The 278214-nt window shown below is 34.9% G+C and overlaps 31 protein-coding genes, 2 long non-coding RNA genes, 1 other non-coding gene and 5 pseudogenes across 56 annotated transcripts; 17 read left to right on the forward strand and 22 right to left on the reverse strand.

Annotated features, from left to right (window-relative positions):
• Positions 1-2460: 2460 nt before the first annotated feature.
• Positions 2461-5495, forward strand: LOC142530057 (rho GTPase-activating protein 2-like). Its single transcript, XM_075635818.1, has 4 exons — positions 2461-2911; positions 4143-4263; positions 4366-4719; positions 4819-5495. The coding sequence occupies exons 1-4, from the start codon at positions 2592-2594 to the stop codon at positions 5338-5340; spliced, it is 1317 nt and encodes a 438-aa protein (XP_075491933.1). The 5' UTR covers positions 2461-2591; the 3' UTR covers positions 5341-5495.
• A 3960-nt stretch (positions 5496-9455) lies between these two features.
• Positions 9456-14647, reverse strand: LOC142530163 (RNA-binding protein BRN1-like). 2 transcript variants are annotated; one of them, XM_075635959.1, is made up of 9 exons: positions 14331-14647; positions 14108-14190; positions 12664-12715; positions 12379-12504; positions 12214-12293; positions 10648-10830; positions 10148-10487; positions 9908-10054; positions 9456-9831 (listed from the first exon to the last, which is right to left on the reverse strand). In XM_075635959.1, the coding sequence occupies exons 1-9, from the start codon at positions 14476-14478 to the stop codon at positions 9704-9706; spliced, it is 1287 nt and encodes a 428-aa protein (XP_075492074.1). In that variant the 5' UTR covers positions 14479-14647; the 3' UTR covers positions 9456-9703. The 2 variants fall into 2 exon arrangements, with proteins under 2 accessions (XP_075492074.1, XP_075492075.1); XM_075635960.1 differs by having other exon boundaries at positions 9908-10051; positions 14331-14646.
• A 3898-nt stretch (positions 14648-18545) lies between these two features.
• Positions 18546-21399, reverse strand: LOC142530162 (uncharacterized). The gene is made up of 4 exons (XM_075635958.1): positions 21262-21399; positions 19852-20652; positions 19641-19760; positions 18546-19534 (listed from the first exon to the last, which is right to left on the reverse strand). Exons 2-4 carry the CDS (start codon positions 20611-20613, stop codon positions 18746-18748), a joined length of 1671 nt encoding a protein of 556 aa, XP_075492073.1. The 5' UTR covers positions 20614-20652; positions 21262-21399; the 3' UTR covers positions 18546-18745.
• On the forward strand, positions 20650-24443 carry LOC142530164 (secoisolariciresinol dehydrogenase-like). The gene is made up of 2 exons (XM_075635961.1): positions 20650-20672; positions 23669-24443. The coding sequence occupies exons 1-2, from the start codon at positions 20650-20652 to the stop codon at positions 24441-24443; spliced, it is 798 nt and encodes a 265-aa protein (XP_075492076.1).
• A 265-nt stretch (positions 24444-24708) lies between these two features.
• LOC142528563 (bifunctional 3-dehydroquinate dehydratase/shikimate dehydrogenase, chloroplastic-like) lies at positions 24709-27299 on the reverse strand (annotated as a pseudogene).
• On the reverse strand, positions 26955-30682 carry LOC142529025 (histidine-containing phosphotransfer protein 1-like). The gene is made up of 6 exons (XM_075634383.1): positions 30477-30682; positions 30199-30329; positions 30025-30093; positions 29661-29732; positions 27692-27764; positions 26955-27399 (listed from the first exon to the last, which is right to left on the reverse strand). The coding sequence occupies exons 1-6, from the start codon at positions 30537-30539 to the stop codon at positions 27355-27357; spliced, it is 453 nt and encodes a 150-aa protein (XP_075490498.1). The 5' UTR covers positions 30540-30682; the 3' UTR covers positions 26955-27354.
• Positions 30683-33555: 2873 nt separating this feature from the next.
• LOC142528891 (autophagy-related protein 18g-like) lies at positions 33556-39032 on the reverse strand. Its single transcript, XM_075634156.1, has 9 exons — positions 38532-39032; positions 37448-37900; positions 36695-37111; positions 36340-36579; positions 35425-36228; positions 35193-35350; positions 34738-34868; positions 34020-34214; positions 33556-33906 (listed from the first exon to the last, which is right to left on the reverse strand). The coding sequence occupies exons 1-9, from the start codon at positions 38694-38696 to the stop codon at positions 33902-33904; spliced, it is 2568 nt and encodes an 855-aa protein (XP_075490271.1). The 5' UTR covers positions 38697-39032; the 3' UTR covers positions 33556-33901.
• Positions 39033-40859: 1827 nt separating this feature from the next.
• On the reverse strand, positions 40860-44279 carry LOC142528997 (receptor-like cytosolic serine/threonine-protein kinase RBK2). Of its 3 annotated transcripts, none has more exons than XM_075634339.1 (8): positions 43951-44275; positions 43158-43535; positions 42656-42911; positions 42399-42549; positions 42220-42299; positions 42006-42141; positions 41349-41498; positions 40863-41266 (listed from the first exon to the last, which is right to left on the reverse strand). In XM_075634339.1, the coding sequence occupies exons 1-8, from the start codon at positions 44090-44092 to the stop codon at positions 41096-41098; spliced, it is 1464 nt and encodes a 487-aa protein (XP_075490454.1). In that variant the 5' UTR covers positions 44093-44275; the 3' UTR covers positions 40863-41095. The 3 variants fall into 3 exon arrangements, with proteins under 3 accessions (XP_075490452.1, XP_075490454.1, XP_075490453.1); XM_075634338.1 differs by having other exon boundaries at positions 40864-41266; positions 42399-42553; positions 42660-42911; positions 43951-44274; XM_075634337.1 differs by having other exon boundaries at positions 40860-41266; positions 42006-42299; positions 42399-42553; positions 42660-42911; positions 43951-44279.
• Positions 44280-49576: 5297 nt separating this feature from the next.
• Positions 49577-55813, forward strand: LOC142528564 (sugar transporter ERD6-like 7; annotated as a pseudogene).
• On the forward strand, positions 51317-53288 carry LOC142528998 (uncharacterized). The gene is made up of 4 exons (XR_012815811.1): positions 51317-51432; positions 51521-51736; positions 51832-51953; positions 52683-53288. It is a non-coding gene; the product is annotated as an uncharacterized LOC142528998 (long non-coding RNA).
• Positions 55532-73125, reverse strand: LOC142528996 (piezo-type mechanosensitive ion channel homolog). Its single transcript, XM_075634336.1, is given in 24 exon segments — positions 55532-56019; positions 56108-56252; positions 56329-56443; positions 56445-56474; positions 57694-58200; positions 59805-59963; positions 60666-61061; positions 61346-62063; positions 62065-63823; positions 64225-64257; positions 64260-65765; positions 66330-66563; positions 66674-66847; positions 66974-67102; positions 67441-67618; positions 67706-67921; positions 68099-68183; positions 68455-68570; positions 69968-70154; positions 70282-70438; positions 71241-71398; positions 71507-71666; positions 71883-71963; positions 72741-73125. Coding segments are annotated over 24 exon segments (7428 nt in total). The 5' UTR covers positions 72790-73125; the 3' UTR covers positions 55532-55883.
• Positions 73126-76820: 3695 nt separating this feature from the next.
• LOC142530116 (auxin-binding protein T85-like) lies at positions 76821-78236 on the forward strand (annotated as a pseudogene).
• Positions 78237-80528: 2292 nt separating this feature from the next.
• On the forward strand, positions 80529-82300 carry LOC142530114 (uncharacterized). Its single transcript, XM_075635895.1, has one exon. It carries the CDS (start codon positions 80606-80608, stop codon positions 81965-81967), a length of 1362 nt encoding a protein of 453 aa, XP_075492010.1. The 5' UTR covers positions 80529-80605; the 3' UTR covers positions 81968-82300.
• A 1007-nt stretch (positions 82301-83307) lies between these two features.
• LOC142530115 (elongation factor Tu, mitochondrial-like) lies at positions 83308-88163 on the forward strand. The gene is made up of 12 exons (XM_075635896.1): positions 83308-83614; positions 83835-83910; positions 84067-84159; positions 84274-84348; positions 84691-84795; positions 84893-84983; positions 85072-85277; positions 85756-85839; positions 86500-86562; positions 86638-86700; positions 86954-87194; positions 87840-88163. Exons 1-12 carry the CDS (start codon positions 83433-83435, stop codon positions 87908-87910), a joined length of 1350 nt encoding a protein of 449 aa, XP_075492011.1. The 5' UTR covers positions 83308-83432; the 3' UTR covers positions 87911-88163.
• A 495-nt stretch (positions 88164-88658) lies between these two features.
• Positions 88659-91425, reverse strand: LOC142529306 (uncharacterized). 2 transcript variants are annotated; one of them, XM_075634810.1, is made up of 5 exons: positions 91179-91425; positions 90630-90800; positions 89905-90262; positions 89740-89808; positions 88659-89347 (listed from the first exon to the last, which is right to left on the reverse strand). In XM_075634810.1, the coding sequence occupies exons 2-5, from the start codon at positions 90730-90732 to the stop codon at positions 88849-88851; spliced, it is 1029 nt and encodes a 342-aa protein (XP_075490925.1). In that variant the 5' UTR covers positions 90733-90800; positions 91179-91425; the 3' UTR covers positions 88659-88848. The 2 variants fall into 2 exon arrangements, with proteins under 2 accessions (XP_075490925.1, XP_075490926.1); XM_075634811.1 differs by having other exon boundaries at positions 88659-89344; positions 91179-91420.
• A 3018-nt stretch (positions 91426-94443) lies between these two features.
• LOC142528971 (endo-1,3;1,4-beta-D-glucanase-like) lies at positions 94444-96959 on the forward strand. Its single transcript, XM_075634284.1, has 8 exons — positions 94444-94691; positions 94769-94928; positions 95190-95211; positions 95498-95624; positions 95935-96025; positions 96147-96236; positions 96384-96484; positions 96620-96959. The coding sequence occupies exons 1-8, from the start codon at positions 94566-94568 to the stop codon at positions 96758-96760; spliced, it is 858 nt and encodes a 285-aa protein (XP_075490399.1). The 5' UTR covers positions 94444-94565; the 3' UTR covers positions 96761-96959.
• A 585-nt stretch (positions 96960-97544) lies between these two features.
• Positions 97545-105923, forward strand: LOC142530130 (mediator of RNA polymerase II transcription subunit 33B-like). Its single transcript, XM_075635919.1, is given in 13 exon segments — positions 97545-97955; positions 98075-98185; positions 98608-98955; positions 99070-99386; positions 99460-99551; positions 100009-100369; positions 101101-101311; positions 101948-102062; positions 102322-102483; positions 102913-103215; positions 103217-103574; positions 104111-104317; positions 104702-105923. Coding segments are annotated over 13 exon segments (3987 nt in total). The 5' UTR covers positions 97545-97677; the 3' UTR covers positions 105826-105923.
• A 145-nt stretch (positions 105924-106068) lies between these two features.
• Positions 106069-107086, reverse strand: LOC142530206 (hyperosmolality-gated Ca2+ permeable channel 1.7-like). Its single transcript, XM_075636005.1, has 3 exons — positions 106871-107086; positions 106542-106775; positions 106069-106459 (listed from the first exon to the last, which is right to left on the reverse strand). The coding sequence occupies exons 1-3, from the start codon at positions 107018-107020 to the stop codon at positions 106277-106279; spliced, it is 567 nt and encodes a 188-aa protein (XP_075492120.1). The 5' UTR covers positions 107021-107086; the 3' UTR covers positions 106069-106276.
• A 1220-nt stretch (positions 107087-108306) lies between these two features.
• Positions 108307-109470, reverse strand: LOC142528565 (EID1-like F-box protein 3). Its single transcript, XM_075633604.1, has 2 exons — positions 109389-109470; positions 108307-109290 (listed from the first exon to the last, which is right to left on the reverse strand). Exons 1-2 carry the CDS (start codon positions 109468-109470, stop codon positions 108491-108493), a joined length of 882 nt encoding a protein of 293 aa, XP_075489719.1. The 3' UTR covers positions 108307-108490.
• Positions 109471-112813: 3343 nt separating this feature from the next.
• Positions 112814-122192, forward strand: LOC142528673 (protein HUA2-LIKE 3-like). The gene is given in 13 exon segments (XM_075633766.1): positions 112814-113301; positions 114307-114383; positions 115972-118011; positions 118127-118577; positions 119312-119420; positions 119498-119607; positions 119714-119898; positions 119998-120340; positions 120342-120482; positions 120584-121034; positions 121142-121312; positions 121551-121602; positions 121682-122192. Coding segments are annotated over 12 exon segments (4227 nt in total). The 5' UTR covers positions 112814-113178; the 3' UTR covers positions 121577-121602; positions 121682-122192.
• Positions 122193-123643: 1451 nt separating this feature from the next.
• On the reverse strand, positions 123644-133826 carry LOC142528674 (uncharacterized). Of its 2 annotated transcripts, XR_012815708.1 has the most exons (11): positions 133606-133824; positions 133200-133256; positions 132932-133091; positions 132567-132752; positions 132076-132368; positions 126541-126714; positions 126305-126421; positions 125390-125569; positions 125167-125213; positions 123932-124752; positions 123644-123862 (listed from the first exon to the last, which is right to left on the reverse strand). XR_012815708.1 is itself a non-coding variant. In XM_075633767.1 (10 exons), the coding sequence occupies exons 2-9, from the start codon at positions 133245-133247 to the stop codon at positions 124440-124442; spliced, it is 1716 nt and encodes a 571-aa protein (XP_075489882.1). In that variant the 5' UTR covers positions 133248-133256; positions 133606-133826; the 3' UTR covers positions 123644-123871; positions 124428-124439. The 2 variants fall into 2 exon arrangements, 1 of the variants encoding a protein (XP_075489882.1); XM_075633767.1 differs by having other exon boundaries at positions 123644-123871; positions 124428-124752; positions 132076-132752; positions 133606-133826.
• A 1634-nt stretch (positions 133827-135460) lies between these two features.
• LOC142529806 (putative DUF21 domain-containing protein At1g03270) lies at positions 135461-140275 on the reverse strand. 5 transcript variants are annotated; one of them, XM_075635447.1, is made up of 13 exons: positions 139648-140275; positions 139450-139526; positions 139086-139169; positions 138894-139007; positions 138588-138650; positions 138107-138178; positions 137866-137933; positions 137214-137301; positions 137048-137121; positions 136587-136965; positions 136233-136279; positions 136045-136125; positions 135461-135678 (listed from the first exon to the last, which is right to left on the reverse strand). In XM_075635447.1, the coding sequence occupies exons 1-13, from the start codon at positions 139883-139885 to the stop codon at positions 135648-135650; spliced, it is 1416 nt and encodes a 471-aa protein (XP_075491562.1). In that variant the 5' UTR covers positions 139886-140275; the 3' UTR covers positions 135461-135647. The 5 variants fall into 5 exon arrangements, with proteins under 5 accessions (XP_075491562.1, XP_075491566.1, XP_075491561.1 ...); XM_075635451.1 differs by having other exon boundaries at positions 136070-136125; positions 138567-138650; positions 139648-140272; XM_075635446.1 differs by having other exon boundaries at positions 138567-138650; positions 139648-140272.
• A 7754-nt stretch (positions 140276-148029) lies between these two features.
• Positions 148030-149268, reverse strand: LOC142529027 (adenylate isopentenyltransferase 3, chloroplastic-like). Its single transcript, XM_075634385.1, has one exon. The coding sequence runs from the start codon at positions 149034-149036 to the stop codon at positions 148086-148088; it is 951 nt and encodes a 316-aa protein (XP_075490500.1). The 5' UTR covers positions 149037-149268; the 3' UTR covers positions 148030-148085.
• Positions 149269-156128: 6860 nt separating this feature from the next.
• On the reverse strand, positions 156129-161534 carry LOC142529744 (uncharacterized). Of its 4 annotated transcripts, XR_012815952.1 has the most exons (9): positions 161354-161534; positions 160445-160764; positions 160188-160316; positions 159938-160003; positions 159635-159700; positions 158994-159053; positions 158686-158869; positions 156643-156725; positions 156129-156566 (listed from the first exon to the last, which is right to left on the reverse strand). XR_012815952.1 is itself a non-coding variant. In XM_075635365.1 (8 exons), the coding sequence occupies exons 1-8, from the start codon at positions 161364-161366 to the stop codon at positions 156517-156519; spliced, it is 888 nt and encodes a 295-aa protein (XP_075491480.1). In that variant the 5' UTR covers positions 161367-161530; the 3' UTR covers positions 156141-156516. The 4 variants fall into 4 exon arrangements, 3 of the variants coding, with proteins under 3 accessions (XP_075491480.1, XP_075491481.1, XP_075491482.1); XM_075635365.1 differs by lacking the exon at positions 156643-156725 and having other exon boundaries at positions 156141-156566; positions 161354-161530; XM_075635366.1 differs by lacking the exon at positions 156643-156725 and having other exon boundaries at positions 156144-156566; positions 160445-160749; positions 161354-161529.
• A 1509-nt stretch (positions 161535-163043) lies between these two features.
• Positions 163044-165373, reverse strand: LOC142529478 (pentatricopeptide repeat-containing protein At4g02820, mitochondrial-like). The gene is given in 3 exon segments (XM_075635020.1): positions 163044-163822; positions 163824-164402; positions 165027-165373. Coding segments are annotated over 3 exon segments (1563 nt in total). The 5' UTR covers positions 165336-165373; the 3' UTR covers positions 163044-163147.
• A 1376-nt stretch (positions 165374-166749) lies between these two features.
• Positions 166750-176564, reverse strand: LOC142528198 (putative transmembrane GTPase FZO-like, chloroplastic). The gene is made up of 11 exons (XM_075633225.1): positions 176001-176564; positions 175301-175863; positions 175118-175186; positions 171586-171780; positions 170853-170984; positions 170320-170406; positions 169741-170178; positions 169488-169655; positions 168555-168785; positions 168039-168154; positions 166750-167370 (listed from the first exon to the last, which is right to left on the reverse strand). Exons 1-11 carry the CDS (start codon positions 176509-176511, stop codon positions 167085-167087), a joined length of 2796 nt encoding a protein of 931 aa, XP_075489340.1. The 5' UTR covers positions 176512-176564; the 3' UTR covers positions 166750-167084.
• Positions 176565-176718: 154 nt separating this feature from the next.
• TRNAH-GUG (transfer RNA histidin (anticodon GUG)) lies at positions 176719-176790 on the reverse strand. The gene has a single exon. It is a non-coding gene; the product is annotated as a tRNA-His (tRNA).
• Positions 176791-180118: 3328 nt separating this feature from the next.
• Positions 180119-183165, forward strand: LOC142529489 (cyclin-P3-1-like). 10 transcript variants are annotated; one of them, XM_075635040.1, is made up of 4 exons: positions 180119-180406; positions 180731-180814; positions 181830-182255; positions 182611-183165. In XM_075635040.1, the coding sequence occupies exons 3-4, from the start codon at positions 181855-181857 to the stop codon at positions 182855-182857; spliced, it is 648 nt and encodes a 215-aa protein (XP_075491155.1). In that variant the 5' UTR covers positions 180119-180406; positions 180731-180814; positions 181830-181854; the 3' UTR covers positions 182858-183165. The 10 variants fall into 10 exon arrangements, with proteins under 10 accessions (XP_075491155.1, XP_075491153.1, XP_075491157.1 ...); XM_075635038.1 differs by having other exon boundaries at positions 180119-180400; XM_075635042.1 differs by having other exon boundaries at positions 180119-180393.
• A 13152-nt stretch (positions 183166-196317) lies between these two features.
• On the reverse strand, positions 196318-198069 carry LOC142529810 (putative inactive patatin-like protein 9). The gene is made up of 2 exons (XM_075635458.1): positions 196765-198069; positions 196318-196690 (listed from the first exon to the last, which is right to left on the reverse strand). Exons 1-2 carry the CDS (start codon positions 197692-197694, stop codon positions 196493-196495), a joined length of 1128 nt encoding a protein of 375 aa, XP_075491573.1. The 5' UTR covers positions 197695-198069; the 3' UTR covers positions 196318-196492.
• Positions 198070-203843: 5774 nt separating this feature from the next.
• Positions 203844-207049, forward strand: LOC142529901 (ribosome-recycling factor, chloroplastic-like). Its single transcript, XM_075635594.1, has 11 exons — positions 203844-204014; positions 204088-204211; positions 204340-204409; positions 204517-204612; positions 205345-205442; positions 205836-205947; positions 206154-206195; positions 206272-206328; positions 206397-206447; positions 206650-206706; positions 206827-207049. The coding sequence occupies exons 1-11, from the start codon at positions 203960-203962 to the stop codon at positions 206842-206844; spliced, it is 780 nt and encodes a 259-aa protein (XP_075491709.1). The 5' UTR covers positions 203844-203959; the 3' UTR covers positions 206845-207049.
• Positions 207050-216770: 9721 nt separating this feature from the next.
• On the forward strand, positions 216771-221905 carry LOC142528647 (uncharacterized). The gene is given in 12 exon segments (XM_075633734.1): positions 216771-217152; positions 217265-217627; positions 217744-217904; positions 218004-218199; positions 218301-218571; positions 218683-218746; positions 219124-219271; positions 219370-219436; positions 219522-219588; positions 219668-219770; positions 219773-220005; positions 220097-221905. Coding segments are annotated over 12 exon segments (3219 nt in total). The 5' UTR covers positions 216771-217055; the 3' UTR covers positions 221546-221905.
• A 487-nt stretch (positions 221906-222392) lies between these two features.
• Positions 222393-224733, reverse strand: LOC142530046 (fatty-acid-binding protein 1-like). Its single transcript, XM_075635797.1, has 4 exons — positions 224306-224733; positions 223797-224040; positions 223105-223196; positions 222393-222747 (listed from the first exon to the last, which is right to left on the reverse strand). Exons 1-4 carry the CDS (start codon positions 224700-224702, stop codon positions 222608-222610), a joined length of 873 nt encoding a protein of 290 aa, XP_075491912.1. The 5' UTR covers positions 224703-224733; the 3' UTR covers positions 222393-222607.
• Positions 224734-228787: 4054 nt separating this feature from the next.
• Positions 228788-234203, forward strand: LOC142528648 (ent-copalyl diphosphate synthase 1-like). Its single transcript, XM_075633735.1, is given in 17 exon segments — positions 228788-228955; positions 229075-229152; positions 229258-229343; positions 229493-229796; positions 230071-230254; positions 230514-230728; positions 230854-230974; positions 231064-231176; positions 231369-231403; positions 231405-231596; positions 232049-232164; positions 232399-232497; positions 232587-232838; positions 232936-233047; positions 233582-233728; positions 233730-233801; positions 233922-234203. Coding segments are annotated over 17 exon segments (2454 nt in total). The 5' UTR covers positions 228788-228861; the 3' UTR covers positions 234156-234203.
• Positions 234204-236556: 2353 nt separating this feature from the next.
• Positions 236557-238334, forward strand: LOC142530010 (small ribosomal subunit protein eS24z-like). Its single transcript, XM_075635762.1, has 6 exons — positions 236557-236694; positions 236771-236845; positions 236952-236993; positions 237223-237393; positions 237829-237915; positions 238091-238334. The coding sequence occupies exons 2-6, from the start codon at positions 236774-236776 to the stop codon at positions 238130-238132; spliced, it is 414 nt and encodes a 137-aa protein (XP_075491877.1). The 5' UTR covers positions 236557-236694; positions 236771-236773; the 3' UTR covers positions 238133-238334.
• A 2388-nt stretch (positions 238335-240722) lies between these two features.
• On the reverse strand, positions 240723-241809 carry LOC142529929 (uncharacterized). The gene has a single exon (XM_075635638.1). It carries the CDS (start codon positions 241431-241433, stop codon positions 240951-240953), a length of 483 nt encoding a protein of 160 aa, XP_075491753.1. The 5' UTR covers positions 241434-241809; the 3' UTR covers positions 240723-240950.
• A 778-nt stretch (positions 241810-242587) lies between these two features.
• LOC142528658 (uncharacterized) lies at positions 242588-245372 on the forward strand. Of its 2 annotated transcripts, XR_012815706.1 has the most exons (3): positions 242735-242874; positions 243117-244977; positions 245063-245372. It is a non-coding gene; the product is annotated as an uncharacterized LOC142528658 (long non-coding RNA). The 2 variants fall into 2 exon arrangements; XR_012815705.1 differs by having other exon boundaries at positions 242588-242874; positions 243117-245372.
• Positions 245373-246086: 714 nt separating this feature from the next.
• LOC142528657 (uncharacterized) lies at positions 246087-247382 on the reverse strand (annotated as a pseudogene).
• Positions 247383-247662: 280 nt separating this feature from the next.
• Positions 247663-249525, reverse strand: LOC142529801 (uncharacterized). The gene is made up of 2 exons (XM_075635442.1): positions 249212-249525; positions 247663-249122 (listed from the first exon to the last, which is right to left on the reverse strand). Exons 1-2 carry the CDS (start codon positions 249485-249487, stop codon positions 248169-248171), a joined length of 1230 nt encoding a protein of 409 aa, XP_075491557.1. The 5' UTR covers positions 249488-249525; the 3' UTR covers positions 247663-248168.
• Positions 249526-256159: 6634 nt separating this feature from the next.
• On the forward strand, positions 256160-264629 carry LOC142528566 (sulfate transporter 3.1-like; annotated as a pseudogene).
• The last annotated feature ends 13585 nt before the right edge of the window (positions 264630-278214 follow it).

The raw sequence follows: 278214 nt of genomic DNA on the forward strand, positions 1-278214 counted from the left end.
CCTAGAGAAATCATCAATTAACGAGACAAAGTATCTCGCCCCTCCTAGGGATACAACCGGTGCTTGCCAAACATCTGAATGAATCAGCTCCAATATGCTTTTGCTCCTGGCAGTAGAAGTGCCAAACTTTAATATGTGTTGTTTACTGGTAACACAGTGCTCACAAAAGAGTAGTAACACTTTTGTAAGTCCCGACAGCAGCTTCCGTTCTGAGAGAATTTTCAACCCCCGTCCTGACATATGCCCGAGCTTTCTATGCCATAACACTGTTAATTCTTCTCGTGAACCAATTGATGCAACAGCTAGTTCTGCCTCTTTGTGTGTTTCTCCCAAAAGTACATACAAATTTGCAGCAACCTTTTCCGCCTTCATAACCACAAGCGCGCCTTTCACAATTTTCATGATTCCGTTCTCGATACGAGTTTTGCACCCGATGTCATCCAATTGCCCCAAGGACAAAAGATTTTTCGTCAGTCCTTTCACATGTCGTACCTCATGTATGGTGCGAATGGTGCCATCAAACATTTTAATTTTGATAGTACCGACCCCAACGATTTCCAAGACATGATCATTTTCCATGAATACAGATCCTCCTGAGACTGGTTCATAATGATCAAACCATTCTCTCCGAGACGTCATGTGCCACGTCGCACCTGAATCCATAATCCATGTTTCACAAAATTTGTGTCTGCCTTCTGCAACTGTCGTCGCTTCGCTGAATAATATTTCACCACTGCCTGAAGTACTAGCCACATTTCCTTGAGAACTTTTATTGATAATCGTACACTCTTTCTTGAAGTGCCCTTTACCGCCACATTTAAAGCAATAAATATTTTTATTCTTACTTCTCGACTTTGTTCTACCTCGCCTTTGGCTCCCACTGGAGTCACGGTCCATGAATCTTCCTCTTATCATCGGTAAAGCTTATGCTTGCTTCGAGGTTACCAACCTATCTTCCTTATTCTTGCGCCGGCTTTCTTCTCCGAGAATCGCAGTTAAGACATCGTCGAATCTTAAAAAGCCCATAAGAATATTGTTGGTAATGTTGATGATAAGTTGATCATATGAATCTGGTAGACTTTGAAGTAGAAGCTCCGCACGTTCATTTTCCCCTATTTTATGCCACATGGAAGTGAGTTGGGCAAATAGAGTATTTAGTGTATTGATATGATCGGTCATCGATGAGGATTCCGCCATCCGAAGAGTATAAAGCCTTCTTTTTAGAAAAATCATATTGTGTAGGGACTTGACCTCGTACATCTTTGTCAGAGTATTCCAGATAACTTTTGCTGTTTTTATCTCAGAGATACTTGACAAAACTTCGTCAGCTATAGCCAAGTGTAAATTGGCAACATCATTATCATTCATCTCGTTCCATTTTTCATCATCTGTAATCTCCACCGGTCTATCTCCAATAGCCGCCAAGCAATTCTCCTTTCTTAAAACTGTTTGCATTTTTATTTTCCACAGCATAAAATTGTTTCCATTGAACTTTGCTATCTCGTACATTCCCGCCATTATGTCTACAACAATTTAGTAGACTGGACAAAATTAATCCCGCCTTAAATAAAAAATCTCAAAAAAAATTTTCTGATGTGGAAGATCAGTCTAGGCTGCACCAAAGAGCATACTTAAAATTTTAAGAAATTTCAAACCAAGGGTCTGATACCACTTGTTGGTCTCATGTGCGGAATTTGAGATAATAAAATCCGAAAATAAAGAATAAACTGGACACCGAGATTTACGTGGAAAACCCCTAAAAATTATTAGGGTAAAAAGCACGGGCAAGATAAAAAGAATTCCACTATAATATTTTGTGGTGTACAACTCACTCGCTGTGTTTCCAAATAGAACATGCACTCTCTTAATACAGGAGAACAAAACACCTCACAAATATTATAGAACTAAGCACTCAAATGCTTATAAGATGAGAGAAAACTCGAAGAATGGATGATTTCAGAATGAAGGGGTGAGCTCTATTTATAGAGCCTCTTGACCGTGTGAACACGCGTTAAAAACGCGTTATCTGAAATTCCACGAAATTTCCTTCAGTACGTTTCTTTTTCCAATTCAATTCAAATTTGTCAACTTGTTGGCCTCACCTATTAAATTCTGCCGACATCACACTAGTTTTTGACTTAAAGTCTTCTATCTTATAACGTAAATTATTACTTTAATTATATATTAATATAATTTTGTTTATTATCATTTCAAATTTAATATATGAGAAATAATGAAAAATATTTTTCTTTTTTAAAAAATAAATAGATTAATGATATCGAACATTAGAATATTATTAAATATAACACTTATTCATATTTTTTATCATATAATTTTCGATACATTTATATCCATGTATGGATTTAAAAAAAAATGCAGAGAGATGAAGGTAGCAAGAGATTTTGAAACAAGAAGTCAGTCTGCCGTTTGAACGAACAGTAAATATCACATCAAACCCGAAATAAGAAAGAAGCCAACTGACCTATATTCAATGCAACCCATATTATATATAGCACTTCCGAACATATTTCCGCTTCCTCATTTGAAACCATTCATCTCGAGCAAAACGACGGCGTTCTAGGTAGAGAAAGATGACCGGGGTGGTTATGTTGACGAGGGGCGGCGGGGGGAGGAGCTCGAAATCTACGGTGGCTGAGGTGCGGGAGAAGCAGGAAGACCAGCAGCTGTCTCTGCTGGACTTCATTCTATCGGGCTTGAGGAAGTCCATGGTGTCAGCCTGCCGTGTGTATAGGGCGGAGAGAGAGGTGATATCCGCCGTTCGTCACATGGAAATCGGGTGGCCCACAAATGTTCAGCACTTGACCCACGTCACTTTTGACAGATTCCATGGTTTTTTGGGTCTGCCTGTTGAGTTTGAGGTGGATGTCCCCTGTGAAGCTCCGAGTGCTAGGTATGTCAAAAGTTGTTCCAGGTTTATGCTTCTAAACTGTCTTCCATTTGTTTATATTACGGTTTTTTGGGTACCATGAAAAAAAAATCGAAATCCCGTTCATTTTTGTGGTGAGTGCTGAGCTACCTAATTTTTAAAAATTTCCCTGACACCAATCAATTTTTTGGTGAATTCTATGTGTTTTTTCCCCATTTTTTGTGTTCAATGAGTTTAGATCTGCGGCACTATGTAGAGAGTTGTTGGGTTATTGTTTTTGTGTTTGATGTTAGAACTAGAATTTCATGTTGGTTATGGTTGCCAGCCAATGCTTGAAAATGTGTAATTAACCGACGGATAGAAGGAGGTAGCAAAATTTATATTTAAATTTCGTGATTTCTGGGTCGAGAAACTAATACTTGGATACTTCAACATTCCAAGAATTTGAATTTTTTAGACTGATGATGTTGCCTCTGTTGGCATTGAATTTTGGCCGTAAATTTGGATCTAGAATTGCCTATGCGGTTTTTGGCCGAAAAAATATGACATGCTTTAGATCCTATTTGATTTATTTTGATTTTATCTTGAAATCCTTAAATTGGATTTGTTCATGCATAATTTTAATTGGCTTGTAGCTTTTCTATCAGATATCGTGTACTTGATAAGAAATAATGAATATAAATTAATGAAACAGTTAGCAATCCTTATCTATTTTAACTTTTCCAACTCCCAATGGAACATGAATAAAGATTGGCTAATCATAATTACAACCCATTAGATAGGTAGGTGGAAATGAAAAGCGGACCTCATGAAGCCAGTAAATTGTACCTTAAAAGATTCAACGACTCCTGAAAGCTACTAACTAGTACTAGCAGATGCTGAGCAAGGTTGTTTTCCCACATGTGAAAAAATAAAATTTACTTTTAATATTACCGAAATATATTTTCCGCATCAAGTTATTTTCCTAAGATATTAACCCAGTGGGAATTGCAGAAACAAAAGTTTCATGTCTTCGAGGACCACGAAAGGTTTGATTAGTTACTGAATTGAGTAAGCATTTTTTCTGATAAGGGGAGGAATTAATGGTTGATGCATGCATCTGTACGTCCTGTATCTTTAATTTAATCTGGCACTGTTGCCATATCCAAATACTACGACTTGCTGTGAATGAGATGATATTTTCAAAGCAAAGATTGATGGTTTGTTAGAAGTTTATATTTGGCAAGTTACAGGCTTCTTGGATTAAATTTTGCAGTGTCAGTGTATTCGGAGTCTCCGCAGACTCCATGCAATGCTCGTATGACGCACGAGGCAACAGTGTCCCAACTATTCTGCTCTTAATGCAGGAAAGACTATATGCACAAGGTGGTCTCGAGGTGAGCTGACATTGACTTCAATTCATGCCAAACGTTTCTCTGATCGTGATACTTTGGTTTTAACCTTTAAGAGCTTAACATATGTATTTGAAATCTTTGTAGTCTGAGGGAATTTTTCGGATAAACCCGGAGAATAGCCAAGAGAGACATGTCAGAGACCAGCTCAACCGGGGCATTGTACCCGAAGACATTGAAGTCCACTGCTTGGCAGGTTTGATCAAAGCCTGGTTTCGGGAGCTCCCATCGGGTGTTCTTGATGGGCTTTCGCATGAGCACGTTTTGCAATGCAGTGTGGAAGAGGACGACTGTGTGGAGCTTGTTAAGAAGCTAAAACCAACCGAGAAAGCACTTCTTGGCTGGGCAATTGATCTCATGGCTGATGTTGTTGAGCTAGAAGAATTTAACAAAATGAATGCAAGAAATATCGCTATGGTTTTTGCTCCAAACATGACTCAGGTTATCCAAGGAAACCATTGACGTTTACCTTCAAATTCTGATCCATTAATTACTACCTAAACTGACCGATCCCTTCTATTTTATGTGGTCTTCTGCTAGATGTTGGATCCATTAACGGCTCTCATGCATGCAGTTCAAGTGATGAACTTATTGAAGACATTGATAGTTAGAACACTGCGTCAACGTGAGGAGGCTGCTGGGGAAGGACATTCACCCTTGTTGTCGTCTCAGTTTTTGGATAGGCAAACTGATGGCAAGTACGACACTCGACATGAGATGGAAACTAGCCGCGAACCTACCCCGGAGGCCTCAGATGATGACTCGGGAGCTCTGTACAGCCCATGTAGTGAAGAAAAATGCGAAGTCGAGTCATTGAGCGAAATAGAAGAGAATTTCCTGAGACAGCTGGATGAGAACGAGACCGCCAAAAATGGCTTCAGGAAACGAGTCGAAGGTATTTTGTGTAGAGAGAATACGAGTCTCACTAGTAATTCCACGTTCATTGCAGATTCTCGTCTCACATCGTCCGGTGACAGAGTAGAGAGTTCTCGACGTAGCATGAGTAATGGTGAAGATTCAAAAACACGTTCAGTTTCCATAAAATGGACTCGAGAAACGTGAATGGCAACATTGCTACGGAAGACAACCATGCAGAGAATCTGTGACTAACTAGCAAAATTTTTGGGAATGCCAATTCTGTAAATTTCTGTGCTAAAGCTTAGGATTCATAAGACATGCAATGGGTTGATTTTAATCTGATTGTTTCAGTTCAGGGCTGAATTAGTGCCTTTTGCTCGGAATGAAGTCCTCTTGTTTATTTTGTGCTATACACGAATATATATGATATAACAATTTCGTATGTTCAAAAACTTTCCTCAAACGAAAATTGACTGCATTGGATACCTAGCGTAATTGTTTTGATTGTCCACACTCTATGCGGATGACCCAAGAATCTCCAGAACTCACTTGAATCTGGTATCATAATGCCAGTTCTGTAATTTTAGATTACATATATGCCAAATTATTTATAATTAAATATATTTAATTTTTGGTCAAATTTGAGTGTACAAATGTACTTTGAAAACGATCAATATGCAAACACACACGTCTGTGTTCGAATGACGGCAAGTGATTGATGTCGTTTAGAAAAAGCAATAATTAATGAATCTATCTCAACGCGCCAGTGATTAATTACGAGTCCTTTAGAATAATGTCAATTTTAATTACTCTAAAAACTCGTAATTAAAATATCACTGTTAGATACCGACCAATCTAGCGAGGTTGCCTCTTGCCTCGGCATCTATGCTTATTTTATTTAATTGATTGTGAAATAATTGTTTTTGTTAGACATGTCAAAATGAAAAAATACGACGGACCGAGTTTAGTTTTTTTTTTTAGATGGTGGGACGGGTGGATCGACATGATGGACATAGAAAATTTTATGTATAATATAACAATATTTAAATTAAATAAATTTTTTTTTTTTGTAAACGTACGTGATTGCATTCGAAATTTTCCGGTTGTATAGTATTTTTGGGATATATCACATGCAATGATATTTTATGCAGCAAAAAAATCTCGCATTGTGAAATCGCGAGTGACGATCACATGAACCGCTCGAACGTATATGTTCGAAAAATCGTGAAGAGGATTTTGTTTAAAGGTGAATCCATTCTAATGTCGTAAAAGACGTCCGACTAGAAAATATATGAATCGGATTCAAACATACTTTTTCATATGTATGATCGAATTAGAAACTCATTTAACAAAATTATCTCATGATAATATATAAAGTTTTTACGGACTTAAATATACATAGATTAATTCAGAATTTCTACTTTATCATCAAATTTTAGTAAAACAATTACAAGAACAAATATTAATGTAATGTATCGCATTTGTGTTGGTGAAAACAAACATATATTTATGTACTAATAATAACGAGAAGCTTTAACTACTGCTAAAAAAACCAGTATCTTCACAGTTTCTATGTGCACATTACAATGATCACTATTTAAGTGTTGCTTTTCAGTAAACCAAATATTCTATATGTATACATGCATGTATATCATCAAATTTCCAGATATTCCTTATTTTTTGAATCTCAAAAAACACCCAAAAAATAATAATAAATTTGTTTTGTTGTTTTTAAGATTGCAAACAAGCTTCCCAGAAAAGCCGATCATTCTCTCTCCCAACTCTCGAGTCGTCCACCTCACCCTTCGCCTTCCCCACGAGGTCCTCCGGCGGCGTCACCGCCGTCCTTCCCCCGCAACATTGATCAACCACGCCGTCCTCTTCGTCACTATCGCCGTCACGGCGTTCTCCTCGATCGTCCTGCTGACTACCAAAACATCCGCCGACATTATCATAATCCTCGCTATTGAAACCAAAGATGCCTCCATCCGCCGCGTCAACCTCGAGCTGCACATACGCGTAGTCAGGCGATGATCCATCGCTGCAGGACATCGCGTCGTCTTCCGATTCCGCCTCAGATGCATCGCCGATGATGACATCAACACATTCGACCTCGGAATCGCCGCTCGCCTCGAATAACATGTAAGTAGATGCATCACACGAAACTCTTCCCCAATTCATGGTGATCAAAATGCATCAATTGAAGAAATAACCTTAATTCATTCGTGCATATATACCTATATATGTGTGTGTGTGCGGATTGGTGAAGAAAATGAGAGGTAAAGGCGTGGGATAGGCTGTCTTGTTTTGACACTTTGGTGATCCAATGAAGTGCGTTTCCTGTTTGTTTGTTTAGGTTACGTTTGGGGGCTCTTTTTATTATTTGCACAAGTATTATATAAGATTTTTTTTAAAAAAATTTTATGTCTAATTTAATAATAATTAATACAAATTATTGATGAGTGATACTACAATCTGAGAGATGTAATATTAAAAATAAGTCGTAATAATAATTTTGAGGAAAAATATTGGTTTATGAGAATTTAAGAAAGAAAAAAAAATGAAGTTTTATAAATGAAAAATTCTTTATATAATAATATAGATTAATATTATTATCATTAACGTGAGCAAACAATGAAATAAATTCAATCAAGTTGTAAATAAGTTATTATGTCTTCGAGTTGAACTTGAAAGTAAAAGTTTTTTTGTTTTTGTTTTTAGTATTGAAATTAAAAGTTTTGACAAAGCCTACTTGATTATTTATATGTTAGGTTGTATTTAGATTGATTAATTTAAAATCAAACGTGATTATTATTTTAATGGTATAATTTGATATGCCGTGGATTTAAAACTCATTTGAATTTATACATCCAAGTAAGTTAAAGGAAGAGTAATAGTTGTGGTTTACCACTTCATAAAAAAAAATGTATTATTTGATATCGTATGAATTTGAAATTCACTAATAATTTATCCGTCAACAAATTTAAAATAAATATATTTAGAATTCATAATATCAAATATATTAACTCAAGCACAACCTAATATATTGATGTCTTCGAAAATATCGGGCTAACATGTAAGACATTCGACGCCTAATAGGATGATATATCAACTCGGCGTTCATCCCCCATCGATCTAGTGAAGACACGAGTCTAGTGATTGCTCGACTTTAAACGTGAATGAAAAATTAGATATGACGCCTGCCTACAAAATATTGACAAATGGGAATATGTGTGTCTTCCAGAGAAATCGACTACTCTAACCATGTAAATAATTAGATATGGTAAAGTGAAAGAATTTCATGGGATTATATGTGCCATGAAAAAGTATGCTCGGTAATCATTTTCATTTTAGTTATGTATGTCAAAACTCAAATATATAACAATTTGTGCACACTCATCACTGATTATTTTTTAAACTCGATATTTGTGTGGATAATAGTTATACATGTGATATTTTTAATTATATATTATGGTGTTTAATTCTCGTATTATAATATAACAATTGTTGTAAATTTTAAATTAAAAACAATGATTATGTTGAGAAAAAATAATATATATCTGTGTGGCTAGGTTACCATTTGATGAGGTGTCCATTTGTTGGGTTAAATTTGAATGAGCCGAGAGTAAAATTTAGACGGTCTCTAAGAAGTTTTTGTCAGGCAAGCTGTTGACATTGCGTCGTCTGATCTGGTTGGTTAGGTGAACCATAAAAAAATGATGCTATATCTTAATAGATCATAATGTCTTTGCTAGGAATATGATCAACGATAGAAAAATATTAAAACTGATATTTAAAGGATACAAGACAATATGAGTAAATAGACACGTACTTCATCGAACTCATGAATCTAATAACTCGATCTATTAACATCTAAATAGATGCATTATATGCTGTCATAAATATGAAAAAATAAATTATAAATTGACTAATAAATATAATTTTTAATCTAATAATAAGCTGTTAATGCTAACACAATCGATTCTAGAATGACTGCCGCAGAAGGTTCTGCTAGAAGCAAATTAATGTGGACCTTTGCTATTCTCGCGCACGCCAAATTCAAATTAAATACTACATTGATATTTAATATTTATGGCATTTTTTTGAGAGAATATTTCCGACATTTTTGCTGGCAAGCAACTTGTGCATTTTTTCCCCATATTTTGACGGCTGCGCTGGCTGCTATAAAACAGGATACAAAATCAGGAGAAAAGGCAGAAGATGTAATAGAAAAAAAGTAAATTTAAAAAGAGCCTCAACAATAGGGCAAAGATACAGCGTTATCATAAGAAAAATCCACCGACGCAGACAACGAAATCATGCTAAAAAGAAGACTAAAAATTAATAAAATCAATAAATCAATAGTATGTCTGATTTGGTGTTCATGTTACATATTACAAGTACAGTGGCCCAAAATTCCTCAAGGATTACAGGTTTCTGGGACATCAGTCCTACAAATATGGACTATGGAACAAAAGTGGGATTACCGTTGATCCACCTCATTAGCAGGTTCCATATTCTGAGATCGCGCAAGGTGGTTCACGCTCGTCCGTGGATGAACATGAAATTAAAAAGATTTGTTTTGCTTATTGTCTCTTTTAAGCTGAACCTTCAATTTTTTGCCACCTAATTGGAAGCCATTCATCATGTTAATCGCATTCTCCGCTGCAGCTGGCGAATCGTAGCTAACAAAACCTGCAGATATAAGAAATTATAATTAAAGCATGAGCATTATTTGAATATAATTATTTGCAACGCAGAAAGTTTATACCAAAACATTTGCTGACTCCGGTTGCTTTGTCGATGAAAACTTTGGCACTCACTACTCTACCAAAACGTTGAAAGGCATTTGCCAGATCGTCATCACCAAATTCTTGGGGAATGTGGTAAATGAATAAATTAGCTCCTGGTGGACCTGCTTCAAAATCCATAAGAAGAAACAATTATCTTGTGTACTATATTTAAAAAATAATAAAGCAGATAAGATTCTTGAATAAAATTCCAACCACACCTTCAATCTGACCAGAACTTGTATTGACACTTGAAGATGCTGCAGATTGACTGTTTGTGGTAGTAGGTGATAGAGGTCCGGTGGGCCCCCCTAAAGGCTGATTGCCCATAATTCCTCCGGGATATGCCATAGGATATTGAACTCCTGGAATTGCTGGATAAGTAGATCCTACATAGCTGGGGGTGGACATGTAATTTCTTGGGGTCATTCCAGATGAAGGGTCAGGTGTGACTCCACGTGTCGCATTTCCCTGGTTTAAAGGTGGAATCAGATTGTGGAAAGCATGTTGATTCTGCAATTGTGGTAGCCGATACTGCATGAGTCCATAAGTCCCCGGAGTCTACAAAGGCGAGCATAAATTGATGTAAATGTACCTTCAGCGACAAGAAGTGCCAAAAGGAGAAAAGTAGTCCATTAAGTAGAAAAATTTATTAAGTAAAGACATCATAAAAAGTTGTGTTAAACAATTCAATCCTTTTCCAAACATAGAATACAAAAACCTGATACCCATATCCATTATATGGTGGCATATATCCCATCGGCAAGGCACCAAATAAAGAAGGATGCTGCCTGGAATCAGCACTAAGCGGATTCGATGTCTGCGACAGCGCCTTCTGAGCCCTCCGTGACTGTCTTTCCTTTTCGGTATCAGCCCACTTGACTACCAAAGGAACAGTTGAGCCCTATTAAATAACCAACAATATTAGAATTTATACAATCAAATCGACCAGTGATGCTTTACTAATTTTTTTGGGGGACATTCACTTTTACTCGACTGAGAAATACTATGCCAGCAGCTTCTACGTTGTACAGCACCACCCACAAATATATGCAAGGTACCAAATTTGAGTCCCTCTTACCGTAAGTGTCAAAAATAAATATAAAACGAATTATCGACAAATAGTGTGAGAAGCCATCAAATCCGAAGAACCCCAAATGTACTTTCCTCTTATGTTAAATTTTTTCCCTGAACCATCCTCTTATGTTAATTCTAGATAGAAGAATTTGACATCAAAATAAAACAAAAAACAAAAAATTAATGCCTTGTCCGTTCTTGTTTATAGGGAACAACTTTCAGTCCTCTAAAATAAAGAGAAGCACTATCATATACTTTTATTTTCTTTCCCCAAAATAAATATTCCATCTAGGGATGTAATCGAGTCGAGCCGAGCCGAACTCTTGAATGTTTGAGCTTGGTTCGTTTATAATCGAGCCGAGCTCGAGCTTTATTTAACGAATATATGCATTGCTCACGAGCTTATTCAAACCTTTATCGAGCCTAAACAAGCTTAATAAATATGAATTATACATTTAAATTTTTATTAAATTAATTAAAAAGTAAATTATATATTTAAAGAAAAATATATTATTCTCATTAAAATTTGTAAATTTATTATAATAAATATATTTAATAGATTTTTCTATATATTTCATAAATAATATGCAAAATTAATAAATCATATATCAAAACTATTATTTTTTCATCTAAAAGATTACTCATGAACTTACCAACGAACATGTTCACGAGCTAACGAGCCGAATACTGTAAAGCTTGAGTTTGGTTTGTTTATCTTAACGAGCCTCATTAAACGAGCTCAAACGAGCTTTTATCGAATCGAGCTTCGAATAGCTCACGAACAGTTTGGTTCGTTTACATCCCTAATTCCATCCACCTTGGATCTCCAACATAACTATTTCACTTCCAAAAATACCTATTGTTATTTAGTATTATATTTATTACTCCAAATACAACATTTTAAAATATTAAAATAATTCTGACAATTTCTGGAACAATTTGGCTTGTATAATAAGAAAAATATTTTCCCAAAAATAAAACCACACACATATTTTACTTCCTCTAAACTCTCGAAACAAAACAAAACAAGGAAGTCCTGTACTTTCCCGGTTTAGGAACCAATGGTGGAGCTTTAAACTTATCTACCAGATGCTTTATCAAGGATACCAATCAGTTTTTCATATGCAATATGCAAAATGCACAATAAAATGAATTCGACATCGCAATTTTTTGTGTGTGAGATAAACATCAAATTTGTACTGAAACAAACCTCCATTTTGTGCTTTCCATTGAGGGCTTCAATGGCTGAAAGTGCTTGTTCTTTTGTCTCAAACTTAAGGAAAGCACAACCTACGACAAACAAGTTCCTGGATTAGGATTTCACAGGATGAATGTGTATACTACAGAAGCTAACAGAAAAAAATATCCAATTCACCTTTGCTAGTTTGCTGGGAACCTCTAAGAATTTGCAAGTCTTTTATCCCTCCATATTCCGAAAATAGAGTCAAGACATCAGCATCGGAGATATTTTTTGGGAGCATACCAATAAATAACTTGTGCTCTGAAATTTTGATTAAAATAAGAAACAGCATAGAATAACAATGCAGGAAAGAATAATGAAATTTTTTTATATCAAACAGTGAAAAAATTAGCATTACCATAATCGACAGGAATCTTTTATTCAAAAAAAAAGTAAAGGAAAAATAAAATCACATTTCACCTAGTCTTTCTAACTCTCCATCGGCGTATTTAACTTGCAACGGACTAGATGCCTGAATTGGACAAAGAGAACACATCATCATCAGATGAAAATGACGACAATGCATGCCAGGCAATATCGTACACTACAAGAAATTTCATAATCAACAATCCATGCAATATCAAAAAAAGGAAGCAGATATGCAATAAGGTCAACATTTCCAAATTGGAAAAACAAAGTTTATCTTTAAAAAATATCATCACATTTGCTTATCCAGCATATGTATGGGGAAATCCAAATCGAATGGCTCATATATATGTCCAATGATTCACTGAACCTATAAAAATAATCAACCTACAACCAATTTCAAGACGTGTCATGTCGACAGAACCCACTGACAAAAATTTAAAGCTTAAATAGAATATATTCGACATGAACAGTAAAATGAGGATAGGATAAGACATTGCTAGATGTCCATAAACTGAAATTTGATTTATTTAATTGGGTTTGTATGTCTTATAAATATCTTGTTATTGTTGGGTCTATTGAACTTTCACATGCTCGTGTACAAAATATGCATCTATACTCAAGGAATTAGTTGAACTCATCAATAGCTATAGTAATTAGTAGAGTCAAGGGGTTTGTATGCAACTTTATGAATATAAAAAGTTACTAATTTGTACCATAAATTCTAAATTATATCCCGTCTCTCCAACAAAAACTGATCCCTAAAATCAGTTTTCATCTAAATTTAACCAAAAATCAGAATTAATTGTTATTTTCCAATTTCATTGCGTAACCACTAAAATTGCACAAGTTCCAGCTCACTTAGAATCAATATTTTAAATCCTTCCATGCGAATCTGATATCACTTCCAATTTATTCCCAAAAATAACTCCATCTTGTAGCGACAGATCCTGAAATTTCACCTGATTCCCCTCAACCAGATGCAAGGTGAAAATCCAATCCATGGATTGGGATCTTGCAAATTATCACAGAGAATAAAATCACAACTAAATTAGCAGAGAGCTTTCTAGAGTCCGGTGTGAATTCTTACTCTTAAAATTCAACGAACCTTAGCACAACACATTAAAAGAATTCTACTAGCAGTTATAAACTTCAGCACCGATGCATGAAATAACTTCACCTGATAACCTTGATCTCTGCTTCTTTCCTATGAAAATTTTTAAAAACAATAATAATCTACTTTCTCACTGCACTGTTAATTTCTATCTTCATAAGATCTTGCCTACGAAAAAAAACGAGCAGCCATTTATTTCAAGAAACCATCAATTCCACCAAAGCACAATCAAGTAAGACAACCCTAATCAAAACCATTCATGCATAGCTAGTCAGTAACTAAATTCTACATTACACCAAGTCAATCAACATTTTTTACCAAGTGTACTCAAACACATTGTCCAATCTGTGTGATAGTAACGCACACTAACAAAATTACACTAACCCCAGGCAGCGTCTTCTTGTTATGGCACGCAGCGACAGCCTTGTCCGCTTCATCTCTCGAAGGACATATAACAAAACAACACCCTAATTCAAACACAAAGAAAATCAGGGTTTTAAAACCATAAATCCCCCCAAAGAGGCTCAGAACCACACAATCCGATCCACCAAAACAAAGATCAAACCCAGCATGCAACGAGTCTCTAAAAACAAAAAAAAAAACAAACCTCGCGAAGCACGCGTCTCCTTCTCTTTGATTATGTTGACCTCGTCCACGATCGCGAATTCCCTGAACATTGCGAGGAGCTGCGACTCTGTCAGGTGCTTCGGCACTTGACCAACAAAGAGCTTCACGCTCTGCTCAGCTTCCGCCATTGACGTCCGCGCCCCCTCTCCACAATACCTCGATTTTCTCCCAAAATCTCTTCAAATATTCGATGTGTGATCCCAATCTCGCCGAGTTTTCCGCTTTGTTCTTCGTTGTGGGCAGTCTTCGCTTGTAACGAAGGGGGAATTGGGAATTATGTGATGGCAAATTTGGGATCTTGAGTGAATTTATTATGATTGGAAGGAGTGCAATTGACCTCGTACGTGGTATTTAATTACGACATGCCACTACTTTCGGGTTTCTGTGCAACGGTTTAGCCCAAAACGGATAAAGTCGGCGGTTGACTAAGCTCACTGTAATAATAGATTCGGACTGATGTGTGTACTAATACTGCATCAATGGGACCCACTATTATTATTTTTTATTTTAAATTTGTAAAATATTTTAAAATATTAATTATTAAATTTGTCTAAAAAATACATAGAATTCCAAATATTGACAACAAAAAAATATATATATAGTTAGTTCCAAACTAAAAATAAAAATACAAAAACAAATAGTTGATAAAAAAAATTGCATTTAGTATTATCATAATAAGATAGTAGCGTATGGAAAATAATATGTGAAAATCATCGATCATTGGGTTGAAAGATATAATAGGTCAAATTAAAATTTAAATTCAAGGCTCCCAATATAAAACACAGTATATTATATTACATTTTATTATTATTACTATTATTATTATTATTATTATTATTATTATTATTTTGAAAGCATTATCTTTTTTACTGTGGGTGGTATAATTTTCCCCCCAAAAAAAAGTACAAAAAAAGGTATAGAATCGAGATTCTATGGCTTTTGGATTTTGGTATTTTAACTACTTTTATTTAAATAATTTCTCTAGCCAAGCATAATGTTTTTAGAAATATTTTTTATCCTTTGGGAAAAAATTTTTGTTGAAAAAAGCAATTCTCACAAAAGAGGATCAATAATCATGCTCATAATCTATTGTCTTAAAATGAAGTTAAAATGTGGTTTTCTGTCATCAATGTTGACAAGTACAAAACATTTTAAATTATAAAATTTTATATTTTTCTCTAACAAAATATATTGTACCAAAAATAAGACAACGAGATAAGTATGTAATTTTATAGTTAGTATAATCACTATCATCTATATAATCTGTAAGATCTAAAAAATTCGAATACGTAACTTGACTGCAAACAATCTATATTTTTTATTAAAATATATGTTTAATTATTTTAAAGCATTAAATACATAATTATCGCATAGATATGTGGTTTATTGCATTGTTCATTAAAGTTTCACGTGTTAGGGCTTTCAGTAGTATTTCGCTCTCGAAAAAAGAACGAAGACATGAGATAATTAAGGAAAAATATTTTTATTAAATAATTAGTTTTAATTATTTAATAAATGATGTAAATAAGTGTGATTTTCGAAAATGGGTCTTGGTTGGATATTTTTACTCGTAGGGTCATATTTTAAACATGTACGTAAATTTTAGTAAGTCGGAGAATTTTTTGAGGATTCAGACAATATTTTAAAAAACGTACCTAAACGAAATATTTTTCGAGAGTATTTTTGGACTTAGTGGGATTATATTATTACTTAACGAGCCTAAAATCTTTCTAATCTCTTTGTTTTTAATTAAGAACTCATTAGCACTTAATATATTGACTTAAACACTACAATTAAATCCTAAACTTTATCTCCCTACTTCGGCCGCCCCACCCCTTGCAGCAGCAGCAACATTTTTGAATTTCAAGAGCCTCTCACCTTCAAATTCTCTTTAGTCTTTTCAAAGATATTATTTCTTGTCTATTCGGTGCAAATTCTATGCGAGTATCTCTAAGTTTTCGAACATAAAAACCGCAAAGTCACGCCTAAAATCTCGTTTTTCTCATCATTCACATCATTGAGTAGGTCTCTTGTGAGACGATCTCACGAATATTTATATGTGAGACGGGTCAACCCTACCCAGTGGGGGAGCCATGAATCCGATTCTACCCGGGCTAGAATTTTAAACTCTAAAATCTTTTAATATTTTAAATTGATATACCCGGGCTAATATCAAATTTATCCAAAATTATACAAAATTTTACATATAAAATTTTTAAAATTTTTTTGGACCACCCAGGCTAAAGCCCGGGTGAAAAATAGAGTGGTTTCGCCCCTGACCCTATCGATATCCACAATAAAAAATAATACTCTAATCATAAAAAGTAACATTTTTTTATGAGTGACTCAAATAAAATATCTGTCTCACACAATACGATTCGTGAGACCGTCTCACATAAATTATTTACAACATGATTTACCTCAAAGAAAAAGATTGAAGATAGCAAATGTGGGATCTAGTTTTGTGAATATGAAGACAAACTCGTGTTGTAAGATTCAAATTTATTAATTATTTACGGTATCTCACCAAGTCAACGGGAAGGGCATATTGGTAGATATCCCTCTGAAGTAGGGGTTAATGTTAAGGTTGCCAGCCTGTCCGCCCAATCCACCATCCAATAATAATAAATTATTAAAAATTGAATCCAATTCTCGGCCCAACTGTCATCTTATCTTGTCACACTTCCACTTTGACATTGTCAAAGTACATCTATTTATTATAATTTCGTTTATTTACTATATATACTCACGAAAAAGTCATGCAAGGACGATCTAATGAATCAATTTTATAATATATATTTTATTTGAGTCATTCATAAATATAATATTTTATGAGATATATATATACATACATATATGATATTTTGAATGTCTTTCGTTGAATATATTACAGACCTCGCAAAATGTTTATATAAATATATTGTGAAATGTCACGTCATTTTGTATTAAATTTTTTATAATGTTCACATAATATTTTGTGGCCTATGAAATATCCAATAAAAGTGGCTCAAAATATCAAAACTATATAGTTACATATATCACATATTTTAGATGAGAACAATTATTTAAGTTGATTAATATTCATTAAGATGGCTTGATTAGGGAATTATCGAGAACATAGATACGTTAAACGAACTTAGAAACTTCTTCTCACTCGTACTTATGATTTTGTTAATTCCATTAACTTGATTTCGATATACTATGTTTCGGCTAATTCGGTATTCCTATATACTACCAAGTCATTTAATTTTGTACGTAATAATGTATATTTAGTTAAGTCTGAGAAGACCATTTGATTCAATTGTTGATTAACGTACACGTTTAATCTTTAAATAATACGTGAAGTTTTTTTTTTAAAAAAAATAATGATGATGCGACTGTAAAATATATTTGGAATTGATATGGATAATATGAAACTTTATATAAATAATTTTTCAATTATAAAAAATATATAAATGCAACATATTTTATTGGATAGAGATAGTTTACGTTTAAAAATTAACATATTCGGTGGGAAAGAGATTTAATCCTCATTTGAAAAATGGCAATCTTTATGTCATCCTTAAAAATTAAATTATTCGGTGGTACGTTTAAAAGAGTTTTTATTAACTTAGTCGCTCAATCACTGCACTATTTTTGCCTTCATTTTTAATTTTTTTAATTAATAAAGGACACAGAATTAGAAATAGTCATTTGACGTAACTTTTCCAATTAAGCACACCTCACTCACGTGTAGATTCAATATCTATATAAGTTTTCGTATACATATAGACTCATACTGGTATTTCTATATATTTATGATTATTTAACTAAATGACATTTATTTTTATAAAAAATGTTTGACTAAGATCATTTTTCAAACTATAAAAAAAATAACAAATTGCAATCAGTAACATTTTTTTGCGGGCATCTCCAAAATATCAGAATTTAACTAGTCTTCTTTTTATGGTTCAACTAGAAAGAATGAAGAGATTGTTTTTTTAAAGAATTACGAGACGTATTCGAAAAATAAATCAAATAGGTCATGCCCTTTTATGGGTTTTCATGAAGGGCTAAATGCTATTCTCCCATACTATTTTTTTTTATCTCATCTCTGGGCAAAGGATTTCTAGGATTTTTGTAAAATAGGAAGCAAAAGTATCATGAGCATTATTCAATCACCACAATGTGCAGTCCCGCGTCTGCAATAGCTAAATTGAAAAGATAGAAAATAGATTGTCCTAACATTTAATAGGCATCGGAGATAACCTTGAAAGTTGAAACTCAAACTACAGAAAACTTAATACACAAGGAGAAAGTACCGACAAGTTTGAATCACCTGCAGATGGTCCCCTGCACAGAAACTGTTTAAATATACAGTCGAAGAGTATAAAAATGGATCACCGCAACATATAATCAGTGCTGTGATAGAGATGGTCCCCCAAAAGAGTAGCGTTGCGAGATTGGTGCTGCTATCAAGCCAGATTCATGGTGGAGATTTAATCCCAGGCGAAATTCTGATGGTTCCCGAGGTGGGTGCAGTACTGGAAGAGGTCTATGACTAAAGTTGGATTGGTCACACAAAGTATATGGTGCAAAAGTTCTTTCAACATCAGCGATTGGTGCTATAAGACGAGTTCTGAGCTCACTTGTAATCTGATCGTTAGCAAACATTTCTCTCCCAGATAGAGGATACAATTCTGGAGCCGTTGCTGCTGTTCTTGGGAGTGAGAGGTACCGGTTCACCAATGAGGTTGTGCTCTCATCATAAGGGTTGAGTGCTTCCTTTCCGTAGTCTCTGGAAATTTGGTTAGTTGTATCGACAGGTGGTGCAGCATTTGGTATTCTCTGAGGCCCTTTAAGGCCATAAACATGGTATTCTCTTTCACTGAGGAAAAGCGGATCCGGTTGTCGATTAGCTTCTCGATGCTGAACTGTAGAATCGATACGCATAGATGCTGGATTCCTCAGACGATGCTCCTGTTCTTGCTCATATCTAATAGCATCACCACCTGCAGTTGTTGGCAAGAGATGCCTTCCTTGTTGAAGGCCACGACTCCTGTATTCTTGCTCGGTAAGAAAGAACGATTCTTGAGAAGGAATTGTGTTGGAAGGAACGTGGTACTGAGAGAATTGCTTTTCATGATCCACAGGTGTAGACCTCAGCCACGGGGTAGGCTGGAACAGCTTCGTTAGATGTTTAGTCTGCATATATAAGAATGATCATAATGAAAAACATCAAAGTCGAAGTTCAGACAGAGATTGAAAAATTAAACAACCCCGACAATAGAAACTGGAGTCATCTTCATACTTGCTTCATTGTTAACTGTGTATCAAACTTGTGTGTCCTTTTATCATAACTGTCTTCAATTGCTTTTCGGAACACACTTTCAGGTAGTGGAATGCAGTCCTTGAGAACAGCGAACCGGACCTTTGAAATGTAAAGACTAATATTATCAGAATAAATCTGACGAATTGAAGAAGGAACAGAACAATAAAAATTATATCAGAAAAAAGTAAACCTGAGCAGGGAATCCCCCACCAAAAGCTGCTGGTTCAAGTTTCATGCCACCAGCAGAAGATGCCTCATAAATCCCGTACAAGAGCTTGAGATCATAATCATACAGGAAAATTTTAAGACCGATCTTGATGTCCAACACAACCTCTTTCTTATTAGCTGGCACACCCATTACTTGGTAACGGAAACAATCTGGTTTAGTTTTGGCATTACACATAAAAATCAATCCACCAAGATTTTTATCTGGTTTCTCATTCATTTCCTCCGAGGCTTCATGTATATCATTGTCAAGCCCCTTGCCGTTTTTCTCTAGATTTCGGTTGATATTCTTTCCATCATTATTCTGCTCATAACTGCTTTTTTCCCCTTCTTTCATTCTCTCCCACTTCCGGTTTTTATCAGCCTTAACTTGTGAAATGGATTTTGCCTCTTCTTCTTTGGTTCTTTTCCTCTTCTGGTCTTTAATGGCTTCAACTTGAGAAGAATTCTGGACGGACGATTTGGTTCCAATTTGAGGATTAAGCCTATCGAGTCTGAGCCACGTGCAAGGCTTCCTAGCTACAGGAGCTGCAGAAGATTCCTTGGTGTTTCCATCCTCATTACCATTTTCTGATATTTTCTTATCAGAATCTACTGGTTTTGATGTAGATTCAGAAGCATTACCAGTTTTGCCCCTATGTTTCAAGGCTTTCTTGTCAGGAGTGACTTCGTTTGAAGTAGATTTGACGGCGAGTCTACTCTTTTTCTTCTTTTTAATCGGTGCCATACTCTTCCCAGCCAACAGAACTTCTCCTCGAGTGAAATGCTGCAGGCCATGACAATTCAGTAAGAATTCTGGGTAACTTCTGGTGTTATGTATATTTCCATGCCTTCCTTTTCAGTTAAATTATTATCAAGAAAGTTAATAAACGGCAATAGCGAAATTCGACAGCATTCACTCTTCAAATAATTCATGACAGGACGGTATCACTCAATCCTTCACTCCCCCAATGGACGGCTTGCAGTGTTTTCCACAACTCAAAGTTATACAACAACCATATTCAGCGCATTCCTAACCGACATAAAAGCAAAAATAGCCACAAAACGACCAACGAGATTCCTAAAACCATATGTTTCCTAATTTCATCACTAATTCAATCATTTTGATCCGATGTCCCAACTTTTCCCCACTTTCTTGGCAAGTCCCCTCAATGATCAAACAACGAATGAACGACAGATTAAGGTTAAAAAATTTAACACCCAACGCTCAAATTTCCGCAACAAATAACAAAATATCATTTAAATAGTCTAATTCAAACACGGCAGACTAACCCTAGTTTCCCTAAAACGTAACTACAACAAGGAGAAAATTCAATTTTAACAACTGTATGAAGAGCCACCCAATCCGCCGAAGCAATTTATTCACTGAACTGACCTCGAGCTTGGAGTTACGCCGCCGATGCTCAGAATTCGATCGACAGAGCGGCGCCGAGAGTAGATTTGATAGTCGCTTCAAATTCGAGGCTTATATTTCAAGAAGGCATATTTAAATTTAATTTAAATTGGGCATTAAGCTTTGGGCTGAGCCCGGAATGAGTTTGGAAGGCCCGAAAACTATAATTTATTTATACCAACTATGGATGGCACGAGATATTTTTATATTTTAAATTTAAATGTTTGATTTAATTATAATATTTTTATAAAAATTATATAAAATGATTTATTTAGTGATATTTTATTTTCAAAGGAAAGTTTTCAAACTTCTTGTTGGGAGAAGCTATGAGTTTTTATCATAAATAAGATATTATATATAAGTTTTCCATATCTTTTTCTAATACAAATATAAATGAATCACATATTTACTAGTAAAATAAAATTATTGGTAAAAAATACAAAATTAAATTACATTTTTATGTTATATAGAAATGTAATATTTAGCAACAGTCTATGCGTGACACAGTCATTAGTAAATATAAAATAAAAAGTAGTCTCTTCTGAGACGGTCTCACGAATCTTTATCTGTAAGACGAGTCAACTCTATCGATATTCACAATAAAAAGTAATACTCTTAGCATAAAAAGTAATATTTTTCATAGATGACCCAAATAAGAGACATGTCTCACAAAATACGACCCCTGAGATTGTCTCACACAAATTTTTGCCTAAAATAAAAATATGTTTTCATAAAATGTTTTGTGTGATTTTTTTAAAAGGTAAAAAACGAATGTTAACTATTATTTGATTTTACTCAAATATCTATAAATATAAATTTTCCAATGATGTGTTGGGTATTTTCGAAAACTCAAAATGTAATTTGTGGAACTATAATATAATACTAGTAAAAGATATTATTATTTTAATTTGATTAAATAATACTAAATAATTAACACGAAATTATTTTCGATTTAGAAAATTCGATTTAAAAGGGAAATTTTGTTTTGATTTTTTTATATTTAAAATATGAAGTGATTTGAAAATGTTTTTAGTAGAGTAAGAAGGGTAATTATGAAATTAAATATTTTGGTGTCCTCAAAGGTAGTTATTCTAAGGCTCTCACACTTATTATAATAGTATAGAAGTATAGATTATACGTCTTCGACATACATTTTATAATCTAAATGAATTATAATTACAAAATAGATGAGGAAAAATATTGTTGGTGTTGCTACGGCAAAGGACATTTTTTGGAAAAAAGAATTATATTTAAACCAAGATTATTAATACTTAGGTTGCGGAAGAGTTTATTTACCCACTTTAAACATACCTAATCATAAATATGAGATATACTGTGATTTTGTTAAAAAATACCAAACGTGGGATGAAACCTCAAGCAACCCACAATATCGCATTATAACTCAAATCAAACACAACTTCATTTGCTATAGCTTTCCGGATATGATATGTTATGAGTTTATAAATTTTTATTTTATTTTATATAAATATAGGTAATGTTTGGTTTGCTGTATTATTTATCAATATTTGTATCAAATCTAATATCATGTTTGATGCACCATATTATTTATCTATTTACCAATTATTTATCTTACGTCAATCAAATCATTTAATTGAAATTACAATATAAATTTTAATAAATAATATTATAAATATTTTATTAATATTTTCAAAAATACAAAACGATAATATTATATTATCTCAAATTTAATCAAATTAATCAATCAATAAACAATCGATAAATCAACATACGTGAATTCAACACATGGATTAGAGTAAATGTGAATGGAGAAATTATCGATCAGAAACGAAAAGTTTACATCAATAAAAGATCGATAAATCAACATACGTGAATTTCAACGCATGGATTAGAGCAAATGTGAATGGATAAATTATTTCATTTTAGTATGTAATATTTGTTTTTTAAGATTTTATTTATTTATCCGACGTGGTGCTGATGTGACATCAACAAATGACTAAAATTGTCTAAAATAGAAAGATACACGGAGTAAAACTGAATTTTTTTAACATATATGATGTGTATATGTATTTCTTGAATTGAATCATTGTATGGGAATCTTTGCTCTGTATTTTTTTTGGTTGCTTGATTCTTGAAAGGGTTTTTGAGATTCAGATGAATGTTCATGTAATTTTCCCTCCTTAAATGCTTGTTAGTCTGGAAGCACTGTTTTTTTATGATTTATTTATGAACACAAATGTTGATTGGTCTTTTGGCGACGATGAGGAAATACGGTTCAGACAGCATAACGGGACAACATGGATTTAATTAGTTGAGGAAATATTTATGTAGTATTTTAGGCGTTGAACTTGAAACTCATGTTTTTAAACAAGTTAACCAAAAACTTTATATATTGCTGATGCATATATAGGAAACTGGAAGGCAAAGTGGCTCTAATCACCGGTGGAGCTAGTGGCATTGTCAAGGAAACAGCCACTAAGTTTATAGACAATGGTGCCAAAGTAATGCTGGCCGACATCCAACAAGAGCTCGGCCACCAGACGGCGCGGGAACTCGGGTCAAACGCCAGCTTCATCCCATGCGACGTCACCCAAGAATCCGACATCTCACAGGCAGTTGATTTCGCCATGTCCCAGCACGGACAACTTGATATAATGTACAACAATGCAGGCATCGCCTGCCATACTCCACCAAGCATAGCCGACCTTGACACGTCGGCCTTCGACCGAGTTATGGCAGTCAATGTCAGGAGAGTCATCGCGGGGATCAAGCACGGGGCCAGAGTCATGATCCCGAGGAAAAGTGGAGCCATGTTGTGCACATCTAGTGTGACTGGGCTCGTAGGTGGCGTAGCCCAGCATACGTACTCAATATCCAAGACTACTGTCATTGGAATTGTGAAATCCGCTGCAGCAGAGCTGTGCAAGCATGGCATTCGGATCAACTGTATATCGCCTATGGCTGTTCCGACCCCCTTTGTCATCGAAGAACTCAAGAAATATTTTCCGTGGGTGGATTCTGAGAGGCTTGTGAAGATGGTGCACGATTTTGGTGTGCTGGAGGGAGCTGTTTGCGAGACTAGTGACATAGCTAATGCCGCATTTTTTATCGCGTCCGATGATGCAAAGTATGTAAATGGTCATAATCTGGTGGTGGATGTGTCTTTACTTCAATCAAGAGTTTGAATTTCCCAACACCAGATCAACTCAAATGAAACCAAAAAGCTTATTTTGATGATTAATTTCAGAATGATCAAGATTCTGACATTCTTAACATGTACAGAATCCAAATCCTTGTTTTGAATCGTACTTTGAACCCTTTTGTTTGATCTTCAGAATTGCTAGTACAATCTAGCGCTTGAACTCCTCTGGAGCTGGAAATCAGAGCTGAGTTGGTAACGAAACAAATTCACTCTCATGTGTGAGATCTACTTAAGCGGTAAAGGGTGAGCTAAATACTTAATCCATTGGTCAACAAATTAAACTGCCCAAGAGCTTGTCTGATGAACATCTCAACACTGCTGACAACCGTAGCTCCAACCTCGGCAGCTTCTCGTAGTAGTCGGACGTTTTCGGGATGCCGCTAATAACCAACGAATGTCAAGTGCTTTTCCTTGTGTGGATCCTGTTTCAATGGGAACTTGATGAGTCAATCCACCTACACGTGGGGCAAGTGTTCGGATCTATTATGACATAGCCACGAGGCACTCAACGGACCTTTTAACTCTCATAAAACCCTTATTAAAGTATAAAGAACCCTAATTTAAATTTTTTTTATTGACTATTTTTTTGACACTAGCAAAAGAAAATTTATTATTTTTTTCGTGAATATTTCGAGGTGTATAAACAGCATGAAATACCAACTTGTAAGATTGTTTCCATACCACCGCAGAAGCATTTGCAAAAATCATCCCTTTTTCGGGTAGAAAATTGTTTAAGCATTCATATGCCGGCTTCACCAGATACTGCCATTGGAAGGGCCTTGGCTCTCTCTTCAGGAAATATAACAAAAATGTGCTGGGGTGGGGAGTAGTTAATATGACAGTCGGTGAAAAGATTAAAACCTCTTTCCACGGCCAAATGGAATACTATTTTTAATCTCTTAACTAAATTTCCGTTGAATATGACTACTCGAGCCCCTCGGCTCCTGGCACCAAATGTCATAGTTCTACCAGCACCTCCTGCTCCTACCAAGACGAACAATTTTCCAGCGAGGGGTGAAACTTGAAAGATATGATCCTTGTTCCCTTTTAACACCGTTTTCTGATTTTCCAACAGAAGATAAAAAGGCTGCATAAGCATTGAATTTCTTTGCAAATGCAAATAGAAAGAACTAAAAAGCATTACTCTTTAACTTACCTCTATATGCATCTTCAATTGTTGTTATGCAGGCTTCAGAATCTGTGTTGTAGCCAACAAGTTTCCCATCTACAGGGCTCCTCACCATGGTGTTTACCGCACCTACGGACTGATTCAGAATCCACCATTTGATAGAATATGGTACCTATCATAAACAAACCAATGCGATTCAAAACTATCAATACCAAAGCAAGTGGATGAACTTCGTCGCAACACCTCACAGCCGCTTCTTTGTGCGGTATTCCAACACTACAGATGCAAAAAGAAAAAGAAAGAACACTCAGTTTCACAGCATATGCAACGATGCTCAAGGATACATGCAGCACAACAAATATACCTGAAACCAGCAAAGTCACTGCTGGAATAGACGCTAAAGAATTCTTGGAGACATCGACCAAGAGTGGCACATAAATCCCATTAAATCCCGTGTGTTGAAATGCTGAATTATGCAGAAGAAGCCCTTTGCTATGGCTCACAGGATTCGAAACCACAACGAAAATCTTTGTATCTACATTCATATATATCCTCTATCTTGTAAACTTGTTTGATGCTAGCTAGAGATGGCAATCCAGGCACATTTTTGTCTCCCAAAGATCCAAAGACCACAAATGCACCATATTAATTAGGTCCCGATAATTGGCTGATTAAACCACTTTCTCCCGTAGTTCTTGCAATCAATGGTACCTATATTTTTTAAATAATATGTTTTTGCTATAAAATTATTAATAACTTGTATTAAAAATAATATAATATATAAAATTATTAATAACTTGTACAAAATTTTGATTAAGTTATTAAATCAAATTTTAACAAAAATACCTAATGTACCACTTGATATTTAGATTTTATTTAAAATTATAGAAAATATCGGATTCTTTTTATTTGGTTAAAAATTTTAATCAATTTTCAAGTTGACCATCTTCTTTTTTACTTAACTAAAATATGAATTATTAATCATAATACTATTTTTCCAAAAAAAAATACATAATAAAAAATTTGCAAAGTATCCACAAAAGTTAATGTACCAGGAAAGCTTTTTACTCGATGATAATATAATAAGCCATTTAGGTTCTATTCACTTTCATTTCAGAAATTAATCATACCGGTTTAATATTACATTATGAAATGAATAATTAAAAACTACCAAATACACATATATTCTTATAAAAATTTAAAATCATATATTTCAGATTTCTTGATTTCAAATATTTTAGTATAAAAATTTTTAGGACCAAACAAATATAGTCGAACAAAAAGTAATTAGCAAATGTTCAAATTAAAAACCTTGGTAGTTGCAGTTTTCTTTTGCAACGCAATTATTCTTCAAAAAGACTCAAATATTTTAAATTTTCATATTTTTTTCTTACAAAAAAGGCAGGGAAATAGTTCAATTCCCTCAAAGCCCCTTGCTACATCCTTTAATGCATCATCGGAAGTCACAAAACTCCCCAACAAGATGAAGTAAAAGGTTAAAAAAGCAGTAAAAACGACCTGTATATGTCAAGGTAGAACAAGAAAGTGTGCTGTGACTTCTGAGGTTACCATAAGAACAAAACAGAAAATGATATTCATACACACAGTGACACAGACACACAAACAGATGATAAGATCAACATCTGACAAAATCGAGCGAAAAGAAACTTCGGCATCTTTTAAGTAACGAGAAACAGCTTGTTTGATCATCGACCTCAAGCTGCTTTCTTCATACCAGGATTTAGTAACAACAGCTGTGTTCAGGCTATATCGGAATTGTCCCACCGGCTTCCAAGATCTGTCGCTCCAGCTGCATATGAGAGGCAATTAATTTACAATACTGAAATTTAATCTATGCATAGGTGAAAAAAAAGGTCTTAGGTCACGTATTAAGAAAAATATATATATATATGCAAGCCAACGGATAGGCATTGAAAGGGAAAAGTGGGCAAAGGAAGAGCATCAACTAGTCAGTTCTGAAAGTACGGGATATATGACATCTGATAAATAAAATAAATTATTCAGGAAGTACGCTAAAAGAACACTAGCAAAGGGAGTGTAAGATGCGATCATACAGAAATATAAGAATTCCAAATACTTACCCGAATCATAGTTTCTAGCTTGTTCTTCACAATATAGTACTCATGTTTCACTTCCTGCAAACACTTCAAGCACCTGCACCAAAAGCTACTCAGTTTTACTATATGACACGAACAATAATGCATCCTATAAAAATATAAAAGATCGAAGTATTAGCAAGTCAAACTCCGCATCAATGATAGGTAGACAAGGAAAAATGACTTCTGAACATAGTTATCACAAGTGCAATCCTTACTTAGGCACATGCATTTCGTCAAGCACAGGTGCATGGCGAAGCATGAGCTTCACTCAAGTGAGACACCCCAACGGATATCATTGGTACATTTATGTTGTGATTAAAAAGTGCAGAGCTTTTAAATTGCACCAAAGAGTGCAGAGCCTTTAAAGACACTTAGAGTCCGATTGGTTGACAAATCAAAAGATAAAAACAATATTTTTAAAAAAATATTTTTCTTAAAAAGTCTATGTTTGGTTACGAAAGTTGTTTTCAATGAAACTTAAAAAGGTGTTTTTTCAGAAGCTAGATTCTGGCTTTTGGGCTTCTACTCCAACTATTAAAAAACTAAAACCTAAGCATTTTTCAATATTTATCCAAACGTCAAAATCACATATGTTTTTTCAATAAAAACACAATAAAAAGATACACTTTTTAAAATGTTTTTTAAGCTACAACTTTTGTATCAAACGAAGGACTTGAGTGTTGGCTTGTGTTTAGGGGGCTAAGCCTCGAGCTTTTGGTTCATGATACCTGTGATATAACCAGTGTTTTAAAAAGCGGTAGGTGGTAGGAGGGCGGCTACCTACCGCCTAGCCGGTTAAGCGGTTTTTTTAAATCAATTTTTATAATATTTAGTAACATTATATATTAATTTCTTTAAATTATTTTTATTTTATTTTAGGATATTAAATCATTGTTTGATATAGATTGAGAGAGCATGAACAATAAAAAATTAAGATGAAGTTTTTATATTAAGATATTAAATTATTGTTTAAATTAAATCATATCATCATTATGGTTCTCGTCTTCTAAGGATGCAAAATCATCACAGTGAAGTTTTTTCACTTTAAATCGCATATTAAAATGAATTCTGATATGTTAAGACAAGCCAACAAATCACATTTATTGTTGGACTTTGGTTTAAGATCTATAAAAAATTACCATTCTTTTTTTAATAGGATTTTTAATTTAAATTAAAACACCGATTTTTGTAAAAAAAAAAAAAACAATCCGATTTTTAGAACAGTGGGTATAGCTAGTAATGGAGGCATGCACTTTTACGTGTTCCTCCCAACAGATCTCCGGAATATTCATAGGACCGCAAAATGGAATAACAGACGCAATCTTTTGACTATAGCTTTGCCTTCGTTAAAATAAGTAATGATAACACAACTTATCAGGATTGTTATGTATCAGTATTTAAGCAAAGAAAATAACTTGAATGATTGTTTGTAAGGGATTTCAAGTATTTAACAGCTCATGCAAAAGTTGCCGTGGAGAATATGATTCTGATTATACCCGTTACCAAATGACTGTTTTCTCCATCAACGAATACAGTAGCATCCGAGACCTTTCTCTGTATTTTGTTGCAACAATTTTTCCAGTTGTGTTGATCCACCTTATTAACAGTTACCACATTGTTTCAGAGAAACATTTTATTCCATGAGAACAAACACGACCATTCTCTAATTTTCCACATTGGGCAAGCACGGATACTTTATGATTTTCATGATGTCGTTTGAGTGCTGATTATGTTAACCAATTGGCCATGAGTAAGTGTGTAAGAATGGAACTAACAATTACCCAAAATGCAGAAAGAGGATGTATGCAAGGTAATAAGTCGATAACCACTTCACCAATTCAACACTATAACAGAAACAATCAACAATTTCACGACACTTTGTTGGAATGACTTTCTAACTCATGCATGTGGATCAAGAGAATATGAAACATGATCACAAAGACGAGCTTACCCGTCAAGGTTCTTCTCCTCACAGTAATCTCTGAAGACAACACACAAGTTCTTCACTCTTTGCGCACCTATACTGTTATTTAAACCAAATATCACATAAAAAGATCAGAAAAGAACAAAATCCAGGAAAACAGTTTCTTGAATCTTCACCCAATGGCCATTCAACATGAGTGCGACCAGATCTAGTTTCCATGCAAATTGGTTGACTAAACTAAACCACAAAACATCAAAGGCAACAGTTAACTAATGAAACAGTATAATATAAACGTACTATATTAGCGAACACCAATGAATAAATCTTGGATTTTCCCCCATTAGATGAGTGAACAGTAAAAAAAGAACAAATATAGCAAAAAAAGATGTACCTTGAACTGCTACCCTTGAACTGGTGAACATGTGCATCAATCTGCTTAAAATCCACGACACGCTGTTGACTATAAAGTCGAAGTTGAAATTAACAGAAAATAGAAAACAAAAACGTCAGTAAAATCGAAATTCTAGTGTGAAAAAAAAAACCATGATAAAAATATGAAACTCACAGTGCAGTGGTTAAATTATTAATAAGCTTTTCGGAATCCTCAAAGTAAAGCGAAACCACCTCCACAACAAAATCTGGGTTGCTCTCATCTTGCAGCTTATGCAACTGCACAAACTGATCATCCAAGAATCCCTTTTTCCCACAATAAAAAAAATCAAGAAAATGTCAGATTTAATAAATTAGAGGAGCCCATTACAAAATCAGCAGAAAAATCAAGAACCATATAATTCTCTCGGGAGAAAAACAGTAAAAAGATAAATCAAACCAGTGAAAATTCACCTCACGGTTGAGAGAAGTAAAAAAGTCAAGATAATGTCTCTGCAACTGGCCCACAATCTCCATTGCTCCCCACAAATTCTGATCTTTCGCGTACTCGACAAAATGAAAAGTATATCTTGTGTCACTGAAAAGACCACACTTTGTTTCAACTAGCAGATCTCTCAATGAGAAATGCAGACGTTTATGTTGGTATAATTATGGGCAGTTTTAAAGAGAAACCTAATAATTTACTTACCAAAATTAAAATTCCTTTTTGGATGTGCAAATTGAGTATAATATTAATGTAAAATAAATATATTTTTAAATTTTATTTTATTCAATACTTTTAAATTTATAATTTTTTTAATAAAATGTAATATATGTGAGTGTGACGCCGATTATCTACATTTTCTATAAAATATTGTTCTAGTATTTTTGAAAAAATATATGGTGCCATGAATTTCAATTACAATTTTATTGTTTGTAATAAAATAATATATGAAATCTTAAATTCACAATTTTGTTTATTAATAATTAATAATATAAATTATAATGAATTTTAAATGACATCATTTTGAATGAACTTGAAATTTATTTTAATTAACATAAAATATTTAATAAACATGTAAGATGTTGATTTGAAATTTATAGTATTAATTTTATAAACAACGAAATAACATTTCAAAACCACGAATTTGAAATTCATCAATTCAAACACAAATTTTATGTGCTATCTACCAACTGAATTTATAGAACACTTTTATTTGGTTTTATATTATATATATATATGAAATTAAATTTGATGTATAAAATTATTAATTAAATTCACTAAAATAACTCCATTTCTTTTTAAAAATTTCTCCAAAAATTTCACGTTCGGAATGGATAAATATTATAGTCGACAATGATTTCACAACAGATAATTTGCAGTAAACATTACTCGTAGCTAACTGAAAATGACGTAAAATTCCCTTAAAAGTTCATTCTCACCCAATAACCGTACTTTCAAGAACTTAAGACGAGGAGTGTTTGTTGTCGCAAGAGGAGTGTTTGAGATTACAAAGTAAGTGAACCTAATGATTATGGATTGAATTTATTTTAATATTTTCCGGAACGAATATGTCACTTAAAATTTATCCAGTACAATTTATCCAATTAACATAATGATTATGGTTCGATTTTTCTTATTAATATTTTCTCGAGCGAGTCTCTCATACAAAGTTTGTTAAATATAATTTATCTAACTAATGTGAATTAAATACGACTGTGTTAGCTCATAATTTACCCAATAAATTTCAAAAGAAAAGTAACGACCACGGTTTCATCGTTAAAAAAACTTAATATGAACATAATCACATTTTAATTTAAATGGGAATTTTTAAGGAATAACTCTGACCAATTATTATTTTTGGAAAATAACTCTAGCGGCTGATTTAAGAATAATTATTATTTTTAACACAAGAGATATAGATTTTGTGATAACCATATGTACGGACACACACACATCCATTTCCAGAAGGTTGTAAAAACGTCAATGTTTATTTATTTAAAAATTAGTGTATTAAAAATAGTTTTTCTCACCCGAAAAAGAAGTATAAGCGTTTGGTTTTTCGGCAACTATATTACGCTACCCCACTTTACATGACATCGATGAGTCACTATCTGATTCGTCGTTATTTTTCATATTTCCCACAGTAAGAAAAAAAATCTTCTTTCAAAAAATTTTGAAAATTAATTCTCCATTTTCAATGAGATAGTAGTATTTTTCACACAGTGAATGTAAAATAGTATATACAATATAGAATTATATGTTTAAATCCATATTTAAACTAAAATACTAAATTCAAAAGAATATTACAATATACATTAAAAAATAAATTTATAAATGATAGATTATATTAAATAATTTTAAACATAATTATTAATTTTTACCCATTTAAAAAAGGGGTGAAATTTTTAAAAAGTATGAATTTTTCTTCTTTTAAGAATAACGGAGACATTTTAGTTAAATAAAAAACGGATTCACAATCCACACTAACTTAGTTATTCTAAGATCCTTGATTAATAATAATAAAGTATCATGTGAGATAATCTCATTTATCTGTATTCGTAAGACGAGTTGATTGATCCATATCCAGAGAAAAATAATAATACTTTTAAAATAAAATTTAATATTTTTTAATAGGTTCAAATAAGATATAAGATATATATTTCATAAAATTAACATGTTAGATGATATCGTTAAAATTTTTGTGTAGATAATAATAAAGGTAAAAAAAAAAAAAACAATTTTCCATTAAGCATTAAGTCAACAACTACAAAATGTAATTTCACAATCAACCTCCCTACTTACCACATTCCTCCACGTAAAAAATTAATTCTTCATGATTTCACTTTTTAAATTTACTAAAGGACCTACAACCAAGTGTTAATGGAGCATTATGTGATCAATTTTTAAACCACACACCATTATTAATAGTCTTAAAAATAAATTAAAATGTAAAATATACATTATAAATAAACTTTATTAAAAATATAGATATAGAAACAGAAAAAAGTACAATCAAATAAAACAACACGGAATAAAGTTGAGTTAAAAAAGCAAAAAAATAAAAATAAAAATAAAAATAATTGATCGTTTTCTTTAAAAAAATCATTTCAACACATGTTTAACTTTACTTCAATATTTACCGTACACAAAAAGATACACTAATTGAATCTCGGATTATCTATGGTCCACCGGATATAGCACAACAAATGAATGGTGGATGTATCCGGTGGAGCATAGAATATCCTATGAATCCCAAAAAAATAACGTAAATGTTCATGTAGACGTAAAGTGACAACCATATTTGACCGAGTGATAAAGTTTTTAAATAATGCAAACCCAAAAATCACAAGATTGTGACCACTCAGCCAATCTAATGATATAAATGGTGGTTTTCACTTTGCAGGATACATATCTTGAATTAATATTGCATTTGACGGGAAAAAAATATAAATAATAATAAAAAAAAAAAACATTTGGCATCAACTTTCAACACATTAAACTATGAAAAGTGATGCAAAACGTATAATGCTGTTAAAGAAAAATATCCAATGACTAAAATGTGATTTGTCTGCTTTTCATTTCCTTTTTTTATCTTTTTTTAAATTAAAAAATGTCAATACAGATGGGAACCGACTTGTGCAGAAACAATAAATAAGACTGTACATGATTGAGTGAGCGTCCCCAAACAAAACAAATGTAAATCCTAACTCCCCCGAATCAAATCCTTAATTTACATGATGCACCCTTTCCAGGATTTCAAGAATTGCTAATTGACAAACATGAATATACACACAAATAGGGACGAGCCTAGGTTATAACTTACCTGGTATTGTGCTCGAGTTCCAATGTCAAATCTCAGGGCCATGACCATTTATTATGTATCTGTCCAGTTCGATCAACCTGCGATTAATGGAAGAATTCAAGCTAAGATTTGCCACATGGAAATGGAATTAACAAATAGGCTATGAATTGAAGAGAAACCGGATGGCGGCATTAATTCTGTAGATTCTTACCATCTTCGGAAAAATCAAACATCCCACCGATCCAGCCTTCCTCAGATTTTTCCTCCTCATCGTGAGTGTTGCTAGCACCAGCGACATCCACCTCTTCGGTTGCAACTTCAGTTGAGTCGTGGTATTCGCCTAACTCTGGCTTACTGCAGTAGCCTTCCTTGAAGAAATGCCCAAAATCTTCTGCTTTCTCCATTCCTGAAAGCACAAAAACATTGGGTCAGAATTCTACCACATTTAATCATGACATCTGATTTCAGGAGGGCAACTGACACTAATGCAGTGTTAGAAATTGTAAAATCTGTGGGAGGAAAAGGGGGAGATGGGTCTAGATATCAGACCCTTATCTCTTTACTATGTTTAAGGCATTTGCAGAATGGCTAAGTAGTATCGGAGTTCTATAAAAGTTCAGGTGATCAAAATCAAGATAATTCTCTGTTCTCTGAACGATTGCAGTGAAAATGGGAAGAAAACGAACTTCGCACTTGATGTGATATTGTACTTCAGTAGATACATAAACTAGTTCAGTCTTCTAACTTCAGGAGGATAACTGCCTGCGAATTAAAGGCAAATAAAACATCCACAAGCTTGCAGAAGAACTTGTCACCTCCAAATGCAACCAAAAAACACGAAGCTTCTCAAATTTAGGTAAGAAGAAACAGAAACTAAATAATTTCACAAGTATGCTGCACAAAAGACATCAATGAAAAAAGTATCTTACCTCCCGAGTTTTCAGTAGAACTATCTGATGGTGGATTTGAATGAGAAATAATACGTGGGCCACCAGTTGCCTCTCTAGCTTGACAACTATCAGTGGAAGCACTATGATATCGTCCATCAGACGACACAGATCTATGTTAAACGACCAAGTAAAATACAAATGTAAGTACATAAACCAGGATTGCTGTCCCTACTTTGGTATCGGATGATATACATTTATCGAGGGGGCGATAAAAAGAGAAAACAGTAATCTGTAGCCATCTTGCAAAGTACCATTATGAAAAAAAGTGCAGCACTACAAAATGACCATAATAAATTAATCTCTTGGGTGCATTTAGTGAAATATGGTAGATGAGAGAAATATTTCATTCAAACTGGAAATTTGCAGAAATATCCATGGACAAACCAAACAAGAAATAATCAAGAATGCATAAGAACCAAGGATAAGATATTCACCGGCTAGTCCATCCAGGCCTTGCACTAGAGTAATGGTCAAATACTGGCAACAAATCCTTGTGTCTTATCTCCAATTCATGTGAAGTCAACATCTCAATTTCAAACTCCCCACCAAAATAACATTCAGCTCTTGGAGGTTCCATTGCAAGGAAATATATCTAGCAAACGGTGTAAATTAGTTACAGAAACCCACAATAAAACACAAAGGTATCAGTAACTCAAGACTATGTACCTTTGACTTTTGCCATATGGGTAATCTGCAAGAGTTTATTTGCACTTCAGCATTAGACAGATACCAGGGTGTTCTTTCTGCAGATTTCATCGTGTCACTCTTAACCAATTCTTTCCCCCCAGGACACTCCTCCTGGGAATCAATTTTAGAGTTGTCAAGATAAGCGTTCTCTCCATGAAAGATGCCAGATAAAAATTCTTCAATTTCAAGATCATCTAGTCTTCTGCAAACATCCCACCATTGTGCAGGGTCAACTTTGACCCTGAATTCTTCGTGTTGTGGGTTCACTTGTGCAGTTGACCAGGAATTGGTTCTACACTCGCTCAGTTCAACCCCTAATGATGATTGAATTTCATATTGAACAACAAAGCCTGATGGCGTATAAACTAAGATGTGCTCCAAAGCATTGGAGCTCGAAAGAACATCCAAAGAACCAGTAGACTTAGAATTATGAAAAACAGCAGAAATAGCTCCAGATGGTACACTTGTATTCCCAACCATTGAAGCAGCAGCATTGCTTACTGAATTAAGCAAGCCGGAGTCACTGCATTTTATCCGGGTGACGATAGAAAGGGTACAAGTATGCGGAGGAGAATAATGTTGTTCATTTGTGGTGAAAGATGAAGTAGACCACCACGGTGGAGATGAAGCTAAACACAGCAAGGTACCTTGCTCATGAGTCTGTAAAGCTTGAATACCATCGTCTCCCCCGAAAGGGGACAAAACAAAGATATGGCAAGTTCCTCTAGATGAAATAATAGCAATCCACTGACTATATTTACTAAAACAGATGTCCTGGATTACCTGTCAAAAAAAAAAAAAAGAATCAAGAAATTCATAAACCTTGAGTTTTCTGGAAAAAAGAAGATGGTACTAGAGAATAATAGTTATCAATGGACACTTGCGTATACTTACAGCAGTTGTTATACCCCGATACAACTTGTAAAGATGCACATGTGAAGTGCTCCAGTCGTTACAGCCTGATCCTTTGCCTTTATGAGAAGGCAAGATCCTAAAAACATTTATATTATTTCCATGTACAGAAGCAGTAACCAGAAGAGTTCCACTTGGATCAAAACATAAAGCAGATATTGGACTTGTATGAGCCCTAAATTGTGATATAACTTCAGAGGAAACAAGGTCCTTCACAGCTACCTGCAGTAAACAAATTAATATACATAGTGCTAAAAGGTCAAACCCAACTTCTTCTATAATAAATTTCAAAGAGATAAAAATGAACATGATAATGTTAACAGTGCCATGAACTTACTACACCAGCATTCTCTGGTTCAGATGCTGCTAGCTTCCCAATTTTCCAACCAGGAGAACTGGGACTCTCATGAAGAAGCTCAGGACAGTATTTGGATAGTTTTTTATAACCCATGTCACCCAGGGTAAGTATCCCTGCAGCTAAGTGTCTGCTGGATTCCACTGCATAACGAGCCATCAGGGTTCCATTCCCTGGAGATGTGGAAGGACTAACACTAGAAGAAAGGTTCTTTGGACTCATGCGGCCCGTATTTAACATAAATGGGCGATTAGGCGGGTAAGCCAACCACCTAGGTCCAACAGCCATTGGACCATACCCAGCCCCCATTCCAACAGGTACTTGCTCTCTGGATCGGGGAACAGGATAGGTGACCACGAGAAATTTTTTCTCAAGCGTAAGTGCATCGAAGCAATATACCTGCTCAATAAACAACCCAATCATCTGTCAGACCTGTAGTCAAGTTCCATTAGAAATGTGATTCAAACGTATAAATGGCATGCACTCTCAAAAGCTATCTTGTGAATGAAGTATACACTTGAAACCAATTTTAACCACTCTTGCACACACACGATAAATACTTTATTTGAGAAACACCACGAGATAAATACATAAAAAATTTCCTATATAGCAATGTACCATCCTGGCCAATGAGAGTATAATCCAAATACAACACACCACAGCCAGTATCCGAAATGCAAACAAGTAGAGAAGAGAAAACCAAAGGAAAAGTTACAGACGAAAATGCATTCATACTTGTTCTTCAAGACCAATAGCTACCACTTGTAGGCTGCATCTAACCATAAACACTGCAGATTTAAAATCAACCACCTTCACATATTCATTCAATTTCATTGAGTAAAATCGAACAGTAGATGGGGGGTCAAACGAGCTCTTCATAGATGCTTCTGTTGCACCATTAGTGAAAGACCGAGTACTCTGAGGTCGAGTGATCCTTTCATTATCGTCCCCACCAACAACTACTAGCATAGGATGTGATTTTTTGTACACTTCAGCACCATTACAATTTGCTGGAGCTGGAAGAATTTGTAAATAAGTAACTGGTCCGCAACGCCTTGAAACCAGTTCAATAAAGCTACAGGCATCCTCAACATCAAAAACTTGGAAACCCTTTAGATAACCAATCAATAAGACATGCCTCAAGGCTGTTGGACTAAGCTCTAATTTGTCAAAACCAGCCCATAATACCTGAATAACACAGAGGATCAGATCCAGAACAAGTAGAGAAGCACTCCGAAAATACCCAATTATAAGAAAACACACAAGACTCGTAAACTGGATGCAAAGCGCTTACTACCGGATAAAGGCAAAAGATTATTATTGCACTAGTAAACAGGTCCAACGAGAGCATAACAAAATAACAAAATCTCATCCTATTCATTCTGTGGCATGATTTTTGAGGCAATTGGCACAATTTCGATCACCATGAAATTAAAATCCCTTGACCTACATATTTCCTTGAATCCTAGAGCATGCTTTTCTCTACAAGTTCACGAAAGTAAATTTGATTATCCGGTCTTACTGGAAGGATGTCGATTCAAGGTTCAATTCCGTAAATTACTTTTTTCTATCACGATAAAGATTTTCACAATCTAAGATTAAGTTCTGAAACGATTCATCTAGTTTATACAATTTAAAAAAATAACTCAATTATCTCGGAAATTAAGTGCTCAAATTCAATCAAGACATCAACGAAATGAACTAACTAAAAAAAGTAAAGAAACCAACACAATCAAACACCTTAACAAAACTAACTACTACATGAAGAGAAAAAGCAGAATACAGACAACAAGATTAAAAAAATGTCAGAAATGCCGACCTGCTCTTTTCGATCGTCTCCAGAGGAAGAAATGGAGGCGGCGACGGACGCACCGGCAGACCGCACTGCGGTGCTAGCATTCGTCGATACCGTTTTGATACAAGACGAAATAACTCTCAAAGAATAAGGCAGCAATTTGATGTTTTTCCCCTTGCTTCGCCTCATTTTTGAAAGATTAATCCTTCAGACTTTATCCTCTCAGCCTTTCCCAACCACCACCGACTGACGAGTAACTCCAGATTCAACTCCACCGCCGTCGTGCTCCGCCGCACTGGCCGACGTGCAATACTTACCGCCGTCGATCATCAAAATTCTGCGATCGTCGGATAAACGGGAATACCACCGCGAAACAGTCGCAAGAATATTCGATTTTGGTTTCCTTATTTCAGTAAAAATTTATGAGTTTTGACTTGAAGCGCATGCTTTCTCTTCACTGTTTCTATATTTATACACACGCACGCGATCTCCTCCGCTTCTCTTGTTGGCGCTCTAAGAAATTCTATCCTTACATTCATTTAAAATCATTTTTACTCTTATTACTACCAATAAAACGTGTTTTATATAATTTTTTTTATAACTAATTTGGTTTACGTTAAAATAAATAGATAATATCATAATTATAAATGAATTAATTATATTTATCTATATGAGAGTCATAACATAAATAGTTATAAAAAATAATGAATAACCATACCGTCATTTAAATTAATTATATTTATATGAAAGCGATATACTAATTTTTACGAAGTATTAACTGAAATTTAAAATATAAAATTAAAATAACAGGGGAAAAAATAAAAGAGACTATCATTCGTTTGTTTATTTTTATTTTCCAAATATAAAAATAACTTTGTATGGTTAACTCGTTCTATTTCTTTTTAAAAAAATTATTACATATCTATTTTGTTATACAAATTAAATCTTGAAGCATACATACGCATAAAATTCATGGGAGTAGTTCTCTTGTGAGACGGTCTCACGAATATTTATTTGTGAGACGGGTCAACCCTACCGATATTCACAATAAAAAGTAATACTCTTTGTATAAAAAGTAATATTTTTTCATGAATGACCCAAATAAGATATCCGTCTTACAAAATAGGACCTGTGAGACCGTCTCACACAAGTTTTTGCCAATTTATAGTTGTTTGTTCTCAATACAAGAGTTACGTTTACTTATTGAAATTGAAGTTTATGAAGAAAACAAGGCAGATCGTGCTCTCGTTGATCTAAATATATCTTTCTATTATTAATAAAAATAAAATTAGAACAATAAAAAATACATGCAAAAAGAACCTCAAATCACTCTAAAACACTAATTATGATATACACGATGAGAACATAGAAAGTACTTAAATGTCACAATTAGCAACTTTATTAAAATGCCATCTATTCTCCCCGCAATGAATGCATGAAATAAACAAGTTAGCAGAAAATGGCATGTGCCCTCTTCATCCATATTTTGGGAAAGGAAGAAAACATAGTAAAGCACCCATTCCTTTGATAATAGGCCTATTCCTTCTTGAATCAAGTAGAAAATTTGATTCTTGTTGTTGTTGGTAAAACGTTTGGAATCTTGGATCTAATTCAAAAATGACATGGAATTTATCTACATGCGTGTGATATTGGTTTTCCATTTCTAATTTCGTTAAGCCCACTCAAATTATTAGTCAAAATTCCCACAGTCAAACCAAACAAATTTCCTACCTTTATTAAGGTCTCTAGGTCAAAATTTATGGTAGGTTTTAATTTAATAAAAAAATATAGCAAAAGGGAAAAGTAATAAAGATTAGTTAAGTTGATGAACCAAATCCAAATGCATTGTACCGTGTTGATCAGTCTTTGCACTATTAAATGTTTGTGCTGCAGTAAATTAAATGACCACCTAAAGGTTTAGGGAAAGGGACTAGTAAAATTAATTCCACATGTATATCACAATTTTTTTCTTCCAAAAATCAATATACAAAAGATGGTTAAATGGTTACTACATACATAAAATAGTAAATATTTCATTTTTTTTGAAAATCGAAAATCCGGACTGGAATCTACACGATATCGACAACTTAAATTTGGTATCATGCATGATTCACACCACAAAAAATATGTCTCATTCGGTATATGTTCAAAAATGAATATATTATAAATAATGCTAAAGATACCACTAATATACGATATTTACAACCATTATATCGCGAGATTTTGTATTCAAGTGAGATATTGACAAATTGAACTTTTTTATTTAATTTTTTGTGTTGTACAAATTGATGTACAAATATCGATGTACATATAGCACCACTCATATAGTATATCGATTTACAATGCTCTCGTGTCTCTTCAATGACTCGAATCCCAAAATATGTTTTTTCAAATATTATTCATGAAATTCGAGGTGACGAGGCCCGATAATCCTATATATGTATCAACATAATATAATGTAGTTTGAGTTATTAGTATTCACCTCTCTTGTGTTTTATGTATTAACGCTCATCTCCTTTGACATGTTATAATTTTTGTGTAAGAAAGAAAAATAAGTGTCAAATACATAAAGTATGCAAAAAACCCGTTTAAGTATCAAGGGTCATGCGTGTTTGCAGATTCAAACCATTGAAGTCTCTGCTGAAGCTGTGTTCTTCTGCACTAAAAAGCTCTTTGTAATAGTTCTTCCAACTTGACAACTTCTTACGTTTTCTAATCAGCTCTAGGCTGCCACAGCTCCCTCTCAAAAGCAGCAGAATCTGCATTAATCAAATACAAGAACTCGTGTTTCATGTAATATCGCAACATGGGTTGATCTCTGTTTACTTAAATGATACGTGCCTGACTCATTCGAGGGCGCCGAATCGGAGATTGTTGGACACATAATGAAGCAGCCAGGATCATGAGATTTAAGTGTATGGGATTGTAGTTATCACCAAGTGAGGGATCTACAAGTTCTCTGATTCTGTTCTTTTTTAGCAGATGTTTAGCCTGACACAAAAGAAATAACAACACAAAGATTTAATGCATACGTTTAAACAATGTTGCTCCGACTAGTGTGCACTCGAGCAAAATTGAGCCCTAGTTGCACTATATTTTAGGAAAAAATATCACTGGACGGATTAATTTGAGCACGACAAGCTCAACTTTATCAAGCATCAATTGATCTCAAATTTGAAATTAACTTAATAAAATTAAGTGAAAACTAACGGTTCAGATAATATTTAGAAAAATGAAAAATATTATTTGAGCCAGAGACAACAAGCATTCAACCCTGAGATATTAAGCCAAAGTTCGACTCAGGCTGGTGTTCTTCTCCAGCCAAGTTTTGACAGAAACTCTTTGGAACTACTTGACTAGGTCTTGGGTTGCTTGCACCCCTACTCAAGCCAAGATTCGAATCTTGAGAAACGAGTTGCTCGACAATTTAGCTAATTTCTCAAGCAAAATCATTACATTGTTAGGATTATATGTGAACCGGAGATAAGCTAGTCATACCCACATAACAAGGCTTTGCTGAGAGTAATCCAGGGCTCGACGTCCAGAAATAAGTTCCAACAGCAGAACCCCGAAGGCGAATACATCAGTTTTTTCATCTACTATTCCATGCATTAGAAATTCAGGTGCTAGATACCTGCAGCAATAGCACCAAATACCGATCATTCTACAAAAATGGGTTGAAAAGAATTGAGGAACGTTAGATTCCACAAACCCGAAAGTGCCTTCAACATTTAAAACAGTAAGGTGAGTCCATCGATCTGGGAGCCATTTAGCTAGCCCAAAATCACAAATCTGAATCAAAGCAATAATTGAGGTAGATTCAACTAAAAACCTTATAAAATTACTTTCGATTTCTTGATATCCTATAACTCGGGTCACTCATTGATATACCTGAGGTTCAAAGTCCTCCGTAAGCAATATATTTGCAGCCTTAATATCTCTATGAATGATTCTTCTCTGACATCCTTCATGAAGGTACAGCAATCCTTTTGCTGTGCCTATCCCAATCTTGTGCCGAATATCCCACTTGAGTTTCTCTCTACTGTCTATTTTATCACAAAAATATGAGGAAAAACAATTGAAAATCTGGATCCAAAAACTTAGAACAAGTGTCAGAACAATAAACAGCGAATCTGGATAAGGTGAACTAACTGTGAAGCATAGAAGCCACGCTTCCAAGGGGAGACAACTCAAGAACAAGGTACACCCCTCCTTCAACGCCGTAACCCATCAATTTAGCAGTGTTTGGATGATTTATGTGAGCCATTATGCCAAGTTCTGATAGAAAATCAATGATTCTTTCCTCCGCTAGGCCTTTAATCAAACGCTTGATCGCAACAAGCTGGCCCCCTTTCAAACAACCTCGATAGACTTCAGCATAACCGCCTTTCCCGATCAAATATCCTATTTCATATGCATACACACACACACACACACTCACACTCACACTCATGATTTACAAGATTTCATAAAGAGGGCCATTTCTTATCAAGATATATGATCAGAATAGACACAAGGGGCAGGCCAATAATTCGAACTAGGGGCGACTAGATGCACTTTTCTGGTCGAAAAACTCACATTTTCACAAAATTATTTAGTTTTTTTTCGTTCGACACTCTTGGTCCAGCCCGCTCGTATCATAAAGCTAACCTTGGGAAAAATTGCAGGTTGCTGTCTGGAGTTCTGAGAAGGTAAAATTCTTCCATTGGGGCTTGAAATAGTTCAGATGAGGATCTAATACCGCACTTGTCACCCCTAAAACTTCCTCTTCAGCACTACTGCTAAATCTTCTAGATAAATTGCGGAATTTGAGGGAATGCAATGTGGTTAACTGCCCTTTGGATTTAACTCTCAATAATTGAAAAAATTCGGCCCATCTCGAACCCGGTTTCGGATCAATCTGAACTTCTGATTGTGACGTGCTTGTAGCTTTGGAGGAATCTGTTTCAGATTCAGCACTTCTTAGGAAGTCCTCAAGCACAGTATCAGGGGAACAGGCCTTTGATTTATCTTTATCCATCTCCATTTCTGATCATATTCCCAGTTCCACCAAGAACATATAAACAGATTTCATTATTGCGAACATATATAGTTACAAGATTCGAATTACATGTTTATAAAGAAAGGGACAAGCTGTTCTTGCGAATAGAAAGTTGTCTTTTTTATTCCAAAAATGTAGTCAATCATATAAAAAAAGGTACAAAGGGATCAGCTTTTAGTCTTTTACAGAAATAAACATGAATTTCAAGAAATCCCATAGAGTAATTAATCTCAGATTCAACAAAAAAAAAAGCACATTACAAAAGACCCAAATCACCCTAAGAAATGCAGGCTAGAAAAATCAGACATGCTCACAGACCACACAGTAAGTGAGAAATCAGAAAAACCCATCAATAAATACTTCTCGCTCAACATTTTAAGAATCGTGGAAATGTATACGCACCACCGTAGAGTAGAATACTGAAGCAGACAGAAACAGAGGATTTCTTTTGTGTGGTTTTCCAAAGCCAAGCTTGCGATTTTTTAGATCGTTTTCTAAACAAATAGAGTATTTTTGCCTTCAGCTGCACACTCGATGTGTGCATGAAGGAATGAAAGTGGCAATAATTATGGGAAGGTATCTTCAAAGACAAGAATCTTGGGTTTACTCCATCCCTACCAACCACCCATAAATTTGATTCGAAGAGAAAAACAAAATTGGAAATTTAGTTGTAGTAAGATAACAATGAGAAGATGCATGCATGGGTGGCAGCGGCGGGAGATGCAGAGGTGTCCGCCGACGCTTATGTGGACGTTTGGCTCGGCTGCTCATTTAATTTATTTAAGGAGCCACGCCTCCCGTTTTATCCCACGAGTGCACGAGTTAAATTTCTGCACATTTAAATTAATTCACAAAAGTTAATTGAGGCTGTATTATGAATTAATTTCATGAGATAGATTATTAACTCGATTCGATTCAAACTGATTTTCCATTTTAAGTATTAATCGGATTAACGTATCTCATGGATAAGTATTTATCGGATTGATAACTTTTACGAGAAGTGAGACCATATCAGAAAAAGATCTAATCAAATTAGATAAATTATAACTTTATATGTACATTAAATTTTGTAATAAAATATAAATAATAATATTAGAGTAAAATTTTAAATTTCACTTTTGTTTTTCTTTTCATTTAAAAATATAATGGTATTATACATGGGGAAAGAGTATTTTTGAAAAATAAACTGATATTACAAAGATTGTTTTAGGGTCAAAATCCTTATAAATATAGTAAGTATGTATGTATGCGAGTTTATATATTTCTCAAAATTTTGATAAATTCTCCAATATAATCCCATATTGATTTTATTTCCAATATAGAAGGAGAGAAAATCAGAAAAATAAACATAATCACAATCACAATCAAAGCATTACATTCAAAATTAAACATAAAATTAGTTGGTAAAAACTTTTGTGAGACGAATCGGTCATTGATGAAAAAATATTACTTTATATGCTAAGAGTATTACTTTTTATTGTAAATATCGGTAGTATTGACCCGTCTCACAGATAAATATTCTTAAGACCATCTCACAAGAGACTTACTCAAATTATTTATCATAATTAAAGAGAAAATTTGTAATAATCATAATTTCAATCAATCAAACTAAATTTGACATAGTTACTTATGGATTTTGTTCTTGTTTTTTTCCCTCTTTTTAAATAACTAGGAAAAGACACGTGCGACGCACGTGAAAATACATTTCTATTATCAATAATTGTTGTTAAATAAATGAGATCCGAAGAGATTAATTTACAAAAAATTATATATTAATGATTTCATGTTATATTAGTCGATAGAAAATGAGTAATGTTACATGTACAACCAAATTTGTACACTAATTCTTACAATTCAAAAAAATACAGAAATTTAATTTATCAAAATCTAATGATAAATTAAATATAAAATCACATTAGTTAATAACAAAATCTCACGATATAATTGTTGTAAATATCGCAGTACGATATATTGGTTGTACCTTTAGCATTATCCGTAGGAAATTCAATGTAATATAATTTGTACTACATTTATTATAAAATGAGTGCAAAAGATATTTGTTTAAAAATTTTATGTGTTATAAATCTAAGGTTATTCTTGAATGGAATGATTTCAAATCCATGAATTTCAATACATTCAAATGTATTTTTGTTATTTAGAGAAATAACATCATAAACTTCAAATACACTCATTTCATGTTAATATAGTAGTATTTCATATTAATTATGATATTTTTCAAGTCCACCCAATGTTATTTGAAATTTATTCTACTTTATATAAATAATAATATGTAAATAAGTAATGCGTAGATTCAAGATTTGATATATTGTTTCATTGTTAACAAGAAAATTATAATTCTAATCCATAAATTTGAAATCAATTTATCCAAGCGCAATCTAAATAAATTAATAATTGTTGAAAAACATAGTAGTAATAAATATTATAATTTTGTATAAATTAGACATTGGAGAAAATATAATATAAAATTGATATCACAATAGATATTAAAATTAAATTTGAGAGAATAAAAAAGTATAATACATAACGTTGACCACTTATTTCACCACGTGTTATTGATTTATGAAAAATAAAAATATAACATAGATAATATATTCTAAACCTTAAATTAAATTATTGCGTCAAATGTTTTCTTCTTTTATATTTTCAATTTATATTGCTTTCACGATTTTTTGTTGTCATCAGTTTTTTCTTCTATGTGAAAAACAATATTCTCGCCATCTTCATTAGCAAATCTTATGAGAAGAAATGTATATTCTTCTCTATTTGATGCCTCTACAAATCTCCACACAAATTAAGTGTTTTGTTGAAAAAAAAAAGTTTGTTTCATCAAGCAAATAAAACCAAAAAATTTTGTTATTTCAATATTCTACAAATTATATTTATTTTTTGTAAATATTTTAACTTAATCTACAAACAAATAAAATCAATGAAATTTTGGTTATTCTATCTTCTAGACAACTGACAAAATATGATTTAATTAATATTTTATTATATTTATCAAAAAGTGTTCAACTCTTAATGATATAACATATTTATGCAATATGTTATTTAAATACAAAAATTCAAAATTACGATAACATATATTTTTTTATATTTCATACTATATTATTGGAAGTATTAAATTTGTATGTATTAATTTTTTTCTGAGAAACTTCTTGCATATATAACTCATTCAAAAGATTATAGATTTACAAAATAAAACAAATCATATTCAGTTTAATATTTTGTGAAAAATATATGTTCACTTCATCTACAAGCAAATAAAAACAAATAAATTTGACCTTTCTTATTATCAATCATAACTCATAAGGAGAAATATTGAGCAATAATGAATAATTTTTGTAAAAATTTATTCATAATAATTTTAAAAATTTACCTTAAAAGATATGTCATTTTAGATTACATAAATCTATAATTGATTTACTTATATCCATCTTTTATAAAAATACATCTTCTTCAATTGCAAGATCATCAAATAACTAATTGTTATAGTTTCTTATCTTTACAAAGACGAAAAATAGTTAAAATTAGTAAAACTGTATGTATTCAATCATATATTGTTAAATTTTAATAATAAACTAAGGCTTTGAAAAATATTAGTTGGATTTTTTTATAAAGAAAAATAGATAGAATAAATACTCACGAAATATTTATAAGGTCATCTTTCTTAAATATCCAATAATGATTTGTATCATTTTTGTAAAATGTAATTAACCGTCGAACCTTCTTCATAACACCAACCCACATGATTTAATTATTGGGCTTCATTATTTTAATTTGTCGTTTTAAATTAATTATTCTCAATTAATGCAAAATAGAGGATAATTAATATCATGTCCTTACACAAATTATGTTTTTTGTGAAAAAAATTCAATATATTTACAACCAAATAAAACAAAAGAATTTTGGTATTTCAATATTGTACAAACTAATTTTTTTGGGAAAAAATTATTTTCGCTTCATCTATAAACAAATAAAATCCATGATTTTTTGCATTTCAATATTCTCAAATTAATATTTTGTGGAAAAAAATATAAATAAAATAAAGCAAGGCTTTGAACAATATTAGTTGAGTTTCTTTTTGATAAAGAAATATAGATAAAATAAATATCAATGAAATATTTATTAGGATTATATTTGATAATTCCTGTATAATTTTGTAAATGTAATTAAATATCGAACATTCTTCATGACACCAACCTTGTTAAAACAAAAACAAAATTAGTTTAATTATTTAGCTTAATTAGTTTAATTCTTCATTTAAAAAAAATTAATCTTAATGAACGTAAAATAAAAGATATTTAACATCATATCGTTATACAAATTAAGTTTTTGTGGAAAAAATATTTTCACTTTATTTACAAGAAAATAAAACAAAAGAATTTTGTTATTTTAATCTTCTACAAATTAACTTTTTTTGTGAAAAAATCTACAAATTAAGTTTTTTGTGAAAAAATTCTTTTTCACTTCATCTATAAGCAAATAAAACCAATATATTTTGGTATTTTAATCTTTTCAAATTAATATTTTTTGTGAAAAAAATTTGTTCAATTCATCTATAAGAAAATAAAAATCAAAGAATTTTAAAGTTTCAGCTTTTTTGGCAACTTGATCATTATATAACATAAATGTAGTTTGACAATTTTGTCCTTATCATAATAACTGATTTGACAAAAACATCCTCACTAAATTTTTCCTGTATTTACAAACTAAGGACAAAATTGACATTACACAATAGAAAAACTTTGACCTTGATTCACACTTTTATAATATGTATAGATTTTTGACACATACATCTAATGTATTTAGCACACTGCAAAAAAACTTATACCTCAATTAACATAAAGTAAAAATGATCCAACTAGAAGCAATAATATAATGATGGCCAATTAATTAACCCACCGCAATTATTTCTCCCCTGATTTTTTTATTACAGAGTATCCTAAACTTAAGTTGCACGAAATCATATGTTAATGATAACCGACATAACATTTATAAGTGTGTTTCAAGAAAATATATAACATTTAGCTGTCATCATAACCTGTCAAGAGACAGAAGCGTGGATAATAAGAATTGTCTATTTGCATTTATTTACTTATTTTTCCCCGATTATTGGCATCATTTATAAATTTATAAATATATATTTTCTTATGTCCCTAATAAAAATTACATTTCTCTTGCAAAGATTAAAAAATTAAAATTAAGCCCTCAAAGCTTCAAGTACAGCAAGATACAACGATGGATATTGGATTTTATTGTTTTTTATTCAAATTCAAGAAATCGATATTGGATTTTTTTAATGAAAATAAAATTTAGAAATTATATCTGGTTAGATTTAATAATTCAAAAAATATAGGCCTGCTTGATCCCCTCCGTTTATTTTCCTTTGGTAGACAAAATATATGCCTTCTTGGCTTTTTGTAAAAAAAAAATTGGAAAGACAAATAGAGAAGTTAACAAGTGAACTCACCATAAATATCGAAGGAGTGAAGTTAATATTTTGGCAGCGATCACTACTGATATATAAAACGCTCAACCTTGCATTAGTCTACTTATATATAAATCAAATTCACATTTTATATGTGTTTGGATTCTTAAACTTTATAATAGAGAAATGATTCAGATATTAAATTTACACATAACTTTCGCCTGGAAATGGATGATCTGGTGAGATACACTTGGATTATAAAAGAAACTAGATCGGCTTGATTTCATTTCATGCTAATTCTTGAAACTTTGAGGCAAGTAAGTTCCCATATCAGTCCATGCAGCCAAAAACTAATAGCATGATACACATAATATATCAACTTAGATAAAGTGATGAAAGAAAGTGACGTTAGCTTCGGCGAATCATTTACTTAGACAACAATTTCTTGATTTGGCTTCTTTTGCTGAAGTTTCCATACATATTGTATCTTGGAATTGATCAGAATATTTCCCTTAATTTTCTGTCTTATGCTTGATCCATCAACTTTGGGAGGTGAATAATACGGACCAGAAAGTAAAGATGGCTGATGATCAAGAAACACACAGTGGCGAAAGCTTAGTGCAAGAAGAGATAAGGGTTCCACTCATTTAACAAAAGAGGAGACTTAACAATGGTGATGAAGAGCAGCCCACGATAGGAAGAATTAGGGAGGATAGATTCATGGTTTATGTCACCACTTTTGTTGCAGCTTGCGGTTCTTACGCATTCAGATAATGCGTACGTAACAAGTTCTTGGATGATGTTATCATCAAAGAACCTTGATAAGATTTTGTTTGATGCAATGGCTTTGTGCTTTTAAGGCAGGGTATTAATCACCGAGTTGCACAGGAGGCTATGCTACTGGATATTGGAAGATTAGAAGTGGATATGGAATGGGAATCTTCTCTTGTATCGTAAATAGATTGATTACCTTGCATATACATTTTTGTTTATGTTCTAATAGAGATATTTGTTGAATTGTTTTCAATATTTTTGGTCCACAGGTACCCGTCTTCATAGTTGAAGTTGCACCGAGGGATTTACGAGGAAAGTTTGTAAAAATATGAGGGGTAGATACCGAGATTATATCCATTTTCAACCGAAAAGGATGATCAATATTGAAAAGCCCCATTACTCTGTAGGTCATGCTTTGTACTGGAGTGTCCGTATCTTTCATCCTCAGCACGATACTAATTACTTGGAAGGCGCTAGCTTTAACGGGTTTGTTGTGAAACAAACGTAGGTATGGTAACAAGAAACTAAGATTATCAGCTTTTAAAACGGTGTAGTTGTTTTTGCTGCAGGAATAATCCCTTGTGCTATTCTGCTTTTCGGGCTCTTAATCATCCCGTGATCCCCGAGATGGCTGGTAAGAAACACAATGCACGAATAATTGTCATCCATTTTAATGTAGAATATTTTCAGAAACTAACTAGTTAAAGTAACCAGGCAAAAGTAGGAAATCAAAAGAAGTTTGAAGCTTCATTACGAAGACTTCGAGGCAAGAATGCTGACATATCCGAGGAGGCAGCTGAAATTCAAGCACGTACACATTTAAAACTTGTAGCATGAATTGTTCAAAAAATAAATTGCAGCACGAGTAGTAACATCTCAAAGAATTATGTAAGCTAAATGTATTTTCTTGCCAGGACTACATAGACCCTTTGGAAAAGCTTCCTAAAGCTAAACTGCTCGATTTGTTTGAAAAACGATATCTGCGTTCAGTGACGGTAAAATGCTTCTTCTTCTTATGTTAGTACTCGTGTGACCTCACTATGCATTAAGTTCATTCTATTTATTGTCCATTTCTTTCTCCAAAAAATTGGTTTATCGTTCTGAAATTAATAAACAAGCATAACGTATAAATTGTAACGCAGATAGGAGTAGGACTAATGGTCTGTCGACAATTTAGAGGAATCTGTTTCTTCACCTGCAGTATCTTTGCGTCCGCGGGTGAGTTCTTATATTTTGTATTCGCCTTTACAAACTCAAAGGATCAGATTAAATATTATCACAAGATTCCAGCCGATGTGGGAACTATAAGCTGCACCATTCTTCAGGTATTTAGATGACTAGATCCACACTGTCAATTATTGGAGGTGCAAAGCTATTTCACTAAACAAAGAAAGTGATTCTGTGGATTTTGTTCAATTTGCATACAAAATCTTCTGTCAGGTCATACTCACTGCACTGGGTGCCTTTATAATCAATAAAGCAGGAAGAAAACTGTCTCCTGTGGTACCATTTATACTCCAGTAGCTGATCCCAGCAACAAAACACTATGTTTACACTTTACACTATAAAAAATGCAAAAAAGATGCATTTTCTCCCTGCAGATTTCTGGAGCACGATTGGTACTTGGGCGTCTTCTAACTGGGAGTTCATTACTTCTGAAGGTTATTATTCATCTGTTATGTCTTTTAATCGGTTTCGTTTCATCTCTATCAAAACAAACTGATTAAGAAGTCTTATATTCTGGACTAGGAGCATGGATTTGCACTTCGTACAGCTCCGGCTCTTGCAGCAACGGGCATACTGATAAGTTCTTACGTATTCATATAATATACTATCTACCAATATTGAAGAGAAAAACATAATTGGAGAGAAATCTTTATGTAGAGTCTTTATTGTGCCCATTAGTTATATGTAGGGGCTTTTGCGATGGGGATGGGAGTAGTTCCACGGGTGATGATGTCTGAGGTATGATAACAACTTTACATACATTCTCTAGTTAAAATGTGTATTCCCTGATGACACTTGTCAGCAGTTCAGACTAAGAATTGTGATTACTACAGATATTCCCTATAAACATCAAAGGAGTTGCAGGAAGCCTTGTAACACTAGCGAACTGGCTTGGTGCATGGGTTTGTACTTTGTACTTTGGCCTTTAATCTTCTCATGAGCTGGAGCTCCTATAGTAAGCAACTACTTTCTAATGAAGTTTAACCATAAAATTTGCAGTCTCAGGAGCAAAATTTGATATCCCAGCCTTAGCATAGTTCAACATCATCCGTTTAACTAATTATGAATACAAGCGGATCAACTCGCTCGTGAGTAGCTTCCAAGTGACTCCATCAAAACTCAACTTGAGCTTGGGTTTTTTTTCCAAACACTTCAGTCAAGCTACTCGAGTTCGGTGATAAGTTTTGAACATTTACACATTAGATGTATTTTTCAACAAAATTTTATGAACAATGATCTAAATTTCAGTAATTGCAAATATTGTCAAATTTTGAATTCGAGCTTGACTGATGTTTACAAATATCAAACTTGTTAAACTCGAGCTGAAGTAGCTCAACATGCATTCAGGAAAAACATGAGGTCTGTCGATAAATCAAGAGGAAAACACGGCTAGAATCTCATATTTTAGTTATGGTTTGAGTTATGATAGTATTTCCATGATTATTATATTCTGTAATCTTTTTTTTCAATTGTATTTTCCCCACTTTATATTGGTGTACATTATATTGAGAATGAGTTTTTTTGTCTTTTATGTTTACTTACAAGGTCGAAACTCGAAACTCGTCAACTGATTGAGTTTAACATTAGATTTTATCGTTTCTCAAGAATTAGCTCGACCACATCCCTTGCTCTACAGCCTGAGAATAATTACCTCATACTTGTTGTGAATGAACCTTATCTGCAGGAACATTCATTCTGCAATCAAAGCATTGACCATTGTGTTTGTGATCAAATTTGTCCCTGGAACCAAAGGCAGAACTCTGGAACAGATTCATGCAGCAATCAATTCTTCGTGAGAACATCTCTTCAATCTGATTTTGTTTTCGGCAACCACCTGCTATTCTAGGGAGATGCATGCATGTTTTTCAACACTCATGGATGATTTATCGAATCCTAAGAATCCACCGTGCAGTTGTATAATGAAATACATTATAAACGCTTCTTTGCGACATCGCTCCTAAAGCACCGGATTTGTGTAACAGTTCTATAAATTCTCTATTTTAAGGATTTGATATGCCTTTGGGACAAATGTTCTCTTTCAAGTCTACATATGTATTGAGCATTTGACATTTTATATATTCCAATAGATGGATTTAAAACATGAATGAGAGAAATGATGCGTGCAATTTAGACATCAAAATTTGTAGTTTTCTGAAAATGTATACTCCAATTTGAGGCAAGTTTCATTTAAAAATGGTGGCTCTGTACAAAGAGCAAAAGGCCAGAGTTAGGATCGTCCTTATTAGGAACACACATTATTTACGAGTTTAAAATTTGCATATGGGTTAGTATATAATATGAGTAATCAGTCCTACGTTTAATTAACACGTTAAATCACATGCAAATTAAATACGAAAATAATTCGAAACAATAAGTCATTATGGCTCAATGATATTGGATTTTTGTAAACGAACTCATCCATCAGATAAAATTAAAAGATACCCTTTTACAAAATTTGCAAACGGACCCACCAATCAAGTACTCTACTCTGTCACGTCTAATTCCTGAAACATTGTGGTAAGTTCTCATGAGTCATGTCACTCCAAGCAACCAAACAATACTAGCGTAATACACATTCCTCTTAGATGAAGTGATGCATGCAAGTGATGTAAATTGATTGATTCATTTCTTAAAACAACCATTTCTTGATTTGGCATCGTTTCCAAGATTTTCATGCATATGTTTGCATTCTTTTCTCTAATGGTCTGTCAACAATTTGGTGGAATCAATGGAATCTGTTTCTATACCAGCAGTATCTTTGAGTCCTCGGGTAAGTTCCCGTGTTTTGGAAGCATTTTTACAAACTCTACGGATCAGATTACATATTAAACATCACGATCACGTGTAATATCACAGGGTTTCCAGCAGACGTGGGAACTATAACCTATGCCATTCTTCAGGTATCTAGATCGCACTGCCAGTTCTTGGAGATTCAAAGCTATTTCATGAAAAAACAAGAAACTAATTCTGTGGATTCTGTTCAAATGCTTACGGAATCTTCTTTCAGGTCATAATCACTGCACTCGGTGCCCTTTTAATCAAAAGAGCAGGAAGAAAACCACTTATCGTGGTAACCATTTATACAACAATAGCAGCTATCAGAGACTTTGCAATACTCAAAATGTAAGCAAGATGCTTTTTTCCCCTGCAGATTTCGGGGGCAGGACTGGTCCTAGGGTGTCTGCTAACTGGGAGTTCATTCTTTTTTAAGGTATTTTTATCCACATTTTATACCTTTTAGTCGCTTTTCATTTCATGTCTATCAAAACAATCTGATTAAGAAGTCATATACTCTGGACCAGGAACATGGACTTGCACTTGATGCAACTCCAGCTCTAGCTGTAACTGGCATATTGGTAAGTTCTTACATTTCTTTATTGTATACTATCTACATATATTGAATTCAAATATATAACTGGAAAATAACTCTTATCTAAGAATATATTCTGCCGATTAGGTATACATAGGGGCATTTTCGGTGGGGATGGGAGCAGTTCCATGGGTGGTGATGTCTGAGGTATGAATAAACGGGCTTGCTCTATTTGGAATGTATGTACTCTGATGACATTTATCTAAAGATCAGACTAATAATTATGATCACTACAGATTTTCCCAATAAACATTAAAGGAGTTGCTGGGAGCCTTGCAACACTAGTGAACTGGTTTGGTGCATGGGTTTGTTCGTACACTTTTAATTTTCTCATGAGTTGGTGTTCCTATGGAAGCAGTTACTTGAGCTTGAGTATTATTTCTCACTTTAATCAAGCCGCTCGAATATGTATTAAGTTATAGTATTTTTATATTACATGCCTTTTTCTAACAAATTTTACAGGTAATGAACTAATTTTAGTAACTGCAAGTATTGTCAAATTTTGAATTCAAGTTTGATTGATGCCTACAAGGTCAAACTTCTTAAACTCGAGCTGGAGTAGCTCGACATGCATTCAGGTCAAAAGTGAGGTCGACACTGCCTGCATAACTGAATTTGAACTTGAATTTATAAGTAAACTTTTTTTTCAAGAATTAGCTTGAGCACATCCCTTCCTCTAGCCTGAGAAGAAATGAAAAATTGCCTTGTATTCTCATGAACGTACCTATCTGCAGGAACTTTCATCCTGTATGCTGCAATCAACGCACTTGCCATTGTGTTTGTGATTGCGGTTGTCCCTGAAACCAAAGGCAGAACTTTGGAACAGATTCAGGTAGCAATTAATTCTTCACAAGACGCATCTTCGATTTGATTTTTTTGCAAGTACAGGCATTTCGTGGAGATGCATATTCTTCAAAACTTAAGATGATCGTAGAATCCGAAGAATCCATTATACAACTGTAGAATGAATAAATATTATAAACGCTTATTTGCTACGTTCAAATTGAGTTGGCTCCAAATACACTGGTTTTGTGATGCGACTCTGTAATTTTTTTTTCAGGATTTGATGTTGTACAACTAAAGGCCAAAAAATTGATATGAACTGTTGTAAAGTGTGCCCAGGGATAATATGATCCGACACGATAACCCAAAAAAAGGCAGCGTAAATTGATAACTGCGCTTTCATTTCTCTTTGACAATAAATAATCATTTTTTCCAGGTTCGATACATGAAAAACACGGGTACTATGTCGTAGGAAGTTGCTGCAGCCTCTCTATACTCTACAATTCTATCATATACAGATTGAATGTTCCTCAAAATTGCATTTAAAACCAAGCAATTTTCATCAATTTGACACTAGCACCTAAATAGCCAGAACAGCTTAAAAACAGAATCATGAAAACCTGGCAACAATCCAATTAGAAAACTGAAATCTGTGTTCGTCTTCTTACAAAAGTCTCGTATATCCTTGTCAGAAGTTTGTCCTTTATGTTACGAATTTGGATCTGTAAATGACTAGCTGGGATTGGTATATTCAAGCAACATATGTGGTGATCGGTAAATCTTGATGAGTGTCCAGTAAAGGACCTCTTCAACCCCAAGTTCACCTTCTGCTCTGGCAGCATATATATCCTCGCAGATGGCTATCAACCTTCAGGGGCAAATGCTAGGATTTTTCATACCATTTAAATCAAAGGATTGATGAAAAAAAATGGATTCTGGACAGTATCCCTTATTACCTGTCACAGGAAGGAAGATTCTCAAATGGTATTCTCATCCTGAGGTCAGAACATTGCAATCTGATAAACCGGCCTACAGCTAGCACAAATGTTATGTATAAACCCCAAATGCTGAATTTGCTGAGAGTCTCTCCAAGAAATCCTTCTGAAAGTGATTCGGGGATTGATTTACTCAAACATAATTATCTTTGTTATATGAAAATTATCCCATCAATACTTACGTGGAGTTTCCTCTGATACAATGATAGCCATTGGCCCTAACAAGCCACGGCAGCTACTTGTATTAAAAGAATTTATAACATGGAAGGACCACCATTTAGAAGTACCATGATGTAGGTAGGACAAGATCAGCATTGACATCATTTACCTGTAGATTATTAAGTGATTTACGAAGCATGGGAATTATAACACACATAAAATTATGGTAAAGTCAGCTGTTGAAACAACCCAAAATCTAAAATTCCATCTGGAATTTTGCAGCTATAAGACCACTAAAATTTAAGTCATTGTGACATTCACTCATGTCCCGATGCGTCTGCCTTACTTCAGAGGAATGAAGCAAGTTCAGGAAATAAGAAGAGATGCAATAGTAACTAAGAATACTAAGTTTTATTTTCCAATATAAAAAGCGTAAATTATCCTACATCATCGCGCACATAGTTTTGTTTCTCTGGATATGGGCAGGAAAATTTTGAGAGAAAATGTTCAACACCTTTGTGTTGGTCATTCACGTCATCAGACTTCAAATAGAAAGTTAACAAGTGAGAGCTTCTAATAATCACTTTCCAACTTGTCAGGAAATGAATACATAAAAACATGATATGTTTGAAAGATTAACAAGATTTTGGCTACCTGAGATATATTTTTGAAGGATGAGGAGCTACATCAGCAGATGTTAACGAGTCATTTGACGTGGAAAGGAAGATGAATGTTATGGAATGCGATAACAACATTGTTTTCGTGCTTGAAAAAATTTTAGAACTCAGAAAAGATTAGCTAACATTTCTCCAGACAGCATGCATGTGCCATATGCCAATACTCCAGTACATAATGAACTTTTAGCCGCATATTCATTCAAATATTGAGAAAAGCAGTTTTCTCGTTTAAAAAGGACACTAAATCATCAGGACATGTCAAATTGTATTGTTCAAAACACATTTGATAACCAGACATCAAGAAATCATCATAATAAAGAAAATATCTGGAGTAATGCACAAGGTTATGAGAAATCAAGAAATATATTTTAGAATCAAATTTGGCATCATCAAGATTGTGATACATATATTATGTGATTTTCAACTGAATGAAGTATAAGGAAGATGTCTACGATAATATATTATGCGATTTTCATCTGAATGAAGTATAGGAAAGAAGTCTACGATATTTTTACAAAAATATTTTCAACTAGCCAAATGAGTGATAATTATTTTTAACTCAACAGAGATTCGTTGAATTTTATTCCTCGAGACCTTTTCTAGTCAATAAAGGTCTTTTTTACGACCACAAAATCATCGTATTATGCTGTATTCAATCCTTACTTTACTTTTACTATTTAAAATTTAACAAATGAAAGTTCACCAACTTACCTCCTGCTCAAAAGGTCTTACTTCACCAGAACCAGTAACACGGAAAAATCTTGGATAGATATTATGAACCCTAAAACTGCTAAATGAACCATTTAGAACTCCCTCAACTTCTGATGCTTTGGGAAGATCTGACGGATCAACACTTTTTTCATATTTCACAGTTTCCTTGCCCTTTGGTCGGTCCCTCATCAGAACCCAAGAATATTTCATATCCATAAAAGTATTACCCAGAGACTGGATAAACTGCTTCTGAACCACATCAGGTACAAACCACAGAGTACTTGCATCAGCTTGGCAACAAATGAGTTGAATGTCATTCACATTATATGAGCTCAGATAATATTGAGGATCAAGATCACCAGTTGCATTTACATGATCCCATGCAATTCTTTCACAAAGAGTTGTCTGGAACAAGGTCAACCTTCCACCGTCTGTCTTAATGTCGAACTGAAAACTGGCGTCATTAATTGGATTCGCAATGTTTGATGGATTGCCACTACTGTACATCTGTAAGGAATAAATGGTCAGATTCTACATCTATAAAAATAAAAGTTCTAAAAATTTCTTTATCGCGTCAGATTCCAGACTAGTGTTGCACGTCATCAGTAAGCAGATCTATTCATGTAGTGCTTCAACATGTCATTTTATATGTACTTCTCACGAACAGTATGGGAAACAATAGATATCGACTTTGCATTGAGTTAATGTATGTTAAGAAAAATGAGAATATTATATCCATTGCTTGAAGAAAAAGAACAAAGTGCACAATCATCCACACTTTGTAATAAGTTTTTCGGTTACTTTTATAATCAGTTTAACTAGTTAAAACTAACTAAACTAACATGCAACTCATGCTTATTATGAAGTGGAAGTAAAACTATCTCAACTGACTCTAACTGATCAAACAACCAAGGCTAAAATAAGACAATAGCCAATTATACAACTTCCAAGCAACTTATATTTTAATATAATATCAAATATATGTACGACGAATACTCTTAATTTCCACAACCTTTGGACCAGCATTTTTATATTCGCAAACAATCCAAATTTAAGTTGATATCTTACAGGTTGAAATAAAGTTGAAAAAGATATCTAAATAGAAGATAAATATGCTATGCAACTTGAAGTTCACTAAATGGTAAATATTCTACACAAAGAAAATAGCCCTCGGAAATCCCAGTGAGATACTATTTCAAGAAAGAAACTACTGCTCCATTGAAGGTAAAAAGGCAACTACAAAGGTGAATATTCAAGGTTGAATGTAAGCCGATGATTTTGATGAACTTGAAGAAACTAAATGCTCGAATAATTGTTCAATTACTTCTATCCTTGCCTATGATTAAGTATAAACATATGTAGACATTGCATATTTTGAAGGAGAAGCGTTTAAAGAATGGTAGCATAGAAAATCATGAATTTTGTGCCCATGTTCTAGAAACTTTTATCATGGATACACACAAAGCGCCATCATGATGTCAATGTGTGAGATGGGTCGAATGAGCCAGGGCATGAACTGAATGCAGGACTTTATTAATGCCACAGGCGTCAAATGCAGTAAAACATTCCCAAAATGTAAATGAGAGAACATATATGCTCTGAGTCACACCTGAGCTATAGAAAATCATGAATTTTGTTCCCATGTTCTAGAAACTTTTGTCATGGATACACACAAAGCGCCTTCATGATGTCAATGTGTGAGATGGGTCGAATGAGCCAGGGCATGAACTGAATGCAGGACTTTATTAATGCTACAGGCGTCAAATGCAGCAAAACATTCCCAAAATGTAAACGAGAGAACACATATGCTCTGAATCACACCTGAGCTATTCACTGAATTACTTCATCTAGAAGCGAGAGCCACAGTCTTGGTACCTACTGTCTGGTACCCGTACATCTACATGCCCCACTCAACCTCTCTATTCCATACCCTCTCTCTACCACTCCCATTCACATAATATATAATAATGAAAGAAAAAAAACAGATAAAACATGCAGTCAATTGAAAACAACACCATCTGGTGAAAAAATCTAGAATAAAATATCATATACCTTCATAGAAGAAGAACCATTAACTATTGCAGGGCAGAATTATAATTAGAGTTACTTACCAGCATTGGAGCCCAAATAACACAACTCAAAATAAAGAACAGGCATATGCCATTGCAAAACTTAGTCATCTTTGTTTGCTTGTCTCCTTGTTTATGTTTAGCTCTGTTCAGAACATTATCACATTTGACGAGGTACAAGCTTGCATTTATATCCTCCAACTGAAAGGATTAACAAAAACATCAACTTCTATTTTAAACTCCAATATTGCCGCTGGGAATATTAACTGATAACATAAGCTCAATACAAGCACCAAAGATGGCTTTTCATAAATCCCAAAAAATCATAACTGTAACTGCTTTGAACCAGAAGATGGAGGTATATAATTAACTAGTTTAATTTGAATCCGATGTATGGTTTGTAGGTTTATACCAAGAACACAATAAATTTGTTAAAATTTTCTGCATTTGCACCGACGAGGATTGGCCACGTTATGCTGCTTCTCCTCTCCAAAGACCATACAGAATCACTATAGCTCACATCAAACAACAAAACCACAAGATTCAGTGAAACCAAATTAATGAAAGTTGTCTTTATCACATTCTTCTACCAAGGAATTTCTACCTCCATAGTTCTTATTTTTCTCAGCGGCCAAGTACGATTTGGCCCCGAACGTAGTCTTACTGAAATTTGTTTAGTTTATGGTAGAGACAGATGGGCTTTTGGTAACAACCAGAGATACAAGGGTTTGAATTAAAAAAAAAACATTGAATGCATAGCTGGAAGAAATAGCTCAGATAACATAATTAACTGGATCAGATTTCTGTTTCGCTACAAATTCATAAAATAAATTGATCCCACTTAGCATACACTAGAAATTTATGTAAATAGAGCATCCATTGGTGGAAAGTTGAAAAACTCACCTTCAGCCAGTCATACATTGTCAGTGATGTAGCTGTGCATGACCAATCAAGGACACATCGCAATTCGTACAGAAAAGGCAAAGCACGATAAAGCCTATATCCTAAGTAATTAAAACGAGATACGTCACTGGTTAGAAACTGACGATACAGTGTACTTTTATGAGGAATGCCAAATCGAATTTGCATGGCTTGTAAAGCAAAAGAAACCGCTTTAGTAAGATATATTGCTCGAAGGGCCAATCCAGCTGCATTCTGCTGTGAAGTATCCATATTCCAAGCATACTCGGTAATGATATAAGTGAAAAGAATGAGGTTGAAAAGATAAAATATGACCTTCCCCATCGCAAATGAACATAAGTACATGATGCGATCAAGAATCATCAAGAAGAAAATTATCTGCACCAGAAGAAAATTCAAGCAGATTAAGAGAAAAATAGAATGATACTCATAATTCTTAATCAAAGGTAGAGGTTTTCTAGTAAGTGCTTCACATGTACAACACTTAACTGAAGATCAGGATAAGTTGGCTCACCGACATAGTAACCTTTGTGCACACCAAATAATTAAAAACCCATGTAGCTAAAAACTCTTTCATCATTCTAATACTAGGTGTGTCATTTTAAGCTCTCCAATTTTACTAGAAAAACAAAAGAAATGGTTAGCAAGGCATAAAAACTTACCATAAGAATTGATACAAACTCTTTCGGAAATTGATCCTCAAGCTGATAATATTCCAGAAATTCACTCTTATTTTTTATGACAGATTGATAAAATATAGCAACTAGAAAGAAAACCATCAAATCAGCCCCAAAGATATATGCATAAAGGTCAATATCTCTTTTGCCTCCTCCAATTACTGAGAGTATAGAGTATGGAAATCCAGCTTCTTCAACAAGGTGAGCAAGTCGTGCTTTAAGGATCTCTTTTGCAACATCAGATGCTGGAGTAAGCGTGCTGAATTGTTCTGCTGGAGCACACTCTGCTAATGGAGAGGTACAAACAACCTCAAAAACAACCAAGGCCACATTCACATTTTCAGTGCTTTTTTCAATACTTCGAATTTGAACCTTGCTGGCATAAGGGCAATGGTTAGGATTTTCTTTCTTGCAGTTACTCTCATGCACAAGCCTGAGAATCTGATTTACTGCAGACTCGATCCTCTCCGGTTGAATCCCATCCTCGGGCCATGATTTCACATCCATGGACAATTGAACAAAGTATGGAGGAGATTCAGCTTCTTGTGTCAGAGATTTCCAGTATCTAGAACAGCCAAGGATTACCATTTCAGTCGCCTGTTTCATTAATTGGAAGAATTTCTTTGCTTTCACCCAACAGCTAGAGCCTGCCACAACCTGCTTTCTATTTAGCAATCTCCCTCGACCATTAAATCCCGCAGAAAAGCCACTCGCCATCTTTTGCAGTTATAGAGCTCTGTAATAAAGTAGACAAGTACACCAAAAAAAGAGGTAGCAAACTGATAACAAATGATGATTTTATCCTTTTTGTAGGAAACCCCAACTTGGGCAGAAGGGCAGAATGTATGCTGAAACTACAATGCTGTATCATGATTTGGTAAATATACTGAACCAAGATATATATCTCTGTATAAATTAGTATCACAATCCAGAAAATGTAACTTGGCCCTGTATTCACGCAGAGAGCATATAAGAACAGAGCTGACAAATACACCACAGAAAGCAAACTGAAATTCCATAGAAACACAAGAACGAAACAACAGTAACACACAATATCATTATTTGATCTCATACGGGACCATATGTGATGAACTATCCGTCCAATCTGTAGACTTGCAGGATCCGAAGTTCTACTCCTGTCAGACTGCAAGGACGCCGTACGATTCAAGTGTTTATTTTTAACATCTGGTCTTCCTCTGTCATTAGAAAGTTCATATTCAACAGATGAGGGCTCATTTGAATTAGAATCTTCAGGTACAATATTCAAAAAGCTAACAAGATTGCTAACAGCCTGACTTCCAATTGACTGCACTTGGAAAACACCATCTCCTATTAACTGTACAGCAGAAGCTAACGGATTGTCCTTTGATTGGCTTTTAGCTTTGTCTGCTTTGGTTGAGTCATCAATAACATTATCACCTGCATCCTCCTCAAGTTCCGTAATCTCGAAGAGGGATGCATCCATCAAGTGTTTTTCAAAATCAACTGCAAAAGGACTTTCTGCTCTTATACCTCTAGGAGATTCATACACATTGAAAGAAAATTGTGAATCGGGATGGATATCCCCATCTCGTTTCTCAAAGCCTCCACTATCTTGCCGACTTAGTGAAGCATTCTTCCTTCTTCTCAAGCCTTCTTTAGTCGGTGAAACGTCGTCATAAAAAGCAGTGCAATTCATACCATGGAGCTGAATTTGTAGGTTGAGCATCTCAGACTTCATTTTCTCAACTTGTAAGTTCCGCTGACGTTTCTTCACCTCAGATTCACGAATGTGCTGCAACTGTTTGGTTTTCCAAGCAGCTTTTTTCTCTTGCTCGCGTACAATTGCACCAATTTGTTCTGCTTCGAGGTATCTAAATACATAATCAAATTCCGAAGAAGAAAACATATATGACTGGAGTGACACCAGAACAAAAATGATGATTTCAACCAAAGCAGATCTTGATGTGATCCGGAATCCATAATCATATTTATAAAATCCGATCACCTCATAAATATAATCAATTGTTTCACACTTCCCTGCATTAAAATCCCCTATAAAAGGAGACTGATAGGCCAGAGAGAGAACAATAACAGCAAAATTGTACGCACGCAAGTACTTGAATATCTTATTTTTCTTCTTCAGTATGGTCAGCCTCAAACGGAAGAAAATAAGAGCAAAGCAAAGGTATCCAAGGTGTAGAATGTCATATTCCAGAGTTCCCGTGATAAGAATCAACGCAAGTACTAGATCTAATAGATGACAATAACAGTAAACCCTCAAATAGTCGAGAAAAGTCCACATGCTTTTCGTTTCAAATGAAAGATCTTGCCAAACAAAAGCATTTTTACGCTGAGAAAGCACCTGACGATATGTAGATGATCCTGAAAAACTGGACATGCGATCTGCGCGGAGTTTAAAACAAGCAAGAATGAAGACCATAAAAGAACTTATCAGCATTCGAGGGTCATCAACAATAAGACCTGCAAAAGAAAATTAATGCACTTAACTGTTCAAGCTCCTGATAAGATCGACTGAATAATTTATATTTACTGATTTTTCAAGACAGAGTTTAGCTTAAAACTGAATAAATAAATTAATCTTTTTGAAAGCTTTTCATAGTTTTATACAAAATAGCCCGAAACCAATAGCCGGGTTTATTTAAGAACAACAAGATAAAAGAGTTATCCACACTTCAGTAAACTGAAAATCATACGAGCTTCTCAACAGCTTGTACACAAACATTATGCGGTGATGTTAAATGGATTCAATTCCTACATTTCTCGCTAGAATTTTAAAAATAGAAACTTTTACTCTAAGACTTCCCGCAGGCATGTATTCATAACTTCCTGTGTAGCAAATTACAAAGTGAGAAAATTCATACCCAACCAACATTTTTGACAGTAGTGGAAATATGTGTTGAGTTTTTCCAGCAATCATGGCAACGCACATTGGTCTCAGTTGAAACATGCTGATTGAAAGGCATCATGTTCTTCCACATTTCAAAATATTCAGCAAGAAGAATTGTGGCAAACAGAAAGACGAAGATTGGCCACAGTTTACGTATGATAGGTCGTCCCAACAGGATGCAGGAGGCAAGACAAGCAATGTAAAGAATAGAAATGGCATTTAGCAAAGCAAAACTGGCTAGCAGTAGTGCTATCATATTTATCTCAAGACCGAAGAGTTTGAACATGTTTTCCATCCAAAACTTCAGGTAAACTTTTAGTGTTGTCTGCTGCATTTCAAATCTCTCTTGTTTCAAGGCAACGATCCTTTTATTATTCCACCGGTGGCTGTCATTCATGGTTCCCCAGATATATCCAAATGAATATTTTCTAGGTGCACGAGTGCTGCTGCTTCTTCTAGAGGACGAAGCCTGAGATGATTGATGGATACCATGCCTGAAAGACGGGCATGAATTGCTTTGTCCTGTTCTTGGAGTAGCCATGTCCCTAGATGCAGATAATGTCTGGTTATACCCATCAGAAGTTGAAACAGCAGTAGAAAGATCTTCTGCTGAAAGAAATAACGGGCAAGGGTCCTCTGATCTACCTACATTCAAAATAGTAGACCTTTTCTCCAACCAACGAAAAACATTATACTGAAGGGTACATGCAGCAATCACCAGTACTTTGGCCCTCAAACCAGATTCTAGGCCCTCAAAACTTGGTTTATAGACTTGTAAACCCAGAAAAAGAGATATGTCATGGTACTCTTGACCAGGAAACATTTTAGCCTGTTTACCCCACATCTGAAATAAATACTCAGCAGTCACCAGAAATCCTGTGTAAATTAAAAAAGATTTGGATGGGATTCGGGAGGCTGTAGGCAAAACTGAACAGCAAACAAGACCAAGAAGATACAAAAACCCAAATGCACTTATTGGGGATAATGACGCATAGAACAGAGCAATAAGCAAAAACTTTTGGCTGTGCCAGATCAGAAATCGCTTAATGAACCCCAATATCCCTAATTGCATTGGATCGTGATCTTGCGCATTCATATGTTTGCTTTGTCTTCTTTCATAGCTATAAAGTTGCATAACAATCAGTATAGCCAGAGACTCCCAAAGATTCCCTAACAAAGAAGATTCTGTATCATAGCCAAAGAACACAAAAAGATCAACTTCTGCAGACATCCATGTCTAGATTGTAGGGAAAATACTTAAAATATACATGAAGATGAAAACTCCTATGGCGTATGCTTTGAGCGGAAACCATAGACGGCGTTTTGTTTTCTCAACAAGCTGTCTTCCAATAATCCAGAAAAGGAGAAGGAAAATGTAACCAAATGATATATAATTGGGTCTCACAAGGTACACCGCAAAAAGAATGGTGAGAAAAGCTATATATGGTCCAAATGATTTGTAGATGGATAAGAACTTCTTTCCAATTTCACTGAGATATAAAGCTACCTTTCTCTCTGAAAATAGAAAACAAAAAGGCAAGCATTAGCTAGCACAAAAATAAAAGGTGACAATACAGCATTTTTATAAAAAATTATAGTTAATTCATTATTAAATTTCTGAAAAAACTGCATTTTTGGTCCTATAATTTTGTTAGGATAGTGGTTCTCTGCGTAATCAAATTTTAGTATTAATCATGTATTTTCTGATTTTTTACAATTTTAATATTTTTCATTAGGAGTGTTGATATACACTGTACACGTCAGTGCCACATCAGCATTAGTTCCATGTCAGCGCCAAGTCGGAAAATGGACTAAAATTGTAAAAAAAAACAGGGGACTAAAAGTGAAGTTTGACAACATAGAGAACCAAAATCGCAAAGATACAAACATAAAGGACTTAAAAAACAAGTTTCCCTAAATTTGTAGAATAAATTATCAATCAAGAAAAAGCATGTTCTTGCATTAAAAACTGTGTGGGACAATTAATTTCTAACAGCAACACGGACAGAATAATGTTTTTTACTGAACGTGATCCAACTAGAAAAGTTGATAACTTGGGTGTAGAGAAGGTTGCAGTACCATGGGAACGATTCTCGTAATCGTCTCTGAAGTTGGAAGTGGAATAGACCGACAAAAGAACTGATTTGTTCAGACCAGCTCTCAGAATGCTAAATCCAATTGGAGGACTGGGTGTGTGCTGAACAATAGCAGAAAATGAGAATAACATCTCAAAGCCATGGTTATGAATGGCACAAAAACATGCAAGCAGAGCTATTTCAAGGAAGTCCCAAGAACTATCATTCCCAATGAGACCTACAGGCAATTCAAAACGGAGTTAGCAACATAAAATATCAGATGTGTAAGAAAATGGAAAATGCTAAAATAACTATCAAAACATCAATTAAAATCAATAAAACCAATACCTAACTGTTTTAAAACTTCCTTGCTTATAGATCCTTCATTTTCCAATTTTCTGGAAACCAGATTAAGCTGAAGAACGTATAATATCGCAAAATGAGCCTCGCAGAGTAGAATAAGGGATTGGCGCATCCTTTTATTTATGTTATGACTCAGCAGGTAGGCAAAGAAGAATATAACTGAAAAGCAAGCCGAGATAAAGACCAATCAGAATGTTAAGCAAACACCAGGCAATAAGCATAAATAGTAGTATGTTAGGGAAAAAAGTATGTAAGTAAGACACCACACTTAAGACTTCGGCATACCATATACAGCATGAATGAGACCGGGTTTCGTCGCAATTAGGAAAATCAGCAACAGCACAATAGCCCGAGAACATTTACGCAACCCCCAAGCTATTGTAGCCACTAGCAGGACTTTGGCATCGTCTTTTACTGCAATCATATATTTAAAATAAATAGTAAGGTCAGGTTCTACATAAAACTCAGATTCACTGGAGCAAAAAAGAATTTGTAGGACAAGCATGACAATGTTGACAGTTGAATGGAGATTAAAACCATAAACAAATAGCTGCTGTTAGATGAGGGTTCATAAAAAGTATACTTACAGGAAAATGAATAAAAAGAAATTACCATTGAAATAGGCGGTGCCAAATAAGTACCATAGCTAGGTGCTTTGGTAACAGTAAAGCCAGTTTAAAAAGGGCATATCCTTTTATCTTTTAACTTAACAATACGATTTACATTGCCAATGTGAACACAAGCATCCGTACCTTCCTCAGTCTCGCTCTCATTAGAGATTTGCCTCTCCTCATTTGATAGCCATAAAAAAACTGAATTGCTTACAAGATTACCAAGAGCTACAAGAATTCCAAGACAAAACTGTGCTAGAAGAAAGAAACCAGGGATGGGATAATGCCATAATCCAACAATTTCCCAGATCTCCATATCCTGGGTGAAAATCAAAACTCAATGTAAACCAAAGAAAAACATGAGATTTCGAATATCGATTTGAAGATTTACAAGATTCGGAGATACCTTCCCCAGTTTCCAGTTCACTTATGCAAAAGCCACGTTGAATATATATGTGCTCACAGCCCACAAGAGAATAAATACAAGAAGCAACCCATTCAACCGGTGCAAGCGGAACAAGGATGGAAAAGCATACAAAATATATCCAACATATGCAAGTAATCCAAATGCACAAATACTCGCAAAATGGAAGCTCCAATACGAGAGGGCAAACAAGGATACCTGCCATACATATACTTAAAAGTTAGACATACAAGCAAGAAAAGTTGAAAAATTACAACTAATAATATCAAAAACTGGAAAATAGCACTCTTTAATCTATTAATCAATAGAAACAAGAGTTTTCTGATGAAGTTATGCTGCCCAAAGGATGTTAAAATCAAGTTTGAAAATAGGTACCGGAAAGCCATAAGTGAACCAGTTAATACTAAAAATCCTGAAAACGGTTCCCCTCAATAAAATGTTGGTATGCCTTACTCCAGACCTGCATACCAGGGATACAAATTAAAATTTTTGTTAGATACATTTCATAAAATCATATTGAGAAATAAATATGTCTGGATCAAAATGATAAATATTCATTCTAATCTTTATACTAGCATATACATAGTTATCAGAACAAAGAAAAAAAATCCTCATTAAACCAGATAAACTACACTGATTTTTCGCGACCATCATATGCTACATCAATTATTTTATCCTGGCTCAGAGGGACAGCATGTAAAAACTATAAAAATTGAAAGGGCATCACTTACCTCAGTTGCCGAACAAAAAAGGAGTTTCTTGATGGAAGAAGTTGCTCAGTCAAGCTGCCTTCTCTCATGGACATGATGAATTCCATGTCCTCCAAATCATGCTTCACACAAGAAAGCTGCGTTCACCATTTGATAATCAGTTAATATTTGTTTGAAATCAACAGTATCATACAGACTGCGTGCAATGATTCTCACGTGTTTCCTAGCACTAAAAAATCGACTTATTGTGAGGACAAAGAGTGGGGTATGAAAACAATGATTGTAGTATGCATGAAGTATGAACAAAAGTCTAAAACATGTAGAGAAGAGTACAGACAAAGGGTGAGTGACAAGCGAAGTGAAAGGGGGGAGCAACAGATCCTTTCAGCATCATAGCACATATTCTCTCTTCCAATGTCTGCTAATCAAGCATTCTCTATATTCAAGAAATTAATTCTTCGAATTTAATGTATCATATATGCAGCATGATATCCTAAATAAGTATGACAAAAATGTTGGACCTTCTTGAGCCATGATCCAAAACTAGGATAAGCCATCTATCCTTTTTCCATGAGTCTCGCAGTCACAATTCATCGTCAACGAAGGAAATGAATGACCGACAAATAAAGATAAAATATTGGCAGATTTCAATAACAAGGCATTCAGATCACTAACAATGTCGAGACTTTTAGAGCGGAACTAATCAGAGACGAGAATAATAATTCTGGCCTTATACATCCCCTTTCCTAAATCTAACTCCAGAGAAAAGTCCACGCCAAATACAACTTACACTGAACCTCTCAAGTAAATTATTTTTCATTAAATACCATAGGTGCAATATAGTTCTTAGGTAAAAAATTAACAAGCTGAATTTATGCTTATTAGAAACAAATTATTGCTCCTGTTATGAATACACAATCATGAGAAGAGCTAGGTAGCAAATATCATGTGCATTTGGAACCACCGTGTGGCATTAATTTAAAACAACACAAGTTGAACAATATATTTTATTGTTTAGGGGGAATTATGCTTACTTGTTTTTTAGTACAAGTAGCTACGGGGTTTGCTATGACTATTTACTATCGTCCCGTAACGAGTAGATACTTCCGCTGGAGCATAATTGATTTACCAATAATATTATTAAATAATAAAACCCGGCTCATACCAAGACTGCTGGATACCAGGTGGTTTACTTGTTTCATGGAAATCAAGTCAAATTAAGGTGAGAAAATCTATTCAAGTACTACAAATAAATAAAAGAATTTAGTTGCAGATCCACTTGAGTGACTTTACCCCCTCATGCAACTTTCAGACGTGATATCTACTCCTTACAGTATCTGATTTTATGGCAAGATTTCCAACGATATTGGATTTTTTCAAAGCAAACACCAGGTCACAAAACCTCAAGACAGAACACATTTGCACTTGGCAGAGAAAAATTAGAGCCTGAAGTATATAGTTTATATCAATAAATGCCAATGTATGTCCATAAGCGCACTAGACATCATATTAAACATAGATGACAAAAGCATACCGTATAGTAGAACACCATCAGAGAAATACCAGAACAAATTTCTTGCCAGTCACAATCAACTGATACTTTGTACAGACCAATTGAGTTGATTATTCCTTGACTTGTTTGTGGAAACACAAAATGAAACTGATATATATACAGTAGACATATGCTCAAGCCAGCATATACCCACAGCAGCTTCCACCACCTTCAAGCCATGTACAAGACCATAAGCACTGGTGGAAAACTAAATGTCAAGACCGTAACTTCTGAAGCTTTTAATTACAATTCCATTTTGAAAAGAAAAATATCTAGCACCCAAAAGAATGAAATACCTGAAAAGGCCTAAAAAGTTGCTTGTTAAAGACCAATCAACGAGACCAACACAGCTGCCAATGAAAAAGGGTAAAGAAAGCCAAGAAGGATTGCTGATCCCCACAGCCAACTGCATAGCTGGCAGTAATAAGCAGGAAACTAACCTCAGGCGATAACCTGCCATTTGATATAAAAACAGGAGATTAAAAAAAAGACATTGTCAAGATGTGATCCACCGAATGGTACCGCACAAAGTCAAAAATCATCATCTAGTCTTACGAACTACAAATGAATATGCAATGGATAACCAGCAATAGACCAAATCAACTAATGTTCTGAGACATAAAAAAATAGTCAGATATGCATAAGAAATCCTGAAAATAACATGAGAGCCCCACAATTTGAAAATGTATAGATTTACCCTATGTAAGACTCATCCTTGGTGAAACATTATGCCAGTGAGTCTCGGATAATTTTTCTGGTGAAAGAGCTTCTTCCTAGTTATATGTGCAAAAAAAAACTCCACCACCATAAAATTAATTTTGTTAACAATATTTTTGCGGACACCATATGATAACAGTATAACGTAAATTATAATAAAACACATATAGGCTTTTGGCTGGGATTTTGATTGGAGAACTCTCCATCCAAAAGCTCAACTTGTGATTCAGAAAAAAAATCAAACTTCTGTCTTTTTTATAAAAAAAAATCAATCTCCACACCACTGTACACCTATCGACAATTCAAGGCTAAACATTAACACACTTACTGTTTCTCTTCCCACTATTTTCCGCAAATTTTTACACTATATCACATATTTCATAGTATCTTCCTTCATCTCACATCCAAACACCATACCGAATATATCTTTTTGAAATTTTGAGGTTGAAAAAAATCCAAACTTAACCATACTTAGTGGAGATTATATACATTTATCACTCAACAGCTAAAATTATAGCCGCAGTCATGTTAGACAAACCTATATGTTCAACAACTGATGAAAGATAACCCCAGCATGATTCTTGATATTCAAAGAAGCCAAAATTGTTCCTGTTGATCTCAACAATAGCAACAAGCCCCACTAATAATTCTACAACCATGAAATAGATTGCTGTGGGAAATATCCAAGACTGAATCCTGCAGAAATACACCAAGCTGAACTGTTTGCTGGATAATTTTCTTAATAACAAATAAAATAAGTGAAAAATTGATGTTCTTAGATAAAACGAAATTTAGTAATCCTACGTCATAAGTCCAATTAGCTTTATCCACCAGGAATCAGCAATGCTCCATGATGAGCCCATAATGGCCCTCACAGTAAGAAATACCACTTGCAGACAAACCACAAGAGCCGAGTAAAAAAGAACAAACCACAAAGATAAAATCCTTCCTCTGAACTGAAATCCTGGATTTAAAGAAACAGTAGGACAAAAATTTTAGTTTAAACACTTAAGAGGATGAGTTTGCAAATATGTGCATGTGAAACAGTGAAAGGTATACCATCACATGACAAATGGACAAATAAACACATAATGAATCCGATAAACATAATTATCTCAACAAGATGACCAGGTAAAGTAGCATAAATTATGCCAAAAACGAAAAAGAACGAGTAAAGTACCTCTTTTAGGGGCATTAAACCGGAAGAACAATGAAGTCATTAGATTAATAAGAGAAATCAAGCTCCAGTTCATTACCCCAGCTGCAAAAGAAAGAGCTGAGAGGGACAATGGGTATAAAAAAAATAGACAAATGCTAAACCAACACTACTGGAAAAGATATATATGTAACTTTAATTAGGAAAACCATAGCTTTTTAACAGATACACTTGCAATTCTCTTGTGCCAACGTAGGTGCTTTCTCAGAATCTAAATTTGTTTTCCCGCATGTGCTACAGTCTTTTGGAAGAAGTAATTTTACGCTCTATTTTAATCATTATTTGTACTCCTGATTTTGAAAGAATCACTCTTCACGTTTGACTTCACAAATAACAACCTACCAGTGAATTAAATAAGAATCTATAATATGGATTAAAAGAAAAAGAATCTGTAATGTGACATTCCCAAGGAACAATTAAACAAATAAGAAAAAGACACATAACGAAACTAAACATCACGGATCATAAAACTTGCTTATATAGAAATAAATCGATCAACATTTTCTCATGATATTTCCATTTTCCCGTATAAAGTTCACATTTTCGAGTTAAGAATCTCGGGGAATACATAACATGAAACAAAAAGCTTTAGACTAAGTAACCAGCAATTAACAAGAAGTAATAATCCAGGAACTTCCATGTCAAAAGCATATCCAAGAATTCTAACACAGACGCATTAATTTGGGTTATCTTGTGAATTACAGAAACAACATAAAATAAATCGCGCAAGAAACCAAAAAAAAAAAAACGTCAAGTTAAGAGCTCAACGATAATCAAGGAAACAAAAAACAAAGGTGAAAAAAACGAAACTCGAAGCCGTACCTGTCAGAAGCAGCAAGGGCAATACAAATCCACCCAAAATAGTTCCCATCCTGGTCACCTTCTACAATTTAATCTCCTTTCATTTTAGCAATTCATGAATATTCTTTCAAACTTCCGTCCAGCAAAAGACTTGAAAAAAAGTCACCCAAATCTCGATCACGTGATTGACGTTCATCAATATCACGAATTTCTGCCTATGATTTGAAATGAAGAACGCAGCGACGCTAAGGATTCCTCATTCACACAATCAAAAGGTGCGTAATCTCCCAAATAGCAGTAATTTGATCAAAGACTAATTGGAAATCTTCGAAAAACTTTTCCGAGAGTGATCTGATATCATTGATTTGGCTATTCAATCGACCAATGAGGAAAGTTCACGGCTGATTATTTTGTATTTTTACTTAAACAGTTCAATTATTACCGAAATAATAAGCCTTGGTTAAAATGGACCCAGCCCATAAGGAGCCGGGTCCTTATTTCAATGGGCCGGGGTTCCTTGAGATGTAGGATATTGATAGATATCACCCATAATATAGAGCATCTGGAGCAATTAATGTGACATTTATTCGAAAGTTCACGTTACAATCTCCACGCCTATTGGTTAAGCATAGTAGAATATCAGCAAATGAGTCGACTTGTGTTATCATAAGTAGGATCAAACATTTATCGTTTTATCAAAAATTATAGCCGATAATAATACAACAAATCAAATGTTATGTTTGGATTACTCTACAAAATAGTGACAATTAGTATATTCAAATAGGTGTCTAGATTACAAAATGTTTTATATGAACAATTTAATCAAATATCTATCGTATCAACACTTGTAAGATAAATAAATAAAATATGTTTTTTGTTTCTCACAAGCTTCACTGCTTTAGATTTAAAAATAAGGTTGAAATATAAATTAATTACACCACTGACTTCTAGGTCAAGTGGGAATATGGGAAAGGTAGTGGGTTTTATGCCTACACTCACAATCCTCCACCCCGAGCCAAAAAAAGAAACATAAATTTGTTAGATTCATAAATTAAGATTATCATTAAATTATATGTAAAGTATAATTGAAAATTAAAATGTAATTATTTAATAATTCGGTTAATAGATTTTTTTTTTACAAAAACCAACTGATATTTTCTAAATCTAAAACAGAATTTTCGAATTAACCGAGATGAATTTGGTTGTTATAATGCTCACATGTTGTCATTTTTTTTGAATAAAAACAATATTAATATATATATTAAACCAGATCAAGTTGCTGAGAACGAAGGTCCAAAGCTCTTTCACAGAAAACACGCAGGAATTCTTGAAAACTATGGGTCGTTATTTGCTTACTCTCGATTTTCCTATTATTTTATGTTTTGTCGAAACTTCCCACTGTGCAACCAATGACAATTTTTTTTTAGCATTATTACTGTTAACAATTTGAATGTAAATACATTTAATAAATTCACGTGGTGACAATTTTCTATCTCCATTGATCGTCAAATTCAGTAGGTTATAGAATGAAACATGTTGTCAAATATAATATGCAAAACATTGAATTTGGACATGTTCAGATCTGAAGTGTACCTATAAATAGGGGCATCATTTCACCTCATTTTGCATCCCAGTCTCAGGTAATCTATTTATATAATATTAGTTTTCTCATGTATTGAGAGAGTATGTATTCTTTTTGGAAACACGGTGAGTTATTGTACACCATAAATAATTATAGTGAAATTTTTTCGTCTTTCATGTGGTTTTTACCATAATAATTTTGATGGGGTTTTCTTGTAAATCTCGGTGTCCAATTTTAATATTTAATTTCGTATTTATATATCAAGATGCCGCACATGGACCGACAAGTGGTATCAGAGCCTTGGTTTAAATTTCTCAAAATTATGAGTATACTATTGGTTGCAACCTAAACTAATCTTCTACATCATAAATCCATTAATGCGAGATTATTTTGTCAAGTCTTCTAAATTGACATAATGGCATATGGATACGATATATTAAAGTTCAGTGAGATAAATTTTATGTTGTGGACAAAAAGATACGAGCAGTTTTAAGAAAGAACAATTGATTGACGGCTATTGAAGATAGATCGAGGAAAATGACAGACAATGGAAAGTGGAATGAAGTGATGATAATGATATTGTCAATTTATACTTGGCCATAGCAGACAAAGTATTGTAAGCATCTGTGAGATAAAGACGAAAAATATATATTTGGGATACTTTGACAATGATGTACGAAGTCAAGTCACTACACACTGAGATTTTCCTAATAGAAGATGTTATACTCATCGGATGGCAGAATCATTATCAATGACCGATCATATCAACACTCTAAATACTATTCGCCCAACTCACCTATATAAGGCATAAAATAGAGAAAAAATAATGTGTGGAGCTTCTACTTCAAAATCTATCGAATTCATATCATATCATCAATTTAACCAACATTATCATCACAAACTTTTAAAAATTTGATGATATATTAAATGCGGCGGTTCTCGGAAAAGAAATCCAGATCAAGAATATGGAAGATAGGTTGGTAAATTCGAATCAAACATATGTTTTACCGATGATCAAAGTAAGATTTATGGACCGTGACTCCAGTTGGAGCCAAAGGCGAGGTAGATCAAAGTCGGGAAGTAAGAAGAAAAGTTTTTTTAGCTTTAAATGTGGCTGTAGATGACACTTCAAGAAATAATGTACGAGTATCGAGAAAAGTTCTCAAGAAAATGTGATCAGCACTTCAGGCAGTGGTGAAATATTATTCAACGAAGCAGTAACAGTTGCAAAAGACAGACACAAGTGTTGTGACACATGGATTATGGATTCAGGGGATACATGACACATGACGTCTCAGAGAGATATTTAATTCATATTTCATGAGTCTTGGATATAATAGACTGAGTACATACCTTTGTACATATTTCAAAAGATCTGGTGATGATTATATCATTTTACTGTTATATGTGGACGATATGTTGGTACTAGGCCCAACAAAGATCAAGTCCAAGAATCGAAGACACAATCGGCTAGGAAATTTGATATGAAGGACTTGGGACCAGTAAACAAGATTCTAGATATGCTCACCGGACAGAAGTAACAGAAAGATTTGGCTTCTCATAACAATTATTTGAAGAAAGATTTGCAACATTTCAACATGCAAGATAATAAATCAATCTCGATCCTTCTTCCTGATAATAAACCCAGCAGTAAGCTGAGTTTCAAAGCTGCAAATAGTTGTGACGATATCTACAACTGAGTCATAACACATGACGGCTATTCAAACTTGCGAGGAAACAATATAGATTAAAATATTATTGGAGGATATTAGGCACAAACAAGAGAATGTTCATTTATTTTGTGACAGTCAGAGTGCCTTGCACATTGCAATGAATCCAGTATTTTATTACAGAACTAAACACATTTGAGTTTAATTTCACTTTGTTCGATAAGTAGTAGATGAAGAAAGTGTGATATGCACAATATCCATAGAAAAGATAAAATAGCTGATGCTCTGACCTAGCCAATTAACACAAATAAGTTTGAGTAATGTAGATCCTCAAGTGATCTAATACAAACATAATCAGCAGCGAATAAAAAAAATTAAAATAATGTGTGGAAATATGTTTGATATTCCTACAGAAATAGGAGAAATGTTTACAATTTGAATGTAAATGCATTTAATGAATTCGCATGGTGACAATCTTTTGTCTTTATTGATTGCCAAATTCCGTAGGCTGAAGAATGAAACATGTTGTCAGATATAACATGTTGATCATTGAAATTGGACGTGTTCAAATCTGAAGCGTATCTATATATAGGGACATAATTTCACATCATTCTGCATCCAGTTTCAAATATTCATATGATTTTTAGTTCTTTTTATCTACTTCTATAACATCTGTTTGTGATTGTACACTATAAAAATATTATAGTGAATTTTTTTTACCCTGATAATTTTTAGAGATTTTTTATGTAAATCTCGGTGTCTAATTTTATTTGTTATTTTCTTATTTTTATCTGAAGACATCGTACCAATAATTACATGAATACATTCAATCTATCTGTAAGCTATTTTAACAAACAGTTCACGTGCATGAACATAGTTTAGGTAATTAACACATTTTATGGACTTATCAGATCATGAATTTGTGCAGAATACCAATTCTACAAAGATTGATCAGGACGATTATGGAAGACCCGGTTTATCTCACACTTCCATAGCTGGTGCTGTCATGCACGGGTATAAGGAGGTAATAAGATTCATTTTTTCCTTTGGTTCATCAAGGTTTTCTTCATTCAGCATCATTAGTGATGGATCAGGAAGTTAGTAAAGGTGCGATTCAATGTATTTTTTTGGTGGTGAAGCAAAGCGACCATGGTAGCTCAGCCCCAATTTGCCGGGCTATTTATTTACATTTTTGTGTAGTAGATTGACTCTCATTTGATTATTGTTTATATGTCATTTTCATGATAGGTTGAGGTGTGACTCCAAACACTAGCTCTGGGAACCAATACTCCAATTCATAGACATTCGTATGAGGAAATAGTTGTAGTTCTAAAAGGGTGTGGTACTATTTATCTTTCCTCGAATTCACATTCAAATTATCCCGGGAAACCACACAAGTTCCATATTTTCCCAAACAACACATACCATATACCTGTCAGTGATGCTCATCAGGTTCAATCGACTTTCTTCTTCCTGTTGGTGTTGAAAAAATCTGTTTATGGATTACCTTTCGGCTACAAAAATGTCTGTGTGTGAAAATACGGGCTAGAACTCTCAGGTAAAAAAAAAACTAACATTATCAGAAGAAAAAACTGTTTAGTGAATGATGATAATGACTTCCCATTGAAATTCTAGAATGATGTAGATCAAGTCAACCTGAACTTTGACATCTGGCTAGTGGTAAAGATCTTTTTATTTTTTTTCTTAATCTCTTGGCAAAACTGAAGGCTTTCATTTTGTCGGAGTATCTCAAGTTTCCTCCTTTCATCTAGTGCATTTAGAAACTTTCACTGTGTTTCGTTTCTACACATGGTACTTGCCTGCTTTATTATAGGTCTGTAACACCAACGGACCGGAGGATTTGCAATTTCTAGTCATTATATCTCGACCGCCAATGAAAGTGTAAGTCATTTATGTTTCTACTTTAAATTGCAGTTGATTGTTCATATCTGTGTGTCAAAGTGTTGTATACAAATTTATGGAAAATCAAGTGAGCAATGAAATTTGTATATTGGTTATGCACATCAAATTTGATGCTTTTTTTAAAGGTATTAATTTCTCCCACAAAAGATGCAAATGGTTCACAGAGAATTAACCTTTCAGGATACAAAACCTATAATCACCACAATTCGAAGTTTGCACTCTCTCGAATTTTCAGAGCAAGAAATTACAAGCTTTTATCAAAGTAGAATGTCAAATATTCAAACTAATATGTGAAGAACGTGACTTAAATTTTGCAATGAAGATGCAATTTAACATATTAGGCCATCTCCAACCACAAAATCTATTTTGGTGCAACTTTTACGCTAAAATAGTGCGATTTTTGCACCAAATACAACATCCATCTCCAACCCATTTACTTCAAATCTTACATCAAAAAGAATATTCTCAAAATATTCTTTTTATTTTACATATATTAATTATTATATTTGATTTAATATATTTTTAATTATGACTAAGATTTTATTATTAATAAATTTAAATAATAATATTTAAGTTTATAATTTAATTAAACATTTGTATTTATAATTATATTTATCATAAACCATTAAATCAAATTAGTCCTTAATTAATAATAATTAACATAAATAAATATTTTAAAAATCAACCATTATTATTTTAAATTTATATATTAAATATTTAATTATTAAAATATTATACTATTATTTAAATAATATTTATATTTTTTAATACTAATATTTATAATAAATACAAATAAAAAAATCAAAAAAAAAAAGAAACAAACCTCTGCGCCAAATTTGGCGCAGAGGAATGGGGCTGCGTTATTTTGGCAAAATAGCGCAGCACCAAAATGGTGCAGGGTTGAAGATGATCTTAGCAATGAAAGGTTGTCAAGATTCATAAACAGCAAAAATACATCTCCAAATGAGGAAGATGCACCCTCTCGAAAGAATGCATCTCTTCAACTCAATTTTAAATTTTAAACTGTTTCATTATTAATTTTTTTAATTTCTTATTTATTATTTTCATTTACTTCTTATATTATTATATGCAAATATATTAATATATAACACAAAGAACATGGTGTTTTCTACATGCATCCCATCCATTATAAAGCTTGCCAGTCTATCTATATATAAAAAAGAAGAAGCAGAATTTGATGGAATAATGGAGTTTAAGATATTTACTTAGTAAGTGCTTTTTCCATAATTGAACACTAGCGACTTTGCACACGCGGTGCGTGTGTGTAAATTTTTTTTTATAATTATATATAGACTAAAGTGAAATTTTACAAATTATCGAGGGACTAAAGTGCTTTTTGAATAGTTGTAATTTAAAAAAAATAAAAAAATGTTTTTTGAAATTAAAAAAAATAAAAACAAAAATGTAATTGTGATATAAATTAAGGGCAAAATTGAAAAATCAAAAAACAAACCAATTTTTTTGTCTCTATTAAAGAGATTCTTAGTAGATGTACTCAACCTTAATTTTATCAATTAATATTATTTCATTATTGTTGTTAATTTTGTTGATATTGTTACTTTTAATTTTCAAACTCAATCATTCGTAATATCAGTATATTATTCTTATTTTATTCTTTGTTAATAATCTTGATATCACTGATTTATTTCTCTGTCTATAAAGTAATAATATTATTTTATTAATTTTTAAAAATTAAAGTTTCATATATTTTACTAATAATTTTAAAAGTTATAATGATTTTAAAATTTTAAAAAAATATAATTAAGAACATGAAAAGAAATAAATTAATTCTAATAATAAAAAAAACCCTATTCTTATGTTTGAAAGCAAAGATTTGGAAGGATTTGTGGGGATTTGCATTTGTAAAACGATCTGGTTAGTTGAATTTTAAAAATGAAATTGGATTTTAAGAAATTAGACCGGATTAGACCGGATATAATTGCATGTAAAAAAAATTTCTCAAAACTAATCAGATTTAATAGGATTTGGATTTGAATAAATCTAAATAAATATTCATAACAAATTTTTTTAATTATTATCCTTCTATCATCTTTATATGTTATGGTTGTATTAAATAATGAATTTATTTATTTTGTATATTGGATTTTTAAGATCTATTCTTATAGTGTCATGAATATTGAATAATTATCTATTCAATAATAATAATTTTTTTATTTATAAGATTATAATGTTGTTGAATATTCAGTTTTAAAATAATTTATTTCCTAAAATTTAAATTTGAATATTAAGATGTTATATTTGATTATTTTATTTTGATAATTTATTTTCAGTTATATAAGAGTTTATGTCATTTATATAACAAAAATATATAATTGAAATGATATAAAAAAATATACGATAAAATTAATTTTAATTTTTCAGTTTTTTAATAATGTAAATAGTATGTTTTAAATATTGATTTACGTAAAAATAATTAAGATTATTTTAATAAATTTTTAAAATTTCAAAATCAATTTTTCTTTTAAATGAGTTTTAAATAAAATTGTAAATTTCAAATCAGATGATATTCTAAATTGATGAATTTCTAAATTTAATTTTAAATCTAAATTTAAATCCAAATCCAAATCCAAATTTAAAATTTTAAACATCCAGTATATTGTTTCCAATCAATCAATGCATCGACTATAAGCAAAGTTTCCTCCCAATTACGAAATGAAGTGATTTCCGCAATGAATTTCTTCAAGTCCATCTTATCTGACGATCCGGACCCTCCCAAATCCGCTGCGATGGACCCGGGTCCCGCCGTCAAACCACCGCATGACGACCGCCATCAGAGCGGCGTCACACAGGATGATTCTTCTGATGGATGGAGTTTCGGTGGTTTGATCAAGACAATATCAACACGATCTGAATCGGTGATGGAAACATACCGTAGAGATCTAAAGGAATTTGGTTTGGGTCTGAAGAAGGAGACCGAAATCATCCGAGACGCTGCGAGCAGGGCGGTGGTGGATCTCCCTGCTTCTTTGGAAGCTGGTGCTTCAGCCGCACAAGGCGCGCTGGATGGGGTGATGAAATCCACGGCCGAAATTATTTCTAAGGAAACAAATTTTTTTATTTCGGATGGGGAATCGGAGACGCCTGAAACTAATAGGAGCTTGAATACGGGTAGGTATAGTCGGTTTGAGGCACAGTTGAGTGCGATTCAGAGTGATTTGAGCACTTTCTGCGATGAGCCGGAGGATGTGGAGGAGTATAAGAGGTGGAAGTTGGAATTTCAGTTGATCGAGAGGACGGATGAAATTGGGGGTTTGATTGGGGATGATGGAATCTTGGAGAGTGTTTATAGGAAGATTGTGCCGAGGGAAGTTGGTCAAGAGACCTTTTGGTGCCGATACTTTTATAGAGTTGATAAGCTCAAGCAGCAGGAGAGGGTGAGAGCTAATCTTGTTAAAAGGGCTATTGCAGTTGATGATGATGATGAAGAATTATCCTGGGACGTTGAGGATGATGAAGATGGTGCGAGTGGAAGTGAGAGTGTTGTGAAGGCGAAAGGTGGAGATGATAAGGGAGCGAGTAATGGAAGTTTGAAGTCTTTGGAAAAACTTGAGAGTTCAAATGGCCCTCTGCTAGATGTCAAGGAAATGAAAGATTTCAATCTGGGCGATGGCAGTAAGGACGAAGTGGTGGAGTCAAGTAAGGAAAGTGTCAAAGAGCCGTCTTTGAGCGAAAAAGAACTGAAGTCTGATGAAGTTGAAGTGAAGAGAGATGGAGATGTGAAGAATGAACTAATTGTTGAAAAAAAGAACAATGAGAAAGTGGGTGCAGAGGAGCAGGGCGAAACAGGTGAATGTTGGAAAGGAAATGATGCTTCTTTGGTGTTGAGTCATAAATTGAAGGTGGAGGAGGAGGAAGATCTGGGGTGGGATGAGATCGAGGATGTAGGAAGTGGCGATGAGAAGAAAATTTTGGCTGCTAGTCATGATGAGAGACCAAAATCCGAGGATATGAGGAAGAAGTTGAGCATTACAGAGGACGATGAGGATTTGAATTGGGACATTGAAGATGATGATGAGCGAGCAAAAGCTTGATGGCATGTGAATGACACGAAGTGTCAATCTTTCGATTCTATTATGTGTATGAGCTTTTTAGTAGCTTGATGCCTCGTAAATATGGTGAATACAACGGTTGGATGTGGATTTGAAGGGGTTAATGATGCCTCAAAGCCTACTTACCTGGTAAATGTCAACAAGAATGCAAATTTATGGAAATTCGAATTTGAGTTCATAGTTCAGTGTCATTAATTGTTCATTTGGTATCATTTATGTCAATCTTTGATAATGTTGCACTTTTTATGTGGATCGTTGTTTATGTTGGATGAGTCAAAGCCTATGTCTTTGTGAATCGATTGTTGATATAGTATATTTCGAAGGTGCGACCATGCAGTAGAAACATCACGCAGTGTTATTACACATTTTACATTAAACAAGCATATTTGATCACAACCCAGTAATAGAATATCAGAAATACTCTAAAACGTTATAAGAATATTGCTAGTATCAATAATTCCTTAAAGGATTATAACTTATTGGCTTCATCATCTTGTTCTTCACTTTGATACTATAATCAGAAAACTTACTGTCGTCATCCTTGGGCGAGTTAACCTTCTCTATTTTAACATCATTGAGTGATTGAGCTGCTCTTGAAGCAAATTTTTTGACGTGCCTAATGCTTTAGGAATTGGAAATTATTCTCAGCCGATAAAGCCCCCGACTCCCTTGTGTTTTTATAAGATATATTTCCTCAAACCTGCTTGCTTGTTTATGTATTATTTTATCTATTGTTTAACATCATGTAATTGAAAATATATTTTATCGTTAAATTTTAATTAATATGCTTAAACTCGTATACTTAATGTTTGTGCTTTATAGTTTTTCATGCTAGAAATTTTAGGTAGTGTTTCGGTTGATAGATTTGATTTGGACGAAGGACTTGATTTGATTATAAGATTTGAAAAAATTAATTTCAAATGACACTCATGTTCAACCGTATTTGAAATTTCATCATGAATGTATTTGAAATTCATCCTAGTAACCATCGAAATTGCTTAATTTAATATAAATTTGATTTGAAATTTACTTGAATTTTACTTATATTTAAAATATCTACAAATAGAGATTTAATATTCATTATTAAATGAATTTAATATAACAAACAAATGAATTTAATCCGTGACTTCCAATTAACAATCCAAATCAGGCCTATGAATTTTTCCGTCAAAAGAATTTTAAGCTTGGATTCAGGCCCGCTCAAGATCAAAAATATAGGCCATACTAACCTAGGCCGTTGAAAGGCCCATATCGAGTGGACGCGAATAACTATTCCTTACTGGACCCGGTACCAAACGGCGTCGTAAGGATCTGACATCTGGAAAAGCCCTAGCGAATTTTTCTTCCTAAAACCCTGAATTTCCCAAACCACAACTAAACTGCTCCGCGCCTTTCCATTTTCTCACTCCCTGTAACACTGTTACTCTACCTATTTTGAACTCGGAAAATGGCGTCGGTGGTTGTCCGGAACCCGAATTCGAAGCGGGTGATCACACTCATGCCGAGAATCTACTCGTCGTGTTACCGAGGGTCCGCTGTCTCTTCGCCTTTTTCTGCATCGGAATCCAGTATCTATTCCACCTCCGTATGCAATCCCTGGTGGAGATCCATGGCTACCTTTACTCGCACGTAAGATGCGTTTTATTGTTTTGGAATACGGAAATGACCGATGCAGTTCATCGCTTCACTTTGGCTTCTTCTTTTTTATTAATTTATTTTGATCATTTTCTCTAGGTTTAAGCAAACGTGAAATAAGGCAAACGTGAAAATAAGCATCCTGAAGATTTTTTTTAATGATACGAGTCTGATAACTTGGTGGTAATTTAATTGATGTAATACTTGTTTGCAGAAAGCCTCATGTAAATGTGGGAACGATTGGGCATGTTGACCATGGAAAAACTACATTAACCGCAGCGATCACCAGGGTAGGGTTGAAAATAATAATCACAGTATTGTGATGTACACTTTTTCTTTCTTTAGTTTTGCTTTGTCTCGGTCATGTTCTATAATCATAAATGGTCTTATATCGTGTATATTCTTTGTACTTCAACGTCTTTAACCCATTTTATTTTCTTTGTAAGGTCTTGTCAGAAGAAGGTCATGCTAAAGCTGTTGCCTTTGATGAAATTGATAAAGCCCCTGAAGAGAAAAAGAGAGGGATCACAATTGCCACGGTTAGGATATTTTCTTTATTTTATCTCGTATAACGCTTCCGTTTGACATTATCTACTTGTGCGTGTCCTGGAGCTTTTGTCAAATATAGGTTTATGAGTGAGTTGATGCTGCAGGCTCATGTAGAGTACGAAACAGCAAAGAGACATTATGCTCATGTTGACTGTCCTGGACATGCTGATTATGTGAAGGTTGGGTGCGGCTTGCTCATGTTTGAACCTTCTAAGCTTGAATTACTCATTAACCCCTATTCTAGTACTGTTACTTCATGATGGATTTCTTGTCATGGATGCAATTTGATGAAGATAGAGGTCGGGTTTATTTATGTTTGGAAGCAAAAATGAAGTGATAGATAACTCAGATATATTTCAATTCAGTTAAATTGAGAAAATGTATACTATAGGAGAATTATAATTGAAAATATTAAATTGAATCTTGAAGACCTCCTCCGGTAAAATGTCATTTTTGGCTCCGTTAATTTAATCTTTTGCCACTATTGGAAGGTAATGCAACTCTTTTTGATGATAATGCAGAACATGATTACTGGTGCTGCTCAAATGGATGGGGGTATCCTTGTTGTGTCTGCCCCTGATGGTCCGATGCCACAAACTAAGGAACACATTCTGCTCGCACGCCAGGTTTACGTCTGGACGTGAATTGATATGCAGAATTATGATTCATGGTTTTGCTAATCTTTTGGCTTTGCATTTTCATCATTTACACTGACTACTATAGGTTGGTGTGCCATCGCTTGTGTGCTTCCTTAATAAAGTTGATGCTGTGGATGACCCAGAATTGCTGGAACTTGTGGAAATGGAACTACGTGGTAATCTTAAAGTTTGATCCTGGCATTGTTCTTGCCTGTTGGCCTTTCTATTTTATTCTAACTATTCAACATTACCTTGTTTTTACAGAACTGCTAAGCTTCTACAAGTTTCCTGGTGATGAGATTCCAATTGTCCGAGGATCGGCTCTGTCTGCTTTAGAGGGGACGAATGAGGAAATAGGGAAAATGGCTATATTAAAGTTAATGGATGCTGTAGATTCATATATTCCAGATCCAATACGTGTACTTGATAAGCCTTTCCTGATGCCCGTGGAAGATGTTTTTACTATTCAGGTAACATATAATTTTACATCAATTAATTTTAGAGAGAATAATAATATATGTTGAACTTTAACATCATAAAATTATAAAGGGATGCTTGTTCATTATAGCCTAGGAATCAGACCATTTCAATGTCATGGTCAAACGTTTATGAAAGGCAGTTGTATGTAGCAAGCTTTTAAAAAAGAAAATATATATGTGCACGTGATGGAGAAACCAATAGTAATAATATCGGCTTTGTGTCTTTGAAAATTTAAGTTTCTAAATGTGGTAGCTATCAATGAAATAAAATTAAAAATTGAAATGTGGTTAATTTATCTTTCCTTTTATGTACTTATTAATATTTTTGGTGATGCTAATTGATATTACAGAGGTCAAGGATGATTGGACATCAAAAATTTTTTGAAGTCCAATGTCCTTTCCTTTTATTTTCTTGATGAAGTAATTTTATACTTAGAGAATTATTGGTATCGATATATTTAAATTTAAGGGGCGTGGAACTGTTGCGACGGGCCGTGTTGAACAGGGAATAATCAAACCAGGGGAAGAAGTAGAAATTTTGGGGCTCTCGCTGGTGAGTTATCTTTGTTAATTTATTTGGAAACTTGGTTTTCAAACAGAATGCTTGATAGCTTTTTATGTGCTATTGATTTAAAGTTGATGTTGAAGGAGTAGAGAGTCTTAATCCTGGACATTAGTCTTAGGAAGAGGCTGGTGGAATTCATGAATTTGTTGTATCAAGTTTCAGATGATGGAATCATATAAGTTTGAGTTTGTAAAAGTTCTGCGTCATCTGTTCATAACTCTTGTCAATCTATTTAAAACTGGAAGCAAGTTCATTGCCAGATTTATTAACATTTAAATAGTTGAAGCTGTGCAACCAGACTTGTAGTTTCCCCCCTGGAAGTTTATTGTCATTTCTTTGTGATCAAATCGACGTCTATATAGTCGTTACATGATTTCTTCTTCATATAGATAGATATAGCATCTATGGGTCAATTACTTAGAAGATCGACTTCTATATGGTCGTAATGTTGTTTTATCAAACTTGGGAGCACATACAAACAAGTTGGATTTGTTTTCATGAATGATTAGATTGCTCTCCGGCAATCAAATTATCCTGTGGAACAATTCTTCTATTGGTTTACCCGCTTATGTCGTGAGCTAGCTCCAACATATTCTACTGCTTTGTTTTTGTTCTGGTACACCAATGCAACGTCTCTTTCTGCTACAGAACAAACTAAAAACTACGGTAACTGGTGTAGAGATGTTCAAGAAGACTCTGGATTTTGGTCAGGTAAAGATATTAATTTATGCTCGTGAAAATGATTATTTATGTTGCACCTGTTACAATCATTTCTTTTTGTTCTAGGCCGGTGACAATGTGGGTCTGCTATTGCGTGGCTTGAAACGTGATGATATACAACGAGGAATGGTTAGCGCACTCACTGGGATGTTTATTTCTGTTATTTATTCCATTCACTCTTATACCTTTGTTTGTCTGTGATAACTCGTTGTTCGGGAATCAATAAAGTTGTTTTTCCTATTGCCTGGTTATGCTATTATCTGTTATCTGGATGCCTTACCGGCCCTGTTTACAGAATATTGTTTCAAATGAATGCTTTAAATGCATCTGCAAGATGTGTTGGGGATATCATTTATCTGTTTCTTTTGTTCGTATCATGCAGGTGATTGCAAAACCCAGTACTCTTAAAACCTACACAAAATTTGAGGCAGAAATATATGTCCTCACAAAAGAGGAAGGGGGTCGTCATACCGCTTTCTTTTCGAATTATAGACCTCAATTCTACATGAGGACAGCTGATGTCACTGGTAAAGTCGAGTTGCCAGAAAATGTGAAGATGGTTATGCCCGGGGACAATGTAACTGCTGTTTTCGAGCTTATCTACCCAGTTCCTCTTGAAGCAGGTACATGGAGGCTATGTTTCAATTAGAGGTTTTACTGGGTTGCCATTATCTGATCCAACTAAGCTTTAACTTATTGTGTTTTGTCACTTTCCGGTTGGTTTTACCGATCTTTAATTATGCATTGCTTTTCCATTTCTATTTGAGCCATTTCTTGCACTTGTGTCGAGGCATTGCTTGTTGCAGGTGATATTTATTTTGGTAGTCTTTTATTCAATTCAACCAGAGAAAGGGAGAAACTATAGATGTTATTATCCTTGATGCCGTCAATTGCTGCTATTTTTTTGGTAATATTGTGGACAATCTGAATCTAAATAAAGAAGATGCCAACTCTAGTTTAATTCTGGTTTTCAATTTATGTTATCTGAGAACAGATGTTTACTTTCAGCTGATTTTGATCTTATGTACCTTCTTTCGTTTTGAACAACCATCGAGTTGTTTTAAGAATTTTGATACTTGCTTTTCTATTGTACATGAAGTATATATAATGGGGTCACTAAATACTTCGTGATTTTGAATCTCTCCTTGATTATGGTGGGAAAACTAGAGAGATTCTAGTGGTGATAGGCATTGTACTTCTGGTTATTTAGTTATTTACACAGTCAATTTGCTAACCAAAACTTAACCATTTTTTTCCAAAATGGACAGGCCAAAGATTTGCCCTGAGAGAGGGTGGCCGAACAGTTGGTGCTGGAGTTGTTTCAAAAGTTATGAGCTGAACTTGAAACCAACATAGTCTTGCCTAGATTGCCTCCTTTCACCCATAGTTCGCCCTTTGTTCTGCCTTTGATTGCGAATATCCTTCGGCTTTGCTGCAAAATGGTTTGATGCCCTCATTTGTAAGGTGCATTTGAGAATATTTAAGAAGAGCACACAAGCGATATTGCAGTGACTCGTTACTCCACAATATTCTTGTTATTTTTATATAGTTTTCGTCATGTATCATCAATAAATAATTTTGTTTTGAGGCTGCAGTTCTCGCATTAAGTGCTCTTCCCTACCACATAATGGTGCCGGAACGGACCTAATTGTCAGTACTAGAAAATCCAGAGTTTTTTAGTCTATAATTCCTCAAAAAGTAGGAAAATTTCATGGGGTGGTTTGTTTTTTATTGTTCGAATGAATATCGGTAAAGGTCACTTTCTTTACCCAATATAAATATAATTTTATATTCACGTCAAGTATGGGTTTTAAGAATTCATTCCCTAATTTAAAGTTATGCATTGTGTTTATGAATACTATAATTTATGCGAAAGTAATAATAGAACAAGAGTATGTATCAATATTCGTTTTAATCATTTTGACAGACATTGACTTTTTCTCGTTATCCTCCGCATTTCTCCTTGTTTTCACTAGATAGTGGAAAATTTTATTCAGGGAGTGATGATTCTCTAACCGTCAGGTGTAGTTTATGTTAATGTTACTTTTGGTCATTTTGACAAAGACATCAACCTTTTCTCATTACCCTTCACAGTAGTTTCCATGTTTTCATTAGAGTTTAGATATAAAAAATTTCACAAGGGGATGATTGCTCCTCCAACAAAATTCCCAGGAAAAAATGTAACTTCTCGAATTACAATTTCAATCTTGAGACTACGAAGAATGTCCCAACAGTGTGCATGCAACGTTGTGTGAAGTATCAACTCACCAACGTTAATCAGACCACCACCCTCAGAACAACTACCACCATCAAGGCCGCTCCACGATAGTACATATCCTTCATATTTCTCCCCAAACAATTCATCATTTCATCTTCTTTTTCGCTCATCTTGCCAGAAATTTTGCCGATAGAATTCACCGTATCTCTCAGTTTTTGTACAGCCCACGAGAGCGAAATAAGCCCCAACCCCAATCCAGTACTCAGAACCTTAGATGCACAAAAGGGTACCCTATTACAGGCTACACGGCATAGTACTGATAAAATGACAGCAATACCAGCTCCAGCAATGGTGGCGGAGCATTGGGTTAGCATCTCAGGCAGCGGGGGACTGAATTTCTTCAACAAGTGGATAGTGTTTTTGGTCTGCCACTGCTCTTTGTTGACAAGAATGGACAAAAGAATTTCACACATGTGAACGTGGCTCTTTTCCCTCTCTTTAATGCTTCTTGTAGGGCTCTTCTTCTCTGATGCCTTTCTCCTCACTTTTTCGTGGCTGCAAAAAATTTATAACGTAAGGTGCAAAATTTTTTCATCTCGTGATCATATATATCTAGAACAAGACTAGAGTAAGATGGCAGTTTAATATTTTACAAGTGGCAGGCACACGCCTTTGTACATACAAAATAGACGCCAAAACATGGTTTTGCATAGGAGAATTTCACATCTTAACCTTTAGAGATTGAAGATGATTTAAACTTGTTAAGAAAATCTAAAAAAATATCAAATAGGAATATACATAGATGGAGGCGGCTTATTTTATGAAAAACTGAGGACTTCACCAAGATACCACTGAGGTCTAAGTTTATAAATGTACGTAAATAGTTTGTCCTTGCAGTGGAGTCCTAGAGAGTATAAAATTATATGTCTGGTTTGAAAGCAGAGTTGTACCTCTTCAAAGGTCCTGCTTTCTCAGTTAGAAGATTGGATGCTATAGCGCTGGCTTGTGCTCTTTTCCGCCTGGTAAACAAGATAAAAACATTGTGAGGATCCTAGAAAAAACAAATTCATTAAGATAGTTGAGTGGTCAATGAAACAAATAAAGCTAATTAATACCTTTCAAAGAAAGGGACCAGCATAGTCTGCTTACTGGATTTATTCGTATTTTTTGACGAGTAAACGCTAGATATTTCGTGAAATACATCATTCATCTCATTCCCAAAATAGTTCTGTTGTTGACCATCAAGATCACACGAATATTCCACAGAGGATTCATTGAAGTAGAATTCCCCGGTTGGATATACAAGAAACTGCTGAGAAAATGGTGCAAAATCTAGATGCCCCATCAAATCGTGGAGCAAAGACAAATCAAGCGAACCATTTTCTACTCCCATTGATCCAGAGGCAAGTAATTTCAAGATCTTTTCCTGACTTTTACATTTATCGGCGATCCCAAAGCCAGAAGGTTCGAAGCCTGGTTGAGCAACAAAATTTAAAACGCGAATAGAGTAAGGATTACTTCAGCGTCACTGAATTCTCAAATTTACGAGTTTGAATCCCATGAGTTGCTAGTTTTACGGTTATCGGGTCCGGATTTGCATTGTACTATTACTACCTATCATAATTTTTTATATAAATCTGGACGCTCAGTAGTGCCATGAGGTTTTAAAAACTCAATCATTATTCCCGAGGAGCGATTAACTCCTCCCTACAATTCTAGAGGCAATGAATTTATCAAAATACACAAGTAGCAAAATATATATATATTACTGGGAAGGGTATTTTTTGGTACAAGGTAACAGATATTTAAATGGAAAGGAGAAAATTAGTCAGTGGTGAACCTTGAATGCCAGTAGGCCTTTTAAAAGCCGACTCCAGTGTGATCAAGTTATGACGGTCTAACAATCCACTGGTAATTTCCAATCCTCTTTCTGGTGCAGGCATAAACCAAAGGAGCGAGAGCTAAACTGAACTTGGTTTGAGTCCTGATGGGGAAGAAAACTGTGGAAGTCCTGCGACATAAAGGATAAGCTCAGCACGAGAGGAACACAAAATTATACAGTGGACGCCAATCAACAAACAAAGTATTCATTCACGAATCAAGTAAAAAACTAAATCTCAAAACTTTTCCCAGGATAATGAAATCTGCATCACCTTCCTATGCAAATACTAAGATATTATTCATTTGGTTCAAATAGTCAATAGTGCTAAAACAGAATCATTCACGAAATAATGGGAACGATTCTGGAAAATATCACAAGTCAAGCAAAAAGGGAAAAACAGAAAGTGGCTGCCAATCTTGGGCATATGCATCTCAAGCTTGTGCTCGAAAATTCTTGAGCATATAAACATATGAACCTTATACAGACACGGAATCCTCTATTCTATACCTTTTTAAAGCCTGGTTTTGAATGCAACAAATGAGGAGGGCAGCCATGCGAGGCCATCAAACAGAGCTCCGTCATCTCTTCCTCAGAGAGGAACCCAGTTTCAGATAACCAAAAAGGTTCCGTCTTCTGTGCCCGTCTTTTAAGGGTCGCAACAAGATTTGGCCTATCCTACACCACTCCTCAAATTTACAATAGATATAATTCATATTAATCAAGGCCCAATTTCGTTTGCAAGTGGCATTATAAATGAAATCAAGAAAATAGATACATGTGATACAAGAATTAACGGGGAATTCTAGCGAGTTGGTGGGTCTAAATCCAGGTTGGGTCTCTGAGTTCAGACAAAAGCTTCTTTTCAGGAATCTTCTAGGAGTTGTCAAAATTACCTGCCACGGCTTTTGTTTTTGTTTTTTTTGTTACATTGGGGCTGGTGGTGTGGTTGATTGTGCAATACATTGTGCGCTAAATTCTGGTGGAATAAAAAAACCGAAGGAGGGGGAATGCATTGGGCTAGATGGAGAAAATTATGTAGACCGAAGCAATATGGAGGTATGGGGTTTCGTAATCTCTCTGAATTTAATCGTGCTCTTCTTGCTAAACAGGTATGGAAAATCATTACGGAGCCTTCCTCGCTTATGGTACAAATGCTCAAATCTCGATATTTTAAAGATTGTGACATTATAGATGCTACTTTAGGATCGAATCCATCCTACATATGGCGATCGATCTTTTGGAGTCGAGATCTTATTCAAAAAGGATTGATGTGGAGAGTGGGGAATGGATCCCACATCAATGCACTTACTGATTGCTGGATTCCTAGTCTCTTTTCTGGGAAAAGCTCGATGACATGCTCAAGTGGTTTGAGTAAGGTTCAAGAACTTATTTCATGTGACAGAATGTGGAATGAAGTTGAGATACGCTCCAGATTTCCTTCCTTCGAAGCAGAATGTATTCTTGATATACCTTTGAGAAATCAGCACACTGAAGATGTTAATTCTGGAAGTGGGAAAAGAAAGGCAAGTACAAAGTTAAATCGGGCTACCTGGCTCAAATTGGATGCTTTGATCCACATGAATCTCTATCGGCATTCTCGTTGGAAAAGTGGTGGAAAAAGATTTGGCAGCTAAACATCCCACAGAAAGTTCGAATATTTTTTTGGCGTGCGAGCAATGAATTAATTCCCACTTAACTGAACTTGTTTAGAAGACATGTACATGCCAATGGATGCTGCTTTTATTGTAGCTCTTCGAATGCTTCAACAAGCCATTGTCTAATCTTTTGCCCCCTTGTGAGGCATATCTGGAAAGGTACGTTTTTTTGGCCATATCTAAAGAAATGCGGTGTGCTGTCTTTTATATCATGTGGGTTGTGTCTAATGGATCAAGTTTCACCTGCTGATTTTGAATTGTTTGCAATGCTTGCTTGGGCAATTTGGAAAGCGATTTGTATTTTAAAACATAATAGCCATATTCCCAACAAATGTATTAAAGTCGAGTGGGTAATGTCATATCTTGAGCAATTTAGAACAGCTAGAGGTGCTTGGAATTTAGCTTCAGGGGAGGTGCAGAGTAGCAGAGATATGAGGTGGGTGCCTCCTCTGTTGGGACAGTGGCGACTTGATGTAGATGCTGAGTTTAATGATACTGTTGGTAAATATAGTGTGGGTGCTGTGATTCGAAATCACTTTGGAATTATTTTTGCTGCCTCAGCCATAGGCATACATAAACCAGGATCAGTGTTGGAGGCAGAGCTCTCGGCTATTCTGTTTGGTTTGATGCTTGCTGTGAGATGTAACGTTTCTGATGTTTGGGTCTTCTCGGACTCCTGTAATGTTGTTAAAGAGGTGACTTCGAAGTCTCAGGCTCGCAACCACCAGGGACTGTTGGTCTTGAACATATTAGATATCTTGAATTCAGGTAGATTTAAAAAGTTAGATCATGTTAAGTAGAAATACAAACAAGTTAGCGCACTGTTTAGCGCATTTTGCTTTATCTCATCCTTCTCGTTCATGTTGGATGTACGGTTTTTACCCATCGTGGTTGATGGATGTAGCTACTGTGGATTTAATTAATGCATAATATCTGATTTCTCCTAAAAAAAAAAGGTTTATATATTACTACACTCAATATTATTATTGACATTTAGATTAAAAAACATAATTACATGATTATAATTCATCAATGAAATATACATGACTAAAAATATCACACATCAATACATACATGACTAAAATCGACATTTTGTTTTTATAAATTTAATCACTTTTACAAAAGTATGATTTTTGCAAATACTCTACGAGCAGTGGCGGAGCCAGAAATATAGCTCTGCCCGAGCTAGAATTTTAAACTTTAGAATCTTTTAATTTTTTAAATTGATCTACCCGTACTAATATCATATTATTTCAAAATTATACAAAATTTACACACCAATTTTTTTAAAAAAAATTGGCCCGAGTACAAGAGCATGTAGCTCTGCCCCTGTCTACGAAAATGATGACCATTATCTTATACATTTTAATCATAGATAGTTGAGTATTTTTCTATCAGTTATGATTTTAACCTATCAAGATAAAAAAAAAGCAATATAAAATTTATATATTTTTTGAAAACATATAAAATGTATTTCACTAAAACATGATAATTCAGTTTGAAACCCTAAAACCGAGTTATGGTCATCCCGAGCCCTAACCGTTCTCGAACCCTCATCATTCCCCGAACTCTTAGTAGTCTGAACCCCTACCATGCTGAAATCCTTAGCGTTCTTTAACCTTATCTCATTCTCCCGAGTCCTTAGCAGCCCGACCTCCTATCTTGCTCGAGCCCTACCCTAACCGGGAATGCCTAAGAGTAACAATATGCTAACATAAGAGCACTGTAAAAAAAATATATTTAATGAGTTTTATGTTTTAATAAAAAAATGTGTCATGTAACACATATATAAAATAAATATAAATTGTTAGGTACACGCTTGAATATTATGAAATTTCTACGTATATTCCGAAGTAGACGACGTGGACCAGACATTATAATAAAAATATAAAAATGGGAACACAAAAATAGAAATTTTTTTATTTTTGGATGAAACACCAAAATAGACACGAAAATAAAATATTGGAGCAATTTTAGTCCACCAATCCGCTCTTACCAAATTCCGAATAAGAACAAGTCAAAAGTTCACACGCGAGCAGCCGTTTTTAAGAAACATCCCGGTATATATTTCGTTACATATATAATAAATTAGATTATTTTTGTCATGATATACCTTAGCTAAAGTTCGTAAACTTTTGACTTCCAATTCGATTACTTCCCTGTCAAAGATCACATTCAAATTCAATATTTCAATCATTTATCCCTCCATTTCAGTCAATCGATCCATACACGGCGAAATATGGGAACAACTGAAAGAATTGTTTACACTTTCATTCTGATTTATGTGATGCTGATGATCATAGCTAGAACGGAAAAATCAGCCGCCGAGCGCCGTCTCCTACCGGAGGAGTTGCATCAAGTTCAGGTAAGTCGGCTGTGTTTAGAAGCGGTCGATTTCAACTGTGGAGATGAGATCAATTTTTTTTTTTCAAATCTCTGCAGTCTGGTCACGCGAAGTTGGGACCGAACTGCAGCGAGAATCCGCCATTGCTGAACGGGGGTAGGGGAGGGGGGTCGGTTCTGGAAATGGGAGGGCTTCAATGCTACGTTTCGGGCCCTTCGGATTCGGAGCTCGCTATCGTCCTTGCTTCCGACATTTACGGTAAATTGTAAAAAAAAAAAGCAAAATTTTATTTACAAATTTCACGATTTATCATGGAACATACTGAAATAAAATCATTCACCAAGTTTATGTTTGTAACCAATTATTGGTTTTATTCTTTTTTAATTCAATTCTTGATTGGAATTGCCTAGAAGATCAAACGGCCAACCTGCGATGAACTCACTAAAAAATACATTTTAGAAGGTGAATAATTTTGTATTTTCTTATTTGCTTCCTTACGCAATTAATGTTTTTGCGCAGGATATACAGCACCCAACCTGAGGTATTCCTACATCCCGGCCCATATTTTCTGGGGGTTTTAGGCTTTTAGCTACAAATTTAACAATACAAAGGGAGTTTTAGCTTGTTAATTTTTCATGGGGGTTTCGCTCCATATTTGTCAATATTTGGGTTTTTAGCTTATTCATTATTCACAGAAAATTTTAGCAAATTTAGAAAAACATAATGGTTTTAGGCAATTTATCCATAAATCAGTTGTGGATATCTTGAAAGAGATATTTTTTTGTTTGGTTTTGTTGAAACTGATTCCAGGATCTATTTATTCCTAGGAAACTTGCTGATAAAGTTGCGGCTTCTGGGTTTTATGCGGTGGTTCCGGATTTCTTCCACGGAGATCCATTCGATCCTACAAACCCAAATAAGACTAAGCCAGTCTGGATGGCACAGCATGATCCAGTTTGTTTCTTACCCACTAACTAGTCCTCGTTTTACACGTTAAAAAATAAAAAAATATTACTCGAGGAATTGAGTGAACTTTTCAGTACGTGAACGTAAGACATGTTTTGAGATGCCAATTGAAACGCAAATTGGTTTGCTCTTTTAGTCTTCCCAATTTTTAATGATGATTCTTAGATTTTACTTACCGTCAGAATGCTTCCATAATCATAAACACTAGTATGTTTCACGGAGTAAGGTATTTGCTAGTTTATTTATGAGGAATCGTGTGTTAGTACTTTTGACATATTGTTATTAGTATTTCTATTAGATTAAGGCGTTTGAAGATACAAAACCGGTTTTAGAGGCTTTGAGAGGTCGCGGTACATCAGCAATCGGTGTTGCTGGATTTTGCTACGGCGGTATGTTTCAGTAGGTCACATCAGGTCCAACTTGGATTGTATGTTGCTTCTAAGCCATAATTCGAGAGGCATCAGATTCTTGACCTGTTTTTTTTTTTTTTTTGTTTTTTTATATCGCCAGGTAAGGTGGCCGTGGAACTAGTAAAATGCGGGATTGTTCAAGCTGGAGTTCTTCTACATCCATCACTTGTGACCGAAGATGACATGAAAGGTATGAAGCTTTATTTGCTTAAAATTCGAGTTTTGGGGTTGGTGACATATTTTCTTGAGATAAAATGCTCATCATTCGACTAGAATTGCCTTAAAATGCACCGGGTTACAATAGAAAAGTTTTAATTAACCTGTGAGTTATTTGCAGAGGTTAATTTACCACTAGCTATTTTGGGAGCAGAGAATGACCATGTCTCGTGTCCTCCCAAGCTAGTTAAAAGGTTCAAGGAGATTTTGTCCTCCAAAAAGGTAAACACTCAGTCTAGCTCTCTTAGACGACCATATCTGTGCTATACTTTTTGCGGACACATATATTCAAAAGATTTGAGTTCAATCTTTATAATCAGTTGTAAAATTTCGGCCTTTTTTTGCCTTTTGCTATAGATTCCTAACTTTGCGAAAATCTTTCCTGGGGTTGCTCATGGGTGGACCTTGAGGTACAACTTGACTGATAAGAAGGCTGTGAAGGCTGCTGATAAAGCTCACCTAGATATGCTGAATTGGTTGATCAAATATGTCGATTGAGAGGACAATTGAACGCAACTGATTATTTTGAGGTTCCAAAGAACAAGAGATTCAAATATATTTTACGTTGATTTTCTCATAGCCTTGTCTCGTCTGAAATATGTTATCATTTCCAAAGAATAATTTATTCAAAGGCGGTGTGAAATATTTCCCTACCTCTAGTCTTTTTTTTTTAAAGTATATTTTTGACGATTTTTTTTTTTAAAAAATAGAGATGACTCCTGTAGTATTTCTCTAGTTCATGTAATAATGTTGGTGGAATATATCCCCACCTCTAGGCTTTTCCCAATAGTCATTCAAGACAAAACAATCAAAAAACTAATTTTTGGTGACAAGAACAGGTTGATTAAATATATTTTAAAAATAAATGTGAACATTTTTTATTATTAAATGATTGAGTAATTCAATATTTACTCTTGCTCAATATAAATAAAATTAAATTATTTCTAAAAAAAATATTTTCTCAATAAAATTTCATTATTATTTGATTTCGAAAATAGTGTAATATATTTATTAAACAAAATTACAAAAGGATATCGCCGTTGATTTTTCTAGAAAAATTTAATATTCAACATAAATTTTTTTTAAAAAAAACGATTATTTTATTTAAAAAAGTTGAACGAAAACATTAAAATACTAAAATTTTTGTGGGACTATATTAGATTATTAATTAAATAAATATATATAAAAGTATTTTATAATATGTTATTGGTTAATGTATTTAAAATTAAATAACAAATTTATTTATCTGATAATATTGAGTTAAATATACTTGGAATAATGGGCGTGCCGTCGGCTCTACAAAATTAATGCCCACTGGCTCGTGTGGTCCTTTTTTCCTGCGGCCCCCCAATTGGACGAACGAAGACCCCTAATGGTCGGTAAATATCTCCGGAGGATTGTAATTGTGAGTTGATATGGCGGGGAAGTCGCCGCCGCAGCGGACATGGGACGGTGTATTGGAGTTGACGAAAGCGGCGCAGGAAAGGGGCACTGACCCCCTGATTTGGGTCATGCAGCTGTCTTCAAGCCTCAACGCTGCCGGCGTATCCATGCCATCAGTTGAAGTAGCGGAGCTACTAGTCTCTCACATTTGCTGGTCAAACAACATCCCTATCGCATGGAAATTCCTTGAGAAGGCGTTGACGATTCGTATCATTCCCCCCATGTTCGTTATCGCTCTTCTCTTTACGAGGTTTGCTTTCATTTTATTAACTAGTCGGTCCTTTCATGTGAAATCATCAATTCATGCTGCCTGGAATTTTCCATGTCATCATATGCAACATTTTTACTTGCATATTGTTATTTATGCAGGATAATTCCAAGGAGAAGGAGGCATCCAGTGGCATATAGACTCTATATGGAGCTTGTTAAGAGATATGCGTTTTCTCTGCCATCTCTAATTAATAGTGCCAACTATCAAAAGTATGTATTTTTTGGTTCAAATATTTAAGATTATATTTTTCTTACTATATGTGATGTAAATTATGCACTAGCTCACTCTTTAGCTAGCCATGGGCTGTTCAATGATTTTTATCTTCATGGTAACAGGCAAATCTTTTGAAGATACAAAAAGTGAGTGGTGTAGTCGCCATTTATTTGGCGTAGCATAAGTATAAACAATCTGGTTGGATTGTTCATAGTTCAGAGTTCTTTTTAAACAAAAAATTAAAATTTCAGTGTGGAAACCTGCTGGAAATTTTTTTTTTGGGGCATTAAATTCATTAATTTTCCCGAAATTTTCGAGGTCTCCATTATTCAGTATTGTTTTGCCAATTGGGAACTTGCAATTTCGCTTCATATAATCGTATTGATCCTTATTGATGAGATGAAATATCCATTTGCAGGGTCATGGAATCAATAAACAATGTCCTCCAATTTTTTCAGGTGTTCGGAGTTCAATCCTCGGAACCAGGGCTTCTTATTGTGGAATTTATATTTGCAATTGTATGGGGATTACTCGACGCATCACTTGATGATGAAGGTTTGATAGAACTCACTCCTGAAAAGAAATCTAGGTGGCCAACCAGGAATCAAGACATGGAGATAGATTATGCTGATAATTTTGACGGAAAGAAAGGGGAACGTCAGGTGGCATTGAGTAAAATTAATACTGTTGTTGCTGTGGAGCTACTTGGTGAATTTTTCCAGAACAAAGTAACTTCCGGAATCCTTTATTTGGCTCGTCAAAACATGTAATTTTCTTGTTTCCTTTTGATTTCTCTATAAACTTTTGTATAGAAATGTGAGTTGGACTTTTGATGGTTTTATACAGCACTGAAGCATGCATTCGTCCCATTTGCTTTTAGGCCAATGCACTGGGGATGCTTTATTCACAGTTTGAGACTGCTCGCTGCAAATTCCTTATCTCTGAGAAATTCAAAAGTTATTTCTCCGGAGGAACTCTCACGGTTAACATCTGATAAACATCATGTTTTGCCATGTAAATGCAAAACAAACTCACAAAAACAATACCACACGCTTACATCTAGGTCACCTCCGTCATCTGCTGGTCAAAGTCTTGGTACTGTTCGATCAGAACTTTGGCTTCCCATAGATCTTTATTTGGAAGATGCAATAAGTGGAATGCAAGTGACAACCACTGCTGCTGCAGAAACACTTACAGGTAGATCTTTTGAAACATGGTTGGACAGCTATTTTATTTAGTGTAGATCTGCTAATCTAGATTGGTATGACAGGGTTGGTCAAGGCACTCCAGGCTCTGAACCAAACCACTTGGCAGGATTCATTTCTTGGCTTGTGGATCGCAGCTTTACGACTTGTCGAGAGGGTAAGAAATCATTGAAAATGATGAAACAGTATAACTTACCCCACTGTAATCTTGAGTTTGAGTTTAGTCTGTCTGTATTCTTTTGTTCGTGTTAAGTAAAATTCTGTTTGATTATATATATGCATTGTCCTTGGAATTTGTTTGGTCAACGGAGTTCCAGCTTCTTGCTATGCTGTCCTTGGTAAATATAATTTGATATATTTATGCCCAAGCCTTGGGTGAGGTCTCAGTAGTTGTGTTGGTCCATGCAATTGTTTTGATTTGCAATTTTTGGGGCATGCATAAATATTATAATCGGTCTGCTTTGTTTGCCGACATCATACATAAGTTATTGAGGAAGGTAGCTCTTAATAAAGATTGTATTACATGATTGAAATTCATTTTGATATGGTTATATTTGGATGCTTTGCATCAAATCTTTGCTGGAAATCGACATATTTTCTTTGGATGTGTCCAGGAGACGAATTTAAGTGAAGGCCCAATTCCTCGTCTTGACACTTGTTTATGCATGCTACTGTCTGTTGTCATTCTAGTAGTTGTCCATATTGTTGATGAAGAGGAGATCATGTTAATTTGTGAAGCTGAACGAAGCTCCATTAATCAAAGACAGGACATACTCTCCATGGGAAAGCGTCGTCAGGACTTAGTTTCCAGCCTACAGCGGTTGGATGATTTTGAAGGCTTGTTGACTCCTCCACCACTTGTCAGTTCGTTGGCTAATCAAGCTGCTGTAAAAGCAATGATGTTTGTTTCAGGCCTAACAGTTGGCAGTGGACACATTGATGGCATGAGCCTGAATGACTTTCCCATAAATATCTGTGAGTTTTTTATACACGTACTTTCCATAGGAGGACTCAGAGATGTTGAATCTATTTACATAATTTTTTTTTGAAATTTATTATTCTTCTGCTGTCTGTCAAATGAGAGTATTGAAATTGCATGCAAATCAGTGTGATGCGATTGCCTTATACTGTCTGAGCCTCTGGTTTAGTGAATACTGCCTCAGTTATTCCTATGCATGCAATTTTACTTAACATAAGGTGAAAAACAGTATTAGGCTAAGCTCGAATCTGGCACGAAACACTGGAAGCAAAAGTTTTAGACTTACTAGAGTAAAGACAATATATGAAATTTAGGTTTAGCAGTATTAAATGTAAGACAATGGTTTACATAGAAGATGACAAGTTATTTGTAAGTGAGAGCTTTAAGTATCTAGGATCATTTTTTCGAAACATTTGAGGGGTTGATAAAGATGTTTTACATAGAATACAAACAGAAGAGTTGAACGAGGACATTTAAGTGACAAAAACACACATTGACTGAGGAAGAGGGAGACCAAAGGATACTTGGTTAACAAGAGTAAAATAGGATAAAATCCATTTAAATATAAATGATGATATAGTTGGAGATAACACAGTGACAAGATAATTCATGTAGCAGACTGCGGATCCCACTTAGTGAGGTAAAGGCTTGTTGTAAAGTGAAAAATGGTGGTAACTTCTTCCTCTCTCAAGCCATTTGGTTTGCTTCTAATTCTGATCATTTACAGCTGGGGACCTTCGGCATCTGATTGTTGAGGCTTGCATAGCTAGAAATGTTTTGGATACATCAGCATATCTGTGGCCTGGATACGTAAAGGGACATTGCAACCAAATTCCACGTAGTGTTTCCGGACAAGTTCCTTGTTGGTCAGCATTGATGAAAGGATCGCCTTTAACTCCTACAATGGTCAATGCACTGGTATTGACTCCTGCCACAAGGTAGATAAAATTTTTAATTTGGGAGTTAATATGGTCATTGACTAACTCGTGGAAATTTGATATCTAATTCAAATGGAGGCCCTTGATATCTAGCTTTCTTGATTTTTTTTAGTGTCGTCGGCGCACACTTCTTGACCTCTTTTGTGATAAAAATCAAAATTTATGAAACGGCTCATCTTAACAATCTGTCGACCTTCAAGGACAAATGAGAAAAGTTGCAGGCAATGCTTTTCTTTTCTTTCTTTTCTTGAGTTTTCTTTTTTTTTTTTGCGCTGGTATTATCATTTCATGATATCCCATAACAAACTTATGGATTGGTATCAATTAATCCCAGGATGTTACCACCCAGCCACTCTTAGTGAATTCTTTAACCATATACTTGGTTGTTATATCACAGTCAAACAGTGCTGGGTTATCAGTTCCCTGTTTCGAGTGTCACCTGCTGTAAGGAAGCTGAGATGTTATAATTCAATCTGTTTACTTAGCCAGTTATCAATTCAAATAAGGCAGCTGAAATTGAGCTTAGTTTTTATAAATCAACCGAGGGCACCGGATCCTTCTTTTTTTCAATTATATTCTTATATATCCCTGGTGGTATTAATTATAACTGATTCGAGGTTATACAATTGATGGAAGCTTAGTAGAGATTGAGAGATTGTACGAGATAGCTATCAGCAGTACTGACGACGAGAAGATTTCTGCCGCTACAATATTCTGTGGGGCTTCTCTAAGTCGTGGGTGGAATATTCAGGTAATTGGTTATGAATATTATGTTTGACTTGTAATGTTAGTTTGAGACTCTCGAGTTGTTCACTGATACTTAAGCCCAAAGCAATGTAGCGTCTTCTCTTTTTGAGTTGTTCCATTATCCATTTACCTTTACAGTCCTTAAATGGAGGATGCTGCGATTTATGGGACAAGATATCCCTCCCTATGGGCCTGTCTTTTGTAGCTCTCTGCAGTCTGTACTTTGTTACATTTTCAACGATGTTTTTCTCTTGTACTGACAGGAACATACTGCTCTTTTCATCGTAAGATTGCTTTCACCTGCAGTTCCTACTGATTTTTCTGGAAGCGAGTCTCATTTGATAGGTTATGCTCCAGTTCTGAATGTTCTCCTTGGCGGGATATCATCTGTAGATAGTATGCAGATTTTTTCCTTGCACGGTTTGGTAGGTCCAAATTCATTTCTTTCCTCTTCTTCTGTACCTTGGTAGAGTTGTAAGGAAAATCAACGGGTTTCAAGCCATCTAACGCAATTAGATATTATATCAAACTATTTTTTGAAACCTGAAAACAAAGTTGGTTCTGCTGTCAGAAAACCCAAGACCTGACAGGTTAGCGTATTCTTGTACTATGCTGACCATTTTATATTTTGCTTTTAACTATGTATTGCTACCTTTGTCAATATTTACAAAATACAAGTTAATGAAGGATGGTTTGTGCAGGAACTAAAAAAAACATTATTATTAGATTAAAAAATGACCCCAGAGATTATTATTAAAATGGGAGGAAGGAAGAAACCTGAAATGAATAAGTTTTTATGGAAATATTGTAATCTCAGAATGTTCATGTGCAACAACTATTCAACTATCTTGCAGGTTCCTCAACTTGCTGCAGTCTTGATGTCAATCTGTGAGGTCTTTGGTTCATGTGCACCCAATGTGTCATGGAGTCTTAGTACTGGAGAAGAAATATCTTCTCATACCGTGTTTTCAAATGCATTTAATCTGTTGTTGCGGTTCTGGAGATTTGATCGACCACCAGTGGACCATGTAATAGGAGATGTCCCCTCAGTTGGATCCCAATTGACTCCAGAATATCTGTTACTGGTTCGCAATTCCCAGTTAGCTGCGTTTGAAAATCAACTAAAGAATAAAAATACAGCAAGTAGGCTGTCAAGATTAGGTACATCCGTCTTCCACCGATCCCATATTCATGGATTCTTTTCCCAAACTAAAGCGTTGGTACCGACAGCACCAGGAATGCATTGCATCTATTCTTTCTGCTCTGGTGCCTGGAAATCCTGTTCATCAGATTGTTGAGGCGCTCCTAAACATGATGTTCAAAAAAATAAACAGAGGTGGTCAACCGCTGACTCCTACCTCTGGAAGCAATAGCTCATCTGCATCTGGAACTGATGATTCATTTATGTGTCTTAAATTACCTGCTTGGGATATTCTTGAAGCGGTTCCCTTTGTTCTTGATGCTGCCCTTGCTGCTTGTGCCCACGGGAAACTAACACCACGTGAATTGACCACTGGTTTGTCAATATTTTTGCTATTAAAATAGACCAGTTACATTTCATAAATATTGCACTTCCTTGAAGATGCATGCGATTTTTGTAAAGAGACTCTAATATTATCTAATTTTATTAGCATGTTTTGGTACTGTAGTCTTCATATCAAACTTGACTCACATGTTTTCCTACCTGGATAAATAATTGGCTGCTTTTAGAAAATGAAATACCATTTGTGTCTGCATAATTTCTCTGACCTACAAGCTCTTGTTAATTCCATGGCCGCAAAAACTTTTAGATAATTACATAGAATAAATTGTATTATATTTTCAGTGGCAAAAAATATTTGCAGAAGTTTAGAAGAAATTATTTTAGAAATCCATTTCAAAACCCGCATTTATGATTTTCATGACTACTGAATATCTGTACTTTGAAATGTCTCTCACCGCATTTACGTACCTCTTACTTTAAATATCAGGTTGTTCCTTTTTTTAAATTCCAAATTTTACGAATTGTTTATTATTTATTAATCTTACATGACTTTCATGTTTCCACCTCAGGGCTCAAAGATCTTGCCGACTTTCTGCCTGCTTCTTTGGGGACGATTGTAAGTTACTTTTCTGCAGAAGTGACCCGGGGCCTTTGGAAGCCCGCTCTCATGAATGGAATGGACTGGCCGAGCCCTGCTGCAAATTTATCCATAATTGAGGAACAGATAAACAAAATTTTAGCTTCTACTGGTGTTAATGTCCCATGTCTTGCATTAGGTGCGCACCTTTGATATTTGAAAATCAAATTGCCTAACTACTGGTTGCTTTTTGCGTTCTGCTGCTGGCATAGTTTTCTGGCTTTGGATTTTACAGCATGATTGCTTTTTGACTTTAAATTTAAAATGTAGATCAGAAAAATTAAGTGTTGAATGCTATCTGTTATTAAGGTAAAAGGTTTGAGATTAATTTTTTTATTGTTCCGTGGTGAGTTATTTTTTATTTGAGTGACAGTTTTACCAGTTTTACATTATATTACGAATCCTTCTTTAGAAACAGAGGTTCCTAGACTCTTCAAGGATCTAGGATTTGTCTTTTTTCATAGAAAGTTGAAAAAAGCACCTAGTTCGCAACTATTATGCTGATTAGTGTTTTTACTTGTAGTGGGAAGCTCTCCTGTGACTATACCACTACCCCTGGCTGCCCTAGTGAGCCTCACAATAACCTATAAACTCGATAAACCTACTCGGCGTTTTCTAAATCTGGTTGGCCCGGCCTTGAGTAACCTTGGCATCTGTTGCCCCTGGCCTTGTATGTCAATAATAGCTGCTTTATGGACTCAAAAGGTAAAGCGCTGGAGTGACTTTCTTCTCTTCTCTGCGGCACAGACGGTCTTCCACCACAATAGTGATGCTGTCGTCCAACTCCTGAAAGTATGCTTTACAGCAGTACTTGGGTTAAATTCTTCTTCAGTAGCAAGCAATGGTGGCGTTGGTGCTCTTCTCGGTCATGGCTTTGGTTCCCACTTTGCCGGCGGATTATCTGCAGTCGCGCCTGGAGTGCTATATTTACGAGTTCATCAATCAGTGAGAAATGTCATGTTTATCACAGAAGAAATTCTCTCTCTTCTGATGCTCACAGTCAAAGATATTCTGAACAACGGTTTATCCAAAGAAAAAATAGAAGAACTCAAGAAAACCAAGTACAGCTCGAAGTATGGCCTGGTTTCTCTTTCATCTTCAATGACCCAAGTGAAGACTGCAGCTTCACTGGCCGCTTCTCTGGTTTGGATTACCGGTGGTCTAAATTTGGTTCAAATTTTGATCAAAGAAACTCTACCCTCATGGCTAATATCCTCGATTCATGGGTCAGAATCGAGCAGTGAGAAATCAGGAGGTATAGTTGCTATGATGGTTGGTTACGCTCTTGCATATTTCACAGTATATACAGGTATATTTGCATGGGGAGTGGACTTGACATCACCCGCATCCAAGAGACGACCTAAGGTTCTCGAAAAGCACTTGGAATTCCTGGCAAGTGCCTTGGATGGAAAAATATCACTCGGCTGCGACAAAGCTACTTATAGAGCATACGTCACTGGATACATAAGTTTGATGATTAGCTGCACCCCTGCTTGGATGCTGGAAGTTGACGTCGAAGTCGTAAAGAGAGTTAGCAGGGGATTAAAACAATGGAATGAGGAAGACTTGGCGCTGTCCCTTCTAGGAATTAGTGGGATTGGTGCTGTGGGTGCTGCTGCTGAGATGATCATAGAAACAGGATTTTGAATTTTGTTCCTCTGTTCGAATCATGCTATCTTTGGTGTTTTTATATACTTAGATAGATGGATTGGATAATATTAATGCAAATTTCATAATTTGTATCATTGTTTTGTGCAAGGTTGTTTTTACTTGCGTTTCCGTTGTGCAAATTCTTGTCGATATCTGTCTCTGTGTGGAAAAATACGACAAAGAACATCGAATAATTCTCACAGCAGAAGTCCCGCTTTCAAATTAACTTGCTACAACGAGTATTGATTTAACAGCAAATCCCAATTTTAGACGCACTAATCTTTCAAAAAGGCATATAAATAAAATAATTTTCACACTAATATTGACAGTTTCAATAATTTCTTTTCTTTTTTCCAAAGAACGGATATTTGCTAGTAAAAAAAATCATGACAAATAAGAAGTAACTTCTAATATAACTTCAGGAGTGATGCCACCAGAACAAGCTTTACTACTCATGCGTGCGTTTTCTCTTTGTAGAAACTAGTGGATTATTCTCTTCTTGATCAATAGCCGCCGGTTTATCTATCTCGATACCTTTGTACACCGGATGCACGTCAGCATCTTGCAAGAATGCATTCAAGTTGAGGTTTGGCTCCGTCGCCTTTTCTAACGTGTCCTTCACCATTGCTTCCTGCTCGTGTTCGTTATGTAATTTTGATTTCTTTTATCTATGATAAAATTTCTAACATAAATTTTATAGGATGACTACTAACCTGTAGTGGGAACTTGACGAATGCCGACTCGAATCGTCCCTTGCAGAAGCGGTGAAACCAGAAGGGCAAGATAGGCAGAACTAGCAGAATTGGAGTTGATTTAGCAAAATTCTTTGTACTCAAAAGTCCCATTAGCAAAAGTTGTGATATTATTAATCCTATAATCACATGACTTTGCACATCTGGCCAAAACGCAGCGCCACTCTCATATTTCTGATCATAAACATTGATGATCTGCAAAAACAAGAACCATCATAAAAATCTGGTTGTTTTTTCGACCCAGATGTAAAACTTTGTAAAATGTATTACGGGTGGCAGATCACACAAACCTGGTGGCAAAATATGACGTAAGAAAAGGCAAAGAATATGATGATGAAAGGTAAAATAAAAGGTGTGATGACGGAGTATACGAGTCTCAACAAGAAATATAGCTGTATACGAGGTTCTGAAATGGCAATATTTATAGAAACATGTTCCATTGTCAGTTCCCAGTCTTTTTCGGTTTTCACCAAGAATGTGTTCTTGATGTGGAATATTATTAAAGGAACCAGGTTTTCACTCCTTTCTATAAATACGAGGTTTGTATAAACATTAAAAAATTCATTCACATATATATCTCCCACATCATTCACTCTTTAGATTTTGACACACTATTGGCACGTCATTTCTCTTTGCAACATTGATTTTCCTTGTTCACCTGCTGACTTTAGTATCGGAGTGGTCACGTCGGATATCTCTCAGGCGCCCATTCATGTAGTTATCTTCATATTTACAGATCAACATCATCAATTCCCCGGAGAAAAACCTTGGGTGTGGATGCATATTGCTGTGCTCTCATCTCTCATCTTTTTTATATTCGATCCACTAAATTGCTCGACCCAACTCATCCGATTTACCCGGATCACGTCAATCTTCAATCTGCATTAAAGATTTTTCACCACATTCATCGACAAGTAACATGAAAAAAAATAGGAATAAATATTAGTTATATACTCACCCAAGAAGATAAATCCTAACATATATGGCTAGCATCCAACTCAAAAACTTCAGATATGTTTTAAAGTCTAAGTTTACAAACTTTTTCAACAACGGACCCGAGGACTTGGGGCTCGATCTTATACCCTTCTTGTACCATTTTGGGAAGTATACTCTATCGTTGAGGGGTTGAAGGCCTAAAACCGCAAAGGCCAGAAGAAATGTCAATGCCGAAAGAAGATTGATGGCTGCTGATACTCCAATGTCTTGTACACTAGCCATATTCTTCTACGAAGATTATCGCTGTTCAACTGCGAGTTAACACGAAAAGACTATTTTATCATTAATAGTAACTAAACAAGAGATCTTCATTTATTGGTTCACGGGGAAATTTTCTCACGTCGCACGTATAATCCTTATCTGGACAAGGAAAACATGTCTGAAAAATCAAGAAGGATGAAACTCCAAAGTTTCGTAAGAGCAAAGAATACAATTCTGATTATAGATTGAAAGAATCAACATAAAACCGAGATGAAATCAAAAAAATAAAATGAAGAATCCTTTTTTTGTTGCTTTTATTTTCAGGTATGGTTTAATTTAATCAACATATACGTGAATTATTATAATATAATCAAGTATATGATAAATTTTGCGTCAATTGATATATTTTAAAATTTTGACCCTTTTCTATTGCTTAATTTTTAAATTTTAATTTCAAAGTCTTGGGAATCAACAATAAAAAATTAATATGGATTTTCGTATAAATTAAAGTTTTAATTTTATTAGGCAAATATATATAATATGAATGGTATAATATTAAAATTCCAAAATGTGAAGCCATAATTAAACTAATCACAAGACAAGTCTGCATGCAAGATTGAAAATCATGCGACTGAGAAACATATGTACAACACAGGTCGGCTAAGGCTTCATTCTCCCATCCATCGACAGATATATATCCGTTCCTAGTTAAATCATCCACCGTCATCTTCGTAATCGTCGGCGCTCTCACTCGAATCATCGTCTTTCTTCTCGTCGTCGGACGACAGGTGAGCCAGCCAGCAGGTCCCATGCAAGTGTCCATTCAAGCAAACGAAATACTCCAAAGCGTCGTCACTGGACCCCAACCGACGGGCGGCGCTCTTCCTTGGGATCAACCGACCCGCCATCATGCTCCACAAGCGCGCCCCGCAGTAAGGACACCTAAGCAGGGCGTCGAAATCCACCTGCCTTCCGATCAGAAACTCCCGAGTCCTTGACTTCATGAACTCCCGAAACACGCCTCTGTAAATCCCGATATCGACTTCCTTCCCCGACGTCGGGTGCTCGCACGGGTCGCTGACGTACAGAACGTCTCCTCGGCATTTCTTCAACAGGAAGCTCTGACCAGAGGTTTTGGAGAACCGGGTCGATTTTACGAAGTGCCCCGGACGGGGATGGGACAACTCGAAATTGGCCGTTGATTCACACCCCCCGCAAAAGAACAACAGCTTCGCCAGCGACTGCCACCCGCCGATAATACGGCTGTTCCGAGCTCCTTCTGTTAAAGTGGATACCATCCGCGGCGCCTTGAACAGGCAAAGCTCTCGCCACAGCAGCCGCTTCGCCAGTGCTCTGAGCCTCCGGTTCACGGAGGCCATACGGCAGAGGACATGGATGTCCCATTTCAAGAACTGCAAGAGAAGGACAAGTACTCGCTCGTTTAGTATCCCACATTCCGAGGAACCGTCGCCGGAATCTGCGATTTTCTGCAATTTTTTAGATGGAACTCGCGCTCATTAATTATTAATATATTCTTTCTAGCTAGTTTCAAAACAATCCCAACTAAAATTCTCCAGTGCCGGCAATGGTGAAGCCGTGGGAATTTTATACACAACGGGAGACACGTTGAAACATAGGTTTGATTAACGGTTTCAAAGAAAGCGAAATTAAGGGTCTGTTGTCGGGTTTCCATTGGGCGGGAGGACACTTTTGAAGAAATGATTGGATTTCTTCACCACAGGGGAACACGAAACGTCGACGTTTAGATCGGGGAGAATCTGGTAGATCCTGCCACGTGTAGCATGTACAAATATCTGCGGGAGGCACGTGGTAGATTAAGATATTTCCCTTGTACCTACCAAATATGTAATACACGTGGCGAAGTCAGCCATCTCCCACGTATGAACTTGACCCATAGTAATTTATAGAGGTATCTCGGGCTTGTAAAAATTAAAATTTAATGAGTTTTTAGATTATGATGAAGCATATATAACCAATGAAAATATTATATAAATGACAATATATGTACATTTTATATAAAGTATATAATTGAAGATTTTATATTGTATAAAAAAAATTTCCTAGTGTAGTATAAAGTTTAGATTACAACTTATTTTGTTATACAGATCATTCATAACAAAATTATTTTTCATGCTAAAGATATTTTTTATTATAGTAATTATAAAAATTTTTGACCCATACTTATAAATTTATACTACATATGTCAAGCATGCTTTGATTAGATTCAGCATATCAATTGTTTCATTGTATATGGGCTCTGTAAAACAATTAGTGGATAATATATTTTTGAAAATAAAAAAAAATCAAATAATATGTATGATTAATATAGTGATAGTTCAGAAATTTGAAACAAGAATCTAGCTTTTATATATATGTATATATACATATGTGAGTAAACATTGTTTATATTTTTAATTCTACATTGGTGTTTGCTCGAGAAATACAAATATTTTTTTTATTTTTTTTATTTTTATATTTGGATGTGTTAATATTCAAAATTGGTTACTCTTCTTACTCCCCTCGCATAAGCGACACATACACAGATATATATATATATATATATTTAAATTGGGTCAAATAAAATAAATGTGAAGTTTATAGAGTTGTCACTTTATAATATTTTTATGTAATGCCACGTAATCAGTGTATGGATCTGTATTTTCGACAGGATACAATTAAATATGATATTTTTTTAACAAAAGGAAACTTTTTCGCACATAAACTTCACTTTCTGTCGATTAGTTCCAAGGAGACCTAAAAAACGATATTATTAAAGTAAGATATATATATATATACACGATATTATTAAAGTAATATATATATATATATATATATATATATATATATATATCTCTCTCTCTCAAGTATCGGTTTCACTAGTTGGAAGTTATTCCTCTGTTCCGTGAGAAGAAACTATATATGTAAGAAAGATTCGTTTGTTGAGTAGTTGACTATTTTTCATCATGTTTTATACTCTAGTCATAATTTATGATCCATGCTAAACATCGATGATGTATGCATATAAGGAAATTGGGAGTATTTATTATCGTCACATTGTTTGAGAAATCGATCAAGAATTGGGTTTGTTCAATCTTATCTACATGGGTAGATGTACGAATTATTGAGAAGTTGAAACGTCACATCTCTGTGTAACGAAGAGTTGACACGTGTCAAAATTTGATACATCTCAACTCTTCGATGATTTTAAGACAATATTCATATGAGTAGGGTGAAACGATGGGGCAAATATATATGGACTTGTTGTTTCTAGATACTGGCAAGAGCTGCCAATGATATAAAAGATAATTAAAGAAATCATGATAACGTTTTTCAGGCACAAATTCCATTTGTGTCTAAAATCATATTATTAGGTGGAATACATTAAATATAATATGCAAACCTTAAAGTTTCTGTCGCCAAATTTAGCGTAGTTCGTTAGCAGCCCAATGAGGAAAGTACGTCCAAATATAAGAAATTTGATTGGTAGTGGTGGGGTTTCCATAATAATCAATTGTGGAATATGTCGTCTACCTCGAAGATTAGTTAATTTTTTACCTCTCTTTTCGACAAATTTCTTTCCTTGCCCACCCGATTCTCCATTTTATTTTTCCCCTTTTTTCGTTTCTGTTGAACATTGTTTTATATTTAATTGAATTTATAACTCGAAATGAAATTAGATTTTTATCTGGATATAACGGAAGTTAAATATATTGATGTATTCTAATTTAAGGATTTTTAATCAATTTGATTGTTTAGATGAGTTTATATTTGGAAATCTCAAATCCACCATTCATTAGTCACGTTGGAGTAAGTATATCGTGCAATGGTCTTATGAGTCTATATCATCTTGCTTATAGCATTTTTCAGTCTGTCAACATAATACGTCTACTCCATATGTTTTTCAACACATGCGAGATCTATACAATCCTACACCACATCCCTGAAAAATAAACTCACGATCATTGATTGAAGGAGTCGCACCCTTATGATGATGAGCCATGTTGAGCTGATGTGAGAAATATTGATACAGCTAATACTTTCAGTGAAAAGTATTAATTTTGATATAAAAATAATATTTTCACTTAAATAAACACACATGACACAATCTACATTTGACAAATAAGTAATACTTTTAACTCAAATTAACATTTATTACAAATTAACATATATTACACAGTATTTATTCATACAACAACTAATAAAAATGATACTTTTGTGTGAAAAATAATATTTCACAAGTCAAATATTTTCACTATAATATACATATATTACATAATATTTTTTTTCATAACATAACTAACAAAAATGATAATTTTTGCAGTGAAAAATAACAATTTGCATATAAAAACAATTTGGTTGTAAAAACAGGTAGGAAATAATAAGAAAAAAAATTGACGAAACTTCTAAGCATCTCACATTTAATAAATATCTCGATTGTGAATAGAATGATGTTTGTAAATTATAAAATTGTTGTAAGATTATTATTGTTCAACATTTATTTATGGAAGGATAATGTAAAAAATACAATCAATGTATTGCACAACGATATTTATATCAATTATTTAATGAAATTTTGCTATTATGTCGTGAGATTTTATATTCAATGTATCACGAGATTTTGATAATTTGAATTGTTGTATTGAATATTTTGTGGTATAAAAATTATTATACAAATATTGTTGTACAGGTAACATATTCTTATAGAAATCACAAATATTATAAAGCCGATTTTGAAAATCAATTTTTTTTAAAAAAGTAATTGTTCTCATCAAATTAAAGACAAAATGACATTTTCTCATAATTAATTAATAGATCGATAATTAGAGAAAAAAATCTTTGTGATAAAACCAAATGTTTTATTTTTTCTATTGGGCTTGATCATGAGACATGTCTTGTACAAAACTATACGACCCATATAGTTTGGGCCTACTTCTGGAGGAGCCCAATCCAGTGCGGCCCTGCGCCACAGGTTTCACCCAACTGTACAAAATGACACGCTTTTCTTCTACACGCTATCGGCGCACTTTAGCACCGCCTGTTTCCCTTCCAAAAAATCAAGCAAACAAAACTCATTTCCTATCTGTTTTTCCTCATTTAAGCACAGCCTTTCTTCCACAAATCTCTGGCGCCCCTACCCCCCCCCCCCCCCCCCCCCCATCTGCACTCTCCTCTCTCTGTCTAGATTATTAGGGTTAGGGTTTTGTACCGACTCTATCAATCTCTACAGTGGAACGAATATAGCTGGATGGATTTTTAAATGATTGTGCCAAATTTGCGAATATAGGTGGATGGATTTTTAAATGATTGTGCCAAATTAGGGGTTTTAATTCGTTTCCGATTTGGTCTCTGATGACTGCTGATTATCGGTTCGTCTAGCTTTATGGCGCCGAGCCGAAGAAAAGGGGTCGGCAAAGCGGCGGCGGCGACGAGCACGCGGCGGGAGTGGAAGGTCGGCGATCTTGTGCTTGCCAAAGTGAAGGGGTTTCCTGCATGGCCTGCAATGGTATGCCGCCTGGTGTTTTTCCGAAAATTTTGTTTATTTCTGTGTTTTCATCGAGTAGTCATGGCTCAAGTTATGCGCTTCTTTGGTATCATGCGGTTCTTTGTTTTATAATTAGGTTTTCCAATATTCTTTCAGTGCAGATCTGGGGTGAATAGTTTTATTTTGGTTTTGGATATCTAGAAACATGCGTGTGAGCATGTTTGCGGTGTTGAGATTAAATCATGTTTCGTAATCCGACGGGGAAAAAGTGAAACTGTTATATATTAACGGATTTTATCTACAGTAGTTTTATTGCGCAAGTAGTATGCCGCACGATATGATTGTAGCACTGTTGAAGAAATTAAGAAACATCACTGCTTCTCTATAGTCTATATGGTAAAATTTCATAAATTCTATTCATCTAGATTATGTTTTTCTTTTCTTTTTTTTCTGAGCGATGTGTATTTCAACTAATAGTATTGTTTGTGCAACTTTATATGGCTGTAATTTTCATATGGAAAAAGTTAGGTTTAGAATATTTATTTGCATGTGATGGATGGTTAATAACTTTAAATATTTATTGACTGAAGTCGTGACCATCTGAGGATAATTTTGAGCATAACATACCTCAGGAGGGCTTAAACTACATAGGTAAAGAAGTTATTCCAGTTGAAGGTTTTGTTTTCCTCTTTGATAAAAAAATATGAGTGATTACTGTTATTTTACATCTCCATTAGCCTCATGGATATCACCATCAAGACCTTAGGTTTGCTGAATAAAGGGCTGGACGCCCTTGAAGGCCTAGGCTGATGAGTGATTGGAAAGAGATGGATAGTGTGTTGGTCTTGTCTTTGAATGTTAATTGTTTTTCATAAATTAGTATTTGGTTTTGTTAGTTAGCTTTAATATGCAGTATTGCAGTTTCATTGACCTCAATTTCACGGCCTTTGTAAACCGTCACCGTTATATTTTGTTCCATTTTGTTTTAACTAAACTGAAGATCGGTTCGATGATTTTATATGGCAGGTGAGTGAGCCAGAGAAGTGGGGTTACCCGGCTGATCGAAAGAAAGTACTAGTCCATTTTTTTGGCACCCAACAAATGTTAGTTTTCTTTCTTGTTTCTCTCTTGAGTGTTGGTCCATATCTCAGCTCTTTGGTGTCGTTTTCTTTTATTTTATTTAGGGTTCCCACTAAATATTTCACCTGTGCTTGAAAGCATTTTTAAATTGCTTGTATGGCCGAACTGCGTAGTAAATATGTACTCGCTTGCGTTCTAACTTACTTCACAGCAATTTTGAACTTTCAATTGAACAAGATCTGAAGCCAGGTGTTATAAGGTTTATGATTTTATATTTCTTTTCTTTATTCCCTTGTTTTGTTTCCTCTGGAGTTTCCTTTGCAAAAGCTGAACCAATGAAGTTTTGGTCACAGAAAATGTTTTAATATTTTTTGTTTTGGGCATGGCATCTAGCGATCTCTATTGTATCAAGTATAGAGCTTTTTCTATTGCTTTTTGAGTGCAGATTTAGCTAGCTACCAGAGTTATGTATATGCACATAGTTTTTTTCATCTTCCAAGTGGTTGTGGATTTACGTTGTTGACTTGTATCATGTGACAAATCATATTTTTGTCTCGATTTTATTTGTAACCTGTAGGCTGCTACATTCATGTGATTTTTGTGATTTGGCTTCAGCTGTTGATTGAAGGACTTATTTTAAGTCTAGTTAAGTGGATATGAACACTTATTTTGAAGAATTAAGGCGATACATGAATAACCTTTTATTATTGTAACATAAATTGGTATCGGAATGTTTTGGATGTTTGAGTTCTTCAAAGAAACTTTGGCCAACTTGCATTTAACAACTCTCTATTTTTCGTAACCTGCTTGGAAAATGGAGATATGTATGCATAAGTATTTGAAATACAACCTTTATTATTTTGCACTCTGATTGTTTTCAATTGGTACTTTTGAAGTTTGACATTCTTGTGGGCTTGCCTCTCTGAGTGTAACACATCAGTTCACTTGTTTATTATTATTATTTTTTAATAGGAACTTATATATTTTCTTTTACTTTTTCTACATGGTATCTTTTTGCTGTATGCACTGCATTATACTGTTTAAGTAATATATATTTCTGAAGAAATTCATTCTCTCTCTAGTTTGTTTCATTATGCTCAAGAGGCATTTGTAGTTGGTTGCTGAGACTTCACGGTTTATTATTTAGAAGTTTGGATGTCATGTTCTTTATAGTTATATCATTTTTTTATTGTTGAGCAGCTCTTCTTTACTGGTCAGTAGTTAATCATGTTGGGTTTTTTTCCACCTGCTTTATGCTGGGCGGCGTTTGTACATATTAAAATCCTGGAATTGTTGTCTAAATTTATATTGAACTGGTTGGCCCAAAAAACACAAGCTTTATGTGATATCTGAAAGACTGTTAACCCTTTATATTCAGGATGTTTGATTCTGATTTGTAATGTCATCCTTTCATTTTTTAGGATAGTATGAAACTTACAGAATATAACCAGAGGCTTATCTAGTGTACATGCAGTATATTGACATAATAATACGAGAGCCAAAAACAATTTAGGCTAAGATTCCAATTAAAAACTATACAGGAACATCGACAACTGTGAACTTGAAAGATTTTTTGTATGTATTTATATTAAATTTAGTTCTCTTGGACAGTGGCTTCTGCAATCCTTTTGATGTCGAAGAATTCACAGAAGAAAGAAAATTGTCTCTTTTAGGGAAACGCCATGGAAAGGGTGCTGATTTTGTCCGTGCAGTAAATGAGATAATTATCTCTTTTGAGAAGCTGAAGAATCGGGAACAAGTTAGTAGTGCTAATGAAACAACAGAAATCATTATAAACCATGAAAATAAGTCAGAGGAATCATTGACTAAGTGTGTGAATGATGAGGATTCTGTGATTAGAGCTCAACCACAGCTGCTTTGTACTGGGGCCTCTAATGATTTGAACTCTCTGACTGAAGCTGCTGCAGCTGCCGAAGACGTCTTGCGTGCTGCAGAAACGGAATTCGAGGAGGCACGATTATTCGCTGAAACACCTGTTTCTACTACTTATTCAACAAGAAGTAAAACTGAAGTAACCCAATCACGGAATAGTGTGATACAGGGAAGGATATCTGCTCGAAGGTTGAGAAGTTCTTCAAAGATAGATGCTAAAGGACCCCAAAACATAACATTACCTTCTCTGAATAGCAGCAGGAGGTCTAGGCATTCTGGTACTGATGCATCAAAAGATAGATCTTTGAGAAGAAGTGCAAGGATTATGAAATCCTCTGATGATTCCGAAGGATATGATGTAGACTCACCTGCTTCAGTATCAAATGATAGTATTGAAGAGAACAAATCTGAAGTTATGACGGTAGACTCTGACTCACCTAGTTTCAATAATGGCAGCACTGTAGAATCCCATTGTAAACCAATGGTAGTGGATCATTTTAGCGAAAATAATAATGTAGATGAAACAGAGTTCAATAATAGGCTTGGGTTTAAAACTAGCACTGCCATCATAAAGAAGAAAAGGGGTCCTAATCGAAAACGACACAGTGATGATGTTGTTGGGGCAGCTAATTCAAATGCATTTGTTTCTGATGCTGAAGTTAGAAATGAACGTGTTTCACCTAGTAATAACGATGAATTAGCTGAAAGATGCGCTAGGGAAGATGGTGATGGACACTTACCATTATTCAAAAGGGCAAGAGTCCGTTTGGAGAGAGCTGCACCTGCCGAGAATAAAGAAAGAATAATGGCACATAAAGAGGAGAAAATACTGGAAGTTGCTGAAAGACTCGCAACACAGACCTCTGGGCCATTCAATTGTAAGGTGGACGATCCTGGTGATGGCGAATCTGTTCCAATTGAAGTAGATTCTGTTAATATGCCTTTATCACCTGCAAGTCCTAAAAAGGCTCAATCATGGGAAGGGGGTAAGAACTTATGGGAAACTAAGAATTTTGTGGACGGTGAAGCAGCTTTACCTCCGTCTAAAAGACTACACCGTGCATTGGAGGCCATGTCGGCTAATGCGGCAGAAGATAATCAAAGTGATTCCAGTTTTCCACTGATCGTGAATACCAAAAGCAATGGAGACTGTCCGTCCATTGCAGAACGCTCAGAATTGTCGACTGGAAACAAAGCTGTCATTGAATTGGGATCAGCACCAGCTGAAAATCATAGCAACAATGGCTTTAATTTTTATCCTTCCAAGTTTTGCGCTGCGACAAACACAGGGACGCCACTAACTCATTTAAAAACATATACAACTGTATTGGACTGTGTTAGAAGTTATAGCAGTGATAGCTCGAATCCTGAATCATGCAAAGGTTCAACTGCACACACGGAAGTTGCTGATTTTAAATATCTCAAAATGTCACCTCCAGAGCTAGATTCTAAGCGTGTAAAACTAGATCCACAAGACATTGGTGAAGAAAAAGATTGTTTGGACCGCAGTACACCTGGTTTTATTATATCTCTTACCAATCACTGCAAAATTGAATGTTTGGAGTTGGATGCCACAGTTAAGGGATCTGATCCTGACATTCGCCGGGTGAGTTCAGAAGTCCTCGCGCCAAAAGAAAATGCTGGTAGTACACTGAACTGTGACGCCAGTGTGCAGGTAAACAATGCTGTGGGTGAAGGTGATAAATCTCACTGTGTGAAGATCTTATCATTAGCCAAGAACAACGAAGATAGCCAAAAGTAAGTCTATATAATTTACACGAGGTTATTCTAATTTTTTCTTCAATTTGAACTTGTAATATATTTTATAATTTCTTGGTGTACCTTGTTTATCATTCCGACTCTGTATCTTCAGGTCAGAGTTTGTGAAAGAACATTGCCCAGTATCTAAGTTCTCAAATTGTGTGCCCTCTGGTAGTCCAGTGAAGGTTTTAACCAGTGGTCATCATGAATCTCTATCTAACTCCATTTCTATTTTCGATGAGCCTCTGGAGGATTTTGCTGCCACCAAGTCTTCTTCTCTGACTAATGGGCTGAAATTGTTCGCTAAGACATCTCCTCGCAGTTCTTGCTTGGGCAATGTTTCTGCATCAGATAATAATTACCTTGAAAATAGTAGCTCTTGTGGTCCTGATGTTCGGCTAAATTCTGAAATGGTTAAACTTGCTGGAAAGTCAAACAGCAAAGGCGAAGAAACTTTGTCGTCCTTTGAAGCCGCTATCAGATCACTAACGGGAACAAAAGAGAACATCGGCCGAGCCACACGGGTTGCTATTGACTGTGCGAAATTTGGTTTTGCAATCAAGGTAGACTTCTGGTTATGACCAAGTTTTCTGAGGCTCAAATTTTTTTATGAAACTGTCCCCTCGTTAGAATTTTAAAAAAGTTAGCACAATTTAATGTTGTTTAAGATCAGTTTTGTTCATTATTTTGACCCAGATTTTTTCACTTATATATGGACATTGGTCACTGATAACATCCATAATATAGTTGCATATTTTAACAATATTCATAGATTTTATGGAGTGCACTTGTTCTGTGAAACCTCCTTCATACGTGTTCGTTACATTGACCCTGAGTCTTTTACTTACATATGTTCAGAGACCATATCCGTGATATAGTTGCATATTCAATGATATTCTTTGATATCGTGAACTGTAGTTTTGTGAAACCTCCTTTGCATGGCTTATGTTCATGTTGTATACATCTGTGCTTTGATTCTCCTAGATGATGGGTTCACATAGCTTACATATGTTGAAACTCTCTGCATACGAAAGTGCTATTCTGTTGTAATCCATTTTTCTGGTGTACTCATAAATTACTTAAATATATGCACCAGAAATTACGGTTACTGTTCTGTTTCATTTTCCTATGTCATGTATATCTGCTAATTTAATATTGTTTGACACTTTGTAAGCTAAAATTTATCTGGATATTCTACCAAGACAGCATGTTATACCAGAGAATTTCCAGTCATCTCATCTGCATATATTTTTACATGTTCACGTCCTAATATTGATAAAAGTATGGTTTGCTTTAGGTGGTGGAAATACTTGCACAAAATTTGGAAAGAGAGTCAAATTCACAGAAAAAAGTGGACTTGTTTTTCCTTGTTGATTCTATCGCTCAATGTTCTCGGGGCATGAAAGGTATAGTGTTTACTTTGTTTTGTTGGCGTTGGTAACATTTGGAGTTTTGGAACCTCAGTCCTCTTTATCTTGTTCAGGTGATGGTGGCATGTATCCCTCTGTGATACAGGCAGTGTTGCCACGTTTATTGTTGGCAGCTGCTCCTCCTGGTAGCAGTTCTCTCGAGAATCATAGACAGTGTTTGAAAGTGCGTGGAGCCATGCCCTCTCATATTTGTTTATTGACCTTTGTTTCTTTTGATATTGCTTTTGTGCATTGAAATGTGGTATTAAACCTCTTTCCCTGCTGGATAGGTTCTGAGAGTATGGCAGGAGAGGAAGATTCTTCCAGAACCGATCATTCACCACCACATCCGGGAGCTTGATGTCCTTTGTGTTTCATACCCTATAGCTGGCTCTCGCCGACCGTTAAGAAATGAAAGGGCTATTGACGACCCTATTAGAGAAATGGAGGGTATGTTGGTTGATGAATATGGAAGGTATATGGATTTCTAACTTTTCCATTTTGTTATTTGAACTCTCAGGCTTGTATTTTGTACTTTGAATCATAACTAACTAGATACATCGTTTTACTTTAGCAATTCAAGTTTTCAGCTTCCTGGTTTCTGTATGCCTCGTATGCTGAGAGATGATGATGTAGGAAGTGACTCTGATGGAGAGAGTTTTGAGGCTGTTACCCCAGAGCATAATGCGGAAAATCTTGATGGAGAAAGGGCTCTGATTCCTGCAGTTGAAAAGCGTAGTCTTATTTTGGAAGATGTGGACGGTGAGCTGGAAATGGAGGATGTGGCCCCCTATTGTGAGGAAAATAGTTCCACCAGTAACCTTACCAAAGATCACACACAACTGTCTCATCATCACTCTGATGACCATTATGGGCCACCTTTTACCTCCCAACAACCTCAGAGTACGCCTTTGGCATGTGCTTCCTTTACCAAGGTCTCCCTCGCATCCAGCACCACGGCCGCCGCCGCCATATCCACTTCCACCATCTAGTTTTCCTCATACAGTACTTGATTCTACTGCAAGTGGTCCTAATTCTAATATTTATCCAAGCTCTCAGGTCTCTGTCTGTCCTAGTTTTTTCATGTCTTATGTCTAGAATACTGCTACTGTGCTAGATGTTTTAATAGTTATGTTTTTAACATCTTTATGCTTGCGCAGAATTTTGACTACAATCTACCTGGGTGTATGGCAAAGCAGCCTGGTTTGCCAAGAATGAAGTCAACCAGCTTGGATTCGGTGCATCATCGTTCTCGTGACAATAAGGATTTTGAAGCCCAGGTACCAAGGCAGATGCTTGACAACTCTTTCAATGATAGACCTACATCCCATTTATCTGCCCAAGGTTCTAATAGGGTCCAGCCGGGAGAGGGTGGTTTCAGCAAGGGTCTTCATGTCCGCCCACCTCACCCCGCTCCATCAAATCAATTTTCGTACCCCCAACAGCGACAGATCCAATCGCGAAGGGATTTACCACCTCCTCCTCATCCCAACAGATTCCATGTGCGCAATGAAGAAAATAGCAATTTTTACCGGGACCGTGACAGAAATAAATTCGTCCCTCGTGATAATATTGGAGAGTGCTGGAGGCCTCCCTTACCTCCCATCTCTGGTAACTAAAGCTTTTCCTTGTATTATTGAACATTGAAGGCATCTTGGTCCACATTTCCAGTTTTTTAAATGTCACCAATCCTATTATTTTCCCCTTTCCTCTTCCAGGTCAATGTTATCGCAATGGTGCCAGGATGTCTCATGGGCATATGCCATACAGTGGTCCACCCCGTGAGCCGTCAACCAATAGTAGGTGGAATTTCCCTCCCCGGCCGCCAAACTCCAGGCAATTTAATCCTTACAGGGAACCTGAAGGTCCTATTCCTGTGGGAAATAGAGGTGCTTCATCTATCTTTATCTGTTAGGCTGAAAAAGAATTTGATTTTGCTGACTGTTTTGCGAGTTGATTAAACCTGGCGTCAGATAAGGTTACCAGCAATTATATGTTGGATATATTTATATGCTTTTGGTTTGTTGACTAAAGAGAATTGAAAATGGATTGTCCGTTCTATTATGCAAACCTTTGTTTGGTTGAATTATGTGTTTGCCACCTCTCTTATTCATTTTTCGTATTCAGGTCCAAATTACTGGAGACCAAGATGATGCTTTTGTTATCTTGCACCAGGCTGGTATTGTTCACATATTCGTACTTCTCGATTTCTCAGTTCGTCAATTATCCCTATTTGCTCATTACCATTTGTTTATAAGGTTGAATTCTTGTTCCTTTCGGTGCCATGACTCATCGCAGGTGATCTTGCTATGTCTGACATATTGGGAACTGCCATATTTCGACATTGTAGAGAACAAATCTGTTTACTGGTCGCGTGCAAATAGGAATGCGGTCTTCAGTTGGGAAATGAACAGATGATCCAAGGCTCTTTTATGGGGAGTCTCAGCATTCCCTTGGGGTGTTTCCTTGCATTGGTTACAATTTTTTGTCATGTCTATTAAAATTTGTCTAGTGTAATGACGTGATATAGTTGTGTAGATTTTCCGCACCCTTTAGTCGGTGATTTGTAGTTTCTTCAGATGGCTTTCATTGTAAAGCTATTATGTACATTGCTAGTTTACTTTCCAAGAAAACCCTTGTTACTGAAGAGAGTAATCACAAGTTCGCTATCTATATTTTGGAATACAGTAGTATCGTTGAATGTGGAGAGATTTGTACGCTGTCATTTGGCGATTTTTGTAATTTCATTTTTGGCTACCGCCTTATTGTTGGCATGTGTGCCTGTTTCAAACTATAATAAGGCCGAATTATAGTAATTGAGAAACTTGAGTGTTAAAAATAAAATTATGTTTTGCATTGTGTGTGTGGAACCATCGAAAGTGACTTAACAAGGTAACAAAATTCGACGAAGAGCTATAATGTATCGTTTCATTTAAGCAGAAGACCTGATGTTTCGCCCTTTAACTTGAAGTTCCATTCGGGTTGTTATGAAAATGTAAGTGTTCCATAATTATTCCCTAACTTTGCATCTGGTTGTACATGTAAAATATTGATGATCTCGGGATATTTCTTAAAGACCAATTAATTTTCCATGTTCCCTTGTTCTTTTTTCCACGCGCATCAGGATTAGGATTCCTTAGTGATTGGAATTTTAAATTATTTAACTTGTTTTTCACATGCACCGGAGTGCCATCAAAGGCGAACTCGCATTCAGAAATGTCTAAATCTCAAGAAGATGGTTATGCAATGGGCCAATCAGGCCCACGATCAAGCCCAATAAGGATGACCCAAATGTCAGGTTGTGCATGACAGATGGGTCATATCAGGGCCCATGAAGAAATAATAAAATGGAGTCTCATTCAAGATCGGCGTCTTGATGCACATCCTAGTGAGATTTGTAGATGAAAAATAGCCTACTAATAAAAAATTCTAGATACCATCACATCACTAAACCCCTTTAAAAGACGCCCACATCTGTTCTGTTTGGGAGTTGCGATAATCACATCAAGAAAATGTCAAACTTGGTAGGATTTGGATTTTCAATTAAGTAGGTAAAATCTTCTCGAAATAGAATCCTCCTTATCTAGAAACTACAAAAGACGGCCAATTCACTCCAATAAAATTCAACCACACAAGAATTCGTATCCTAATTCTCCTTCTTGCCCCCTCTAGACTCAAACTGTATCCTTTATTCGTGCCTAACCAAAGGTGGTAAACTCGTCATATTAATGTATTTTAATTGACCGAAGTAGCAAGCAAAATATATGAAAACGATATTTGATGAAACCTATTTGACATCTGTAAGGATTGGACTAAACTGGGACAAATGATGTCGAGTTAAAGAGGTATGACACAAACCGACGAGTTCTGTTTTCTCAAATGAGGAACCCACATACCTTGTCCCACCATGAAGTTGGTTACACAACAAATTTCCATTTCCATATTTTCTCCAATTCCCCGTATACTATAAATAATAACAGAACGGTTTAAACAACCATTCCCACTTATCATAGACAGAAGAAATTCTGAAAGTTTCTCAGAGACGCAAATACATTTCATTTTGCAGACAAACATGGCAAAAAGTTCTAAATCTGGGTCGATTCAACGATGTTCAAAGCAAATCAGACAGCAAAGGACTCGCCTTTACATCATATGGAGATGCACTGTTATGCTTCTGCGCTGGAATGACTAAAAATGCAGATACTTTCCACAGATGGAAATACAGAGAAACAGTAGTTCTATAAGATGTGGATCGAGCTGAATCTACACATGCAGGAACTTTGACGAGTTACAGTTTAGATTCTTTTTTAGAGGAGCGCATTTTTTTTAAACATATAAATGAAGGTTTTTTGTTTGTCTGAGTTAACAGCATTCTTGCTTGCCCAACTGGATACATTCCTTAGAGGCAGGCACCAGTGCCAGAAGCTAAGTTGCGTAGTCTCTTTACTCTGCTAAATATTTAGAGTGTAGATCTTCTAATTATGTATAGATTTTTTAATATGCAATACAATATTTCCTAGTAATTTAGAGTTTCATGCTCTCAGAAACCGAAAGAGCATGTAGCAGATTAAGCACACACGCTGTAGAGGCGTAGATCCATAATTTTGATGGAAGAGATGAGGTATGCAAGAGAATATAAAACACATGTATTAAGACAACGAAAACTTTTGCTCAAAAAAACTGAAACAGCCGTGGGGAAGAAGCTTTTTAATAAATTAAATAATTAATTTGAAGATAAAAACCCTCAATTAGGTCCCCCGTACGAACCATAATATATTGTCGGACAAAACTGAATATTTAAATATAAACAAGCCATTATTATTAACAAAATTTCTCAGCATTTAATAGATGAGTCCCATAAAATTCCAGCCACCAACCAAAAGCATAACTTAAGAGGGTGAGAATCGAGTAGTAGTAACTCAGTTTAACAAAACATGATAAAACCGAAATCAGTTTGTAGAGATGGAATGATAATGAAACTTCCAAGAACGTGTATTTGCTAACCTGTTCTATTCTTCAAAAGTCCTCGTCACGTTTCAAGGTTGTCACAAAATCCCATCCCTCTGCGACAAGTGCCTCACGATCATATCTAGCAATTTCATCTACAGATACCCGTGTGACTGGATCAATGAGTTGTTGAGTCTTAGTTAAATCATCCTGGACTGGTACCAGCTCCACTTGATCTGAAATTGAATTTTTCAACCAGGAACCAGAGGAAGCTGTAATGCAGCTAGTTTGAGGGGAGGAACAATATTTGCTCATCGGAATGCGGTCATCAATTTTTCCCTTTAGAAGCTTCACGTTTTGTCTTATAACAGCTATTTCTCCTCTGAAAGAAGAGTGGCGGACATACACGCTTGTCAGCTTAAACCTTTTAGGAACAATCTCTGTCTTCATTTGCCAATATTTTATACTTTTTAATCTTGTTTGTAACGAGACTTTGATACGCCCATAAGGAATTAGAATAAGAATCCAGATTCCAGATATGAGTATCTGGCATCACTTCATGAATTTAGATTGCTAAACTTTTTTAGATTACTCATCCTACATGTTCAACAAGCAGCTTTTTTATTACCGAAGACTTCCGTGATTGCGCAGTGATATAGTTTTGGCTAAGTTAGATCTCTTCTTAAGTTGGCGTTAAAGATTGTGCATTCAAGATAAAACATGATGGTGGACCTACAAAAAAGTAAGATTAACTCTGATAAAAGGTGAAGTAACAGCAAGCACTTAAATAACTTACCGTAAAGTGTCTACAACACAACCTCGATCCACCAGAAATTCTCGCAGCTGAAATACAAATGAGAAAGAAGCAGTGAAACTGTAGATAAGAAACTTGAACAATAGATTGTTAAGAGTTGATGCAACAGCGATGAGGAAATCAAATTCAACGTCGCATTTTCTTCATTCAATGGTTTGACTTGAATTAAGATGAACTAGAGTCACATAGAGAAATGAGAAGTTACCTTGGCATTTTCCTCTGCGTGTTCTTTCAGGATGTTTGCCTCTTGTACAACCCTTTCCATAAGACTTTCCTGTTCAGAAAATGTTTCTCGAGCAGAAACTTGCTTCCTAATTCTTTCTTTCTCTGCATAATTTAATTCATTCTCAGCTGCTGCTAGTCGCATCCTTAAAGTTTGACACATCTGCAATAAAATGACAAAATTAAGAAAGTGAAATGAAAAATTAACCTTGCAAGCCCTTGTATTCGTCTTGGTATATTCGAATAAAGTTTAACTGTAAGGCCAATAAACTGAAATGTTAGGTTTCATTAGCCCAGAAAAGTTTTATTTCATGGTAAGCTAAAATTGGGCATCTCAAAACAAAGAAGATAAAATCCATGTCCCAAGATATAGTTACTAAGGCAATTCCAAAGAACCTCAACGAAGTCTTTTTCCAGATACTTGTATCCAATTTTCAACTCCAATAAAATGAGAGCCGAAAAAGTTTTAGAATTGAAAAGTGAGAAGTAAATCAGCCATTATAATCATAAGGAGAACCACAGTTAAATTGTGCAAGAACAACGCAGAAAGAATTTTTCGAACAAAATAAGAATGGAAAAAAATTTAGTAATAGAAATGAGCAAAAGCAATTGCAACCTAACCAATATCTATGAGAATAACTCATATTTTCGATTTTTCTTTATCTATTTTATTTCTTCATACTTCTTAACTTGTAAGTAAATGATAAAAGTGACCAGCAACAAAAACTCTAAAACTCAGACAGCTTGTTCAAACTATTAAAAAATGGTTTAGCTAACAAAATATGCATTGCTACTTTCACATGTGGAACTCCGCACCCAGTTCAATATCAACTGGGTGTACAAAACATATCATAATTCAAATGGCATTACACCATAAAGGGAAAGGGTTTAAAACCACCTCATTAAGAACTTCAAGAGACTTGTCCCTTTCATCTGACAAGTAGAGTACACGGGACTGAAGCTCTCTCAACTCTGTTGCGAGGATGGACCTTTCACCATATACTTCCCCAGCATGCTAACATTGAAAAACAAGAAAGTAATGATCAAGGAAGGAGAAATCAATTTAGTTAAATACCAGAGTTCGCTTCAGATCATCTAAAGAGATATTATACAATTCAGAGAAAAAAAAACAACCATGTCATTTGCGTCCTTTGCATGCTTCAGAATTAGTTTTAGTTCTTCCACCTTATCCAGTACATCAATGCCTCCTTTGGCAGCTTCCTCGTTGGCTTCTTCTGCAGCCTGCTCTTTCAGCTCCACGTCCCTCATTAAGCTTATAACAGACTCCATAGCAGAGAATAATGTTTTCTGCAACATTTAACAAGTATCTGGAATATTATCAATGCACATGGCTAGCTTAGGGACCTGCCGAAAGCTAAACCCCAAGTTGTTGCCATTAAGAAAAGTTAATCTTATCCATTCAAATTTAGTTGGATGTGTTGGGGAATTACACCGAAGCGATGCCGACCCGATGATAATATAGTGCCGAAAAATTTGCGGAAGAAAATAATCAACAAGGACACAAAGATTTACGTGGTTTACCCAAGATAGGCTACGTCCACGGAGCTACTGCAGATGTTTTATAACAGGAGAAATATTACAACAAGTGTATACAACAATACACTAAATATCTCACACTCCCAACCCGAGTATAACCGAGAAAATATTTTCTCTAACTCACACAAGAGAAAAAAACTCTCTTTTTTTCTCTCTTTTTTACAAAGCTTTGTAATTGCTTTGTTTGTTTTGGGATCCTTAAACTGAGATGGAGGGAGCTCTATTTATAGAGCTCCCCATGCATGAAATGGCCAATCAGCTTCTAGCCACCGCCAACCAAATTTGACAAATGTTGGCAAAATCAATTTGTATTCTTTACACCATTTAAGAATGTGGCCCTTTGCACCTTCTCACCTAACACTTTCCACCTTCTCACCTAACATTTCTCCCACTTGAAGACTTGATTTCAATCATGTCTTTACACCATCATTGTAGCAGCTCATATCTTCTTTTTCATACTTGCAGTCCAACTGAAGTTGAACACAACTTCAGTTTGTCAATGGTTACCGTCTTTGTAAGCATATCAGCTGGATTTTTACTTCCAGGAATATTTTCCACTATCAAGACTCCATCTTCCAGCACTGATCTGATGAAATGGTACCTAACCTGTATATGCTTTGTCCTAGCATGATAAACAGGATTTTTTGCTAAATGAATAGCACTCTGACTGTCACAGTGTAATGTGCTATCTTCAAGCTTCTGACCCAATTCTTCCAGAAAGGATCTCAACCATATCATCTCCTTGCTAGCTTCTGTAACTGCTACATATTCAGCTTCAGTAGTAGAAAGCGCAACTATCTTTTGCAACTTAGATACCCAGCTTACAACTGTACCACCTAATGTGAACACATATCCAGTAGTACTTTTCCTGCCATCCAGGTCACCACCCATATCGGCATCGACAAAACCATGTAAGCCCAATTTTGACCTCCTGAAGCATAAAGAACAACTAGCAGTACCTTTCAAATACCTGAGAATCCATTTAACTGCTTCCCAGTGTTGCTTTCCTGGATTACTCATAAACCTGCTCACGACTCCCACTGCATGTGCTATGTCTGGTCTTGTACACACCATTGCATACATGAGGCTTCCGACAGCAGAAGCATAAGGAACCTTATTCATATAAGCCTGCTCCTGCTCCGTCGATGGTGATTGTGCTTTGGTTAGTTTGAAATGGCTAGCCAAAGGAGTACTCACAGGATTTAGCTTCATCCATATTAAATCTGTTAACCACCTTTTTCACGTACTCTTCTTGAGATAACTTGAAGAATCCATTCACCCGGTCTCTTAAGATCCTCATTCCAAAGATTTGCTTTGCAGCACCCAAATCCTTCATGGTAAATTCCTTTGATAAATCTTTCTTGAGTTTATCAATTTCTTCCAGACAAGCTCCAGCTATCAGCATATCATCTACATATAGCAGTAGTATGATATAAGAACCGTCAAACTTTTTCACATAACAGCAGTGATCAGCTTGACACCTTAGGAAACCATTTTCACTCATGAATCCATCAAACTTTTTGTACCACTGTCTTGGAGCTTGTTTGAGACCGTACAAGCTCTTCTGAAGTTTGCACACCATTATCTCTTTTCCCCGTACTTCAAAGCCCTGTGGCTGCTTCATATAAATTTCTTCATCTAGGTCACCGTGAAGAAACACAGTCTTTACATCCAACTGCTCCAAATGTAAGTCTTCCTTCGCCACTAGTCCAAGTATTATCCTGATAGTGGTTAATTTAACCACAGAGAGAAAATCTCGGTGTAATCAATTCCTTCCCGTTGTTGGAAGCCTTTCACAACAAGTCTTGCCTTGTACCGCTTGCTACCATCATGCTCTTCTTTTAACCGGTACACCCACTTGTTATGTAACGCCTTTTTGCCTTGCGGAAGTTCTGTCAACTCCCACGTCTGATTGGATGACAGTGAATCCATTTCATCTTCCATGGCCAACTCCCACTTGGTTGAATCATCATTTTGCATTGCCTCTTCATAGGTCTCCGGTTCACCTTTGTCTGTCAGCAAAATATAGTGAAGTGCTGGGGAGCATCTCTCAGGTGATTTAATGGTTCTCAAAGATCTCCTGAGTTCAATCACCGGAGTTTGTGGGTCATCATCTTGTGCAGTTTCTTCTCCATCTTCCTGGTTCCCGGTTTTCGATTCATTCACAGGAATATATGTCAATGGCACTTCATCAGTCTTCTTGACTTCAGGACATTCATCTCCAGCTCCAATGTCTGACTTGTCCTTGTACAGAAGCTGCTCATTAAAGATTACATCCCTGCTCCGAATGATCTTCCGATTTTGGTCATCCCAGAAACGATAACCAAACTCATTATTTCCATAACCAATAAAGAAGCACTTCTTTGATTTCGAATCAAGTTTTGTTCTGTTTGCTGAATCAATATGAACATAGGATAGACATCCAAACACTTTCAAGAAAGAAAGGTTTACTTCTTTGCCGCTCCAAACCTCTTCGGGAATTTTGTAGTCCAGTGGTACCGAAGGTCCTCTGTTGATCAGATATGCGGCAGTGTTAACAGCATCAGCCCAGAATGATTTTGGCAATCCAGAATGCAATCTCATGCTCCTTGCGCGTTCATTCAAGGTCTTGTTCATCCTTTCAGCTACACCATTCTGTTGAGGTGTACCAGGAATAGTTTTCTCCATCTTGATCCCGTTCTGTGCACAATATTTCTTGAACTCATCATCTTCATATTCTTCACCTTTATCAGACCGTAAGCACTTCACCTTCAAGTCGGTCTCATTTTCCACCATGGCTTTCCACCTTTTAAAGGTCTCGTAAACATCAGATTTATTTTTCAGAAAATAAACCCAAACTTTTCTACTCGGATCGTCAATGAATGTGACATAGTATCTCAAGTCTCCAATGGATGTCACAAGAGATGGTCCCCATACATCAGTATGAACCAGCTCCAACTTTGCTGTTTTCGGTTCTCTACCGCCTTTTGAAAAGCTCACCTTCTTCTGCTTTCCAAAGATACAGCTTTCACATAATTGGTGTTCAACAGTCTTTAATTCTGGTAGCTTTCCTTTTGACACCAACATTTTCATTCCCTTCTCACTCACATGTCCAAGTCTATAATGCCATAGACTTGAATTGGCTCCAGCATCCACAGCTGCTAATGTGTCTCTGCAACTGGAAGTCATATAAAGTGTTTCAGTTTTCTTTCCTCGAGCAACAATCATGGCTTCTTTGTTCACTTTCCAGGAACCATCACCGAAGGTCACATTGTGGCCTTCATCATCGAGCTGTCCCACCGAGATCAGATTGCGTGTCAATTTTGGTACATGCATTACTTTGTTGATTTTCTATCCATTTGACATCTTCATCTGTACATCACCCATACCAACAATTTCCAATGGTTTTCCATCAGCCAGGAAAACTTTTCCGTAATCGCCAGCAATGTAATTATCAAATACATCGCAATCACCAGTGGTATGAAACGAAGCTCCCGAGTCCATAACCCAAGAATCAACAGGGCTTTCCATGGATAATAACAGAGCATCATGTACTTCCTCAGTGACAGCATTGGCATTATTCTTTGTTGATCTGCAGTTCTTTTTCAAGTGACCAGTTTCACCACAGCTCCAGCACTTCAAATTCTTTTCAAAATTGCTTTTGTTTTTTCCATTTCTTGACTTGGACCTACCCCGCCATCGGTCAAAACTCTTTTCGCCACTCCTGCCTCTTCCTCTGTTCTCGAGATTTAGAGCAGATCTCGATGATGTTCCTTCACCCGAATCCATCCTGCGAACTTCTTCAGCAAGAATTTGATCTCTGACATCATTGAATTGTAGCTTTCTTTTTCCAACTGAGTTGCTAACCGCTGCCCGCATTGGTTCCCAAACATTTGGTAAAGACGCCAAAAGAATAAGTGCACGAATCTCATCATCAAAATTAATTTCAACCGATATTAGCTGAGAAACAATCGTGTTGAACTCGTTGATGTGTTTAGCCACCGAAGCACCTTCACCCATTTTCAAGCTGAATAACTTTTTCATGAGATGTACTTTGTTGTTTGCTGATGGCTTCTCGTACATGTCAGATAAAATGGACATCATTTCTTCTGTGGTTTTTGCCTCCGCCACGTTATGTGCCACACCTAACACCTGTCGGTCAAGGAGCTCCCAATCATCATCCTCCATCTTTTCCGGTTTCTTTCCTGATAGAGGTTGATGCAACTTCTTACTGTACAGATAATCTCTTATCTGTAACCGCCAGAACGAAAAATCTGTTCCGTCGAACTTGTTGATTCCCGGTCTCGATCCATCATCTCCGGCCATCACTTCTCTAGCCTTAGCAAAAAATCTAAAAAATCTTTTCTGATGTGGAAGATCAGACAAAGCTGCAACCACAGAGCATACTCAGAATTTTTAAGAATTTTCACAACAAGGCTCTGATACCAGTTGTTGGGGAATTACACCGAAGCGATGCCGACCCGATGATAATAAAGTGCCGAAAAATTTGCGGAATAAAATAATCAATAAGAACACAAAGATTTACGTGGTTCACCCAAGATAGGCTACGTCCACGGAGCTACTGCAGATCTTTTATAACAGGAGAAATATTACAACAAGTGTATACAACAATACACTAAATATCTCACACTCCCAACCCGAGTATAACCGAGAAAATATTTTCTCTAACTCACACAAGAGAAAAAAACTCTCTTTTTTTCTCTCTTTTTTACAAAGCTTTGTAATTGCTTTGTTTGTTTTGGGATCCTTAAACTGAGATGGAGGGAGCTCTATTTATAGAGCTCCCCATGCATGAAATGGCCAATCAGCTTCTAGCCACCGCCAACCAAATTTGACAAATGTTGGCAAAATCAATTTGTATTCTTTACACCATTTAAGAATGTGGCCCTTTGCACCTTCTCACCTAACACTTTGCACCTTCTCACCTAACAGGATGCAGTTATCATGTATTTGCAAATCCACATTATTTCTTCGCGAGAACATTTTTGAGCATCAAATCATCGTGTCAATAATTAAAACATTACATAATACTCGATACACAGGTTGCTGTGTATATGGTTTTGAATTTAAACCGAGATCAATGGTAAGGAAAATAATTGATATGGATGATACCTTGTTGTTTCTTGCCTCGGTGAAAATTTCATCAAGAACACCCATTATATGGTTTTGGCTCGATCGGGACACAGAATCATTTATGGTAGACTCATCTTTGATAATAACATCGCCACTGGTGATTTCCGTTTCGGCAGCAGTATCAGATGGAAAACTTACTTCAGAATTACTTCCATTCATGTTAGGTAGCACGACCACTTGGACAATGCTTTCTGAATGGCTCACTGTTAAATTTGGAACAGCCTCTGAAAAAATATTGCCCACAGAATTATTGTCATCTGTGCAAGACGTTCCTGTTTGACAATGAGTTGCATCAGATGACGTTTTGATGGCATCTTCTGGACGTTTACGAGCTAAAACTGTTTCAGCTCTTTCAGGTTGTACAGACTCTTCACGTTGAAGAATATTTACTCTTGTTTCCTCCAGCAACATAGCAGGTTGACCAAGGGAGAATATATCAGCAGATATTATGCTATTTTCACCAAATTTACCTGATATTGACAATTCACCTTCTCCATCATGTTGTCCGTTATATGTATCATAGAACGCATCATCGTTCTCATCATTAGCATCATCAGACTTGTGCCCGACATTCACATTGTTAGCATTTATCTCTTCAGCTGATCCTATTGCATTCACAGGCAAGCCGTCCACGGATTGTACAGTAGCAATAGCTTCTACAAGAACAATTAGAATTATTCAGCCTATATAATGGGGACCAGATAACTCATAAATCAAAAGGAAAATAAACATGGGAAGCTAAGTAGTTGTGCAAGTGATCCTGACAATGAAAAGAAATAAAGCTTTATACTCAGGAAAACGTTTAAAATAAAAAGGCTTAATAAATAATCGTTACCTTTAGGTGATTGATCCAAGAAACTCCTCCCAGTCAATGGTGTAGTTGGTCTATATATTTCAGAAAAGAAAGGAATTATCTCCTCAAGCACTGCCTCAACAGCTGCATCAGGATCCTTGCTGTGCTCAATAGCAACAGCTCTAATGACTCGGGCATCAATCTGTACCCAAGAAGGAAGGGTGGAGACATTGAGGAACAACAAAACAAAAATACCTACTAACAGAAAGCAAAAAAGATAGTGGCTCGTTATACCGAAGCCAGAATTTACCTCCGGGAAAAGCTCCTGCAATGAATTGTACACTTCATTGAATCCCATCTCCGAACTCTGCAGATCAATTCAGGTTTTTTTTTTTTAACAGAAACATATGATTTAAACGATAATCCAGAATTCCTATAATTTGATTTGATCCATCCATTATATGCACGTTCAAATCAGTCGTCCATATTAAGTACATAAAAACAAACAACAGGAGGCATGAATTTCAAATACTTTAAGCCTTAAACTCTAACTATTTCGTTCACCTATCATCACTGACGAAAAGTTTTTAACACAGTAATCAAATAAACCAAAAAAAACACACGATGATATAAAGTCAATGCAATTGACCCAAACCTGAGCGCGATTATACAGTTAAGAAACAACTCTAGAGAGATAAACAACAGCGAATTCTCACCGAATATCGCGCAGGAAATTTTTCACAGCGACTGAGTCATATATGTCTCTGTATCTTCTGTTGCTTGTGAGTTACGAGAAAGATACATATTTATACGTAAATTGATTCGTCGTATATCTCATAAGTTGCACCTCGTATCTATTTGGACTTTGACTTAAGGTACAACCTTTGTACAGCTTGAGGAGATGAAGTTACGTGTATAGTCGGCGGGAGAGATTTACGGGGCTAAGAAATCGGGGATTTTAGTAATTCTTGATATTCATCAGGGGTCATTTGGTCTAATCAGCTTTCATTTTATTTTCGTTGGAATTATTAAAAGTTTCATATTATACAATTAATTATTTTCCAAATTCACCTTTTCATATGAGCTTTTGAGACTAATTAGTAACATTATAAATTTAAGCAAGCTAAATAGGAGCCTAAGAAAATAAAAATGTTTTAATTTTTTTCATCTGACTTTAAATGATTGATAAAATAGTGCTAAATTTAAAATAAAACATATATATTTCTGATTATAAAGCGTAAATAATTGAAATTACAAATATTAATGGATTTCATATTATATCTCCTATCTATACTTATATTATCTTACTATTTAATTAAATCTGAACTAAATAATTTCTAATTGATTTGATGTAACTTCTATCACCAATAAAAACAAATTAACTTTAGATTTTAAAAAATTACTCTAACATCATTTTACCCGAGAACTACTAGAATAGCTGTCTTGTGAGACGGTATTATGAATCTTTATCTATAAGACGGGTCAACCCTACCGATTTTCACAATAAAAAGTAATATTTTTAGCATAAAAAATAATATTTTTTCATGGATGACCCAAATAAGATATTCGTCTCACAAAATACGACCCGTGAGACCGTATCACACAAGTTTTTGTCGAAGTACTATTTATAAAAATGATGTGTGTATATTTTTGTAATTTATTAAAATAATATTTTAGATAATCTTCCCAAATAACATACTATTTTTTTAAAGAAAAAAATAAAAGAATTCAAGAGTCCTCATAAAACAAAGAACTATATTAAAAAAATATAAAAGTAAAAAAGATAATATCAAAATTCAAATTACGTGAATTAAAAAATATTATACATAAATATCGACCATATAAACACATAAAATGTGCACAATATCGCTAGTATATACATGTGTATTAAAAGACAAATCTATAACATGTATAATATATTATAAAGAAAGAAGGTTTGAACGAGTTCGATTCATCCTATTAACATTTTCTCGAGTGAGTGTCATATAAGTCTTGTCCAATGTAATTTATTTGACTAACGTAGTTTGAATATTATTAAATTAGTTCGAGAGTTTATCCAGTACGTAAAGAAAAATAACAACTACGGTTTCAAGAAAAAAATATTAGTTAAATAATTTTGAAATGACTCGTCATCTTATTCACTCAAAAATCTTTTAAATATGTAAATATATTTATTTATTTTATCTATCTATATCATTCGAAATAAAAATTTTCAGAAATCTATTATAATTATTCACGTACACCAAAACATTAGGATAAATAAAGCTCCTAGGCATGACCGTCTCTGGCTCTTTGTTGAACTCTAAATAAATTTCAGCTGTCCTTCAAATCAAACTTTTATCCCAAAATTTTAATAATTTATTATTTGAAAAAATTTAAATTATTTTATTATAAAATTAATATTCAAACTAAGAAGCTGGTGCTTTATTGGGTGTTATACGGTCAAGCATGGCCTGCCCTTTTTTATCACATCATCAAACCTCCAAGATCAAGTCTCCTAATTAAACAATATTTTAATTATATATATATATATATATATATATATATATATATATTAGTATATTATCACAATGTAGAAAGACAAAATATTAAGTACAAACCTCCAACAAACAATTCAGTGCAATTATTACACATTCCTACTTCCTACTTATCATCATGCACATTTTACAACTTAATTGCAACTTTCAGTTCAAAACTTAAATCCCATGAGCTTGAAGAATTCATATCACCAACGGTTTGTCTTTTCTCTCGCCCATTTCTACATTTGTTCCTCGCTCAACATGGCTTCCCTGGGAAAATTCAGAATAGACGAGAGAAGGATAAGACCACAAGCAGCTTTTAGCCGAAAAGAAGCATTACAGAGGCCCCGTACGGGATTGATATATCTATTTATAACAACTCAAGAAATGTTGGTAACTAGCATAACCATCTCGATATTTCGGGTCATGCATGTTTCTTCAAGCAGTAACAAAGCCTAGAAAAAGAAATAATCATAAAATATTGCATTAATTTTGACAAAAAATACATGTCTCGTCCAATTAATTGCACCCCTTGAGATTTTTCCTCATAATTTGAAATACAGAAAAATCAATGTAGTGATGAATGCAAGAATCTAGTTAAGAAGAGGATTACAGCAAAGTCTAGTGCTTACTCACGATGGATTCTGGCTAACCAACTTACGAGTTGAAGGTGCTCGCGCAACAGATGAAGCAGCAGCAGCAGCAGCAACGCATATTCTGCAATATAATAAAGCAACGGAATATTACTATAGCCCTCGTGAGAATAAAGCCACAAAATAATCAACAATACTAATAAGATAAACGCAAAGAAACACTTTAAATACCTTTTATGCACATCAACATACATATCCGTCTCATCAACAATTTCGTCCTGAAATGAAAACAAAACACATTCACAAACACGAAGTAGGAGAAGAACTGGCAATAAAAATTGATTTGTGCCAGAGGAGTTTGTTTTGAGAACAAGAATAGGGCTCCCCACGTGCATTTTAATGGAGAAACTGTTTTGAAAACTGCTTATATTTTTAAAAGGTATTTTTTTATCCATAAAAAGGTGGTGCTTGGTGGGTTTTTTTCCTTTTAAAAAGATGCTTAAAAAACGAATCAAGAAACCAGGAAAAATAACTTTCCAATAGCTTATCACCAAAAGTTAAAGTAGTGTACACAATGTTAATTACTTGTAGAAGTTCTTCAAATACATCTTCCAAGGTGATTATGCCAATGACTTCTCCCTCCTCAATGTCCTCCTCCAGATGGTTACAACCATCTTTCATCACACCATTTGACTGGTAAGTAGCACCCTTAGCGACTGCGTTATTTTTTGAAGCCTTTTCGGTGTTTATTACAAAACTTTTTGGTTGTTTATCATTTTTGTCAAGTAATGGAAACATCAATTGTGAATCCCAGTTGGTAAAATTGTCCTCTTTAACCATCCCATGACCGTTACAAGAATGGAGCTTTCTCTCCGGTTCTCGCACCTTCACTACTGCTGCCATGTGGCTGCCACCTTTCTGAAACTCATTAAGGATATCATACAAAGGCATGTCTGAGGGTACCCTATAATATAGTGGACGAAATTTATGTGGTTAAATGATTCAATTGAGCGTGGTAAAATTATCATTTAGACAACTTAACATACCGAGGCATTCTCCGAATTGAAACAGCACTTACAGGAGTCTCAGTTTCTGCCCTCACAGTGAGAATATTTTTCACCTATTTACCGAGAAACAAGATAAAATTTGGAATAACTTAGTCAGCTATTAGTACAAGATATTCCTGTAAATCTTTATGAACTTTCTGCTTACCAGTAGAAGCCCAATAATGTTTTTTGGGTTTCCTGAAAATATAGGTATGCGACTGTGACCCCGTGTAAGGATTTTCCCAATAGCTTCCCTGCGTAAAAGGGTGTTTTTAAATATAAGATTCCTTTTCACTTTTTTTTGCAGCCTGATTGAAAAGATGCTGATAGCCAAATAGCTGACAGAACATACTGTGAATAAAATATCTAACTTAATCTTCATGAAAAACAATTTGTTGGAGAACAAGGAAAGTAGATACGGCTATAAAAGCTGCATTGCAATAATGAGTCTTGGAGAACAGATTTAATTCTGGCCCAAAATTTTACTTCCAGATTAGAGAATTCTCATCAAGGAGAAAAAATTTAAGAAACTAAAAATTTTGGTTGAAAAATTAGAATTCTCGTGTCTCTAGGCGCGCTACACTCCAATTAAACATGCACATTGTCTTGTTCTTCGTGTCTAGGTTCTATATGCACCTTGTGCTTCTAATAAGTAATAACTATGAGTTCTAATCCAACCCAAAAATATGAATTTTATGACCTGGGAGACAAATGGGACAATCTTTATATGCCAATTCTCGAGGCACATAAATGGTATTTGTGGGATTAGATATATATATTTTTTAACGATAAATGGACCACATTAGCATAAAACTTACCAATCCAATTTTGAACTGACATCAAGAGAGAAAGTCGATTCAATTGGAGTCATGGCCTCCTCTGCTGTCTGCAATTATTCGAAACCACCTCAATATTTCTTCACCGTTATAATGCAAAAGGTACGATTATATAGCACCATAAGTATATGCTTCGCGTTTCAAAGAGAGGAAAAAAGAGGGGGGGGGGGGGGGGGGGGGTGGGTGTGATAATGTGAAATGATCCTTCCCCACTTGAACATACCTTTTCAGTCAAATCTAGGGCTCCACTTATTATAGCTGTTTCATTGTGAGTAAGTTCACCTCCTTTACCCGCCTTCATAATATCAAGTTATCAACCAAAATAGACCATGAATGACAGTGAACAAATATACGTTTACAGCAAATTTGAAGAGCGAACTTTTGGCCTTTAAATATGTATTTGGTCAAAAAAATTGAATATTAAGGCTTACAACAGATTCAATTGCGACTACTCTTGGCTTGTGTTCGGATAGATAAATTTGGACTGACTGGATTCCAAATATACATCTCAAATCCTTTTTGTACGATCGGACAAAAAACTCAAATTCCACATTTTAGTCTAATATTGTTCATATAAATTTTGAAATGATTTGAAACTACTTTACACTACATGCCATTCCAAATCAATGTATTTAAAATGCAAATACATCTATCCAAATGTAGTCTTAATTTAGATAAAATACCTCCTGGGCGTGGATAGATACAAGTGCTTTCAATTGAGGTCGCCTGAACAAAACATCGTGGTGGCCCAAAACGCCGTCCAGAATCTGAACAATACAAAATATAAACAAACATTAAGGCATAAGCATTGCAAATATACTGAAGTTTATAATTGAAGAGGAACAAAAGTAAAGTCCAATCTGTCAGATGGTTAATTCCGATTAAATCCGTGATATTTCAGCCATGTAGCATTACTATGATAAGTAATCACATCCGCAAATATGAAACAAGTGCATCTTGCTATTAGGTGTGACCAATCAACAGAAATAAATTGTTCTAGTAAACATCACCTTCCCTATGGGGTAAGCAATTGGAAAGCAAAGTATCATCAAGACACGCACGAGCCATACACAATTCGCACCCACAGACAGCCCATATCTAGAGCACACTGCTTGAGGAATGATCTGTTCAATAAGGCAAAAGTAAGGATTTTCAATTTCAGCCTAACAATTATGATCACATAAAGTCAAAACTAAATGTACCTCACCGAAAACAAGAACAAATGTCACCGAGAGTATGACTGCAACAGCAGGATGAAATATTTTATCCAAATATATGGGGAGAGCCTGGAGAGATAAATTTGTGACAAAGCTAGTAAAACTTGAAACTTGTCAAAGACTCCACATTTGAGATTTGATTTTATGACTCACTGCTACTGATCAACATCAGAATAATGTAATACATGATTTCTCACTCCTTCAGTTCCACTCCACATTACAGCTTCAAAATTTGGCCACAACAAATTCTCTTGAATCGATACAATTATCACTGCTTATCAAAGATGAAAAGGGTCCCACTAAAAATTCTACACAATCCATAGGTTGAAAGTGCTGGGAAAAGGCTCACCTCCATTGCAGCGGCGTTGCATACTAGGAGGGTCACGAGAAGTTGGTGCTGCTTTTGAACAACCGGAAAAATAATGGCTGAAAAACAGTGCAAATTTCAAAATCACGCAAGCTGACAAAAAAACACAACCCAAAAAATCAAATCAAAATATTTTCACCTACAATAAACATAATATACGAAATAGAAATTCAACAGTACCAGCTTGTTTCTTTTCTTTGAAGGTGCCGCTTCGCTGAAGAATTTCAAGCTCAACAAGCCCGAGCGACATCAAACCCAACGTCAGCCCAGACATTATACCGGCGAAAAGAACGAGGAAACACGAAACACCGGCGAACACAAACCACCACGGATTCCCGAATTCTATATCTTGATCATCCACATAAAAAGCCCTCGTAAGAATCCCGACCACCACCACCGCATTCACCGATAAACCCATGATCAAAACAGAATGCCAGATATTTCGACTACCCTTTATTTCTTTTTGTCAGTAGAAGGAAAAGCACAAAATCACTCTCAATACCAGTTATCCTTTTTTAGTATACATACTATGACGTATTTCATTCCCTGTTTTTCCCCCTTTAAAACTACACCTTTCTACCTTTTTTTGCACGAGTAATGAGATGAAGATATGTGCTTCCATTCGGGGGCCAATTTAGTCAAAGTGTGCAAGGCCAGTGACGTGTGCGGGACAGATAGAGAGAGGGGGTGAAAGACTTCCCATTTGGGTGCCACGTTATTGGGTATCGAGGGGCCCACCTGACCGGCAGTGGGGGCGGAGCTAGCGGCTGGGGTATTCTGCGGGGCGGCGGGGACCAGCCGATGGTGCTAGAGATCCTCGATGAGTCGACCATACTTGATATGGATCTTTTTTATTTTGGTTGGAAAGGATTTAGTTAGTTGACAAGTTGGATTCATTCAATTTTTTTTTGAAATCTATTAAATTTGGAATGTGGCAATGTGGTTTGATTAATTAATTCAGAAATATATCCATTGATTCGAACCACATTATTCGTTCATAACAAAATGAACTTAATTTTTTTAAAAGAAATCGATTTTCTTAGTTTTTACATGGAACAACATTCGTTTATAATTAAAAAAAATTTCAAGCGTTATCAATTAGTCTTTTATTTTGAAGACAAACAATAAAATTGGAAAATAAGAGTTGAAAATAATAACAAATAAAGAAGACAAACAATAAAAAGATTTTGCTCGAGCTGACTTGATCTAAAACGAGGTCTAAATTTAAACAAGAAAACAAAGCAAATAAATTTATTTTTTACAAAAACTTGTGTGAGACGGTCTCACGGGTCGTATTTTGTGAGACGAATCTCTTATTTGGGTCATCCATGAAAAATTATTACTTTTTTGTGAGACGAATCTCTTATGTCTCACAAGAGACATACTTTTTATTTTTTATATATTTGTCTTACATGAGTAAGAGTAATATTGAGATATAATTTTTTTAGAAATTTATTGTATGTCAAACTGCTGACGTTACGCCGTGTTGGTTGACTAGGTGGACTGTAAAAAATCGATGTCAAATTTTAACGGTTAATATTGGCTCTGCTAGGGATAGAGCCTGACGGTAAAAAAAAGGATAAGATATCCAAGGAATATGAGACATGATTATCAGATAGACATGCACCTCTCATGTACTCTACACTACCACGAATATAAGGAAATAAAGTTATATCTAGGTTAACAGCTATAACTTTTGGCCTAGTGATAATCGTTTGATCATAACAATTTGAAGAAGAGTGAGATCATGAATTCAAGTCTTCAATAAGGAGAAAAATGTTGGGTTAAAATTATACAAGTATTATTGGGATGAGAAACCTCCCAGGAAGTTCTCATGTGTCAAATCGCTGACGTTGTGTCGCCTGATCTAGTTGGTTAAGTGAGCCGTAAAATAGTGACGTCAGATCGTAACAAGTAATATTATCTCTACTTGATATATGGTCATGTATGAAAATTGTAAAACTGATATCTAAGTAGGGATGTAAACGAATCAAACCGTTTGTGAGCTATTCGAAGCTCGATTCGATAAAAGCTCGTTTGAGCTCGTTTAATTAGGTTCGTTAAGATAAACAAACCAAACTCAAGTTTTACAGTATTCGGCTCGTTAGCTCGTGAACATGTTCGTTGGTAAGTTCATGAGTAATCTTTTAGCTGAAAAAATAATAGTTTTGATATTTGATTTATTGATTTTGTATATTATTTATGAAATATATAGAAAAATCTATTAATTTATTTATTATAAAAAATTTACAAATTTTTAATAAGAATAATATATTTTTCTTTAACTATATAATTTACTTTTTAATTAATTTAATGAAAATTTAAATGTATAATTCATATTTATTAAGTTTGTTTAGGCTCGATAAAGGCTTGAATAAGCTCGTGAGCCATGCATATATTCGTTAAATAAAGCTCGAGCTCGGCTCGATTATAAACGAACCAAGCTCAAACATTCAAGAGTTCGACTCGGCTCGACTCGATTACATCCCTATCTCTAAGATAAGAGACAACACTAGCAGTAGTAACGAACCTTTCAGGATTCATGGGTCTAGCATTTTGACCAATTAGCACCTAAGTAGGTGTACTCTGTCATAAGTATAAAAAAATAAAATTACGTTATGACAAATAACTATAATTTTTGACTTAAAAATAAACGTTTGATCTTACATAATTATCATTCAAAGCATTTGAAAAAAAAATACGTTACTTTATCTTATTTTTTGGGTGGTTGCCTCCATTATTTTTTAGAAGAAATATTTTAAGATAAACCGAGATAAATAATTTGTGGACTAGTGGCATTAAATAAAATATATATGTCGTGATTTGTACCACCTTTAATATTTTATGGTAACGTGAACTTGTGTAACTTAGTATCTTGACCTTCACCAAAGTGACATTTATATGTTTATTGATTCTTTAATTGATATTCTATGCCAATAATTATTTTTGTATTAAATAATCCCACTGTATTTTTTTTTCCGGGGTAGGTTTCCTGTGAGTTTTGATATTCACTTTTTGTATATTAGAAAACGTCTTTAGTTTTGATATTTTTCTAAAAAAATCTTTATTTAGATTCGTTGTCTGTAATAAAGTTACAATTAAATTGATTTCTTGGAGTAATTTTTGAATTTTTACGAACCAATCCATTATTTTATTCCAATTTTGGATATCTTTATAGAGTATGTCTCTTGAGAGACGGTCTCACGAATCTTTATCTGTGAGACAGGGTCAACTCTATCGATATTCTTAGCATAAAAAGTAATACTCATAGCATAAAAAGTAATACTTTTTCTTGGATGACCCAAATAAGATATTCATCTCACAAAATACGACTCGAGACCATCTCACGCAAGATTTTGACATCCTTATATAAGCGAAATATTGCAACAGATCGTATATTTAATTAAGTTCTGATATATATGGTTGGTGATTGCATCTGGATTTACGTTGGGGGATGACAGGAAATATCGTCATCTTCCAAGATTAGTCGGGTAAAACCCGAATACTTAGGTTATAAAAAAAAATGTATCAAAAACTTTTATTTTTTATTAAAAGAAAATACAGAAATGGATTGACTCAAAAATCAAATCTCTTCTCATAGTAGGACAATGAAGCCGTAGGACATGAAAAATGGGTCAAATTAATTACTACCCAAATTGCCATAAAAATGTTTGTTCAGTGCTATAATCTAAATTTTTATTTCCAAATTTACAAAAAAAAAATAGAAGGAGTTTTCTACAAATACAGTTTGATTTAATTTCGCCATAATCTGAATTTTTTTATTTATAACTTTCTTTATTTTAATTTTGAGATATTAAATTGTGGCATATAAGTTCATATTTTAATTATTATTTTATACATCTTATTATTATTGTAATGCATTTAATTTAATATTATATTACGCATCATATATTTAGGGGAACTATGATTATTTTAAGTAAAAGTAAACAAGTACCTCACTATCTCTTTCTTTCATTTGATAAAATCATCTCACTTATAATTTACATGTTCTCGAAATGGGAGAAATTAATGCCGATCATTTCTAAATCATATGATATTAAGATCTTAGAGTTTTAAGACGAGTTTTCAAGTTGGAGATCAAGTTTAATTTAATAATTTTATCTTCTAACTCAGACCAGAGGGTTGTCTCAAACTTGGAATTTTGATGTCATTAACAATTCTGATGTTAGAAATATTATTTTCTACAATAAGCTTACATATTTAAATAACAATTATATTATATATACTATCTAATTTTGAGTCTAATAAGTGTTTATAAAGTCTAATAAATTATATATTTAAAGTATGAAATTTAATGGTAGAAATCATATAGTATTAGGATTGATGAGATTATAATGAAAGAGTGCCATTAATGTGGTGTTTGGCAAGGAACACATTGATTTGCTAAGTCCACATCGAAGGGACACGTTGAATGGTTGTGGTCCCCAAACCAAATCTGTATATACATGTAGTTATTCTTCATTCCCCATTCAAGAGAGGATTAAAGAAATTCTGATAGGAATCAAAAGCTGAGAAACTTGTTGATCCATTGAAGAATTAAGGAGATTTGGTTGTGGAAGGCTTCATCCAAGACAAATTATGTATCATGGATTCCGCTATGTTTTAAAGTACTAATTTCTCATAAATTGACATGAATGTTTAAAGATATTTTGTTTTTATGAAATCTAAAGTGCCAACATCTGACTCTCCAACTCGGAGAAAAAAATCGGAGAACTAAATCCTAATAAAATCAAACTTGGTAGTTAGTTATTATCTCTTCGATTTTAGATTCTTCGAAACAGAAATTTTGACTCTGTCAACCGATTTACTGGCTCAAGACACAATGGTCTCTGCTATACAATTGGGCTCGTTATTTTCTATCCCTATACGAGAAAAGTACCGTGCTTTCATCGTCTATCTAACTGCATGCATTTGTTGCTTAAGGTCGCATTATCATGAATTTAACTCTGAAAATTCCATGCGCTAGACTAAACGAATTCCCCATTTCACAACGCTCTCTCTTCGCAGCATGATCGCTCATACCGTCTAAGTCTGACACACAAACTCCTCAAGTTCTGCTCTATCAATATGATCCATCAACCAATGGCACACCTCGTGCGTGTCATGGTATTGGTTCCTATGTTGCTTTAGCCTTCTGCAGACGTCATTCAGTATCCAGAGACTCTTCCCACCTGGGCAATAAAAAAGAGCATGGCCCGTCGAATCTTAGGGGTTTTGGGAAAGATGGCACCAACCAAGTTTTGATTGTTCTTCCTGCAGAAATCTTCCAACATGAGTAATTGTTACTCCAAAAAAGTTTTGAAAAATACATAATGGGACATGACATTTTCCTTCTAAAGCTCAAGTCAAACGAATTATGAGAGTTGAAAACTAGAAAGTAAAAGTCTAATAAATCTACTATGCCTGAGTATATGTAGGTGAAGAAAAACCATAAATTTAACATGAAATCGTCGATGGTCTAGAATAACATGATGAGCCGAACCGATGCAACCTTAGGGCTTAGAGAGCGAGTTAGACTCCCCATGCATGCATGTCTTGCTTTCGGTTCAAAACTTTAAGTTGTGTCTGGATGGAAGAATTATCTGATAATTTTAAATTTATTCGATTGCTTGAATGAATAATATACATGTGTTGGTTGAATTTGAAATTCATCCATTGCTAAACTATGTAAATGTAATGTTAGTTATACATCAAATTCAAGTGCATTTTTCAAATCCTCGTCTAAATCAAATTATTTTAGCTAAGCACAACTAGGTAGGTATAGGACGCTCAAAAGATAAATCAGGCTTAGGGTCGGGGGATCTGCTAGAGAAGATTGGCTCATCGTATTCCTAGTCTAGCCAATATAGCTAGATTACCTATCCCGATGTCAACCATTTATTGCACGAAATATCATTTACGTAAAAAAAACAAAGGTTTTCAAATGGAGGATACCTAATAAAGAGACTTTTTGTTAAAAAATGAAAAAGTTTGTGGGATATAACTCTAAATGCCATTTTTAAATAAATTTCAATTATGCCATCAAGTCAACGACTTTTGATTTTTGACTTTTTCCTATTATTATCTAATTGTAGAGTCACTTTTTGTATCTTTTCAAAAAATAAAAAGGACAAGGAGGAATCACCTTTTGTATGTGTCAAATAGAATATATATATATATATATATATATATTGTGATTTAGATTCAAGAGATTAATTAATTTGAACACTTAGATTTTATGTTATCTTGAATTACCCATGCCTATGTTACTTTTGAGTAGGTATCATGTTAGATAGTCTTACAGATATATCCGTGATATGACTCGACTCGATTTATATCTGTAGTGAAAAGTAAGTATTTTTGACGTAAAAATAATATTTTTCATGGATTGTGTGGGATCAAAGATCCGTGACATCATGAAACGATCTCATAAGAGTTTTTATCTTTTTTAAAAAAAAAATTTACATAGTTAAATACATTTAAGATTCCATATAAAAACATTGTAGACGTGATATGTATATAATTTTATATTATTTATGAAATATAGTGAGCTGTGACAAGGGATGGCATGCGAGAAAGCATGTATGAAAACATGGATTATACTGATTTGGGGCTGAATCTTTAATTTATTCCAAACTTATCTCTTGGTCTTTGAGAAAAACTATGCTACACCGGTGATTCTCACCTGCTGCAGTATCTACCATGCATTGGACATGAAGCTCACACCTTTTGAATCTTTATTCCAAACTCATCTCTTAATGTATCTGAGAAGGAGTATTCCGCATGCATTGGGCACCACACATTTGCCCAATGAATGGTCCAAGATCCACCGGGTGATCAAATATGCATTTGTTTCCATCCAATATGTACAGTTTCACAAACGGTAATACATTTAATAAATGCGATATTTTTTGTTGTTGTCACAATAATGCAGCACGGTTTTTGGATTTGGATGATGATTGTGATGCAATTCGCGTGTATGAAACAATTCGTATCTACAAGTGATCGGACCAAAAACTGTGTTTGTTGACTTTCAACCATTCAAGGTTTCATTTTTTTTTGAAAAAAATTTGCTTTTCAATTTTTTTTTTTAAGAAATCATTTTCATTAGCATAATATCAGGTCATGTGGTATATAACAGAACGCAAGAAGATCGGAATCGAGCCCTCGGCACCAACCGTACGCGAAGCACCGTTACCATAGAGGAAACCATGAGAGCTTCTTGGGACATTGGAAGGACATTATGGATAAAATTTAGAAATCTTGATAATGTGTTGACGAGTAAACCTTTTGAGCTTTGGGTCATGTTTTTATTATTTACTTTTTATTAGATTTGGAATTAATTTCGTTTTTAGAATTTATTATATGATTGTGCATGGGACACTATTAACTACGGTAATATTGATGAGGTTTTCACGACTTTTAGGTTGATATGAGAAATTGGATTGCATAATAAATAACGTGTTATTTGCACATCATCATGTTATTTTACGAATAAAATCATATAAATTGTTTTGTATATTAATTCAAGTATTAGTAACGTCGGGATTTAGATATCCCATTACATGGATACAGTGGCGGAGTCAGAAATATGGCTCTGCCCGGACTAGATTTTTAAACTCTAAAATTTTTTAATATTTTAAATTGATCTATCCAGACTAATATCATATTATTTCAAAATTATACAAAATTTACATACAAATTTTTTTAAAAAAATTTGGGTCACCCGGGCTTTATGTAGCTTCGCCCCTGCATGGATAACTCAACAAAATTGTCCATTGAATTATGTTAAATGTACAAAAATAAATATATGTACATTTGGATCCATGTAACGCAAATAATTTTAAATAAATGAATTATAAATTGACAAAGTGATAACTAAGATATCAATTTAAAAATGAAATTCATAAATGAAAAAAAAAAATCCATTTAATGCATGCATTCATATATCAAAATATAATTAGCAAATGATTAAATGGCAATGATATATGCCAACATGGGGTGTAGGGTTCACCCTCACGTGTCTCGAATGTTCTTTGATTTTTCAACTGTCTATTTCAGGAATTTGGAGCCCTCGACTCTTTTTTTTGTATATTTATATCATATTTTTTTAAAAAAAACAATATATTCTTTGGAAAAAGAAGCATATGTTATTTAATATTTAAGATATAAAGATCTACATAAAGTTTAGCTAATATATTCTCTCGTAGGAAAATTAAATTAGTGTTTTTTTTTCTCGTTCCAAATGGGGAGGAGCTCTTTTTCTTATCAAGATTTGAATTATAAATTCCGTGCGATAAATAAGTGATGGATTATGTCGTTATACTGTATCTGTCGTGACTTTGATTTAACAGTTCAAACGTTATATTTCGATAATCTCACACAATAGATACAACTATTGGTTACACAACTATTGGTTCATGTATTTACTTTTAGAAAATGACATAGATTTAAAGATTTTATTATTATTATTATTATTATTATATAGTAAGTAATATGACAATTGACTCAAGGCAAGGGTGCTTGCGGAAGTTTCCAAAATTGGGTGGGCACAGTCTAATCAATCATAGGACGTTGCATTATTATTAGTATTTCTGTACAGCAAATACCCAATCATCCTAATGCGGCGCCGTCGCCATCAATTCACCTGTCCCTCTCATCTCCTTCACGCCGCCGCAAACCAGCGGCTGCAAACTATAGAGAAATTCACTCACCAATTCCGCGCCGGGACCAGCCACAAGATCCTCCCACGACGCTTCCGCTTCCGCTTCTCCGCCTCGTTTCCTAAACACCTCCGTCGCATCAATCCGATGCACCTGCCACCCTTTCAGTCTCCTCAGCCGGTTTATCTTCTCCAGCTGCCGCCGCGCCAGCTTGCTCGTATTCGTTTTTATCATATCGATCGACTCCGCTAGAACCCTGGATCGAGTTACCTCGTCGCAGAATGATTCGATTCGGAAGTATCGATCGAGCTCGGAAACCCCAATAGCTCTTCGAATCCCTCTCGAGTAATCAGCGTTTGGTTTGAAGAAATCTCGCAATTCCTCCACCATTCCTCTCTCCACCATCTTATCCACCCGATCGAATACGAAGGAATGCAAAACCGGCATTGCGACATCCACCCAGAGATAGCAACACTCGTATTTCGATCGGAAGTTGGAGTCCGCGAGAGCGTCGACGAATGAGTTTGATCCTCCAACGATGATTGGAAGTTTCCCCCGACTGAGTATTGATTTCAAGGAAACAGACGCCATGGCGCAGAAGTTCCCGGCGGAGAAATCGGAATCGGGGTGAATGGAACCGAGAAGATGATGCGGAACGCCGCCGCGTTCTTCCTCAGTTATTTTGTTGGTGGTGATGTCCAGACCATGGTATACTTGCATTTTGTCGGAATTTATCACCTCTGCGGCGAAATGGGTGGCAAGATCAATTGACAGACGGGATTTGCCCGTGCCGGTGGCGCCGACGATCACCACAACCTTCTCCTTCTGCGTACCTTGGCGGAAGAGCTGGCTGTTACCAGTTAGCAAAGGTCGAATTTGCTTGGGTAAGGAGACTGCTACATCCATTCTTGATTATGATTTCGTTATTAATTAAACACAAGGTTCGAACTTTTTGGCTTTAATGAACTGCGTATGCGGCGAATAGGGGGTGTGAAGATTTTGTAGTACAAATCTCCGAGGAATAAAAGACAACGAATAGAGAAATTTGAATGGAAACTGAAGAGTTTGTTGGATTAGTATTTGCTGCATTTGTTGTGAGGAAGAAGAGTGGATGGCAACAAGGAAGAAGAATGATGGAGTATTTATGGAGGGGCAATGGGCATCCTACAAATTAAGACCATTTGGATGGATTTCTACTTAAATGAAAGTCAACTAGCCGATTTATTTCCATTCGTATGAGTTAAAATTTTAAATTTGAGATGATGTATCGATTTTTAATTAAAAACAATAGTAGTCAACTCCAAGTTGTTTAATGGGACTCGAATTACTTTACAAAAAGTTCCCTTTTATTTACTTTTGTTTTTCTTTCAATTTCTTGAGAAAGGAAAGAGAATGTCTATGTTGTACGGTTGAACTTGGCTAGTAATTGTTGAATTGTACTAGGGTAGGTTTTTTTTTCTTTTTCTTTTCACCTTTTTAATAGGTTTTAAATAATTAAATACTTGAGTGTTTATTATAGTAAGGGAAGAGGTAAAAATAGTAATTTCCTATTGTAATTGATCTATTTCGATTATTGATTGGACACTAAAATCCTTAAAATTTGATTTCAGTGCAATAAGTTGATAACTCACGGTCTCACTAGCAAAAAATAGTTTTACCATATTAAAATAATACTTTTTTATATTTTATTTTTATTTTCTACCATTTCAATTTAAAAAATTTATAACTTTTATTGTAATTAAAAAAATTCTTTATTTTTTACGGAACACACTCATCGTATGTGCCACGAAAAGACGTACCGAGAATTAAAATTTGAATTTTAAAACAATAAAAGGAAGTACGTGTCATATATATTAATGAACTTCTCGAGCCAGTTGGCTTGCTAGCATGCACGTTAAAATATTAGGAGCCGCAAATTCCAGAATTCGTTCATCTCAACAAAAGTATTAATGCGTCCAAATTTGTTGCACTTGAGGCACTATCTTAACGCAAGTGGTGAAGGCTGATTTTACTCTCGACCTTTTGACTTGGGATTAATCGGTTCTCTCTCTCATTAAGAACGACATGTAGTGTTCAAAATGACGATTAAAGCAGGACGGTCGAAGGTGCGTGGTCTCTATTAACGGCTCGAGGTTATCCGGCGGTCGAGACTGTCAATGATTTTAAAATCCTAATCAAATGTAAAAAAGTCAAATAATTTTAAAAATCAATCAGAGTCAATCAATTTAAAAAACTCTACATGTAATTAAAATGACTTTTGGTTCCAAATATCGTCCAATCATCCACCAACTGCCTCCCGCCACTGACGCCATCAACCACCACCTTAATTATCTTGTTAATTTACATTTATATATTGATTTACAATTTTTTTAGCTTGTATTATGTTGTATGGAGTTTTTTTTTATGCATAGAATGTTAGTACAAGGATTGAAAACCAAGATTTGGACTAATCGAGACTGGACTAATGTAAATAGTTGGAGTTTTTAAGTTATTTTCCAAATTTCATATGTTGGACCTTGAACTGAGCTAATAATATATATATATATATTTATTTATTTATTCAAACTCGAGATCTGGCTCACGGGCTAATCATGAACTAAGTTATAAGTTTGACGGGCAAAATTATATCAGCACTTCATGTACAAATTCAAAGAAGCGAAAAAAACATTGTGTAAAATTAAATATGTTTAAATTAAGTTATTAAATTTTTTTTAAATAATATTGATTTTGTTATATGACGAGTTCGTGTTGAAAAAAAAAATTAGTTCCTGGTGTGATTCACACACCCTCAGCACGAGTTACTTTGGTTGTTTGTGCTCGTGGGCATGAAATCAGAGCTAAAACTCTTGAAACATTTTGATGCATATATAAATAAAAGATTATTTGTTATGTTTAGAAAGCTTTCTTTAAAAAAAGTTGTTATAAAAAGAAATAATTATTAATATTAATATATTCATCTACTATATTAAATATTTTTTAAAAAATAAATATATAATTAAACATGAAATCTGAATTTAATGTTTATTGAAATGTAAAGATGTTCATTGAAATATAAATTATATTTAAGTATCTACATTTATAATATCATTTAATTTAATTTTGATTATAGTTTTGAGTTTTACGTTACTTTTATATATTTATTTCTCATTATTCTATGTCATAATAAATTAAATATAAATTTTTTATATAGAATATTATGTATTCCAACTTTTTAAAAGAATGTATTTATGAATTTTAATATATTGATGACCGTCCATAAATTGTTATTATTATTATTATTATTTTGTATCTTAATTAGAAGTTAGTATAAATTTTCTAAAACATTTTCTAAAAATTATTAAAATTAAAATCAAAATTATTCATTTAATAAATGACAAAAAAAATTATTTTTTGAAAATATTAATTTTTTATTTAAAATTTTTATAGATAAAATAATATATGATTTTTTAGATATTTTTTCTATTTTTTTATCAGTAACATTTTACTCGGTCAATCTTAAAAAAATAATTTAACGACAAAAATTGTTATTTTCATTTAAGCGTTATATCAAATTATATAAAATGTCAAATGGAAGATTTTGACTTGAAAACCAATTTCTTAATGTTAATGTTCGATTCCCCGTAATCATATCATAGTTTTGGACAATGTGAATTGAATAATTAATAGAATATTAAAAGTAATTAAGTGAAAAATCATCCCTATCCTTTTTTTACTTGAGGAAAAAAATATATTACGTATAAGTTATGATTCAGTTCTCATGTTGAAAATTTAGTTTGAGTTCTTTAACTTTATATGTTTTTATTATTTCAGCTTCATAACATTTTTTTTAATTCAAATAGGTATTAATAGATATAAGTACAAATAATTGAGATTATAGCACAAACATACAAATTTTAATTATTAACCGAATCGAATTAAATATATAGTATAATTTTTAGGTATAAAATGTTAATATTTTTTAGGAAAGTAAGGTATATTTCATTGAAAATAAATTATAAATATATACATTTCAAGTACTAAATGATTTGAATGGAATATCAATCAATTTAAATTGAGTATATGTAATATAATATTCAGATTATTAATCTCAGAGAATTGAGATGAAATAAATGTCAAATCAAATAATTAAATCAATGTTTTTCTCGTACAAAAACTAAATTATATAAGACAAAAATTTGTGTGAACGGTCTCAAGTATCGTATTTTGTGCGACAGATATCTTATTTGGGTCATCCATGAAAAAATATTACTTTTTATGCTAAGATTATTACTTTTTATTGTGAATATCGGTAGGATTGACCCGTCTCACAGATAAGATTCGTGAAACCGTCTCACATATAAGATCGTGTCACAAAAGCCGTACTAATCATATAATATGTTTGAACTTAAAAGACTGAATCTAAATTAATCTCTTTAGAATGATTGCGCAATGTCAGGGAGGTGCATGGTTTATAAGTAATCATATGTATATATATAGATTTAAATACCAAGATTGAACCCCACCAAAAAAAAATAAAATGCATTCCTTCTAAAATTTCAAAATGAAGATGAGTCCAAAAGACAAATGGATCAATATGCACTACTTTACAATTATGGAGTGAAGATGCCCATTGCCAAAAAATAGGGGTGTCAAAATCAGACACGATCCAACAACTCGACACGGTTCAACCCGAAAAAAATCAAGTTTAGGTTTGGGATTTTCGGGTTCGGGTCAGATCGAGTTGGACCTGATAGCTGACCCGAAAAAAATGATCGGGTTGAGTTGGGTTCGGGTCAACCCGGAAAGTTTTAAATTTTTTATATAATATAATTAATAAATATTGCCTATATTTTTATATATTATATGTCTGAAAAAATATTTATTATATATTTATATCATAAATTTTTATATTTTAATATTTATTTTGAATATATTTTTTTATTTTTTAAACAATTGTTTATTATGTGACGGAGATTTTTTTTATTATGTGTTTAGATTAAAATATTATTTTTTTAATTTTATGTTTTTTAAAAAAAAGTTAAAAAAAATTCAAAATCGGGTTGATAGGATTGATTTTGGTTTGGGTTCGGGTTGGAAGTTTTCGGGTTATCTCAGGTTCGGGTTGGACAATTTTTGAATAGTACTATTGCTCAACCCGATCCAACCCACCCGAATTGACACCCCTGTAGATCTCATTTTTATTCATTATGTAACATATATTCCCTTCTCTTTCCCAAAATTATTTGATATGCTTTTGAAATAGGGTGGAGTCAAGAATTTAATAACAAAGAAAAAAAAACTCGTGCCAACAAAACTAGATTTTTAAAATTATCAATTAAAAATTATGTTTACTAAAAGAAGGGTGATCATACTTGCGGATAAGGGGGTTGGCGGATTATCCCACTGTTGAATTTCATAAATAAATTTCTCGATCTAATCAATTCTCTAGTAAATCCGCAAAATCTAATAAAAAAACTTCATAAATTAATTTAAAAATATGTCATTAATAATACGTTCCATCGATGTAATAAGTCAAGCCAATAAGTGACATAAGAGACTACACGATGTTAGAACAATCTTTACGCGTGTTCTTTCCACAAGCTAATTCAAAAAATGTCAAATCAAATAATTAAATCAATGTTTTTCTCGTACAAAAACTAAATTATATAAGACAAAAATTTGTGTGAACGGTCTCAAGTATCGTATTTTGTGAGACAGATATCTTATTTGGGTCATCCATGAAAAAATATTACTTTTTATGCTAAGATTATTACTTTTTATTGTGAATATCGGTAGGATTGACCCGTCTCACAGATAAGATTCATGAAACCATCTCACATATAAGATCGTGTCACAAAATACCTACTAATCATATAATATGTTTGAACTTAAAAGACTGAATCTAAATTAATCTCTTTAGAATGATTGCGCAATGTCAGGGAGGTGCATGGTTTATAAGTAATCATATGTAATTATTGCTAATCCCAATTAACCTTTAAAATGATTGCACAAACGACAGAGATCTAGTTTAAAAGTAATGATATGTAATTACTGCTAATGGAATGAGAATTGCACCTTTTCAACCTTAAAGTTGACCAAAAGTATACACTGAAAACAAATGTGTGTTATATATATATATATATATATATATATATATAGACACCTATCGATTTTTATCTTCAATAGACAATAATGTGTAAATCTTATGATCCAAATATTCGTAATAATAAGTAATTTTGGCTCCTTGGTTACAAATCTATAATGTTACTCACGGATCCTTCCTACTATGGTCCCCGATTCATGATATTCCAAATATTTAAAATAAAATTACTTTAACGTTTTATACTTTTTAATTTCTTATTATTTTGTCTTATTAACGCCAAAATAAAAAACCCGAATTCGTTAAACAAGGAAAATTATTGGGGTTTGTATACGTGCCAACTAGTACAAAAAGAAAGAGATTAGATTTAAATACCAAGATTGAACCCCACCAAAAAAAAAAAATGCATTCCTTCTAAAATTTCAAAATGAAGATGAGTCCAAAAGACAAATGGATCAATATGCACTACTTTACAATTATGGAGTGAAGATGCCCATTGCCAAAAAATAGGGGTGTCAAAATTAGACACGATCCAACAACTCGACACGGTTCAACCCGAAAAAAATCAAGTTTAGGTTTGGGATTTTCGAGTTCGGGTCAGATCGAGTTGGACCTGATAGCTGACCCGAAAAAAAATGATCGGGTTGGGTTGGGTTCGGGTCAACCCGGAAAGTTTTAAATTTTTTATATAATATAATTAATAAATATATATTATATGTCTGAAAAAATATTTATTATATATTTATATCATAAATTTTTATATTTTAATATTTATTTTGAATATATTTTTTTATTTTTTAAACAATTGTTTATTTGATTTAGTAAATATACTTTATTTTTCTATAATTAAATTTTCAAATTTAAATCATATATATGACGGAATTTTTTTTATTATGTGTTTAGATTAAAATATTATTTTTTTAATTTTATGTTTTTTAAAAAAAAGTTAAAAAAAATTCAAAATCGGGTTGATAGGATTGATTTTGGTTTGGGTTCGGGTTGGAAGTTTTCGGGTTAGCTCAGGTTCGGGTTGGACAATTTTTGAATAGTACTATTGCTCAACCCGATCCAACCCACCCGAATTGACACCCCTACTAAGTAGATCTCATTTTTATTCATTATGTAACATATATTCCCTTCTCTTTCCCAAAATTATTTGATATGCTTTTGAAATAGGGTGGATTCAAGAATTTAATAACAAAGAAAAAAAAACTCGTGCCAACAAAACTAGATTTTAAAATTATCAATTAAAAATTATGTTTACTAAAAGAAGGGTGATCATACTTGCGGATAAGGGGGTTGGCGGATTATCCCATTGTTGAATTTCATAAATAAATTTCTCGATCTAATCAATTCTCTAGTAAATCCGCAAAATCTAATAAAAAAACTTCATAAATTAATTTAAAAATATGTCATTAATAATACGTTCCATCGATGTAATAAGTCAAGCCAATAAGTGACATAAGAGACTACACGATGTTAGAACAATCTTTACGCGTGTTCTTTCCACAAGCTAATTCAAAAAATTTGCCTTCTTTCAATATTTTTTTGTATATCAATGAATATTATTCCAAGCTTCTGCAATCTTACATCATCCACTATTATCAACTAGGAACAGTGTTTTACTTGCCTTATCTGTAATGACATCAAACTGACTACGTATAACATTTAATAAATTTTAAAATTGTCTTTCGCCGACATAAACTCAAACCTTTCAAAACAAATTAAACTCATCAAATCAAACCAAATCAAATTTACAGAATAGGTTGCAATTGGAATGCAGAAAAAGGAAAACTAACACACATGCATAGCATCAATCACTGGTACCTGTCGATTGAGCAACAAATTCAGGTAATCAAAAGGCTATGATGATGGTAATTGAATCTCACATGAATTAATACGAGATGTTTCATTTGTCACGAATATCCAACAATCTCTGGTTTCACTGGCGATATTCATGCATGGTCTCAAGGAAAATAGAGACCGGTAATTACCCACTCCTACTTGCTATCATCAGATTGGAAGCATAAAACCATAGTTAATACGCATGCTCTGATTAGTAACATATTATAAAATGATTCTTGACATTTGAATCCATTTTCAAAATTCTCAACTATACATATATCTAAAACTCCAACGTCAAGATACTTACTATCCAATTATGATGTTTTGAAAAAAAAAAATCCAATTAGAATGAAAAACTATGACAAGTTCAACGCCACGTCACATCGCTCTATAGAATCCCCACTGGTAAAAGGGGCGGTGGTGTCATGTCAGTTGGCGATGTATGATCCCACTACCATCACATCACCTGTTTGTATAGCAAAATTTACTTGGAGGATAGAAATGAGCCATTTCTGCACGAACACAGTTGAAACTCTCAGTTAAACCTTCCACATGTCATTATGGATAGTGATTAAAAAAAAAAGTTACCATCATTATCTTGAAACAATCCCATCAGTTCCTTGGTAATAAAAAAAGTTACCATCATTATCTTGAAACCATCCCATCAGTTTCTTAGTAATAAAAAAAAGTTACCATCATTTCTTGAAACAAGCCCATCAGTTCCTTACAACTAAAGGCTGCTAGCAGAAATTGTCTTCAATGATATTTTAGTATTTTAATAATCTCAATTCAGAGTACATTGGAATCAATAAGTATTGCTTTTATGGCTCAGAAAATACTGAAGGCGGTCAGTTCTCTACCTGCCCAAAAGAATGTATGAATTTGATTAAAAATAATTGCATGCCACAAAATTTCACGTACTCTCTACATCACACTACTAGCAACAACTTACAACCACAGAAAAAATCAGAAGGGAAGAAATGGCTTTTGTAAAAACATTAGGGTAAATTTCTTTATTGTGTTGGTCCAGTTGAAGGTAGACCACGAATGACTGCCGAGAGCTCCACAGGGGGCAAGCAAGGTCATCTCGGTTTTCTTAAAACTTTTATGTGTACATGTTTTGAAATTATATATTGTCGCTTGAAGCACCTTGAATCGCATCCTTCTATTAAATTTCTAGATGATTTAGCATTGTTAGTTCACCAAAATTTCACCCCTTAGGGAGTAGGGACCATCTTTATACAATCTTTAGTCCTGTGATTCTTGTTTATCTTACTAGAATCTAAAATGCCAAGCCAGCCATCATTGCCTTACCTTAACTTGGGCAAATCAGGTTCTTTGGACCAGCACAGGTCTTTCAGGTCCCAGTTCTTGTAACTACCTTTATTCTTATAAGAATTTGTTCTTTTGTCATTCACGCAGACATTAGGGGCTAGTTTTGTTTATTTTGTCCATTTTTTCAGGCTTTCAGCAAGGCATCGGTCAAATAGAGCATCCACATGTAAAAGAAAGCGGCCTTTGCAAATTGAATACGCTGGACCACAGTAGCAATCGAGCCTGTATAAAAGGCTAGCTTAAAAGCCAACAATTTCTCAGCATGATAGACGAGATACCTAAAGGAGAACATGGGAATCTATACCTATACTAATAAAGTGGCTCTTGAATCTTAACGAAAAGCTATGCATCTTCAAAAAAGTACATAGGTGTTGTAGACGGAGAAATTTGTCCACAATCACTCTGTTGAACCTCGTTTATCCTAGCAGGAGTTAAGCATTTTTCAGCTTCATCAAGCTGTCGACTGTTATATTTTGTGATAGCTGCCTAGCACAACCAATAAATTTGATCCATATTCAAGAGATTGCAAAGCCAAAATGGAAATCCTATAATTCAGGATTTGTCGACTATAGTATTGGTGATGTCAACTATTGCTACAGTGTAAAGTATGATCATCATGCATTCCACGAGACACACCTCTTCTTGTCTTTTTGATGAATCCTTTGAGCAGTGACTTCTACGAAACTTGAACTACTGCATTTCAGTGCAGAGATTTTTTATTTGTCTTCTTTTATTATTATTCTTTTATCGAGCCTCCGTTTTCATCTTATCCAATCTGATGTTATCACATACTAAGTTAATGGTTGGGCTTTTAAAAGAGGCAGTAGCTTCTATATGCACTACTTATACAGCACCGCAGTATCGAAAAAAGTATTCTCGAACGCTAGCTTCAGCCTTCATTAACTAAAGTTCTACAATAAATTGGGTGGATTAAGCCCACATCTGTGCTAAATACATAAATTTACTGTCCCCCCATCCAGAATTTCAGATAAAAGATATGGATAAATTACAAAAACTAAATGAAACATTAAGGTGGCCAGACTAGAAAGGTACCAAAGAGACCATCAAAAGAAATTCCATACATCTGGCTCAACTGTTAGTAAAGCTAAGAATTAGAAAAATATAGTAGATTACGAACAAAAGAAGTCAGGAATACAGATTGCCTACGGTAAACCTCAACAAAATTGCCCTCCTCTTATTTAGTAAAACACATGGATATGCAAGATTTTATTCACGGAAAATTAACAGCAGAAATAAATAGTACAAGATGTTTATGTCAACAAATTTGAAACTAACCTTGCATGTCCAGCATTCCTATGGATTCACACAATTCACCTGCAAATGCCATAGGCATCAAGACAAGACCCCTGCTTTGCAAAAGTTCTAGAGCTGCTGAAGGATACAATTGTAGCAACTTCCCCATCGTCTCTTCTAGTGAACCACTGAGCATCTGCTCGCTAACAAGATAATGCCCGTGTCCCTAAAAATATCAAGACTAATACATCTCAACACCAGTGTACATTCAAGGAAAGCTCTTAGAGTTGATACAATGATTACTGCACCCTACGAAACTATCTAGTTTTAATTTGAGCATATTCCAGTACCTCGAGGTATACGAAAGAACTAGAAGATGGTTCACCTCCTAATTTGCTTTGACACAGATCCTGCAAGATGAAACTTGCTGAGCTGAAAAAGTACGACCAGTCATAAATAATTTTACAAGAAAAAGAACTGTTAGAAATTGGTCAGGAACAACTGCAAGTCGATTGTTCAAGAACAGAAAATTATGGTATGGAGTTATGGCAGCAACAAGGAAAGTTTTGATTCATGTAATAGGCAATCCATCCAAGAAAACAAAATCACATCTTGTTCCTTTAAAAACTTTTGGCAAGTACTACTAAAAAAGAATGGAGATAAGGATATAAAATTTATTCATACTTGTCACTGTAAAGTACTTAAGCTTAGAGCTTTCAGCGAAATTTTGAGCCCAAACCAAAGATATGTGTGCGTGATTCGATAAAATAGATAAAATTTGAGTAAAAAATATGAGGTGCAACAAAAAGTGATAGACCGCTTGTCGGTTTATCATAGAGCACATTGCCCAGAAGGTCTGCTTCCAATACCACAGCCTCTGTACGAGAAATCAAACCTTGATGAGTTAAGAAAAATCCTCGCATCTGTTTTCACGAATTACCTAGTAAAATATTGAGTCTAAAGAGCTGAAACCACTAGGATAATATTTTACCTTCATTTGATACTGCAAATATTTGACTTGGTCAACAACATGATCCAGCAAATCTGTTTTACCACCCTGCAAAGCCAGAATGCATTTCTTGGTCTAATTTAGAAATTATCAAATTCATACATCAAAATTACGGTCAATATGAGATTCTGAAATACAGCCTGATTCTCTTTTTATGTAAAAACAGCATTTGATTCCCTCCCTGATTGCACAGACTGTATTTCAGCCTCTCGTCTCACCTTCACCAAGAAAGACTTGACCAAAAATTCGATGAGTTTTTGTTCGGCACATATCTACGTTCATTACCTCTTTAAAATGAGGAAACATATCCTGCAATGCCTCGAGTCTCTGTGATATCTTCAATCTGCGACTCTAGAATTAAGAAGAGAGCAATTACAAACTGATGCATGTAGACAGTGGTGTTGGCAATCATCTAAACTTTAGATATTTTGTGCAATGAGGTTAGCTCATATAGGGTACTGGATCTCTTGAGATGTTTGCTTCGAGCAAGTTAGAAATGTTAAAATGGTATGGTTTATGAACGACAAATCCTTACGCGGTCAGCAGCATAGGCTTTCTCTCTTGATCTTTTCCGACTGGTCTTGGAAGGATTATTCAGAGCAGTAGCGCCTGACCCTAAATAAGCTTGAAATGCGCTACCATAGTCTTCATTCGAATCTAGTTTCTGCAAAGGAGATGAGCAAGAGTTAGCCTCTAAAATTTGCAACTTCAAACGTGAATATCAATTTTACAATGTATAAGTTCCTCGTTTGTATTTGAATTTAACGCATGTATGAACTACCATTTTTCCACCTGAGAATGATTTTCCAGTCCAAGGCAAGGTATTGATGCAGAAATCTTAGGCGAAAATAGTTTCTGAATTTCAGGGCACCCACTCTCAGCAAGAAAATTGAGATAGTTTTGAGGTGTTTGCCGGATCAGTTGAGGTATTGAAACAGGCACCTGAAAGATCCCATCAGTCCCCTGTGTCGCAACATACTGCTGGTTCACATCATCCTCAACAACTAAACGAGAAGAATTGTTTGCCATCCAATCAATAGGTACAAACTTCAAAGCACTTTCGTGATTCAGTTCTTCAATGCTACCAGTGTCACAAACTGGCAGGAAAGTAACTTCTCAAGCACCATGTTAATAAAGATCATATGCCAAATAGCCAATCAAGCAAACAAAAGGAAATAAATACACGAGGATAATCAAAGAGAAGGTAATCATAAAATAATAATGATGATAATCACAGAGAATGGGCGTGAAATGATTCGAACATTTATACTCTTGCCTACTAGATGGTGTCCATTAAAGCAGAGCAAACGGTACAGATTAAAAATCGCTTTTAAGTACCTGTAATTATACCAGCAGCAACATATAAAGATGATATTAACAACCAATGCATTTTACATGACGCGCAAAGATAGAAGATCAACAAACACGGCTCATATACCATAAGTCTATCACCCACAATTGCGCCAACTAAAACACAGTTCTTATAAATCAATTATTTCTCGAAGTCTTAACTCTAATACGAGAAAAAAAAAATATATAATACGTAGCATAAATGTATAGAGAAAAAATCGAAAGATTAAACGTAAACCTACCATTCTATTTGGCAAAATATATAAAAAAACGACTGCAATCAGTGAAACAAATACAAATACAAATACAAACACAAATGCGAATGCATATGAAAAAGAAATAGATTCTTACAGGCATTGTTCATCGCAGCGAAGCAACTGAGAGTTGATCGAAGAAGATAAGCCCTAAAAGGAAATGAGAGTGAGAAGTGGTCCCCGCCTCAAATGAGCAGTGCGCAGTACGCCCTCTAGTACGTTATGTGACTGTGCATTGCAGGCAGCGGCAGTAACCTGTACCAGCTGGGAGCAGCCTTCGAATTACCAAATTTACCCCCTATCGTTTTTTTTTCCTCATTATATTTACTATATTTATTATCTTTAATATTTTATAAAACGAATACTATCAAAACTGTGAGTTTGTTTTTTTTTTCTTTTTTCAATTCTCTGAAGATTGTGAGTTCAATCTATCAGAACTGTTTGTTGATGTCATGGTGTAATAAGGCGAGTTTGTTCTAGGTTGGATTGGAAAATGATACTATTTGAGGGTGTTGTATTTAATTATATTTTTCCATGAAATGATATTGGATATAAAATATCAACGCAATTAAGAGATATGATAAAAAAATGATTGAAATAGAAATATAATATATAATAATAAAATAATATTATGTTTGGTATGATTCTTTTGAATAAGATAATTAAGAATCTTTTGATAAATTGACAAAATTGTCCTTCTACTTTTGCGGCGGCCGTCGGCGACGATTGTGGTCGGCCGGAGATGTGATTGCCAGCGGCGGGGCGGTTGGCCGACTGGAGGCGGCGAGGGCGGTCGGCCGTCAGGCGGGACGAGGGGGTGGTCGACAGCAGAGGCCGCGGTGGGCGGTCGACGACGGGGGTGATCGGCCGACGGTCGGTGGGCGGTCGGTGGTTGTGAGTTTGGATTTAGGAGAATGGTAAAATTAAAAAATAAGATGGATTAAGAGTGAGATAAATAATTCTAAGAAGTGAGTAGTATGAAGTTAAAAAATCATAAACTCACGTTATCCCTCCAACCAAACATCATCGTCTAAGTTGTACCCTTTCTCTCGCTCTCCACGGGATCCTTTCCTGCTAGATACAGTAGCATCATAAAATCTGTTGTATATTGGCTGATCAGAGGAGGGACTGGAATGATGGTGGTACGTGTCACTTGGAGATGTTACCCCACTTGCCTATCACATACCGAGTTCACAAATGTCGTCGAGGTTTTATCAGAACTTCAAAAAATGGGGAATATCAGTTTATTAAATGTGACACGTCTAATATAATTTTTACTCCAAATATAAACCGAATCAATACGTCTCGTAGATATAAATTTGTAAAATTAGACCATCTCACATGATATCTATTCACTGTAAAATATATTTATTAGTGATTAAGATCTTTAAATTTGTTCATATTAACTATCAAATAAAAAAAATATCGACTTGTACATCAAAAAACACTATCTTTTCGAGATATTACTTTATGATATTATTTTTCAGATACACTATTCAAATTACGTCGGGTAATTCGGTATTCAAGAACTACCTAATATAATAAATGATCATTTAGGTATATTCATGCATCACAACCACCACTCAGAAAACAACACGCAAACATATTTCGTTCTCTGCTCCTTCCATAACTCCCAATTCCGTCCACATTTCACAAGAAAAATATGAAATTATTCCAACCACACTCCGTGCGCAGCCGTCGTTTCCTGTCACTAGAACAAAACTTGCACTCTCAGATTCGTAACAGATTACATAATTTTTTTCCGAAAAAATATTTAGAGAATCGCCTCCAGCAGTACCCGTGCCTGGATATAGAAAAAGTTGACACCGAACCAGTCTCCATTCAGCTCGTGGAGTGGAAAGGGACTAGAAATTGATCCTCGACTTCATTCTTAAAGACCACTCCCAATTTCACCAACACACAATTGGCTTGTTTCATGTACAAGTCTCCTAGTTTCCTCGTCCATCTTTACATTGTCTTTCTTTATCCTTTCTGCCACAATAAGTGGCATTTTACCAACTCTTTTATAAGTCCGAAGAAGAGACTTGTATATGTCGGTATTTATGTAGCCAACAATCCTAAGGGTATCCATCAAGTTTTCTGCATCTTCAACATTGCCAAATTCTTCCACGTTTTTACAAACTTCTCGCACTAGTTTTTCATTTGGATCCCATTTTTTTACACTACTAACTGCTTTTTTGAAACAATCGATAACCTTTTTTACATCCCTTTGTTTCAAGTAACCCCAAGACAGAAGCTCCCAAGTGGTATAACCTGGTACAAAGTCTTGCTGCACCATTCGATTGTGAAAAGCCTCTGCCTTTTCCATCTGATCTTTATTGATATAAGCAGCAAGAAGTAAATTGGGAACCCTTGAATCTTTGGTTGGAGAAACAGAATCCCATTCATTGAAAAGCTTCTCAGCTTCCTCGACTTCTTCAAGTTTCAATAAGGAAGAAATAATGCAAGTGTACTCAACATCATTCAGCTTGCGGTAGGTGGATTTCAGCATTTTCCATATCCGGAGAACATCTTTTTTATTTTTCAGACAAGTATGTAAACTAACTGAGTGACGCATAAGCAACTCTAACTTTTCTAGAGATCCTTTTCTCCATTTCCTTCAACGAAGACTCGGCTTTTTCTCGTAGTGAATTCTTGATGTAGATGCTGGACAATGTGCTATATGTTAACCAATCTGGTTCAATCTTGGATTTATTCAGTTCGATGAAAACCTTTTCGGCCGTTTCCATTAAATTTTGTGATGCACATGCAGTTAACAACAGATTATACGTAACAACATCCGGAGTAGTTGTTTTTTTCAGCCCCTGAGTCAATTCTCGAACCTTTTCAAACTGCCCCGAGGAGATATATAGAGACATCATGTGATTATATGGAAGAGGGTATTTTAAGAAACCACATTCCGACATCTTTTTCATCAAAGCCTCGGCTTTATCAGACTTCTTGTGCTGAACGTAGGTGTGCAGGAGGGCACTACAAGTCGTGTGGTCTCTCATTTTGTCAGGGAGATCTTCAAAAAACTTTTCTGCGCTGTTAATACCCCGAATTTTCGTAATCAAATCCAAGTGGACAGCATAGTCCCCAGGCACTAGCTTCATATCATCCTGCATCCTCATCCATTCACAAACCTGGACAACTCCACACACAATGACTTAGAATTTTTAGTCGAGGTGAAATCTAATTGCATCGTAACTGACAAAGTAACCGACATATATAACTTTTGGTATACTCGAGTGTGTTTAGATAGAGAATCTGTCTTACCATAGGCGATTGGAGTAATGCGCAGACATTGATTTCAAGAAAATGCACGACGAAGAAGTGATGTTTGGATGCATAATCATTTCCAAGAACAGATCAAGAAAACGTATGACGAAGAAAGACGTATAAATAAATTGCATAAAAATACCGTGAAGTCATCCACAACGATTGGAGTAGTGTGCAGACATTGATTTCAGTTAATACTTTGTGCTTATCTTATACAGTAAATTTCGCAATCCATCAAAGTCCAACTTGCGGATCTAGGCACGGCTACAAGAAGAAAACGCCACCCCCAAATATATTTTTTCCTAAACTTCAACAGTATGGCTTTTGAAGAAAACGTAAAAATGGCATCATTTAATAAAGCATCAATTTACCTTTCCGGAGCGATAAATAAAACTAAACTGAAAACAGAGAACGAGAGCTACGAAGAACACTAAACCACGAAAATATAAGGCAAAAAATACGGATAACACGATTAGCAATCGTACGACCTCGAGAGCGTGTTTGTAGCGCTTAAGCCTTCGAAGCTCCCGAACAGTGCGATTTAGCTCGTACTTGCGTACTACGTGCCCCTCCTCCTTCCATTTCCGAATAGTGATAACTGCACTGCGCTTAGCGTACACCAGAGCGAAAAGTCGCCGTCCTAGCGTGTCCCTGCATCCACCGGCGCTAGTCGATTTAGTGGACCCTGTTACCGATGTGATTATTCTACTTCTGAACTGCCGCTCAGCTTCCGTTGCTATCGTCTTAGTCGAGAACTGGCGCGCTGCGGGGACTGCTCTCCGAACCAAACGGAACATAATTTCTTCGGCTTGGTCAGCAGGAAAGTCACAGTTTCAAGGGTAAAGCCCAGCAATGGATTAAAATGGCCCTGTGGGCCTAGTTGGGCCTCTGACAAAAACCTTAAAGCGCTCCAATAACAGGCCTAATATATATGAATGATGTTATTTCATATGTAACATCAATATCAATTTTGTGAAATGTAAATTTCAACCCGAATAAATTCGACAAAACTCAAGAGTAGTTTCACAATCCCAAAAATTTTCAAATAATGTTTCAAAATAACAAATTCTCCAGCCAATTTGTTAAATCTGGACAGTAACATTAACATAAATATCTGTCCAAGTTTGTATAATCTGTCTTTTAATTTTACGTAGTAACACTTTTGTCGTACTAAAATACAAAGGATTGGGCTGGATATACATACATTGGAGCTAAATGGTTTCTTATTGGAATGTAGTCGACCCGAAGGGCCCAACATGTTATTTCATCATGGTGGACAACATAGGCACTGAAGAATATGTAATACTAAAAAAATGTTAGGGAGGTATTTTGAGTGAGGGTGGTTGGCCATCTCGACCTCTAAACAATAAATAAAATAAAGCTTTTAGCAACTCTGCCGTCAAAAATATGTTATGAAAGCAATGGCGGAGTCAGGATTTAAAATCCATTCGGAAAACGCAAAAACCCGATTTTTGAAAGGAAAAAAACAGTGGAATTTGCTAAAAATAAAATAAAATCTCCTCAAAATTGAGATTAAATATTTTTCGACATGTATACAAACTCCATCATTGTTTGGTCGATGAACCTTGGTGCATGTCCCCCACCCCAGCCCACATGGATGTTTCCTTGTAAAGTCGATTCACCCTCTTAGCTTACCAAATCAAAATTAAGCCTCATTAGTATCCACAGAATGTGCAACACCAACGCCATATCAATTGGTCATTAGAATTAAAAAGATATCCAAATTATAAAAATAATGTGCATTCCCCCGTTATAATTCAGTTGGGTGTTTTTGTGTTAACAAATTTTATTTATGCAATCTTATCTACAACGTCAAACACCTGAAATAGAAAGATAATCCTTTTGGACCAAATTAGTGGCTACTTTTCATGACAAAATGAACGGTTTAAAATTAAGTTGCCAAACAACTAGCAATAATTATCTGCACTCAACACAATTTTTGTCTGAAAAATTGGAGCATAAAAGTGGGGGCACAGTTTTTCCCGGGAATTTAAAGTGGCCAACATGATCGAACACAAATCGTTAGTGATCTCATATCGGTTAAATAAAATCCTTGAAAATTATATATATAAACTTGAACAATTTTTCACATGATAAGCTCTATTCAATTTTCAATCTTAACATGGTATCAAAACTCAGATTTCCACCATTACGTCATTTGTAAACTTCACGCTCCATTACAAATGATATCCTCATACATAGAACATATGATGAACATCTACTCAATGTGTATTTAATTGTTACAAGAGATTTGAGACTTTAACGTTAATCTTTATGTTGTACCTGGTATAATACACAAATCATATACGACGAGGAGTTACATACGTAACATAAAATTTTGGTGATACTAAAACGTTCCTCTACGACAATCACAAAAACTATCTTCCACCTGGAATAATCGAATCCTAAAGCGTCTTCCTCATTCGAGATACAAAATACAATAATGTACAACATTTGGCATTCTCCAGAAGTTGCTGAGAGAAATCATGACACTGGATCAATAATGAACGGTTTTTTACAGCTGCCTACCTCGATGCGTGAAGGTTTTGGATTTCGATTTGTAGTGTTTTGAGTTTTTCCTCAATAGCCGTTAGCTCATCTAGAGTGTCCGAAAGTTTGCTTACTCGATCTTCAGCTACCTCTTGATATGGTTTTCCAATAAGTGTGACAAAGTTCTTTAAACTGTTTGTAGTCTCCAAGAGATCATTTTGCATTGCCTCGTCAATTTGACGTGCCAAGGCATTAGCAGTTCTTTTCACCTTATCCATAACCCGTTGCCTACTGGCTGGAAAATTTGAAATCGCCAACAGGCTACATTTGCAAAGACATTATATCAGTATTTGACATAGAATACCAGATGAGAAAACATGACAAAAAAATTACTGGCAAGGCCGCACAAGCCCAGATGGAGATGCAATGTGAATCATACATTCTCCATGAACGCAAAAAAAATGTCAAATTCACTGAGGTTCAAAATATGATAAAAATGTGGAAGGAGTAAACTCAAAGAAGAGCAGACATAAATACCGCAACCCATGATGATAAATTTGATACATTTTCGCAAAGAAACAACAAAGACATGGATTTAATGAAATAAGTTGATCACATGCCATTACATTACAGTAATAGGTACTCTCGAAGGATATGCAAGGAAGCAAAAGTTGTATAAGAAACCGAACATCGTAATATAAGATACAAAATCTTCATCAATCCCAAAGTCGTGATGAGTTTGAACATGATTGCTGTACTTGCTATAATCCATGAATTATATAATGTCATGTTTGAGGTTCCAAGGGTCCTACGTTATTTTTTCCAAGATGTATGGCCTTAAGAAATCCTATCATACACAGATGTCATGTTCGAACAGGGTTAGATATCATGTATTTAAAATATGTGAATGGCAAAAATAACCAACTTAAGATATGAGGGCACAGAAAAGCATTGAGAAAGAGACTTGAACAAGGAGAAGGATAATATACCCTCCAGCAGAGCACAGGCCCAAAGCAAGGAGATCTTCCAAAGTGGTGCTCAAGACAGATGTCAGAAGTGATGCAGATAGACCAGCTACCCCGAGACCACCAACAGTACTCACAAACTGAAAAGAAATAGACAACAAACTGGTAATTAGGCTGAGCCCTGATATATTTTCAAAACTACAAGTCTTAGCAAGTATAATCAGAGTGAAATATCAAATTAAAGAAACTATATTAACACGACCACTAAAAGCCAGAAAGATATATATACTGATCAATTCTGTACATATCTATTCGGAAATCAGATGCTGCTTTAATCTACTTCTGGAGATGAGACTTGATGAAATATGGAAAAGATCCAACATACATGTGAACAGGTAAATGGAAAGAATATATGATTAGTGTATGAGTCTCTTGGACATCAACGACAACCAACTTGATGAATTTAATTTGATAAAAAACAAAGCGCCGTTAAATGTAAAATGCAGTAAAATTTAACGTTTTAAACATTAAAGAACTTACCACTTCACGCATTTCTTGCTCTAACAGTTTAGAAGCAGCGGCACCACTAAAATCCTCCATCACACACCTGCCCAATTCATGCTTTGTGCTTAGCAACTCACTGGCCTCCAGTTGGGACTGAATAGATGGAATAATAAGCGAAGACCATCTTTTTTCAAAAGATTCTTTATAGAAGTTTCCTTTCCCAGCTTTGCTAGATTGCAACCATGTCACATATTCCTCGAGTAGTTTCTAGATGCCACCAAATTTTTTTTCACAAATAGAAATGAAGAACTGGTATGTTAGATGTATTAAAATGATTAATACACAGACTAAAAGCATAACACGGTTCATCAATTTAACTTGAATGGTTAAGAAAATCATATTACCACAAAATAATTCCAAATAGTTTCGACAAAGCATTATTTTCACATCTCGAGGAACAAAAAAATGGGGAAAGAATATAAAATTGCATGGCGCATGGACGATAAAACTCGCAACAAAAAATTGATAGTATGAGATTAATAAAGATTTGTTCAGGGACAAGAGCTTGTCTCATCTGAACACTAAATCGGAATCAGACAGAATAAACGCCAAATTAAACAGAGGCGAGCTGAACTATATTTGTAAACTAGTTGGGGCACATGAATAGTACAAAAAGCTCAATGAAAACAGCGAATTAAAAAATCCTACAGTCTCCAGATGTGCCAATGGTGGTATGAGAAGGCATGGGTATCTTATTAATACTAGAACTATATGAACTTATCTACAAATGGACAGTGCCGAAAACTTCAACTGTCATGAAAACCTCAAATAAAAAAACCTAGAGTCTGGATATGGCAGTGGTATAAGACGCGAAGAGGTATCTTCTTAGTACCAGAACTGTTTATCTACCAGTAGAAGAGTACCCGCAACTTCAACCACTCAACCACCAAAACAAATTGATGCACTTACTTGCACTTCTGAAACAGCCGGGTCAATTATGTCATTTTGAAGCCTTGAGGTAGCTGGCATCTGAGAAGATTTATCTCCTTTGAAAACATATGAAATGGCAACGCCGAGATTTGACAATTGCAAAGTTGATTCTGCAAGTTTGATGGCACGTGCCTGTGTTGAATCAATCTGCATTTGTTTGTGCACCCAAGAATGTCATAATTAATTTTCTCTAATTCAAAGGAAAAAAATAGACAGCACCATGGTATCATACCATAGACAAAATTTGTCTCTTCCAAGTTACACTCTCGATTTCCAGTTGTGATACATATTCTTTTACACTTTTTATAAGATCGTTCACTGACACCAAGTCCAGTTTAGCTTGCTGGCACTCCTCCCTGACAAGTTTCTGACAAGCAGTGAGCAGTTGTTCAGCAATCTGAACTGGGGTTTCAAGCTTAAGTTTCATCCTTTCAGTTCCTGCCCCTGTTGAGGAATCCAAAAGTTGATTCAAGTACTTTTCAAGTTCAGAGAAATTACAGGCTCCCTGAAATGTAGTCGTCGCGGATTTTTCTTGCTGATCTAGACCACCAGAAGAAGCAACAAGTTTTGCTTCAAGAGCACTCCGTGCAGATACAGGGAATAAGGATATGTGCTCAGAATTCAACATCTTTTTAGTATTTTCCTCAATGAATGCGACAGCTTCTTCAAGCTGCACCAATCGTTCAAAACTTTAATAAGTGGAAGCTACTGCATTAAGTTCAACAGTGACTTCTTTCTAGTTTCTCCAACTACAAGAAAAATAATCTTGTGACTTGATATAAACAACTGAATTCAAGATAATAGTTTGAACCTCATCCGCATTTTGATACAAGTCAGATTTATTCAGCACAAAAACAATTTTTTTCTTCCACTGTTGAATGTAACGAAGAAATGTAACCTGAAGGACAATACAAGAGAATGACGGATTAGTTCCACAGAGTTAATCGGATAAACTATAAGGACGAAGGAACAGAAAGGTGCAGATATGAAGTAATTTTCAGAAACACGAGAAATGACTCAAGTACATGAAATAACCAAATTGGTCAAAAGACAGATAGAAATCCCAAAAAAATAAATAATAACAATAATTCATAAAACGTGAAATAATGTTCATATAATCCAATAAGGGCATACTTATCAAAACAAAACAACACAAGTGACAACCAGACGGAACTGACCGACCATTAGATAAAGTTAGAATCACTTGAAATTTTTATGAAAACATACTACCATCAAAATAATGATTTCTTTCATTATTTACATGTACAAATCCAAAGGGTTAAATTTCCGACAAGGATAAAAGTGGAATTAAACAAAAATGCACTATTGAAGTAGCAATAATACCTCACTTTCAGTCAGTGGGCGATCAGAAGACATAACAAATAGAAGCAAATCTGAACGTGGCACAAATGCTTCTGTGAGATGTTGTTGTCTTTGCAGAATAACATTGGTTCCAGGAGTGTCAACAATTATCATCTGAATGGGTGGGGAGGTAAAAGGAAGTACACAAAGAGCAAAATTTTAGGAAACCCTGATAATCATCTCCGTGATAAAAGAATAGGTCACGCCACTAAATCAAATCAACAACAGCCACACAGAAACATTTAGAGTGAAAACACATATGTATCAGCTTCAAACTAAGGTCTCCTTGCGAAAATTAAATCAGTTTCGAAGCACATATGATAGAATGGTAGACAAGCATGATAGGCAACACACTGTATAACCTTAAGAAGAAGTGAATGCCGAACCTATCCGATCGAACAATTTATGAGAAAGATGTTTGAAATTATATATTTAAATAAAAAACAAACATCCAGCATAAATCACTCATTAGTCCATTTATTAATTATTAAATTCCTACTGAAAGAATTTAAGAAATGATTTACAGCAAACAGAATACAAGATTAAAAGAAACAAAAACTAAGACTTCATCGAGGAAACCGGACAACAAATCCTCTGATACAAAGCACAGATATCCTCTTTAACAACAGAAAATACATATACCAGATTTCTTCCAAAAAAACATATATCAGATAAAATGATGGAATAGAAAGAAGGACAAGTACGTGGAACTCACGTCTTTAAGAAGTGGAGCCGGTAAATAACACATTAATTGACCATCAGGATGCCTTTCACACCGTTCCTCTCCAGAATCCAATTCAGAATAACGAAGAAAGGTTAGTTCATTAGTTGTAGGAACAACCCCATCCTTCAAGTACCGTTGCCCAAGAAAAGCATTTATGACACTCGACTTTCCAGAGTTGAACTCTCCCTGTCGATGTTAAGAAAAAAGGATTATCATTTTAACTCCTCTTGGATGCAAATCAGAATAAACCGATTAAATGGTAGATAAACAAGATATAAGCCCTTACGATGGGGTAGAGGGGCAACATTCGAGGGTTTTGGGGTGGGGTTTGGGGAGGAGGGGTGTAAGGCCCGAGAATTTGATTATCATAATCTGAAATGATTTGTGGATAAATTGATGTGATTATAGACGGAACGGATCAGACCGGGATAGACGGAAGATGACTCGAATTATGTCCGAGGATGAGCCCTCGCACATATGCGCGACCCCGCCGGGCGGATATGCGCGAGGCAGGCAGAGGACCTCGAGCATATGCGCGACCAAGATTCGCGCATATGCGCGAGGGTGGCAGAAACTTGTGAAGGACCTCGCGCATATGCGCGGCGATGGTGCGCGCATATGCGCGAGCTGCCGAAAAGCTAAGAACCGAGACCAGTAGGTCTCGCGCATATGCGCCGGTTGAGGTCGCGCATATGCGCGAGACATGTTGAACAAAGAAAGAGCCACTTGCCCTTTATCATGCAACGTGTATATATATATATATATATATATATATATAAGTGTTGCAATCTATTCAAAACATTCAGAAAGAAAAAGAACCGAGGAAGGGAAGTGGAAAATCCTTACGCCTTTTAGTTGAGGAATTTCAAGTTTACGAAAGATCCGTCCGTCCGAACTTCAATCTGACTTCGGTATCGTGTTCATATCGACGAGGGCTTCAACTGGGCGTAAGTTTTCTTATGTTCTGATATGATTTGAAATTATGATACTGCCAGAATCGAATATAATTGATATATGTTGTTCTTGACATAGTAGACATCGTATAATCGAAACCGGATCGAAGAACAGATACCGTATGAAATTGTTATGATTTTCAGAACTGATATGATCGAGATTGTACAGATTTGAGATTATGATCTGTTATTGTTAAGATTATGGGTTGTAACGATATTGATTATGAGCCGTGTTATTATATCTGTGATGTTGAGATTAACGGGGTTATTGAGATTTTATTGTTATGCTGTCGAAACATCAGTAGATTGATATTAATCAGATTCGCTATTGATTGAGATTGTATCGTTGTATAGTTGACATTGATCAGATTATGTCTAGATTTGAGTATTGATCAGAACAGGTCTTGAATTGAGTTTTACATTGACACAGTATATTCGATATTGTCATTATCAGATTGAATATGGACACAGTTGAATTCGAGACTTCGACTTCGTCAGACCGAGAAGAGAAAGATATAAATTAATGTTGATTCGGGATTGCACAACTCGAGTTTGATTTAACTTGAGTTTCCCAAAATCACATACTTGATTGTCATTGCCTCGATATATGGCAGTGTTTAAGATTGATATGCTTATTTTATTTATTTTTAGTTAAGCATTTGTTATGTGAGGAGTCTTTGGCAGGATATGCCCAGTCTTTGGCAGAGAGTCGAGTCAGAGGTTGTGAGTCAGAGTTTGATTGATAGTTTTATATCGATTCATGTCTTTAAAATTTGATATATGTTATTGATATTTGTTTCATGCTTTTATATCTGCCTATATGATTGCATGTATACATGATTTATACTGGGAATGTATTTCTCACCGGAGTTATCCAGCTGTTGTTTTGTTTGTATGTGTGCCTGACAACAGGTGGGACAGGATCAGGGTCAAGACAGGGACGATAGAGGACTAGTTTAGTGTGGAGATTCGGACCTAGAAGTAGATCTGTTTCATCACCGTACATGTAGTGAATGAACAGTAGTTATTATGATTTACTTTTGCACATGACTTGTACTTAGTTGCGTACTCTTGTATTTTAAAAAAAAAATTAGACCCTGTTTATTTAATTGATCTAATTATTCCCAAAGATGATTAAGAAATGAATTAGCGTCCGGGTCCCCACAAGTGGATTCCAATGGGACTATTCTGATAAATTTCAAACTGATTAACATACTTCCCAAACTAGCGCAGAGCTCAGATAGCCTCTCCACTGTAGGGAATTATAATTTATATCTTTCCCATGTCACGTTGATTATCACATTAGAGTAAACACCTTCCGATGAACAAGATAGGAGAATAACTATGTTGAGGCACAGTATGTTCCTGGCATAGTTCTAAAATTCGCTAAGTGCTAGTCGGGCGCCAGACTAGCGCCTAGAGCCTAGATCGCCTAGGCGGATTCCACGGTATCAAGAGAATTGTAATGGTTCTTAAACTAAATTTCAGCCCAAACTTTGTTAAAAACCAATTGACACCTGGTTCATTCCTCTGTTTAAGGCGGATCAGAATAATAGGCAATGCAAAAGAAATCAAAATAAAGGAAAAAATTACCTTTGATGTCTGGTTCGATTTTCTTATGTGTGCAAAAGTAAATAGACAAAGAAGATGAGAGTGGCGTGTTAGGGCAAGCGCAAACCAACAAATCGTGATTTTAATTGGGCATTCAATCCCAAAAAATTAAAAACACGAGCCTATAATTCTTTCTTATGTCATATTCTAGTTTAATTCGGCTTTCAAAAATTAAAAGCCCAGAAAATTTTTTCCAAAAAAACTTTAAATGCCTAGGCCCGCCTTGAACCGCCTAAGAGCGCCTAGGCGCCCTTGCCGCATAGGCTGGCTGGCCGCCTATAACCTTTTCGGTGCAGTCAAGCGGCGCCCAGCGCCTAGGCGACCTCCTAGCCAGAGTTTTATAACACTGGTGTTCAAAAAATAGGGTTTATAATAACCAACATAGAAGAGAAGATTAGGCATCAAACAAAAAATATATTTAAGTTCAAAATAAGGTAAAAAATAACCATCACGGGGTGTACAAACATGGGGTCTAGAAAATCTGTCATAAAGGCTCCACAATTATGTTCCTGCCTGCTGGTAGCAAATAGATTGTATGAACAATATATCTAAGTTAAAGTTCACCAAAAAATATAGATTTCCACTCAGATTTAAAGATGGTCATATATTCTGCATATCAAGCTATAATTCATTCCCCCGAGGCTAAAGTGTAAACCGCAAATAAAACAACAAAAAGAATCATCAAAGAGACACCCAAAAATATGTCTAATAAATGAAACTGAGTTTACACTTATATCAATGTTAGGCTTTAAATACTTGAAGTCAATTTAAGAGAGATTGAAGTATAAACAAAAACAAGGATCTTTTTAAAATTTCTTTCGAAAATGAATAATAAAATAAAATAGCCAATTCAAACTTAGATCCTATTAGCAGAAAAACAAAATATTATTTGAAATCAAGAGCTAATACCCATGCATATCCGCTGAACCAGAATTGGTTGAAATTCAGCACACAATTACCACTATAACCAGTAAAAATGGCTCATCTAGTTGAGAAACAGCATCCTTGAGAAGCGAGATTTCCCCCATCTGTCATTTAAAGCCAATACAAGAAGTTACATATACGCAATGACATAACTGGTGAAAAGAACTTTATCTGAAGAACAACTTCAGCTACAAAATTACTTAGCATAAGATGATCACCAGTGGTGTGGCTCTTTGGATGGCATCTATAGCTTCAAGCAAAATTGATCTCTCCTTTTCTATAAACTGTTGCTCTCTCTCTTCCAATACTTTAAAGCCAGCAACTGTCTTCCTCCCAGGTAAGCCATTCTCCATATCCAAAGTTTTGAGCTCGTCAAAGCTTTGATTGTTAGTCTCCACCTTAAAATTATTCCTTGAACCATATACACGGAAAAAGTGCTTGTTCAGGTCATCTTCTTTGAACAAGTTCAACTCACCCACCGAAACAACTACACCACTAGCACCTAATCTTAGTAAATCTGAGGCTTTTGTGAACGATGTTCCATATCCAAATGAATCAACCATGACAAAGACTGGGATTTTCACACGCCCATACACAGAGCTCACTAGCTCTTCTGGACTTTGGCCAGACTCAACAGTTAATATAAGAAAATCAGCACCCTCGAAATTAGAAGCATCAAATGCAGCATCACGCGTCTGGACGTTTCTTCCAACCAAAGGAAGAACCACTGACTCATTTTTTGCATCCATCATTGTATTCCTTGCCACTATCGTCGGAAGACCTATCAAATGAAAAACATATGACAACGATAAGATGGTGAGCTCGCGGTGATAATAACATAACCATGGGTAGAAGTAAGAAATTCAACAAACATGGACAGATTCATCGAAATCAAGGATTAAGAAGAAATGCACAGACCTTGATCAGAAAGCAAAACGCCACTAGCATTCACTGCAGCAGCAATATCCACGCGCTCATCAATCAACAAATAAGCGCGCTCCCTAATAACCGATTTCAACAAGCACGCAGCTTCGTAAAGCCTCTTCCCACTCCCTCCGCCACCAGTAAGCACCACAATTCCCACTCTGTCCGCAACAGCATCTTCAATGACATCAAGCACCGCCGTATTGTCCCGAAACACCTCATCAGAACTCAATCGGAGCACGAGATTCGGCACTTTGATCTCCGGACGCTTGTATCCGCCAGGGAAAAGAGTTCTAGGAGGATTTTGGTAAACAGAGTTCGAAATGAAAGTCCTCCTGCCACATGAAACAAGGCAATGAGCGGAGAAGTACGTCGAGGTACTCGTAACAGTTGGACGGTGGTGGATTTGGAGTTTAGGATGGGAAAAGAAAAGGTGCCGTGCGAGGTTAATGGAAACTACTAGCGGGGAAAGTGAGGAAATTGCCATGGGTGGAGGCGGTGACATGCGGCGGACGGTGGAGGAGGGGGAGGGGGGGAGGCGGGGCTTTAGTAGCTGATGAGTGCTATCTGTTTTATCCAAATTGAATCGCGTGTAAAACGATATTAGAAGATGGTGGGCTCCACTCGACAGTTTGGGCCGACCTTATGGCCAGCCCAATTAAAATGGGTAATAATATAAACAACTTAAACATACAAAAGAAGATTTCACTTATGTGGCTGCTGGGATTCGAGCCCAGGTCTCCACGGCCACAACGTGGAATTCTCACCACTAAACTACAGCCACTTCATGTACATGAGGTGTTGAATATAATTATTTAATGCTAAAATAAGAACACTTCATTCGGCTAAATATAAGTTTATGCGTTAGCTCTCTTCGACTAAAAATTTATATTGTTTTTGTCTTTAAAATAAATAAAAATATTTTCATTTTAATAAATTAAACATGGCTCGGCATTTCACTAGAAAAGAGAACATATCCATTCCAATTAACGATCACATACTTCCCACCCGACGGGAACGTGACACAGTGACTACAATCCTACATATTTGTAAACTGAAGCAAAAAGGCATTCTCGTATCTCCAATCCACATAAAACCAACGAAGAACTTATTCTCAGAAGTTCAATCGCTAATCAAGAAACCAAATACCAAGTGTGAAAGAATCAATGGCCGCTGCTGCTGCTGCTGCGATGTTCTCAAGTTCCATCTCTTCTTCTACTTCCTCTATCTGCCATTTCTCATACTTGTCTCTCTCTGTTCCTTCATTTATCCCTCTTTCCTCTTCTATCTCCATTTCTCCATCTTTTCTAGCTCTCTCTGCAAAAAGTTCTAAAAGGGCTTCTTCTTCAACAATTTTCCAGCCATTCAGGGTCAAGGTAGAGAAGAAAAGATGCTCATCGTGAACACAAACAGTGGTGACCATGCAGTCATTGGTTTCTACTTCGCAAGGAACTTCTGGTCTCTGTCCACGATGTTACGATCTTCACCATCGGTGAGGAAGGGTCGGACAAGACGAAGAAGCCTCCTTTCAACAGATTTTCAGTTAGGAATTTCCCCGCTCATAAGCAGAATGATGTGTCATAGATTGAAACGTGTGACTTGGATGATTTTGTGATGGGATTTTCGTGTTTGTCTCCTGATTTTGCAGGAAATTGTGAGTGCTGGTGGCAAAACCGTGTGGTGTGAGCCGGTGGATATTGGCAATGTACTGGAAGGTGCTGTATTTGATGTGGTGTTGAATAACAATGGCAGAGATTTGGAAGCAGTGAGGTTCGTGTCGAATGATGATCATTTCATTCAAGCAAAAGATCATTCTAAAGAAACACAGCATTAGTAATCTATTTTGGGTCCAACCAAGCAATCAAGAAAACTACAGACCAAAATATTAGTCCATGGAAAGTACACATATCTTCTAATATCATTATCTATTCATAGGACTGTACGTAGATGATTGGGCAAAGAGTTGTGACGCACAACAATTTTTATTTATCAGCAGACAAGACGACAGATTAACCTCCTCATGTCGGTGGGGTACAATTTCTTGAGTGCATACTTACACTTGGACACAAATTCTTGGGGTATGTTTTGGTTTTGTTTTAAAAAAAAATTTCTTGTTTTTAAAATACCAGCGACAAACACGTGCGATACACGTAAATATCAATTATATAATAAACTAATAATTTTTATGATATCTCTGGATTAATTTTTTATAATATATTAACATTCATGGAATAAATGTAAAATTTTTATATTTCATTTTTGTCCTTACGACAATTATAATTTTACATATATATCTTTATTGAGTTTTTGGATTTGTATTGATAAGGAGGTCATTTTTATCTTTTTATAATTGAAAAACAGGACACATGATACACATTTTTATATAGATATAGATATAGATAAAAAAATTATTATCAAATATATATTAATTTTTAATATATCATTGTTATAGATTTCCCAAAAATCGTGTAGAAAATTTCAATTCAATTACTGACAATACATAATTTAAGGAGATACTAAAAAAGTTACAATGAAAAACATTCTTTATACACTTTTATAAGTATAAGGAAATATATTATTAAATGTTTTTAAATTTAATATTTTTTGTATTAAAAAATATATTTTTTTATATTTTTATGTATCAAGAAAATGTTATTTATCTAATATATTTTTATTATCGAAAAAAGAAGGAATTGTATAAGAAAATAATTCTCGATGCATAGCTAAGAGAAAGTATTCCAAGTGTTTAAAACATTTAATCCAACGGTCACACTTGAGAGGTCCGATACATTATGAATTGAAATTATAAGGCTTTAAATGACAATTAATTAATAATTATTAGTAATGACGAGGAAACGGTCAGTAATTTATGTCATATTATTTATATCTTTACATTTAAATAGTTTCATATAGAATAGTGTAGAATAAAGGGTCAAGTTGATAAATCGCAATTAAAAAAATTTTATCCTTTATTTACACTTTTATATAGCTAATATGATATGTCTAGATCTATTTTTTACAATACAAAAAATTAAAACATTTGCCCTTTTATTTTCACTTTTATATTAGCTATTAAAAAATAGATCTAGAAATGTTGGTTTGCTGCTGCAAAAGTCTCGGCCTCTATTTTCTTGGCATCCTCCTCCGCTTCTTTGTGACTCAAGAGACAATATTTTCTAGGTCAGATGGAGAGAGTCGCGAGCATCAGTCTTGAGTATTTTGGCTGGGGGGCCATAACTTGACTGACGGAACCCCAAATTTCATCTTAAAATAACCCGAAACTAAACACATTAACATTAAAATTGCGATCGTCACGTATATCTAGCCACATGAAAAAAAAAAACGAATAATGCAATTCCCAATTACAAAATAGCATAACGTTTTAAAGCTTGCCAAAATCAAGAACCACGTATAAAACTAATAAACTTAATATTCTAGGGTGATGTCAAATATAAACGTCCATATCAAACCTAGAAGAAACTCTGGGTTGCTAGTTTTAACAAACACATCTATTTTGATATAATCATAATTATTATGATGTTAAGTACAGGAACAATCGACAACCTAAACATAATAACATTGAAGTTTACTCTATAAATCTCATTTGAATTCAACATATTCCGATATCATTATTGTCCAACGTTTAAGTAAGAGAATAGAAAAATAAATAGAGTATTGTGTATGTCTAGAATGATTGTCTTGACTTGTTGTTTACATTTTTGTCCAGAAACAATAGAAAGATAAGAAACACAATATCCATTAAGATGATATCTCAGAGTTATCTAGATATCTTTTTAGTGAACTTTAATCATTAAGTTGATATCTCGGGCATAAATTCTTTCAGGCTTTCAAGAGTAGATCGGACTTTCTATGGTTATCAATTTCATTAATCATAAATCACTAATAAATTTTTATACTGACAATATTATTTTTCATTTTAAGAATAAAATTGAGTTGATCCGAAAAAAAAAAAGTCCATAAAATCATCATAGGAGATAACCAATTTGCTCAATCAATTAGACTACCGACACAATCGCCGTAGTTGTTTCCCTCTCATATAGTTGTTCTTTATTTATATATATATATATATAATTATTCTGTGAATTAGAGCTTCCATGTGGAGTGTTTAATACTTAAATAAAGCTGGATCCCTTCAACAAAAATGTATACACGTATCCTTATAAATATGTATTTACGCAACTGTACGCATATTAATTACATGTTAATTGAACGAATCTACCTTCCAGAGGATAGAGCGGTCCAAAGGTTGATGCTTTTAGGTGTTAATAACTACTATAACCATAACTATTCAAGAACATTGAGAATCTGCGTCAGGAAAATTTTCTGATGTGGAATACTGAAATCGAAGATTGAAGTTGCAGATCTCGTAAGAAGTTAGTGTGAGCTATCCTGCATTTTCTTGAATCTTCTTGAAAATCATTTTGTTTTTCTCTCAATGGGTTATATGGTTTGCGAATCATTTGAGTTGGGTTTCTTAAATTTCATGGAGGAAAAGTGGATTTTATTTTCTGGTTTTTGTAGGTGTGCTTGAACTGGGTAGTTTTGTCTAAAGCTTTTTAATAATTTTCTGGGTTTTTTGGAGGCCCTTTCTTGTCGTGTAAAAGAGGATGGAGATAAGAAAAGATTATGCTCTTGTTTGTTCTTCACTGGCTTTTTCCCCCTTTAATTTTACGTGTTTTCTGATTCTCTAGGCTTCTTTGTAGGTCTAGAGAAATGGGCAAGTCTGCCTGAAGCTTTTAATAAATTTCTGGTTTTCTGGAGGTTTTTTGGAGGCCCTTTCTTGTTTGGTAAAAGAGGATGGAGATGAGAAAAAAATTGCGTTTTTGTTTGTGCTTCATTGTTTTTCTCTAATTTTATGTGTTTAATGATTCTCTACGGCTTTGTAGGTTAGTTGTATGGGAAAAGTTTCTTGGTGTGTATTGGATCTACTAATTTGCATTTATTTGTAGTCATGTAAGTCTCTTGATTCATGCAAATTCTCCTTGTCAATGTGAACATTTGTGATCACTTGATTCAAGGAGATTTAGAGCTCGACTACGCCTATGGTGATCACTTGATTCAAGGAGCAACATTCTTGATTTAATGGCAGACATATGAACTTTTAGAAGTAGAAAGTGATTTGGTGTGTTTTGCAGCACATAACTTACATTTTTATAAAAATAAGTGCAAGTCAGGCAAGGGTCACGGACTTCCCTCTGTCTGAATTAGCTCTGGCCAATGTAGGCTGAGCTGCTGATAGAACAATTAGCCGCAACTTGTAGTGATTTATTTTCGGCGGAGCTTTTACCCCTCAAATGCTGGTTTTGATCGTGTTACCACTCATATTTTGGCCCAAACCATGTGATTGTCTATGATTATTCAATTTCTGGAGCGTAGTAATTAAGCTCAAAATTGTTGAATAGGGTTGTTATCAAATCTCGATTTGTTCATGATATGCATATGGCACAAATCATTCTTGACCCAATAATGAATTTTTAACTTAGTTAATGAATTAATACATCATATAGCAGGGTCAATGCAGGGTGTGATTAATCAGTTTCAACTTTTGATCACTTCTTGTGGAATTTGACTTGTTTGTAAGTATTAATGAAGAATCTATTCAATATGGTCATTCATTGACTTGTTTCCAAAAACTTCTATTCTTTCCTCTTAAGTTATCCCCTGACAGATCTAAAATTGTATCTAACCCACTTCCCTTATTAATTTTTTGATTCTATTTGGTTATCAAATCAATCAATGCAACCGTTCATTAATTTTGCCATATGATGTTGTCAAATGCTGACTGGTTTCTCTTTTCTTCAGTTTATACACGAACTAGTTCCAGGAAATGGGAGCTTTGGCTCCTGAAACCGAGATTGTATTCTCAAATGATGATGCGATGCTAGGACTTAAGGACTCGTTCAAGGACAATCGAGGAAATCCCCGAGTTTTATCACTTCTTTCAATGTTCTTGGAGAGATCCATCCAGAAAAATGAAAGAATACTTGAAACCACTCAGGTTAAAGATGTTATAACCATCTTTCACGGTCTAAGAGCCCCTTCTCTAAGCATTCAACAATATATTGATCGGATTTTTAAGTACTCCTGCTGCAGTCCTTCCTGCTTTGTTGTTGCTCATATATATGTGGATAGATTTATTCAGCGGACGAATTCACGCTTAACTTCCCTCAACATCCACCGACTTTTAATAACCAGTGTAATGGTGTCTGCAAAATTTATGGATGACGTGTAAGTTATACAAAAGCAAATATTTACATGTGGCTTGTTCTTTCTGTGTTAAGAAGTATCTTTGGATTCATCTTCTTTTTTTATTTTTTTTGAACTTTGAGGGCGACAAAGACTCTTCCTGTGCTATCTTTATGGTACAGCAATTGATATGGTACTTGAATTGCAATAAAGGTTAAAAGATCATATGCATTGTTACCGGAATTATTGCTTTTGATATAATGGCCAACACTCGTTCCTATCATTTTATGTTATGAGCTATTATTTCATGCAATCATGATTGAATCTACAAGGTTGTGTTTGTGTCAAGTGTTTGGAGAGCTGCACTAAAACTATGTGGATTCTAATCAACTTTCAGGTTCTTCAATAATGCATACTACGCTCGTGTGGGAGGCGTGAGCACGACAGAAATGAACAAGTTAGAAAGAAGATTCTTATTTGCTGTGGACTTCCGACTATATGTTAGCGTACAAACATTCGGCAAGTATTGTTCGGTTTTGAAAAAAGAAGTAGGAGTCATTGAACGCCCGATCCAAGCATCTGGGGTGAAAGATAGCTGGGGAAATAAAGACGACTCCTCTAGTTCTCAGTCGATTGCTAGATGAAGATTTGCTCGAGGTTGGACTATTTGTATACAATCGACGACATGAAGAAAGCAAGTCGAATGCGAAACTAGTTATATCCTGAGTGGTCAAACTTTGTGATCTTACGTAAGTTTCTTTATGGTGTCCATTCTTTGTTGTTGTGTGGGTAATAGATTGTTTGATAGGCCTTTGTATGTTATTTTGTGCAGTCCTCGCCTTAAAGTGTGTATTATTTTTACCCATATCGGTAAACCGATTGTTTAATTTTCATTTTTCGAAAGAAGAATTGCTACATGGTTGGGGAATTGGTATGATACTATGATATTGCTTCGTAGTGTGATTTAGTGCATGGTCAATATTTCTTTTATCGGAAAAAACCGTACGTAAAACTACAATAAGATTATCAAAAATCCAAAACAGAACCAAACATTTAAGCTTTTATTTGTTCAAAAACACATCAACCTCGAACAAAGTCCACCAAACATTATTTTTGACTCGATCGGTTCCATTCACTAATTTCTAAAACTTTCTATAGGCCCAATCTATTTAACGGGCTTAGCTTAAGGTAGTGGGCTTTCAATGGGCTGATGCAAATTATTTAATTTTCAGGTCAAAGGTAATTTTAAACTTTAATGCAAAAGTTGAATTCAACTATTCATATTTTTTTTTATTACAATACACGTGGGGAGAGAGGATCGGATCCGAGGATGAGAGCCAGCTAATCTGGCGGGTGAGACCATTGGGTTACAAGCCCGGTCTCAACTATTCATATTCTTTTAAAACTACTCCATTGGCCAAGGATCTTAGTGACAAAAATAATTCCCTAAAACATGAGATCTTAGGATTCGAATCACACTTGTATGGTTTATTTAGTTAGATAAAATAAGAACCATTATCACCCGTTATATCTTGAAAAAAAACTATTCTATGTATTTTATGGAAGATACTGTAATTTTAGAATTTTAAAATCCATCATATGATATTAAATAATGATGATAATATATCACATCAATAATTTTATTATATCGACATCACATTTATAGTAAAAATATAAATATATTCTAATAGAAGTTTTTTTTTTTCCAAAATCATTGAATTCAAAAATTGAATAAAAAAAACACAAAAAATAAAAATTATAGTGTCCCTGCTTAAGTAAAAAAAATAAAAAGTTATGTGTCCCCAAAAGAAGCGTCGGTGATGCACGAAGTTTCGTTTCAATACCTTTCTACGGCCTTTGGAGTCGCCCACCGCTTATCTGCATTATTTGTAGCCCCTACCACTTCCCCTCCCACGGTGGCGCAACCCCATTTTTGCAATTGGAGCAAGTACAATAATAATATATATATTCTGAGGGAGATGGGTGTCGGTATATAACTCTTAATAAATCCAGTATAGAAACATGACTATTTTGTAGTTTAGTTTGTTTTCAACCCAATGCTGATGTCGGATATCACTGAAGTATGTTTCATGTTAGCACTCTGGAGAGCGGTAAGTGCTCGACTAAAATTGAAAAATAAGATAAATTATCATACAAAATCTAATTTGACTCATTAAATTATCAAAATCCAATCTATCCGATGGAAATGACTTTCTTTTCCCTGATCAGTGTTTTATTTTATGTTTAGAATTAAAAAATAATTATAATATCATGAATTTCTTTCACTGAAGTAAATGTGCATTGAAATCTTGTTCTTAAATTTTAAAGGATTGAGGTGTGTGGGGAATTTAATTAGATTACGCATCAATATTTATGTTCGAAATTCCCACTCAGTCGGCTGGATTTATCGTACCATTAAATTTACCATCACCATATAGTCATCAATTTTGGTTTCTTTTAATAGAGGGTTGTCCAAATTAGTAATTACGGTGATAGTTATATTACTATCCAAAAATTTATTATAAAATTCATGTGGGATCGTCTTACGATGTAATTTCGTGAGACGGTGACTCATGAAAAACATTAATTTTTTTTATGTCAAAAATATTATTTTTAACAATATTTATAGATCAGATCAGATCAATATCACAATTATAAATCCATAAAATTCTCCCACAGATATTTATTATATATAGATCCTCATTTCATATTTAGTGGGTAACGAATCTAAAGTAATTGTGAGTCACGCACTAGTGACTCCGTAAAGAGGAATCAGGGTCCGCCGTTTCCGCATGGTATCCAAGTGTGTGTTTATATATATATATATATATATATATATATATATATAGCGAGGTTAGATTTCTCGAGGATTTCCCAATTCCCACTCTCGGAACGAGGAGATAATATTTACTTCTGCAAAAAGACAAAAACTTGTGTGAAATGGTATCACAAGTCGTACTTTGTGAGACGGATCTCTTATTTGGGTCATCCATAAATATAATTTTTATGCTAAAAGTATTATTTTTTATTGTGAATATCGGTAGGGTTGATCCGTCTCACAGATAAATATTTGTGAGACCGTCTCACAAGAGACTTACTCTTGAAAAAAAAAAGAAAAAAAAAAAAGTTTTTACTATTTTGCTAAAAAAATGTGGTGTACGTATTAATTGGGAAACCATCCGCCATTAATATTGGTGAGCACTCGCGATCATGCATTAAGAGTGGGAATTTATAGCTCGCTGGGCAAATTCAGATTCAGTGATACGTACACAGGTGAATTTATAGTCTATCCCATTAATGTTTATTTGATTCGGGACGGAAGAATATCAAGGCAGGAATCACCAGCTTGTTCTTGTCAATCGAATTTTTATTTTTTTTAACAAAACAGTATCAAATTAATACTGTTTCTTTTGAAGAATTATATAAAATTTTACACTAACATATATAAAATTATTAACTCATTTTCATGTTTGTCACATCGTGGCCCAAGTCCATGCTGACGTACAATTTGTTTTTTTTTTTTTTTCAAAAAATATTTTTCATTGACGTACGATATGATAGATTTGCTTTTAATTGCACTGGCAGGTCACGTTGACAGAGATTCCTAACACGTGAGAAGCAAATTTTTAATGAATCACACAAATAAAAAGAAGAAAATAATTACAGATTATATCCGTACAATGAAGACAGATAAATTTTATTGGAAAATTTTATCATAAAATTTATCATAAATTAGGGTTCAGACCTTCACTACCCAAAAAAATTACAATACAAAAAAAAAAAAAATGCACCTTCAAATCGATGAATCTAAAATCCCGACTAAGTAGGCGAAGAAACACGTGCAATCTTCCATGTTAGACAACTGAGGAAACTTCTCTATGAAAACAAAACTTATGTAACTTGAAAAAATTATTGGAAATTTTGTTTCATTTATTAATAATTGTGTTCATCCCCATCTCCAATTATATCTTTTAAAAAACTTTTAACTGTCTAAAAATGACTACTACTCACTAACATCTTTAAAAGAAGGCTTATTAGTTGGTGTCAGATTAAGAGATAAGGGCTCGGATGGAGTCCAAGATTGAGATAGTTCTTGATCGTTACACCATATTCGATTCCATTCATGCTATTTTCATTTCATTCTCTATACATACATACATATATATACATACATATATATTGAAAAATTTATATATTAAAGTATCTTTTTTATTTGAAAAGTACGCCATTATTATAATCTTTGTATTACTTCCATTAGATGCGTCACAATTAGAGCAATTTAATTATTTTGTTACCTTATGTAATAAGAGTAGACTATGTAGTAGTTTTATAATATAATTAAAGTATAACCCTATCTATTTTAAACTTATTTTTATTGTATATTACTTTACAAAGTCATGATTATACAAAATAGGTATAGTCTAGTTAGTTTATCTGTGTTCGTCTCTTTTCTCTATTTACCTTATATATGTAAGCTTAATAATAAGCGAAATATTTTAAATGTTCGGCAAAAGTTTAAGGGCAAAAATTTACGTTAAACGGTCTCACGGGTCGTATTTTGTGAGGCATGTATCTTATTTGAGGTCATTCATGAAAAAATATTACTTTTTATGCTCAGATAAAGATTTATGAGACTATCTCACAAGATCTCTAGTCAAATTCAGGATTGTAACAAGTATGCAAATGAAGTTTAATTAACTAATTAATTACAATCAAGTGACTGATTAGAGGGAGAGTTGCACGTGTGCACGATCTGCAGACAAGGCGAAACAGGGTGGGAAGAGGGTACATAAATATTGTTGTCTGACGCCACCAAATTTGCTATCTTGATTAAATATTTCTGGCTTTGTTTTGTGTGCGTGTGACCAATTAAATCATAATTTAATATTTTTTACAACTTTATTTTCCCCATTATTATTAATATACATCCAAGAGAAGTCCAGAAAATATTAATCATGGCCACAATTTGACCTGGATGGGCTTCAGGGCTTGGCAACCTTTATTTCTTGACCAACAAAAGAACAATTAATTGGCCATCCCTCACACTCATGTTTGTTCCATTTTAGATATAATTTTGAAATGCACTATATATGTAACTTACGATCAATTAATGCTTAGTTCGATGATCTTAGATACAATAATCAGAGTGTTATTTTCGATCGAGGAACTAAGCTTTCTCGTTCTATTAGGTTTGAGAAGTCGGTGGGTACGAACCAGAGCTTCATATATATTTTGATGCCTCCTTTAGAATTTGAGAGCCGCTTGTGTGTCCTGTTGAAGTCAGTCTGCAGCCTCGGGTTCTCGTGTACTAGAGTTACCGATATCCGTCGTAGAACAAGGTAGTGCATGTCCGAGATGCTAACCTTTCTTTTGTTTGATTATATCTTTTACGAGACGGTCTCACATATTTTGGAATTATGAGACATCTAGTATCTGTTCATTTTTTTCAATAATAAATAAATTTAATTTGTAATTAAGCTATATTGTCGTTATTTAATTAAATCCACGTTCCCTATTGTGATTCTATTTATTTTCTTAGGTGTAATTTAATGTAGCATGAATTTAATAATTGTAATGAATTTGATCAAATTGGTATATAACGTAAAATGTCATGACCATAATGTATCGATGAATTATTCAAGCTTTTAATATGTGTCAGGATAAGGTCTATCATCAATCTTTGATGATCTTAAATAGATTAAAAACTTTTTCTAATTTCTAAAAACATAAATTATAAGCAACAGGAATTGACTGGGGGAAAAAAACAGATTAAAAAAACTTTATAATATCTAATGATATTAGCTATAAGGGAAAAAAAGGTCCAGAAATCGTTTTAAAAAAAAATCCCCAAAAAATTTTTATTACGGAAAATTATTGGAGGATAATATTTTTCAAACAATATATTTTATTTTTTATTTTAAAAAATAAAAAAATAACTTTGTATATATAATAAATTTACGTAGCTACGGATTGGTTGGCTGAATAGTTGCTAAGATTGTTAAAAGAGACATGAAGTGGCAGGGGACACAAATGCTTCTACCCACACACGTTAATCACTCCACCACGTACATTGTATCACATCACTAGATTGAAACTTGACGTTACTTTTATATTACTATATATATATATATACATAAAAAATTATTTTACATTTATCTAATTTCTCATTTCAATAAAATATATTTCCTAGAAAATATTAAATTTATTTATTTCTTACCTTTAGACCGCATACGCTATGGTGTGAGCCACAAGGCCCGACATTACTTCCCCTCAGAATGAGCATTGGATGGAGGGTTAATTCAATTTTACGACCAATTTTACGACCACTATTAATGGATTAAGTCCCAATAAATTAAAGTGGAAATTCTTACCTATTTTCGAAACTTCACAATCATTGATGTTATCCGGGTAAATCGGGTGAGCAAATATCGGGGCAATCTACTGGATAGTTATAGTAGTGTTTAAGGAAAATGAGTAAAGAAATGATATATCTTGTGAGAAAAATATATTTATGTGATCTTGGGCTTCTACCGTGACTTGCAAACAAGGAAATGAACTCGTGAATAGGCGTCGGTGGAGTGTCCGGCGTATCTACTCGTTGCTTAAGTCAGCAAGTGAAGAAGAAAGATGAAATTGCTTGTATATGTGTGAATATACGTGAGTGCTTGAGAATTCAAAGTTCTAGAATCTGTAAATGAGATTAATAACTGTTATTTATAGGAGAAAATCACATTATTATCTTGTTTTCAGTGTCCACATGCTAAGTATGATAAGACGATTGCCCATACCCTGCTTCTGATGACTTCTCTGACACGTCAAACTCATATTGTTCTGACAGAAATGATTTTCAAGCATAAGGTAGCTCATATTGATATACTCGAGTGTGACACACTTCTCGAGGTAACCCAGGTAAAAAGTTCCCGAGAGCTTGTATGAGAGCTCGTGCTCTTGACTGCCCCGGTAGAAAATATCTCGAGTGATCTCACGCCCAGCTGATAAAGAAATTGATATGTATATTGACTCTAATTTAGTTTCTCGGGTAATCCATGATCCGGGATCTTATGGGTATTACCAATCATATTTTTCAGTGATACGTATTTTCTTATATATTGAAAATAGATAATGTGAAGATGGAGAAATGGCATACAATAAAAACATTAATTGGGACATGCTTTACTTCCATTTTACGACAGCTATTCTTTAATTTCTGGTGGGGCTATATTAATGACAATTCGCAAAAATCTTAGGCAAAATAATTTAATTAGTATTTTATTCGAATTATCAATGTAAAAAGCTTAGGTCTTAATCAAGCTAGCACGTTAAGAAAAGAAATTGTTAACTTGGAAGCAATTGGAGTAGCTATGGTTGAATCTTGCTTTTTTAAAAAATTATCTTTATTATATCATCACTGTGAGCACTTTTAGAGCTCTCACTTTTAAATATTCTTAATTAATGATTTTTAATATAAGTTATAAAAATATGATGGTCTTGGTAAGAGGACATCCAATGCAGGAAAATACTAACTTAATTTATTATTATTATTGTTGTTGTTGTTGTTACATCATCATATTAATTTTTTTAATAAAATAAATAAACACATCAGTGTTGTATCAAAGTTGTAATGTTGTCACATCAACATCAAGTCAGAAAAATAACAAAAATTACAAAAATTACAAAAAAACAAAGATAACGAGTGATCCGATCCTGGTGAAATGGATGAGCCGGGTCGGGGGCTTCACCGGATCGAATCGATAATGTTGTTCAGGAAAATGGGCAAAGTAGATGGCTTCGATCAGTGACCTGCAAACAAGGAGATGAACTCGTGAATGAGCGCCGGAGGGGTGTCCGACGTGACCACTCCGATGCTTAAGTCAGCAGGTGAAGAAAGAAGAACACAAGCAATATATGTGAGAATATATGTGTGTTTGAGAGTTCAAGGATTCAGAATGCTTTAAATGAGATGCATACCTGCTATTTATACGAAGGAAAATCAAGGATTATCTCGATTTACGCGTACACCTACCACTCATAGCCTTTGATGTTGACTTCATATCAAGCCACCCTACCTCTGATAGCTTCTCTGACACGCCAAACTCATGTAGTTCTGACAGATAAGATAGCACTCGAGTGCGACACTGTTATCGAGGTAGCTCGGGTGATCAGCTTCTCGGGAGATGGCTCGAGAGCCCGGGCATCTGGTTGCCCGGGGAGAATATGTCCCGGGCATTCACCTACCCGGCTTCTAAAGAATTCATCCTATAAATTGACCCTGATTTGGGAATTCATTTGATATCCTGAGTCATAGAGTCATCTATGACTCGGGCTATTACGTGGTATCAACGAGTGAAAATGAAATACATGTTGAACACTTTTACGCCACAGAAATAGTTTTACAAGACAAGCAGAAACGAACAAGACTTGAATTAATATATTTATTTAGTTATTATTATTATTATTATTATTATATATCGGACCTTAGGAAAAGTCACAATCTGCTCGGGTTCAGGTGATTTCAAAATTTCAGAAGCTTTTAATTATAATAATATCTCAACTGGTTTGAGTTTGACCTGTCATAACAATAAATTTACACACGTGTAAATATTAATTTCGAATGTGATTTTGTCATTTTAAATTAAATTAGTGTCGATCTAAGTAACATTTAATTAAATTAATTTACTGATAATTTACTTTTTTCAAATTCACCACAAGTTTTCTGTTTCAAATCTTATATTAAAATTAAAGGAAGAAAATATTAGTTTTAATCACATAGCGTCGTCTGAGTTATGAATACTTTCATATCAAAGGAGATATAATATACGTACAACGATTGGATAGTGAAACAATTGTTATGTATACGAACTCACAAATCCTCCCCTGAATCCAGTGTTAGAGAAGAACAAGCCCAAAGCCATTCTGAACAGCCCACTCCTGTAAAAGAGTTACAGGCCCATGACAAGAAGAAAGCCCAAACCATTTGTATAGAATAATCTAGATAGAAATGTCGTTGAATTTGTTCCAACAGATTATGTTTTTCTTCTGCACCTTTCGTTGTTATCTTCTAATGCTTAGGTTAGTATAAATAACTGTATTGGGGTTTAAGATAGATATGAAACAAATATGATTTGATTTCATCACCTTCTTTTTCCTTACTTGGTATCAGAGCCATCCATGGCTGACGCCGGATCCATTGCTGGGACCTCAAGCACCATTCCTACCCCAATTATCAATCCCAGCTTCCTTCTTGTTAACCCTGCAAATCAAATTACATCTGTCAAACTTAGCGATGACAACTACCTTCTTTGGCATTTACAAGTGCTCGCTGGAATCAGGGGTTTGGGCCTTGAGTTCTTCATTCTTGAAAATCCTCCAGTCCCTTCTCGCTTTGTTTCTGATAATGGTGCACCAGAAATAATTAATCCCAACTACGTCACCTGGTGCAGGCAAGATCAGCTGCTGTTTTCCTTTCTCCTTGCATCCATGTCGGAAAGCATCCAGAGCCAAATGATCGGCTGTGAGTCAGCCACTCAACTTTGGACTCGCACATCTTGTATTTTTGCTTCCCGGTCGAAAGCACGTGTAATGCAATATAAGCTGCAGCTTCAAACTCAGAAAAAGGGGGCTCTAACCATGAAGGATTATCTATCCAAAATGAAAAATTACATGGACCTGCTTGCAGCGTGTGGCCACCCGATTACAGAGGAAGACCAAATCCTATATCTTCTTGGTGGTGTAGGTCTTGAATATGACTCGGTGGTTGTTCATGTTACTTCCCGTGTAGACACACTGAGTTTTTCTGATGTTGGTGCTCTTCTCCTCTCACATGAAGGCAGGCTGGAAGCCTTCAATTCTCCCAATGAGATAGCATCACCCATGGTTAATGTAACCACTGCAGCACCGCAACATAAGAATCTACATCAAAACTCCTACCAAACATCTAGATTTCTCTCCAACGGACGTAACCGTGGCAGTGGTAGATACTCTCGAGGAGGTGGTCGAAAAACCTGGCAACAAAATCAGAATCGACCAGTGTGCCAAATTTGCGGTATTCATGGTCATGTTGCGAAGATCTGCTTCTATCGTTTTGATGAAGCATATCTTCCGAAGAATCAACAACCTTCTCAATATCCTGATCAGAGATCAGCCCCCTATCCTCCAGCTACACTGCATACAGCCACTAGTACATCATCTACTGGAGAGGATTGGTGGTTCCCTGATTCTGGGGCCTCTCATCATGTCACTAGTGATCTCAGTAATCTAAGTCTTGGCTCCGAGTATTCTGGAAGTGGTAAGGTTCACTTGGGCGATGGTGCAGGTCTGTCTATCTCTCACATTGGTCATTCTAAATTTCGTTCTAATCCTTCATCACAAACATTTGTTTTGAATAACTTACTACGGGTTCCCCAAATCACCAAAAATCTCCTTAGTGTGAGTAAATTTGCAAAGGATAATAATGTTTTCTTTGAGTTTCATCCTAGTCTTTGTCTTGTGAAGGACCGTGCCACTCAAGTCACTCTTCTCCGAGGAACTTTGCATGATGGGCTGTATCGATTCAGTCTTGGCATGCCTATTTCCGCCACCTGTCTCAGCTCATCTAGTTTTCCAGAAAGCACTTCTGCTAAGTCGTCTTCTCCAGTCAAGTCTCATCCAGCCTCCTCTCAAGTATTAACTCAATGGCACTCTAGATTAGGTCATCCTTCTCTTGCAATCGTCAAAAATTTTTTATTGCGATGTAATATCCATATTCCTTGCAATAAAAGTATAGACTTTTGCACTGCTTGTGAACTTGGTAAAAGCCATAGACTCCCATTTTCCTTATCTCAAACAGTACATTCTGAACCACTTGAACTCATATATGTAGATGTATGGGGTCTTGCTCATACACCTTCTCGAAATGGGCATAAGTACTATGTTAGTTTTGTCGATGCTTTCAGTCGCTATACATGGATTTATTTTCTTAAACTCAAATCTGAAGTTCAGTCGGTATTTTTCCATTTCAAACGCCAAGTGGAACTACAACTTAATAAATCCATTAAGATCATCCAGTCTGATTCTGGTGGGGAATTCCGTAAATTAACCCATTTCCTTCATGCTAATGGGGTAATTCATCGCTTTTCATGCCCATACACCTCTCAACAGAATGGCGTCGTTGAACGCAAACACAGGCATATAGTTGAAACAGGTCTTTCCTTGTTGGCACATGCATCTATGCCTCTTCACTTTTGGGAAGATGCTTTCTCTACAGATGTGTTTCTTATCAACCGTTTACCTTCTTCGAGCCACCAACATGCCATTCCCCTCACTAAACTATTCAACAAACCACCTAATTTTCACTCCTTAAAAATCTTTGGTTGTCGATGTTTTCCTTGCCTTCGCCCCTATAATAATCACAAACTTGAGTATCGATCAATTCCTTGCACTTTTCTTGGCTACAGTGATATCCACAAGGGATATAAGTGTCTTAGCTCCAATGGTAGATTATACTTCTCTCGTCATGTTAAATTTGATGAAGCTCATTTCCCTTATCTACAGCAGTCGGTCACGCCTTGCTGTCCCTCAAGCAGCACTGGATCTTCACTACCCACTCCCCTTTACCTCCCACATGTACCTATACATTCTTTGGCCGATGTACAGTTGAGGCCCTCTGCTACATCTTCGTCATCAGCTCCTCCTCTCTCTCCTTTATCTGTCCATTCATCTCCTCATGTTCCTCTTCCATCATCAACCTCAGTCTCCTCTCTTCTTGAGTCTCAGACAATACCTCATCCACCTCAAGTGAATATGCACCCCATGACTACTCGAGCTAAGGATGGTATCTTTAAACCCAAAGTGTTGTGTTATGCATCTCTCCTACCCCATGAACCATCAACTTTCCAAGAAGCCACAACAGACCCTGCTTGAACTCAAGCAATGAAATCAGAATATGATGCTCTCATGCTCAACAAGACTTGGTCTCTAGTCACTGCTCCTCCGGATACACCCATTGTTGGTTGCAAATGGGTATTCAAAACCAAAACCAATCCGGATGGCTCTGTTGCTAGGCAAAAAGCTAGACTTGTTGCCAATGGCTACTCTCAGACTCCTGGACTGGACTTTACTGAAACCTTTAGCCCAGTCGTCAAACCAACCACCATACGAGTTGTTCTTGCCATTGCTGTATCCGGACGCTGGTGTCTAAGACAAATCGATGTGAATAATGCATTTCTTCATGGTTCTCTTCACGAGATAGTCTATATGCAGCAACCTCCCGGGTTTGAAGTTCAAAATGCGAGCATTTCCTTACTTCCAGCATGTGCTCATTTTGTCATTGAGTGAAGGAAAAAAACAAGTAAAATTGGCTGTTATTTAATTATTTTAGTAATATCAGCTTATAGTAAATTAAATTAAATATTCGACCAAATTATTTGTTAATAACTGTACTAAAAAAATCATATTGTAAGGACTAATCAACAACCTATGGGTCTCTATATTTAATACTAGGGACAATCAGTGGTCCTGTCGATTTTTTATTTTTTATTTTTATATAAAAGGTACAACACATCCATCATGCAACAGCCTGTACTTACCCCTACACTCTCTACCTCGTGATTAACAGCAATTTCCATGTAGAGTAAAAAAAATATTCATTATCCATAGAGCAAGGATTTACAAATTTAGATTGCAAGGATAAAATATTTTAGATGTATAAAACATATGTCATTACCTGAAAAATAATATTCATTGCATACTGCATGAATTAAGTTGGTTTGAATAACGTATGATCCATAGTCCACATCTGTGTACAAGGATCAAATCAAAGTATCCGATCTACTTTATAATGTAAAAAAAATTAAATCAGATTGTTATAACCAAATATAACTTTTGATGTAGTATAAAATATTCGAACAATAGATAATCGCATTATGTAAAGTTTATGGTGATCTTATACTCTATATATTATGGTGATATTATATGCTTATTTTATATTAGGCGTGAACTATAAATCAATTAAATTAACCCTCGATAAAAAAAAATGGGACTATATCGTTATGATTACTTTTGAAATGTATTGAGAGAAGCTATTAAATGTGTCTTACAAAGAAAGAGCAATGGTTGTGTGAAAATTTGCTGAGAAGAGTAGTAAAAAAGAAGAAAATTTATCTTGAGATTTTTATTTCCTATGGATTTTACAAACAAATTTGTTGAAGAGGGTTGTGGGCACGTACATGATATTTTCTTTTAAGATATGATTCCATTTCTTAGTTCGTGCAAATTGATGAAGTACACATTTTTTTGGGACTGTTCGGTTGGGGCATTAATTTCTCACATTTATTTTTGGTCCAGTGCATTTATTTTGTTTGAGCAAAAATATCTTTTAGATTTATATATCAAATTATATATATACATATGGATTTATGATATATATGGACCTAAATTTTATTTTGAGTCTTTAGTCAGAATATAAATATTTTTACTTTACAGTAACGATAAAAACTTGTATTAGACAATCTCATGGATCGTATTTTATGAGACGAGTCTCTTATTTGGACCATCCATGAAAAAGTATTACTTTTTATGCTAAAAATATTACTTTTTATTGTGAATATCGGTAGGGTTGACTCGTCTCACAAATAAAGATTTGTGAGACTGTTTCACAAGAGACTTACTCTATGATAATTGGGTTTTTGATAGCTTATTAGCTAGAGTGAACGACAAAAACTGGAATTAATTTGAAAATAAGTTTGCCTTAAGTTCAATGAAATTAAGCCCACTTCTCAATTAAAACGTGACATGACATCAATAAATTGTTAGATCTATGTCAATAAAAGTTAGGAAAAAAACCAAACAAGTGTTTGTCATAAATCTGAAATTTATTAAAGTTATTAATTGTTCAAGTCCAAAGCCTCAACATCCCTGGAATAAAATTTATTACATATATATCTGTATTATTATATATATCTCCCTGGAATAAAATTTATTACATATATATCTGTATTATTATATATATATATATATATATATATATATATTTTGTCCCAAATGCACAATCTAGTGAACAGATGGAGCATGTGGGACGGATTTATGTAAGTATAATATAATGATTTTGAAGCGTATCTAGTCTAAGTACAATAATGCACACATATAAAAAGAAATAAATCAGGGTAATTAATTAACAATACAAATATATTTGATTTAACATGAAAATGTCAACTACTAGTTAAAGTGGAGAGTGAGGACGGAGTTAACCAGAGTAAACCCTCTGACTCAAACCAAAAACAACACAGCAAAAACAAATAACGGCGCTAACGGCCGTTAACCAGTGGACTAACGGCCGTCTCCTTGCACGGGCTCGGCGGCAGGCTACTCTTCCCCGATACCACTAGGCGCCGCACCAACCCGCCGATTCTCTGTCCGTTTGTCTCCGTCAGCAGCCGTTTCCCGCCGAAAGGCAGAGCTTCCACCCCTCTATCCGACAACAACGACTCCCCGTCGCCGTTGGCCTGACATAAGAAAATACCCGTTTTAGTCAGTACTATTCGATGGAGAATATATTTCGTCACGATTCATGAAGTACCTGGATTCTGACGTAATCATTGGGATTCCAGCAGAAAGCGTTGCCGAGGATTTGATCGATGGTTTCGGAGACGCCGTCGAGGGCAATGCCGATGACTGCGACGGAAGAACAATCGCCTCCGCGGGTGAGCTTCATTTTGGCGGGGTTGGTCAATGGGCCGTTGCCGATGGAAAGGACCAAGAGATCGTCGACGCCTGTCACTGATGGGAAATCTCTCTTGTTGTGTAAAACGTGAGTGGCCGCGGCGGCGGCGGGGTTGTTCATCACGAGCCCGCCGTCCACGGCTAGGCACGAGGTCTTCCCGTCGATGGAGGAGAGCTTGAAGGGCTTGAAAAACGAGGGAGTGGCGGAGGTGGCGCGAATGACTTTCCAAAGCTCGAAGTCGAAACTCGGAGAATTCGTGGCGTCGGCTCGAGAGAAAACGAACGGCGCCGCGCTGTTGAGATCGAAACATGGCACAATCAGCGGCTTGCATGTGTCTTTCAATGTCAAAATCTTTCCATCATCTCTTCTGAATGCCTCCTTCAGCGCCTTATCCATGCTCTTCCCAGAAAACCTCGTCCTCCGGCGGAAAATGCCACCGCCAACGTCTCTGAACAGCTCCGCCTCATTCACCTCCACAAATTTAGCGGCGTCACTGGCCGAGAAAAGCGGACGGCCAGCGCCATCGTCGGCTACCAGCAATGCGGCAACGAGAGCACCGATCCCAGTACCAGCCACCATATCAAAAAAATCAGCTATTGCCGCATTAGAATCGCCGGTTTGCGCTCGGATCTGGTCCTCCAGATGGACCAACGCAGCACAGGAGACAATGGCGGTGGTTCCGCCGCCGTCAATGCTCAAAACCCTCGTCTTCTTCCCTTCACAGTGGTACAACCACTTCTGCTCAAGCTTAGAAAAAATTTCCAACGTCACCTTGCTCAACTCCATCGATCAATATACAGAAACACCGACAAATTCACAGAAATCCAAAATCACAGCTAAAAAAGCAAATCGCAGCAGTATATAATTTGACAACAATGTGGATAAGTTGATGAACTTTTCGAAGCTTAGCACGATAAAGAACAGTAGATTACAGAGCGAGCAATAGGTACAGCTAGAGCTACTGAGGATTTCTGGGGAAAATGTCCGTGAAAAAGCGAAAGATCACGCTTTACCACTGAAGAACTTTAATGGCGCAAGAATCAGTGATTCGTATTTCTCTCGCGATATCTATTAAATACACACCCAGCGAGCGTGTAACTTCAAGAAATCGAAGACTGAAGAGTGATGCGATGTGGAAGTAGGATGAGCAAAAATTAAGTGCCGTGTATTATATATATATAGTAAGAGAAAAAATAAATATTTATTTATTTATTAAGTAATAAAAATATTTAATGGATTTTCTTGTGTTTAGTATTTAAGATTAAGATAAGAATGGTGGGAGTAACATAGTATTAAGGTGTGGTGCGTTGTACTTGATTTTTGCCTTTATGTTTTCGCATTTTCTTTTGTTTTTATTCAATTAATTACACGCGTTTTGACTGATAGTGCTTATGTGTAATTTTATCGCTCTTATGGTATTTACTGGTTTTTGAATATATAGTCAAATTAGAATTAAGATATAAAAAAAACGTGATTTAATTTAGTTTTATAGGAAAATATAGATATTGATAGATAGCTGATAAATGCCAAATCCCCTCCACTTGAAGTTGATCATCGAGCTCAAAATTTGACCATTCCGCCACGATATATCCCATCAATCATGGCTTCAAGTAATTCTTTCTTGTTCTAATATATCTCAAATGATGTGACTTCATACACCGACACGTTTAATTATAATAAAAAATATTTATTATTTTTTGTAATTCACGTTGAAACGGAGATTCGTTTAATAAATTAATCTAATGTGAGTTTTTGTGTTAAATAATAAATTTTTTAAATTTATTCTCAAGAAGGTACGAACTCAAAACATATTTTCGATTGAAATACAAATATTTTATCAGATTTTATCGATTTTTTTTAATTAGCTCAAAAATAGACATATACTTCTAAAAAATAACATTCTTAATTTTTACGAGAGATATCATTAACTTAGTCTTTATAATAATTTTTTTTTTAAAAAAAAACAAAAACTCGACACGCATATTTTGTACGTATATGTGCCATTCTAAATATGAGATTCAGTGTTTCAAAATCAAAAACGAATTACCTAGAACCAAAAGAAATAGTCACAAAATATGTTGAGATAGTATAAAGGGCAAACCTCTTAAATTATGATAACGGGGATCTCCTTCAATCCATCGAGTGTTGATGGGAACATGATCTAATGGAAGAAAAAGACCTAGCATGATAGAGAAGAGCTCGTAAATATAGCCCGAATGACTGCCTACTTTTCTTTCTACGAATTTGAATTAACTTGAAAACCATCTCAAAATTTGTGTGAGAGGCATATGCAGGCAAGTCATTCTTGGCTATTTAACTAAAACTCTCATCTTTCATGTAAGGTTTCTCTTCCTTGTGAATATGATATAACTTCTCAATTTGGTAACTATTTATAGCCAACTTAATCGCCCAATGCTGACCCTACCTTAGCCAAAAACATATTCCTAACTCATCAATAACTTATGCATCATGTAGGAATATATATATTTTTGAAAATTTTTGTTCAGTGCCACTTGTGATATATATTGTGTGTGTGTGTGTGTGTGTGTGTGTGTGTGTGTGTGTGTGAAATAAGAATGGAAATCCAATTTAGATTCGAAGATTGTGATTCATGTAATCTGATATTGTGGAGATGGAATGTCAACTATTATCTCTGGGAACAAAGCATGACTTGAAACCGACACAAGAGAACGAGGCGGAAGGCAAAAATTCACATTATTTTTTTCTGCTTGAACAAAATTTTTCCAATTGAATCTCGAGAGATTTGAACATATTTCTTGTGTGATTGACCGTACCAAAGCAATTAGTCTAATAGTGTCAATCAAGCATTATAAAAGTAATATTTTCATGAGTCGGGTCGGGTCTGGTCTGACATCAATTTCACACAATTGAACTGTAAGAATTTTTGTGAATGAAATAATAATCGAGAATTTTTTGCCTTTAGCCTCCTTCTCTCATGTCAGTTTCAAGTTGTTCTTTGTTCCTTCAGATTAATAGTTGACATTCCATCTCCACAAAGCAAGTGTCTTTAAACCAAGATTCAGAAAACAACTAATGTTTTTTTTCAAAAAACGTTACAACTCATGTATATTCCTACACGGGGTTGCAATCTTATATATGGAAAAGAAGATATAAAATTCAGATTTGAAAGAAAAGAACACAAGGTTCCCTTCGAGTTCAAAAGAATATATATATTCCTACACGGGTTGCAATCTTATCATGCATAAGTTATGGATGAGGTATTTTGGCTAAGGTAGGGTCAATATTTGTGCTCTTAATTTGGCTATAAATACTACTCAAACGGGAAAGATGCATCCTCACACCCTAATGTTACCAAGGAAGATAAACCTTACATGAAGACGAGAGTTTTAGTTCAAGTAGCCAAGAATGGCTTGCCTGCATTCCTCGGAAACAAATCCAGATGCTTTTGAATTGAAAATCGTCGAAAGTTACGCAGGCCATTCTAGCTATATTGACGAGCTCTTCTCTATCATGTTAGGTTGTTTTTCCATCGATCCGATGTTATGCTGCGAACTCAAAAATAGATCCGATACCGGCATGGCGAAGTTGTTTTCGATACATCTAATGATTATGTCTTTTAGTAAGGTTGGTGGGGTAGTCTTCTTTTCATCTATCCTCTCTTCCATTTTAGTGTCATACAGAATTCGTCAAGTTGATTTACTTCGATGCTTATACTGAACTAACTTGGTTGAAAACCTCTTTAAATAAATGTTCATGACCACAATTCTATCCACGAAATGCTTCCATTGTAATATTATTATGTTCTCGATAAGTCAAGAGAAAGTTTCATCCTATGTTGTTCTCAAATATAATCTTTTATTATTTATATTTGTTATTTAGTGTAAAAGTTAGGATCCGAACAAAACAAGTAAACCAAATTAAACTGTGGGCATAACACACAGGCATTTCCATGGCTTTCGAAGCAAAAGAAACAAACTTTAAGGGATATTTTTACTTCAACGAGATTCGAGTTAGAATTAAGTACGTCGACGAACAAAATTACGTCCTAAAAGCAAACCATCCTCCAATAAACCACTCTAACAACTATACTTTTGTCCAAAACATTCACTTACCAAAGACTCCTGATATGAAGCATAATCCCACAATTAAAACAAATCCCACGTGAGAAAAACCAGTAAAAGCAAAATTTTTTGGAAACATATGATAGATTCCCCGCTGGATGGGCTTGGTTCCATCGGGCCATTGGGCGAGGCTTGAGGAGGCTGGATTGGGCTTCCAATTGGAGCTCCAACGGGCCCAAGAGGCTTGGGTACCCGAATATCGACTTTCTGACCCGCCTGGCAGTGGCCCAGAAATCCACAGAAGAAGAAGTAGTGGCCGGGGCTCCGTATGAAGAACGAGTCATTTCCGGTGGAGTAGGTGGCCATCGGAGCAGTAGCGTCGCACGAATGGAAGTCCGAGCGGCTCACTTGCAGCACATTGTGATACTGCGGGTCGAATTTGAAAACTACGCACAAATTCATGTTTTTACAATCGTCTCACAAAGTGTGTGTGTGTGTATATTGATTTAAACTTCCTGTAACAATTCAAACCCACCGGTATATATATAGGACTATGGCGGATTAAGAAGAACGCATACTATATGGTATTTACATAAGAAGATTGAGAACATGCATGTGATGAGATGACGAATCCCAAGTTGTTTTTGTTTCAATAATGCGGGTATGTGCGAATATTCAAGATGGAGGTTGGTGAGAAAATGTAGAACCAGTACCCCTCCCAAAGAATTCGAGTTTTCCAAGAAATCAACGAATCATGAATTTAATCAGCTAGAGAAATGAACTTACGAAGAGTATCATTAATTCGAAACGTCTTCGAAGAAGCCCATCTGCCGTAATCCACATTTCCGGTAACAGTCCATCCCGCAGAGTCACCGACTTCGTACACAGTAGCACCCATGGTGAATCCCAAAAAAGCCACGAAAGAAAAGAGGAACAGTTCATTTTTCTCCAGTCCCATGACTGAATTTTGTGGGAGACGAAGGATTAATTTGCGGGGGTTTACAGCTGGCGAGGTAAGTAGAAGCAGTTGAACAGCAGGAAGAAGAAGATCCTGAAAAGAGGGGCTTTATATAATGGAAATTGCAGGGGGTTTGGTTGCTTTGTTTGGTGAAAAAAAAGCCAGAGCAAGAACGTACTCACTCACATATATTGCGTGAATAGGGTTGATAGCCATTCGAAACCTGGCCATATATTTGTTTCTTTGCATGTGTATTTTATTATTTGGATTGGATTCAAGATTAGTCAGATCACGTCTCTTGTGTAAATTTGCGTTTTATGACACATTTTATTTCAAGGATTTTTTAGATGATGAATTTTTTTTTTTTTTTTTGCTGTTATGATCTACTCATTTTCTCACCACTAGTGTCTCCGTCGTGCAATGGAACGAAATATTAAAACGAATAAGTATGAATATTTAAATAATTACTCAAAATTATTGAATTAATGAATATATTTAATTATTATATACATTTTTATACAATTTGAGATCATATTTAAATAAAGATAATAATCAAGTCGTCAAATTGAATTATTATTTATTATTGCATTCGATTGAGTGAAATTGAGATTAATATACATAATAGGAAAATATATATAAAAAAATCATAGTATCTTCTATCTATCAAAATTTTAAAAAAATTCAAAAAACAAAAAAAAAATTTACTAGATGAAAATTTTGATTTAATTTTTAATTATTTTCTGAACATTTTAAAAAAATCTTGATATTAAAGTTCTAATTCAATTATAATAGTATCGATGCATGGACAATAAATGAACCAATAATTTTACGACAAATTTATTAACTAAAAAACTAAAAAGCATACTATTATATAAAAAATCATAGTTTATCTAATATTCTAGAGAGTATGGAAAAATAAATATATAAATTAATACAAAAATCAAAACTATAACCGAAAATAAAAGAAATAATACGATAATTGCGAACATTAAGCAACTGTTATTCACACTCCATTTTTTTTAAAAAAACACACTTTATATTTTTTTTATTTAATCTAAGATATCTAATATGTCCTCAAATGATTTTTTTAAAATATTGATATAAACATATAATGATTTTGATTTTCTTTTACTATAAGAAAATATAAAAACTAATATACAGAAATTCTTATGAGACTGTACCATGAATCAATTTGTGAGATGAAGCTTCTACAAAACGCGATTCATGAAAAATTATTGTTTTATATCAAAATTATTATTTTTAACTCAAGATATGGACCGAGTCGAGTCGTTTAACGAATATAAATATGCGAGATCGTCTTAAAGGAGACTTACTGAAACTAATTTAGAAAAATTTATTTTTTTCCTGCTTTGAATAATTTTTTTGTAAGTATGTTTACAAACAGTCTAATTAGACTATTGATTTTAAAATATTGTAAAACATTAATATAAAAATATTTAATCTGATGAATTACAAAAAATTTGTAAATACATTTATATTTTGCAATTATTGTGTGTCAGTGTAGATTTAAGTATTTTTTAAAAAAATTTCTTCAGTGAAATAATAAGTTTTTTATTTTTATATTTTAAAATTGCATATATAAATATATCTTTTTTAATATTATTTAAAAATCAATACATTTAAATAAATATATGTGAAATATTATTATTTTAAAAAATAAATAAATTATTGATATGAAAATTAGAATATTATTAAATTAACAATAATTCATTTTATTTTCTTTTTAAGCATTAATTTTTTGATGAAAAGTTATTATATATAACAAGTTTATTTTTATATGTATAGATTTCCCCATTGGGTTTCTCTTTTGGGTCAAAGAGGAAAATTGGCCCATATCTGAGTTTATTATATAGGCCTTGAGACCAATATTATACGGGCCTTGACCAATTCTGTGGCCCCCGGTAGAATTTTTACATGGTGAACGTGCCTCGAGAGAAATATCGCTCTTCTTATCCAGACACAAAAATTTAGTCATCAGCTTTACTTCACTTCGGCATTTTGTCGAACGGGCTCTTTCACAACTGTGCCGATGGCATTGTCGCCTGCATCTCACATACGCTCCATCTGCTACTCTTCTATCCCAGGTCAGTGAGAAATCTCAGTTCTTGTTCTGTTTCCGGTCTCTGCATGTGTTTCATACTTTAGCCTTCACTGCAGATTCGTATCCAAAATCTGGGAGTGTGGGTTCTTGGAGTGCGTCTTCTAGCTACGTAAATTTTCAGGTGGGGGCAAGAGGGTTTTCTGGGAAGCCTTTGGTTGTTAAACAGTCACGGAACAAGAGGCAAGTTGGGTCGAAATTTTTGTTTTTTGAAAGCTGCGTATTATTCTGTTGGATGGTATCACCAAATGAGAATGCTTGTTGTTAAGTTATTTGTTTTTTGAATCCGTTCTGGGTTTGATGATTTGTAGATGTGTGGTGTTGAAGTGTGCGACTATTGAAGAAATAGAGGCGGAGAAATCTATGATTGAGAAGGATGTTGTAAGAAAATGGCATTAAGCTGTATCATTAATAGTTTTGGATGTTTCCTTCGAACGTGGTAATTATTGTAACAAGCTATGAGTTAAATTGTGTGCTCTGGTTTTCAGAAAGAGAGAATGGAAAAAACTATTGAAAATGTGAGGTTCAGCTTCAATTCCATAAGAACGGGTAGAGCCAACCCAGCAATACTAGATAAAGTGGAGGTACATTTTTTTTCCTCGAGAGATGATTTGCTCAGCATATCTGATCTGTGTTCTTGTATCTTATTCGTTGATGCTGTATATGCCGCCTTTCTTAATGCAGAAATATGGACTTTGGGAGGTTGTCTTTCAGTACTTTATATTGCATGAACCGAGTTCTTTTTTTTTTCAACGTCTTATATTACCATAGCATGAGCATAATCTTATGCTACTTGTCTGTAGCAGATCCGCGATCCTTTATATTTATCAGTTGTTGTTTTATGAAGTTTATGCAGCCTTCTTGTTAATGATGTTTTCTCCAAATTTCTCTGCTGAAAATTTAGTGAGTATTGGAAATAAGAACAAGTCATAAACTTGAAGCATATATAACCGAAATTTTCCAAGGGTTACAGACATTTGTTGACTTTTTTTCTGCCCCTATGCATTAAAGGACACTTGGTGGAAAAAATGAGACAAGTTGTATTAATGGACTTTACTGACCTCATTGCAAGGTTATTTTTCCATCAATATGATCCTTTCGTGAAGATTTGGATTATCCTAATCATCTTTACTTATGCTGCTCCCAATGCCACTTTTTTCCTCCTATTTCTTCAGGCATTGTATCTGTTTCCTTGAAAATAAGTTTATCTGGTTTTTGCAATGTTGTACCTTTGACACTCGTGCAACCTATCTTACAATAGAAAACTGAATTTCTTGACTGAATGTCATTTGTTTTATGACCCTTCACCTTTGTAGGTGGAGTACTATGGAACGCCCGTCTCCCTTAAGAGTATAGCTCAGATCAGTACACCGGATGCAAGTTCTCTTATGGTGCAGCCATATGACAAATCCAGGTACATCTTGGTGCTGTATTTAAGTCTAAATTGCAAAAGTTTTGCACACTTCTTCATTCATCTTATTTAGTTGTTACCAAGATAATACTGGACAAGCTATGCGGATAAGCTAAGTTGCTTTGAAATCGGTATATGAAATTTGTTTCAACTCTTCAATCCCCCTCTGTGTTCTTCATCAAATAGATGACATAGGTGAATAAGGGTCACTGATAAGCATTGTCATTTAGGAGGTGTAATAGAGCTTTGATTGAATGTTCTTGGATATTGCGGACTCGTAAGTTGTGGCATTATGAAACAGTGAGATGAAAGTGATTAGCATGTTATCACGTTTTGAATGGTTAGTTACATGCTATCTTTATCATATCCAATAATTTTGATTCAGATCATTTACAGTTTGAAGGAAATAGAGAAGGCAATTGTCAACTCTGGTCTTGGTTTGACTCCAAATAATGATGGAGAAGTTATAAGATTGACACTACCTCAGCTGACGGCTGAGAGGAGAAAGGTATCATGAACTTTTGCTTAATATATTGTTTCTATGACCTAGTTAAAGAAAATGCTTTTACATTTACCCCAAGGCATTTTTGAATGTGCCATATGTAGAATTGAATAGTTACATAGTTTTTCTGATAAATTATGAGTTGATTTGCCTTTTCTGTTAATGATTCTGCAAAATTTTAAATATCGATTTTCCTTGATCTATTATTCCAGGAACTGTCGAAAGTTGTGGCCAAACAAGCTGAAGAAGGAAAGGTTACTGTCCACATCTATGTGCATCTCGTACAAAACACGTTATATATTGCTTTTAAGTTGCTATTTATGCTTGTAGGTTGCTATTAGGAATATAAGAAGAGATGCAATCAAATCCTACGAAAAACTCGAGAAGGTCTGAATAAGTTGCCTCATTTAATTACCATGTCATGGTTATATTCATTCTTACCGAAAATCTTGCAGGATAAAAAACTCTCGGAGGACAATGTAAAGGACCTGTCCGGTGATTTGCAGGTACCTGGATTAGCTGATTTCCATTAACTAATTAAGCAACATATGAAATTCCTACCCATTTCGTGTTCATTACCATGAACTAGGAATTATTATATGGTTTATAATTTAACATTGCTGCAAATCAATAAGATTTACGACCATCTTTTTCTCTATAAATGAAAATCCAATTGTTCCTATGAAAAATTGGATTCTTGATATGCAGAAAGTGACAGACGAATACATGAAGAAGATTGATTCAATCTACAAACAAAAGGAGAAGGTAACTCCATCTCACATTACAGACTCATTGAAGCTTCATTTCTCTTTTTGAACAACTTATAGCCGAAACACTTAAAACTTGACCTTCACTCTTTGCATCCCTTTTTCTTATGTCTTTCAGGAGTTGCTGACGGTATAAGAAATTGTTGACATCTGCTTTTTCGGTTTTGTCCTCGTTCTTGATCATACGAATGAATCCCGCATGAATCATTGAGCCATTGCGTATATTTGTACACCTTAGGCAAAAATGTTATTGTCATGTTTGAAGGGAGATTTAGTGGTATTGTCTGTAATCTGTATTCGGCCTCTATCTTTGTTTTTTTATCATGTGAACTGATTAATTATCATGTGGAGCCTTCTTTTAGCTAAGGGTTGATATGAACGATATTCAATTTCAACTCATAATATGACACGAATGATGTGTTCAGACACAAACAATTTTATTACGTCGGGGGACTCGATTGGAGTATAAGTCAAACTCTCAAGGAAAATCAACTAAAGATATTTATCAATAATTCCTCCAAAGGTTCATCACAAACTCGACTTTTTGCGGTCAATTGTGAATTTCTTCACAAATGAGAGATCTAGTTATACGAAATCTTTACAAATAATCCAAATATTCTCAAACTCTCAAAATTTACCAAACTACACACTTTATAATATTTTTCTCTCTACTCAATTGTGAATTTCTTCACAAATGAGAGATCTATTTATAGGAAATCTTTACAAATAATCCAAATTTTCAATATTTACAACTCTTATTTTCAACATTTACAACTCTTATTTTCAACATTCAAATATTCAACATTCAAATATTCAATACACACATTTTAAATATTATTTTTCAACATTTAATATATTATTTTCAACATTCCCCCTTGTGATGATGATCATGATACGAAGATGTCTTCATTACATGTTTTTGTACTGCCTCGTTAAAAACCTTACTAGGAAAAACCCATTAGGATAAAAACCATAGTAAGGGAAAAAGAGTGGAGTCACGTAATCTCCCCCTCATGTTGACACGAACAATTATTCACAAATTTCGTAGATTGCGCATCCCAATATTATATATGTGCTTTCTGAATATTGACGTAGGAAGTGCCTTTGTGAAGAGATCTGATGAGTTTTCACTTGATTGAATGTGACGAACATCAATACATTTATTCTTCTCTAGCTCTTTGGTGAATGCGAAGAACTTAGGAGGAATATGTTTAGTTATGTCGCTTTTTATGTATCCCTCTTTCATTTGAGCAACACATGCAGCATTATCTTCATATAGTATCACAGGCTTCTCGTCGAATGATAATCCGCATGAGATTTGGATATGTTGGGTCATTGATTTTAACCACACACATTCACGGCTTGCTTCATGTAGTGCAATAATCTCGGCATGATTTGATTAAGTTGTTACGAGCGTTTGTGTCTGTGAACGCCAAGAAATTGCATTACCTCCACGAGTAAATACATATCCAGTTTGGGAACGTGCCTTGTGTGGATCAGATAAGTATCCAGCATCGGCATAACCAATTATACTTGGATTAGCATCTTTTGAATACGAAAGTCTCAAGTCTGTTGTTCCTCGTAGATAACGGAATATATGTTTAATTCCGTTCCAGTGTCTCTTTGTAGGATATGTGCTAAATCTTGCCAACAAATTTACGGCAAAAGATATATCAGGTCTTGTACAATTTGTAAGATACATAAGGGCACCGATAGCACTTAGATATGGTACTTCTGGACCAAGAATATCTTCATCATTTTCACATGGACGGAATGGGTCCTTTCTATGTTTAATGATCTAACAACCATTGGAGTACTTAAAGGATTTGATTTATCCATATTAAAACGTTTAAGGATCTTTTCTGTATAATTTGTCTGGTGAACAAACATTCCACATTCTTTTTGTTCAATTTGTAAACCCAGACAATACTTGGTTTTTCCAAGATCCTTCAATTCAAATTCTTCCTTCAAGTATGACACAACATCTTGAATTTCCTTATTTGTTCCAATGATGTTTAAATCATCAACATATACATCAATAATTACGCATCTGGATGTTGTTTTCTTAATGAAAACACAATGGCATATTGAATTATTTACATATCCCTTTTTAATCAAGTGATCACTTAGCCGATTATACCACATTCGGCCGGATTGCTTTATCCCATATAACGATCTTTGTAATTTCACAGAATAACATTCTTTGGGTTTTGAACTTTGTGCTTCAGACATCTTAAATCCTTCAGGGATTTTCATATATATATTATTATCAAGTGATCCATATAAGTAAGCTGTAACAACATCCATAAGACGCATTTCTAAATTTTCAGATAACGCCATGCTAATCAAATACCAAAACGTAATTGCATCCATCACGGGAGAATATGTTTCTTCATAATCAATTCCAGGCCTTTGAGAAAAACCTTGTGCAACAAGTCGAGCTTTATATCTTACTATTTCATTTTTCTCATTTCGCTTCCGAATAAAAACTCATTTGTATCCAACAGGGTTTACACCTTCAGATGTAAGAACTATAGGTCCAAAAACATTACGTTTATTTAACGAATCCAATTCAATCCGGATGGCTTCTTTCCATTTTATCCAATCCTGCCGATTTTTACATTCACCAAAAGATTTTGGTTCATAATCTTCATTATCATTTATGATGTCGATTGTCACATTATAAGAAAATATATCATCAATTTCTTCTATATCTTTTCGGTTCCATATTTTTCCAGTATTAATATAATTGATAGAGATTTCATGATTCTCGTCAGTTTGTGGTTCTGACAGAACATTTTCATCATCATGTGTTTCTTCAGGAACATCATTCTCTATTTTGTGATCATCAAGTGTTTCTTCAGGAACATCATTCTTTATTTTGTGATCATCGTGTTTCTCTATGAATTTTCTTTTTCGAGGATTTTTATCCTTGGAACCGACTGGCCTTCCACGCTTCAGGCATTTAATGACATCATGAGTATTTTCAATTTGTTTTTTCGGAATTTCAATTCGAGCAGGGACATTTGCAGCATGTATATATGATTTAGTTACCCCATTTGTGTCTGCAAATGCATCTGGTATTTGATTTGCTATTCTTTGCAAGTGCACAATTTGCTGTACATCTTTTTCACATTGTTTTGTTCTTGGATCCAGATGTAACAATGATGATACATACCATGTAATTTCCTTTTCGGTATGTTTTTGTTCTCCCCTTAACATTGCGAAGATTTCCTCATTAAAATGACAATCAGCAAAACGTGCTGTGAACACGTCGCCTGTCTGAGGTTCAAGATATCGAATGATTGATGGACTATCATAACCGATATAAATTCCAATCTTTCTTTGAGGTCCCATTTTCTTTCGTTGCAGTGGTGCAATAGGCACATACATCATACATCAAAAAATTCTCAGATGAGAAATGTCTGGTTCTTTACCAAATGCAAGCTGCAATGGGGAGTATTTATGATATGCACTTGGTCTGATGCGAATTAATGAAGCAGCATGTAAAATTGCATGTCCCCATATAGAAATAGGGAGCTTTGTTTTCATAATCATTGGTCTAGCAATCATTTGCACACGTTTAATCAATGATTCAGCCAATCCATTCTGTTTATGTATATGAGCAACATGATGCTCAACAATGATTCTCATAGACATACAATAATCATTGAAAGTCTAGGAAGTAAATTCACCAGCATTATCAATTCTAATTTTCTTGATTGTATAATCGGGAAATTGATTCCTCAATTTTATTATTTGAGCAAGTAATCTTGCAAATGCAACATTTCGAGTTGACAATAAACATACATGTGACCATCTGTTGGAGGCATCAATTAATACCATAAAGTATCTGAATGGTCTACGTGGTGGATGGATTGGTCCACAAATATCACCCTGAATACGTTCAAGAAATATTGGTGATTCAGTTTGGATTTTGGCTGGCGATGGTCTTATAATAAGTTTTCCAAGAGAACATGCTTTACATTGAAACTTATTATTCTGAAAGATCTTTTGGTCTTTCAGTGGATGACCATGTGTATTTTCTATAATTCTTCGCATCATTGTTGAACCAGGATGTCCTAATCGATCATGCCAATTGGTTAATATTGAAGAATCATCTACTACCATGTTTGATTCAATGAGACTTATATGTGTATAATGCAATCCAGTAGGGAGTATTGGTAGTTTTTCAATCACATATTTCTTTCCTGATTTATATGTGATAAGACACATATATTTCTCATTCCCTTCATTCATTGTTTGAGTATCATACCCATGGGAATATATATCATTAAAACTCAACAAATTTCTTTTCGATTGTGGTGAATATAAAGCATCATTGATCAAAAATTTTGTACCATTAGGTAACAAAAATTGTGCTTTACCACATCCTTCAATCAAGTCTACAAGACCTGATATTGTATTCACCGTTGTTTTTGTTGGTTTTAGTTCCAAGAAATATCTTTTATCTTGAAAGATAGTGTGCGTTGTACCACTATTGGGTATGCAAACTTCAGCTTTGCTCATAGCATTTTCCATATTTGAACTTCAAAAAAAATATGCAATGAAATAAGATTACTGACAATACATATGTAAATATAACACATATCATAATTGTACAATAAAACATTATTATATGAATACATGAAAAATAAATTATTGTACATTTATATTCTACCATTATATTGTTCATTCTCAGAGAAATCATTGAGAAAATCAGTAGCATCAATATTGTTCATTTCTATCCCACCAACATATTGATCATTTCCAGAGAAATCATTCATAAAATCAGCAGCATGAAAATGAGTTGAATCACTCAAACGGTCACTGTGTTCAGTGAAGTTGGTCTCTTTTTCTTTCCCCTTTATCGATTCGTTATAGAGCTTGCAAAGGTGCTCAGGGGCTCGACAAATACGAGACCAATGTCCTGGAGTGCCGCATCTGAAACAAGAACTTTCAAATCTTTTCGAGTGATTTTCATTAACACTCATGTTCTCATGATGCCTTTTCTGTGGGTGGTTCGTGACGCCCTTTTGAGATGAGTTATAAAAATAAATATCTCTATTGTTTTCAAAACCACGGCCTCGACCACGACCACGACCACGGCCAATTCCATGTCCATGACCACGACCTCGACCTCGACCTCGACCAAAATCTTGTCTTTGAATTTGATTTTGGTTTCCAAATTTAAATTCATTTTTACTCACATCATTTACTTCTGAAATGCTGTTGATCCAGTGGGTCGGGACTGATGATTTCTCATTAATAGCTCATTGTTTTTTTCCGGCACAAGAAGACAGACGATGAGTTCAGAATATCTCGCAAATCCACGCACTCTATATTGTTGCTGTAAAGTTATATTTGATGCGTGAAACGTGGAAAAATGTTTTTTCAAGCATTTCCGATTCTGTAACCTCATGTCCACAAAATTTTAGCTGCGAGATTATTCGATACATCGCTGAATTATAATCACTGACTTTCTTAAAATCTTGGAATCTTAACATATTCCATTCATCACGGGCGGTCGGAAGTATAACTTCCCTTATATGTTCAAATCTTTCTTTCAATCCTTTCCACAGAGCCATGAGATCTTTTTCGATGAGATATTCACATTTTAAATCTTCATCGAGATGTCGACGCAAAAATATTATAGCTTTTGCTTTTTCTTGTGATGAAAATATACCATTTTTTTTAATGGTCTCGCTTAAACCCAATGACTCAAGATGCATTTCTACATCGAGAGTCCATGGCATATAATTTTTTCCCCTGATGTCGAGCGCAACAAATTCGAGCTTTGTCAAATATGACATGGTGGTACTAAAAAATTACGATGCATTTTATTAGTTAATGAATATTGCAATACAAAATAATGGATAAACAACAATTACAAGCATTTGTAAAAATAAAGAAAACACACGAGAAGGATATTCTCCGATAAATAAAAGACTCGTGAGTATGATAACCAAAATAATTAAAAATAACCTTGAGAAAGCCATCTTCTTTTTTCTTCGAAAATTTGATGAAGAATAATTTTTAGAGAATAGGAGAAAGTTGGAGTGATTGAAAGAGTTTGTGAGATCATATTTATAGGGCAAAAACTAGCCGTTTTGTTACCGTTTATGACCGTTGGTGTACAAAAAAATAAATGTATGTATTTGTATAATTTTATGGTAATAATATGGTGTATATAATATTAGTCATGTTTAAATAATTATGTATATCATATCACATTATTATAATGATGTGTCATAAGTTATTTTGTTTAAAAATCTTATAGGGTTTTATACTTGTCGTATCCCTTACCGGGAGTGTGGGATGTCGTCTTAACATCCTCCCTGGATTTATAACAAGTTTTTGAAAAATTTATTTTTATTATTTCTAATAAGAACATTATATTATATATTAATATATACACAATAAATAAATAACAGTAAAATAAATATTATTACTTTTGTTATCTTTTTCTTCTGTTTGGAGCTTGGAAAAGTATGGAGGACTTTTAGAGCTTCGTGCTGATAACGTGTTGTGAAAAAGTAAAAATTTATGGTAAAAAGTAAAAACCTCAAACTCTCAAAATTTACCAAACTACACACTTTATAATATTTTTCTCTCTATTCAATTGTGAATTTCTTCACAAATGAGAGATCTATTTATAGGAAATCTTTACAAATAATCCAAGAATAAAATACATAATTACCTACATAAATATAACATTCAAATATTCAATACACACATTTTTAATATTATTTTTCAATATTTAATATATTATTTTCAACAGAATGAAAACTATACTAAAATAAATAAAATATTTGGAAAGAGACAAGATCATTGATGACATAAATTTACATAAAAATCTGTACATTTATAAAATAAAAGTGAAACTTCATGGATGTGCCCACTATGGCTCATCTTTAGCCCAAATGAAAGACATGACTATCAAAGGCTCATGTATTTTCTTATAAATAACAGGTTTGAGTGTTTAATTCAGATATTTTCCTATATTATTTTTCAGCAGCACTCTTAGCTGCTCTTAGGGATGTAAATGAACCAAACCGTTTGCGAGATATTCGAAGCTTGACTCGATAAAAAGCTCGTTTTAGTTTGAGCTCTCCACTTTTATCCTCGGTCTCTGACTTGAGCATCGGAGGGGCTACGCCAGTACACCCTCCTGATCCCCTTCTAACGGTCTTATTCGTGATTTCAGGCTCAGGACAATTTCAAAACCTGTGTCTGAACTAGCGACATTTGTTGAAATCGGACACTAAATTTCCCGTGAGTATCAAAAAGTTTATAAAAGAAATACCCGAGATCAAATAAAATGTATTATCATGTGTAAAAATAAAAACAAAAGCATATAAAAAAATATTAAAAACCGTACAAAGGAGAAAAAAAACTAAAAAGAAAAAAACCTAAATATTCTTCTCTTCATTAACTCCCCTTCGACTATACTTCCCAACAAACCATACCTAAAATACGACACGTATTTAGATCTTAATTGAATTACTATTTGAAAAATTGACAGTCACGTCTCAAACGGCTCTCCGTCTCATCCCAGCGTTCAATAATCTATAAGCATCCCTAATCGAAAGATTTTACAAATTATAAGATTTTATTCTTAAGATAGTAATGAAATCCCAATGTTTTAAAATTACATTCAAATGAATTGTTATGTTTTAATTATATGAGTAATTGCTGTCAAATAAATGTTACAATTTATTACATGGTTTTATTTACACGAGTAATTGCTGTCAAATAAAAGTCAAACTCCACGGAGCCTGAATTTATCTTATATTTTCAAAATTCAGAAAAATAAATAATCGAGAGATGACGTCAAAAAAAAATAGCACGAGGGGTGAAATATCGTACCGACTCTGGCTCCACCAGTGTCGCCACCTACTCCGATTACTGTGGAATAAGCTCCACCGTCCGACCCGGAAATTTGGACGGCTGTGATCTCGCTCTTAAACATGATGCAATCAATTGGGCGCCACGTTGGCTCCTTGTGGCACCCACTCAGGAATTAAAAAGAGAGACTGCCATGTCGGAATATTTATTCGAAAGATGTGGGGCCCAAATTGATATCTCTCTAGTACAACTGAAGCTGCGGTATGTACAAACCGATAAAAACCCCACGTGAAGTGGGTTTAAATGTAGCCATTCGTTTCAACTTGCGGTGACAGTTTTTATTTCGGGGCTGTTTAATGTCTCCAATCAGGATATGACACGTGTTTGAAGTTAGTTTTTTTGTTTCAGTTTTGTACTAACAAGCAAATCTGCTCAGCTCCAACTAACGCGTGAGGGAACTATTATAAAAAAACATAATGCTAAAAATGCCATTAAAATATCGTAGAAACGATATTTATAACAATTTTATGTAAAATTTTGTTATTATATTGTAAGATTTTTTTTATTATTTTGTGAGATTTTATATTGAATTTATCACGAGATTTTGATAAGTAAAATTTTTGTAATTAATTTATTGTGTTGTAAGAATTGATGTACAAATTTTGTTGTACTCCAACAAATTACCATCTCTCCTATTTTGAAATAACCATTTCATTATATTAAATTATATATTTCGACAAGGTTAAATAATTAAAGTTTATGGATTATATATTAGCTAATAATTTTACTTCTCCCAATACATAAAATTTTTTATTTTCAAATTTTGGTTATTTTTAATAAAAAAAAATACATATTGTAATTGAAATTATTCAAAAGATTGTCTATATTACACATATTGAATGTGTAGCGCATCCATTTTATCGAGTTAATCTTGAAATATATATATATATATATTTTAATCTTTATCGGGTAAAGCAGTCTTTACAATTTTTAATAAAAGTATTAATAAAGGCAATATATACTCTTACTGTATATTCGTAAGCTCAATATATATAATATATAATTCAAAATATTATTATAATATACTTTTGTGTGATGAATATTATGAGATCATTAACAAAAATTTCCTGTAACATCCTTGTGAATAGTAATTATCTTAATCTGAAGAGAAATGATAGTTGATTATGTCAATATTTATTTAATTATAAAAAATATATTTATCCCATTTACTTTCATTTTCGTAGAATTTATGTTTAATAACAAATAAAAATGTAGGTCTCTTGTAATTCGATCTCACGAATCTTTATCAGTGAGACAGATCAACTCTATTGATATTCACGATAAAAAGTAATACTTTTTCATAGATAACTCAAATAAGAGACTTATCTCACAAAATAAGACCCGTGAAACCGTTTCATATAAGTTTTTGCACAAAAAATATAGTCGAGGATTCAAAAAGACTATATTTTTTTCTTGGCAAACAAAAAATACTAGTTATTTTGGTAATGTAGCATTCGTGCTAATTTACCTTTTCTCAACGATAGGGACGGTAATTTGCTTAAATAATGTAAGTTTTTACAAATTATTATTAAATACGAAAGTGATAATAACTTTATAAAATAACCTAAAATTTAATGCAAGTAATATAATAAACATATTACATTAAATAATTTACGACTTTTAAAATTAATTGAAGTTTAAAGGCTTTGAATCTTTTCTGCTTTAGTTAAAACTCCAAAATTAATATTATTAAATGTAAAAGACAATAGAAACATATATCTATCACTATTATTAAGAATCTTTTCAACTGTCTTTCAATTTTATCCTTATCTTATACTAATATTATATTTATGTTATTAATTTTATTTTTAATTTCAACAAATATTTTTGTTTTTAATTATAAAAATTTAAATTTCATTTTAATCTTTTGATAATGGTCTAATTTCACTTTAATCTTTTAATTATTATAAAAAAAACTATACACGTGTATCTTGTATTTAAAGTAATAATCAAGTACAGACTGTAAAAATAATATATCTTCTCGCAGATTTAATAGCAAGTAAATGAACCATGTGGCAGAAACCGCCACGTAGGCACGAGATGAACATGACCGTCAGATGAAGATTAGATTCAAGGGTGGAGATGAGGTGTAGAGGGCGATAGAGTGATCGGTGCGGTTCATCTTGCTTTATGCAGTAGGTTTCGCGTGAGAGTTAAATATGACAACAAAGAAATCAGGATAGATAAGACTTGAGAGTGAGAGATGTGCGAAAAGTGAAGAATAGAAAGAGCACGAAAAGCAAGGAGAGAGAAGAAAGAGGGGAGGATCGCGCGAAGAGGAGATTTTCGACGAATTCTCTCTTTCGTTTCTGAATCTCCGAGTGTGTTTTCTGCAGATTTCGGTGTATCGGTTTCTTTCTGTTTTGCGTTCATTTCTGCTGGCGAGATGGCTGGAAATCGAGCGAATTACGTGATTGTTGGGAGGAAATTGGCTTTATAATGGAGAGGAGCAAAGATTTGACGATTGGGACTACTTCCGCCGTCAAACGTTTGTCGAGGAGGCGACAGAGAGTCACCTCTCTGAAAGATTCAAATGGTTGGGAAAAATTCGTTTAGAATCTCTGTTTTTTCGATTTTTGTTTTGTTAAGTGATTTTTGAGATTTCTGTTATTTATATGATGTTTTCCGCTTCTTTTTTTTCCTCTCAGAAGAGGATAGGGAGAAGGAATTGCATGAAGCAGTGAGATTAAGAGATAGAGAGCGGTCGCAGAAGAAGGATCGAGATCCGGAGTTTCCGAAGAGACGGAGGATTGAGAGGTACGCGATGCAGCAGATGAATGGTGGTGAAGGTTATAGGGAGAACGAGAGTACTGACGCGACCGATGAGGAGTATCTTGAAGAAGAGGAAGATGCGGGAATTCATTTACTTAATGGATTGGATCACTCGTCACTGCAGTCTTCGTCTCTAACGAATAATCGACGAAACCTCCGTACTCTTCGGTCCTCCCCCGTGCTCAGAGCTTCCGTGGATGAGACGATCGGTGTTCCCATTCCTCGAAGAGCTCGCTCAAGTATGACGTTAAACATAAGTACGTTTTGTCTTTGGCAGTTTTTGGCTTTAAACATTTTTTTTAATCTTAATCCGTTTCTGTTGATTAATTTTGATTGTCTTTGTTATTCTTTACAGCTTCAATGAAGAGGTTGCATGACTACCGTAATTCAAGCAGCGGGAAATTAGGGGAGGAATTGTGTCGCCGGAGATTTCCATCATCTCCAGCGACGGCAAGTCACATTTGTGCCGGCGGTGCATCGCTATCGGCTTCCGGTGCTTCTATGAGAAAGAAGATGGTTACTCTTTTACATGGTTTTTTTGTGTTGTAACTCTATTTAGTGCATATTAATGAGGTTGCTTGACTTGGATTTCCTGTCCTGTGTCTGGTTTTGCAGAAATCTGTAGACCCAAGAGCACCACGTGTTTTAAAGAGTACATCCAATCCCAGGCCTTCTTCAGAGATTCAAGATGACGTAGAGATCGAGGTCGTGGAAGCTCTGTTCGATCTGATGAAACAATCTCAATCCCTGTCACAGTCTTCCAAAAATGAAGAAACAATCGATGACGATAGCGTAAACGCTGCTGATGAAGGTCAGTCGTCGTTCTTTTTCCCTTGCGTGTTTTATCGAAAGTTTTTCAGAGTTTGGTTCTCCAAAACTTACTTAATAATTTGTGGATTTGGTGGATTGCAGTGTTGACAAAGGGTGGAAAAGAGGATAAAACATTTTTACTTCAGTACGGGAAATCAATAAAAGTGGATCCTGAAACAGCCATGGATGATTCAATGGTGGAAATGAACAAAGACGAAGGAATTGAGAAAGAGAAATTTCCAAATGACTCAGCTCCACAGTGTGGTGATGGGTTTTTGAACATAGAAAAAGTGTTGTCTCCAAAAGAAAGCGAACGGCCATCATGTGTTAAAGTAGATGCTTATGAAGTACAGAATCCGAAAGTGACAAGAGCGTGAGCATCCTCAGCTTGCTTCTCTGTTTCTTACTTTTGTTTGTATCTTTTATCATTATACGACATTCATCTTCTCAAGAATTCTGATTATATTTATGGTTGGATTGGCAGGGACGATACCGCGATTGTGGTTGAGGAGACCAAAAAGGAAGCCAAGTTAGAGATTGATTTAATGGTGAGTGTACGCTGAGTCCAAAATTCTCCAATTATAAATACTGAACTTACGAAGGAGAAAAAACTGGAGATAAATGTATTTTGGACAGGTTCCTCCACCTGTAACGTCATCTCCGGAAAAAGATATTTTGGGTGATATGGCACTCTTTCCTAAATATATGGCTCACGATGTTCAGAACATGTACAGAGATCTTTCATGCGATTGATCCAATTTTATTTCTGGTTTTTTTCGCTAAACAAGGATTTTATTTATTTGTATTTGTATATTTATATTGTATTATCATTATATTATATTTATTATTATAATTATGATTTTTTTAAAATATTATAGTTTATTGTTTTAATTTGGCCGAGACTATTCCACTTACTCTGATACAGAAGAGTGCAACAATTTCAAAGGATGATCCCGGAGAGGCCGTCAATCGCTTGCCGAAGCTTGATTTGGAAGAGCACTATCATGATAAATCAAGCGTCAGAGACGGTGGGAAACAACAGCTGCGCGGTCATCAGGAGCAGAAAAATCAATGTGAGGCTTCTGAATAAGAATTTGCTTATCCGTCAATCGACTTAGTCATTTGCCATTCGGAGATTTATTTTCGGCTAAATGGGACATTCTTTTCGCAGCACAAACTTCATTGTTACCTTTCCAAATTTCTCTCGGTGGATGGCCTAGTGTTCTACCTCATCCAGGGTATGTTGCATATCTATGAGAGCTTTTGTTAATTTGTTTTTTTAATCGATGCTGCTTGATGCTCAGCCAGTTGTTCTGTATGCAGATATATGCAATCTCAGCAAGCAGTTTTGCCCGTGGTTGACAGGGCCAGATTTCCTATTGCCATGCAGGTACTCTATACATGGGGATTATGTTTTTGTTATTGTTTCCATTGTTTGTTAACTTGCCAAAGCCATGGGAATTTTGCAGCCCCCAAAATTCACATTCTCACAGCCGCGTCCAAAGAGAAGTGCAACTCATCGATACATTGCCCGCAGCATTCAACAACATCAGGAACTTATCACAAACTCGTGTTGTCTGGGCCTGCTGGTGTCGCTACTTTATGTGGAACCATGCCACCAACGCAAATGTTTATGAATGGAAGCCCTGTAGTTGGTGATTATCAGAGAAAGCAGAATTTGGGTGCTATTACTATGGGAAATGGAAAAGATAAAGGCTCTGAAGTTCCCTTGGCGTTGAATTCGACAAAAAATAAAGATCCAATGCTTCAACTGGCTTCACTCCATACCACAGCTAATAATTTTCTGGTTATTTCTGTAGTCTTTGCCTTTAAATCTTCAAATCACAATTACAGGTCTTATTTTTTGAGTTTTATGTAATTTTCCTCTTTATTTGTAGCATAATCCTGCCTTTATCTTCCCACTTGGGCACCATCAAACAACGGTGATGACACCAGCTAAATCATCTGGACCGGCCCAATCTGCTTCTGCAAGTGGCAACATGTCTCTGCATTCTAATTCAGCTGGGGGACCTTCTGTAAACTTGTCCTTGCCTGGAGAAGAAGCTGTTACGAACCTCGGTATTCCGAACTCGGCTTCTACTGAAGTTGCTCCATGTATGGCAGTGCTGCAAAACAATGGCAGTCAATTTCCTATTTCAACAAACATGGCTATGCCTAAGCTTAAAGGAGTGCAGTCCCCTGCTTTCCCTTTGTTCAACTCCTCTCTTTACTCTTCTACAATGTTCGATGTTTCTCAAAGTCAGAAGCTCTCAAGTACAAAAATCTTTCACAATAATTATCATAGTCTAGCTGCTGCACATTCAACAGAGACAGAGAAGCTGCATTTCCCACCATCACATCCGTCCAGCAAGTCCGACCCAGAAATTGGAAGGAAAGGTAGTGCATTGTATGCGGATGCACTGCAAAGGAGTACTGAAAATAGAGACGAACTCATCCCGCAACCTTTTCTGGCATCATTTGGTTTAAATGCTCCATCTTGTCCGCCTCTTAACTTCTCATCCATGGCACAGAACTCTGCTATCTTCCCAGTGCTTCCGGACATTGCTTGGAATGGTTACCAGATGGCAAGACAGAAGAATTTTCAGACATCTGAGGGAAAAAGTGTAATTAGTTCTACAAAGGTTGACGATGGATTAAAACGTACCTTGGGAAAGTCAGAAACCCATGGTCGTAAATGTTCCAGCAACGATGTATCACCTGTCTCCATGATGGGAACTTCCATAGTTGATGGATTAGCTGGAAGTGTGAATTTTGTTCCGTCCGTTGCAAGTGGAAACCAACAGCCGTTTCCTCCGTCCTTGCTTTCTCAGACATCTGGTGTATTACCCATACTTCATCAGCATCAGCATCAGCATCAGCATCAGCATCAATCGATTCAACTCCAGAAGCATTATATGCAGCAAATGCAGCAGACAGAAACAGCTAAAATAAACGCCTCAACCGGTGATGTGCTGCCTGGATCTTTCCTTCCTGGTAGTTTCCCAATCCGAAACCCTTTTTTCTCAAAAGTTTCTGTTCAAATCGATAATTCATCGTATTCTCACAATTGGCAGAACTTGCCTAGATCCGCAGCTCCTGAAGTGATGTCTCAAACTGAACACTTAAGCGACGTGAATATCTCCCAACCAAAAAGTTCTTTTGGGAGTCATTCGGTCTCAGCGGCATCACCTCAAGGGCAGCAAATTGTCACCAACAAGCAGCCAGTGCTTCCAGTTGGGTCGACATCTGACCCTCTATCTCCAAAAAAACAAGTGGCGGTGAATGAATGGCATCCAACGACGTCAATGCTGACTCAGCAATCTCAGCATTACCATCCCAACAGATAGATGCTTCTCCTAATGGACCCAGCCAGAAGTCTTCCCCAGCTTGTCGAGGGAACGTGCCATCAATCTTAAACCTATGCCCTGTCCAACTCTCAGAGCTCAAGTACTGCAAGAACTTCTGTCGTTGACGGATGCCTGAACCGGACTAAAGATTAGTAGTTAACGAGTGAGCAGCACTTTTAAAATGTTTGCTGGAAGTTTGGTATAGTAGGGTGTAGGTATAGTAGGACCACATTACATCAAGTTATATTCAAAGTTTTTGAATTTGTTATGGTGGATATTTGGTTTCAGTTTCACCCCTTCTTTTTATGGTCTGTACAAGGAAGTGATTGTTCTTATCATGTCATCCATCCGATTCTTTCATTATTTTCTTCTGATAGGTTGGGGGGGACCATTTCATTTGTTTTTCAGTCCTCGAAGAAGAAAGGTTTACAATGAATGCGGGTGTTGATTTTTATGATATTTATTTGGAGTTTTCCCATTTTTTCCTCCTGAATTTAAGCACCATTACATCATATTCCCTCTTTTTGACGTCTGGCTCAAGGGTGGTCGCGAAACATATTCAAGAAGAGGCAATGCCAGTGAAATATATATCTTATCTATTTTTATTGTTTAATATTTAATTTAAATAAAGATTGTCGAATTAATTCAGCATGTTATGTTATAGTTTAGTTCACATAATTTTTATAACATTACTATCTAAAACAAGTCTCTCTATTTGGAAAAAATTAGAGCCAGATCAAATAACAAGTATACTCTTAACAAATTTTGCTCTCGAAGATAATATCAATTTTCTTCTCGTTATACCCATCAACTATTGTAATTGTAATGATAAAAAAAAGCATAAGAAAATGCAAATGCAAAATGAAAAGGATTAGTTTAGAGTATAATTGCAGTTACACAAATTCACAATACCATAAAATTATAAATTATGCTAAATCTAATGTTGATGTTTACATCACATGGAAAGATCAACAGATAGGGTCATCAGAAACTCAGCTCCAAAAAAGGCTCCCCAAAGCTCCAAATATTTAACGTTTCCATGGTATATCAAGAAGATTATTTTTATTTCCCAAGCAGAGAAGCCAAGTTCCGCACAACGTCTTCTCTGGCTATTTTATCAAAGGATTCCTTACCAATGTAAAGATCGAGGACCGAACGACACAAGAGTTCGCTCTCTATGCTTCCCACGTCTTTTCCATCAACTACACAAATGTAAAAGAAAAATAAATCGAAACCTTCATGTGAGATTGTGAGTTCTTACTCTTTGCTCTACAGAACTCATTCACCCACAATATGATTCAGAAAAAAGTCACAAATGCCCTATTGTTCAAGCAGTAGTGATTTGAAAATGCCCAGTTCCCCCACAAATGAATGACAGTAATCTTAGCTACCCACTCCCCAATCCTTAGTGAAGTCCTATCCCATCTCTTAAAGAGTATGTAAACATCGCTTTCTTAAGTGAGTACATTGCGGGAAAAAAAAGGAAGAAATAATGAAAGAGGCCAATAATAATACCCTGGCCCAAGACTGCCAGAAAATAAATTTGACAAAGATCTTACTCGTTGTGCGAAGCACATGACCCTGCTCCCTCGAGAGATCAATTATGGATCCCCGTGGAATTTTGATATCATCTTTGAACTGAGACGTGAATCTGTCAACAAAACGTCCTTGTTCATTACAAGTCATTTTAAAAGTGTCGCCATATGTAGATGTACCTATAGAATCACTTTCGTACCAGCCCATCGGCACCTCAAAAGCAAACAATAACGAAGCAGGACATGGACAATATGAAGTAGAAAGAATGATCCCGAAATAGGATGCTAGAACACGATGGAAAAACCTCATCAATGGTCGTCGTTCAGCTAAGCAGAAACTGTATATAGGTTATGGAGGCAAAATGAAAAAGAAATATGACAGCTTCTTTGAAAAGAGTGATACTTTGGCCCAAGTTAAGATGGAATGTCAAGTTTACAAGAAACTGTGGATTTACCAAAAAGTTTAAGAGGCCTTAGGCTGACCGCCAAGATGACTAGTTTTCGAGGTTCGTGGTCGTGGTGACTAGTGGTGACAGTAGTCGAGAAGGTTTTGGCTTAATATAACACATGAAAAGGAGTAAAGAAAGAGCACTGAGAAAAAACTCAAATGCAGAATTTTCCAAGCATAAGAAACAAGCATTCCTTGTGGTCTGTGGATTCGACTCTCTATCATGCTAATGAAGACGACACCAAATGGGTGAAAACCAAAGTGATACCTTTGAAGCAATTCTTTGTTATCCAATCCCCCAAACTTCTGTAATCTGCTACCGACAGACTCTTCGAAAGCACTCCGCACAGAACGAATACTCAGTCTTCCGTAAACTATTTGAAGCCTCACAGTCATGCTGACACCACTCTCCATGAGATCCTCCGTCAACTCCTCATTCAATTTGGGAACTGAAAAATCTCCATGTTTCTCACTAAGGAACTTTTTCACATCATCATGATCAGCATATACACCTATCAATCCAAAGCCACGGAAAATGCCAAATAACAAAAAATTTTACAAAGTCAAAATCTAGACTTCATCAACTCAAGAACTTTTAGTTTAACGATGCAGACAACTGGCGTAGCTTTGGATTTGCAACATTTTCCTCATTAGATTATTTGCACATATAAATCCATCAAATATCAGAAATATTTTCACAATTTGTCGCAAAAAAAAAAAAAAAAAGAAGCTAAGGGAAAATATATAATAAAGAGAGTGAAGATCAGAATCCAATACCAAAAGCATAGACATCGATATTCTTCAACCCCAAAACTGCTTTTTTCCGCAACCCGATTCCGAGGAGGCACATGGAATCCCTCAGAACCGCCGGAAACGACATTCCAGTCCTCGATTCAGTGACCGGAGACGAATTCGAAGAAAGAGAAAGAGAACCCCACAAGGGATTTAGCATGCTTCCGTTGTGTGTGAAATTAGACGCCAATAAATTAAGTGCGTTTTGAAGAAATGGACTGCTGATATTCTGCGAGATAGCAATGCCAGCACCAGCAGCGGAGAATGATAACGCGGCAGCCGCGGCGTAAGAGTATAATTTACGTGAAGAAGCATTAGCGGCGGCGGAGATGGGTGGCTTTGGGGGCTGAGGAAACGAGAATGGGAAGCGAAAAGAAACCATTGTTTTGGCGTGATCCGAGCAGTTGCGACAGTTGTATAGAGCAGAATTCAAGGTCACGTGCTAAGTGCGTGCAAGCTAAAATGGGTCGATCTGGTAAAAAAAAATATTTTGGGCCTTAATCATAGCCCAGTAATATCATTTTCTCGTATTTATTAAATTTAAACGGGCTTCATTAACGGGCTTCATACGTCTGAATGGTTTTTGGACTTGAACTTTGTCTGCGAACAGAATGAGTTAAGCCCATTTTAATCCCTCTTTGTACCACATTGCTTCTTTGAGGTCTGGTTGTTTAGTACCAACTTGTTTAAGATAACATTAAATTTTTTATGTATAATTTGTTACGAACTTATACGTTTAGACATATATATTATTAATTAATTATTAATTGTATGAATTGCCATGTAATCGATTAACTAAACATAATTCGAAATTCGAAAAACGTAATTAATTATTGAAAATTTAATATCCAGTGATGTGCTTGTTTTGTTAATACAAACAAACTTGCAAATTATTACGGTTTTACTCCAAATTATGAAAATTGTTTCGTGCTTGGATTAACATATGTAGTGAGAACTCAATAATAGAGACAAGTTTGGAGCATTAAGGAATCGGGTTCGCTGATTCCCCTGCCCAAAATAACAAATTAATCTCACAATATTATTTTATTAATCTGTTTCTTTCTCCCTCCCTATTGTACCATATTAACCAATCATTCTACCAATTTGATAATAAATAAATATTAATTATCATAATAATTTTGAACACTATATAGATGAATGAGATGCCAGTGATCGAGAGCTTATTGTTTTATTGAAAAACTTTGTGTAATTTAACTTTTTTAAAACGAGTTGCTGTTGAACTCTGGCAGATAGTTTAAATTCATTGTGTCCAAACCCACAAGTCTTTGGAGTCAAAACCATTAAGAAAGCATCAAATAAATGAAAGATTCTTCTATTCCAATATTTAGAAACAAACACTTTTATGCTCTCTAGAACGATGCTTTTCTTTATACTAAGTTTAGTTAATTTTGGACTGACACTTCTTTTGGTTGTGAATATTTTTGTTTAACAATAGGGCAAAACTTGTATGAGACGGTCTCATATTTTGTGAGACAGATATCTTATTTGGGTAATCTACGAAAAAGTATTACTTTTTTTGTTGTGAATATCCTTAAGATTGATCCGTCTCAAAGATAAAAATTCGTGAGACTGTGAGACCTACTCTAATAATAGTTTTGATTAGATTTATTAATGTTTCTCTCAAATCTTGATTTTAACTCAAGTCTCGTTTTTTATCAAAGAACTGAGGCAAGTATCTCCTCTTTAATGGGGGATGCTAATTGCCTACTTACGCTTGATCAGAGATTGAAAGTTTTTGCGAAGACACTGTACTAGGTTAATTGGCAAGACGTCACACTGACGTAACCATGATCTTTGGATTGGTGTCAAACTCCTACAAATTAATTATGTGTGTCGTTACTTGCAAACAATATTCCTACAAGTAAATGTATTCCTACGAAATCGAACATGCGACCTCTATAATTTCACGTCATCGATACTATCTATATTTTCTATACTATTTTATTAAATTTGAGACACTTAGAGTAACCAACTTTAGTGTCAGAGTCTGTTTTAATAATTATATATATTAATAAAATGTTAAAATTATAATGCAAGTTATATGCAGTTCAACGGATTGAGTTATTGTCTTTTGAGGTTTAGGTTATACATGTTCAATACTTACTGAGATCATTTTTTTATTCTTTTATTTTTCAGTTTATTTTTAATTTATATATCAAAATTACAGTGTAGTCCCTCACTATTTCTTATAATTATATTTTGATCCTCATTTAAATATAAAGCAAATGAATTATAAAAAATATTATACAATTACGCGTTGCGTGCGTCGATACACTAGTAATTGGCATGTACATGAGATCGATACAGTTTCTTCTAGCTTCTTTTAACTTTGTTTTTGTTCTCAACTTGTGATTTTATCAATAAAACCAATTCCTCTACAAATTGTTTGATATAATTTTGTTAAAAAAATCGTAAATTATATAACTAGCTCTTATATGCGTACGTTATACTTATATCAATCATTTTCAATTAATGGCACTTAATTTTATATTATGCTATCAAAATATATATGTTTAATCTAGATGAACCGTTTGGCAAAATATTTTCTATTATACTCGCTCAGTAAGAATAATAATTAATCCTGTTTAGTATGTGATACGTGTGTATATATTTAAAAATTTTAATATGATTTATTTTTGAGAAAATAAAAAAAGCCTAAGCTAAATATGGTACATTTTACAATAATTAATTAGAATAATTATTTAAATATAACACCTTTAGTTATTTTTTAAAATTTATAAATACTTATATATATATATATATCATTTAAATTTAGGTAAATATGGATAAAATTTTGAACTGACAATTACTAATATTAGATTTTTTAAAAAAACATATTAAAACATCATATAAGATTATAAGAAGGGATAATTTTATTCACCCAACAAAACATAACTTGACGCTAAATTTAAAATCTAATTCCTATAATATAGAAAGTTGTCAGAAATCAATGACTTTGATTTTTCGTATTGAATTTACATAATATACAACCCAGAATTATACATTCTTTCTCGAATAAAATATGTATAACCATATATAATATGATATAAAATTTAAATGATATGTGACACTTTTATTTACAATTTTTTTTAATTTTTAATTTTTGAGCTTTATATATACAGTGTTGCTTATCTGTCCTTGTTCTTTTTTGGTCAAAACTTTCCTTTTTTCACACTGTTTTGGATTGGAGTCTGGAGACACGAAAATTGAAAATGGGTCCAACTTTCTAACCAAAAAGGGTCCACGATCCCAATTTTTTGATTAAATAAATGCAATTTATTCTGAAATATTTAGGGATTTGTTTTTTTTTTTTTTAAATATCACTCTCCAAAGCATTAGGGATTGGACCGAACTCATACGGCTCAAAACCAAATAAACCTGAATCTTGGTTACAGTGACCGGATAGAACATGCAGAACCTGACTGCTCATGTGTTTTTTTTTTTTTCGTTTAAAGAAATATATATTAATTTTTATGAAATTGAATATTTTTTATATATATTAATTACTATGAAATCAACTTTTTTTTTCCCAAAAAAATAATCGATTTTACAGAACAAAAAAACCTGCAATATAACGTCAATTATTTTACCAACGCACACTCAAAAATCAAGTAATCAGCATCACAAAATATTAAAACAATCTTCCTAAAAATTACCTCAAATTGTTCATAATCACACTTAAAATACCACTGAATTAATCGGTCAAGACGAATCAATTCAACAATTATACGTTTAATTATATATTATACATATCTTATACTCCGTGACATAAAATCGAGACTCGATTATAACAATTATATTATGCAAATCAAAAGTAAGTTGTTAAATATTATAGGACAAATTACGTTTTTGGTCCTGTAATTTGCACTTTTTCTAATTTTAGTCATGTTATGAGACAATTTACGTTCTTAGTCCAGTAATTTATAATATTTTCCAATTTCAGTCCTTTTTCCCCAAAATTGAAATATTCCTCCGGAAAATGTATGTATCAGTGCAAACATTTTCCTCAGTGCAAACATTTTCCTCATTGACAACCATTCAAAACCATGGTTCGATAATGTATCAGCAATGGAATGGTATGCATTTTTCGGAGGAATATTTCAATTTTGGAGGAAAAGGACTGAAATTGAAAAATATTATAAATTACTGGACTAAGAACGTAAATTATCTCATAACAAGACTAAAATTAGAAAAAGCACAAATTACATGATCAAGAACGTAATTTGTCCAATATTATATTTTCAGTATATATATATATATATAGAAAGCAATGGCCAAGAAGAGAACACGAGTTCACTCATTTTCATGAATTTGGAATGATCCCATGCACACATAGCCTGGAATCTCTTGAGAAGTCCTTTCTGTCTCTTTCCTTCACCTTTCTCTCCTTTTAAGCTCCTCTCCTACTATTTTTCCTCGTTCAAAAACAGGGGACGTACACAAACAGCAGATCAATTTATATATAGAATATTTAATTCTTGTTTATAAATTATTTATTCAGAGAAAAAAAAAACTTACACATGTCATCTGCTTCCAAGTGTCTGCTCCCTTCGTCCCCCATCCACCGCCGTCTTCCTCCGGCGGCGCCCTTCCATATGACACTCACTGCCTCCGGTATGTTAATTACTATGAGAGTTTGTTTTTCTTTTTTCCTTTTATATTTTGATGATAAACTTAATCTTTCAAAATTTAAATTGTGATGCTTCAAGTTTACTGTTGATTCTTAATTGCAGGAGTTTTTCCCAGTTGGAAACCAATTACGCCCAGTTCATATCTCCAATGCAACGCGATTTCCGGGAAAAGAACTGGAGGTAACAGACAGATGTGTCTGTATATATCTCTTTATACATTAATCTTTTGTGTGTGTTATTATTTTGGTGACATTTATCTGGTATATATTTATGCTAAAAATGCAGAACATATAGATGTGATTCAGAATGGTATGGCGGGCATAAAGTGGCAAGATATCGTGGACGATGACACAGAAAAAGATACACACAAGGTGACCATTAAATATCAAGAATTTCATTTTATTTTCTTTGTCGCCAAAATTATACCGTTTCTGTCACTTTATAATACATTCAATAGATTTTCCTGTCAAATCCCATGATCTTGTTTTCCTTTTTCTTGCCCTGTAACAAAATCTAAAAGGAGACAGAATCCGACAAGATAAGGGACTTGGTGGAGACGATCAGAACAATGCTAGCCTCCATGGACGACGGAGAAATAAGCATATCCGCGTACGACACCGCGTGGGTGGCGATGGTGACGGATGTCGGCGGCGGCGGGCGGCCTCAGTTCCCTTCGAGTTTGGAGTGGATAGCGAACAATCAGCTCTCCGATGGGTCGTGGGGCGACGCCACCGCCTTCTCCGCCCACGACCGGATAATCAACACATTAGCATGTGTGGTTGCATTGAGATCATGGAACATGCACCCTGACAAAAGCGATAAAGGTTTATATACAATATTTATCCCATATGATTAATTAAATTTATATTACAATGTGTCAAATCATTATGTCAAATTAAACCTAATTTTATGACAGTTAATCTAAACCATTTTCTAAGCTGTCCCTTTTTGAAACATCAAAAAAGGTAGAAGTGATTGAACACACAAAATTAGATAACGCATCCCCACATCTTATCTTGATTATTAAAAAAATGATATATTTTATTTTTTTTAGCATTAAAATAAATATAAGAAATTAGTAATGTTTTTTTGGCGCAGGGATTTGTTATATACAAGAGAATATAGCAAAACTTGGAGATGAAGATGAGGAACACATGCCAATTGGGTTCGAAGTGGCCCTGCCATCACTTGTCGAAATTGCAAAAAAGTTGGGCATCGATATTCCTGATGATTCTCCAGGCATGCAAGAGATTTATGCCAGCAGAGATCTGAAGCTGACAAGGTATAATAATTGCAATATCTATTTCGAAAAGGGGAACAAATTCAAAATACAAGTGAAAAAGTGACTGCAAGTACGAAATAAATCAAATTATTGCATTAACAACTACATTTGACCAGTTAAAAAATCAAAATTCAACATAAACCAACTTACGTGATAATTTCCCCCTTCAAGTATGTGTGTTTGATTAAGATGGGGAAATGGAAAATATGGTTTGATTTGTTTAGTTTTGTAATACGTGTGTGTAATAATTGTGTTGTAGGATACCAAGGGACATACTACACAAAGTGGCCACGACATTGCTTCACAGCTTGGAAGGCATGGATGGGCTTGATTGGGATAAGCTTTTAAAATTACAGTGTGCAGATGGCTCTTTTCTTTTCTCTCCATCCTCCACAGCTTTTGCACTGCACCAGACTAAAGATCTCAAGTGCCTCAAATACCTAAATAACCAAGTTCAAAAATTCAATGGTGGAGGTATTATATATATATATATATATATATATGTATAATATTTTAATTTTAAAACATATATATATATTAATTCTAAATACAATTATAGGGTTGGTGACCCTTTTTGAATGATGTTACATTTGATTTAGTTCCGAATGTCTATCCGGTGGACTTGTTCGAGCACCTTTGGGCGGTGGACCGTTTGCGAAGGCTCGGGATTTTCCGGTATTTTCAGCCGGAGATTGAGGAATGTGTTGATTATGTTCATAGGTATGTTAATCAAGATTTACTTTTTTTTATTGGTATTATTATCAGATCTCTATGAGATAAAATTATGTATAATATTGTGAAACTTCCAGACACTGGACAGATAAAGGGATTTGCTGGGCAAGAAACTCTGTGGTTCAGGACATCGATGACACGGCTATGGGATTTAGATTGCTAAGGTTGTACGGATACGAGGTTTCTTCAGGTATAAGTCTTCACTTATATCTGTATATATATATATATTTTAAAAAACGAATCTTGACTTATAAAATAATAATAGAATAGATTGGAAAAGGACAAAACATGGCACGCACACGGATTTTAACATGTTTTTAATATATATATATATATGTCATACAAGTAATATCACCTTTATACATGTGGGCAATGCATGCAGATGTGTTCGAACATTTTGAAGAAGGTGGGGAGTTCTTCTGCTTCGCAGGGTCAGTCGACCCAAGCTGTGACAGGAATGTACAATTTGTACAGAGCTTCCCAAGTGACGTTCCCACAAGAAAACGTACTTGCAAGAGCCAGGACATTCTCATCCAACTTCTTGCAAGATAAAAGAGCCAACAACGAGCTACTCGATAAGTGGATTATCACCAAAGACCTCCCTGGCGAGGTACATATCTAATTCGATCGGGCCGAAAAACTTGTATATTTTCTCCCTTAGTCAAGTTGGTTTATTTGTTATAAAATTTTTCCCCGAACTAATCATCTATTTTGCGGGACAAATTAATTAAAACACTTACATTTTGGAAAGATTGTATAAATTTATGAATATCTTATTCGGTTACCAACTATAAATCCAACCATGCATTTATATATTCTATATACAGCTGAACACTAGTAGGTAGGGAAAGTATATCACTTGCCACAACTTATAAGCTTAGCAGCATTATTATGTCTGATAATGGGAACAGATATATATATTGATTCAAACTTGTCGTCTTCCTTCTATTACTACAAGTAATTTACTGCTCACGAATAGGGTTTTTTTGTTCAAAAAATAAAGATATTATGTTCTTTGAAGATATAGTATATTAGTTAGATATATAAAAATTGATTTTACAGGTTGGATATGCACTAGATGTTCCTTGGTACGCCAGCCTGCCTCGAGTGGAGACAAGGTTTTACTTGGAACAATACGGCGGTGAAGATGATGTTTGGATTGGCAAAACATTATACAGGTTCATTTACTTTTCAATTAAAAGAAAATGGCTAATTACTTAAAAACGAACAGCTATTTTTCGAAAGAAAAAATTAATAATAATGAAAGCGACCTGTTATTTTTTAACGTAGTTGTTCTACACCCGTAATCTATTATTTTATATACACACACATATATATTGTTTGTGTGTGTATATGATATGCTTATTTTTGAATGAGATTTCAAGAGTTAATATTCGTTCATTATTTTGTAGGATGTCAAAAGTTAACAATAACACATATCTTGAGTTGGGGAGATTAGACTACAACAATTGCCAAGCCTTGCATCAGCAAGAGTGGAAAAGCATTCAAAAGTAGAAATTTAATTTTGATCAATTCTAAATTATTATCAATGCTCTCAATTTTGATTATTTTTTTTAAAAAAAATTTAAAAATTGTGTAGATGGTATAGAGATTGTAGCCTTGGAGAGTTTGGGCTGAGCGAGAGAAGCCTACTCTTATCATACTTTATAGCCGCCGCAAGTGTATTCGAACCTGAAAATTCCGAAGTGAGGCTGGCTTGGGCTAAAACAGCAATTTTGATGGAGACTATAGTGTCCCATTTTAATGGACAGCAACTCTCCGAGGACCGAAAATGCGCGTTTATCGACGAATTTGAGTACGCCTGTGACATCAAGTACGTCAACGGAGGAAGGTGAGCACCTCGTTTCTCATTTGTGCGTGGATTAGAATGTGGCATCTCAAATGATCGAAAAAATACTTTGCCTATTCTGATATTTGAGAGGGTACAGGTACAAAACAAGAAACAGTTTAGTGGGGACTTTGCTCAGAACCTTAAACCAGCTCTCTTTGGACACCCTTTTGGCAAGCGGCCGAGACATCCATCAACAATTACATCACGCGGTACGTCTTTTAGCACCATCTTGGGATTGGTATTTTTATGATTTTCACGTTGTTTGATGTAAAAGATAAGATTCACATCTTCATTTTCGTCAAGCTTGAAATTGGCCAATTTATGTTGCCAGTTTTATAGGATTTCAAATATTTATTTTTGCAAAAACTTGTGTGTGACGGTCTCACGGGTCGTATTTTGTGAGACACATATCTTATTTGGGTTATTCATGAAAAAGTATATCATTTTATGCTAAGAGTATTACTTTTTATTGTTAATATCGATAGGGTTGACCCGTCTCACAGACTAAAGATTCGTGATACCGTCTCATAAAAAACCTACTTATTTATTTTTGCATGACATATTATGACTTTATACAGATATATTTATCATGACATTCACATAATAAATTTGTTACTTTCAAAATATTAGCATAGAACAAAACACATGACAACATATTAATACGTACAGGTGATTATTTTCTTCACCAAAATAACTTCTACAACTCATAATACTAACTAGATAGTAATTTTGTCCATTTGCAGTGGCAAAAGTGGCTGAGGACATGGGACGAGGGAGGCTACACGGCGATAGGAGATGCCGAATTGCTGGTGCGCACGTTGAATCTCAATGGTGGTTGTGGAGGAAGAGGTGGCAACGGCTGGATATCGGAGGAGCTATTAATGTCTCACCCCTAAGTATAAAAACCTGTTGGAGATCACTAGCAGAGTCTGCCATCGACTTCGTATTTTCCAATCCCGAAAGGTTAGAGATGGTTAACTCTTCTTATGTATTGGATCATAAAACGTACACATCAAATTTCCCCTAATTTAGATCAATTTCACGAACAACTCGTGTTTTGCTTCGAATGATTTGTATGATCAGGCGCAGGATGCGAATGGGTGCGTGACAGATATGGGAGGCATCACGACTGATGAAATCGAGTCGGACATGCAAGAATTAGTGAAATTAGTATTGACCAAAACCTCGAAGGATTTGGACAGTGACACCAAGCAAAACTTTCTTTGCATCGCTAGGAGTTTTTATTATGCTGCTTATTGTAATTCAGGCACCATTAATTTTCACATTGCCAAAGTGCTCTTCGAAGGAGTTATGTGAATTTGTAAATGTACAAATCCTAATAATTTAATTGGCGGAAGTATATATAATTAAGATTCAAAAGATGAGAGAAACTCGAGTTTGAAAACTGAAAGATATATAGTAGTTTTAAATAATTGTCTTTCGTGAAAGAGCGATTGAACTGTGTTGCTTGAACTATTGTAGGGTTTAAAAGGATTTGAGTGGTGCAGTTATCACCGGCTATAACTTTAGTTAAAACAACAAAGACTCGATTCTACAATTGATATCAAAGTCAAGGTCATAGATTCTGATTCTTATTTATAGCAAATAATGCAATTATTGGAGAGAGATTAATTGGAATGAAATAATTGTTGGGAGAGCAATTGAATTGTGATGTTTAAACTGGAAAAGTGACAAGGTCTCGATCCTACAATAATATTACATTGTATTTCAAATTCTTTTAATAGTATGTTCAAAAAATTTAAAATACCTCTATGTATGAACAATAATTTGATCAAAAGAATGATCGTTGATTTAGATAGGGAGACAACTTTTGAAGGGTATCGTTTATTCTCCATCATCGAACCCGCCCCACTTTTTCATGTGTGCCTAAAGTTTTCTAGTTGCAACTTCTTTATGCAAGTCATTTTCATTTTACTAACCCTTTAAAAGTGACCATTGATATCTATCATATTTGGAAAGTAAATGAAACTTATTCATGCCATACTTTACATAGGGACAGAAGGGAGAAGGAACATAGATTATAATTTAAAAGATGATTTTTTTTTAAAAAAAAATATAAATATTTACAATAAATTTAATTTTTTTTTGCCATTTTAAAAGATGGGTCATTTCTACCTTTTGGTCGTTTCATCCATGTTTCAACATTTTTATTTTTATTTTTTTTGAGGAAATATAAATGTGATTTGATATAACATAACCCACTTGCTAGTGCCATATTACACCACAAAATGAAAAAGGCAAATTGTATGGTTGAATATTGGTGGGTAGCCTATTTTTATTTATATTGAGTTGGATTATCTTCTTTTTAAGCAGTGATCACCTCTGTTATATCATCTTAAAAAATCATACAATCTTATGCATGAAATAATATATGTTCTAGGTTAAAGTATTTGTTTTTGCTTAAAAAAAATTTATAGATGACGATAGTAATACGATTCAGATATCTTACAATGCACATATATCGATCGACACCAATACGAACCATAATTTCTACATATCCCAATATATATATATATATAAAATAAAAATAAATAAACAAAAATGTGACTTTATATATGATCCTGAAAATGGAAGGTCCACATGAATGCAAGTATACGAGGCGCAAGGGGTCTTAAATTTTTGTTTTTGTGTTGTGAAAGCGGCGAACATGAAATATGTAATGGTACCCACATCAACACAAAATATATAATTCCATCATGAACAATCAAACTCACTTTATGTGGTGGGAATTCCAAAATTGTACATTATCACAATGAAAAGCAGCTGACCAAAATTATTTATGATAAACTTGAAAATAATAATAATAATAATAATGCTCCATGCCACATATATTTATAAGATTTTCTATTTTGATTTTAGCAACTTAATTAGTTAATCATTTTTGTAAATCGATGAGAGATACGAAATAGTTTTTACAAAGACTTATTGTTCAGTCGCGTAGCTGCATACCTGTGCGCGAAACGTGATAAAAAATGTTGGGTTTTGTAAAAAGTCTAGAGTTAATATCATTGTGTTTTCTCGTTCTAATAATTGTTTCTCATCGTATTTACAATCGATCACAAATAGTAATGTTATCAAAGTTGACTGAGTTGTTAAATGTCATGACATCTCTAAAGTTGATACACCTAGATTTTGCCCGATCTGATTAATAACTAATAAGATGATGATCGATTATTCAATATACACTCAACATACACACAAAACACTGAAAAATAATCACACTACGTACGTACATGAAATTATATTTTTCTACTCTCTTTTTTTATCACTCATAATTCCTAGTCATTCACCCCATACCAACCTATTTTAGCTTTCAATTAAACTGGTCTAATAATAAACTTTCAAGAATTATCTTATCGTCAATTTTGCTCGAACTCTTAAATAGGGCCAGTACGGTTAATTCGGTTTCTATTGTTTGAAAAAAATCGGTTTCAGTTATTGTTTTTAAAAGTCGGTTAAACCGATTTGTTTTTAAAAATAAATTTCAAATTTTTTTGTAGGTCCTAGATAATTGTGATATTGGGCCTTTGGCTTTTGGTGTTTGGGCCATTAACATTAGCATCTCGTCCACTTAAGCATATAATAGTGTAAGAAATGAAAGTCGACCGCCAGTTGCCCTAACTATGGACCAAGCTGGCAAAATTATTGGATCTAGATTGAGTAAGCCCATTAACTCTCAAATCTAATAAGCCCATTTAAAAAACAAGGGATCACACTTATATTTCCGAAACCCTACGTAAAATCGTTCTCTTTCAGAAAATAGAAGCGCCTCTCACTAGCGGACTCACCACTCAGCTTCTGACGAGCAACGGCGTGAATCCGATTAAACGACAGCGTAAACACATCTTATAACCCTCTGTTTCCTTTTGCGTTTTCAGTAAATTTGATGGATTTGCTGTTTTTGTCTGCAGGAAATGGCGGACAAGGCAGTAACTATCAGAACAAGGAAGTTCATGACTAATCGTCTTCTTTCCAGGAAACAATTTGTATGTTCTGTATTTATTTTATTTTAGTTTCTATGTGATTTTTTTTCTCGTTTTCGTTTGTATGATTTTTAATTTTGAGGGAGTTACTTCGATATTTAATTTTCAGATTATTGATGTGTTGCATCCAGGAAGGCCTAATGTTTCTAAGGTATGGTGTTCTCAGTGTAGTTTGCTTAGCTTACCTTATGCTTTTACTTGTTGAGAATTTAAAAAGAATTTTTTTCTTAGGTCAAATACAAAGTGGTGTTAGTTTTTATAGTTACCTTTATTTGATATTTGTTCATGCATCAGTCTGTAAGACCAGGTTGTGGTCATTTTGATTGAATCATCGGTAAATGTTCTAATATATATTGGTTCTGTGAATATTATTATTGAAGGCTGAGTTGAAGGAGAAATTGGCGAGGATGTATGAGGTAAGGGATCCAAATGCCATCTTTGTGTTCAAATTCAGGACACACTTTGGAGGAGGCAAATCTACTGGGTTTGGTTTAATCTACGATTCAGTCGAAAATGCCAAGAAATTTGAGCCAAAGTACAGGCTCATCAGGGTAATTCATTTACTCGCTATACTATTTTACTTTTAATAATTTCTCCTATTGATTTGAATGACAAGATGTGGTAATTTCATCACGCTGTTTGCTGAAAAAATGCATGGCAATGATTCATGCATGTTGGTTTTAAGAATGTCAGGCATTCTTTCAGCCTTTTGAACTCATCGCTGATACAATATTATTTGTCTCATTGCTGTTGTTTCAATTCTGTGGTTAAGACATGAAAAGAGAATAAGAGACAAAAAATATAGAAGATTTCTATAGCTATGATGAATACTGCAAGTTCGTGTTTGTGTCATTGCTGGTGTTTCAATTCTGTGGTTAAGACTTGAAAAGAGAGTCATGAAATGCAAACTAGCAGTAGTTATAGAAATGTTCTATATTTTTTTGTATCTTTTTGTCTCTAAAAACCTCTTGAACTTCTGAATGCAGAATGGTCTAGACACCAAGGTCGAAAAGTCAAGGAAGCAAATGAAAGAAAGGAAGAACAGAGCCAAGAAGATCCGTGGTGTTAAGAAGGTAGGTTGTTCTTCCCTTGGTCAAGATCCTTGGTATTTTCTTGCATTTAGCCGATGCAAATATTCTACTTTTATGTTCTCTGAATAGCAAATCCATTCTTTGCGAGAAAAACTGCCATGTTTGAAATGTCAGATCCCTCTACTTTTCAACTTATGGTTATATTATATTTGTGCAGACGAAGGCGGGAGATGCTGCCAAGGCTGGCAAGAAGAAATAAATTCCTTCCAGTTTTGTGCTCATGGAGTTTGATGGTTGGAAGAGTTTTACATGGTGTTTTTGTCGCATTAATCATGAACTGTTGAATCTCCTTGTTTTGATTTATTTGTATTTAATGAAGGAATCTCAACACTACGTCCTTGTTAAGACCTATTTTTCACTAATTCTTGCTCTAAAATCTAACTAAAGATTTTACTTGGACATTTTGATGTGTTTGACGGGTTAGACCAGGGATGCACCCTGAGACTTTCGAGATGCAACAATTTAGAAGCCATCGTCAAAGTGCGATGTCAAATGTTGCCGAATTGTCTTTGGAATTGGCGAATGAGTCTACGAGTCCAGTGTTTTGACTTTTGAGCATGAACCAAGGGACGGAGTGAGTTCACAAAATCTAAACAGCCTGTGTGCCACTCTTCTGTACGTGGGCAGTATTTAAATGACTCGGAACTATGTTGACAACAACTAAGTCAGACCGATTAATGTTCGAGCTTGCAGGAGCCTTAGGAGCAGCCATGTAAATGGCATCAACAAGCACAGAAGAATCCGTCTCCACTAACCAATTGCCATATATGGCCTTCATGTTTTTGATATACTGCTCAAGGCTTATTGAATTATCCCGCACCTCTCTTGAATTGAGGCCAATAAAATCGTTCTCTACCTAGCTAATTGTCTTGTCCTTCCCAATATTACCGCAGCATGCAATTCTCAAATCAAATTTGCTGGAGACCCTACAACAGACCTTCTAAGTTCAAAAACACTCAGTGAAGAACAATTTGAACTTCTAGGATTTGAATTTCACGTGAAACGGTCTCACGGGTCGTAGTTTGTTAGACATATTTCTTATTTGTGTTATCTATGAAAAAATATTACTTTTTATGCTAAGAATATTATTTTTATTGTGAATATCGATAAGATTGACTTGTCTCACAGATAAAGATTCGTGAGACAGTATCACAAGACCTATTTTATGTTGGTTCTATTTGGATGCCTAATTTCGTAAATCGATAACCAAATATTACCAATCAAACAATAAATATTTCATTTTCTCCTGTTTTATACACTTTTTTTCTTGATTTCATTCTAAATTCTAGATTTTATAATAGTATGAATATAAATTATAATTACATACCAGATAAGATGTCAAATAAAAAATTATTACTAATACCGACCAATATATAAATAATGAATCGCAGTGGTCCCAAGGCTATCATGTCATATATCTAATCAAAGAGTAAATAATTAATAATTATTCAATTAATATATGATTGGATATCATAGAATTCAGATAGATAAAGGTGGCCTTAACTTTTGTATTAAAAAGAAATGGAAGATGAAGAAAGTGAATTAAATAGGGCTAATATTATAATACCCATCTACATTTTGTAAGATTTTAACTTATATATTTTGTCGAATGACAGACAATAATGGATCAGTCCATCCACACGCGCGATGGAGGGGAAAAGAAGAAATAAAAGGCTCCACCACCACATTTTCATATCTCATATTCGATGGGGGGCAACATCAACATCCACCAAAGGAAGAAACGTGATGGTGGAGGGGCTCTTGGTAAACAAGAATCCAGTATGTTAACTCGATAAATATGGTCCCCGTTCCCGTTCCGGTTTTTTAACGGTTTCGGCACACTATAATTTGAGTTGAAGTTCATCCCTTCACATTTTAATGCTCGAGAAGGGGAAAAAAACAGTGATAACATAAATATTTTTGCGGCCGCTGGTGAATATCAAGCATTTGGTGCTTTGTCACGAACAATCAAATGTTTCATGGGCATGTGAACTTTGTCTCCACAAGACTTCGTTCACAATGTTCTTGCTGATGATAAGATCTATTGGTTTCTCAAGTAACATCGATGGATCACTTCGAGAAATGTACAACACAATCTCATAAATATTCTGCCATGTTTCCAACCATGCGATGTGTGATAGGGGCATCGGAACATAACAAGATAGTGATTCACCAGTTTTCTTCAGAACTGTTGCAACTCTCAAACTCGTACGTAGCCTATTGATTTTCAGTAGCCACGTCTGTGGTATTTTGGTGGCTCTGAAGGAGCAAAGAATCAGAACCATCACACATGCAACCTACAGGCATGGTTTATTTCCGCAGATTACAAACATACAAATACAGAACAACACAATTAAGCACCAAAAAAGTGTCATTTTTTCTGCTAAACTTTGATTGCATTACCTATACAGAACCTTGAGAAGGTTATACCTCTTTTCGCCATTTCAACACCGTCGATAACCGAATTGTTGGCAAACCTTGAATCTTGTTGTATTTGTGATTTTGTGTTCAACCCTTCCAAATGTTTCAAATATTGTGGCACATACAACGATGCATTATGCATGAATCTCATACTACATGTTCTATAGTGCAACACATTTCAAATATCTACTCAATGCAGTGAAATTATTAAATATACAAAATCATGTAGCAGAAGATAAAACATTGAAAACATTCTAGCAAGATACTAGACTAATTCATAGTTTGAAATAATCAGATCTCGTATAACTTCAGTGAAATTCGTTTATTGAAACAGAGTTTCCGGTTTCAATCACGTTTACCAAGTGGTCTTTGTGCCAACACAACTTCACTAATTCATTATACTGATGGAAAACAATCAAGAACCTCAAATAACCAGAAACAGGCTTTCTTTTCTGTTTTTTCCTGTTCAACCCCGAAAGCCAAAGAAATTGCATTTTTTTTACATATCTGATCTTCCAACAACTCAAATATTTTAAGCAATTTCTAAAAGATAGAGACTCGGACAAATACAAAGTAAAGGTAGATTAATATTACTTTTACTGTACAAAAACAAGGCTGCCACCTCCAATATCCCCACCGCCATCTTCATCCTCGTCATCCGCTCCCTTCGGAACCGTCACCACCAGCTCACCGCCGTCATAAGCGGCGGATACCAGCTCCGGCCGGGTCGAAGCGGGGAGCCGAAACCGCCACAAATCGATCTCCAACTCAGTACCCGACAAATCAACGACACCGTTACCCCTTATGACAATCTTAGTAATTCCGGGGCAGATCTCAACGGCATCGGCCCTTATGTCACCGCTGATGTCATCCGTAGCGGCGACAAATCGTAGGGCCTCGGATGTTTCGTCAATCGAGACGTCGGCGTCTGGGTGAAAGGGCAGCTCTAGAACCTTCTCATAGATGTGGGGCAGCCGCCGCAGCTTCTTCTGTCGGCAGCTGTTCGCAAGAGCGAGTGCTGATGCAACATCGTATCGCAGCGCGATATTGTGCTTTCTTGGTGCGGGGTGAACCTTCATCGGGGATTGTATAATTTTCAGATAATATACATGTAAAACAAGAAAAGCTTGGATCTGAAAAGAAAACCCGGATAACCAAGATCGAATTTTTTCAGAGAAAACCAAGAAATTAGTAGCTTATCGAGGAACGCAAGTAACAATTTGAAAAAAAAGATTGGATTTTTTCTTCTTTTTTTACACGGATAAAAAGAAGCAAAGGTTTTATCTATGGAGTTTGGGTGAACTTAAGAGGGAATAGAAAAAAGCGGGCACCGACAGATGGAGAGTTTCACAGCATTTGCACCGTCTTTGTTTTCTGACGATTTATAGCTGTGGCTCTGTTAACAAGACTTCAGCTTGAAATACAACATCACTCAATTTCATCTTATGAGTAGTCAACTTACTCAAAAAAACTTCAATTTTTTGTTGTCATATGTATGTTTTTTTGATAGTGTTAGGATAATGTTTTTGTAAGAATTTGAGTATGTCTCTTGTGAAACGGTCTCACGAATCTTTATCTGTGAGAGAGTCAGCCCTACCGATATTTACAATAAAAAGTAATACTTTTAGTATAAAAAATAATATTTTTTTTATATAGACGATCTAAATAAGATATTTATCTCAAAAATACGACTCGTGAGACTGTGTCACATGAGTTTTTGTTTAAGAAATTTGGTGGCTAATAATAGGTTAAGTTTTTTCTTATTACATGATATCTTAAAATGAATTACAACCAACCCGAAGACACCTGCAACATATAGAAGCTTGAAGTAAGCCGCTCAAAAATTACAAGGTGTGATATTATATTTACATATATTTGTGCATCAATTTATATAACACAAAAAATTCAATACAAAAATTTAATTTATCAAAATCTCAGTATATATTTAATACAAAATCTCGCGATATAATAATAAAATCTCGCGATATTTATAAAATCTCAATATATATTGAATACAAAATCTAGTTATATAATAATAAAATTTTACGATATAATAATTGTAAATATTATTATAAAAATATATTAACTGAATTTTTTTAACGTTGTTCGATTTTCAAATTCCAAATCCAACTCATAAATCTTAAGATTTTATTCATTTTCAATTCGAGGTTCCTGTCCAGTTAACTTATGCACCGGAAAAGATTAAATTATTGGAAAGAGAATAAACAGGGCATTATGGCTTGCGCCCGGTACTTGGGTTACGTGGCATTTAACTTTGTCGGATAGTCGGCGTAAGTCGCCTGAATCAGTAAATTGCGTGGGAAGCAAGGGTGTTTGTGTAATTTCACTCATAGGTACTGCCCAGATTTAAATAACAGTGAATCATTTTTGGATCAGCAGATTTCTCATTTCGCCTTCAATCCACAAAAAAATCAGAAACCATAGCCTAGCTCCTCCACACAAGCTGTAGAATTCAAGCTTCTCCAATGGCTTCTTCATCCCTTTCACTCGTAAAATATCGTATGTGTTGGCAGATATATGTGTTGAGTGAAATGATCTCAGTTTGAAGTCGAAACCGCATCTTCGATTTCTACCATTTACTTGTTTTTTAAACTCAGGGATATGTAATTTCTCTTTGTTTTTCTTTAAAAAATTAGAGCTTCAATATGCTGAATCTTTAGTTTTTTTTGTTGATGTGTTTTTTTTAAAATTATGTTTTGTGTCCTTGTTGTGACTTCGCTCTGTTTTTGTTTTGGGTGAAGTGCCGTAGATCTGAAGAAACTGAACGGTGAGGGTCTGGTTGTCGTGGATGCATTTAGCTGTACGTATATGCTCCATATGGGCTAGGTTTATCGAGGTCTGATCAGGTTTTGGTAGTTACGAAGAAGATCTAAAATTTATGACTGTTTAAGATCCAGTTCAGTGCTCTAAATCTGTTATTGTACCTTTTTATGAGTTTTTTGATTACTTGTGATTAAGAAAGGTGGATGAAAGAGTGAGTGACGAAAGAAGGATTTCTCGTTGGGCTGATCTGATGGAGACTGTAGTCGTTGTAGCTCATCACAGGAATCACCATCAGAGTTATAGTAGAAATCGTGACAATGGCTCATCCAAAGGTGGGTCGTTTTGGTCGACACCTGGCGGCCATTTTAGAGGAGTTAATTGGAGGGCGTTTCAACCTGGATCAGGGTTGTTCCCGACTCAGTTGAAATCTTACTCCACGGCCACTCCTGTTATCAAACGGGCCTTTTCTTCTTCTTTCTCCCCCAAAACACCATCGCCATCTGACGAAGTAAACCAAAAAAGCTCCAAAAGAAATGGGAAAAACTGTAGTTATCCAATCCGTATTGATTTCAAGTTCGAAGACAACGAAAGGGTGATGAATGATGATTTTCATTTCTACGAGCGTTGGGCTGGACCTACTTACTCAAACTCACCTCCCCCAAGTTCGTTGCCCATACCTACGTTCTCAGTACAGCCGAAACAATCCATTTCCCTTGATTTGGATGTCTCAACCTCTGAAATTGGGCACAGCTCTCTGGATGGTGTTATTTTTGATAGTGCTGACACTGCGACTAAGACTCTTCGTCGCATTCTTAATCTTGATATAACAGATGATTGACGGACTTGGAGCAACTCGTGATCATGTAAATACGAAAATTAGTGTACTTTGTGAAGTCGGTTTGTGGTAGATTGCATATATAATGAAAGTGATAGGCCCGTGTGCTAACTTCTCATGAGGAATTCACTCAAGGTTCCTGAAGTGGTGGTGGCAGTGGCTATGGGACTGCTGTATTGGCTGGTTTGATTGTCTATCTCCATATATCTTGGGAAATTGATATATCTTTTAATGTGGTTTAGTTGATTTGTCAAAAAGTTTTGACGTGGAAGGCAGGGTTGGATCGATGTCAGTGATTGATGAATCGGTATAATTAGATATTTGGCTCAGTTTTCTGAATATATTTAGCTGTGATCAGGCCACACATTGTTGGAAGCATCAATTGGGATCTCCAGCAAATCTTCCATTCGGGATTGTTTATTTTCATTTCCTCCTTTTTAGGTTTTGTTTGTCTTGTCCTATACTTGTAAATATTGTAGAGACCTAACCTGTCAGTTCAGCGCTGTTCTTCCATCTCCTTCTTATTCAGACTCAGCTTTTATGTTGAACTCGACCTTTATCTTTAGTTTCTTTAGTCAAATGCCAACTTCAGATTGCAATTTAGTCTCTGTATTCATGGTCACCTGAAATTGCCTCATCAACCTTCTTTCTTTGTTGCTTTAGAATTTAGAAGTAGTTCTGATCTCTGCATCTTTGCTCAGCTGCGGTTTTTCCCTTTCTCCGTTTTTCTGGGTTTTTAAAAAGAAAAACGGGAAGGGAAATGGATATGGTAGATTCTCCTTTAGTGCTTTACAACATAAATATGTAAAGAACATAATCCGAGAAGTGAGAAAGTCGATCCATGATGAGATGTCTTTCTCAAGCTTTCCCTCTCCGTGTTTCTCGAAGCGTTTGCTACCTAGATGATATTTTAGCTCTTTGTTTTTAAGTTTGACACCACATAGTTCATCAGTAACATTTTGTTACCCAGAGATTGTTTGTTGATCATATTGAGCTGTGAACAGGTAATATTTATGATGTTCACTTGTTTCCTTTGGATTTTGCCTCATGTACCTTCGTATTAATGGGTATTTTTCATGTTTTAACCAGTGCTTTTGATAGAGCTGATGGAAGACAATTCTTTTTGAGGATGCTTTATGATCTCCACATACTGATGTTCATATCAGTCGTGTTGATGGTTCTGTTTTACTTTGTCAATCTAAATGGAGCATGGTTAACATTGAGTCGGTGTAGCTTTATTTGGTCATGAACAGTTGAACTTGTGATGCAAGTGACTCCGGGCTTTATGTGACCATTTTTAGTTTTTTGTATTTGTTTTCAAACTGTGTAGAGATCTGTCGTCAAGAGTGTACGTTATCTAATGATTCGATTATAATGCTGGAATGTAACTACGAGATAATACTTCACACAAATTTTGTGACACTGGCAATGCTGCTTACCAAAACAAGCATGGTCATGCACGATGAAGTCCCAAAAAAATTAACCCATTAGGTTGCGATAAAAAAACAGAGTAAAATTACATGATCATTCCAGAAATGGCATGAAAGTATTTACCAAGATATAAAGGTATATACAACCGCGCTGCAACATACTTTTCCTTAAATATCTCAATGTACTACAAAAATGTCGTGAGCTCTGAACCAAATTCAAGGTGAGCCTGCCTAACCTCGAAAATTTCAGAAATGATCATCACTCAGCTGTTGTTAGACCATTTTTATCATTTCTACCTCGCTTTCTTAACTCCCGTCTCTCTGCTTTGTAATTTTTCTTGATTAACAAGTTCCTTGTTTCTGTTTTTACTGATTCGGAAGCTATTACAAAGGCTTCTTTACCCATTGATAACTTACGTTGAAGTGTTTGAAGCAATGCCTCTCCTCCAGGTAGATCAGTATCTTCTAAGACAAGGGTTTCATGATCCGTTGAGTCCAAGTTCTTTACCCATTGATTACAAATTTGTTGTCCGAGCTCAAGGAAATGTGATTTTTAATCAATTAAATACACTTCTTTAATCAAAAGTCAAGCAAATAACTTGCCTTAGCACCCATTCACCGGTATCAAGAAGTGAACCAGAGGCATGATCCCAAAGCGAACCTGCAATTCCACCATGCTAGGACAGCCCAGGGCAAATGAATGCTCGTTATTTTTGGCATATAGTCGTAAAATTTTCATATATAAGTATTTCAATTAACTCACCGTTGAATCACCACTTCCAGAGACCAAAAATCCCTGTTCATAGTCCACAAGGGTGACAAATGCTAGGCAGGAAACGAATCTGGGAGTCAGAACAAGAGAACGAGAGCCAAGCAAGAAATGGAGTTCATTACAACTTAACAATACTGCATGCTCATATTTGAAGTTTCATATCCTGAAACCCAGAAAAATATAACCTCTCTCTAAGTCACTATCCAGGAGCCGCCGCCACAATTAACAAAATGAAGAACATAAAAATTGAACTCAGTTATTGACTCATTGACATGAGAACACAAGACTGGACAAGAAAGAAACCTACTCTGTATGACCAAGAAAATGGATTACACGATGACAGTAAAAATGCAACTGAACAACAAATCATGCTGCCGTAATGTAAAAAATGAATACAACCTGCATGCACTAATGTCAAGAGCGAACATAACAATTAAAACAGCAAAAACATCAAATGAAAAGTCACTGCAAAAGAAACAGAAAGGATAAAAACACATAAATGTTGATGAAAATTTCCATACCAGTCTGCTAATTATGTTGCAATAATGAGAAAGAATCGGAACTTCCTTCTTATGAACTGGAGACAGACTATTTTTGTCAAGAGTTTCCAATGTTCGCAACATACACGGCCCCAAACTTGTCAGCGAAAAATACAAAAGTCCCATAATCGGTGATCGCAACAGCACTCACTCTTTTTTCCGAAATCCTGATCATTCATCGAAATTCAGAAAATACAGCGGCATACTATTTTTGATTACTTGAAAAGTTTTCTACACTCAGCAAAATGCTTACACGGAACAAACACAATGCCAAGAACTGGTATCCCAGATTTTGACCAAGCTTATCATCTCCAGCTGACGCAAAAATGTCCCCATTTAAACTATAACGAATTGCCCGAATTGAATCCTTATGGCCATCATTTTCATCAACCATGGTAACTCCGCAGCGTTCTCTTCAAATCAATTACTGAATCATACTCAAGATTGAAAACCCGGTCTGACCCGACGGAAACGGATATCGATTTATGGACCAAATGTACTGAAATAAGGGCCGGGGCAACCTCAGCTTCCAGCTTCTGCTGGCTTTCTTCCTCCATTTCCTCCGAACGAAGATTCGCAGAGCACGAGGGGAATTAAGGCTCATCCCGGTGTTTAATCTTATTGGGCTGATTCGGCCCAATAAGCGTAATGGACTCATGTAAAGAAAGTTTGGAATGACGTTGGCCACGATTAATTGCTATGTTTTTTTTTAACAACCGATTAATTATTATTTTTAAATTAAGACAACTTAATAAAGTAAGAAAAATAATTTCTCCATCAAAACAATTATTATTGTTGTTTTTTAAAAATCCATTCTTGGAAGGTGATACGTACACATTAAAATTTAAATATATTAAATTTTTTTTTATAAAGCGTAACCATATTGATATAGCTTCTTTTTTTTGAAAAAAATTATATACTAATTTTGAGTTATAATTTTACTATGGATAAATGAAACAACCAATTTAACAAAATGTTATTAAAGGAACGAGAGAATAGAAAACCCACATTTCCTAACCAGCAACGCCGTTACTCATATAGAGAGCATAGATGAATAAAATCATGTCTTAAACATCCACATCGGAAAACAGAACAACATAATTGTTCAATCCAAGCTAACGGACAAGGCAAAAAAGAGGTTGGCCACAACGAAAGCATTATATCGGGGTGGCCGAATCCCTTCATATGAACAAAACCTCGAGTTTGAGACTTTGAGCAGTGTACATCGAATCCCTGTCCTGTTTGGAAATTTGGCCGTGACTCTGATATAGAGCTAACCCTTGACAATTGCCGTGGGCCTTGAAGCCAACCACAGTCGTGGACGATCCAACCAAGATTGATATTTTCCAAGACTTGCATTATTGACAATCCCTTCTGCAAGATGTGAACTTTTCCCCGCATAACTACACCCGTACATGCAGAATTCTGTGCATGTCGAACATTATCTTTTCCTATCAGCTTGATTGCAGTCCATTGCTGCCATAATACTTCATTGTGGTTTCTTTCGCAAAATCAGCAAAGGTCATTCCATCCTTCAACCGCGAAGATAGTGGTGGAACCATACCACTAATATTTCGAATCAATTCAATTGATTCATGTACAGCACCTCCGGTTCCCTCACAATCCGACTCTAGATTCTGATCTCCTTTCTTCAAGTGTTCAATTGGGTATTCTTTAAGGGAAAAAATCTTGTTCCATGCTGGTTGCAAAAACACAACAAAAGTCTCCCTGCTCAAATCATCTATCTTAGCTGGTCTAGAAACACAATGAAGTGTGGCTCGAAGCTTCCCTTTAGATAACACATCCGCGGATTCTCCCACCTGAACAATAAAACTCCCTTCAGCAGCTTTCACTGAAAGGACACGACTCTTCCTCGGATGAAGAATTTGCAAATACGTGTGGCCCATTGGAGAGTCATGTTCTTTGGCATCACTTCCAGTTCCATCCAAAAACATAAACATTGGAGCTGTCAAAATGGTGAAGATCCCATAATCATAATGCCACTTCTGCCACAAATCTGATTCATCATCAATCCTGGAATCACGACTATCAATGGCAGAACGACATTTTCCCCTATATTTTTCTTCGATAATTACGTTGTCGAGAATCGAATGATAATGTATTAGACGGGCTTTAGCCGTGCCACACTGCAATAAGCTATGCTCTAGCTCGCACCCACCAAGTTTTTTGTCACAAACTCGAGAAAGAAGAAGCCCTAATTCCATCATACAAGAACCTAATTCTTGAAACGCAAGCCCTAAATTACTAAATTCTGAACCATCAGCCACATCTGTCATTGACTCGCAAAATTTACCATTAAATTCTTGATCATACTTCATTTTCAAGGCAAACGATGACACAATCCTATCCAAATTCTTTAGCGGCACATCACTTCCCAAATTATACTCCTATTCACTTACCAAAAACAGAAAAATCAACATTTTTAAAAATGCAAAAGTGAACTAATTTTAACTTAATTTTAAGAATAGGGTTTTACCTTGAGAATCCGTTTCCGATCCTCGTTACCGAGAATGGCAAGCTTTCGCGCCAAAGGGAGCAGAGCTTGGCGGAGTAGTCGGGCTTTGGGCACGCCTATCACGGAGAGCAATCCGGGCCCAGTGGTCCCGATTTCATGCATTATTTGATCAGAGATCAACCCTAGCCGTCGGTTTTCCGCGGGGGATGCCGAAACTTCATCGGCCGATAATTGTAGGAGATCGGAGTATTGAAGTTGGAAGAGGTCCATGGTATCTTCCATACCTGAAGGATCCATTTGCGGGCTTTTAAAATAGGTTCACCCGATGGGCCGAGAACCAGATTTGGATTGATGACGGCCTTGGACCGGGTGCGGAATGTGGATCATAATAGAGTAGCCCATTCGAATTAGAAGCAAAAATATAAGGTGGGAGATGCATTCTTTTTAGTTAATTTATTTTAATTGGAGATATTTTATGAAGTAAAAATAATTTTGATTAATGATATCACTTCATGTATATATTTTACTAACACGTGTTGGTCCGTTTTCATCTCGACGATCGTTGATGCCTAATGACCATTTGACACCGATATCTTAAAGTTCGGATAAAATCTCAAATTCGAAATTCAATTATAACAAATCATATCTCGACAAAATTAAAAAGCTGGAAAAATGGGATAACAGACTTTTTTTTTTGGGTACTAAAATAAAGATTTGGTGGGGGCATATGCTAGGTCAAAACAAAGCTTGTAAGACGGTTTTCACGGATCATTAATCATGAGATCGACCAATATTCATTTTAAAAAAGGCAATACCATAGATTGATTTGTTGGATGGCCTCCAATAGATCTCATTAAGAATTTGGTCTAAAAAAGGGCCCATTAATTTGATATGCTCGTATCGTCGATGAAAGGAACAAAGTTTCAAATGTTTGCTTCATTATTCATTAATGTGAACCTAACCGGACCCAAAATTATGATTTATTGTACTTGAATTTTTTTAAAAATTCTCCAAAAAATAAGTGAGGAGCGTGGCATATTGATTTCACCCATTATTGATATAAATAGTATGAAACAAAATTAATGGGGAAGAAAGGGAAAAAAAAAAAAGGGGGAGCATCTTTCCGAGCATCCCCTCTTGAATTTGGCATCCACAATCCGTAATTGAGTGGGCTTGCCTTGGCCACCACTATAATGCTATATATTTCCATTGTGGAGAAATTTCTAATCCCCATGGATAGATACGTGATCAGAGATAACAACTTTTCCCACGGGTTTGGAGCTCCGCGGGGAAAAACCCGAAACGGAGATGGGGATCCCCGATTTTTTCGAGTTTGGGTTCGGGTTCGAGGATTTTTTTAAATCACCGATGTAGTTCGGGGCGGGTATGAGATTACTATCATCATCCCCGAACCCGCCCCGAAAATAATATTAATAATAAAATAATAGTATTCTTAATATAATAATAATATTATTTTTAAAAATATTAATATTATTATTATTATTGATATTAATATTAATATTATCACTAATAATAATAGATAATAATAAGTTTTGGTTTGAGAAAAGTTCTAAATCTATCATCGTCTTACCATATTAATATTTTTGAAACGGAGATAGGGGCGAGGATGAGAAATTGATCCCCGAAGTTTCAAGTTTGGGGATTCCCCGAACTCGAAAAAGCGAGGATCGGGGCGGGTATGAGAGTAGGGATGGAATTCGGGGACGGGGATGGGGATAGCAAACCCGCTCCTGTCCCATCCCATTGCCATCCCTGTACGTGCTCAATGATTATTAATTTTTTTTAAAAAAAATAAAAGTGAGAAGCATTGCATATGTTGATAAACAAAAAGGGTTGTTAGGAAGATTTGATCGATCTTTCCAATCAAGGCAAAAAACTTGAGTGAGACGGTTCATGGGTCGTATTTTGTGAGACAGATTTTTTTTTGAGTCATCCATGAAAAAATATTACTTTTTATGGTAAAGTATTATTTTTTATTGTGAATATCGGTAGTGTTGACCCGTCTCACAGATAAAGATTCGTGAGATCGTATCACAAGAGACCTTCTCTCCAACCAATTGAAGAATGATCAAAGCAACTTCATGGTTTTCTTTTGCCTTGATCAATTACCAACTTGGGAAAAATACTTGTAACTCGAGGAATCATCAGAGACCATAGAACATGTCTTGCTCTCTCAATTACTAACACAAAATCAACATGGATCATGAAACTAAAGCAACGTAATAATGTATTTTAGAAAGAAAAAAAGTGACACTGTTTTAATTAAAAAAAATTATTGTGTTATTAAAGTGTGAATTATTGTCGAATGCAAATGCATCCTCTCTGGTCTCCATCGACCCACCAAATAGAGGCCATATTAATGGAATTGCGATTTTCGTGTCATTCACTTATAAATGTTCCTATTTTTGCACAAAGGGGAATCATGCCATTCATAGTCAAGGGGGTCAAATTAAATAAACTAAGCATTAATTTGTATGTTATTAAAAAAAATTGGATGAATTTTGGAGTGGAGTTAATAAATTAATTACTACCGTTTCAAGACGGTGAAAGGGTGTACAATTTCAAGTTGACTATAATAGGAAGTTACTTATAATAGCCATTATAAGTAATTGGAGGCATTAATTAAATACTCTCAAGTGATATAACCAATTAATAGTTTAAAAATAACTATTACGACACCGTTTCACGCGTCAATTTTGTGAGACATGTATCTAACTTGTTTTAATTCATTGAAAAATATTATTTTGTTATGTCAAATATATTTATTTTTTTTATAAAGTTTATTTTAAAATATATTGAATGGTTTTATCTGGTAAAATGTTCAACTTGAGTTAGGTGTTTTCCCGACAGAAAGGTTAAAACATAGAAATATTTTTTATGCAATAAATAATTAGGTTAATTGAGACACAAGTGATGGAAGTGTGTACGTAATTATTCACAAAGTCTTAGAAAGCCAAGATGGATAGTTATAGGTTGTTGTTTTCAGTTATACACACACGCACATATATATACACACACACACACACATATATATATACACACATATATATATACATATATATATCATATACATATATATATCATATACATATATATCTCATATATATATATATATATGATTTGCATATCAATTATTATGTCTAGTGAAAGTGGAAAAGGCCACGTCCAACCAAGTATCCAGATTACAAAATTATAGCATAAAAAATGTATCCAACCAAAGAAGGCTGGCTAACTTGGTATATCTAAAAATTTTGGCTATATTAAATTTAATATTATATGTTACATTTATTAGATATTTTTTTTACCACAAATATCCCCATAATAGTACTAATTGTGTGAGACGGTCTCACGGGTCGTATTTTGTAAGACGGATATCTTATTTGGATCATACATGAAATTTTATGCTAAGAATATTACTTTTTATTGTGAATATCGGTATGGTTGACCCGTCTCATAGATAAAGGTTCGTGAGACATTCTCACAAGAGACATACTCATAAATATAATAAGGTAACCAATGATTATATTTAAGTTTGGAAAAATAGTCAACACATTAGAGCTCTTCCATGACCTTGTTAAGCAAGTGGTATAAATAGTCAACTTCCTTTTGTATTTCAACTTTGGCTATGGCTTTGATTATAAGAGGATATAAAGGAAATATTTAATTTACTATAATGATGTTGTGTGAGAAAATTGATTTTTGGAGTTTACAATATAAGATTGTGGTGAATCTCTCCATTTATATAAGAGTATTATAATGAATTTTGATCTTAAATTAACGTAATTTATCAAATTAGCCCCGAATTCCAAAAATATACATGCATGCATGCATCTCCTTCCATATATATATGCCGAAGATGCTCCAATAAAGCGACGATCAAAACCCTAATCGGTTTCACCAAGCACGCATAGGCAAAGATTAGGCCGATAACATATATTTTCCTCCATAAATTAATACAAAAAATAATAATTTAGTGATACATGCTGATCAAGAACACAAGATGAAAACCGAAAGTTTTGCCGAAATAAATAAGCCAAAAAGTAAGAGAAAAAAGATAGATTAGAATTTTTAAATTGCGCAAGACTGTATAATAAAATATTTAATAAACAAGGATTTTTTTTTTAAGAAAAAACACTATTTTAAGATGGGTTATAATGATTAAATTCCCTAATTAGAAATAGGGAATATGGATGGTCAAAAAATCGCGGAATCGTGGACGCCAGATTCACGTCACTCCACAAAATCGTGCTGTCGTAAACAAGCGCTTTCAATTTTGACCCTTAGTCGACAGCAAACTCCCACGAATCCGAGAATTTTTAATCGTAATTTTATCGTGCTGACGTAATTTTATAATTTCATTTATTTAAAAAATCATGAAAAGTATAAGATAATTTAAATCTTTTGACGCACAATTATCAGAGATACCAAACCCTTAATTCAATTATCTTGGTAAGGAAATTCAAGTTTTTATGTTTCGCAGGAGTCGTGTAATTAATAATTTGTTATATCTGAATTGTAAGCCAAATTTTTTATTTTTATTTTTAAAAATGGGTAGCATGTGAGTAAATGTGTCTGATGTATTCAGTGGCGGAGCCAGAAATATGCTTCTGTCCGGGCTGAAATTTTAAACTCTAGAATCTTTTATTATTTTAAATTGATCTACCCCGACTAATATCATATTATTTCAAAATTATACAAAATTTACATATACAATTTTTTTTTAAAAAAATTGGATGTGGCTCCTCCCCTGGATGCACTCACCCACCAGTTTTTCAAGAACCCACCCGATTGAGAAGGGATACTGCCCACCTTGTTAGAATGTGGAGTGGATATTAATTACTGTTTAAATTAACAGATCGATTAAGCTAGATTTGATCATGAGACCCCAATCCAAAATATTAAATTTATATGTTATTATTTTACCGAGTATGTCTTATGTAAGACGTGTCGAACCGGTCCATACTTATATTGAAAAATAATATACTTTCGGATTGTAAAAAATATTTTTCATGAATTGGATAAGGTAAAAATACTTATTATCCTAATTAAAAAAATAAAGAAAAATCATGTTTTTTTTTACTTAAAACATATCATTTTATTTTCTTGTCCCTGCCAAGGAGGCACTCCGAAAACACACACTTATTCCCCCTCTACTATAAATTTCCCTCCATGCACCCTTCACTTCACCATTCTCACATCCTTACAATTCCCTTTTACTTGAATTTTTTCTCATTTTGCTAAACCTAAAATGGTCGGAGGTGGATACGATGACTATATCCTCGACCCAGTAAGAAACCACGGTGCCGTGGTTCCTCCGCCGCAATCATTCATGAAGTCGTTGAAGAACACTCTAACAGAAACGTTCTTCCCCGATGATCCCTTACGCCAGTTCAAAAACCAGACACCGAGGAAGAAGCTTACATTAGCGTTACAGTACTTCTTTCCGATACTCGAGTGGGGCCCACGTTACACGTTGGACTTGCTTAAATCTGATCTTATTGCCGGAATCACCATAGCGAGCCTCGCTATTCCTCAAGGGATTAGTTATGCCAAGCTTGCTAACTTGCCTCCAATTCTTGGCCTTTGTGAGTAAAAGTTTATAAAAAAATTTGATTAAGAAATGTTTGATTCAAGGGATTAGTTATGCCAACCATTGACGAATCGTTGTTAGATTCAAGCTTTGTTCCACCATTAATTTATGCTGTGATGGGGAGTTCAAGAGACTTAGCAGTGGGGACTGTTGTGAGAACCTGAATTTCCAGCCGCGAGCATTTTTCAGCAGCTAGCAATATTCAGTAGCAAAGGAAAATTCCAGCAGAAGCTAACAATTCCAGCACCAGCTAATATTTCAGAAGCTGATATTTTTACAGCAGATAGAATTCCAGCAGCAAACAGAATTCCAGCGGACGGTTACTAATTCAGCATATGACTTGTAACTGAAGCATTTAACACGGAATAAAGGCTGTTAATGGCAGATTATGGTCATTCATTGGAAGGCTAACAGTCAGATTTTGGCCTATAAATAGCACCCTCAATATCTGAAATTGTGGTTACAAAAATCTTGAGTTATCATTTGAAAATAGAGCTAAGAGAGTGCATTTTTCGAAGCTGTAAAATCCAGTAGCGAGGCAAGCAGATTTCCAGACTTCAATCGAAATTCTTTAAGCAAATTACGGTAGGTGGGCTTATGTATAAATATCTTGAATCCAGTTTGATGATTTATGTTTTAAAGCAAAGTTTCTTTATGTTCGATTTCTGATATCTGATTTTTGAAAAACTGAAACTTAGTGAACTAATGGTAGGAATATATATTCTGAACATTACTGATTATTGATTACTGGCCTCACCTCTTAGAGGAGAGAACATATAGGGGACTGATATCAGTTTAGCCATGAAATTCACGAATGTGCTCAGTGCTTACTTGTTTAAATTTCTGATTACTGATTACTGAATACTCATTACTGATTTCGGAATACTGAATATTGAGTTCTGTGACGAAAATAAGAACTTCTGTATATTATTCATATTAATGTTTCTGTATGAAAATGATTTCGAAAACTGAGAGTTATTCCCGCCCCCGCTTACTGAGTGACAACCATATCACTCACCCATTAAACCCATATCAGATAAGAATAATGAAGAAATGTTAGAAGAAGAGGAGCAGAATAAATTTTGGGGCTGGTGATGAAGATCATTGTTATCAGTTCTGATTTTAATTTATGTTATTTCCGCTGCATCTGTTAAGATACTGTTATGTATGGTTTTACATTTCCGCTGTAAAACATTTGCTCTTTGAGTTGTATCAGACAATGAATATTATGAATAAAAGACTGGTTTCTGAATTTTGTACTTCTGAGGCTTGTTGTTTTCGAATATAAATTTGAGAGCAACGCCATTGTCGACCAACCCCCGTCCCGGGATGTGACAACTGTGGCCGTCGGATAACTGCTCACAGCTTCCATGTTGAGCACTGTGGTGAATGCGAATGAGAATCCGACACTCTATCTTCATCTTGCTTTTACGCAACTTTCTTCGCCGGGCTTTTTGAAGCTTCTTTAGGCATTTTTAGGTAATGGGATCTTTACCAAATCATGTTTCAGGCAATATCTTGGACCACCGATGATAAATATACTCGTGTTTTTGCGCACAATTGTTGCAGATTAGGGTTTATCGTGGACTTCCTGTCGCATGCAACGATAGTAGGGTTCATGGGTGGAGCCGCGACGGTGGTGAGCCTCCAGCAGTTGAAGGGGATACTTGGATTATCCCATTTCACTCATTCTACAGACGTTGTCGACGTTGTACGCTCTGTTTTTAGCCAGATTCATCAGGTTGATCTTGTTTATATTCATCGCTTTTTTTTTTCCTTGAAATTTACAGTTGAAAAACTCTGTTTATTGAATAATTTGCATGTATCTGATAATTTGCAGTGGAAATGGGAGAGTGCTGTTCTTGGATTTGTTTTCCTTTTCTACCTCTTGCTATCCAGATACTTCGTAAGTTCAGCTCAATACTATATTCGGTGTGTTGGGAAATTACCCCGAAGTGATGCCGATCACGATGATAATATAGTGCCGAAAAAAATGCGGAATAAAATAATCAACAAGAACACAAAGATTTACGTGGTTCACCCAAAATAGGCTACGTCCACGGAGCACTGCAACTTTTATAACTGGAAGAAATATTACAACAAGTGTATACACCAATACACTCAATATTCCTCACACTCCCAAACCCGAGTATACCGAGAAAATAATTTCTCTAACTCACACAAGAGAATTCCCGCACTCAAGAAAAATACACTCTTTTTTTCTATGCACTCTCTTTTTATCAAAGCTGAAAAGCTTTTGATTTTGGGATACTAAAAGCAAACAAGGAAGGCTCAATTTATAACAAATTTTTTGAACCAACTTTGAGGATTTCCCGATGTGGGATATGTGAGAAAACATTTTGAAATTCCGCGTGGGCCCCACCTCCATTAAAAACTCACCTAACAATTCTCCCACTTGAAGACTTGATTCCAATCATGTCTTCATACCATCATTGCAGCAGCTCATATATCTCCATTTATACTTGCAGTCCGACTGAAGTTGAACACAACTTCAGTTTGTCAATGGTTACTGTCTTTGTGAGCATATCGGCTGGATTCTTACTTCCAGGAATCTTCTCCAGCATCAAGATTCCATCTTCCAGCACCGATCTGATGAAATGGTACCTAACCTGTATATGTTTTGTCTTAGCATGATAAACATGATTTTTTGCTAAATGAATAGCACTCTGACTGTCACAGTGTAATGTGCTATCTTCAAGCTTCTGACCCAATTCTTCCAGAAAGGATCTCAACCATATCATCTCCTTGCTAGCTTCTGTAACTGCAACATACTCAGCCTCAGTAGTCGAAAGTGCAACAATCTTTTGCAGCTTAGACACCCAGCTTACTGCTGTACCACCTAATGTGAACACATATCCAGTAGTACTTTTCCTGCCATCCAGGTCACCACCCATATCGGCATCGACAAAACCCTGTAAGCCCAATTTTGACCTCCTGAAGCATAAATAACAACTAGCAGTACCTTTCAAATACCTGAGAATCCACTTAACTGCTTCCCAGTGTTGCTTTCCTGGATTACTCATAAACCTGCTCACGACTCCCACTGCATGTGCTATGTCTGGTCTTGTACACACCATTGCATACATGAGGCTTCCGACAGCAGAAGCATAAGGAACCTTATTCATATAAGCCTGCTCCTGCTCCGTCGATGGTGATTGTGCTTTGGTTAGTTTGAAATGACTAGCCAAATGAGTACTCGCATGTTTAGCTTCATCCATGTTAAATCTGCTAACCACCTTTTTCACGTACTCTTTTTGAGACAACTTCAAGATTCCATTCACCCTGTCTCTTAAGATCCTCATTCCAATGATTTGCTTTGCAACACCCAAATCTTTCATTGCAAATTCCTTTGATAAATCTTTCTTGAGTTTATCAATTTCTTCCAGACAAGATCCAGCTATAAGCATATCATCTACATATAGCAGTAGTATGATATAAGAATCATCAAACTTTTTCACATAACAGCAGTGATCAGCTTGACACCTTAGGAAACCATTTTCACTCATGAATCCATCAAACTTCTTGTACCACTGTCTTGGAGCTTGTTTGAGACCGTACAAGCTCTTCTGAAGTTTGCACACCATTCTCTCTTTTCCCCGTACTTCAAAGCCCTGTGGCTGCTTCATATAAATTTCTTCATCTAGGTCACCGTAAAGAAACACAGTCTTTACATCCAACTGCTCCAAATGTAAGTCTTCGATCGCCACTAGTCCAAGTACTGTCCTGATAGTGGTTAATTTAACCACCGGAGAGAAAATTTTGGTGTAATCAATTCCTTCCCGTTGTTGGAAGCCTTTTACAACAAGTCTTGCCTTGTACCGCTTGCTACCATCATGCTCTTCTTTTAACCGGTACACCCACTTGTTATGTAACGCCTTTTTGCCTTGCGGAAGTTCTGTCAACTCCCACGTCTGATTGGATGACAGTGAATTCATCTCATCTTCCATGGCCAACTCCCACTTGGTTGAATCATCATTTTGCATTGCCTCTTCATAGGTCTCCGGTTCACCTTTGTCTGTCAGCAAAATATAGTGAAGTACAGGGGAGTACCTCTCAGGTGGTCTAATGGTTCTCAAAGATCTCCTGAGTTCAATCACCGGAGTTTGTGGGTCATCATCTTGTGCAGTTTCTTCTTCATCTTCCTGGTTACTGGTTTTCGATTCATTCACAGGAATATATGTCAATGGCACTTCATCAGTCTTCTTGACTTCAGGACATTCATCTCCAGCTCCAATATCTGACTTGTCCTTGTACAGAAGTTTCTCATTAAATATTACATCCCTGCTCCGAATGATCTTCCGATTTTGGTCATCCCAGAAACGATAACCAAACTCATTATCTCCATAACCAATAAAGAAGCACTTCTTTGATTTCGGATCAAGTTTTGTTCTGCTTGCTGAATCAATATGAACATAGGATAGACATCCAAACACTTTCAAGAAAGAAAGATTTATTTCTTTGCCGCTCCATACCTCTTCGGGTATTCTGCAGTCAAGCGGTATCGAAGGTCCTCTGTTGATCAAATATGCTGCAGTGTTAACAGCATCAGCCCAAAATGATTTTGGCAATCCAGAATGCAATCTCATGCTCCTTGCGCGTTCATTCAAGGTCCTGTTCATCCTTTCAGCTACACCATTCTGTTGAGGTGTACCAGGAATGGTTTTCTCCATCTTGATCCCGTTCTGTGCACAATATTTCTTGAACTCATCATCTTCATATTCTCCACCATTATCAGATCGTAAGCACTTCACCTTCAAGTTGGTCTCATTTTCCACCATGGCTTTCCACCTTTTAAAGGTCTCGTAAACATCAGATTTATTTTTCAGAAAATAAACCCAAACTTTTCTACTTGAATCGTCAATGAATGTGACATAGTATCTCGAGCCTCCAAGGGATGTCACAGGAGATGGTCCCCATACATCAGTATGAACCAGCTCCAACTTTGCTGCTTTCGGTTTTCTACCGCCTTTTGAAAAGCTCACCTTCTTCTGCTTTCCAAAGATACAGCTTTCACATAGTTGGTGTTCAACAGTCTTTAATTCTGGTAGCTTTCCTTTTGACACCAACATCTTCATTCCCTTCTCACTCATATGTCCAAGTCTATAATGCCATAGACTTGAATTGGCTCCAGCATCCACAGCTGCTAGTGTGTCTCTGCAACTGGAAGTCATATATAGTGTTCCAGTTTTCTTTCCTCGAGCAACGATCATGGCTCCTTTGTTCACTTTCCAGGAACCATCACCGAAGGTCACATTATGGCCTTCATCATCGAGCTGTCCCATCGAGATCAGATTGCGTGTCAATTTTGGTACATGTCTGACTTTGTTGATTTTCCAGACAGATCCATTTGACATCTTCATTCGTACATCACCCATACCAACAATTTCCAAAGGTTTTCCATCAGCCAGAAAAACTTTTCCGTAATCGCCAGCGATGTAATTATCAAATACATCACGATCACCAGTGGTATGAAACGAAGCTCCCGAGTCCATAACCCAAGAATCAACAGGGCTTTCCATGGATAATAGCAGAGCATCATGTACTTCCTCAGTGACAGCATTGGCATTATTTTTCGTTGATCTGCAGTTCTTTTTCAGGTGACCAGTCTCACCACAGCTCCAGCACTTCATATTCTTTTCAAGGATGTTTTTGTCTTTTCCATTTCTTGATTTAGATCTACCGCGCCATCGGTTTGAACTCCTTTCACCATTCCTGCCTCTTCCTCTGTTATCAAGATTTAGAGCAGATCTCGATGATGTTGCTTCACCCGAGTCTTTCCTGCGAACTTCTTCAGCAAGGATTTGATCTCTAACATCATTGAGTTGTAGTTTTCCTTTTCCAACAGAGTTGCTAACCGCTGCCCGCATCGGTTCCCAAATGTCTGGTAAAGACGCCAGAAGAATAAGTGCCCGAATTTCTTTATCAAATTTGATGTCCACCGATGTCAGCTGAGAGACAATCGTGTTGAATTCATTTATGTGCTTTGCCACCGAAGCACCTTCTCCCATCTTCAAGTTGAATAACTTCTTCATGAGATGTACTTTATTGTTTGCTGATGGCTTCTCGTACATGTCTGACAGAATGATCATCATTTCATCCGTGGTTTTTGCCTCCGCCACGTTATGCGCCACGTTCTTCGTTAGGGTCAGTCGTATCACACCTAACACCTGTCGGTCAAGGAGCTCCCAATCATCATCCTCCATCTTTTCTGGTTTCTTTCCTGATAGAGGTTGATGCAGCTTCTTACTGTACAGATAATCTCTTATCTGTAACCGCCAGAACGAAAAATCTGTTCCGTCGAACTTGTTGATTCCCGGTCCCGATCCATCATCTCCGGCCATCACTTCTCTAGCCTTAGCAAAAAATCTAAAAATTCTTTTCTGATGTGGAAGATCAGACAAGGCTGCAACCACAGAGCATACTCAGAATTTTTAAGAATTTTCACAACAAGGCTCTGATACCAGTTGTTGGGAAATTACCCCGAAGTGATGCCGATCACGATGATAATATAGTGCCGAAAAAAATGCGGAATAAAATAATCAACAAGAACACAAAGATTTACGTGGTTCACCCAAAATAGGCTACGTCCACGGAGCACTGCAACTTTTATAACTGGAAGAAATATTACAACAAGTGTATACACCAATACACTCAATATTCCTCACACTCCCAAGCCCGAGTATACCGAGAAAATAATTTTTCTAACTCACACAAGAGAATTCCTGCACTCAAGAAAAATACACTCTTTTTTTCTATGCACTCTCTTTTTATCAAAGCTGAAAAGCTTTTGATTTTGGGATACTAAAAGCAAACAAGGAAAGCTCAATTTATAACAAATTTCTTGAACCAACTTTGAGGATTTCCCGATGTGAGATATGTGAGAAAACATTTTTAAATTCCGCGTGGGTCCCACCTCCATTAAAAACTCACCTAGCACGGTGTCATAACAATATATATCTCAGGCAACAATTAGTTTGTACTGCATAACAATATACATCCAGATATATACATAACACTATATATCCAAATACTTCGTAAGTTCTTGTACTGCATATGATAATCTTTATGTTTATTTTTATTTTTTTAAATAAAACTTTTCCATTTATCCAAGTTTTATCCAAACTACTACAAATGTTAAATAATTAAATATATTCTATTTATTCATAAACTTTTTTAAGTTTAACTTAGGCCATAATTGAGTACTATTATTATATATCAAGTTAAAGATCTTTACATTGGCGTGCATATATCTAATGTTCTGATACTTTTATGTTAGTAGACCTCTTACATTTTTCCTAGAAGAAGGAATATTTATAATACGTGTTTAGTTCTTGGTAGGGAATTTCGAATTGACAAACGGTCCTCTGTCAATTAATTACCTCCTTATTAATCATGTAAGAAAACCTTTTTATTAAAATATTAGTCCTTTCAAGTATTTTCTCCCATCTGGGCTTGAATATTTTCAAATTCAACCAACTCCATAATAAGAAAGATAAAAGTAGATGCGATTGGGCGGGCGACTTAATTTGCATTGAGTACTGCAAAATCAATATAACCTTTAGTTTGAGCTAGACACCACTACAAGAAAAATGTCATACGACAACAAATCGTTGTTGTAATCATTTTAAAATTGTTGTTAAAGCCAGTGTTGTTAAATGGTTCGCCCAAAGACAATGGTTTTTCACCGTTGTCGTAGTTACAATTGAAACCGTCGCAAATGAAAAACCATTGTCGTAGCTACAATTTGCGACGGTTTTGACAATCGTCGCAAATTATATTTGTGACGGAAAGCAACCGCCGCTAATTAGCGACTGTTTGTTACACCGTTGCTAAATTTAGCGACAGTTTACTAATAACCGTCGCTAAATGTAGCGACGTTATTCATGTGCAAAACCACGGTTTATACATGAATTCTGTTCTCGCATGGTTCTCACGAAATAATTTTAATTTACAGATTGGAGTCCTGAAGAAAGGAATAAATCCACTATCAATAATGGATCTAAACTTCGAATCACAGTATCTGCCAACAACTATCAAAACCGGGAATCGACACCGGCATCATCGCCCTCGCTGTAAGTCCTTTTAACTGCCATATATATACAAATAATCTCTCACCCTTTATTGTGTAGCATATATATATCATTAAAGCCATATTTGATGTATACTATATTTATTCGGACAGGAGGGAATAGCAGTGGGCAGAAGCTTTGCAATGTTCAAGAATTACAACATTGATGGAAACGAAGAGATGATTGCTTTTGGAATGATGAATATTGCTGGTTCTTGCGCTTCTTGTTACCTCGCTACAGGTTTTGGATTGGAATATATCGGAATTTAATGTAACAAAATTAATGTAGAAAGAAAAATGAATAACATAATTGTCGGTTGATTGATTTCAGGCCCGTTTTCCCGCTCTGCCGTCAACTTCAACGCAGGATGTAAACTGCCGTTTCGAACATCGTAATGGCATTTGCTGTCATGTTGACGTTGTTGTTCCTAATCCCATTGTTCCATTACACGCCTATAGTGGTCCTGTCCTCAATCATTATCGCTGCCATGCTTGGCCTCATCGACTACGAAGCGACAATCCATCAATGGAAGATCGACAAATTCGACTTTGTCGTGTGCATGAGTGCGTACCTTGGCGTAGTCTTCGCCAGTATCGAAGTTGGCTTAGTCATGGCGGTAAGTATGCTACTTGCAAAGCATTCCGGATTTTGAATATGATGATGTTACTATTACGTGTAGTTGAATTTGCAGATTGGACTGTCTATTTTCAGATTACTGCTATTTGTTGCAAGACCAAAGACATTGGCTCTTGGTAATATTCCAAACTCCAAGGTGTACAGAAATGTGGATCAGTATTCCGATACCAGAAGAGTTCCTGGAGTTCTGATTCTTGAAATTGATGCTCCCATTTATTTTGCCAACGCAAGCTACTTGAGAGAAAGGTAACAACAGTACACACAAAAAATAAGGAATAAAAATTATAAAAACCGTTGTTTGGGTTATAAATTTATCACAATCGTATCAATCAAATTTGAGTCGTCCTTGTGAACTCAAATCATAATTTTCTTGTTCCAGAATTTCGAGATGGATAGATGATGAGGAAGATCGAATAAAATCGTCGGGAGAAACGGGATTGCAGTATATTATACTTAATATGAGTGGTGAGTGAGTGAGATTTCTAAATTTAGATGTAAAAGCTTCACATATCCATTAATTAGTCGACATCTTGAACTTGGCAGCTGTCGGAAACATAGATATAAGTGGAATCAGCATGCTCGAAGAGCTAAATAAGCTTATCGAACGAAGAGGGCTCAAGGTAAATTCAAATAACCTTTCTGTCATCCATTGCTTGTCAAATAATCAGTAATAATTCGAACAATTTTAAAGATTATTTCAATTCGTGATTGGAATTTGGTGTGATATTGAGCAGCTAGCACTTGCCAGTCCAGGAGCTGAGGTGATGAAGAAGCTAAACAAGTCGAAGTTCCTCAAAACGATAGGACAGGATTGGATCTTTTTAACAGTGGGAGAAGCTGTTGGGGCATGCAATTACATGCTTCACACTTGCAAGCCAATGATGGGTCGTGATCAACCAGGAAGTTGTAGCAGCAATGTATAAAGTATATCAATTTATGTCCGAGAAACAGCGTGCAGTTTATATATGAGATTTAAACTGTGGAGGAAATTTTCTCTACCAAATTAATAAATGTTGCATAAAGAAAATGTACCAATTAATTGTATATCTTAGTTCTTTCAAAGATAAAGTTGAAGTGGGTTCTATACGCCAGTGTCGTATCCTTTCACTCGAACCAAAAGGCCTGATATGCAAATTTCAAGCGTAATGTTCTCTGAACATACAAGTTTCAGTGTAAGACATGTTCCTGGCGGCTAACGCAGCATAAAAATCTACTGTAAAGAATGTAAACGTAAATATGCTGTTCTAGGACAAAAGCATAAAAGTACTAAGAGTAGGAATCAAAAGTTCTCAATCTTGAAGGGTCTGAGACTGGGAACACCCACAAAATTGAGCTTTTTTTCTGCCTGTGGTTCACTTTTCCTCCTCCGTATAGATAGTCTCGCAGAAGAACTCTTGTTTTTGTCTCAGAAACTTTGGTTTTTTCTTCCCTCCCATTGCCGAGGTTATGTATTTAACAAACCGTAACTTGGCTGTGAGATTATCATGGAGCCACTTTGAATCTTTGGGATAATATGGCTATCCCACCACCAAGAATACATACGCCTCGAATCCGTACGTAGGGGACATTTTGGCGAATCACAAACGAGCAATGGCACCAGAAAAGCAATTTTGAAACTAATCCAGAACTGAATGAAACCAACCGAGCTCAATATTAAGACAAAATTTAGAGTACAAGATGTCTCTGTCTCTTCAACTGGCGAGGAAAAAAATACATGGGATCATCATATAATCAAGAGAAAACATAACGTTTGACATGTTTTCAGCCAGTAGCTGCTCCACAATCTAAATTTCTCATAATTCACCAGAAGAAGCAAACAAAAATCCCATATTTCAAACAAAAATGGTAAACCACGGATAATCAAAATAATTTACCTAAGGCGAAAATCAACTTGAACTAGACGTTAAAGAATTTATTTTTATCATAAATATAAATAGAAACAGAAACGTGAATTTCGGAAGAGAAAAGGCATCTCCTCTACCCTCCTCCTCCGCCTTTCTACTTTAAAGCGAACTCACTACATCAACGCTTCAGATCTTCACTTTGTCTCTCCTTATCTTTATTTAGATTCTCTTTGTTTATTGTTATTTTTTTTGCAGAAAACAATTATATTCTTCTTGTTTGTCGTTGTTATGTGTGTGTGCTGCGATTTGCTGATCAACTGTTCTTTAGGACATGTGGGGAAATTGAAATAATAAAAAAAACAAGAAAATGACAGATTTTGGTGACCTTCAAAGTTTCTATTTTTGTATGGGAATTTCGACCCTTTCTTATCGTTCTTTATTTTGGATACCATTGATATATGGCAAAAATAAGAAAATATAATATTTTGTATTATTATCTTGAAATTCTCGAGACATATTTTCCCTTTTGAATAATTATTACATCTGATAACAATAGATACTCCCCCTGATCTCAATCATCTGAGATCCTTCAACTGATGCATCCCTGTCTTGTGCACCAATTTCTTGAATGTTGAAGTTGGTAATGTCTTTGTAAATAAGTCAGCTACATTGTCGCTTGAGCGAATTTGATGGACGTCAATATCACCATTTTCTTGAAGCTCATGTGTATAGAAAAACTTTGGTGAAATATGCTTTGTTCTATCACCTTTGATGTAGCCTCCTTTTAACTGCGCAATGCAAGCAGTATTATCTTCGAATATTACTGTTGAGTCATCTATGGCTGTTGGGAGTCCACATGATTCTTGAATATGTTGTGTCATAGATCTCAACCACACACACTCCCGATTTGTTTCATGCATTGCAATGATCTCAGAGTGATTTGAAAACGTCGCTGTTAAGGATTGCTTCACCGACTTTCATGATATAGCAGTGTCTCCTCGTGTAAACACATAACCTGTCTGGGATTTAATTTTATGTGGATCAAAAAGATATCCTGCATCTGCATATCCGACTAAATGAGACTTTGATTTTGTCGAATAAAATAATCTCATATCAATTGTACCCCGAAGGTAACGAAATATGTGTTTTACACCATTCCAATGTCTTCGGGTTGGGCATGAGTTATATCTCGCTAAAAGATTAACAGAAAATGATATATATGGGCGAGTATAATTTGCGAGATATGACAGTGCACCAATGACACTTAGATATGGTACTTCTGGACCAACGATTTTTTCTCCATTTTCAGGTGGTCGAAAAGGATCTTTGTTAGCATCAAGTGATCGAACAAACATTGGTGATGCTAATGGGTGTGCCTTGTCCATGTAAAAGCGCTTTAATATTTTTTCTGTATATGATGATTGATGAACAAATATTCCCTCTTGCAAATGTTCAATCTGCAATCCGAGGCAAAATTTTGTCTTTCCTAAATCTTTCATCTCAAACTCATTTTTCAAGTAATTGGCAGTTTTAGTAAGCTCTTCTGGAGTGCCAATAAGATTTAGATCATCAACATATACTGCCACAATTGCAAAACCCTCATCTGTTCTTTTTATAAAAACGCATGGACAAATAGCATTATTTGTGTATCCTTCTTTTAACAAATATTCACTAAGACGATTGTACCACATGCGACCAGATTGCTTTAATCCATATAAGGATTTATGCAGTTTTATTGATAACATAGCCTTGGGTGCTTCACCATTTTCTTTCGATAGTTTGAATCCTTCAGGCACTTTCATATATATATCACTATCAAGTGAACCATAAAGATAAGCAGTTACAATATCCATAAGTCGCATATCACGAGTTTCTGATACTGCTAAACTAATTAGGAATCGAAAAGTAGTGGCATCCATCACAGGTGAATATGTTTCCTCATAGTCAATTCCAGGTTTCTGCGAGAAACCTTGGGCTACGAGTCGGGCCTTGTATCTTACAATTTCACCATTTTCATTCCTCTTTCGTACAAAAACCCATCTGTATCCTACTGGGATTACATTTTCAGGTGTTCGTACTACAGGTCCAAACACTTTATGTTTTTCGAGTGAGTCTAATTCAGTTTGTATGACCTTCTTCCACTTTGGCCAATCATCTCTTTGTTGACAATCCTTAACGGATTGTGGTTCTGGGTCTTCATTATGTATGATGTCAAGGGCGACATTTAGGGCAAAGACATTGTCAACAATTGTGTTATTTCGATTCCACCATTTTCGAGATGATATATAATTTATTGAAATCTCATTATTTTCATGAGAATTTGATTCTTCAGGAATAATATTATCCAAGTTTGGTTCATTGATCTCTCTTACTATATCATCCAAGATTTCTTCTTCGGGAGCTTTTGAATTTTCTTTCTCTTGTACCTTTCTTTTTCGAGGTACAATATCCTTTGAACCAATTGGTCGACCACGCTTCTGGCGTATTTTAGATTCATTTGCAGGTTGAATAATAGCTGGTCCTACGGGGACATCAATTTTTACAGGGGTATTCTCTGAATGTATATGTGACTTTGTCACATTCTTTGTATTAACAAAAGCATCGGGCAATTGATTTGCAATTCTTTGCAAGTGAATGATTCTTTCAACTTCTTGCTCACATTGATTATTTCGAGGATCATAATGAGATAGTGTTTTCTCATTCCAACAAATCTTTTGTTGTTCTTCGGAACACAACTTTATTTTTCCTAGATTTGGAAATTCCAATTCATCGAAGTGGCAATCTGCAAATCTCGCAGCAAACAAATCTCCTGTTAAAGGTTCCAAAAATCTAATAATAGATGGTGAATCATATCCCACATAAATCCCAAGTCTACGTTGTGGGCCCATTTTGGTTCGCTGTGCAGGTGGGAGAGGGACTTGTACTGCACAACCAAATACTCGAAGGTGAGAAACATCAGGCTCTCGACCATAAGCAAGTTGTAAGGGTGAGTATTGGTGATAATTAGTTGGCCTTTTACGAATCAATGATGCAGCATGTAATATGGCATGTCCCCACACAGATGATGAAAGTTTGGTTCTCATCAATAATGGTCTAGCAATTAATTGCAAACGCTTAATAAATGACTCTGCTAAGCCATTTTGTGTATGGACATGGGCAACCGAATGCTCAACTGAAATCCCTATTGACATACAATAGTCATTAAATGTCTGCGATTTAAATTCAGCAGCATTATCAAGACGAATTGTCTTGATTGAGTGATCTGGTAATTGAGCTCGTAATTTAATAATTTGCGCAAGTAATCTAGCAAAAGCTATATTTCTAGTTGAAAGCAAACTAACATGTGACAATCTAGTAGACGCATCAATCAATACCATGAAGTATCGAAATGGTCCACATGGTGGGTGTATAGGTCCACAAATATCCCCATGAATTCTCTCCAAGAAGGTTGGGATTTCAACATCAATCTTTGTAGGGGAAGGTCTTATAATTAGTTTGCCTTGTGAACAAGCTACACATGGATAATCATTGTGTAAAAGAATCTTCTGGTTCTTTAGAGGGTGTCCATGTGAGTTAATTATTATTCTGCGCATCATTGTTGCCCCAGGGTGACCAAGTCGATCATGCCATAATTTGAAACTCTGTTGGTCAACAAACTTCTGGTTTGTGACAATGTTTACTTCGACTGTTTTTATTGTTGTAAAATACAATCCAGAAGGAAGTGCACATAATTTTTCTTTTATCTGCTTCTGGCCAGATATAATAGATGTTATGCAAAGGTATTCGAAATTATCTTCATTTAATGTTTCAATATGGTATCCATTTCAGCGGATGTCTTTAAAGCTAAGCAAATTTCTACTGGATTTGCTCGCATATAGGGCATTTTCAATATATAGGCTTGTATTATTTGGTAAAATGATTTTTGCCTTTCCATAACCTTCAATAATTTTTGATGCACCCGATATTGTTGTAACATTATTTTCAGCTAATGTTAACTCCAAAAAATATCTTTTATTTTGAAGAATGGTATGTGTTGTACCACTATCCACTAAGCATTCATCCTGACATTTCATCGTTAATCTAAAATAAAAATATAATTCAATAAGCTAAATTCAATAAATAATGTGTAAAGCTTTCAAAGGAAATATTTTATTGAATAATGTAAACATTTATTGAATAACAAAATAAACCTCCATGACAAATCCTAAACATGAACTGAACATCAAAATAAAAACGAGACCATGATAACCTAATTAACAATAGAAATTCAAAGTAGGAACAAGAGCAATGAAAGTAAGTATTTATTATTTTCTAACACACCACCACCAATCAAATTATCTATATTTCCATCTGGATTAGCAAAGAAATCAGAGACGTCCAAGTGAGTTATATCAATTGGATCATCATTGTCCACAAAATTTATCTCCATTTTTCCATTTTCCTTGATTGATTTTTGGTATAGATCCACAAGATGTTTTGCCATACGACAGGTACGAGACCAATGCCCTTCCATTCCACATCTATAACATTTTTCTTCATATACTTTGGAACTCTTCTCCTTTGCTTCTTCATTATTGGAATTCCACTGCTGGTGGCTTGTTTTATATTTCTTTCCATTTTGTTGCTGATAGTATCTTCTTTGGCCACGCCCACGCCCACGCCCACGTCCACGTCCATTGTTATGATTTTGAGTGGAATTAGCATTCGCTTCAGGAAATGCAATTTCATATTCTTCAGGAAATGTAGTTCCATTTGCTTCAGGAAATGGTGTGGATCCAGTTGGGCGCATTTGGTGATTTTTCATGAGCAGCTCATTGTTTTGTTCAGCAACTAGTAAGCATGAGATGAGTTCAGAGTACCTTTGAAATCCATGTTCACGATATTGCTGCTGCAGGAGCACGTTTGATGCATGAAAAGTGGAGAATATTTTTTCTAACATGTCTTGATCAGTGACTCTCTCCACAAAGTATCAGTGTGGAACTAGTCTTGAATAATGCAGAGTTATAGTCACTTACGGACTTAAAATCTTGTAACCGTAGGTGCATCCATTCATATCGGGCTCTTGGGAGAATTACAGTTCGTTGATGGTCAAATCTTTCTTTTAGCTTTTTCCAAAGCTCTCGTGGCTCTTTCACAGTGAGATATTCGACTTTCAACCCATCATTGAGGTGATGACGGAGAAAAATAAGTGCCTTTGCACGGTCCTTCTGGGACATTTCATTTCCTTCTTTTATTGTATCTCCTAAATTCATAGAGATAAGGTGGACCTCGGCATCCAAAATCCATGATAAATAATTTTTTCCAGTCAAGTCAAGTGCTTCAAATTCAAGTTTGGTGATGTTCGTCATTGCAACTTAAAAAAAAATTTATATAATTAGAATCATGACATAAATAGAGTAAAATTGCATTACTATTATTGAAAATAAATATTATAACAAATTATGCATGTTACTACTTTTACTATGCAATTTTGAAATTTTGTTATTCTATTTGTTAAACTAACATCGATGCAGGTGTACATTGAGATGTGCTCAATTAATAATTTATGTATCTATTACAAATTGCACTAATTACAAATTGTAGCATTATAAACTAAAGAAAAAAATAAAACTCTTTTATGCAAAATTATTCTAAATACGTAAAACAAATATCACAGAATTCTGCCCAACTTCGTAAACAAGCCATATATTTCTTGAAAAGAAAAAAATCCAACACTTTGGACTTAAAGAAATTATAATAAAATTTATGTCTTAAAAAAAATTACTCCCACACCTAGAATTTCTCACACCACTGCTGCGGTTGTGAAGAATTATTATTATTATTATTTTTTTGTCCAATTGATATCAAAAATAGTGTTGTGATTGACTCAAAAATTATCATAAAACTAGTAAATACTAGTATTCACACAATATTTTAGCGACTATTTAAATCATCAAAATCCAAATAATATAAATCTTAAATAAGCAATTCAAGATATGAAAAAAAACTTAAATCAAAACAACAATACATTTATAATCAATATTCTTCAAGAATATTGTCGAAACATATGATAGTTATCTAAATTCTTCAGGAATATGATAACATTATATTTTATATCAATATTATTCATAGATATTGATAGATCTTTATGATTTTAGATCAAGATTTTTCGGGAATATTGATAAATCTTATTTATCTATATTTTATTCATAGATCTATCAATATCTTCAACATAAAGTTGTGTTGCGCTACTTCAGGAGCATCAACATAAAATTAAAAGTTGTGCTTCTTCAGGAGCATCAATATAAATCTATAATTTGTGCTGATTCGGGAGCATCAATATTAAATCTAAATATTGTGCTTCTTCAAGAGCTTTCATACAAGAATAAGAATAAATTATTTATAAATTTTACCTTGAAGAGCACTCGTGCTGATAACGTGTTGTGAATAGTAGAGAATATAGAGAAGAGAGAATGATTTTTTGTGTGCTTTATTCATCATTGGAGACCTCTATTTATAGAGTAAATTTACAGAACTGGAATAGGTAACAATATCAATAATCATCTATAATATCTTTTCTATAATAAAAATATAATATTTTGTATTATTATCTTGAAATTCTCGAGACATATTTTCCCTTTTGAATAATTATTACATCTGATAACAAATAAGTTTATGAGAGAATCTTGATCAGTTATGTAGATGGACTATTCATGTAATTTTTGGAATTTATGGTCAAGTTAGAATATATAAAAACCTATTTCGCCTAATGTCTTTGGATAACGATGGACATTAGCCAACATCTTCTTTACGAATGGTTTGGATATGGTGTTTGTTTGGATTAAATATATATTATGTGGGCAAAAACTTGTGTGAGACGGTCTCACGGATCGTATTTTGTGAGATGGATCTCTTATTTGGGTCATCCATGAAAAAATATTATTTTTTATGCTAAGAGTATTGCTTTTTATTGTGAATATCAGTAGGGTTGACCCGTCTCACAGATAAAGATTCGTGAGCCCGTGTCACAAGATATATTATGTACACTATGTACATATAAATATATATTAGATAATTAATAAATAAATGAAGATTTGACATGTTACTTTTATCTTATTTTTAGATACTTAATGGTTTAAAAAATTATTTTATACAAATTTGATTTCAATTCGATACAATCTGATTTTAATCAAGTTTAATTCGATTTGGTTTTTGATTGGATTACACTCTCAATCCGAGAAATCTGAAACCGATCCAATCCGATATCATAAATGATTGGTCGGATTTCATCATGTATATAGACAGATGAATTTTCAAGATCGGAGTTCAATAATGATGGATTTTTTTTAAATCTGAGAACTGATTATGTTTTTAAAATTTTCTTCGTAAAGAAAAGGGTCGGGTTCAATTCAGTGAAAGCAGATGTGTATATTAAATGGACTTGCGATTAAATACATGGAAATCCAGACAAACAGCCCAATTCTTCCTTCAATGGCCCACCCACAACCATACAGAAACTGCCTGTGAACCAAAATTTTATGATAAGACGACCAATTAATATTATTAGTTTTAAAATTAAAATATTAGAGGAATTAGGACAAATAAAATTTGTCAAACTTAAATTTTAAAAATTAGCTCCATTAGTTAAAATAGGTATGGTCCTAAGCATAGAACCACATGTTTTTAGTCAGATCAAGGTCATTCTTTTTCAAATTTGTGATCGACCCGCTCATTTTTTTTACCTCTTGTGAGACTAACTTACTGATATTTATTCATGAGATAGATCAACACTCTCCATATTCACAATAAAAAGTAATATTTTTGACATACAAAATAATTCTGTTTCACGGATGACCCAAATAAAAGATATTTATCGCAAAATTGACTTATGAAATCGTCTTACAAAATTTTTCGTGTTTTTTTTAAAATTCATCGATATTAGTACAAAAATCCTTAATTATAGTCCACATCATTGGTAAAGAGTAGGTCTCTTGTGAGACGGTCTCACGAATCTTTATCTATGAGACGGGTCAACCCTACCGATATTCACAATAAAAAGTAATACTCTTAGAATAAAAAGTAATTTTTTTTCATGGATGACCCAAATAAGATATATATATGTCTCACAAAATACGACACATGAGACTGTCTCACACAAGTTTTGTCATAGGTAAAAATGGAGTCAAACATCAAGAGGTTCACACTAATTTATAGACAATTCCGTTCGATCATATAACTATTGTAATTCAATTGATACCTAATCCGGGCATCGAAAGGGTTCGACGTGTTTTCCGACATTAATTCCAGTTAGTCCCCATCTTTGAAGCATCAAAAGTGGTCCAGGAATTAATTGCCTTATTCTTCTTCTTTGCCATTCATTTATGAATAGATTCATGTCGATCGATGTAGATGTGTGTGATCAATTTTGCTTTATTTTATGACCATAAGTTCAAAGAGAAAAACCCTTTCATGATTATTATGTTATCCACATAATTAAAAAGGAAAAAGCAAATTTGAGCACCAATAAAAGAATTTCCTGATTAATTGGAGAAATGGATATCTTGTGACAAGCCTGGACAAGGATCCCCACATAATAGCAAATACTGAGTCAAGGATATTCGAATTAATATAATATGTGTCCATAATACACAATATATATATATATATATATATATATATATGGTGGTTGATGTAATATTGAAAAGTACACAATGAATTAATTAAAATGTAGGATTCATTTTCAAGATTGCTTCATATTTCAAATGACACTAATTGTTTAGCAATTCATTTATTTTATTCATAAAATTAAGACAACATCAACAGACTCAAATGGTATGGTAAGAAAAGATCTTTATTACTGTGAAAACAAGAAACACAATTGAAAAACGAACTCTAAAATTTAATGTACGACTACGAGATCAAAATTTCTCATATAAGTTTCGATGTTTAATTCTTTTTAAATTCCAAATAGTTGAATTGAACTATTTACTAGCTTGTTTAGAAGTGTTACTATCAGTTTAATTATGATTCACATATATATATATATGCTAATCATATATAAATCGGAGAAAACTGTATTTTTAATCATATTATTCTGTTACTTTGCGATTTTGGCCATTTATGTTATTAAATTCCGATTTTAGTCATGCATATTCCAAATTTTAACAACTTTAGTATTTTTCTGACATAGTGTTGATATGACACTACACACGTCAACGTGACATCATCGTCACATTGGTGCTATGTATGCAATACGTACTAAACCTTGTGTTACGAGTTGATGTAGTGAGCACCAATTATTCAAATAAGAAACACCACATTTATTTACTTTAAAACAATAACAATATTATCTAAAAAAAATGAAAATGTTATATATTTAGTTTGCGCCACACTTCCGAAGAATTCTATTTAATAGTGATTTGAGGGGTCGTTAGAAGATTGTGGATCCACCATGTCTTAATCCGTGACCATAAAATTTCATTTAAAAAGAAAAACTAAGAGGTCCAAGGGAATGTCTGGCCAATGAAGTAAGTAATTTCTTGCCAAAAATAGCCTCACGAGCTGCCATATATATAGCACAAATATTGACAAGAAACGATTCTTAGTACCAGAGCTCTATCGTCGGTGCTTGATTTGTATCTAGCATGTATATATGATCCTTCCGACATTAATTCTGGTTAGTCTCTGTCCTTGAATTGTGTCTTGCAGTCTTGTTCACGAATCATATTAAAAAATTTGCTTGAATAGTCACCAGAAAACTCGAGACTCAGTACCGCATGCGATGTGGTGGTTGTGGAAATGAAAGGTACACAATGAAATAAAAATTAGGGTTCATTTGCAAAATTGTTTGTTTCTTCATACTTACCATTTTTCAATCGAATATCACTTTCAGCAACTCATTTATTTATAGCCTCGAATTTTATAATAGAAGCGGATTTATGTATTTTGATAATGAAACATAAACTTCAAAAAAATACTTTATAAAAAATGCAGCACGTCGATTTGAAGGTTCTGTAGTAATCGCTTACTTTCAATTGATCATACTAGATAAATCCATGTATAGTAATATATCATGTACGGTAAATCACAATTTGTATTTGTATATTTCTGCTATTCTAGTTGGATCTTAGGCTGGCATGCTGTGGCTTGTTGAAACCCTAATATAACTTCAGTAACATGCTCATATTTTGAAGGTATGTTGGAGAAAGATATTATACATATATTTCACAAGTAGAAAGTATGTTGTTGACACCAACCTCTCAGTCAAGTTGGTATTGTCACAAGGATGACAACTTTAACCCGACATGGTGGGTTTGGGGACTAATTTTCGGGTTCGAGTTCGGAGATTTTTTTGAATCCCCAAAATAGTTCATGCGGGTATGAGAATTCATCCCCGAACCCGTCGCCAATTGAATTCCAAGAATCTTTAATATGCCAGAATCATGGTTCATGGCTCGGGCTCCACGCGGCTGAGAATTCTTTTGTCTTTTTTTATTTGTCCAAAATAAAAAATAAAAATTCAACTCTATTAAAAAAATCTTGCTTATGTATATCCATCATAAATACAATATATCTTGCCTCATTCGACGTCCTCAATGGAACTCTTTCCAAAATCATGGGTTAGACAACTGTCTACTCGACATAGACAAAATTTAAAATATTTGTTTACACGAAAAATCCTTGCATTTTATCTATATATATATATATATGTAAGTTTATTTTATCAAACTTTACAAGATTTCTCGTCCATAAATTATTATTTAATAAAGGCTGGGAAATTAACAAGTGTGATAATGCTTATATTCATAATGATGTCAAAAACTTTTGTGAGACGGTCTCACGGATCGTATTTTGTGAGACGGATCTCTCATTTGGGTCATCCATGAAAAAGTATTACTTTTTATGCTAAGAATATTACTTTTTATTGTGAATATCGGTCGGATTGACCCGTTTCACAGATAAAAATTCGTGAGACCGTCTCACAAGAGAATTACTCTATTCTGATTTGTGATACCATTTCAAAGAAAAAAAAATCTATGAATTCATTATTAAAAAATTCCTTCTCCGGTCTACACATACGATTTTTCGTAAACTCGTATATATACTAATCACTTCATATTATTTTATAATATGATTTGACAAATTCAAATCGCATCTTATAATCCTATAATATAGTACTATACTTAAATTAACTTCTTCGATGAACAATTAATATTTGCTACAATATTTGGACATGGTGAGTCCACGAAGTTTTCTTAAAATAATATAAAATGGCATGAATTGACCATTGTATAGCGAAACAACAATAAATGTAATCAAAATCCTCGAATCATCTTAATTCAAAACTTGCGAAATTGGTAATTAATACATAAACAAAAACTAAAGAAAAAGACAGAACAGGGATTTGACAGGCAACACGTAAACCATAAAAGGATAGTGGTGAAGGGAGGGGAAAACGAAAGGCAAGAAAGACAGTGACAAGATCTTTGGCTGGTTAGGTCAATGAATCTGATCTTTTGTTCATAAGTATTAAATTTGGTGAAAATTTGTGTTACCTTATTTTTTTACACCCTTTGGTGAAAACTTTCACGTCAAAATTTGAATATCATTTCCCCCCTTGTCTTGGTTACAATAATATTGTGATGTTATTTGATGTTACAAGGACGATCGAGTATGGTTCAAGTGGTGAAGTGCAAGCGTTTTTGCTAAACTGTGCACTAATGGCGGAAGTCCATTCCAAAGGCATATCATACCACGGGTGAGAAGGGGTGGATTTGTTAGTTATCCAACATCAGTTGAATAAAATATTTTAGAGTTGTATATATGGTATTGGACAATCCTCATCTTTAAGCTCGTTTTTGAGGTTGAGTTAGATCCAAAATTCAATCTTAACATGGTATCAGAGCTTAGGTTTCATCGTTATGTGTTGGACTACCCATAGTCCGGTGAATGTTCATTGTGTGTTAATTGTCTCACATCGGTGGTATAAAATACATGGGAGTTGTATATATGTTCTTGGACAATCCCTCCTAGAGCTAGCTTTTGAGATTGAGTTAGGTTCAAGTTTCAATCTTAACAGGGATCGTTGTAACTTTGGTCACTTTTTTGTACTTGTGATGAATTAGTTAATTATAAAAATATGAAGTAGCTAGCAAATACCGATGTTGTCTGAGGGATACCAAATAGGGAGAATTGGGCATAGGTTAGTTTGGATAGATTCACCCTCTTATAACAAGACTACTTTAATCCTAGGAATCCATTTAATTTAATTAATTAAATAAATAAATAAATTTCAAAGAACCTTGAAAATGTAAATAATGTGACTTGGGTAAGGAACAAGACACAGTCTCCCCCACACGTAGCATGTGAATTTAATATTAGTCAATTATAACACCGAGCCTAGAGAGATTAAAAATCCAGTAAACTTCTTTGTTCTCCATGCTGCTAAAATATTTAATTCACTTGGAGTTCGCCCAAAACTCTGCGAGATTGCGTGGTTTGTGGGTCGGTTCAAAATTAGTGCCATATCATGTTCTCTATTTTATATAATAAATAATGAGTAATATATTATTTTTAAAAGATTTTATTTTAAAAAAGAGTGGAATATTTACCTATAGAGATGAAATAATAACGGAAAAGGAAAAGAACATTCTCGAATTTGCTCTACAAACTTTAGGGCCTAAAGAACATCCTCCAAGAATGTAAAATCAATTGGTTTTTCTTTGTAAAGATTCAAAATTTTACTGTACAAAGAGATAAAATGCAAATTAATTTAGTTTTGCATTGAAGATGAGTTATTTCATGAAGGATAATAAAACTACACTAAAAAAACACCAAAAAGTCTTATCTAAAAGTTGAAATTTT

This window comes from Primulina tabacum, chromosome 16 (genome assembly GCF_025594145.1).
Source record: "Primulina tabacum isolate GXHZ01 chromosome 16, ASM2559414v2, whole genome shotgun sequence".
In the NCBI taxonomy this organism is placed as follows: Eukaryota; Viridiplantae; Streptophyta; class Magnoliopsida; order Lamiales; family Gesneriaceae; genus Primulina; species Primulina tabacum.

What these genes read in the sequence shown, in the direction of transcription:
- LOC142529801 (XM_075635442.1), bottom strand. Translation starts at nt 249,487, where the DNA reads ATGGATCCTTCAGGTATGGAAGATACCATGGACCTCTTCCAACTTCAA. An exon ending in ATCGGAAACGGATTCTCAAG is followed by an intron (nt 249,123 to 249,211) that starts GTAAAACCCTAT and finishes GTAAGTGAATAG; the next exon opens with GAGTATAATTTGGGAAGTGA.
- LOC142528198 (XM_075633225.1), bottom strand. Translation starts at nt 176,511, where the DNA reads ATGTCACCGCCTCCACCCATGGCAATTTCCTCACTTTCCCCGCTAGTA. An exon ending in CATTTTTACTGGTTATAGTG is followed by an intron (nt 171,781 to 175,117) that starts GTAATTGTGTGC and finishes TAACATCGACAG; the next exon opens with GGAGAGTTCAACTCTGGAAA. An exon ending in AGAGACAAATTTTGTCTATG is followed by an intron (nt 169,656 to 169,740) that starts GTATGATACCAT and finishes AAACAAATGCAG; the next exon opens with ATTGATTCAACACAGGCACG.
- LOC142529810 (XM_075635458.1), bottom strand. Translation starts at nt 197,694, where the DNA reads ATGGAGTTGAGCAAGGTGACGTTGGAAATTTTTTCTAAGCTTGAGCAG. An exon ending in ATGATTACGTCAGAATCCAG is followed by an intron (nt 196,691 to 196,764) that starts GTACTTCATGAA and finishes TTCTTATGTCAG; the next exon opens with GCCAACGGCGACGGGGAGTC.
- LOC142530164 (XM_075635961.1), top strand. Translation starts at nt 20,650, where the DNA reads ATGCTGCAGGCCATGACAATTCA. An exon ending in CTGCAGGCCATGACAATTCA is followed by an intron (nt 20,673 to 23,668) that starts GTAAGAATTCTG and finishes ATGCATATATAG; the next exon opens with GAAACTGGAAGGCAAAGTGG.
- LOC142528891 (XM_075634156.1), bottom strand. Translation starts at nt 38,696, where the DNA reads ATGAGGCGAAGCAAGGGGAAAAACATCAAATTGCTGCCTTATTCTTTG. An exon ending in GAGACGATCGAAAAGAGCAG is followed by an intron (nt 37,901 to 38,531) that starts GTCGGCATTTCT and finishes TGTGTTATTCAG; the next exon opens with GTATTATGGGCTGGTTTTGA. An exon ending in CCATATGGCAAAAGTCAAAG is followed by an intron (nt 35,351 to 35,424) that starts GTACATAGTCTT and finishes ACCGTTTGCTAG; the next exon opens with ATATATTTCCTTGCAATGGA.
- LOC142529806 (XM_075635446.1), bottom strand. Translation starts at nt 139,885, where the DNA reads ATGGGTTTATCGGTGAATGCGGTGGTGGTGGTCGGGATTCTTACGAGG. An exon ending in GCAACGCCGCTGCAATGGAG is followed by an intron (nt 139,170 to 139,449) that starts GTGAGCCTTTTC and finishes TTATCTCTCCAG; the next exon opens with GCTCTCCCCATATATTTGGA. An exon ending in TTGCTTACCCCATAGGGAAG is followed by an intron (nt 138,651 to 138,893) that starts GTGATGTTTACT and finishes TGTATTGTTCAG; the next exon opens with ATTCTGGACGGCGTTTTGGG.
- LOC142529489 (XM_075635040.1), top strand. Translation starts at nt 181,855, where the DNA reads ATGGGAGCTTTGGCTCCTGAAACCGAGATTGTATTCTCAAATGATGAT. An exon ending in GCAAAATTTATGGATGACGT is followed by an intron (nt 182,256 to 182,610) that starts GTAAGTTATACA and finishes ATCAACTTTCAG; the next exon opens with GTTCTTCAATAATGCATACT.
- LOC142529901 (XM_075635594.1), top strand. Translation starts at nt 203,960, where the DNA reads ATGGCATTGTCGCCTGCATCTCACATACGCTCCATCTGCTACTCTTCT. An exon ending in CAATACTAGATAAAGTGGAG is followed by an intron (nt 204,613 to 205,344) that starts GTACATTTTTTT and finishes TCACCTTTGTAG; the next exon opens with GTGGAGTACTATGGAACGCC. An exon ending in CAGCCATATGACAAATCCAG is followed by an intron (nt 205,443 to 205,835) that starts GTACATCTTGGT and finishes GATCATTTACAG; the next exon opens with TTTGAAGGAAATAGAGAAGG.
- LOC142528997 (XM_075634337.1), bottom strand. Translation starts at nt 44,092, where the DNA reads ATGCACACATCGAGTGTGCAGCTGAAGGCAAAAATACTCTATTTGTTT. An exon ending in CAGTATTCTACTCTACGGTG is followed by an intron (nt 43,536 to 43,950) that starts GTGCGTATACAT and finishes GAATATGATCAG; the next exon opens with AAATGGAGATGGATAAAGAT. An exon ending in GGCGCCCTCGAATGAGTCAG is followed by an intron (nt 41,267 to 41,348) that starts GCACGTATCATT and finishes TGATTAATGCAG; the next exon opens with ATTCTGCTGCTTTTGAGAGG.
- LOC142530057 (XM_075635818.1), top strand. Translation starts at nt 2,592, where the DNA reads ATGACCGGGGTGGTTATGTTGACGAGGGGCGGCGGGGGGAGGAGCTCG. An exon ending in TGTGAAGCTCCGAGTGCTAG is followed by an intron (nt 2,912 to 4,142) that starts GTATGTCAAAAG and finishes TAAATTTTGCAG; the next exon opens with TGTCAGTGTATTCGGAGTCT. An exon ending in ATGCACAAGGTGGTCTCGAG is followed by an intron (nt 4,264 to 4,365) that starts GTGAGCTGACAT and finishes AAATCTTTGTAG; the next exon opens with TCTGAGGGAATTTTTCGGAT.
- LOC142529744 (XM_075635365.1), bottom strand. An exon ending in AAGCCTATGCTGCTGACCGC is followed by an intron (nt 160,004 to 160,187) that starts GTAAGGATTTGT and finishes TCTTAATTCTAG; the next exon opens with AGTCGCAGATTGAAGATATC. An exon ending in GTTCTTTCGTATACCTCGAG is followed by an intron (nt 158,870 to 158,993) that starts GTACTGGAATAT and finishes TGATATTTTTAG; the next exon opens with GGACACGGGCATTATCTTGT.
- LOC142530206 (XM_075636005.1), bottom strand. Translation starts at nt 107,020, where the DNA reads ATGGAACATGTTTCTATAAATATTGCCATTTCAGAACCTCGTATACAG. An exon ending in ACGTCATATTTTGCCACCAG is followed by an intron (nt 106,776 to 106,870) that starts GTTTGTGTGATC and finishes TTGTTTTTGCAG; the next exon opens with ATCATCAATGTTTATGATCA. An exon ending in TCGTCAAGTTCCCACTACAG is followed by an intron (nt 106,460 to 106,541) that starts GTTAGTAGTCAT and finishes GAACACGAGCAG; the next exon opens with GAAGCAATGGTGAAGGACAC.
- LOC142530163 (XM_075635959.1), bottom strand. Translation starts at nt 14,478, where the DNA reads ATGGCGGAAGCTGAGCAGAGCGTGAAGCTCTTTGTTGGTCAAGTGCCG. An exon ending in TGGAGAGTTAGAAAGACTAG is followed by an intron (nt 12,505 to 12,663) that starts GTGAAATGTGAT and finishes TCAAAATTTCAG; the next exon opens with AGCACAAGTTATTTATTGGT. An exon ending in AAGTTCTGGTCAGATTGAAG is followed by an intron (nt 10,055 to 10,147) that starts GTGTGGTTGGAA and finishes TGGATTTTGAAG; the next exon opens with CAGGTCCACCAGGAGCTAAT.
- LOC142528674 (XM_075633767.1), bottom strand. Translation starts at nt 133,247, where the DNA reads ATGGGATTCAATGAAGTGTACAATTCATTGCAGGAGCTTTTCCCGGAG. An exon ending in CCGAGGCAAGAAACAACAAG is followed by an intron (nt 126,715 to 132,075) that starts GTATCATCCATA and finishes TAAATGTTGCAG; the next exon opens with AAAACATTATTCTCTGCTAT. An exon ending in ACGCAGAGGAAAATGCCAAG is followed by an intron (nt 125,214 to 125,389) that starts GTAACTTCTCAT and finishes TTTGTATTTCAG; the next exon opens with CTGCGAGAATTTCTGGTGGA.
- LOC142530010 (XM_075635762.1), top strand. Translation starts at nt 236,774, where the DNA reads ATGGCGGACAAGGCAGTAACTATCAGAACAAGGAAGTTCATGACTAAT. An exon ending in GAAGGCCTAATGTTTCTAAG is followed by an intron (nt 236,994 to 237,222) that starts GTATGGTGTTCT and finishes TTATTATTGAAG; the next exon opens with GCTGAGTTGAAGGAGAAATT. An exon ending in AGATCCGTGGTGTTAAGAAG is followed by an intron (nt 237,916 to 238,090) that starts GTAGGTTGTTCT and finishes ATATTTGTGCAG; the next exon opens with ACGAAGGCGGGAGATGCTGC.
- LOC142530115 (XM_075635896.1), top strand. Translation starts at nt 83,433, where the DNA reads ATGGCGTCGGTGGTTGTCCGGAACCCGAATTCGAAGCGGGTGATCACA. An exon ending in GACATGCTGATTATGTGAAG is followed by an intron (nt 84,349 to 84,690) that starts GTTGGGTGCGGC and finishes ATGATAATGCAG; the next exon opens with AACATGATTACTGGTGCTGC. An exon ending in AGACTCTGGATTTTGGTCAG is followed by an intron (nt 86,563 to 86,637) that starts GTAAAGATATTA and finishes TTTTTGTTCTAG; the next exon opens with GCCGGTGACAATGTGGGTCT.
- LOC142529027 (XM_075634385.1), bottom strand. Translation starts at nt 149,036, where the DNA reads ATGGATGTAGCAGTCTCCTTACCCAAGCAAATTCGACCTTTGCTAACT.
- LOC142530162 (XM_075635958.1), bottom strand. Translation starts at nt 20,613, where the DNA reads ATGGCACCGATTAAAAAGAAGAAAAAGAGTAGACTCGCCGTCAAATCT. An exon ending in GTGGGGGATTCCCTGCTCAG is followed by an intron (nt 19,761 to 19,851) that starts GTTTACTTTTTT and finishes TACATTTCAAAG; the next exon opens with GTCCGGTTCGCTGTTCTCAA. An exon ending in CACAGTTAACAATGAAGCAA is followed by an intron (nt 19,535 to 19,640) that starts GTATGAAGATGA and finishes TTATATATGCAG; the next exon opens with ACTAAACATCTAACGAAGCT.
- LOC142528971 (XM_075634284.1), top strand. Translation starts at nt 94,566, where the DNA reads ATGGGAACAACTGAAAGAATTGTTTACACTTTCATTCTGATTTATGTG. An exon ending in AGGAGTTGCATCAAGTTCAG is followed by an intron (nt 94,692 to 94,768) that starts GTAAGTCGGCTG and finishes AAATCTCTGCAG; the next exon opens with TCTGGTCACGCGAAGTTGGG. An exon ending in TATACAGCACCCAACCTGAG is followed by an intron (nt 95,212 to 95,497) that starts GTATTCCTACAT and finishes ATTTATTCCTAG; the next exon opens with GAAACTTGCTGATAAAGTTG.
- LOC142530114 (XM_075635895.1), top strand. Translation starts at nt 80,606, where the DNA reads ATGAATTTCTTCAAGTCCATCTTATCTGACGATCCGGACCCTCCCAAA.
- LOC142528565 (XM_075633604.1), bottom strand. Translation starts at nt 109,470, where the DNA reads ATGGAAACCCGACAACAGACCCTTAATTTCGCTTTCTTTGAAACCGTT. An exon ending in TTCAACGTGTCTCCCGTTGT is followed by an intron (nt 109,291 to 109,388) that starts GTATAAAATTCC and finishes ATAATTAATGAG; the next exon opens with CGCGAGTTCCATCTAAAAAA.
- LOC142530046 (XM_075635797.1), bottom strand. Translation starts at nt 224,702, where the DNA reads ATGGTTTCTTTTCGCTTCCCATTCTCGTTTCCTCAGCCCCCAAAGCCA. An exon ending in TATCGATGTCTATGCTTTTG is followed by an intron (nt 224,041 to 224,305) that starts GTATTGGATTCT and finishes TTGGATTGATAG; the next exon opens with GTGTATATGCTGATCATGAT. An exon ending in TCATGTGCTTCGCACAACGA is followed by an intron (nt 222,748 to 223,104) that starts GTAAGATCTTTG and finishes ACATTTGTGTAG; the next exon opens with TTGATGGAAAAGACGTGGGA.
- LOC142529306 (XM_075634810.1), bottom strand. Translation starts at nt 90,732, where the DNA reads ATGCCTGCACCAGAAAGAGGATTGGAAATTACCAGTGGATTGTTAGAC. An exon ending in AAGGCCTACTGGCATTCAAG is followed by an intron (nt 90,263 to 90,629) that starts GTTCACCACTGA and finishes TTGCTCAACCAG; the next exon opens with GCTTCGAACCTTCTGGCTTT. An exon ending in AAAGCAGGACCTTTGAAGAG is followed by an intron (nt 89,348 to 89,739) that starts GTACAACTCTGC and finishes ATAAATTTTTTG; the next exon opens with CAGCCACGAAAAAGTGAGGA.
- LOC142529929 (XM_075635638.1), bottom strand. Translation starts at nt 241,433, where the DNA reads ATGAAGGTTCACCCCGCACCAAGAAAGCACAATATCGCGCTGCGATAC.
- LOC142529025 (XM_075634383.1), bottom strand. Translation starts at nt 30,539, where the DNA reads ATGGAGATTGTGGGCCAGTTGCAGAGACATTATCTTGACTTTTTTACT. An exon ending in TTCAAGGGTAGCAGTTCAAG is followed by an intron (nt 29,733 to 30,024) that starts GTACATCTTTTT and finishes TTTAAATAACAG; the next exon opens with TATAGGTGCGCAAAGAGTGA. An exon ending in AGCTAGAAACTATGATTCGG is followed by an intron (nt 27,400 to 27,691) that starts GTAAGTATTTGG and finishes TCTCATATGCAG; the next exon opens with CTGGAGCGACAGATCTTGGA.